The 275748-nt window shown below is 51.0% G+C and overlaps 14 protein-coding genes across 45 annotated transcripts in view; 10 read left to right on the forward strand and 4 right to left on the reverse strand.

The window, feature by feature from the left end:
• TSC22D3 (TSC22 domain family member 3) overlaps window positions 1-4775 on the forward strand; it is a 15976-nt gene extending 11201 nt beyond the window's left edge. Inside the window, exons 1-3 of one of the 3 annotated variants that reach the window (XM_063416951.1) lie at window positions 2243-2633; window positions 2919-2970; window positions 3512-4775. In XM_063416951.1, the coding sequence (XP_063273021.1) occupies window positions 2512-2633; window positions 2919-2970; window positions 3512-3757 (420 nt within the window). In that variant the 5' untranslated portion in view covers window positions 2243-2511 and the 3' untranslated portion in view covers window positions 3758-4775. Of the gene's footprint in view, window positions 1-1924; window positions 2634-2918; window positions 2971-3511 lie in introns of those variants that run through there. The other 2 variants (XM_063416949.1, XM_063416950.1) reach the window with 2 other exon arrangements.
• Window positions 4776-46517: 41742 nt separating this feature from the next.
• On the forward strand, window positions 46518-54285 carry FAAH2 (fatty acid amide hydrolase 2). 2 transcript variants are annotated; one of them, XM_063416933.1, is made up of 12 exons: window positions 46518-47187; window positions 47285-47367; window positions 47670-47803; window positions 48079-48288; window positions 48688-48807; window positions 49281-49416; window positions 50195-50312; window positions 50650-50773; window positions 51029-51132; window positions 51650-51761; window positions 52410-52604; window positions 53284-54285. In XM_063416933.1, the coding sequence occupies exons 1-12, from the start codon at window positions 46687-46689 to the stop codon at window positions 53457-53459; spliced, it is 2013 nt and encodes a 670-aa protein (XP_063273003.1). In that variant the 5' UTR covers window positions 46518-46686; the 3' UTR covers window positions 53460-54285. The 2 variants fall into 2 exon arrangements, with proteins under 2 accessions (XP_063273003.1, XP_063273002.1); XM_063416932.1 differs by lacking the exon at window positions 51029-51132 and having other exon boundaries at window positions 50650-50769.
• A 153-nt stretch (window positions 54286-54438) lies between these two features.
• LOC134560688 (uncharacterized) lies at window positions 54439-62301 on the forward strand. 9 transcript variants are annotated; one of them, XM_063416942.1, is made up of 8 exons: window positions 54439-55120; window positions 56727-56896; window positions 57273-57393; window positions 58153-58207; window positions 59308-59488; window positions 59901-60054; window positions 60670-60797; window positions 61124-62301. In XM_063416942.1, exons 3-8 carry the CDS (start codon window positions 57363-57365, stop codon window positions 62090-62092), a joined length of 1518 nt encoding a protein of 505 aa, XP_063273012.1. In that variant the 5' UTR covers window positions 54439-55120; window positions 56727-56896; window positions 57273-57362; the 3' UTR covers window positions 62093-62301. The 9 variants fall into 9 exon arrangements, with proteins under 9 accessions (XP_063273012.1, XP_063273013.1, XP_063273006.1 ...); XM_063416943.1 differs by having other exon boundaries at window positions 59311-59488; XM_063416936.1 differs by having other exon boundaries at window positions 57764-58325; window positions 59311-59486; window positions 61124-62300.
• Window positions 62302-67828: 5527 nt separating this feature from the next.
• LOC134560589 (chloride intracellular channel protein 2-like) lies at window positions 67829-76735 on the reverse strand. Its single transcript, XM_063416757.1, has 6 exons — window positions 76408-76735; window positions 71772-71881; window positions 71230-71355; window positions 70127-70233; window positions 69566-69747; window positions 67829-69425 (listed from the first exon to the last, which is right to left on the reverse strand). Exons 1-6 carry the CDS (start codon window positions 76459-76461, stop codon window positions 69264-69266), a joined length of 741 nt encoding a protein of 246 aa, XP_063272827.1. The 5' UTR covers window positions 76462-76735; the 3' UTR covers window positions 67829-69263.
• A 1696-nt stretch (window positions 76736-78431) lies between these two features.
• On the forward strand, window positions 78432-88687 carry LOC134560527 (protein eva-1 homolog C-like). Of its 2 annotated transcripts, XM_063416622.1 has the most exons (8): window positions 78432-78851; window positions 81774-81973; window positions 84580-84703; window positions 84886-85038; window positions 85204-85347; window positions 85507-85578; window positions 85931-86020; window positions 86711-88687. In XM_063416622.1, the coding sequence occupies exons 1-8, from the start codon at window positions 78770-78772 to the stop codon at window positions 87094-87096; spliced, it is 1251 nt and encodes a 416-aa protein (XP_063272692.1). In that variant the 5' UTR covers window positions 78432-78769; the 3' UTR covers window positions 87097-88687. The 2 variants fall into 2 exon arrangements, with proteins under 2 accessions (XP_063272692.1, XP_063272693.1); XM_063416623.1 differs by lacking the exon at window positions 85931-86020.
• Window positions 88688-91638: 2951 nt separating this feature from the next.
• Window positions 91639-96244, forward strand: CCNB3 (cyclin B3). Of its 3 annotated transcripts, none has more exons than XM_063416714.1 (12): window positions 91639-91700; window positions 92325-92443; window positions 92526-92609; window positions 92772-92890; window positions 93396-93498; window positions 93817-93918; window positions 94085-94177; window positions 94437-94574; window positions 95015-95170; window positions 95523-95609; window positions 95790-95920; window positions 96058-96244. In XM_063416714.1, the coding sequence occupies exons 1-12, from the start codon at window positions 91697-91699 to the stop codon at window positions 96128-96130; spliced, it is 1209 nt and encodes a 402-aa protein (XP_063272784.1). In that variant the 5' UTR covers window positions 91639-91696; the 3' UTR covers window positions 96131-96244. The 3 variants fall into 3 exon arrangements, with proteins under 3 accessions (XP_063272784.1, XP_063272782.1, XP_063272783.1); XM_063416712.1 differs by having other exon boundaries at window positions 95460-95609; window positions 96058-96242; XM_063416713.1 differs by having other exon boundaries at window positions 93820-93918; window positions 95460-95609; window positions 96058-96242.
• A 225-nt stretch (window positions 96245-96469) lies between these two features.
• LOC134560519 (diacylglycerol kinase delta-like) lies at window positions 96470-117492 on the reverse strand. 2 transcript variants are annotated; one of them, XM_063416607.1, is made up of 30 exons: window positions 117139-117492; window positions 115944-116206; window positions 107060-107170; window positions 106866-106946; window positions 106534-106638; window positions 106184-106316; window positions 105910-106016; window positions 105389-105514; window positions 105140-105242; window positions 103551-103713; window positions 103345-103453; window positions 103038-103177; window positions 102821-102902; window positions 102249-102340; window positions 101892-101991; window positions 101410-101650; window positions 101082-101180; window positions 100877-100976; window positions 100328-100435; window positions 99772-99868; window positions 99586-99693; window positions 99309-99422; window positions 99050-99184; window positions 98797-98963; window positions 98559-98676; window positions 98386-98472; window positions 98177-98293; window positions 97983-98094; window positions 97324-97451; window positions 96470-96913 (listed from the first exon to the last, which is right to left on the reverse strand). In XM_063416607.1, the coding sequence occupies exons 2-30, from the start codon at window positions 116139-116141 to the stop codon at window positions 96839-96841; spliced, it is 3456 nt and encodes a 1151-aa protein (XP_063272677.1). In that variant the 5' UTR covers window positions 116142-116206; window positions 117139-117492; the 3' UTR covers window positions 96470-96838. The 2 variants fall into 2 exon arrangements, with proteins under 2 accessions (XP_063272677.1, XP_063272676.1); XM_063416606.1 differs by having other exon boundaries at window positions 97324-97493.
• Window positions 117493-121374: 3882 nt separating this feature from the next.
• SHROOM4 (shroom family member 4) lies at window positions 121375-133447 on the reverse strand. 7 transcript variants are annotated; one of them, XM_063416985.1, is made up of 11 exons: window positions 133239-133447; window positions 129755-129906; window positions 129275-129367; window positions 128531-128662; window positions 126058-128005; window positions 125799-125860; window positions 124800-125387; window positions 124134-124556; window positions 123868-124069; window positions 123055-123327; window positions 121375-122973 (listed from the first exon to the last, which is right to left on the reverse strand). In XM_063416985.1, exons 1-11 carry the CDS (start codon window positions 133362-133364, stop codon window positions 122704-122706), a joined length of 4269 nt encoding a protein of 1422 aa, XP_063273055.1. In that variant the 5' UTR covers window positions 133365-133447; the 3' UTR covers window positions 121375-122703. The 7 variants fall into 7 exon arrangements, with proteins under 7 accessions (XP_063273055.1, XP_063273059.1, XP_063273057.1 ...); XM_063416989.1 differs by having other exon boundaries at window positions 124800-124973; window positions 133239-133446; XM_063416987.1 differs by having other exon boundaries at window positions 124800-125366; window positions 133239-133446.
• Window positions 133448-133595: 148 nt separating this feature from the next.
• BMP15 (bone morphogenetic protein 15) lies at window positions 133596-138829 on the forward strand. The gene is made up of 2 exons (XM_063416993.1): window positions 133596-136700; window positions 137186-138829. The coding sequence occupies exons 1-2, from the start codon at window positions 136382-136384 to the stop codon at window positions 137959-137961; spliced, it is 1095 nt and encodes a 364-aa protein (XP_063273063.1). The 5' UTR covers window positions 133596-136381; the 3' UTR covers window positions 137962-138829.
• A 4340-nt stretch (window positions 138830-143169) lies between these two features.
• PHKA1 (phosphorylase kinase regulatory subunit alpha 1) lies at window positions 143170-164846 on the forward strand. Of its 4 annotated transcripts, XM_063416794.1 has the most exons (34): window positions 143170-143301; window positions 143390-143504; window positions 143608-143766; window positions 144246-144293; window positions 144838-145006; window positions 145374-145456; window positions 145629-145709; window positions 146135-146233; window positions 146343-146489; window positions 146813-146866; window positions 148407-148529; window positions 148646-148741; window positions 149510-149617; window positions 149803-149881; window positions 150325-150459; window positions 151534-151643; window positions 152296-152440; window positions 153381-153459; window positions 153885-153964; window positions 155778-155954; window positions 156332-156426; window positions 156592-156731; window positions 156860-157016; window positions 157172-157251; window positions 157451-157529; window positions 157616-157745; window positions 158131-158232; window positions 158623-158738; window positions 159050-159088; window positions 159901-159945; window positions 160195-160365; window positions 160937-160990; window positions 161128-161328; window positions 161579-164846. In XM_063416794.1, exons 2-34 carry the CDS (start codon window positions 143427-143429, stop codon window positions 161750-161752), a joined length of 3633 nt encoding a protein of 1210 aa, XP_063272864.1. In that variant the 5' UTR covers window positions 143170-143301; window positions 143390-143426; the 3' UTR covers window positions 161753-164846. The 4 variants fall into 4 exon arrangements, with proteins under 4 accessions (XP_063272864.1, XP_063272867.1, XP_063272866.1 ...); XM_063416797.1 differs by lacking the exons at window positions 143170-143301; window positions 161128-161328 and having other exon boundaries at window positions 143334-143504; XM_063416796.1 differs by lacking the exons at window positions 143170-143301; window positions 159901-159945 and having other exon boundaries at window positions 143334-143504.
• Window positions 164847-164926: 80 nt separating this feature from the next.
• Window positions 164927-180390, forward strand: HDAC8 (histone deacetylase 8). Of its 3 annotated transcripts, none has more exons than XM_063416798.1 (11): window positions 164927-165084; window positions 165505-165557; window positions 166941-167071; window positions 168669-168810; window positions 171679-171791; window positions 172761-172838; window positions 173229-173337; window positions 174873-175045; window positions 176659-176753; window positions 177746-177851; window positions 179847-180390. In XM_063416798.1, the coding sequence occupies exons 1-11, from the start codon at window positions 165001-165003 to the stop codon at window positions 179867-179869; spliced, it is 1107 nt and encodes a 368-aa protein (XP_063272868.1). In that variant the 5' UTR covers window positions 164927-165000; the 3' UTR covers window positions 179870-180390. The 3 variants fall into 3 exon arrangements, with proteins under 3 accessions (XP_063272868.1, XP_063272871.1, XP_063272869.1); XM_063416801.1 differs by having other exon boundaries at window positions 164929-165041; XM_063416799.1 differs by lacking the exon at window positions 164927-165084 and adding an exon at window positions 165202-165418.
• A 3045-nt stretch (window positions 180391-183435) lies between these two features.
• RPS4X (ribosomal protein S4 X-linked) lies at window positions 183436-187469 on the forward strand. Its single transcript, XM_063416802.1, has 7 exons — window positions 183436-183488; window positions 183704-183781; window positions 184288-184468; window positions 184898-184995; window positions 186005-186176; window positions 186562-186719; window positions 187308-187469. The coding sequence occupies exons 1-7, from the start codon at window positions 183486-183488 to the stop codon at window positions 187407-187409; spliced, it is 792 nt and encodes a 263-aa protein (XP_063272872.1). The 5' UTR covers window positions 183436-183485; the 3' UTR covers window positions 187410-187469.
• A 4235-nt stretch (window positions 187470-191704) lies between these two features.
• Window positions 191705-197096, forward strand: RBM11 (RNA binding motif protein 11). The gene is made up of 4 exons (XM_063416579.1): window positions 191705-193837; window positions 194813-194975; window positions 195870-195948; window positions 196632-197096. The coding sequence occupies exons 1-4, from the start codon at window positions 193736-193738 to the stop codon at window positions 196738-196740; spliced, it is 453 nt and encodes a 150-aa protein (XP_063272649.1). The 5' UTR covers window positions 191705-193735; the 3' UTR covers window positions 196741-197096.
• A 1182-nt stretch (window positions 197097-198278) lies between these two features.
• RPGRIP1L (RPGRIP1 like) lies at window positions 198279-243542 on the reverse strand. 6 transcript variants are annotated; one of them, XM_063416574.1, is made up of 23 exons: window positions 243452-243542; window positions 241180-241271; window positions 240265-240409; window positions 238115-238413; window positions 236809-236908; window positions 235286-235429; window positions 233937-234042; window positions 231973-232119; window positions 230791-230864; window positions 226092-226231; window positions 223426-223532; window positions 223165-223221; window positions 221810-221989; window positions 221022-221139; window positions 219434-219886; window positions 218248-218399; window positions 216692-216775; window positions 211928-212087; window positions 210705-210832; window positions 208066-208249; window positions 204846-204930; window positions 202770-202903; window positions 198279-200153 (listed from the first exon to the last, which is right to left on the reverse strand). In XM_063416574.1, exons 2-23 carry the CDS (start codon window positions 241262-241264, stop codon window positions 200050-200052), a joined length of 3186 nt encoding a protein of 1061 aa, XP_063272644.1. In that variant the 5' UTR covers window positions 241265-241271; window positions 243452-243542; the 3' UTR covers window positions 198279-200049. The 6 variants fall into 6 exon arrangements, with proteins under 6 accessions (XP_063272644.1, XP_063272645.1, XP_063272646.1 ...); XM_063416575.1 differs by having other exon boundaries at window positions 223165-223215; window positions 243143-243540; XM_063416576.1 differs by having other exon boundaries at window positions 198280-200153; window positions 219536-219886; window positions 243143-243540.
• Window positions 243543-275748: the final 32206 nt, after the last annotated feature.

Below are 275748 nucleotides of genomic sequence, written 5' to 3' on the forward strand. Positions count from 1 at the left end.
CTCCCCAGGGAGGGGGGCACCCCCGCAGCTCGGGATGGCACCCTAGCCATTGGCCTTGAAAGGGCCAATTGAGTGCAGCTGAGGTCATCTCCAGCATGTTTACCCTGTGGCTGGAACCCCTGGATGCAGCCAGCACCCAGGCTGTCCCTGCCATTGCAAACTGCGGAGGCGCAGCCACAGGCAGAGCCAGCATCACTGCTAGAAGCAGAGGGGCCGGAAGGGGGTCACGGGGTGGCATGGCCTTCCAGCCGCTGTACTCCCCGAGCCTCTTCAGAAGGAGGGACTGGTAAGTAGGGCCTGGTGTGGGTGAGGGGGGAGCACAGGCCAGCCTTGGGGCTTGGGGGACAAACACCTGCCTACTCTCTGCAGTTCCAGCACCCTGCTGCTGCCTCTGTATAGCAGCTTTGCATGGGCTGGAGTAGTGCTGACACGGGGGGATGTGCATAATCCCCTCCACAGATGGTCCCAGATGGGCCCACCAGGGAGAAAATGCTTTCTCACATCCCCACATCAAACCTGCATGTCCCAGGGCATCTGCATATGCCTGGCTGCGGTTCACATCCTCACCCTGTCCTGGGAGGGCATTGGGATTTGTGGAGAGCTGTCTGGCTAGGTCTTGCTCCCAGCAGCAGCTGAACTGCACCGTGCCTCAGTTTCCCTTTCAGATGAGGAAATTGCACTCTGCTCCCCCTCCCCACTGAAGGAAGGGGCACAGCAGCACACCCACAAGTCAGGGTTCCTTGGCCTCTCCCGACAGCCAAGTTCCAGGCACATTCAGTAGCCCCTGGATCAGGACATGCAGTGTCCTCTGCAGCACCCCTGGGGTGCACGTGCCCTGCCAGCATTTACGCTTTCTTGGATACTATTCCATTCAGCATCAGCCTCACCATGCCCAGCAGGGGATAAGCCCTCGGGGTCAGGGGCAGCAGGCAACCACTGAGCAAAGTTTCTCCAGATCCAGAGGGCAGAGATAAGTGGGTGGCCAAGGGCAATGGGGACAGCAGCAGGTGGGCAGTGCTACCCCAGCCCCTGGGACGCTGGGGGCGTTTTAGGGGTCCTGTTTCCACGCCGCGGAGGGGATCCACTTGCTCCGTGTGTAAATCGCTCTGCGGACGCGCGGAGGACCCGCGGGGCTTGCACACGCGTGTGCAAACACAGGGACGCCGCTCCCCACAAACATGGGCGGGCCGCAGCCGCTGCAGTGCCGCGCGTGCCCGCGGGGGGGCCCCCCCGCCCGGAGCGCGGTTATGCAACGGTGGGCGGGGCCGCCGTGGGCAGCGGGGCGCGCCGTGCTCCGGGGACCTTGCTGGGCACCCCGGGGCTCTTGTTGTTCTGTACCCTCGGACTGTTCTGCAACCCAGGGGTGATGGTGTTTAGTGCTCCCGATTTTGTTCTGGACCCCAGGTTTGCTCTGCAGCCCTTGGTTGTTATTCTGCACCCAGGGCGTGTTCTGCACCCCGAATTTGTTCTGCACCACAAGGTCATTGTTCTGCACTCCAGATTTCTTGTTCTGCACCCCGGGTTGGCTCTGCACCCTGGGGTTGTTTTGCTCTGTACCCCGAGTTCGTTTTGTACCTCCACTTTGTTCTGTATCCGGGGGCTGTTTTGCACTCAGGGGGCGTTGTTCTGTACCCCGGGTTTGTTCTGCACTCTGCAGTTGTTCTGCAACCTCAGGGCGTGTTCTGTACCCTGAGCTGGTTCTGCACCCCGAGTTTGCTGTGTGCGCAGGTTTTCATTTCCCCTGCTGGAGTTGTTTTTTTACGCCTAGGTTGTTTCTCCGCTCTCGTTTCTGTTGTTTATCACTCCTGTTTCTGGTTGTTTTGTAGCCTCGTTTCTGTTATGCACCCCGGTTTTTTTGGCAGCCCAGGTTTTCAACCTGTTGAAAAACAGGTTTCTGTTTTTCACTCCCGTTTCTATTTTGCAGCCCGGGTTCTATTTTGAATGCCCATGGCTCCTCTTTCTCTCCTGCCTCCCCTTCACAGTCACGGGGCCTCACTGTGCGGGACTTGCAGGCTGCACCTCCAAATGCAAACCCGGTTCACCCCTTCTCCCAGCCCCCAAGCAGGTGCGTGTGTCCCCCACACCGAACCCCCATCCTGGGTGCCCAGGAGAACAGGAACAAGATGTTGAGGCGTGTGGGCTATGGGAGGTTGTACTAGGGCTGCCGGGGTGCCAGGAGTCTGCTTGCTACAGGTGTGGAGAGGGGGTGCAGACTGGGGGGGCACACAGTGCTGAAGCGCGGGGTTCTTGCGCTGGGACGGCGGCGTGCTGTGGTTTAACTGGAAGGGGTGCAGGGGCTGCAGAGAGGGGCAGTACTGTGGGGGGCAGCGTGCCCCACTGGGGGCAGTACCGGCGCAGCCCCCGGCGCGGCGCTGCGGGCGGCGGGCGGTCCCGGCCGTGTTCGCCCCTCCCGGCAGGGCGGGCGCCGCCGATATAAGCGGGGGCGGCGCGGAGGCCCCGGCAGTGCGTTTTGCTGCGTCTGTGCGAGTGTGCGTGCCTGCGCCCGCAGCCATGAGCACCGGCATGTACCAGTCCCCCATGGAGGTGGCTGTCTACCAGCTCCACAACTTCTCCATCTCCTTCTTCTCCTCCCTGCTCGGGGGGGATGTGGTCTCCGTGAAGCTCGACAACAGGTAGGGGCAGCCCCGGTGCGCCGTGGGGCCCCGGCCATTCGCTGCAGAGATCTGGGGGAATGGGCGTCCCAGTGCCCGGGGGTGCCGCTGCGAACCCCATTGATGGGCGGGGGGGCATTGGTGCTCCGAGAGCGAAGGTCATACGCGACCGGTGCCTGAATTCAGGAATTCCCTTGTAGAGGGGGACGCCCCGATGCACTGGTGGGGGGGAGGTGTCGCGATGCACGGACCCCTGTGGAAGGGAGGTGTTCGGTGCTGACCCTCGGCCTCTCCACTCTCTTCCAGCGCCTCTGGAGCCAGTGTGGTGGCCATCGACAACAAGATCGAGCAGGCGATGGTGAGCTGCAGCGCTGCGCCCTCTCCCCCGCACCTTCCCCCGTCACCCCGCGGGTGCTATCCCCCTCCCGGGTGGGTGCTCTGGTCAGGGCGGGGGGCTCCCTCTGCCCACGGGGATCCCCACTCCCCATCCCTCTGCAAAGGCAGAGCTGCTCTTTGTCTGTGACCGCCGCGAAGCTCATTGGCTCCAGCCACTCCGCAGTGCGCAGAGAGCGAGGTGGACATGGAGGGAACTTTCAGGGTCTGGGGTTGCCTGAGCCGGGTTCCCTGTGTGCTCAGGAACTCCAGCCCCTCATATCTCACGGAAGGGAGGGGGGTGGAGAGTGCATCTGGATGCAAAGAGACCAGAGAGATGGCAGCTGAGGAGCAATGCTGGATGAGCACCGAGCCCTGGCCAGGGTTCCAAGGTTGGGGTGGGCAGGGATAGTCCTTGAGAAAAGCTTCTGCAGCATTTGGCACTTGCCCCAGCACTTGAGAATGGGAGAGAGCAACCCCCAGGGCATTGCTCTTGATTGATCAGTCTCTTCCATGGCCTTTTGCAGGATCTTGTGAAAAATCATCTGATGTATGCTGTGCGAGAGGAGGTGGAGGTCCTGAAAGAGCAAATCAAGGAACTGTTGGAGAAAAATTCCCAGCTGGAGCGTGAGAACAGCCTCCTGAAGACCCTGGCCAGCCCTGAGCAGCTGGAGAAGTTCCAGTCCCGGCTTCCAGCAGAAGTGCTGTGCCCCGAGGAGCAGAGCCCCGGGGTGGCTGCCCCGGCCCAGCACTCCGGGGGCTCTGCGGTGTAAGGTGGCTCTGTCCTCGGGGTGGGCAGAGCCACAGAACTCTTTCTACTTAATCTCCTGCAAAATCGTTTCCGCCTTCATCTCACACGAAGGACTGCCAGACCTTGGCACTGAGCCATGCCCCTCGGGCAGCCCTGGCCAGCCTGCAGAGCCAGCAGCTGTCTCCATGATGAGGATGCTCTTCTGTGAGGAAGTTGGGGGCAGCTGACCCCCCCCTCCCCATCCAACTGCCCACCAGGTGCCAGGAGGAGATCTGGTACCTGTCCCGGGCTCTGCCGAAGAGCGGAGCTGGGCGGTCTTCAGCACCATGATGGCAACCTGCAGTAGGAAGGAGCGCACTGCAAGCTCCAGGCCGTGGTTGTGTTCTGCAGGGGGTTGTCTCTTTCTCCCCCTGACACTGGAGGGAGATCGGTGTTTAGTGAGCGAAGCAGATGTGTCCCACAAGCCACCCAGCCAGGAGCCTGCTGGAATCCGACCCAGACTGAGCAGCACCAGGGGTGGCAGCTGCAGCGTAGACCATGGCTGAACGCACAGCAGTGTGGGAATTACAAGGAAAAAAAGCTTGTTTTGTTAGTTTGGGCATCTTCTGTACCTGTACCTATGTATAAACATGCGCACTGGAGGTGCCTCTGAGGCTGTGGGGTGCCCGCTCTGGATCAGCCATGCCCATCTGAACAGCTGGGGCATTCAATGGCAGACTGGAACGGTGAGCACCTATCAGTGGGCAGGCCAACTATTGTAAGTGGCACCAAGAAGGGGACAGATCCACTCCTCTCTGGCATCCCACCTGACAGAACCACGTGGCAGCGCTGGGACGATCTGGATTGACCAGCGGGCAGAGCCACAAGCCAAGCTGTGCTCTAACCCACTGGGGTGGAGGAGCCAGCCCATGCTCCTGGGCTCCTCTCTGTCCCTGGCCTGTTCTCTGGGATGTGACGGGACATTGCTTTTGATATCAGAAGCGGTAACACTGTTGTGTAAATCTAGATAGAAATGGCAATAAACTCTACTTTTATATATACCCGTGCCCCAAGCTGTGTCTGTGGCTGGGAAGAGGGGGGAGAATGATGGCACTGGAGAAGAAGCTGGGAATGGGACTGGTGAGGATACTGGGCTGGTGCTGTTCCCCAGCTGGGAAAACTTGGCAGCTCCTCACCTTTGCAGGGGGTTTAGTTCCCCCTAGGTGGCCCTAGCTGAGCCAAGATGGGTTTTTGGAGATACAAGTAGGCAGCCCCTTCCCAGTGGCTGGAGGTACGGTAGGGAAAAGTGCTGTGAACCTGCAGGTCTCTGTCCCCTGTGACACACCTCTGCAGGGCAGACTTAGGGGGCATATGCAGAAAGGAAATTCTCAGGCTGTGTGGATCTGTATGTACCCCCAGCTCTGCTCTTCCTCTGGTGTTTTTGTTCTCATAGCCATCATTGATATTGTTTATTTGATTGTTTTTTTCATTTTGGGCCATCTCAAAACATGATATGAGAGTAAGAGGATTGGTGATCTGGATTGGCCAGGGGTGAGGGATGCCCCAACCCTGTTATAGGGCACAGCCAGCTTTTGATTCAATCCCATGGGGTATATGAGGGAGGGCAAAAAAACCCCAAACCCTTCATCTCCAGGGCTGCTGATGGCTATTTAAGTTTAAAGCCTGGAGGTAGTTTGTGCAGAGCCCAGGCTGGCAAGATGTTTGAAGCAAGGTGCAGTATCCTCCCACGAAGTTTTCTAGGAACACAACTCTTGGGCTATGCAGAGCCATCCTTGGGCCAGAGTGCCTGGGGCCAGGGGAGCAGGTAGGTGGCCATACCCTGTGCTGCAGCAGCACAGCTCCACACGGTTTCATGCCTCTGCTGTGGTGAGGGCGGTTCAGCCCCAGCCCTGTGTGAGTCACGGTGGAGCTGGGGGTGGCTGGCATCCTGGAAACGCCGGGTAAACAGAAAAACACAGGCCACAAAGGCTTGAAATCATTATTGGGTGGCTTTAGCCTCCCTATTCTGTCTGTCCCAACATGGTGACCCCACAGCAGCCTTGTGCAGGCAGCCCTGCAGGTGCTGTAGTGCAAGGGCACACGCATGTGCCTTGGGAGCACATGTGTGTGATGACTTTCCCTGTGTGATGACTTTTCCTGTGTGTGTAAACAGGTTCAGGCCCCTCTGCCATGTACATATGCATCCCTTGCGCACACAGGCACTGCAGCAGCCTGTTGGGGACACACACAGCAGACCCCAGCTGTGCTGCCAGCCTCTCACACTTACAGCTGCTCCAGAAAGGGCTGTTCCACAAGGCAGCTGGATCCAGCTGTGCTCGCACTGGCCAGGTCACTATGGTGAGTGTTGGGGGTGCTGGGAAATGGTCCCGCCATCCTTCTGGCCCCTCTAGGCTGGGGAATCTTTGGCCTGCAGCAATGAGCTCTGTGTCCCATTTGTTCTAATTGCATCCTCAATCCAGCTGGGTTCCAGGGGTGCAGCAATGGTGTTGGGAGTCCTGTTTGCTGCCTCTCCCCGTCCCCTGTCCCCTCCCCACAGCCTTGGGGTTTCGCACAGCACAGAGGCACACAGGAACAGGCTGTGGCAAAACCCGCTCATTGCAGCCATCTGCTCCAAAATACTTCCTTCAGAGCTCAGCCTTCCTCCCACGAGTAGGCAGAGCCTTTCCTGTCCTGTGGTGTGGTGTGACAAAGTGCCAGCCAATGGCACAGGGCAGCCCTTGCAGAGCTCCCACCTCCCCACTGCCCCACGGTGCCCCAGGGGTTCATGCACAGCCCAATACCCTGCACCCACTAACAACCCCCACCTGGCCTCCCCTGGGCCCCAGCGTCTCCTAGCCCAGCCCTGGATCCACCCCGACTGGCTCAGCTCAGGGGCATGGTAGAGAAAAGGGCTCAGGGGGCGCATGTTGTTGCAGAGTGTATGTGATGCTTGGATGCAGGTGAGCAGCAGCCTGGGAGGAAGTTTGGAGCAGCACAGGGAGGGCAGCAGGATTTGAGGGTTTGCCCAAGGGTGAGGATGTAGGGGAGACAGCCCCAGCCCTGCCTGTTTTCTCTCCTTCACTGGGTTCTCGTAGGGAGATTCCACTCCAGCCAGGCAGAAGGGCCTTATGCAACATCCCTCCCTGCACTTCAAACACTGTGTGCCTCCCTGCTCCTCAAATCGAACACCATGTCCCAGCCCAGCCCAGCCCAGCCCTGCGGGAGCCTTGCAGACAGATGCATGCATGGGATTTTCCATGCAGTCTTTAGTGCTCAGAACCCTCATAGATCGAGGTCAGCCCACGGCAGCTGCCGAGGCCTGGGGACCCTCTCAGAAGAGGACACTGCTGCACAGTGGAGGCTCCCACTGGAGAGTGGCACAAGCCATGGTGCCAGCCCTGAGCAAGTCGCAGCTCAGTGCCATGGGGGTTGGAGCATGGTGAGAGCAAGAACCAGCTGGAGCCTACACAGGCAGCCAGGGTGCTGGGGCTCTGTGTGCAGCAGCCTCCCAGGACACCTGCACAAGCATTCCATGAGCACTGGGAGCCCCCTATCTGGGACAGCTGGAGAGGGAGAGATGCAAGCATGAGGATGCACCAGCAACAAGCCAAGCATGTGGAGCCCACACCCCAAGAACCTGTGCAGCAGGGTGGGTGGGGTGTGCAGAGGGGTTGCACCAGAGCTGAGGGTCCTCATCTAGCCCGTCTCCTTCCCCACAGCTCACCCACCCTTCTGCTGAGCCTGTTTCCCCTCTGTTCATTCCCCTGAGAAGGGGATTTTTCCAAGGCTGGGTCAGGCCGAGACTCTAGCATGCCTCCAAGCTGTCCCAGATGGGTAAGAGGTTTCAGGCTTTCATGGCAGGCAGGCCCAGGCTGAGGGGAGGGAGCTGTTTCCGGCACACGTGCATGCCAGGAGCTGCTGGCAGGGCTGCCCACCACAGGCACACTGCAGCCGTGCCCTTTGCCAGCACCGTCAGCCCTCTGGCACTGGCACCTGTGGGATAGTGGCAGCAAGTCCCAAAATGGCACAGGCAGTCCTTGCAGAGCAGCTGTTGTTGTCCCGGTGCCGTGCCACCCTTATATAACTGGCTAACCAGCCCAGGCCTGTGCCCTCTGCTTAGGGCTGGGACAGGACCCAGCAGTGCCAGCCGCCAGCCCCCTTAGGGCTTTTGGCCCCATCACAGGTCACAGGGCTGTCCCCCCTCCCAGGAGCACTGCCACCCCTGTCCCCCCACAGCCCCAGGGGGATGGGGACCTGCCAGAGCAAGCCCAGCTGGTGCCCAGGGCTCAGTGTTGGGGTGGGGGCCGGGGCAGGGCTGCTTGGATGGGTACACAGTGTTCCCTGGTGGTTTGTGTCCCCGGCACCCTGCCCTGACACCCAGCCACAAGCATTTGTTGGTATCAGGAAGTGAAACAAACAGCAGGCAGTAACCTGGCAGCAAGACCGCAGCTGCCCCAGCGTTCTGGGAGCACAGGGTGCGCTACACTCCTGCCAAGACCTTACTACACCAGCTGCCCTTGGGACAGCACCTCTCCCTGCCCTGAGTACTGTGGGGGATACCTAAGGAGAGCAGCTGGCTCACCCTCTCAGTCCTCAGGTATCCTTCCTGCATCCTCCTGTGCTGCAGGATGAGTTTTCCCATTGGGAAAAATAAAAATAATGCCATGGTTTGTGGCCTGTGGGCTGCAGCTGTGTCCCCACCCTGGTCAAGTCCTGTGGGGGGAAAAACATGTCAGCAGGGCCTATTGCAATAGGACAAGGGGGATTGAGTTAGATTGGATATAGGAAAGTTTTTTTACAATGAGGATGGTGAGACCCTGGCACAGGTTGCCCACAGAAGCTGGGGCTGCTCCCTCTCTGGAAGTGTCCAAGGCCAGGCTGGATGGGGCTTGGAGCAACCTGGTCTAGTGGAAGGTGTCCCTGTCCATAGCAGGAGGGTGGAATAGATGACCTTTATACATCTCTTCCAATCCATTCTGGGATTCTGTGATTCTAAGAGTCTGTGATTCTGTGATTCTGTGATTCTATGATTCTATGATTCCATGATTCTGTGGTTCTGTGATTCTGTGATTCTGTGGTTCTGTGATTCTGTGATTCTGTGATTCTGTGATTCTGTGATTCTGTGATTCTGTGATTCTATGATGCTTTGGTCTAGCTGGGTCCAGCTGTCCCTGCAGATCCCTGCCTGTGACACAGGGGTGCCATGCTTCTGGGAGCCAGACTTGCTGGCTGCCCTTTCATCTCCACCCAGCTGGAGAAAGGGTAGCCCAGTGAGGAGCCATCTGCCCACATTCTGCCATGGGTCAGCACACAGGGAGCCACAGCTTTGTACCCGTGGTGAGGTGGCTGTGTGTGTAATCCTCTGGACAGACACTCCTCAGGGCTGGGACAGCTGTGGGACCTGCTGTGGCAAAAGGACTTCAGCTTCCCAGGTAGAAATAAGGTCAAACAGCCCCAGGGAGAAAAGCTTATAGGAGGAGAGGAGAGGGAAGGAGATGGAGTGTGTAGCATTGTGTTAGGGAAAAGCAGGAGATACTACCAAATGACAGCAGCAAAGACAAAAGTTGCTGAGGCAGGTGAAAAACAGGTGGGTCATGCAGGAGGGTGACAAGAGTGCAAAAGACACAAACAACCTGAGATGCCTCCTGCCTGTCCATGCTAGAGCCAGTGCAACAGCTCCTAGGAGGTTAATGGGATCATTAGTGGCGATAAGGAGGCAGCTAAACAGTAAAATGTTCCTGAGAAAGTGAACTTCCTCATTCCAGCCAAGAAAGGGAGATTGGTTCAGAGCAAACAGCACCAGGATAAACAACTTAATTAGAAACAGCAATTTCTCAAACCCAGACAAACAACCCAGATCTGGAAGGTTTCATGTGGGAAGAGCCACACTTGGAGCAAACACTTCCCTGTGGGACTGCCACTTAATGAATGAGCACTTGGAGTTACAGAAGGTGCCAGGGATTAACTGGGATTTAGAGGCCTGGGGGACTTGGCCAATTTGCTTTAATTGATCGTTAGAAACAGCATAATCCCCAGGAAAATCAGTGTGGGAAATCCGGGCGCCAGGCTCCAGACTTTGCCAGGACTTACAAGAGGACACAAGTCACAAAGGGGTTGCCTTCATTGGCAAAGGCTTTGCAAATGAGTGACTTGTCTTGTACCTGACCCTCTGGGGGATGCCCATGGCCCCTCTCAGTCCCTAGCTGCCTGCCTGGTACCCTGCCTGCAGAAGCAGCTGCCCGCACTGCCTGGCTCCCAGACCAGAGGGCAGAACAGAGGGACAAGGGCTGGCCTGCACCCTGGGCAAGGCTGATCTCTCTGCCCAGTTCCTCCACATCCCACTGCCACTCAAGCCCAGGGCTGCCTGTAGGCCCTGTTGAGGCAGCTGGTGATCTTGATTTGGTTGACACTGGGGGCAGCCCTATGCCAGGTGTACACTGTTTCCAGACACTGACATGGATATTTTCCCCTGAGCTCAGCACTCAGGTCTCCCTGGTATTTGAGGTCTCTCCTGCCAGCCTTCCCAGCCCAGTCAATGATTACCCAGGATGGAGGTTACCCAAGAGCCAGCAGGACAGTAACAGAGCAGGAATGACATCCCCAAGCAAACACTGGCTGTGCTGGCCAGGGCAGGGTGCCAGGTCCCGACAACTTCTGCACACCTTTTTGCTGACACAACCAAGGTGTGTGGGGCCACCCCACTGCCAGCTGGTGGTCTGCTGCAGCGGGACACCCCAGAACCCCAGAAGGCCTGAACCCCCTCCCTGCCCCTGCAAAATCAAGATCTCATTGCCACTGTGGGTCAGCTGTGATGGCCTTTCTGCTCCCACTGGAGACACTGGCCCCTGCTGCTGGATGGGTCACAGGCCGTGGCACCAGAGGTCAGGGCCGTGGCAAGAGATTTGGCTGGTTATGCCACACAGTGGTCAAGTATATTTGTTGTGTCTGAGCCCTCCTCTACCCTGTGCCACCCTGTCTGGGCCTGACCTGCTGAAGCTGGCAGCTATAATCCCAGCAGGGCTGGGGCTTGGCTTCATGGCAGGAGATCTCCTAGCTCTGGGATCACAAGCTGGAGTGACTTTTTGGTCTTTGCTTTTTGCTGTGGAGTAGCCCTGGCATTTCAGAGAAGGGGACCTCAGGTGAAGGGCTCACTGCAGCAGGCACCACAGGTACCCAGGGCTTGGACAAGATAGCAAGAGGTGGGCTGCAAAAAGCCACCACTTTCCTGGAGGATGGGTGGGTTCTGTTTGTACATGCACAGTGCAAAGCAGCACACTTCCAGTCTTTCCTCTCCACCCCTGCAGAAACTTCCCTCTCAACCTTCCTGCACTCTCCTCTCAGTCAATTCAGTATTTCTTTTGTGCTCACAACAGAATATACACTAGCAAAGTTAAAGAGAGTCCTTGTCCATCTCTGAGCCAAACATAGCTAAACTTCCTGTCCCAAAGGTCCTAGAGGCATGAAATGGGACTCCTGACCTGCTGGGAGCATTCTGGTGCTCTGGAATATGGAACATCAGCGTGGCCCCATTTTTAATTACCATACTCTGGTAGAAGCATCATCACAGCAGAGCTGCTGCTGCTCCTGAACAGCCCTGTGCACTTGGGAGAAGCCCCCAAGGGTGCTTGAGCCAGGATGATGCAGGCAGGTTTGTCTGTGGGTCTGGAGGCCCTTAGCTGCCCTGGTCTCCTTTCCAGCCCCCCCAGCATGGGCTGACCATGAGTGACAAAGGTGATGCAGTGCCAGGGGCATTGCAGCTGAGTTGGTACCCTGGGGAGATGGTCCCACGGTGGGAGAGCAGGCAGGGGGTGGCCACTGCCAGGTGTGGGCCACAGCCCTGCCAGCAGTCTTTTACTTATTCTTCATGAGGGAACCTTTGGACTGTGGAAGTTTCGAGGCTCAGGGAAGGCAGGGGCAAAGGCAGAGTCCAGGCCGGGCTCTGTCTGTCTGGCCTCCCTCAGCGAGGAGACTGCCAGGCTGGGAACACCTGTGGGTGAACACACTGCACAGGGGCTTGTGCAGGGTGAGTGGATGTGAGCACAGGGCATGCAGGGCCTTGTCTCTGTCCTGGTAAGGTCCAAGCTGCAGTGCTGTCCCATCTTGGTGTGAAGGGGCTCCATCAGCCTAGTGACAGCTGCAGAGGAGAAAGCAGAGCTCACCCTGGGCCTCTCCAGGCTGTCTTCATCCCTGCACTGACCCCACAGCAGTGCACCAGCCCCTGCACCCTGGACTGTGCTCATGCAGCTGCAGCAGCAGCCCCTGCCCTGTGCTTGGCAGCAGGAAGGGACTGTGGGCTCCGCAGCTGCAGCTGGGGCGCCATGGCTTCCAGCAGGGACCAGCTTCCTCCCACAGCAGCTCCCAATTAAACCAATTTCTTGGATGACTTCAGCAATGCAGGAGCCGGAGGCTTTGTACTTGTGCAGCCTCTTGGGCCACCCCCAGGGTCTCCCTGTCCCCCCCGATGCCCTCCCCATCCCCAGGGCAGCACCTGCTCTCTTGTGTAACACGTGGCCTGATCTCCCAGGGCAGTGCGTCCACTGGCCCTGCTGCTCTCCATAAGCCTTGTTGGGAACATATCCCAGCAGGAGCCAAGTGCTGGGGACTGTCCTGGCCTCACCAGGCACAAACAAGGCAGTGCCATGCTGGGATGTGAGCCAGAGGCAGCTCTGAAGCAGCCGCCTGGTCCAGGCCCCACCGGTGCCAGCCCGCTGTGCCCAGAAGCTGTGGCACCAAGCAGAGCAGCACATCAAAGCCCTTCTTGCTTCAGCTACCCACTACTCTAGCCAGGCACAAAGAGGGAGTGGCAGGGAAGACGGACAGGCAGGGCCAAGGCCCCCATGGGGCTGTGACCAGGGAGTCAGGTGCCTTCCCTCTCTGAGCATCTCCGTCCTCGTGCCAGAGCTCAGTCATAGCATATAACAGGTACTCAGAGCAGCTGGGGTGGAGAAGGGACAGGAACACTGCAGGCGCCAAAGCAAGGCTCACAAGCACAGGCTGCACTGATGGCCAGGAATGAGGGGAGCCTTGAGTGGGCTGAGCTGGTCACTGCAGGACACAGGAGCTGCACTCTCACAAGCCCAAAACGGATGGATAGCACAGTGGCAGGGACCTGTGCTGTCTAACAAGAAGGGTGCAGAGAACTTCTGGCGTGTGACTCGGAGGGAGACAAACCCAAAGGTGTCCTGGGCTGGGTGGGACAGTGTTCAGACAAACACCAGGGTCCTTGTCACTGCCAGTGCCAGAAGGGCAGCTCTGGGGGCATGTGAGACATGGGCTTGGGCCACCTGGCAGAGAGAGCCTCTGTGGCAATGGCAGTGGTGCTGCTGCTGGCCCTGGTGGCACACTACACTCACACAAAGACACTGCACTCAGCCCTGCAGCCATGGCACTGACACATACACACACATGCTTTAAGTCACATGCCTGGCTCCATGCTCAGTGGGACCAGAGCCTCATGGTACCCCAGGCAGCCTTTGGGGTAGCTGAAGGCTCAAGAGGTGCAGGTGAGACTTTGCTGCAGAGAGCAGAGTGTGAGCAGTTTGGCTGCTGCAATTGCACTTCGGGAATTTGAGTCGAGTGGCAGATATGGGGTAGAAATCCTTGGTGCTGACACTACCCAGAGCTCCACAGCACAGGGGCTCAGGGACCAAGGGGAATAGGGCCAGGACCCAGGCAAAGAGCCTGAATGGCAAAGCACTGAGCAGCAGAGGCTGCAGGCTCCTTAGCTGGGTAATTATTGTTATTGTTATTATTGTAATTACAATAACAGCAACAGCTACAGCTAGCTGCCACTGCATCACTGATGGCATCATCACTATTGTCATTGCAGTGGGAAAGTGATGCCCCAGAGCAGGAAGAGCCTTAGTCAATGCCCATGTAGCCTGTCCCTCTCTGAGGGCGTTCACAGCTCCAAAGCTCCCTGCTGATCTCAGGGCTGTGCCTCTTCCTAAGGTCAGTCCCTGCCAGGGACCGGCTCGCTCTGTCCCCAAGGCCTGGCCTGTTGTCATTTGGGGTTCAGCCAGAGCAGGTGTCACTACTCAAAACTCTGCCACTGCCAGGGAGGATGCCCTGCTCATGGGACAGGCCCATGTGGCTTTCCAGCTCTCCTCCCACCCCAGAAAAGGCTACTACTAATGGAGGGATTGTTAGAGAATTAAGGGTTGGAGCAGCAAGCAGGTCTGGGCTGTGGGCTGCAGAGTGTCAGGGATTGCCCTGGGACAGCAGTCTGGTGCCACCACCTCTCCAGCCAGAGCTGGCGCTGCTGGAGAGCTAAGCCCAAAGTGCTGGAGCCCACCCCAGCTGGCAGTACACAGGCTTTGCTCCTTCAGGGAGTTGGAGCAGGGATGCTGCCCACCTCCGTCCATGTCACCTGAACATTCTCTGCCCCCAAGTCCTGGAAGGGTTCTGTTGCATAGCTGGAGCTCCCAGCTCTAGTACGTGGTGAAATGGCCATGCCAAAACTCCTGGAGTGGTGGAGCAGTGCCTGGGAGCTAATATTGCACAAAAGCTTACCAGCTGTCCTGGACAAAGAGAAACACTCCCAATCTTCCTGTGGCTGCTCACTCTTCTATAATTTCACACTTAGAGAAGCACCCAGCTCCCACAGACACTCAGCACTGACAACCTGCACCCAGCAAGGGAACCCATCCCTCCTGCTTTGCCCCCAGCTGCCTGCTTCCTTCAGGGTGTTGTGGGGGAGCAGGGCCACTCCTGCTTCTCGCAGGGTTGAGAACCCTGGGAGCACCCTGCAGCATTTCTAGCAGCCACAGCTGTGCCTCACCAATGCAGCCATGACAGAGCTCACACCTCTGCTTCCAAATGCCACCATATCCCTTCAAAGAATGGAGGAAGGTCCTTCTCAGACCAGAAGCAAATCCCTGCTCCAAGCCAGGCCTGGATTACACGAAGGGGGTTATGGCAGCAACAGTCTGCTTGCAGTCCACGCAGTCTTGCCTAAGAGAAAGAGCACTTGTGTGGGGACATGTGAGCACTCGCAGAGACCCTGTGCATTGGCTGTGTGGGGCATCCCAGCAGTACCTGAACCACTGAGGCTGTGACCTCCCAGAATTCCTGTTTTGGGGAAACAGAGAAGGAACGTGTCATTTTAACAGCTCTGAGCTGGCTCCGCTCCCCTCTGTCTGCCCCCCACAAAAGCTCTGCTCGCAGGCGACCCACAGGCACTGTGGCAGAGCTGGCTGAGGGCAGGGGCAAGGGTCACTCTGCACACACACTGGGCGCAATTAGGCAGCCAGAGGCTGCTGCAAACAGCACTGCTGCACCACAGGAATGCCACAATACTAATTAATTCAGGCTTGGGGCCAGGATAGATGTTCCAGGGCTGCAGGAACTCAAGCAAGAAGACAAAATGCCCCTTCAAGAGGTGGGTGTCTAACCAGGGCATGGATCTGGCAGCCAGTGTGACCACCCTTGGGCTGCATCTGTGCCCCATATCTTGGGGTCACCAGCTTCTGCCTAGGGTAGGAAGAACAAGCCTCTGCTCCCTGCCACCACCCTGGGGACATTTCAGCTCAGCCCCCATGGCCAAGAGGGGCCAGCAGCTGGGGGTGGAAAGCTGACAGGGCTTCATAAGAAGAAAAGAGTGCTTGGAGGTCTGTGGCCATCTGACCCCCTCGCCAGCCATAGGCCAGTCACTATGGTGTGCTCAGCCTTGTGGCATCCAGGAGCCAGGAGCCAGGTACAGTTCTCTAGATAAGCACATCTGATCTCTGCCTGCTGCTCCCATCACAGTAACAAGTGAGCAGTAGGCCAAAAATGCCTTTCCCTTTCTACCTCCACAGGGCAGCAGGACAGATGGAGGCAGAAAGCCCATGGGAAAGGTTGAGGTAAGGAATCAAACCCTGAGGCTGGCCTGGTACCCCTGCTTCCAGCCTATCTCACTGCATCCCAACCCAGGGATGGTCCCATCACTGGCAGGTTATGCTGCCAGGGCTCAGCCTTCAGCCTCTTCCTCCTCCCATGAGCTTGCACATTGCCCTGCTCAGCCTGACTTCTCTCACCAGCTCTCACACCTTCTGCCACCAGCTGTGAGCAGCACAGGGCAACCTGCTCCAGGGTATTTGCTAAAGCTGGGTCCACAGCCCTCAAAAATCCCCTCACCTGAATCTCTCTCATCCCACCCAGATGCCTTGGTGAGGGATCATGTGCAAGTGGGGAACACATGTCCCCACATGGACTGAGGCACTGAGGTCTGGAAGAAGTTGAAGGGGCTTTCCAGCCCAAACCACTTCCAGGAAGGATCAACTCCCAGACACGTTAAATACAAAATATTTTGTTCCTGTTTCAAGCCTAATTTTTGCATCAGGCAGGACTGATTATTTTTAATGAACTGTAAACACGGAAAGAGGCACTGTGCTTCTGCAAACCGTTAACATTGGGAATCTCCCAATTTTCAGGTCTAACAGATCCCACAGATGATGCCTCATTGGCATGGATGGAGTCTGGTGGGGAGGACCCCTGGGCTGAAAGCTGAGGTGTGCTGTGCCCTGTATTTTTAGAAGCTGGAGACAGCCAGCAGGATCGCAGTCCAGACTCACCCCTACCTTGCTCTGACCCCATGAACTCTGGGTCTCTAGGTCGAGAGGGTGCCTTGGGACACCCAAAAAGCTTCTGTCCCCAGCAGTGTTATACTGTTATATGCTGCTGAATGCAGTCATGCAGAATAGGACTTATATTTTTATTTAAACTTGTCTCTTTATGTGTTTGCCCTGGAGGTAACATTCCAATGTCTGTTGTATGCTTCCCTGGACAGGGAGCAGATTTGGAAGGTGCCACTGGCGTTGCAGGGGCTAACACACATCACATGCCTGGGGCTGTGTGCAGCAGCAGCACTGGCAGGATTGGACCACCCCTGTTTGCACCCAGCTGGGTGCATCACGGCCATGGGATGACAGAGATCCTCAAGCCTCTAGCTGTCCCGCTGATGACTCTGTCCCAGGAAGGGCTGCTGCATCCTCACTGCAGGGTCCTGAGGAACCCCTCTGTTCCCAGCTGGGCACCACACCACTGCTGCAGTCCCTTACGTGCCTGGCCCGCTGCACTCTGGCCCACAGAGGAGCTGCTGCTTGGCCATGACCATGTTTGGATGTTTGTGAGCCGGCAGATGACTCAGATCTCTGTTCCCGGGACTGGTTTACTGGGATGGGTGGGAGCAGAAGGAGCATGAGGCTGGCGGCGTGGCTGGCCATGGCGTGCCCAGTGTGCTCCCACGTGCAGCTGCCTGTGCCACCCGCTCCTGCCCTCGTGCCGGGTGTGGCCAGGGGCAGCTCCTGCTTCCAGACCGGGAGGCTGCTGGCCCCCGCCAAGCACAGGAAGTGCTGGGGAGGGATGTGCCCAGGCTTACACAGCGAGGCAGAGGCAGACCCGGGTGTGCTGCTCCAAAGCAGGTCATTCTAGGCTGTTTTACCCCCTCCTTACAGAACCAGCCCAGCAGCTGTATCCTTACTTAATGCTGAAGCTATGCAGGCCTTTGCCAGTGCCATGGCTCTCCCAGCTGGTAGATGGCATCGTCCCTTTACATGCCTGCCTAGTGGAGCCAGGGGTTTCTCTGGAAATAACTCACTTTTTGGCCTGCCTGAAATAGCAGCTCAGAAAACACTGAACTCAGAAATCCCCAGGGCTGAGCAACAAGCTGCTGCTCTCCAGCAGCTGATCCCACAGCCCCTGCACCAGGACAGTATTCCTGGGAGCTGGGGAGCCTCCCAGCATCCCCCACAGCTCCCCACCATGCTGCATAGCCACGAGCATCTTCCCAGCCCTCCTGGCCACGACAGCTCCCAGGCTCTCCTTTGGCTGCTCCCTGCGGACATCCCAGGGCTGCACCCTGCCCTGTCCCACCCCAGCCCACCCCATCCCCAACCCAACCGCTGCTCTGGAAAAAGGAACCAAAACCTGTCACTTCCGCTTGCCCACGGTGTCTCACAGCATGACCCAAAATAGCTCAAAAAGACCTAAAATATCGCTGCCCACTCAGCCCAGCTAGTAGCCTGAGGAAGACGTAGGAGCGTGTGCAAGGCTAGGGGTGAGCAAGCAGAGGGACCAGCCCAAAAACGTACATCCCATGGGATCATCACTTCCCCAGGCGTACAGAAAAACAGCTGTTGCTGTGGCAACAGCTCAGCGCTTGCTGCTTCCTCCCACAAAATCGGGTGACACGACGTCATTAGCCGGCCGGCCGAGGTGAGCGTGGCCGGGACCGTGACTCAGAGCTGGCCACCGGCCCCGGCCCCGCCCGGCCCCCGACCTTCCCCTCCCCTTCTCACCATGCCTGGGCATCTCTGGCTTTCCTAGAGCACCCATCAGGCAGCAAGATGGAGAACCTGGGTCACGATTAGCACGCTCGGGATCGGAGATGGGGTGTCCCCAGCTCTGCAGCCCGGTTCTGGATTAGCCAATGCCTCCCCCGCATGTCCCTGCTGTGCGAGTGACAGTAACTCAGGCAAGACCCGGCTCTGCACGAGTTCCCTCTGCCTCTTTCCCTTTCCATCCTGGGCACAACAGATCATCCAGCAAGGACCAGGACACTGCTGCCCTTAAGCATCCTATTCACAAGTGAAATGCTTCCAGGTGCCCTCAGGTTAATCCTGATTCACTGCCAAACCATCCAGGTGAGATGCCAAGCTGGAGTCATCCAGGGTTCATAAGCCTGGGGAGGGACCAGGAGAGTGGGTTTGGGGGAAGCTAAGTACAAACAATGCCTCCCAAGGATCAGCCAATGCTCACAGCTTCTCCAGAGAATGCTAATCCCCCCTCTTTTAAACTCAGATTACATAAAACTCCCTGTTTCCAGTTCTCTCTCCCCAGCTCTGCTCTGCTGGAGGACCCCCCAGCTCCCCAGCTCCAGCACTGGGCCAGTCTCCAGGCTGGGCTGTCCCACACCTCCTTTTCAGAGCTGGATGCACAGGAGCACTTTTGGGAGAGTCCCCCATGGCCAGGCAGCCCAGCATCTGCTGAAGGTGTTTCAAAACTTGTCTGTTCATGAACAGGGGAATCCTGGGACAGGTAAGGCCAGACCTGTGCTGTGATGCTTTTCAGGAGCAGTGTTCTTGACAAGGCAAAGAAAAGGCCCAAAATCACAGCTTCCCTATTGCTGCCCATTGCCACCCACTGAGCGCACCCAAACAAAGGAATGGCTGCTTCCAGACCCCCTGGCTCTCCCCTGGGCTGCAACACCTCAGCTGGGAGGGCCTGGACTGTCCCAGGGAAGCTCCATTGTGCCCATATTGGGACACAGCAGCATCAGGCTCCCAGAAACCTTTGTCTGGCTCCCCTGAGACACAGAGTACCTTCTCCTTGGTGGTTCTCAAGCAGTCTCTGAACCCCCACCTCTAACTGAGCAGCATAGATACCCTGAGCCTCCTTATCCCCAGCCAAGGAGCCAGGGACCAATTCTAGCTCTCCTGAGTCTCCAGCATGCCTCCTACTCCATCCCCTTGTCCTCCTCCTATGTGCTCCATACTGCATGTTTGTATACTGTTGCCCTGGTTACTGGCCACAGAGTCACCACCAAACCTCTCTTCTAGGCAGGAAAGCCCAGACTCATATTTTCCGTGGGATGCCTACAACTCATTTAACTTTCTGAGGTGGGAGAGATGTTGACAGAGGTGGGGAGAGATGCTGACATCACAGGGATGTCCCAGGGACCAGGGCTGTCTATACCAGGAGCTACCAAGAGCACATCCAAGCTCTGCAGGAGTACTGGGGTTCCTTGGCTCTGTATAATAGAGGATTTCTTCATCCTTTTGGAGCATAGATCCAGGAGAAATCTTTCCCCAGCAGCTGCTCTTGCAGCTGAGCAGCCATGGTGCCTGTGTGTGGGTTCACTCCTGACATGTGCTTTTTGAACCCACCCTCACATGGGTGCTGAGACTGTTCACCCCTCCCCTTCATATCCCCAGTTTTGCAATGCTGCAAAATTATCCCTAGCTCCCAATAGCCACCCCAGCTGTGAGGAACCAGCATCTGGAAGGGATCAGCACAGTAACCACTGTGGGGAAAGGGGAGAGCTATAAATAGCAGCAATTTTCCAAATCAAAGCTTTAGAAACAACAACAACCAAAGAACACAGGCTGAGGCGCTGGCTTTTCTGCCCAGCATGTTTATAGATATAGTAATTTTTTTTTTTTTTTTTTTTTAATTCCTAGCTTGTTTTCAATCTTTCCTCACTGCTGGGATGTTCTGGGTCTGTCCTCTTTCCCACTGGGCAGCTTTCCAGAGACATGTTTCTTGGAAGGCTGTAACATCTTTTAGTAGATTTTAAATTACTCTCAGGCAGGAATGTCCCACGAGTCATTTTCTACTCATTTAGCAACACAGGCTTGTCCCTGGTTTGGGGGTGTCACAGGGCTGGGGTGCCCTGGGGTGTGGTGGGCACTGCAGGGAGGATGCCAAAGTTCCATCCAAGTGGAAGGGTGATGCTTTCTGGGGGAGCTTATTGGTGATGGGAAAACCTCAGCGCCTGCAAGGAGAGGCAGGCTGCACACCTGACTTTAACCCTCATGGCTAAGAGGTAGTGCTGGTAGAAAACTGAACCTGAGAAACATTGCCAGGGGTCTCCTTTGGAGCATCCAAAGGAATGGATGAGGGTTTCCTTCAGACCATCCTCAAACAGTGTCCTCTACTCAAGTATGGACACTCCTTGGAATAACCCAAGCACAATCCCAGCTGTGGGTCCCCTAACCCTAGCCCTGTTCTGGGCACAGGCAATGCCCAGAACTTAACTTCTTAAGTTCTTCCCGCTGTCCCTATTGGAGCTCATGGACTGGCATGATCCCACAGTCAGTCTCAAACCTTTCACAGACACAGCTCTAGCAGTGCATCCTTCCTGGATGATTTGTGGCCGCAACGGCATCCAGAGTCCAGTGGGACATCTGTTCTGTAGAACAGTGGCCCCCAGCTCCTTGTAGAGCAACTCAGATGTTGCAAGACAAGGGAACAAGGAGAAATTGCACCTTTTCCCCAGCAAGTTACTCTCCAGCTTGAAATTCCCAACCATAGCTCAGACTCCTTGCACCCTGGTGTGTCCCTGCTCCCTCCCCCTGCCCAGGGCTCCTCTGTGACTGTGAATAGCAGCAGCCTGGCCCTGGGAAGTGTGGATGTGTGGCCTCCTGTGCAGACCAAGCCAGTGCTGCCGTGTTTATCCCAGTTTTACTGCCCACTAGAGTTGTTTTGATGGAAGGGCTGTGGTCTGGCAGACTCTGCCCTGGCAGCAGTGCTGTGGTGCAGCTAAGCCAGGATGGCATGACACACACATTTGAGAAATAACCTCATAAATCTTCTTAATTCAGTCGATGAATCATTCCTGCTCCATGTGGGCTACCTTCCCATGAGCCAAACCTTTCTGCCTCTGCTCTGGGAAACAACACAGGCAAAAAGTACCCAGGCAGTGTACCCTGAGCAACACCAGCAGCACTGTCTGCTCTTGCCCCGCAGCCCTTTGCCCTGCCCAGTACACCCAGCCTTCCTGCAGAATGCTGGGAGCTGCTTGGCACCTTGGTGCCACATCCCCAGACTCCATAGCATTCCACAGCCAGAGCAGCCATCCAGGTCCAGCTCCCCTGTCCTGGCCTCCCCAGGCCAAGTGGGGAAGAAGACAGCAGGCACTGGAAGCAGCCACAACTGAATAATGCAGGGAAAATTTAGCAGCCACCCCTTGAGATGCCAGCTGCTGTTGGCTTTAACCAGGTGAGAGCAGGCCCAGCTTTCTGGGGACCCACTGGCACCCAAGGCCACAGTGATGAGCTCAGCACACAGCTGACACCAGCATGAGCAGCTGCACACTGGCAGCCAAATGGTGAACGGCAGGGTGGCCACGAGCAGTACCTGCAGACAACAGCTTTGTGTTCCCATCTCCAGGCAGAGGATAGCAGGCTGTGCTAGCCCAGCCCACACCGAGCTTCCAAGGGGCTCTTGGCTTCCCTGTCACAGCAAGGATTGTGCTGTCGGCCTGCAGTAACATCAGGGTTACTTCTTCAAATGATGGACATTCTCCAAACCCATCCCACAAGGAAGCAATCAAGTGGGCTGTGTGCTAACTTGGGGCAGGGAGAGGATGGCACAGCCTCACACGCTTTCCCTTGTACAGTAGGAATCAGTCCTATCCTACAGCAGGGACAGGATCCTGGGGGACCTGGCAGAACCCTTCATCAGGACTGGGGTTACCATGGGAAGTGGAAGCGGAGTTACACTCCACAATATCCGTCCAGATGGGTGAACACATCTACCTAGCTTAACATCACAGCTGACACCGACATCAGAAGCACTAGGAGCAGTGCAGGATGTTCCCCTTCAGGTGATGGTCCCTGCCCTACCACTGGCAAGGGGCTGGTGCTCCCAAAGACTGGTCCATCCATGCAGCAGCACTGCTGTCTGCTCGGATCCTTGCTGACATGAGTGGGTTGCCAGCCCTCTCCGTCCCCTCCTGGGGTGGATACACAGCCCATGGTCTGCAACCTCTTTTTGGGGGAGAAAGGAAAGAGTAAGGGGTCTGGATGTCTCATGCCAGCCGGTGCATTAGCAGGTGCGTCCGTGTCTCACAGGTGCAGCTGGACTGTAGCACCTCCCTGTTTTCATCACATTCCCCTTGTGACAGCGTCCTGCCCAAGTCAGAGCAGGTCTGCCCCATGTAAGAGGCACATGAAGGGCCACAGGGACATGGCTCGTCATGTCCCTGAAATAGCAGTGACCTGCAAACACGGGCTGGGGGTCCATTTCAAGGACTGTGGCTGCAGGAGTCCCAGCTTTTGGTGACAATCCCAGTTTTCCCTTTAAAGGCAATGACACTGAAATTCGTTTCCTTTGAGTTTCCTGTGTTGCCAATTATAGAGGAGAAAATCTAGGTACCTTTCTAAATCCATGCTAATAACATCAGCAAAGGAAATGTTGTTAGACAGAATGTGAAATGATGTGACAAAAGCCCCAAATCCCATGACACCGTGGGGACTTGAACTTCCAGGACTGCACCCCGCCAGCCTCCCCTGCCTGTGGCAAGCCCCACCCCTCTTACGTGACCAGCTCACAGCATCCCTCTCAGCCGGTGCCAGTCTGGACAGCATCCCAGTGCTGTGCCCTGGGGAAAAGACTTGTGGAGATGGAGGAAAATCCAGGATGAGCCATCAAGTGCACTGCTGACACTGCAGAAAGTGGAAGCACTCCACTCTGTGGGAGCGCTTTGCCAAGTTCAAGGTCGAGGGCTGTAAATTCCTTGTTATTTTTAACTCCAGGATAGTAACTGGCTGAAAACAAGAGAATAGCTTTGATTCAGAGAGGGAGGGGAGATGCAGGGTGGTAGATGGATGCTTTTGCCTGTTGAAATAAGGGCGAAACCTTAAGAAAGAGGTGGGGAGGGGGGAGAAAACAGGTGCTGCAGGTGGGAGGAGGCCCCTAGAAAGGGGCCGTCAGGATGAGCAGGGTCCCTGTCTGTGCCCCATCAGTCGCGGAGTTGCAGCTGGACACGCTGTGATGGCTGAGGTGACCTGCAAGGACCTGCTGTAGCATGGGACCATGGGAGGATCAGGGGCATGGAATGAGCTGGGCTGAAGTGTGTGTTGGCACACACGTGTGCAGCCAGTGTTTTTCTCTCCCACTGGAAAACAGCAGCATGTGGCTGATACTGGGAAAGAGACTTTTCCCCTGCTTGGTGCAGTGTCCAAAAGAGGGTTGGCATCCCAGCTCCCTCGTCCTGCACTCGGGGCTGAGGCTCCACCCCCAGACATAGCAAACATGGTGCCCACGACACAGGATGCCCACGACACAGTGTGCCCTTGCCCAGGTCTTGGCATATGGCTCCATCAGATGGACATTTCCAGCCAGCACATTGTGTCACATCACCTCAGCAATGGAATGCACACACTGAGAGGACAACACTGAGACCACACGCCTGCAGCTCCACACATCCCCCATCCCACAGAAGGCACCAGTGTGGGTGCCAGGAAAAAGCAGTGATGTTCCCAGGGTGTGAAACGATTAAATGCTGGGGTTTAAGGAGAAAAAAACCAGTCAAGGAATAACAGAAGAGAGAACAGCCTTGCAGCAATCGCTGCAATTTGCGCAGGGTGGAGCCATGCACAGAAGCATGCTTACACAAACACCCACACCCACTCTCATGCTGGCATTCAGATCCTGTGGGACCAAGCTACGTGCACAAGGCATGTGTGCACACACGTGCATGTGCACACCCTCACAGGGGTGTGTGATCCCTGGGATCCAGCTACAGGCACCATGTCTGTGTGGGCTCAGCACGTCCAGACACAGCTTTGCGCCCACCGCAGTCTCGCTTGGCTCCAGCCCCACAGGGCTCTGCCCTAGCTGGACACTATGTACTGGGCCCGGTGATGGTGCTAAAAGGAAACCTTGAGATCCTTGTCCTTGAGCCCAGCCAGAACAAACTAGGCAACAAAAGGGGGATTTCCTTGCTCAGAGCCTCTTCTACTAGCACAAACCTGCCCCCTGGCCTTCTCCCAAGCCTGCTCTCCTGTTGTGCCTCGTGCTCCAGCCCTCCCTTGCCATCATCTCTAACTGCATCTGCTCCGACTTCCTGGCTTCTCCATACACCCTACAGACCCTCTGGGGACAATCCCAGCCCTGTGATGCCGCTGGGGTGGGTGGTTCAGCCAGCTCCTGGCTCAGGGCAAGTCCTCCCTTGGGAAAACCAAGGCCTGACTTCAAAGACACCAAGGGCTAGCACTCTCTGGGCTCCCCAGGAACATCCCGCAGATGGTCTCTGGGCAGCTGGGGTCTGAGACAGCCACCATCACCCATGGCCCCTGCTCCATCTCAACTCTGGGCTGATGAAGCTTTCCTGGGTTGAGAGGCACAGTCCTTCCACTACCGCTCCATGCCCAGGGGGCTGAGGGCTATACTGCCCTTCCTACCCTGCCACAGTCATTAGGGGACACCCAAGCTGACAGAACATCACCCTTCACAAGGTCTGCACCCTTAAGCAGCACAGCCATCATGCCCCAACCCACACCACTGCATGGACACAGGCACATGGTGATGTGGGAACACAGGGGACACACCATTGCAGGGATGCAGACAGAGGCCCCACCAGCAGAGATAACAGCCAGCAAGCATCTCTCCTTGCCTGGCAGTGCCAGGCTAGACAGCTCTGCCAGGAGGATAGATGAACGTGAGAAGATACTTCACGGTCTGGTCAAACCCAGTGCAAACAAAGCACTGTGATCCAAGGAGTGAGGGGCAGGGTCTGCGTGGGGACAGAGCCAGTGTGTTGGCACACAAAGGCCCCTTCACTGCCCTGGAAAGATGAGCAGTGTGTGCAATGACATTGAATCTGGGACAAGGAAAATCATGGTGTGAGCCCTCCTCAGACAGAAAGGCCTTTGTGCCTTTCAGGAGCATCCCCAGCTCTGCAGTCACCACTGGTGACCAAGCACAGCCCAAGCCACAGGGCTGGGCTTCCCTGGAGCCAGGTCATGCCAGAGCTACCCCAGACACAGTCTGTGTGATGGCCGAGTGAGTGGGAGGAACACTGGCTGTGCTCTGTTGAGGCTGGATGGCACCCAGCCACCCAGGGAGACAGGAGCCAGCTGCTTTCTGCAGCTCTGCTGGATCACCAGATCCCTGCTCCATCCTAAAAGTCCTTCTCTGTCCTGTCTCCCTTTGATGTGATTCCACGTGGCCCCTCAAGCTACTATCGGAAGGGCCTTGGCAGCCCACAGCCATCCCAGTGCCTGTGAGTGCTGCAGGCAAGCAGGAGAGGCAGCACCCACTGAGTCACACCAGCTCCAGCCTGCAGATCTGCTGGGCTCCCTGGCACAGACCAGCCTGGGGCTCTGCCGCTGGGGGATGCCATGTGGAGTGCTACCCACCCAATGTCAGTCATATCAGAACTGGCCAAACAGGGAACGAGGCCACCAGCAGGATGAGACAGCAGCTTGCTCCTGCTGTGCATCCCGAGTCAGAATGCAGAGGGCTGGTGCAGCTATACCACTCTCTGGAGACATGATTTGGGGAAGTCCACAGTGCTCCCCTAAACACAAGCAAACACAAGCAGATGCTGCTAGACCATGACCTGATGAATGACAATCTCTGCATGGTCATGCTGGGCAGGTGAGGAAAAGGCAAGCTTGGGCAGCAGCTTCACTGGACATCAGTGAAGCCATGGCATGTGACACCTCTCAGAGCCAGCCTGTCCTTACCATTGCCACATCTCAGGTGGCTCCTTCCAACAAGAGGGTGAGCATCAGAGTGTGGTCATGACTGGTGGGGACCATATTTGCCACTGAAACTGCCAGACTAGCCTAGGATGCACAGTCAGGGGCTGCTGTACCCCATAATCCCTGATCTGCCATGTATGATGCTGCTCCTCTGCGAAGACTCACTCCAGGGCCTCCCACTATGTGCCAGGAGGAGGCTGAGACAGAAAAGGAACCAGACACAAAAAGCCTCAAGCCTTTTCCAAAGAGGCTTGTTGTTTCTCTTCGGGGATGTGGTAAGCTGCCAGGGCCTTAGCATGGCCAGGCCATCTGACCTCTGTGGTAGGGCAGAGCCAGGGCTTGCAGTGGGGACAGGTGGCACCACAGGAACCCCAAGCAGGGGCTGTCCCAGGAGAAGCCACATAGGGTGCATGAGAAGGGGGTGAGAGGAGTGCCAGGGGTGTGATGCTCAGTTACTGAGCCTCGGACCCATCACAGGGCCCAGCCATGGCTTCACAGCCCTGCCTGGGGCCCTGCTGCACCAACATGGGTGTTTGTACATCTCTCGTTCCCTGAGGAAGGACCGCAGGTCTCGGGCACCTGGAAGAGCCAAGCCTGGAAGCCACACTATGTTCCAAGGACAATGCAGAGAGGACATGTTCTGCTGCCAACAGCTGGTGCCTCAGCCCATGTTTTCAACTTTATGTAAGCAGGGAACCCAAGCCTGCTTCAGGACATGGTGAAATTGGATCCAGACGGAAACAATTAGAACGGCGAGGGATAAGGAAGAAACTGCTTTGTTGGCACAACTCTCTGCCTAGGGGAGGAAACAGAGCCAATGAGCCAGCCCAGATGTATTTGTGCTGGGGAAAAACAACCCATGAGTAAAAGAAAGGCACGGAGATGGGGCTCACTCCACACCTTCCTCTGGCACCAGCTTTGGCTGAGAGTGATAGGGGCAGGTCCTTGAGGACAGAGAAGCTCTTGAGGAGTAGAATTATAGAATGCCCTGAGCTGGAAGGGATCCACAATTATCTTCCAACTCTCCTACCAAGGAGGAGATGGTATCTCACCAGTGAAGCTCTTCTCACTGGGTTGGAGACAGCCCACCTTTAAGCCAAGTACAAGGCAGTCAAATGAGGACTGTGAAATGCCTGCTGAGATCCCCTCTGCCAAGACCACCTGTGGGTCCCCATCACCAGTGGAATGCTGCTCACACCAACTGGAGGTCACCTTTGCCCTGGGGACCCATCGTCCACAGGGCAGGGAAAGGAGAAATGTTTTGCTGACGTTCTGGGTTACAAGCCCAGCCTGCACCCCAATGTGCCCCAGCTGCTCGTACAGGCCCCGCAGGCCCCCGGATCCTCTGGGACATATGATACCTGCAGGGCTTGATGACAAGAAACACTCACCAACACAACTGCTTGGGAAAGGCACCTGGCAGGCACAGGGTGTTCCAGGATGAAAGCAGACTGTGAGTCAGCTCAGAAAGCGGAATCTGGATGAGCATCTTCTGGATGAGGTGTGATTCCAGGATGGCATCACTGCAGTGGGAAAGGTTCATCCTTGGCCTGTGCTCATGGAGAAGTCCTTGGTCAGCCTGTGTGGGTAGATGTCCACCTGGACAGGTGAACACCGGTAGGTAGTGGTGGTGCTGCAGGGTGATGCCTCTGCCTGCTGCACAGTACCCTCACAGCCACATCAGCTCCCATCCCAGCTTCAGCACCCTCCTTGAACCTTACCCTCTAGCCACAGACCCTGCACAGCCCTGGGCCAAACCCCCTCTCCGCTCCCACTGTCCCCAGGGCAGCTGACAGGAACAACCTTTTCTCAGGGTACCCATGGAATGTAGCTGTACTCTCCAGCTCCTCTGCCAGTCTCCCCAGAAGGACAAAATCGCAGCAGCTGCTTTCTCATCCCTTTTTGGGACAGGAGGTCCAGGAGACAAACAGGAGCATACCCAGGCACGGGGTGCTGGCCGTTCTCACAGCTGCAGCTGATCTGTAGCTGCAAATATAGATTTGGCCAGAACAGACCCCCAACCTCGATCAACCTAGAAGTGAACAAGTCCCTGGGTAAGCAATGATAGGATGGATTTGAACTCAAACAGGGCCCCCAGCCAATCCTATTCAATCCTGAATGCAGACGTGTCACTGGCCAGGGAGCTGGGCGGTGCTGAGACCCTGATCAATTGGTTGTCTAAGCCCAGGAATTTTGAACCCCTATATAAGGGGGCAGCTATAATAAATCTTTGTTGTTGGTTGCATGGTCTCAGTGAGTCCTTCGTATGTCTGTCTCCAACCTAAGATCCACAACATCATAAGTGGTGAAACCCGATGTGATGGCAGCAGCGTCCACAAGCAGAGCGGGGGAGACATAGGACAGCACATACAAAGCCTGTCTGCAGCAAAAAAGCTGCCAAAAAAGGTGAGAAGAGCATTATTACAGCAAAAAAAGCTGGCAAAAACATGGTGTATAGAGCCTATATGCAATGAGAAGAGCTGCCAAAAATGGCATGAATAGCTGTCCAAGTCTGGACACCCATTGTAAATACCCCCTGTAAATAGAAGAAAGCCACTGCCAAGAAAATATTGGAGGATGCATTTCGCTGGAAGAAAACTCAGTCACTAAGGAATGGACCTTCTTTTTACCTAAATGGGGGTAAAGCATGAGAACAGGCTTTGGAAGCTGCTATGTACGCTATAGACATGATAAAACCTTGGAGGCTTGTGGAACAGGCTTTAGAAGCTGCCATGAATACTATAGAGATTGTAAAACCCTGGAGGCTTGTTTCAGACTTACTGGGGTGGTTGGGAGCTGAGCAGGACACAGACACGGAAATGTAGATGCCATGGATGCCGCCCACCAAAACACCCCAAAACGGCAGAGCGCGGGCACCACAGAGACAGCCCGCCGAGTTATCCCCACATGGCAGAATGCAGGAGGCAGCCCATGGGGGAGGAGATGCCACGCCAGGCACATGGGAGCAGCAGCCAGAATTGCCCCATCATGGCACCCAAGGCCCCTCTGGTGCGCCCACCAGATCCCAGAAGCATTGCAGCGCCAGAAGCTGGAAGAGAAGCCGGCAGCCCTGCCGCCGGAGCCCTCCTGGCGCCACGCGTGCCCATGCTGTGCGTGGGACTGCGGGACACTGCATACTGCTACATCCGCAGACGGGCGAGAAACCGAGGGGGTAGCAGCCTTTATTTACCAGAGCTCCCCCAGAGCCAGCAGCATTTGCATCGTGCGAGGGTTCACCCATGCCACGATCACCCAAACCACCCAAGCTGCCGGGTGCTTTCTTAGAGTGCCCGGGACCACTTGTGCCTCGGCTGCAAGAACCATTGCTTTGCTTCATGGCCCTCGTCACCATGGACGTGCCTGGCATGCCCGCTCACAGCTTCAATCAGCAATGCACATCGCCAGAAACACTGGTGCAGAACTGCGCAGGCCAAAACCCAGAAGCGCCAGTGAATAGTTGGTAAAACACGGAATGGCGAAGCACCGCATCATAACAAAGCCAAGCCTCGAGAAGCATGAAAGACACTGCGGCAGCCAGTATCCAAGGAGCTGGAAAGCCCTGTCGGCCATGAGCAGCCACGGGGCGGTGCAGAGCAGAGTGGGGTCACCCAATACTGAGAGACATCCCACAAATTTCAGTTGCAGAGTTTTCTGACTGAGGATCTGCCACCTGTCATTTCTGTTTATGGTGTCTATAAAATCATTTTCAAACTGAAAATAATTTTAAACTACATTTCATATTTCAGTCATGCAAACTCCTGTTGAAGTCAACCGCAAGTTTCTGAATATAGCAGGTCTGTCGCTACTATCACTAAAGTACTCATTTACATGTTTTCTTAATTTTGAACCAAAATTTAAACATGGCTTCTAATGTTTAGTTTTTGCAACTAATATACAGATGCAATAATCCCAGAACTGAGGTCATTTGAAATTGCAGAAAAGTTAAAAAATACACATGAGAAAGTATTAACAAGAACTTCTAATTAACAAAAATAATTTGTACTTCAACAAACATTAATTGAAGATGCATAATAATCCCAAAAACATGTTTAAATTAATTAGAATTGTTGATTAGCCCATGTATACTGTAAATTAACACTTTTTTTTTATTTTCACTAACTCTAACTCAATTTAAAAACTCTTAACAAAAGTAAAAGGTTAATTATTTACACTGCTGCCATTAAGTGATGATGTTAAGTATACTGATGATAGTACAATAGCTATATCAGTAAGTAAATTAATTCCCTCCAACCTCAAGAATCAAATATGTTAAGGATATTACTAACACAAAGACATGTCATTTTTAATTATAGACCAGAATTTCACCTGTAAAACCTAACTGAAACAAAGAAATGTTCCCTTTGGTAGTTCTGAATTGGTTTGTTTGTAACAAAAGGATAAAGAGTACTTTCAAAATAGTTGTATATGTATGTACATAGTTGTAGTTATTTACAAGTAATTTATAATGTTATTGGTTATTAAGCTAAGGACAGATGACAAAGCCAGCTGCTCTGTGAGTCATTACTGAAAGATTTATTTTAAAAATATGATAAGCAAGCCCTCTCAGTCCAAGTCTTAGCTTTGGCCAAGCTATGGCCTTGACTGCAAGAAAAGTATGCCATCAAACCCAGGTGTTTCTGTGCTGAAATTGAAAGCAAGTTGCTTTGACTAGCTGATTTGGCTTTGCAGAAGTTGATCCCCTTTCCTTTGAGGTAAACATGGAAGCCTTGTCCAGAAAAGGTCTTCCAAGTCCTCATTGTGAAAAGAAGGCTCCTTAGCAGACCCTGGGTGATAGCAAAGGAGTTGTATGTCTCCCTTTGTTAATTTTTTTCAAGCGTGCATGTTTTGTTATGATTAAATTATGCTCCTGTTATGTTGTTAAAACAAAGAAAGGGGGAGAGTGTGAGGTGTATGTATACCTCCCCTCAAAAGTCTTGAGTGTTCTCATGTTTTTCAGTCAATTTACAGCATAACATAGCAAGCGGACAACTTTTTGGAAGCAGATTGTCAACAGCAAGACAATCTACCCATCACCCTACTTGAACCCCAAGACTCAAACATTTGGGAGGCATCAGTGGCAGAAGGATGGGCATGCCATCTTGAAAACTTGTATTGCTGGTATTCTCCCTTTAACAGCTCCTGGATGTGAATGTTACAGCTCCAAGGATACCTGGGATACATCACTGGCTGGGGAAGACTAGGCTTGTTGAGTTGGGTGGAAAGTCTTAAACTAAGTTTATTATCCGTGTCATCATGTTGTCTTTGTCATCTGGTCTGCAAGGCATCTACAGAGGAGGACAAAGAACATTTTGCATTTTTAATAAAACAGAAAGGGGGAATTGTCACGGCTGCAGCTGATCTGTAGCTGCAAATATAGATTTGGCCAAACAGACCCCCAAACTCAACCAGCCTAGAAGTGAACAAGTCCCTGGGTAAGCAATGATAGGATGGATTTGAACTCAAACAGGGCCCCCAGCCAATCCTATTCAATCCTGAATGCAGACGTGTCACTGGCCAGGGAGCTGGGCGGTGCTGAGACCCCGATCAATCGGTTGTCTAAGCCCAGGAATTTTGAACCCCTATATAAGGAGCGGCTATAATAAATCATTGCTGTTTGTCATGGGGTCTCGGTGAGTCCTGTCGTATGTCTGTCTCCAACCTACGACCTGTAACGTAATAGGCCGTGCCTCACCCCAGTGAAACCTGAGAGCCTGATGGAAGGACATGGGGAACTTGCTCTGCTGGCAACTTCCACTGTGTCTTACGTCAGCCAAACAGTCTGTTCCAGGTCTGTGTCTTTCATCAACAAAGTCCCTCAGAGCAGGAATCCTGGCAGGTAAGTATCTGGAATGTGTTAGGAACAGCTAATCCGAGGTTTGTCCTTCCCTGCAGGAGAGGAGAAGCAGGGCAGGTGAGATGGGGCTGCAGGTGCTGGCTGGCTTCCCAAGCTGCTTAGCTCGGGAAGGAACATGGGTTGCCCTCCCAGCAGCAGCGTGGCCACTGCACTGAGCAGGAGTTCGTCCTCACCCTGACCCTGCTGCACACCTTCCGCAGGGACCATGTCTGTGCCTGCAGCCATCACTACTGGAGTCAGCACATGATCCTTTGTCCCCTTCTCCCTTGCAAGGGAATGTGGTCTCTGCCAAACTGCTGGTGTCCTGTCACTGGATGTGTCCCTGCTGTCACAATCTGTGATGAAGCACTCTGGATCCCCAGTCTGTCCCTGGCTGAAGGCTGTTCTCACCTGGTGCTGAGCAGGGTGAGAGGTGGGGCAAGCAGCAGATGAGACCTGCCAGCCCTCCCAAGCTCCTGGGACTCATCCAGGAGCTCCTGTGCAGTGTGCTGTGCTGGGGCTGAGATTCCCAGGAGATGTGAATGGCTCAAGCCACCACTGGAGCCAGGAGTCCACAGCCACAGGACAGAGGATGTGATTCAAGGGTGGCAGAGCCAGTCCAAACCACTTCAGTCTGTGGCATGGAGCTCACTCTCCATGGGAGATGTGCCCATGCTTTACCCAGTCTGCCTCTTTGTGACAAGTCACCACCGACACTGGAGCCACTGCCTGACGCTTCCTGCTCTGTGTCCACCAATGCTGAGCTTTTCAAGAGCTGATGGCCTGTTCCAAAGTGCCCTAAAATACCCCAAAACCTCTCCCTCAGTTTGGCATATTTTGGGCTTCCCAGGGTGACCAGCAAACTTGCCACTTTGAGACCACTTGCCTCAAACCAGGCAGCCCAGCTGGGCCACCAGAAACTCTTTGCTGACCCATTCAGCTTTGCTCAGGTGGTTTCCGTTCCCTACACAGCTCCCTGCCAAGTGTGGATTGGTTTTAAAATTATGGATTCAGTCTTCCAAATGTGAACATAGTTTTCTCTTGCATGTCTTTTGGTGTTTTTTGTGTTGGACATGGAATGTTCCCACTTGTCAGTCTTGGAGCCCAGGCAGAGAAGAAAAAGCAAACACTGTGCTCAGCAGAGGGTGAGGAGGCTGGAGGGGCTGTAAATTTTAAGCACAAACTAACCCTGAACACTTTCTACATCATTCAGCCAGGCCTGGACTGAGCCTTTCACAATGACCACGTGTCTTCATGCAGTGATTTAGTTCCTCACTCCCTGCTCACCATTTCCAATGAGTTCCAGAAGTCATGGCCCAAATTGGAGCTACCTCAGCCTGACCTGGATGATGTAAGCCACGCAAAGGAGCAGGTGAAGTATGTCCTAGAGGGACACAGCCACCTCCACCCCAGGCCACACACCTCTGTCTGCTCCAGGGGAACAACCTCCAAACTCACTCTGGTCCTTCCTTTTCTGTCCTGTCTGACCACTGCACCAGCACTTCTCCAACACAAGGACCTGCCAAAACTCCCTCTTACCCTTCCTAGTCCCTCCCAGCAGTTTCCAGTGTTGCCCTGACTCTTTTCTGCTGTTTCTCCTCTCCTCCCACCCATGGTGAACATACACTGGTATGCTCGGGGGAACCATCTGTCTGCACCCAGAGATGCAGGGCACTCATATGGGCATTGGTGCTTTCTGAGGGCATCCTGGAGTGCCTCTGGCCCAAATTTCCTAAAGACAAGGTCCAGTAAAACTCTCAGGTGTCCATTTTGCCCATTGAAGCACTAAGCACCCAGATATCCTTAACACAATGGAGAGTAGTTACCCTATGACAAAAAATCTCCTGGAGGAGCTGTGATGGGCAGCAGTGGAGCTGTGTGCCAGCCTCAAGAGCTCTGCACTGTCTCCAGCTATGCCCATGGCAGCCAGCAGTTGGATGTGCTGCTCACCACCGCAGATAATTATAGCTCCACTGTTTATATACCCTCATGCTGTGGCCACAGGAAGGAAGACTGAAGGACACTCTATGTAACAGAGCTCTCCACCCCTTTCCCGCTCTCCCTCCCACCTGCACCCCCCCGCCCCCCCATGTGAATTTGGCGTGTATGACAAGACACCACAGCCCAGCATTGTTTGTCAGAGCTGGTCACAGCCCACAGCTTCCCCTTTCTGTCACCTATGCAACCCTGCTCTGGGCTCTCTGGGCAGTCAGTCCCCCCTCTGCACAATTTGCAATCTCCTCCTGCATGCCTCAACCTGGCAGCTTCTTGAGTCCACAGCTTGACTGAGGACATGAAGGTGTGTCCCTGTCCCCATGCATGGCTGCACCATGTGGGTCCTGTAGCCTGTGCCCGTCTCCAGAGCTGTGGGTGCACTGAAGCTCACAGTGATGGTGGGTCAGTGCTCTCCTTTTCATGCATAGGTTGTGGCACCTCTGTGTCAATCCTGCCTACCTGCCACAGCAAATGTCATCTCCACAGCAATCCCGTGCTGCTTGCTGGACCTGAACAGGACTGAACAGAGTGCAAGGGAGCTTCTGAGCCATGGGGTTGTCCACCTCTGCATGGATAAGCAACCACCAGTCATCATTGGAGTGGGATTCCAAGAAGCTGCCTGGTGGCACTGGAAGGGGTTGCACAGCTGCAGTGAGAACGGAGGAGCAGAGGGGAGCAGAGCCCCTTACCCACCTTCAGAGAAGCAATGACCCAGCAAGGGTGAGCTGTAGGATTAGGAATTGGATGGGCTGTGTCCCACACGAACGCGCCAGGCCAGCCAGCTGCGGCTGAGCCAGCACTTTTCATGTTTGTTTGGGTTGTTAAATAACTTTGAAAGCAGAAGCTGGAAGGGCTGGCGGCTGAACAGTTTGTTCTTTCCGACTTCCACGCACTGCTGCCTCAAACCTCAGTGCTGTGCAGGGCTTAAACCACAGCCCTGCTGTGCTGCTCACAGCCACCCTGTCCCCTCATCCTCACCCCAATGCGTCCCTTGAGCACCTCCAGCCCAGCTGCCCTCCAGCCCAGGGCCGAGCTCTGCCTCTTCACACTGCCAGATGAGGAAACAGAGCAGTGGGAACACTTCTCTGGAGGGGTCTCAGCCCCACACCCTGGCCTGGCACAGGGTGAAGGGCTGCTGCCACCTCCTGGGCACGGCCCGGGCTCAGGGCAGCCCACGGGCTGCTCAGCACGGGTGGCTCCAGCCGCGCCCTGCTCCCAGGCATGGCCGGGGAAGGAGCGAGGGTCACACCCGGCCGCCACCCGGCGCAGCTCGTATCAGCTCCACACGTATCCACTGGGAACTGGGGCAGGGAACAGCACAGGACAAGGACACTGCAAGCCCTGTTCCAAGGAGTGTATCATACGGCTGGGCCAAAGGGCAGCGATGGCAACTGGGTTCAGGTTACCTTTGAGCAGCCGAGCCTCTCCAGGGACAGGCAGCATCACCTCCCCAGGTAAAAGGGATGGCTGGGGCTACAGCACTGAGGTGTCATCTCCTTGGGGACTAGGATGGTCCACACAGCCCCTGAGCCCAAGAGGGTCCAGACTGTGGCATAGTGCTCTGCCTCACTTTGTGGCCACCAGAAGTAAGGTCATGAGGCACACATTGCTCTGCCATGAGCAGAAAACAAGCGATGCTGAGAAACCCTGCAAGGGTGCCCTGCTTCTCTGCTCTGGTAATGGTAGTGCTGGGAACAGTTCCCACATTCCCTCAAATCACACAAAGTCGATCCCACAAGGGGAGGCATCACTACTTGGTCAAAGGGAAGGCCATTTTGCCACACCTGGTCCCAATATCCCTCACTGGGTTGCATCACACCTCCCTTCCAGCTGCTGGAACATCCCAACCAGTGATACAGGGTCCCAGTTCCCAAGAGCAACTGGGAGCTTCCAAGAAACTACAGGGAAAATGCAAGGTTGGGCCAAGGCCAAATCACTAGCACAGGCTTTGCCTCTGTCCAAGGGGGTGTGATGAGGGCCTGATCCTCTGTCTGAGGACCAGGAAACAAGGACAGCATCATGGAGCCTGCTAAAACCCCTCTCCCAGTGCTGGAACACTGGGGATGAAACCCCCCCAGACCGGGAGAGCAACAGAAAAGGTGCAGTGTGTGTGCTGTGGCCCAGGCAAGAGCTGGCACAGGTGAAGTGGGGAAGGAAAGCAGTGCCATGGCTGCCCTGGAAGGAGAGGGAGGCAGCAAAGCCAAGCAGTAGAGAGGACAGGTGAGAATTGGATGCAGAGAGAACAGTGCTGCAGACTTGTTAAGGCTAAGGCCCACTCAGCTGAGGACATAAACAGGACTGACCCAGAGCCCTGTTGGCTCCACATCCTTTGGTCACACTGTGTGCTCTGGCCAGAGATGGCGCAGGGGGCCAGGGTGCTCAGTGTGATGGGTATCACGCCTTGACTGACAGAGGCAGCCCTGGAAGCCTGGCAAGTGCTCTTCCTCCCTTTGGTGCCTGACTTATGACACCATGGTCCTAAAAACTGCCCCAGGGCTGGCACACTCCTGCTGCTCACTTGCCTCCCCATGGGCAGGGGCTGGGGAGAGCCCCAGGGCTGACAAGGACAGCCCTATGGACTGTGCAGGCAATGGAGGGTATGGGGTGGGACACATTCCTGGCAGGTTTTAGACAGGAGGGCAGACTGTGACAGCCAGTGAGATTTGCCCTCACCTAGGAGAGAGTCCTGGGAAATGGTGTACCTACCACAGCTCCACAACATGCCCAACGGAGAACAGGCAGGGTGAGAAGCTGCACAACAGCTATAGGCTCATGTGCTGTCCTGAAGGCTCAGGGCAGACTTGTTTTCAACCTGTGTGGCCCAAGGGAAGGTTCAAGCTTCAGCTACAGGGACAAACTCAGGACTCCAGCTCTGCTGTGCAACCTCATCGCATGCCCTCCATCCACTCTCATGCACTTTGGCCTGGCACAAACCTCCTGATTTTCTCTGTTTGCTTATGACTTCCACCCCCTCCCCGGGAGCCCCTGGCTGCAGACAAGAGGAACATGCCAGATGCATACTCCAGCCAGCAGAATTTAAAGCAATGAGGTCATACACCTATGGAGCACAGTCCTTCATTTGCAAGTGTCAAGTTCTTCAGAGGTCTCAAAACCCCGTGCTCCCACCCATAAGACTCCAAAGCAGTCAAGATGCTCAGTGCTCTGGGCTTTCCTGCCTGTGGGAGGGCAGAGCCTGCCATACTGCTCCCTGTAGGCTCAGGAGCAGCTTCGCAAAGGCAGGACTTGGCCGGTGTGGACATCACAACAGAGGTGCCTCTAATGGATGTGGCTGCTCTGTGCTGAGGAGGAGCAGAGCCCGGAGTGTTTTATTTACCACTTTGCAATCACATTGCTCCACTGGAGGAGTAGAGCCTCGGCACAGACAGAGAGATAAGCTATTGTCTTGGGTTGAAAAATGTAACCAAAATGTGTATTCTATTTTCATCTGTTGAAGTCGGTTGGGAGATATTGTTCCTTATCTCTTGTAACTCTAGGGGTGGAAAGAGGGTGGATGCCTTCTGTTAATGGGACCGTGATAACACCAGATAAGGCAGTACTTTCTTATCTCTTCCTCTACCCCTCCTCCTCCGAGGGATATCACCTGTGAATGGGCCATTTAAGGCCTCTCACATGACTGATCACATTACCTCATTCCATTGTGAGATGCTCCACCCAGCAGGAGGAGCCAAAGCCTTTCCACCCGGATAAAAGCAGCAATCCCAAACACCAAGATAGCCTGTTTCCACTGGATTCCCAGAGGATGACTGGACCTTTTCTTGAGGATCATCTCTACTTCACCAGAAGCACATCTGCCACTCTGGGAGGACTTACTTCAGGCTGCTTCCACCACCCTGACCAACAGGGTGTCAGGTTTGCATTCTGACTCTGGCAGTGGTCCTTTGTACTATTGCATTTATCTTATCTTATTTTATTTTATTTTTATTTTTCTTATTGTTTGTTCTCTCTCTATTAAATTGTATTTCTGACTTGGAGTCTCACTGGTTTTCCTTTCAAACCAGCACAGCTATTGCTGCTCAGCTGGGTTCATGAGAGCCACCTGTGCTACTCCAGGCCTGCAGGTGTGTTTGAGATTAAGCAGAAGAGAGACTCCTGAATGGAGAGCACTTGTCTTGGCTGCTATCCATGATGGGGAGGGCCCAGCAAAACTGTTGGCTGTCCTAAGCAAGCTGCTCCTGCCCCAGATGACTGGCCTTGCATGCCACAGGAGGGACGGGATGTGCTGGGCTTCTGACAGATCCACTTGACTAGACTCTGTAAATGATTTTTTATATAACTCTGTTTTCTGATAGCTTTCAACACCTTCCAAGTGAAAGCCACAGGCATCCACAGTCTGCATGCCTGGTTGCTGTGAATGGGATGAAGGGGTTCCTGCACTCACTGTGAAAAGCTGCCCATTCCCGCAGCGAAACCTGGTGAGGCAGCAGGGATGCTCTCAGGTCAGACCCAGGGTACCAGCATAGTGAGCAGGCTGTTCCCATTACTGCCACACAAGGAGCCTACCAGCTATCCCCCAGCTGGGACAGACCCACGAAGGGGACATGCAGCCTGGCTTCCCTCGCTCTGGTTGTTCATCCCAGGCTTCCTCAGTCACATCCCTACTCCCCATACCAGCAGCTGCTGGAAGCCCAGCAGCTCAAACCTGCAGTAAGTGGCACCAGCTATACCCAGTATATCAGGACAAACCCCATCCTGCTATCCTCTATAGGGGCAGGACTCCTGGGGCCACAGGCAGCTGTCCACCACAGACAGTGGTGGAGAGCATCCTGCTGGTGTACGGAGGGGTTCCTGCATCCCCACTGGGAGCTTGGAGGAGCACAGACCTTGGATGTGGCTCAGGAACACGATTCCCAAGCGTTCAGCCCACACAGGCAGCAGCACATTGCTCCTGCCTGCAGGAAACCTGGGAACGTGGCTGCCTGGGCTGGCTCCCTGCAAGCGGATGTTATTTTAACTCCCAGTTCCTCTCTCACTTTTGCCAGGCAATGGCGGGTTCTGCTGTTGGCTAAGCAATAAAGAGCCCCTATATTTCTCCTCCACTATTTCTAGGTTATTTTTAGTCTTTTCTCAGTGGGCCTTTGCCACAGACACTCAAAGGGCTGGAGAAGTTGTCCTGCTTTGCGTGCCCAGAGGAAGGGGAGCAATGTACAGGGCTGGAGAACGGCTTCCCAATCCAGATGGGGAAGCATACACCTTAGAGCACCTTCTGCCCTGGGCTGCACACAGGAGCAAGCTCCTCCTCTCCCACCCAGCTGTGCTGTGCAATACTTGGCCTTCCACGAGGGAGCTGTGATGCCCACATCTTCCCAGCTGTGCCAGCAGCAGCCTTCACCTCTCCAGAGCCCAACCAAGAGAAGAATGTGAGACACACAGTGCCTTCCAGTACTGTGGAGTACCTGTGCCATGGCCAGAATCCCCCCACTGGGAGTACTGATGAAAGTGATGCTGCCCTGTCCCCAAAACAGAGGACATGAGATAGCACATCCCAAACCTCTTGTCATGTCAATGTTCAGGAGAAGGACGTGCCCTTTGGGCAGCAAAGAAAGAAGCAGCCTGTGTTTTCAACAGGCAGGGGCATTCCAGTCTAAGGCTAGGATCCTCTGCATCCCACCCTCCCCCGAGCCCCAAACCCACCCCCTGCAAAGGCTGTTTTGTCCCTGGGGGCAAAAGTACAAAAGTACTCTCCACTTGGAGCAGGAGGTGCTACTTTGTGTGGCCCCACAGCCCTTTGTCTCCTGGAAAACTGCAAAACCCTGAGCCTTGCTGCAGCTCCAAGAAGCTCAGAAAGAGAACCTGCTGGAAGGCAGACGCCCATGTCGGCGCTGGGCCAGCTCGAACCTTCCAGGCTGTTACGCAGCCCCACAGCTGCTTGGCAAGGACATTGCCGACCCTCCTACGTCACAGCCCCACGCAGCCTGGGCCAGCTGTGGGCTGGAGTTGCTGTTTTTCTGCTTTATCAGGATCTTGCTGAGCTCGGTGGTGAGTGGGTCATGTTTGTGCAGTGGTTTGTGCAGGCTAATGGTTATGTAAGTGCTCAAGGTTACTCCGGCTGTGTCTCGCTAGCGCATGTGCGTGGCTGCCGGGCCACACGCCGCCGCTGTGATCAGGACAGCAGGACGCAGCCCTACGCTCCGTGGAGCTTTCTCACTGTCCCAGCTCGTTACGAAGGTGCACAGCGTGTGCCTGAGCTGCCGCGATGCCTAGTGCTATCAGGCTACGTGCCAGGGGGCCGGTGGCCGAGCCATGCACTCGGGCAGCGCTGTCAGAACTGCTGCAGCAGCCGTGTTTACCCTGCACTGGCTCCCGACGCGATGCTGCTCTGGCCACTGCCAAAACGCCTGCGCCTGCTCCAGTAACCCAGCTCCTGAAGGTCGCTGGCTGGAGGCCGGGCTCGCGTTCCATCTGCCTGCTTTTATTATTGATTGTCCTTATCATCGCTTGAGAGAACAGCATGTCCCAAACACCCAGGGGCAGGACGGGGCTCACTGCTGCTGCTGCTGCCTTTTGCCCAAGCTCTGTCTCTCCCCAGTGGAGAGGTGCAGCACCAAAAGCTACACTGCCACTGTCACCTCTGCCCATGTGCACAAGCCATGATGCCACGAACTGGGGCCCAGACACAGCAGTGTTCCTGTGTCTGCTGCCATAAGTCCCTCTTTCCTCTTGCCACTGTCTCCATCCGAAGTGCAGGTTCCCACACAGCAACAGACCATGCCCATTCCCAGGATGTGCTCCTAGTGGGACCCTCAGCAAGTGCACCCCATCACTCTGTCAGCTCCCACAGTGCCTGAGTCCAGCACCCACTGACCTGAAGGCTGCAGGGGCGTGGGAAGGGACAGGGGTCCCCGATCAGTCCGAGCAAGTGGTGCTGCTCCATCCCAGCCCAGCTAGGCTGGGACAGCAGCCACAATAGCACAGGGCAGCAGCCAGGTGTGAAACGGTATGAGCAGCCCTGGGGTGTGGGCATCTCTGCTGCTGCTAGCCCAAACACCAGAAGGATAAGCAAGCGAGCATCAGAGTGGCAGCAGAGGCACATCCAGGTGACAGTAAAAGAAAAGAAAGGGAGGAAACAGAAACAGAAAGAGGGAGGCAGGAAGGCAGGAAGGAAGGCAGGAAGGCAGGAAGGCAGGAAGGCAGGCAGGAAGGCAGGAAGGCAGGAAGGCAGGAAGGAAGGCAGGAAGGAAGGCAGGAAGGCAGGAAGGCAGGCAGGAAGGAAGGCAGGAAGGCAGGAAGGCAGGAAGGCAGGAAGGCAGGAAGGCAGGCAGGAAGGCAGGAAGGCAGGAAGGCAGGAAGGCAGGCAGGAAGGCAGGCAGGAAGGCAGGAAGGCAGGAAGGCAGGAAGGCAGGAAGGCAGGAAGGAAGGCAGGAAGGAAGGCAGGAAGGAAGGCAGGAAGGAAGGCAGGAAGGAAGGCAGGAAGGAAGGCAGGAAGGAAGGCAGGAAGGCAGGAAGGCAGGAAGGCAGGAAGGCAGGAAGGCAGGAAGGCAGGAAGGCAGGAAGGCAGGAAGGAAGGAAGGAAGGAAGGAAGGAAGGAAGGAAGGAAGGAAGGAAGGAAGGAAGGAAGGAAGGAAGGAAGGAAGGAAGGAAGGAAGGAAGGAAGGAAGGAAGGAAGGAAGGAAGGAAGGAAGGAAGGAAGGAAGGAAGGAAGGAAGGATCCTCCCAAAGCACTCATTCCCAACATACCATCCTCACAGGAGACCTGTGACCCCTCCCCGTTCTCTCCAGGTGTTGGCTGATGTTTAGCTACTTTGCTATTGATGGCACTGCATGTGCCAGGCTGCATTAGGGGACAGGGACACATGTGGCACTGTGCACAGGTGCGTTGTCCAGGTCTATGGTGCCTGGCATGAGCTTTTCATGCTTCTGTTGAGAGCACAGTGGGATGGCAGGATGGACGAAAGGAACTGCAGCTCTAGGACACACCGACCAAATCAAATTGGGCTTTCACATGCTAATTACTAAACATAGGCCAGCACAGGACTGAGCACACCCTTTTCATACCACAAACCCGCTGGTCTTTGAGGCATTTCCAACTTGCTAGAAGACACACCTGGGCAGAACTTACCCAGGCAGCCTGGAGGGCCCTGTCAAGGGTCACCCACTGCCCTCAGGGCATATGGAAAGGGGACCAGAATCACAGGAAAGCAAGTCTGTGGGACAGGGAATGGAGAAGCATATGGCTCACCCCAACTTGGCCCATGTGCATGGAAAGGGGAAGCTAAGGGGCAGTTCATTGCCAGGACACAAGAATAGCCCCATGGTGAAATGGGGGTGGTGGGGTCTGCTTGGGGATGGTGGGACCCTTACCCAGTGCTGTAGAGCACCACTATGCCCAGGCAACTCAACCACCCCTTGCTTTGCTGTGTGCCTAAGGACAGCCATAGCCTAGGGTTTTATTGGGCCTGACAAGCCAGCTGGGACACCAGCAGATAATCTCTGCCTTGCTGGGGACAGTCCCCCTGCAGGGTCAAGCATGCTTGCCACAGAAGAGTGGAAATTTCCTCTTACTGTGCAGGCACTCCCTCCAGCCCAAGCACATCGCTGTCAGCTTGCAGGACTTGGCATGTCCTGGAGTGTTTATCAACACTATTTCGCAAGAGCCATGGCACACAGCCTGACAGGGGCATGCAAGCCGCTTGGGCAACTGGCTCTGCTGAAAGCCTGTGCTCTTGGGAAACACACCAGGCTGGGAGTCTGGTGTGGATTGATGTCATCTGAGCGGCCATCAGCACCTTCTCCTTTCTGGCCTCCTGAGTTCAAGGACAGAGCTGTGAGCTTTGGTCTTGGCCCTTTCTTAGTCCTGCAGAATCCTTCCCTTGGTATATCACCTGGCAGGGTTGTAAATGACCTCAACATGCTGGTTCCCACTCATCCAGGGCATGCTGCTCCATCCTCACAGGGTATATGGCTTGGGGAGGGAGGTACTCCACTGCCTCCAAGGGATTTGGAGGTATCAGCTGGAGCAACAGAATAATTGTGGTGACAGCACATGTAGCTGAGGGCTGCCCTCCAGGCATAGATCAGTGGCTGCATGATGCCTGAGAGATGACACAGCAGGGCCAGCCTGTTAACTCCAGATGTGTACAACTGACACAATCCCCTCAGGCAGGGGAGAAAGCAGGCACTTCCTGAATGACATTGGCTGGACAGACAGGACACATGGAGTTGCAATCAGGCCCTGGGAGCCAGTCCGAGTCCTGCAGTTGCCCTGGCCAGGGCTGGCTATGCCCACCCAACTCCATGGTGCTGTCCACGGCCATTATCAGTGGGTGCAGCAGCTGGATGTCAAGAAGGCACAGTGTCAGAGGATTCTGCTCTGCTGAGGTACTGTGGAGCCCAGGAAATGTCTTAGCTGCTCTTGAAATCTCAAGATGCACATCAAAGCCCTGCTTAAGTGGCAAATGGGTGGTGGGTTTGTCAGGTAGGTGTCATTCCCTCAGGGTAAAGAAGCAAAGCATACCCCCTCCCAGCCTTTCCAAATGGGCAGCAGCTCCGCTTGGCACCAAGGAGCTGCAGGGCGCAGCCTTCCCCAGCAGACTATGTCCCTCCAGTGCAACTGGGGGTGCAGGGATCGTGGGCAGATGGGGTGTTCCTAGAGTGGGGACCATCCCAGGAAGGCCAGCGGGTTCCTGAAGCATTGCACAGACCCTGCCCCAATTCCAGTGCAGCTGGAGCAGCAGCAGCGAACAGGCTTCGTGCAGCCGCCAAGATGTTTGCTGGAGCAGAGGCATGCATAAACACTTTGTTTAATCAAGGACTCGGAGTGAACACAGTGTACCCTGGCTCTGTGTAGAGGGAACAGCTGCGGCCCCGCGGGGCAGGGCCAGGGCCACCGATCGGCGGTGGCAGAGCGACCTCCCGTGGCACAGTCCCGATGCCGGGGGGCTCAGCACCGTCGCTGCGGCGGCAGCTTAAGGAAGCCCCATGACACCCGTGTTCGCCTTCCCAGCACCCTGCTCTGAAGGGAGGCTGTTCCCCGGCTGCAGGCAGCTCTGGCTGCTTCCAGGGCGCTATGTCTGACAGCTGTGCGGTGCAAGGCTTGGTTCGGCCCAGTCCCACCCGTGCCAGAACCGAGGGCGAGGTGCTCTCTGCGCGTGGGTCTGTGGGTGGCGACCTCGTTGGCGGTGTTGTATCAAGAGAGCCCAAGACCTCGGTAGTGCCAGCCGCTGTGTTCTCACATAGGCGGGATGGTATCCCCTCTGCGCCCTCCTGCCCTTCCGAGAATGAGGTGTTTGGGCTGGGGATCTCCTGCGCCCCACCAGGCGCCCTGCTCAGCGAGAGCAAGGGGAGCTCAAAGCTCCTTCTCTGCAAGCCCCGAGTAAAGAGCACGGGCACCCAACATCTGCTGATGGAACCCGGGCCAACATGCAAGAAGACAGCTGATGGAGCTGTCATGGAGCACAGAATCCCTCTGTGGTGAATCTGGCTAAGGGCAGGCTTGGAGGAACTGCTATCAAATCCAGGGGTTTTTTTCTGGGATCAGCTAGGAATTAAGCATGTGAGTTGCTGTGTTTACACCTGAACCTTACATCCCTTCCTGCCCCAGCACTGGGCTGCACAAACCCCCAGGTTTCTTTGGAAGCATTATTTTAAGGATAAAATTTAAAGGACTCCTTTCACAAAGAATTGTGCTATCAAGTTATTTTTCTTCTTTTAATTTCTTTTGATTTCCAAATAGGTATTCTTTGTGCACTGGGGACTAGATCTAGAAGATCTAGATTTGGATAACACTGTGAAGGCAGCCAGGTTGTGGTATTGCCAATCAGTGCACGCCTCTTCTTCCCGCCAGCCTCGCACTTGGCCGCCAAGCCTGTTCCATGGCTTCCCAGGCAATTAGTGGTTACAACACACATCCGCACAGCTGGCAGAACCACTCCAGCTTTCCATGTGTCCTTGATAACCTCTTCTGTTTTTTGAAGCCTTTGGTAGTAATGAAATGACTGAGGATAATGACAAGCATAAACCCCCGGAGTGCAAGACCCGGAAATGTGGTTTTCTTCGAAGCAGCTGGTGTCCCTTGGTGGGACAGGTCTGAATGGGTGAGCTTCACTCTGTATGTTGAGCCCTCATGCTCTGGGCAATCAGACTGGAATTAACTGGCTTCTTAGTGTGCATCCAGGCTGGTGTTTGCTTGGTTGGCTGGTTATGGTAACTGAAAAACAGTCCAAATCACTTCAACCTTAGGTTTCCAGACCTTACTGCTTTATTTCTAGAGCACCTTGTATCCCACTTTTTCCATTTTTCATGGAAACAAAGCTCCACTGGGCTACCGTGAGCTCTGGTGACCATTCCTTTTGCTCAGCTCCCAGGAAGCTCCTCAGCTTGACCTAATGGAGGAGCAGCCTGAGCTGCTATCTGGGACAGCGCTGGTGTGCAACAGGAAGAGCAGGGACAAGGGGAGCTCACAGAGTGCAACACAGCAGCTGATCCACTGTGAATTTCAAAGCTCTATTCTTGAAATGTTACAGATTAAGGAAGACACTTTCCATGGCAAACAAAATGCCAGAGCTTAGGGAAGGTGTCTGCAGAGAAGCAATAGAAGCAGAGACCCAGGATGGAATTATTTTGGTTTGTACCCCTTTCTGCCAACATTTGGGCAGGATTTGAAGGGGGGAAACCAGCAAATCCACCAAGAGATTGAGGAAAAAACTGACAAAAGCGCTGCTGAGATTACATTTAGGAAGGTAGTTCAGAGGAGTTTTACTATTTTAGCTCTGGAAGACAGAGAACACCTGACTTACTCCTGAACTCTGAGGGACCCCTTATCAGCTCTCTCCTCTCCCTCTCCCTCTCCCTCTCCCTCTCCCTCTCCCTCTCCCTCTCCCTCTCCCTCTCCCTCTCCTCTCCTCTCCCTCTCCCTCTCCCTCTCCCTCTCCCCCTCCCTCTCCCTCTCCCTCTCCCTCTCCCTCTCCCTCTCCCTCTCTCTCTCCCTCTCCCTCTCCCTCTCCCTCTCCCTCTCCCTCTCCCTCTCCCTCTCCCTCTCCCTCTCCCTCTCCCTCTCCCTCTCCCATCCCTGCATCAGGCAGGGAGAAAAAAATCTTTGATAAGATTGTGAAAAAGAACTACTATCAAGATTACTTCAATGTCAGCTTAGGTTTTAGGGACAGAGGTCAGCTGATGGCCTTCTAGGGCGTGTGTGCTGCAGATTGTTCTATAAATGCTGACATGTTGACTCTGCAGTCATAAAAGATTTTCACAAGAAATGTATCCCTTTGTAGCCTTGCTTTGAGCTGATAATTCAATTGCCAACTATGTGGAAGGGAAGAAATGCAGTAAGGTCCGATCACATGTTGCTTAAATTCTTGCTTTAAAAGACATGATTTTTTTCCCCCAGCATTACCAAATCTTCTGCCCTGAGGGTTGAGGATTATACAGTGCTCTTCCCGTTTCCATAATCAAGCACCTGAACACCTCAGAGCATGTTTAAAAATAAGTGTGGTAATAGCTGTATTTTATAAGGGAAAAGCCCAAGAATGAGGCTCGGTGTTCATAATACAAAAGAACATTATAATTTGACGTCAACCTCAAACTGATCGTTCTTAATGTCCCATAGTTACACAACACCTAACAGAGCGTTCGTGTGCACAGTCTGACCCAGAGAACAGGTTTTTAGATGAGGACGGACAACCTGTGCAGGAAAGAGAAGCGTCTCCGTCCCAGTCCAGCACGAAGCGTTCCCGCGGGCAGCTCAGAGGCATTGCGGCCGCTGGGCACAGCCCGGCGCCTCAGGCTGCCACCACCCCTGTCCAGGTGAGGCTGTCAGTGCAGGCCCTGCCCGGGGCGCGTTTCGCTAACCAGCACACGCCGCACATCGGGAGCGCCGCTGTCACCTCGCGCCAGCACAGCTCGCCTGCCGTGTGCGCCCCAAACCCGTTGCATCTGTCCCGGAGCAGAGGAGCGGGCCGACCCGGGGCCGGCAGAGCGGGCCTGAGCGTCACGATGCGAGACAGAAGGTGGGCGAGGCCGCCCTTCGGCCCGCCCCCCCGGACAGCGCTGCGTTCCCGGGGAGGTTCAGGCCGAGGCGGGCCCCGGGCAGGCCGCGGCGGGACGAGCACCGGCACAGGGCCGCGGCGGGACGAGCACCGGCACAGGGCCGCGGCGGGACGAGCACCGGCACAGGGCCGCGGCGGGACGAGCACCGGCACAGGGCCGCGGCGGGGCGGTCGCCACGGCAACGAGGGCGGTGCGACGCGCAGACGTCACTTCCGCGCAAGGCGGGGCGCGGCGCGCAGTGCTGCCATGGCGCTGTCGCGCGCGGAGCGCTGTCTCGCGCTGCTGCTGCGGCTGCTGTCGCGCGCCTGCCTCGCGCTGCTCGCGCTGCTGCCGCCGCCGCCGCGCGCCGGCCCCGCGCGCGCCGCTCCGCGCGCCGTCCCGCCGCCACGGCACGCGCTGCTGCTGCTGTCCGCGCGGCGCCTCGCGGAGCTGCTCCGGGCGCGGCAGGTACCACCCGCGCCCCGGGGAGGGGCAGGGGGGCAGCGGGCCTCGGGCCTCCCAGTGCCCGTGCCTGACGGCGGGTCCCGCTGTGCCCCGTGGGCAGGTGACGTGCATCGAGGTAGTGGAGGCGTACGTGGAGAGGATCAAAGAGGTGAATCCCCTCATCAATGCCGTGGTTAAGGACAGGTGAGCTGGGGGCAGAGGGCACCCTCGAGGAGAAAGTGGCTTCCCCACCTGCGTCCCTTCGGGCCCCAGGCCCGGCCGCTGCTCCACACCAGGGGTGCGGGGATCTCCGCGCCGCCACCGCAGCAGCACCGTGCTGAGTCCCTGGCGGCGGCTTGGCCGGGATGCCGCTCCCAGCTCTGGCAAAGACCAGGCACTCTCACTTCCCCTCACAAGCTCCTGCCGCACTTGGGGCCTGCCCACCCTGCGGGGACCCCATTCCTCTCTGATTCAGCGCCAGAATATCGCCGGGTGCTTTGTTGCAGGTTTGAGGAGGCCTTGCAGGAAGCCCGGCAGGTCGATAAGCTGCTCTCAGAGGGTCCTAGTGATGACTGCTTGGAGGAGAAGTTCCCCTTGTTGGGGGTTCCCGTCACCGTTAAGGAGGCCTTTTCTCTCTATGGTGGGTTTATCTTTGTGCCTCTCCAGGTCCTAATGTGCTCCCCAGAGTGGTGGGTGGCTGTGGCAGGTAGTTGGAGAGAAGTAGTCTCCCTTTCCCTAATTTGCACCAAGCTCTGCCCGGACTTCTGCATTTGTATTCATTTGTAGCACGCAGGTGCTGCAGAGCTTGTGGTGCCTCAGAGGAGCAGCCCTCACTGGGAACCTGCTTCCTGCAGCCCCGAGTTGTCTCAGGGCAACGTCCCTGATGCCTCCCTCCTGTTGACCTTGGCACCACAGGGATGCCCAACACCTCTGGCTTGGTCAACCGCTGCAACGTGATCGCCACCTCAGATGCCACAGTGGTGTCGCGGCTGAAGCAGGCAGGTGCCATCCCGCTGGGTGTCACCAACTGCAGCGAGCTCTGCATGTGGTACGAGTCCAGCAACAGGGTCTACGGGCGGACCAACAACCCCTACGACCTGCAGAGGATTGTGGGCGGCAGCTCAGGTGAACCCTGGCATTTCAGCACAGTCCTGCACGAGTGGCAGGTTTAAAATGCAGCAAGGGAGCAGTTCCAAGTCCTCACGCAGCTATTAACATGTCCCTGGGCTCTTGCAGAGCTTATAGGCCTCTTTCCTGGGTACTGCTGTGGGCTATTGGGAGGTCCAGCTACTTTTCCTCTTCTGGGTGTTTTGTCAGGCATTGCTTCAGTTTGCTCTGTTGTACTTTGACAGGAAAATCCCTTTGGCCCACATTCCCCAGCTGTCCTCCAGCCATCACTAAAGCCAAGGTGCCCGCTACCCCTCTTGCTTTTTAGGCCCCCATCCTCACTGTGAGATGCTTCTGCTTTGCTGCATGATTTGCACCATAAATCTGTGGGGTTTTGCCATGTTTTTTCCCGTGCAGGTGGGGAGGGCAGTGTCCTGGCAGCTGCCTGCTCAGTCATAGGTGTGGGCTCTGACATCGGTGGAAGCATCCGGATGCCCGCCTTCTTCAATGGAGTCTTTGGCCATAAACCCACAACAGGTAAGGTGGGTGCTGGGGTCTCCTCCTCTTCCCTGCTAGCAGAAATGCCATGATGTGGAATGGGGGCTGTGGGATCAACCCTTTAGGACACCCCTGTTCTGGTCACTGGTGGGATTGCTGTAAGGAGTCAGGTAACCCCTTGCGTGGGAGAAGCCTGTCAAGGGAGCACAGCTGGGGTTGACATTTGGGAAGCTTTTGGTGGCAGAATGCCAGGCATGTGGGAGACAGGCGGGGGTTACCCAAGTATTGCATCCTCAGCATAGGATATTTTCACAAGGTTGGGATCTGCTGGGATGTTTCTCTGGCTTCCAGTGTCCCAGTATGACTGGGTGCTTTTCCTCCCTTCCCCACCCCATGTACCTTGCCATCAGCACTTGTGGGATGTGCAATCTCCTTGCATCCAAAGACCTCCAGCAGGGCTGACCCCATCTGGAGGTGATACTCGGGGTAGTATGTGACATCTCTGCTCTCAGGGGTGGTGCCCAACGATGGCCAGTTCCCAAATGCTCACGGGGTGCGGACCAGCTACCTGTGCACGGGGCCCATGTGCCGCTACGCAGAGGACCTGGAGCCTGTGTTGAGAGTCATGGCCGGTCCCGGGGTCAGCAAGTGAGTTGTTCCCACTGCTCCCAGCTGCCGAGCTGGAGTTGGCAGCTCTCTGGTCCTCACAATGTATTAGGTCTTTGTACGAGACAGGTCTGCACCCCTGTTGCTGATTTCCTTCCTCTGCTGCTAGCTTCAGCAGGATCTTGGCTGCTGGGACTGCCCTTCTCACCACCCACATGCTCCTAGGAACTGGCAGCCATGGGCAGACTGATAGATCTCCCTTCACCAGTGAGCTGCTTCCCAGCTCTGTCCCACACACCCCTCCCTTCCCAGGGATAGCCTTGCTCCTGAGTATTAGAGGGCTTTTTTTCCTGTTGTTGAATGAGGAGTTTTCCATCCCACACTACGGCCAGTTCAGTTCCTTCAGTTCCTGCTCCATGCAACCAAGTGCAACCATGCTGTGTGCCCGTGAGGAGCGGAGCAGAGATTGGGCACATGGGGCAGCCCTCCTTTTTGCCACAGCCTGCACACAGTTGCTCTCCATCACCACTTCGTTTTTACCCTGGTTCTTGTGCAATCACAGCCTTGCCTGCAGCCAGTGTTTGTTATCACAAGGTGCTTGTGGAGAGATGAGAACTTTCCCAACAAAAACTTGCTGGGACTGAGGGGGCAGGTGAGCAGCTGAACATGTTGTGGGCAGTGTGTCCGTGTGTCTTCAGGGTCTCACCTTGCCACTCTGGGGAACAGAGCAGGGTCTCCTGAGGATACATAACAAGTGTATGAGAACCTCTAGTAGCTACAGAGGAGCTGATGGATTTGTGACAAAGCATTCCTTTCCCAGGCTGAAACTGAATGAGAAAGTGTCACTGGAGAAAATCAAATTCCACTGCATGGATCACGACGGCGGGTCCATTTTTGTATCACCTGTGGACAAGGAGATCTTGCAGGCCCAAAAAAAGGTAGGAAGCAGTAGAGGATGGTACTCACTGGGGTGAGCCTGAAGATAAAAGCTGCGTAGACAGTCAAAGGAGCCCTGGGGAGGGGAAAGAACTACTTTATGTGTGGCTCCTGCAGGGGCTGGCGGGATGAAGGGCTAGGGAGGCAGCCTTGCATCCCAGTCCTGTGCTTTTAGGGATTAAAAAGTGGAAAGAACTTTTTCTTCTTCAGGGCTAAACAGGACACAAGGGGAAGATCTTGTGAGTAGGTTCCCTTATGCTCTTCTCTGTAGTTTCCATGGGCTGATGGCAGTGCATCACATTTTTGTGGAAACAAACCGGTCCTTGCTCTTCCTTTCAGGTGGTGGAGTACCTTGAAAGTGACCTTGGGGTCCAGGTTCAGCGTGTGGCAATCCACAAGATGAAGTATTCTTTCCAGATCTGGTCAGCCATGATGTCATCCAAGGACAGTGAGGGGCAGGTGTGTCGGAGTGAGTTGGCAAAGGCACAACTTTGGAGGCATCAGCTGTTCGGGGCCAGCTGAGGAGAGGCTTCCCAAACCTACCTGGGGGCTTTCCCTGGTCCATTTGCTCCCTCAATCCTCCATTCTTCTCTTCCTAAAGTTGCATAGCCCCTTCTCCTTGCTGTGCTGTGGGTTGAGGCCATGGCTCTCAGCAGAGGAGCAACGTGGTAATAGGGAGGGGGAGGTTGTTTTGCCACCTTGACCTTTTCCATGCAAGTTGGTAAATCAGCCAACCAGGGGGCATCCTACCTTGCTCTTTGCCCCATGCTGTGTCTTCTGACTTGTAGGCTGGGATTAACGCCTTTTGGGATGCCAGGACAGGCAGAGGACTAGCAGCTTTCTAGCAGAAGGCCTGCTTGTGTTATTTTTCCCTGGAACTGCAGCTGCTGTGCTATGCTCTGTGCATGCAGGAAGGTATTTTGTAATAAAATAAACCTCTAGGAGTGTCATAACTTGTGCATTCCTGGCACAGAGGCAGTAATGAAACAATCCAGCCCCACCACACTAAGGCAGGCTTGTTGGGCTCATCTGCCTCCTTCTTCCAGGTCTCATGTTCATATCACAGGAGGAAATGCCTCTTGGACTTTATCCCTTGCATCATGTCAGTTGGGTGCTGCTTTGGGGGACTGTCCCTTCTTGCTGTCTCGGGCAGGGAAAGACACCCCTGCTGCTGTCCTGGGTCAGAGTTGTGGAGCAGTCCTGATGGGCACCTCCTCTGTGAAAGCAGGAACGCCTCACATTGAGACGATGGGACAACTGGAATTTCACTGTCCCTTGCCAGCCTGTGCCTCCATGCTGCATGTTGGCTGTGCTGATGGGGCGTGTGGGTGTGTTACAGGAGGCACAACGATTCACGGACCTGCTGGGAGATCATGGGAAGCCAGTGTGGCCGCTGTGGGAGCTGATGAAATGGCTCGTGGGGATGTCTTCTCACACTCTCCCAGCTATTGGTAATGCTGGCAGGGGCGCCGGGAAGTGCAGAGGCAGTGGTGGGGTGGGCAAGTTGTTCAATGCAGGTACTACTCTTCCAATGCCCAGTGAAGGAACTCAGGGTTTGCCCTGAGAAGCTTCAGCCTAATTTTGTAATGACACTTCAAGTCTTTGAGTCGCATGCAAGCTTAAGAGAGTGGATCTTTGATAAATGGGAGTGGGTATCTCAGGGGAAGAATTGAGGAGGATGGAGCTGGGGGCAGGGTTCACTCCTGCTGTGAGCCCTGCCAGAGCTGCTAGGGGCTCACAGGGAACAGTCAGGGTCTGCACTGACCTTGTGTCATAGCAGCAGGTACTAGAGAACCCTAATTAGTGCAGTCATACTGCTGTCTAATAAGTGCTGGGGTCATTCTGCCAGCTTTGCTCACTCCCAGTGACTGGAAAAGCTGGAAGGAAGGGGCAGGCTGAATGCTTTTCCCTTGGCAGAGCTGGGGGGATGCTGCCCACAAAGCTGTGCTAGGGGCAGTCTGCTGTGGCTACTGGTAGGAAGGGATACTTGGCACCCCAGAAGCAGGGGATGTTGTATGTGGCTGGGCAATGTGTTTCTGCCCCACACAGCCCACAGTCCTCTCAGTTGCTGTTGTCCCTATTTCTACCTTTTGCTGCAGCCCTGGGACTGACAGAGAAGCTGGTGAACCTTAACCTCAGTGGGAAGGCCAAGCTGGTGAGCATGGGGAAGAGCCTACAGGAGGAGATGGAGGCACTGCTGGGGCCGGATGGGGTGCTCCTCTACCCCTCACACCCCACTATCGCCCCCAAGCACAACTCCCCCATCTGCATGCCCTTCAATTTTGCCTACACAGGTGAGGAGCCCTGACTTCTGTGGGGTTGCAGGTAGGGCTCCCTGTGACAGCAGTGTGGGCTGGCAGCTGGGGTGTTGTACTCAGAATGTTTGCATTGCTAACAGTGGGCTGTGCACCTAAGAGAGGCGTCTTGCTGATCCAGAGAGTGGGGCAAAGGTTGTTGTGCTTCATACTGTGTGGCATCTTGTACCTTCTGCTGAAGCAGACCTGTCCACAGCAGGGCAGGTCTGACTTTGTGTGTGATATTGAGGGCCTCCATGCTCCAGAGGGGTTACAGCTGCTGCTGTAACAGTTTAGCAGGAACCTGAGACCCATCATTTCTTGGGGTAGAGCCTGGGGCTCCTTTTGTGGTTACCATGGGGTCTGAACACTTCGGTGCCAGTGTCAGTGCTGTCTGGCTTTGGAGGGCTGGTGCCTGGGGCAGGAATGTCCCAAATTTGGCATGCCACAGTATGTGCCATCCCTCATGGGTGCTGTTTATACACATGATGTGGGCACTGGGAATCTCTAGCCAGTGATGTCCCTTGTCACCGTGTCTCTGGACTGCTGCATGAAGCACCAGCTCCCAGTATCCTGGTGCTGTGTGTGGCAGAGCTGCCTGCCCAGGGTGGGAGAGCCATGCAGTGATGTATTCCAGTTGTTGTGCTCACTCTGATCCATCCACCTTTCTCTCTTGCAGCCATCTTCAATGTGCTGGGCCTGCCGGTGACACAGTGCCCGCTGGGGCTGGGCAGCGAGGGTCTGCCACTGGGCATCCAGCTGGTGGCAGCTGCCTACAATGACCACTTGACGCTGGCAGTGGCCCGATACCTGGAGAAAGCCTTTGGAGGATGGGTTTTACCAGGGAAAGTTTAACCTTGGGATGCAGGGACAGAGGCAGTGGCAAGTGGTGATGCTTCATCCCATCATGGCACTCCCTATGCATCCCCCTGTGTCCTGCTGGGAGTGGCTGGTGGTGCCTCCAGCTCAGGAACAGCTGGGCCATTGCCACTGGAGTCCTCATCCCTGTGGCACCCTCTGTCAGGGAGAGACCTGCCTTTCCCAAACCCCTCAGGAGCCCCAGTGCCACAGTCTGAGGATGTCCTGCCTGCATCCTGCCTGCAGTGGGCATCCACCCACCTTTTCCAGATTGTGGAGTTGGCCAGCTCTGTAACCCTTCTGCTTTCAAAGCACTGAGTGAGAGCTGGGCAGAGGACGTGCTTCCAGACTGCTGGGGGCACTCTTAGGCCCATGAGGGTCCTCCTTGGCCTGACTCTACCCACAGGGCTGGAGTGTGCCTGCTGCACTCAGGTTTGCCAGCCCCCACAATCCTTCCAAGCTCCTGCAGGTTTCTCCCCACCCTCTGACCAAAACGGGAGAGGGTTTGAGGGGTCTAGAGGAGACACAGCACTGCCACACCAACAGTGCTTTGTGGGGTGGTGAGTGCTGGGCTCTGTGGTGTGTGCAGCTGTCAGGCACAGCTGAGAGCATTTCACCACTGGCTAAACCATCTCCTGCTTGTCTTCCCCTTTTCTCTGAGGGGATCCTCCTGCCTGACTGGTGTCCCCTGCTACCTGTCCTGCTGAGCTGTTTGGCCTCTGCCCCAGGAATGGATGTGGGTAGCAATGTGCGTGGTTCATCTGAGCAGGCAGCAAGCACAAAGTGTTCTCATTGAGGGAGGTATTAAAGAGCCTGTCCAGTCTACTGTGGCTGTGTGTCCTTTTCCTTGTGGCTGTCTCCCTCCCAGCTCCTGCCAGGCCCCAGCACCATCTCTACCAGGGATGTGTTGGCTACCCAGCACTGCTGGCCATTGGAGTGGTGCAGGGACAGCAGTGGAGATGGTGGCATTGGCCTCCCGGGTGGCACTTGGCCACTCCGAGGCTCTTGTTTTGGAATGCCCAGGCTGACAGTGGCTGCTGGGCTCTGGGCAGAGCTGAAGGACACTTATGAGCCCCACATGCTGCTGTCCATGGCTCTGTTAGGCTTGTAATGGTTGCACAGTTCTTGGGAAGCACAAGTCCAGCTGTGTTTTGTCCCAGTGGGCTGCCAGAGTCCTGGAGCTCTTTAGAGCCACGTGCAGGTCCCTTGTGGTCTCTAGGGCAAAATGAGGGGCCCCAGCCCTCTGTGCCCAGCCTGCAGCACTAGGCTTAGCAAGGATAAAACCTGTTGCTGGTTTTGCTGGGATGTCCTGGTCTGTGGCTGCCCTGGCATGTGTCACCCCGGCCTGAGTCCTATGCTCCTCCCTGTCCCCACGCCACTGGTGGTCCCTGCGGGGGTAGTGCAGGATGCTGGGATGGCGCGCTGGGATGAGCTGTGTCTCATCTCTGGTGCGCAGAGGGCACTGCTGAGCGCCCGCCCCCAGCTGGGACGTTGCTAACGAGGAAGCAAGGAAGGAAAAAAAACAAACCCTGGCTCAGCAAAGGAGGTACAAACCACCCAAGTCAAATCACGTCTCCCAGCGTGGTGGCACAGGCAACACGGACTGCCCCCCATCTGGAGGAAGCGTGGCAGCTGAGCAGACCGTGATAACTCTTCTTGTGAGCACTCGAGCCAACCGTGAGGTTTCTGAGCTGAGGGTGTTGCGTTTAACCGTGTGGTGGGTGAGGTGGGTTCCTGGTATGGCAGAGGGGCAGAGAGGAAATGCTGGACAAAGGTAGGGGGGAGTGCTGGTGCTTCAGGGTGGTGTGATGGGGATGCAAACAAAGGAGGGGATGTGCAGAGCAGAGGGGGTTAATCTCCACAATCTCAGATATTGCCACAACACGGGAGAGTTACTGAGATTTTTTTTCCTCTGGCCATGGCAGAAGGGAAATGAATGTGCTGAGGTTCAGAGGGGGGCTAGCAGGGACTGGCCTGCAGTCACCCTCACTGCTTCAGGGAAGCATTGCCCCTACTGTGCTGCCTTTTGCAGTGGGAGCAGCCCTGACCCTGCCTCCAGGAAGCCAGTCCTAGGCTCTCCATCAGTTCGCCAACTCTGTGCCTCCACAAGCTCCCGGAACAATCCTGGAGGCTCTTTCTCCCTCCAGGCAGAAATGCTGCCTCCTTCGATGGGCTCTGTTGCAAATCTAGGAGGGCTCTTGCTGGTCTCTGGGTGGGGGGAATCCCTAGACTGACTGCCTGTGCTTTGGCTCTGGTGTTTCATTGGTCTCACCTCAGCTCTCGCCCACAGTTTGCAGCTGCATGTTCCTGCTTGTAGACTGTTCCTCATTGTTTCAAGCTCTTAATGATGCAAGGGACAAAGCAAATATAGGGGAAATGTTTTGTACCCACGTGCCGAGGTGGTTGTGCTTTTAACAGTGCAGGGTCAGTGTGAAATGGGAAGACCAAGAAACAGTGGCAGTGGCAGCCCCACGTGTCCTGTCTGGTCAGGGCTGCTCCCACCCCTCTGCCTTTGGAGATGGCCCTGGGCTCCCCACCTTCATGGGGGAATGTGTCCCCACAACCAAAAGGTTGATGTTGGCCTCAAAGCCATTGCACGTCTGCTCTGGGAGAAGGTTACTTCCATGACCAGCAAGAGCAGGGAAAGATTCCTGGTGGCTGAATGGTGGGGCAAGGTCAAGGTAAGGAGGGACTGGCCAGGTGTCAGACACAGGTGCCCAGTGGGACACAGCTTCTGCTGTGATTCACAGTCTGAGGTCTCTGCTTACAGCCCAAGAGGGTCCCTCATTGTGCCCCATTTTGCCTTTTGGGTGCTGTCACATGTGGTACTCTCCCCATACCAGGGAGGCTGTGGGATAGCTGGGGGTGTCCTGGCAGTGGTGGCACAGGTTGTGCCACTGTGAGTCATGCCCAGGGCTGCGCTGAGTCACCTCCCCAGTGGTGTGAGCATCAGGTGAGGAGCTTTCTCAGACCCACATCCTGGTGACGAAGGCAGCGTGGCTTCTCACCACGGAGTGCCAGAGGTGGGTGCAACAGAAGGTGGCTGCAGCACGTGCACAGTGCCATAGCAGTGTGGCAGCCGCTCACGGTCGCTGTGAGTCCACTTACCACAGCCCTGAGGTTTGCAGGGTGCAGCAGAAGGTCCCCTGCCTCTTCACAGTGGACACCTGTTGTGAACCTCTGTGCCACAATAGGCATGTGGACTGCCTGGGGCAGTGTCACTGGCTGAAGCTTCTGGGAATAATACCTTGTTTTTAATCCCAGGTCCCAGCAGCCTGTCATGTCTGCAGATAGTGGAACACCTCCAGCACACCCATCCCTTTCCATGGCCCCTGGCACAGCAGCATAGTGTGGAGGCAGATGGATGGGCTGTGGTAGGATGAGCCCTGTCCTGCTCCTGCTGCTGTCCCTGGCCAGCTTCTCCCTGCTCCAGGGTAAGCCAGTGCTGAAGCTGTCACCACAGTCTGGGGTGGAGGGGGAGGTCCTGGCTGCAGGGCAGGAGGAGGCACACCTCTCAGACCTACTGAAGGTACCTGTGAAGAGGAGGAGCCCAAGTGGTTGTCCAGGTGTGATGAGAAAGAAAACTCCAGGGTCAACAGAAGCTGTGTCAGGGTGTTGGTGTTCCCGTTTTGTCTGCTGTGTCTGCTTTGGCAGAAGCGTAGAGAGGGTGTTCTCCGGGTGTGACAGACTGGGGGGGTGGAAGTGCTGAGCACCTGCTTTGAAGTCAGTGTTTGCCCATGCAGGCTGAAGCTGGGGAACCTGTGCACTGGGCCACAAGAGCAGGATCATAACCCTCTGCTCCCTACCCAGGGATGCTACTGAGGCCACAGAACGTGAGGCTGGAGGCACAGAACTTCCACGTCTGCCTGCGCTGGGAGCCGGACCCCAGCTCACCCAGCTATGCCACCTATGAGGTGGAGTGGAGGAACAGGTAGGTGGGAAGGAACACGTGAAGGGGTCTGGTCCTCTTATACCCTGGCAGAGGCTATTGGGGACCCCTGGCAGCCAGAGGACTGTTGTCTGGCAGTAAATGCCACAGAGTAACAGAGCAGTGGAACTGGCAGGGATTGGCTTGTCCCAACCCTGCACATGCAAGGTCAGCTCAGGACTTTGTCCTGGTGGATTTTGAACAACTTGAGGACAGTGTTCCAGGACACCTTGGTCCCTTTCCTCATCACTCTCCCGCTAACAAACTAAGAGGTTCCTTTTGGACTGGGGTTTTGGATTTGAGTATTTTCCATAATGCTTAATGGGATTTTCTGTATTTCAACCTGTGCCACTGCCTCTTGTCCTTCTTCCAGGCACTACTGAGAGGAAGGCTCTAACGTCTTCTCCTGTTGATAAGACCCCCCACCCAAAGTCACCTTTCTCTGAGGCTCAAGCTGTCACTACTCACTCAGTTTCCCTCAAACCACAGAGCCTCAACAGCCTCAACTCTTTGGTGGGTTCTCCCTGCCATGGCTATGTGTTTTCTCCTTGTGGAAAGCACAGGTCAGGGCGCAGTGCCAGATGCCATCTGTCCCCAGGAGGAAGTCAACTTGCGCTCCTCACACATCCTGGGACGCTGTTGGCTGATACTTGGGCTTTCCTACACTTTCCAACTGGGCAGGATGGCAGTGGCTGGGCAGCCCTCCCTCTGGGCTGAGAAGATGCTGAAAAGAAACAATCCCTTTGCTTTCTCCCTGGGCAGAACCTCGAACTGGACCAAGGCAGGTGCCTGCGGGGGGAACAGCAGAAGCTCCTGGGTGTGTGAGCTGTATTTTGACAGGATTCATGATATCTACTGGGCACGGGTGAGAGTGGTGGCCGGAGGTGAGCAGTCCGAGTGGGCCAGTTCCAGCGAGCTGCAGCTGTACAGAGACAGTAAGGACTGGGGAGCTCCTCCAGCTGGGCTCTTCCTGGGGGCCAGTGGGGAGAGGGGTCCTTGGAGTGATCTGATGCAACACAGTGGGAAAGCTTATTAGGATATTGGAGGGAAAAGAGTCAAGAGCCCTAACCAGAGGAAAGGGATGAGGCAGAGCTGCTAGAGGAGAGCTGGGTGAAGAGCAAAAGGACAGAGGAGACACAGTGAGGTGATGGATAGCAAGCCCCAGGCCAGCAAGGCACTGTGAGAATTTGGGTCTCTGGGGAATGCAGCAAGATAGGGCAGGAAAGAGGATATGCCTCCGGGCTTGGCTTTTGAAAGGTACACCTTCCTCCCCAGTAATGGTCTCCAAGTTCTTGCCCCAGCAAGATGAAGCTGGTGCAGGCAGGGGCAGACTCTGGTCATCCATTCACCCTGACTATTGTGTTTGCCAGGTGTGGGAATGTGCCTCTTCTCAGTCACAGACTGGCTGTTCTGTCCAAAAAACCTGGTGGTATCTTGGAGCTAGAAAATGTTCAGAACCTTCCTCTGACCTCCACCACAGAGGTTTTTGCAATAAACTGAATGCGTGAGCAGCTAAATGGGTTCTGTGTTGGTGGTTTGTGTTCCCTTGTTCAGTCCCTCTGCATCCAGCTGGCATTAAAGTGGATGCGTTCAGTTAAAAAGTGATTGCTGGCCTTGACAGTGGGTCTTCAGGCCCTGGTGGATGGCACAGGGATGAAGGTAGCAGCAGCTGGTAGCAGGTGCCACAGGTCTGTCAGTGTGAAGAGGAGGCAGAAGCAGTGCTAGCTGTCATGAAGATGTGATGGCTGCTATTCCTAGGGCTGGTTTCAGAGCATAAAGTGCCATCAGGCAAGACCCAAGGAGCTTCTGTGCTCTAGGAGGAGAATGTCAGACAGAAAAAAATATAATTTCTAGAGAAACAAGATGTCTGCCTTCCTTTGAAGGCATTAATTTGCTATTTTTTCCCCTTCCCTACAGCAGTTGTTGGCCCCCCCAGGTTGTCCTGGCTGCTCCAGGATCAAATCCTCAGCATAAACATTATCACACCACCCACCCCCTACCAGAGAAGAACTGGTTCCTACAAGCCAGTCGACCGAGTTCTGCTGAAGCTGTGGTATTGGCTGCAGCTGTACGACGGGGACGTGCTTGTCCAGCAGGTGTGTGGTAGCTGGGCAGGGCCCAGAGGTGCTTGCATAAGCTTTCCTGGTGCAGCAAAGCCATCTCAGGTTGCAGCGGTGGGGGGGTGCCTGTGCTGCAGCCCTGCCCACACCTGGCTGTGGCTGCAGGTGTGAGGTGCTCTGCAACCCCAATCTGGGACTCCCACCTCAGCAAGGCAGGAGACCTTCTGTCCCCTGGGTAAGAAGAACTGGACTGGTTCTGTTCAGATGAAAGGTGATGCCACAAGTGTTTCAGGAGATGCTGTGGGACCTGAACACATCCTGGGGCAAAGAACTGAGTGTTGGAGCTGCCCAGGAGGAGGGACCATGGGGCAAGTGGGATGTTGAGGCTGCACAGAGCGGTGGAGCCATGCACAAACCCCTCCTCCAGCCACCTGTCTCATCTGCTTTCAGGTGCCTTGCAAACAGAGCAGGGAGAAAGTGCCTTGCACCTTTGGGCACCTGAAGCCCAGCACACAGTACTGTGTGCGGACGGTGGCTGCAGCCATTGCCAGGGAGCGGAGCCGGGAGGTGGAGCAGTGCCTGGTGACTCCGGCAGGCCCTGCAGGTGGGAGGACTCTCACCAGCTCAGCTGGCACAGTTGCATCTCAGGTCCTGCTCACAGCACAAACTTGTGTGGAGGTGTGGGTCCTTCACCCCCAGCCACTGTGATCAGGGTTGTGGTGTCACTGTTGGCCACACTGAAATGACCACACGGACCCTTGGAACTTTGGAGAAATCAGAGCAGGGGCAGAAAGCCCTGATTTGTTTATTTCATCCCATTATATACATCTAGAAAGGTGAGCATGGATTTGAGGGTGGAATTCCCACCACTCAACCACATTGGTCAAACAGACTGTCAACCAACACTCTCCGCTCATCAAGAGGAATGCAAAAACAATGACAGTGTTTACAAAATACAATCTCTTGTTTACGTGAACAGAGCGTGAGAAGTGAAAACTTCTATTTTAATATGAACGCTCAGAAAACTAGGAAAACTATTGGTGACATTGTGGCCCAGCGCTGCCCAGGGGAGACCTCTCATGGCAATGCTTGCTTGTCATCTGCCTTGGGCTTGCTTCCTGAAATATCCCAGCCTGACATGGATGGGAAACACTGATAGAGGGTGGGGTGGGAGGGAGGTGCTTGAGTGACCCCTCAGCCTCCTGTGACCTCCTGGCAGGCTTTCCATGGGTTCCTGCTGTGCTGAGTGCCGCCTTCCTGCTGCTGCTACTAAGTGTGGCCGGGTTCTGCCTCATGCAGCTGCACGTCTTTGCCATTTCTCCGGCGACGCGCCTCCCAAAAGCACTGGTGAGTGATGATCTTCCTCCAGCCTCCACCTTGGGTGTAGCCATAGGCAAGCCAGAGTTCCCTGCGTTTGCAGCAGCTCAGCACCTCCTCTCCTCCAACTCTCACACCACCAAGCCCATTTTGGTACCCAGGTGCCTCCCCTGCTGTCTAAACCACTGTCCCCCAAGAAGAAGGTACTGATGGAGGGCATCAGACAGCCATGGGTCACAGCAGAGGATGGGGTCTCAGGCAGTGCAGCCCTTTGTGTTCAGCATAGTTTGTAATCCCGAGTCTGGCAGGGCTTTGGCTGGCCGAGGCTGACCATGTCACTGCTTGTGTCCTTGCAGGCCCTCCAGAACAGCGAGCTGAGTGTGGCCATACAGGTGCCTCCCCTCCTGCTTGAGGAGGACCCACTGGCCCTGCTCCTGCAGACTGTGCTCCCCTCCCACGGGCCATCCACAGCTGGGCAGGCATCAGCCATGGTCCCACAGCTCCTCCAAGGCCTTGTCCAGGATGTGACTGGCTACTGTGCCAATGGGTTTGGCCCAGACTGCCCTGAAGGAAGGGACCCATCCTGCACCCACAGCCAGCTGGGGCACACCTTGGGTTCTCAGGTCCCCTCACAGCTGGAGAAACATGGGGAGGCAGGTGATGGGGATGATTTGCCAGAGCAGCTGGTACTAGTGGGACTGACTGGAAACGGCTACACAGGTGACAGGGACAGTCAGATACCTGAGATATGGCTCCCCCTGCACTTCCAGCTTTATTCTAAATGCCAGCGCCCGGTCCTGGGAGCAGGCAGCCACCTTCCTCTGCCCGTGCCAAGCAGAAGCTGCAGTCGGGAGTACCTGCAGGAGAGTCTTGGCACGGCTGGGCACTGGATCCGGCTCAGCTCCGTGAAGCTCTCGGCCGATGTGGAGGAGGGAAGGCAGCTCTTCAGTGCTCCTCAAGCCCTGCTTGGCGGCGGGACTGAGCCAGAGCTGCGTGACAGCGCCGTGCAGCCAAACTGCTCAGACCAGGCAGAACCGTGCGTCTCCAGGCCTTGCCCGCTGCCCCCCTCGCCCTGCAGCGTTCTGCGTGCAGTCGCCTTCTCCGGCTACGAGCCCCGTGCCCCCTCTGGCACCTCGGCAGCCTCCTGCTCCCAGCAGAGCCTCCCGGAGCTCCGCAGCCGTGACGCCTGGCTGTCCCAACATGTTGGTTCCGGGCTGGGGATGGGACTGGGGCTGGCTCCCTCGGACAGGCTGCGGCATACTCCAGGCACGCCCGCCAAGGATGGGCGGGATCCGGAGCTTCCCTCTGGAGTTGGGTGCTCTTGAGACACAGCATAAGGAGCACGCACCAAAGCTGAAGCTCCAAAACTCTTATCTATCTGTCTGTGTGTGTGCATGTGTGGTACAGTACCTATACTAATGTAACACTCATATATACATATATATTTATAAAGCTCTTTAATAAAAAAATGTTGGGGTTTTTACGTCTGTGACATCTGTTACATTTTTACATCTCTTGATTGTATACTGGAGTTGTTTTTTAAATATAACTAATTTATTACAGAAAACTGGCTTCTCTATTAATTGTTTCTGTGTTACAAACCCAGCATGGCCCTTCACTGTGCAACAGTCAGGAAAGGCACTGGGTAAACTTGGGGTTTTCCCAGCAGAAAATTGCATCCACAATCTCTGTCTTGCTCTCCTGCAGGAAAAGACTGCTTTTTAGCACCATGGGATACATTTATTATTTCTGCTGCCATCACTGGGCTGATTTATGGCTGAGAAGCCCTGCCCTGCAGTTGTCCCTTGGGATGTGTTTTGAAGCTGTGCCTGAAGTCACAGAGGCGAGGGGAAACCTCCTTGTGCTGTGTCATAGGCTGGGATCGGTGGAGTCAAAATGCAGTGACAAATCCAGGCTCTTGGACTCACAAGAATTACTCTGGATCTGGAAACAGGTGAGAAACTGGTGTCTAGTGTCCAGGCAGCTGATGAAGGGGGTGGACATACAGTGCTGCCAGTTTTGGGGAGCCTTTGGGGCTGTGCAGGGCTGTGTTCCAACCCTGTGAGTCACTCCTGACACCCCAGCCGTGTTCCATCCCTGCCTTGTACTGCAAGGCTGACCCCTGTAGCTCATGAGGAAGCAGAGATCCACCTGCAGTTTAGGGAGGACCCCCCACCAGATGCCCAAAGGAGGCCATGACTCCATGGGAAGATCATGGCAGGACCTGTGGCCCCATGGAGAGAGGAGCCCAAGCTGAAACAGGTTTGCTAACAGGAATTGGGACCTTGTAGAGTGATAGAGCAGCTTTAGGGTGTGTCTGGCATCCGGCCCAGGTCAATCCTGCACAGACGATAGGAGGACATGTGGTGTATTCAAGAAATTAAACTGAATTAACAACAACAACAAAAGGAAAGAGACAGTCCCAAGAACTGTTTAAGGAACACATGTATTACCCATGTGCTTTTTGCTACCCATGAAGTTGGTGTCCTGTGGCCATCTCCTTTCTCCCTCGCAGTCTCTGATCTGCCACAAGGTCATGGTCAAGCCCTACATGCCTACAGCCCTGTTTGATCAATTGCCTCATCCCCATAGCCCACAGGGCCTCCAACCCCATGCCACTCTGGAAGGTCACTGCGTGGTCCCAAGGCCCCTGCAAGGCACCTCTCAGCAGGAGCATTGGTCAGAGCTGCTGTTTGTGCCACAGGCTTTGGGCAGCAGCCACATCCCAGGCCCAGCAGAGTGTCCATCGTGCTGCTCCAGCCCAGTCCTGGGTGGTTTGCCAGAACATAGGACCGGTACAATGGGACCAGAGTGGCTCCCACAGCTGCTGAGTTGTGGGAGCTGGGCTTGCACTGGGGCACGAGCAGTGCTCTGATCACAGCTGGCCAGGTCTCTGCAGGTCAGAAGAGGACCAGCTCTTTCCTGAGTCTTTGGCAGGACAAGGGTGCTGGGGTCCCCATGGGTGATTCAGGCAGCCACTCACTGGCAGTAGGGTCTTGCCCTGGCCCAGGGGTGGCTGAGCAGCTAGAATGTTCCCACTCATATGAAAGAGTTGTTCATGGGGAGTTGAAAAAGACAGAAGGCTTGTGACATTTCAAGATTTCGTTCAGTAGCTGGAGTTTCTGAGTGGATGCGAGAGGGGGTTTCTGCTTTGCCTCAGATGTGTGAGCAGCACACAGGTTTCTGCAGAGCCACAAAGTGCAACATTCACTGCGGGGTGAGGTCCCAGCACATCCCAAGAGAGACCTGTCACTACCATGTGCAGCACAGGGTCTGGGTGGAGTGTCTGAATTAGATCCCACTTTGGTCTACCTGGCAGGTTGTTCTGTGCTGAACAGGACTGGACTGTGCTGGAGGATGGACCCGGGTCAGGGGTAAGTCCCCAGCCCCAGGCAAGACCTCAGCACCAGGCAGGTCTGTACAGGACACCGGACCAGTTCCTCCATCACCACTGCGGCCTCAGTCACATGCATACAGCCATGCTCCCTCCGCAGTGTGGAAAGGGCTGAGCCAGTGACTGGGCCTGAGGCGCCCAGCCCACCCTCCAGCACCATCATCTCAGAGGACAGATGCCATGTCTGGTGCCGGCCTCAGGCCCATGGCACAATGCTGTGCCTGCAGGTACTGGTGCAGGAACTGGTGAAAGCTCTGACTCATCACGATCTAGCAGCTGTTTCTGCCTCCTCTCTGTGGTATTTTCCAACTCTGCTGGTGCCAGATCAAAGCAACAAAGAGGGATGCCGCTGCAAACAGCTCTTTATTAGAAACAGTGGGTTTAGGACTGTGCAAGAGTGTATTTTTTATTACTAAATCTCAGAGAGCAGAGCTGCCAGCCTATGAAAGTGGTGCACAGTGGAAAATTGCTCTTTGGGGCTAATGGGACTTTCACAGTCACTGAGTGGGAACCATTGTGCCTGACAACCATGAGAGATGTGGTGGCCCCTGAAATGATGGGGGGAAATCAAGCAGGCTGCCAGTACCCAGAACCATCCCCATTTGCCTTTGAAAAACATGGGAGGCAGAGCTGCAAAGAGCAGGGTCTGCTCTGACCCTGTGCCCACCCTGCTCTGTCTGCTCTCTCTCCTGCCTGTCACTGCAGCTGCTGTGTCACATCTCTGGGACAGCCTAGAGCCACCCCAAATCCTCACAGCCACTTCAAGCACTGTCCGGCTCATCTGTGTAGGTGGCAAAGACCTGAGACCTCACTGAGGCCCTGTCACTCAGCCTCCCAGAGCAAGCTGCCTTTGTGATGGGTCTGTAGCTCTAGGTAAGGTCCCTGAAGCAGCACAGAGCAGCAGCATCAGAGCTGTCGTGCTAGACCCCATCCTTCAGCCCAAAAGGCTTTGTGGGTTTACAGGTCTGAGCTGCAACATCCAGGCCACTGACTCCTGCTGCATCTCCCTCTCAGTGGTCTTAGCAGCTCGGCTTGGTCGGGAGGCCCACCAGGATGTGGGTGGGGACTACAAGAGTCCCAAAAGCTGGAGCCTGAGTATGGTGTGTTTGGAGGATGTGCATGAAGAGGGCTGCAAAGATGACTGGCTGCAGAGAAGTGAACTTGGTGGCTCAGACTTGTGTGGTTTCCCTCCAGGCAGGAGTTTTCCTGCAATTCAGTGGATCGGGACCCAAGCAAGGTGAGTGGGACGTTCAGGTCACCCCAGGGGACTGTAAAGCAAAATTGGTCCTACTTCATGTGCTGGTCTGGTAGTGCCCTCACCTGGGGAGGCATGGCAAGTCTCTGCACTCAGAAGGTGCCATGGGCACCTTGATGGAGTCATATACCACCTAGCTTGGTCACCAGGCCCCCTTCAGGAAGTCCACAGGACAACCTTCCCTGTGTGTCCTTACCGCTCAGCTCTGCTCTTCCCAGGGTCTGTGACATACAGACAGTTCTTATGCTTCCCATCCTTCAGATGCATGTCAGGGGATTTCTGGTCCTGTAGCCTACAGGAACAGCAGCTCAGCTCACTTTCCCACTTCCTGGCACTGCTCCTGTAGCTCTCTGCCCCCCAGGATCATTCATGCTCCCGGTCACAGACAGGATCAGCAAGCTGCCCTCTGAGTTGGGTGCATATTGGCTCACGATGCACTCTGAGTTGGGGTGGGGGGTTCTGTGCTTTCTCCTCATGGCATCACAACAAATGTGATGAGCCTGTATCCAGGATTTTTCATTCTGTTACATGAAATCTGGTAAGATTCTGGTTTTTCCCATCCTCTGTTTTCCAGAGCATGGAAAACAGGTTAGATACAGATTTTTGTTAGGAGAAAATTCCCAGCTGGGTGGCATGCCCACTTGAAATGGATGATAGCTTCATCTCAGCTGTTTCCCAGTCGTATCCATGCCTGACAGATGGGGACTGGCAGACAGAGGTAATCAATGATCTCTGGATAATGCACCTTCAACCACTCCATGAGAAATGAGAGCCTCTGTTTTGTGGTCAGCCTCGTGATTAAACAATAGATGCTCAGGCTGCTCAGCATCCTGTCCCATTGTCCTCGAGAAAGTCCCAGTGTGATGTCCCACCCCACAAGATGAGAGGACACAAGAGACTGAGAAACATGGATCTCATGCCAAGACTTCACAGGGACTCTCCATGTGACACCTATGAAGCAAGCACCTATCGGAGCCCCAGCCTCAGTGCAGGTAGGGAAAGGCACAGAACAAGTTGTCCTGTCTCCTCTCCTCTGTGAATAACACCTCAGGATTTTAAGCTCCTGAAAGCTTAAAATCTTCTTGTGCCTGTCAATCACTTCCCCACAGCCCTCAGGAAACGTGGTGCTCGGTAAGATAGGGCATGAGCTGCAGTCACAGCAAGAAGGGCCTGGCTGAGGTCATCAGAGGGACCCATTTCTGCTGGATTTCTGAATTAAAGCATTCCAGGGGAAGAGAAGTAATTAGAAGCAATTCCATTTGGCTGATAGCATGGTAATTTGAAACTGAAGTCGGGGGAAAAAACAAGATCTCTAATGGGAACAGGAAAAACCTCAACACAGGAGAGCTGGGCCAGGTCCCAGCTGACACAGCCAGTGGCTGGGGGCTGCCTCTGTACCTGCTTTGGGAAGAGTGTGCACCACATCAGTGCTGTTCTCTCAGAAAAGCCATCTTTCATGGCCCTATCTCATGGATGGTGCTTTGGGACACTGGTGGACTGCCTCCAGCTCTGTCTGCCTTTTTTTCCAGAGAGCGAGGATGGGTATTTCCCTCTGCAATACTCCCCAGACCACAGCACCTGCTCTGAATTGTGCCGCTTTCCTGTTGCTGTGAAGCCCAGACTGATCTCTCCAGTCTGCAGGGGCTTGCTTGCCTGGATGCCCTCAGGAGTGTCCCATGGATGATCCCAGCCAAGGAGTCTAGGATTCCATCAGCCACCTGGAGCTCACAGACACATCCTCCAGAAGGGGGAACTGCACGGCCAGCTTCTGGGATGAAGGGGAGAGGCTCCTCCGAATATTTGGCCAGAAAGGCCAAATATTCCTCCAGCAAGGAAGCTCTTGGCAGCAGAGGATAAGCCTTGTCACTGGCTGAGTCCTGTCTCCAGGGCCCAGAGCATACACTGAGAATCAGCTTGGGATGCCCAGATGCCCAAAGGTTTTGCCACTGCCCTCTTGCTGCCATGAGATGTGAAATGAGCAGACACATGCTAGCCCTCAGGGAGGAAGATCATGCAAGAAGGAAGCATAGATCCATGTGTTTTGTCCAAACCTCATGTTCTCTTCTGATCAACCTCCAAACCCCACCAGAGCCAGGGTTAACCTGCCCAACTTTCCACAGCACTTCCCCCTGACAGAACACAGCCACAGTGAACAGCAGAGCTTCTGAAAAGCAACACCTTGTGCTGGACAGCAAGGAGAAGTGCCAAGTCCTGCCTCCAGGGAGGAACAACCCCAGGCACCAGGACATGTTGGGCTGACTGTGAGCCAGTGATCCAGGCCAGCAGAGACTGCAGCTACAGCTTCACTTCTGCTAAATCTCAGAGAAGTTTCCACTGCAGGAAAGCCCCCTCCACTCCAGAGCACCCTCTAGGCCAACAGCCATGGCACCTGGCTGACAACACACCAGAAAAGCATATTAAAACATAGTTTATTGATGTTCTTAGTTTATAAAAAATAACAAACCAAAACCCATTAGTAACAAATCCAGTCCCCAAACCTGGCACTATCTGAGACAGGCTTGTGAGGACACACCTTTAGTGCAAAGAGGAAAGTGGCAGTGAGGGCTGAGAGGGCTCTGCTCAATTCAGTTCCCACAGAACCCACCACGCCCACTGTACAGTATTGATTTGACTTGGGGCTGGTTAAGGAGGGCTGGCCGAATTCCCAAGCTCTGGTGGGAGTCCTGGGGGAGCTGAAGGCATCAGAGGGGGAACATAGGATGTCATGGCTGTGTAGAGCAGCTTTGATGCCTCATGTCAGCGACACAGGACGTGAGGGCATCAGTGACACAGGATGTGAGGGCAAGCTGAGCCAAGGGGCACTGCCTACACCTTTTCCAAACTGCTGCTGTCGTTTTTCCTGGGCTTTCCAGTGTGGAAACTAAACATGTGCACTACCCTGTGGCTGCTCCCAGCCTCAGGTGCCAGAGGTGTTGGTGGGAACTAGGGGCATATGGAGCTAGAGCTTGGCTGCACCCTCTGCAGAGTCCTGCAAGGCACAGAGGCTTCTGAGCTGGGAGCAGCCACACGGGACCTTGCAGCCGGCAGCACGCAGTCCTGGGCACTGGCAATCGTGGGAGGGATGCCCTGATCCTCAGCCCTTTATCCTCAGGCCCTTTGCAGGTCCCCTGACCCTTTGTTTCCTCCCATAGCTGGTCCTGGCACTGTTGCACCAGGCATGACCCCCAGCACTCACCTACCTCCACGTCCTATGGGGAGACAGACCCATATCTCAGCCCTCAAGAGTGAGCACAATTTTTCACTGCAATGAGCTGCCAGGGCAGAGCCTTTCCATATCTTCAGAGGGAGCTGATGTCTTGGAAGAGGGCTGCCCAAATGCCAGCCCCAGGTGCTGACCAGGTTGGCAACAGGTGAATGCAAACAGCTCCAGCCCGGCGGAAGCACTGGGATCCCACAACAAGCATACGATAGCTGGGACCACACAGGGCTGCCAGATGGGGATGGGAAGGCTGGGATGGCCTAGGCATTTGTGGGTCTCATCTCTTCCATGAAAGCACCACTGCAGGAGGCTAGTGCTCGGCTTTTCCTATGACACAAAGTCATAGGCTGTGAGAAATGTTTTCGGGGAGTTGGGATGCAGCTACATCCAGATGGGAGCAGTGTGTACATGTGGTCAGCACTGCTGGTGTGCAGGGGTTGCAGCCAGCAGAAGGGAAGGAGGAGGCAGTGGCAGGGGCTGTGAAGCAAGGTGCTGTTTCTGAAAGGCAGGAGCTAGCAATGCTGTAAACCCTCTCCAATCTCTCCATTGGCTGGTTTTGGTTGTGTCAGGACTGCAGAGTCGGAGGGCTCAGCCATGGCAATGCCACCAGCCCACCCTACCCTATGGTTAGGTCATCTTCCTGGCAATGCTGGCATAGGTGTGCTCGATCTCCTCGTCTGCAGGACAGGTGTGATTGAACTCATCACAGGCATAGGCGTTGTTGAGGTAGCGCCAGACACCTGTCATGTCCTCTGGGATTTCGAAGTCACGATACTTTTTGGCTGCAATCTAGAGGAGAGTGAAGGAGGAGGAGGCTGAAACTTCCAATACCTGGGGGGGGACTCACTCTCTGGCTTTGGCAGGGGTACTCTCTGTCCACTCCTCTTGGAGTGCTCCCCTACACTGGCCCTGGGAGCCAGTGCCATTACCTTGATGATATGCAATTTGGGCAGGAGGTTGCAATCAGCCAGAGTCAGATGGTCTCCATCCAGGAATTTCCTCTTGGAGATGGTGATGTCCTCCACACTGTCCTGGTCAATCTCCTCTGGGAGAGGAGTGTTCAGGTAGACATCCAGGCGCTGAAATTCTCGCAGCAGAGCCTTCTCAAAATCTGGGAGGATGGGAAACCAAGAGTAGTGAGTGTGTGCCCAGGGCTCCCAAGCAAGCTCTAGGCTGGGCTGGGCTGGCTGAGCCTCCCACAGGTTTTGCAGAGAGGGAAAACGCCCTCAGGGCCACATTATCGGGACACAACATTGACCCTGGCCAGTCTCTGTTCCCAGGGGACTACAGCACCCCATACTCTGCTGTTATCCCTGTGGAAGGAGCAGAGAACTGCCTTTATCCTTCCCCTCTGCCCCTCCACTTCCCAAGGGGACTTTGGAGACGCAGGCAGCAGGAACCTTTATCTGATGGCAGGATTTGCCAACAGGCAAAAGCATTTCTCCTGCTGCAGCATAGTTGACTAGAGTCCAGCAACCCACAGTCCTTACTGATATTTGCTTCTTTGCGTGGGTTCTTGATGTATGCTGAGAACTTGGCAAAGATGTCACTGCCCACATCAAAGGATTCCTTGTACTTGGGGCTCAAGTGTGGATACCTTGAAAAAGACACTTATGTCAGTGCAGGCAGGGATGGAGCAGCGATGGAGCAGGGATGCAGCAGTGTCAGTTCCTGGGCCGTAGAGCCCAGGGCTGGTACTGGAGGATGCAGGGGATATTCAGCTGGCTGTGGGAGAATCATGATGATGTGAATTACTGCAGCTGCCATCCTGTGAGCTGTCTTCTATCCTGGGTGTTTGCCAGGAGATAATCTCAGGACATATACTCCACAGTTTGGGGACACTGGTGGCAGTGGAGCCCCAGAGCAGAGCTCTGCCTGCAGGCAGTTCTGGCCCAGCCCAGAGGATGCACACAGGCTCAGAGGGGGTCTCAGGAAGCCAAAAGCTCCCATGATTTCCTCAGGAACTGTCTTCTGTTTGCTGATATGTTCCAGGTTGTGCTGCAAGGGCAGGCACATTCAAGGAGGTAGGTGATAAATGCATTTGAGCTTCCTCTTCTGCCGCAGTTGGGGGGGCTCCAGCCACATAGGGCATGGGGGAGGCTGGTTTGGAGGGCTGCCCACTCAGGGAAGACCACCCCCCAGCCACCCTATGGGCCACCTGCATTGCTGTTGTCAAGCAAGAGCATTTGCTTTCACTCACCTGAGTGCACTGAATATAAACAAGCAAAGGGGTCTCACATTCCCCTCCACCTCAACACCAGCTGCTGCACCCAGTCGCAAACCCACCATTGCCAGGGTCCCTGCAGGGACCTTCCCATGTTCCACCTCTGCCCCCAGAGTGGGAATGCAATGGCTGGTGCATTTCCTCCCATTGTTTTCCATTCCTGTTGTCCCCATGTCCTCCCTGGTGGACCCAGCCCCTCAGCATTGAAGGCCCTGCCTTGCAGAGCAGGCTCAGGGGCTGAGGGGGCATCTGCCTGCTTGGGCTGCCCTGGGGCATCTCCTGGCACCCTGCCTTGGTTTCCCAATCTGCCAAGTCATGGACAACACTGTGACAGGCCCTGAAATGGGGAAGGAGTGAGTTTGCAGTTACGTGGGTGGACCCAGGGTCTGCTCCAGGAACTCCTCAATCTTGATGAAGTCTGTTTTCAGCTCCTTGTTGAACAGCAAGAAGGGTGGGTTGGTGCCCGGCGCTAAATCTTTCAACTCTTCGGGTTTCCTGGAGCAGAGAAAACAAGCTGGCTCAGAGCCTGTAGCACCTCTGCCTCCACCAGCCCCCAAGGAAACTGGCCATGACAGAGGTGGGGGCTAGGAGGGGGCACAGAACCAGAAACATTCCCAGCTCTGCTGGCTTCAGGAAGCTGGCAAGTGCTCCCCAGCCTCTGGATCTGCCCAGTGGTGCCTTCAAGTCACCCTCACATCCAGCAGGACAGGGAGTCCCTGGGCCATGCACTTTGGCGGGTGGCCCAAGCCCGTGCTGGCCCACACTTGCACCCCAACTGGGGTGTGCAGTTTGTGGTCAACAATTGTCCCTGTGCAGTGACACACTGGCTACAGAGCAGGCAGGGGGAAAAAGTGCTGACGGGGGAACTGAGCAGGGTGTGTCTCTGGCCCAGGGTTTCAGTGCCACCTCACCTGGTCATGTCCACTGTGGTAACATTGAACTTGACGCCTTTGAGCCAGAGCACCATGAAGAGGCGCTGGCAGAAGGGGCAGTTTCCGATGTTTTCTCCATCCAGACCAGCCTGCCAGGAAAGTAGAATAATGAGGATTTAACCTTTCCACAGACAGGATGCCTGTAGCTGAAGAGCCACTGGGCACAGCACGCTGCAGGGAGCCCTTCCCAACTCCAGAGGGGCTCAGCTGTAGGACCCACCCTGAGCCATGGCCCTGAGAGCCACTGGAAAGAACATAAGAGCATACTCAGGATGCCAGGGATTGGATCCTTCCCAGAAATGTGAGATAAAGCCAGGAGGAAGTGGAGGAGGAGGCAGGGGGAGAAGGTGATTGTTAATGGATGGGGAGGAAGGGAGGGTTCACTTGGCCAGGAGGCCAGGCTGGAGAGGGTGGGAGAAGGGAAATGATCTCATGTTTGCCAGGAAAAGAGCAGTTTGTTTTCATGTGCTGTTATGTCTGCCTCCGGTCTTGTGTGTTTTTAATGAACCCAGGCACAACGAACCCAGGCACGATGTCCCCAGGCCAAGAACCACCCTGCAGCATGCCCCAGGCTGGGCACAGGAGGGTTGTGCCAAAGAGAATTTGTGCTAGCATCCCACACAGCCTTGGGAGAAAACAGAGGTGACTGTCAGCTGCTAAAGGAACCCCTTGCAGCCCCTCTCCGTGAGCACAGCCACAGGCAGAGTGAAGCACATTTCTTTGCTATGTAGCAACTGGAAATATCCTTTGCAGAAATGACTGGAACACCTTATGAGGAGTTTGGCAAGAGGATATGGCAGGTTTCTCTGTTCATAAAAACTGGTTGAGATGTTGCTGTGAGAGGAAAGTTGTGGTGTGGTAAGAGGTAAAATGGCTCACAGGAAACTCAGCTTCTTTAAGAGAATTACCAAGGTTCCTAAGCTGCACATGAACCGTAGTGCTCCAGCTCATGTGGCCACCCTGCTCTGGCAGCGAGGAGCAGTACAGCTCATGCCAGCCCCATCACAGAGGGATGCTGTTCCCATGGAGCAGCATGTGGTGGGACATGAGCCTTAGTGGGACAGGTCTGTGCAAAGCCTTGATATCTGATAGTGAGCTGAAGTCCTGAGGCTAAGCAGCAGGGTGAGATTTAAGAGGATCTGGCAGAGTTAAGTAGCAGCAAAAACCTCCAGGGTGAGCAGCTAGATGTGGCTCCAGAGCTCATACCTCTTTTGAGACCCAAAGACAGGATGGCTGAGGAGGCAGACACCTGTGCCTGGTTCTCCTGGGTGGAGGTAGGTGCTACAAGTCACCATAGATGCCCAAAAACCTGTGGAGTCTGGAGTGCTCAGCTTCTCCAGGAAGATAACACTCATGTCAAACTCACCCTAAGGAGGACTGTAAAAGGATTAAAACAACCCCCAATACTCCCAATAGTAAGCTGGAGCAGAGGGTCTGTTTTTCCGTCATGCCAAGATCTTTTAGTCTTTCCAGAGGAAAGAAAATTACTTTTAACAAGTACTTTTTATGCTCAGCTGTCATTAAATTATGTAATGAAATCTGAGGAAGGAAATGGGAACTGAGAAACATTGATTCCCTAGGATGTGCCCAACAGTGAAGCTGAATCTACACATGAGACTGGTCAGTGTCTATTAATAGCAAATGCTCCCAGAGGGGCCTACAGCTCAGGAACATCCTGTGTCATTAATAGCAAATGGGGCTTCTTTGGAAAGCAATGAAACTGGGTCTCTGACTTCCCTTGAAGGAGCTGGAGGAAAGAGTCAGAGAACAGCCTCAAGGGCAGCCCATGGGCGAGAGTGCAGGGCGTCTCTGCTCCCCCTCCCCAGCACCTCTGACATCTATGGCCATTCTTTGGAACATCTCCAGAATCAACAGCTCAGCAAGAGTTTTGTGGCTGCCTAGCATGAGGACCAGTGCTTTCCTCTCTGCTCTCCCTGCCAGCTGCACTCTCTTCTACTTCCCTGGCCTGGCACAAGGCTGGGAATGAGAGGAGTTAATTTGTCCTGTTGTCCCCCCAGGAGCTGTTGTGCTGAGCCATGGCAGCACATAACTCTGGTGGAGCTGTATCGGGACAATGGTGAGGGGAGCGTTGCCCCTCACTCGGGCTGCTCTGGGCATAGACTCTGATCACCTGCTTCAGGTTTTTCATGCTTGTCTGGTAGATCCAGTCCCTGAGCTGTCCAAGCTGGACTTCCCCCTTATCTTTAAAAATAGAGAGGTGGGGAATTTTGGACTAAAGTGAAAAGAATATCAGGATGGCCTTTGCAGGGAGAAAGAATCAGGCCCCTACCAGGATGCTCACAGACAAAATCTTTATCTGGAGGAATTGGAGGGGAACTCCACCAGCGCCAGGGCACTGCTGGGGGAGCATCAGGCTCTGGAAGGGCCTTGCTGGCAACCAGTGGTGGTGGGGTGAGCCTCAGGGAGCCAGAAGCCCTAAGGGGAGACTTGCAGCCATGTGCCCTCCCTTCCTGGCAAACGCAGAGCAGCACAGAATGGGGGCAGCCATTGCTCTTAACTTCCTTCCCCGAAGTGCCTCTGCTGCTCCTCCCGCTGCAGCAGGAACTGGGGTGGGGGCACAGACTGACAATCCTCAATCATTTGCCCTCAGATGATAGATAAACCCAGTGTGGACTAGCACAGAATCTCTAGGAGAGTTGCAGGCTTTTAGCCCCAACTTTCTGAGGCATCACTAGGCTGCACAGGGTATTGAAACCCCAAAGCTACCGGCAGTTCCTGTGGTTTCCCCGTGGTGAAACAACCTCAAATGCAGTGGGGCCAGCTTGAGGCACTGCTAAATATTCAGTCCCCCTGGGACCTGCCACAGCTCCTACAGCCACCCTGAGAGCCAGGAAGCAGCTAAATGCCTGGTGGAGCTGCAGAGCAGAGCCTGCTCCCAGGCGGGGAGACCCTCGCAGCAGGCAAGAGGATACCCTTGCCAGGGATGTGGCAAGGTGAGAAACTGCCAGCCCCTTGGGAACCACCCACCCCAACCTCAGGGAAAAGCAGGAGTTGCTCTGAGTCCTGTCCATCCTTACCACGGTAACTCCAGCATTTGACAAAGTGAAAGTCAGGCAGGGTGCCATGCCATGCCATGCCATGCCATGCCATGCCATGCCATGCCATGCCATGCCATGCCATGCCATGCCATGCCATGCCATGCCATGCCATGCCATGCCATGCTGTACCAGTAGGCACTTGTGGGAGCACTAGCTTCCCCCATGATTTATAGCTGTCACTGCTCACAGCAACAGCTGTGTCTGTGGTGTTCCCAGCCTGGGGAGGTGCTGATGGCACAGGAAGGTGCCTGCCAGCAGCTAGAGCCACCATGTCTTTGGTAAAGCTGGGTCCTGAGTGCTGGGAAGGGGAGGCACAGCATCAACTTTTCTGTGCACAAACAAGCCAGAACGGTTTTTTCACGCTAAATTACAACACAGGGGAAGTCCTGACAATGCTGCTGGTTTTCTGTTTCACTTCCCTATGAAAATCCCCTAGAACGTGCTGCTGCCATTACAGTCACCTAATGTATTTTCTTTTTCAGCCATCCCAGGGAGACTTGTTAAGCAGAGAATTCAAGACTCAGATTACTTTTACCAGGAGAACACTTGTCTGAATTCTCCTTAGCCAAGCTCAGTGTCCAGCAAGAAGTGCTGTGCGTACAATTTTGGCAAGGGGATGAGAGAGATCTCTCTGGGGAAGGCTCAGGTAATCCTTTCTAGCAAGTATGTCTAACTGCCACCCAAGGAAGGCACCATTCAGTGCCTAGAACTGTTAGGTGCCTGTGCCAGGGAAGCCAGTGCCTCTGACCCAGTCATTTTGGGCACTGAACTGCCCCAGGAGGGGGGAGATGAAGCCCATGGATCTGAGTGGCTACAGAGAAACCACCCTTAAAACCTCCATGAGGTGGCACAGAGGGGCATTGCCGCCTAGTCATTGTCACTTGACAGCATGTCCCAGGGCTCCCCTGGCATTGCTGTGGACAAACACAGTTACCAGCCACCAGCTTTGGCTCCTCTCTTTTTGCACCACCCATGGCTGCTGAAGATATTTTGAACTTGAGTGTTAAAATATTGCAAGGAAAGGATTCAGAAAATTGCTTAACAGGGGAAAAAACAGAAACCATTTCCAGCAAATACCCCTCTGTGATGCCACCCCATTTCGCCCACACGTGGACTCCTGCACCAGTTCCCCAAGCCATCCATGCTCATTTCATAACCCTGCTCTCAGAAGAAGCTGAAGTGGCTGCTCCCAGCCCTCCTGCTTGCTGTTTCCAGGCTGGGGCTTGTCTTATGTGGGTTTTGACAGGCATGCATGTTCCCACTCCTTCATCATGCTGCTGCCAGCAGTGCCACTTCTCCAGGGTGCACAGCCATCACAAGACCAGGGCATGTTTCAGAATGCTGGGTGTGACACCCCACAGTCCCCACACCACCGCGTGGTCCCCCAATTTGGGCAACTGTTTAGCCAGTCTTTGTGGCGAGTGACACTGAAATTGGCAACCATCTCCATCCTCACAATACATGAAGACACCCAATGAAGTTCCACCACATGCACCCAGCTGGATCTTGGTGAGGGTGAGCCAAAGAGCCACTGCCCCCCGCCCCTGCAGACCCACCTTCACAAACAGCTCGATCTCAGGCTCCTTGGTGGTGTGCTGCTGACTGTCCATCCCAGCAGGGTGGGGAGGGACCACGGGCCGCACACTCTAGTGGTGAGTCAATCTGTCCCCTGCAGAGCTCTGATGGGGGAAGGCTTTCAGAGGACTGATGGCTTGGGCCTCTTGGCTGCTCTTACTCCGCAGAGGGCTGGAGCTCACACTTTCCTTCCTTTTGAAGAAGGGAGGAGCAATGGGGTGTGCTCTGGGACCGCCAGCAAGGGGAGGAAGCTGCAGGGCCTCTCAGATGTGACTCAGCACGGGTCTATCTGGTCACATTCAGAGTCTATCACACCCAACCAGGCGCTCCTCCAGTGCCTCCAAGCAGTGGGCTGCCATTCCCAGCAGCTCTGGTGTCCACAGCACTGCTGCTATCTCTTTCCAGCTGGGAGCAGGGGTTTATAGAGGAAGTGTCTTGCCTGTTGCTCCTCCTGCTGTTCCAGTCTTGGCTCTTTGCCACTCTCCCACCCTCATGCTAGTGTCCAGTGCCCCAGGGCTTCCTTATCAATTTGGGGTGAACCTGGCTGACCTTTTCGCTGCCTCCTGTGGCTGTATTATGACAGGCAGACACCCAGAGGAAGGGTACAGCTCCTCTCCCAGCCCACCACCCTCCGGGGATCCTTATGTGGGCTTGTCTGAGCACCCCTTGCTGCAAGGAGCTGGGCTAAGCAGGGAAAATACTCAGGGAAGTTGAGTGGAGGAGTCTGGGCACACGTCACTGACTTTTTGAAGCAGGGGTACAGCCCTTGGGTGGGAAAGATTATGAAATTCTAAGCTAAGGCAGGAGATAAAAGATGCTGAAGCATGCCGGGGAGCAGTGGGGAACCCCAGAGTGCCCCTGGCAGCTGTGTGGTGCTTGGCAGGATGTCTTCAGGGCTGACCTTCAGCAGGGCCCCATTCCTGGAATTGGGCTGTTTCACAGGAAGGATGAACAGCTTGCTTTCCTCCCCAGGATGGGAGGGAACTGTTTACTGTCAGATCACCCTGGCTGCAGAGACAGCAGAGACAGCTTCCTAGCACACACAGGCTTAACTCTTAGGTAAGACCTGTCTTGCACCCCCAGACTACATAGCTGGTACCATTGCACAAAATGGGGATCCCCAATGCTTGTCTCAGCTCGCCTCCCCAGCTTGGATAAGCTCCAACTTTTCACAAATAATCAAACCCTGATCAGACATCAATCTCCCTCAAGGCAATTAGGATGGGAAATGATTTTGCAGACCCCTGGAGGAGATTCCCCAACAAAGATGTTTCCCCTGGTCCTGCTACACAGCCCAGAGAGCTGCTAACACTGGGGATTGCAGGGGTGGGAGACAGGGTGACAGTTTTTTTCTGTCCCATCAAAACTTTGGGAGAACTTGGAACCCTACTTGATGGGATGGGACACTCTGACTCACTCTCATGATCAAGAGGTATGTATTGATGGCACTGTGAGTGCTTCACAGGGCCATGGCATCACTCTCATCACAAGCTTGACACTCACCATGCAGCTCCCACTGTGGAGCCCAGGTGACATGTGCCAGTCCCCACTGCTGCCACAGCCTCCCCAGCTGCCCCTGCCTGGGCAATGCTGAGCCTCGGGGAGCTGTGATGGCTCCTGGCACTGCCAACTGCTGATCTCAGCTGGGTGCAGAGCCAGCAGCCCAGCCCATGTTATGTCCCTCCAGCTGAAGCAATGGGCAGGGATTTGTCTTGCAGGTGGGGGGCACAGTAAGACATGATGCCCTCCTCACAAGGTGCTGGAATGCCCAGTATCTGCCCCCACAGAAGCTGTGGGGCAGAAACGTGGCAGCAAAGAGGTTCCTTCCCGTACTACTGGGTGCAGGAAGGGTGTTTGTCTTTTCTGCAGGAACAGCCACCTAGGAGGCAGTTCACAGAGCCTTTTCCTTCCTCCTCACAGAGTAAAAGGCTGGATATTTGCCGAGATTGAGATTACAGCACATATGTATCTAGATTTCTGTCTCACCGAGTCTGAGAGAAAGCTGGGGGCACTTTGGAAACCTTTCCAAGTCCTGTTCCTCTGCTCAGGGGGAACAGAGGTGGGAGGGAAGGGGCTGCCAGTTTCTCTGCCAGCAATGGGATGCCAAGGCATGGCTCACCTGTAAGAGGGTGCCCTGGGGGAAGTGTTTGTATGCTGACAGTGAGCCAGCTATCCCGAGCAGCCTCTGGCCCTGCGTAGCAGGCTAAGAGTGCACATGTGCCCGCCCAGCCTCGGGACTTTGGCAGAGCAGAGAAGAGAACCATTGTCCCTGCCCCACAGGCACTGCCCGCCACCGCGACCTCGGCTGGTACAGACTGCCGGGTGGGACACAGTGGCTGTGCCATGGCCGGAATGCTCTGGCCAGCAGTAACCGTGGTCCTGCTCTCCTTTGCTGTGTGTCTGGAGGCCAGCCCGGAGCTGTCCGGTGAGTCATGGTGAAGGCGGGGAGGAGGGGGATGCTGAGAACTGCGCTGGTATGATGGGAGGGCAAAGCGACAGCAGGTTGGTGGGGTACAGACAAGTGAGGTATAAACCATAGCAATCCAGAGTAAATTTCCCCAAAATGCTGGGATTTCTTTATCCCCACACCGGGCTGTTCTTTAAAAACACACTACAGACATCCCAGAGCCCTTGTGTGCGTGAGAGTGGCTCCCCAGATCTGCTGTGCTCTCTTGGATAGTTTGCAAGCAGAAATGCAAAGAAACAACGATCAAGCCAGTCCCTGGGCTTTGCTGAGCTCGATGAGCTCGATGCTCATGTCCTCGGTGCTGGGCACTGTGTAGAGTGTAGAAGGAGCACCAGGGGGCTGCCCTGCCAGCCTTCCCTGCTCTGAGAAAGGAAGGGAAGAGTTGGGTTGAAGCTGTACCTGGTCCCTAGACAGAGCTGGTGGCCACTTGTGAGTAGGGGTGCTGCCGGGTGTCCTGCCACGAGACACATCATGGGCCAGAAGCACTCCCAGAACCATGCTGGTGAGCCTTATAGATGTAGTCAAGGCAGAAATTTGGGATCCCTTCTGCCCCAGCATTTTGAACAGTCAGGACAGGTGCAGGCAGGCTGGGCACCAGGTATTCCCCAGGGATCATCTGGAAACAGCCACACACACCCTCCAGCTGAGCCCAGGTAGGTGAAAACCTGATGCTGCAGGGCGGGCTGTGGTGAGGAGGATGTGATTTCATCTGGGCAGACCTAATGGCACAACCACAGCACCAGAGACCCAGTCAGCTGTAGTGGCATGAATCACTCACAATGTCCTTGACATGGCGCCACCCAAAAAATCATCTTCACAACTGCTCACTGGCCCAAAATAGTGTGATGGAGAAACCTCTGCCCCCATGGCAGTGTTTGAGCCTCAGTTTTAAAATACAAGCCACTGGTGCGTTCTGGCATGACAGCAGAACAAGGTGCCTACCCCAAGGCTCGATTTGGGGAAACCCATTTCTTCTCACATTTCTCCCCTGAGTTCCCTGCCACCCCTAAGATTTGGCTGAGCCCTCTGCATCCAAGGCTGCCCAGAAGTGGAGTGTTTAGGCAGCCCTACATCCAGCAGTGTTGGGTATGGGTAGGTGGGGTTGGAATCAGTGCTAGGCAGAGGTCAAGGCCAGGGTGCCTCTGAAACCTTCAGGAGAGCCTGACTGCTGCCAGGTGTAGGACTGCTGCAGGGGATGCAAAGGAAGGGGATGGGGGCTGCAGCCTGGGAAGAGTCCTGTGCCCCTCACACAGCCCAACATCCACTGATATGGGGCAAGCAGAGGAGACGGACCTCCTGCCCCCCCTTATGACCCCTGTACCCCAAGGGTCTGATCCAGCTCTGTGCCATTCAAACAACATCTTTGCATCACACTGGAGCTTTGACCTGGCTGGAACACCTTGTCCACTGCCATCTACCCTCCTGTACCTCTCCTTTCCTCTCTCCTCCAGCATGCAGAGAAGCAATCGAGGGCTTGCTCCTGGGATGCTGAGGCCACCCAGTTGCTCATCCCAGCTTGTGAGGGATAATGCCAAGGGAGAGATGAACTCTGGGCTGGAGGCAGCTCCCAGCTGCACCCGCTGCCATATCAGGGAGGGATGCTGACTGCAGATGCCAAAGGGTTAGTGGCAGCACTGAAGGTGAAAGGGGCCCTTTGTGCTGCTGAGCCTGGCACCAGTTTGCAGAGAGGGAGGGGAGCTGGTGCTTCCACCTTCTTGTCTTGGTTTGGGGGAGTTTGACACACTGGGATTTGGGGGACAGGGTGCATGTCCTGCCCTGGGTGCCAGCACTGGCCTGGGGCTGAGGTGCAAGTTCCTCCAAAGACTCCACAGCTGGGGTTTGGGGGTCTGTGATCTGCTCAGAAGCCCCATGTTGCCCTGTTCCCATCTCTCACGCCTCAAAATTATGCTTCCTCTTTGCTTTTGTTTTATTCAAAGATGCAAAGTGCTTCATTCAGGGCCTACACATCACATTTCATCAGCTTTTCTTGCTTCCTCAGCCTTCCCCAGCAACTGGTGCCTGCTCAGAGTACCTGGGAGCTTGAAGAGCTGTTACAAAAACAGCTTCCTTGCCCACCCAGTACAGCCAATGCCAACTGGAGCTTCATCTTAAGCCCCTGGAGAGGCTGGACAGGACAGTCACACTTTGTTGTCCCCTGCAGGGAAAACAATGGAGGCAGTAGTTTGGGACACAAACTAGGCAGGATTGAAAGAAAGAAAGAAGCATTCTGTGATGGAAATTGAAGGAGGGAAGGGCCAGTGCCCATTGAAATGGTTGTGGGCCAGGAATAGTTTGCACCAAGACACTGGGCTTCTTCAGCAGAGACCTGAAGCCAGCTGGGCTCAAGTGATGACTTTGTGACTCACACACATCCATACTGACCCAGCCAGCTGTGGGGAGTTAGTTGCAGCAGCCCCTGGACCCTTCTCTTATCTGGCTCATAGCTCAACTTGTGACAGACTTGTGAGAGTGCATCCTCCTCACTCCAGGCATCATCACTGGGGGACCATCTCTGGCTCACTCTTGTTCTCTCCCCACCATGGCTCCATAACAAGCCTGATTTTCTCTAAACACTTGACAACTCCTTATGGGATTTCCCTATCTTCTCTGGCCTTTTGTACTGCCTCCAGCTTACCTTTCCTGTTGCTAACCAGCTCAGCTATTCTGTGCTGCTTTCCAGGCTCCTAGCAGCAATGCTGTATGCAAGGTTTGCTACAAGCCCATCTCCTCTGATGCTGTCCTGCTCTTATCTTGTTCACTCTATAAGTGCCTCATCTCAAGAAATCCTCGCTGCCACCAGCACTTGGATGTCCAAGTGCCACCACTGCTGTGGCCCTGGTGTCTCCTCTGGACAATGCCACCCCTGCTTTCCCCTTCCAGGGTACCTGCGCAAGGTGCTGAGGAACCACACTGCCCACACCTGTGATGGAGAGCAGCTCCTCATCGTCTGCCCTCGCAAAACCACCATCAGCATCCTCGGGGCCTTCTATGGGCGTCGAGTGTCCAGCACCCACCTCTGCCCCAGCCCTGACAATGCCTCCCAGGAGAGCACCGAATGCACATCTCCCACTGCCTACCTGGTAAGGGAGGAATCCCAGGGTCCCTAGGCTGCACCACCCTCTGTCTGCACATCACTGAGCTGCCTGCTTGGGCTGGGGGGCTGCAGGCAATGCAGCCTCCCCATGCCCTCTGAGCAGGTTTTCATCAGCATCAGGATTACAGAATCATGGAATCAAAGAATCACAAACACTTCTTGAATTCTGTTAGGCTTGATGGTGAGACCACGTCTCTAGGGAGCCTGTTCCCAACCACCTTCTGTGAGAGGAACCTTTTTCTAATATCCAGCCTAAACCCACCCTAACACAACTTCAGCCCATTCCCTCAGGTCCTGTCACTGGTAACCACAGAGGAGAAATCAGTGCTTGCCCCTTCTCTTCCCTTCATGAGGAAGTTGTAGACTGAAATGAAGTCCCCCTCAGACTTCTCCAGGCTGAACAGACCAAGTGTCCTCAGCCAGTCCTCATAAGGCTTCCCGTAAAGGCCCTTCACAGTATTTGTTGCCCTCCTTTAGAAGTCCTCTAATAGTTTAATATCTTTCTTATAATGCAGTGACCAAAACTGCACACAGTATTCAAAGTGAGGCTGCCCCATGCAGCGCAGAACCATACAATTCCCTCCCTGGCCTGGCTGAGCCTGATGCCCCCCAGGACATGGCTGGCCCTCCTGCTGACTTATATTCAGGCTTTTGTTGACCAAGATCCTTTGCTGTGGCACTGCTTTCCAATATCAAACTCCCCAGTTTGTCCATACACCCAGGGTTGCCCCATCCCAGGTGCAGAATCCAGCACTTTCCCTTGTTGAACTTCCTATAGTTGGTGATTGCACAGTCCTCTAATTTGTTGAGGTCTCTCTGTGGGGCCTCCCGGCCTTCAAGGGAGTCAACAGTTCCTGACAGTTTTGTATCAATCTGTGATTCACTGTGCGGCTCTTTTCCTAGACTGTTTTTGGAAGATAAGGGCGGAAGAGATGTTCTGCGTCCCAGAGTAGAGCCTGGCAGGAGGCACTGCTGTGTCCTGAGCTGGCTTTTGGAGCAATCCCACAGGAAGCAGCAGGCTCAGAGAAAGCCCTGGCATCTGGGACCGGCGACTGGGAGAGGGGCAGTGCCAGAGCCAGGCTGTTGGGCTCATGAAATGAGACAGGACCTGACAAGATGCTGCACTCACCCCTGTGGCTGCATCCCCTGGGGTTAGCACAGAGCTTGGCTCTTCCCCAGCCAGAAGCAGCACCCATCCGTGCTGGCAGGTCTCAGGGAGTGGATTAATGAAGCAGACCAAAGGGATGCCTGTTTGATGGCAGCAGTTGGTGCAGGGAAAGGGTAGGAAAGCAGAGGCTGACTGAAGAAAAGGGACGGAACCTCCTCAAAGCTGATGCCTGCATCCCTCAATGGGGACATTGTTTCATATGCTGCTTTTCTAAGACCCTGTTCCAGCTCCTTACTAGGGCTGGAGCAAACCTGCAGCAAAGCCAGTGACTGCACGTACCTACAAGAAAAGAGAATGAGCTGGCAAAGATGAAAAAGAGCTGAGGAGCCAGTGCCCTGCTTAGGAGCTGACAGGGCTTTCCTGCCGGGTCCTGCTCCAGCCATACATCCCCTCCTGGGGTCCTGCGTTTTCCAGGAGCTCTGCAAGCACCAAACCAGGCCACACTGGCACGGCACCAGGCTGGCCCATGAGGGGAAACAAACACAGGTCAGGGTCCCCTCTCTGCAGGAGGGAGAGTATGGCATGGCACAGGTGCTTGGAAACTGAAGGGCAGGTCTGAGAGCAGGTCTGTGTTACTCTGGTTCATACTGGTTGAACAGTGGGGTGGCCATGCTGGCACAGGACTGGGATGCTCCCTGCTGCTTAAGGAGCAGGGATGTCTGGAGGGCAGAGTAGAGCTGCTGCCAAGGCTCAGCTCTGTTTAGGCAGCAACTGGGAAGAGAGATTGCTTGTGTTTCCTGAGTGAATTTCCCTTCTGACAGCCAGTGAGGACCAGGGGGAGGCTTAGTCCTGAGCTGGGCAGGGACAGAGGAGGGGAAGAAGAGATGAGAAGGAGCTCCGTTTTGGGTGCTGGGAACCCCGGGCCTGAGTCACGAGGCAGCAGCAAGGGAATAAACCGCTCCCTGCTGCCGGCAGCCCCCGCTCCGCTGCGGAGCCACGGCTGTGGGATCTGTGGGGGCAAAGAGGGGGCCATGGGACAGGGAGCCCCACAGCCACCCAAAGTCGGGCAGTCCAGGGACTCTTGGCAGAGCCGAGGGCGCGGCGCGGCCGCTCGGGGGCTGTTCCCGTGTGCGGGGGCGGGGACGACCAGCGGGCGAACCCCTGTCCCCGCCGCGTGGCCGCGCGGGGACATCGCGCGGAGCGTGGGGACATCGAGCGGCGTGCGGCGGTACCGGGATGCCAGCGCGGGCAGTGGCAGAGCTATGCCCGCACACAGCTCACTGTGGGTGCGGGGGAGGAACTGCTTCAGGAACGGGCACTGGAATTGGGATGTCTGCATCAGGGGTGGGCAGAAGTAGCTGTGGGACACTTCTGTGGAGTGAGAGGCCACTTCCCTGAGCCTGATGATGGCACTGACAGACAGGAGGTGAGAACAGCCTCATGACTTCTCACCCAGCTTACACGTGTTCCACTCTGCTCTCCAGAAGCTGCTGGCTGAGTGTCAGGACCAGCAGTGGTGTCAGTTCTCGGTGCACAGCCAGGTCTTTGGGCCAGACCCATGCCCTGGGACACACAAGTATCTCATCGCTTCTTACAAGTGCCGGCCAGGTGAGGTGGAGCATGGTGTGGGCAACACTGCGTGGGCTCTCCCTGACCTCGGCTGCTCAGATGGGGCAGGAAGGAGAGCATTGCTGCTCCTGTACCTTGCAGCTCTCTCTCAACCCTTGCCTAAGAGAGGGGCTGCAGGTGATTCAGGATGCATTGGGACATGCAGCGGTGTCACTCCCTAGGGAACCATCGGATCAAGACCGTGTGCGAGAATGACAAGCTCAGGCTGCAGTGTCGACCAAAATCCATCCTGGCCATTTATTCTGCAAGTTATGGACGATTCCTGCAGGGCAAAGCAGAGTGTGATGCCTTGAACACTGGAGGACCTCATATAGGTATGCCAGAATGGTTTGAGACAGAAATGGGGCAGGAATCATGCAGAGAGTATGGCACAAGTCCACCACTGGGCTGTACCTGTGTCCCTTGGACTCTGCTGGCTGATGCCCAGCAGGGAGGGGCAGACAGCTCTACCCATGAGTCCATGCCTCATGTCTCTGCAGAGTGTGTGGCTCCAGACGCTCTGCGCAGGGTCTCCAAGAAGTGCCACCGCAAGGGGAATTGCACCGTGGCTGCTGATAAGGCCACCTTCGGAGACCCATGCCTCCCGGGCATGAAGAAGCAGTTGCGAGTCTCTTACACCTGTGGTGAGAGCTTCCCACAGAGCCAGGGGCACAGGGGCCACTGATGGAGTGTCTTCTGTGCCCACCCTATGCCAGGCAGGCAGGGGCATGGGGCTCCCCAGGGAGGCAAGGGCTGCTGGGGAGGAGCAGGGTGGTGATGCTTGCTGTGTGCTCTCCTTGCAGTGCCCAAGCAGCTGCTGGAGGAGGTGGGCCCTGACACCTCAGACCCCTTCCTGCTCTCGGACTACATGCACGGTAATGTTGGGGGAGGAAGGTTACACCACAAGCAGTGTGGCACCATGTCCGTGCTCAGGTGAACCAGCCCTTCCATGGTTTGTCTGCATCCCTGGTACCAGCTCCAGCCTAGCATCTGTCCCATGTTGGAAGCCATCCCTTGGTCAGTGCCCATTCTGAGGGGATGGAGGTGGCATCCTGGGCGCTGGAAGCAGGGGAGAAGAAGACACACAGGGTCATCCCTGAAGACAGCAGAGCACTTGTGCAGGAAGGATGGAGTGTGGTATGGGGAAGGACAAGCAGGAGCAGGCAGCTGGGACACGGGGCATCAGGAGCACCTTGTGTCTCAGCCTGCACCTCCTTGTCACTGCAGGTGGCTGGTACAAAGGGCCCAGGTTCTCCAGGCTCCAAGAAGACCGCATGATTTTTACTAGCTCTCTGGCAGCTTTTGCCCACCTTTGGGGTATGTGCCCTTCCTGGGTCTCATGCAGCACCTGGGGAAACAGGACAAGCTGAGGGATGGCTGACCTCCTGATGGCCCCAGCTCAAGCCAGGGCTCATCTCAAAGGCAGCCAGACCCCAAACCTCTCCAGGAGGGCCAACAGGTACACGAAGGAGCAGGGCACCAAGTGCCTATGTGGGGTTTGGGGTGGACAGGTAGAGCGGGAGCTCAGAGGTTGAACAAGCCCCAAAATCCTACAGCATCAAGAGTCACGGTGTGGCTGCAGTCCTGCCTGTGGACCTTCCTTTTCCAACAGGCCAGATTACCCACTGGATCTTTTCCTTCCTGCCCTGTCTGCAGGCACTGATTGAGATCACCTCTCTGCAGGCAAAAATTTCCCTTGCCAGAGGAAATTACTCATTTAATCCCCCAAGAGATTATTCTTTCCCTTGTTCTGCCTACCCTGCATCTCAGAGAAGGTTTTCTTTGGGGAAATGCATATTTCAGCACTGGTGGGTGCTGATGAAGCTCTAGGTGACACTTCCATGATCACTGAGGGTCTGTCCTGCCTCTGCAGCCTGGGTGGTGAGGGCATCCCTGCTCCTCTCCTCTTACTCCTATACACCTGCCAGAGGGGCTTTGCAAGCACTGATACCCCACAGACTGAAAAGCAGTTTGTACCCTGGTGTCTTTCTTTCCTTTTCCCCTCAGATGTCCCAGAGAAAGTTGCCCTCTACTTTCTTTGTGGAGTCTCAGGAGGCCTCATGCTGCTGCTGTGCATCATCAGCCCCAAAACGACCTTTCTCCAGGAGGTGGGGGAGGCTCTCAAAGACCCAGAGCTGGGGAGCAGCTTGAAGCTGGGCCGGACCAAGCTGCGGGATGAGCAGGATGAAGACATTGCTGATGACAGCTCCTCAGACTCCTCCTTCCGCCGCCTTACCAACACATACCGGGCCACTGACAGCATCTTCAGCCCTGAGCTGACGGCAGCTATGGAGGGAGCAGTGGAGCACCAGGGCCGCAGTGGGGAGGAGATCTGGATGCCCAAGGAGTCAAGCCCATATGCCATACACAAGATCAAATCAGCCACCAAATAAGAACTGGAAGAAAACAGCATGGAGAGCAGAGGGGTGCAGGCTCAGTGGGATCTGACATCAAAGAGACATAAGAGTTTGGGCTCCTTGAGGTGACTGGACATCCCAAGAAGCAGCGGGATCAGCTCCAGTGTGTCCATCAACCCACTGCTCCACCAGCATGGAAACCTCTGACCTGGGGGTGACATGCAGTCCTGCGGTGTGATGAGGGGCTATGTAATGGTTCTGTGGGCCATGGGCTCCTGTGCCACAGACACCACTAACCCTAACTAACCTCCTAGTTCTCAGCTTGCATTGTCTGTCTCTAGAATTTAACCCTGATTAGCTGTGCCAAGCACACCCTGAGCCCTTTGCGGCTGTTTGCTCCTACTTCTCCTTGGATACTGGCTTCCACTCCTGGTGCTGCAAACACGTCCTGCACTCGAGCACTGTGCCAGTGGTGGAGAGGCAGGAATGGCCAGGACACAGGAAGAGGCAGGTGGAGTGGGTGTACAAGCACAGCAGGCATCACCAGCACAGCCCCACCATGGTACATGCCATGGTGTGCCAAGGGAGCTACTCCCCAGGCTGGGGCCACTGGCAGCTCAGCACAACACTGGCTCTCCCCTCCCTGCAGGCATTCAGCAGCTCTGTCACCCTGTGTTGCTCTGTGCTTTCCTCTCTACTTTCCTCAGTGGCAGGAGAACCCCAAGTTTTAACTTGCTGTGGTTTTTTGCAGTGAATAAATGCAACAGCTCTTAGGCACATCTCTCCCTGACCTTGGTCGTTAGTAATGAAAAGGGGAAAAAGGAAGAAGCAAAGTTCAGCCCTCCCTATGTAGAGGAGTACCTTGCCTCCCACCAGTGCTTCTGGCACTGGGCCATGGGAAGCAACAAGTTGGGCCTGTTTTACCACAGGAAAGGACAAGGGAAAGGGAAAGGGAGAAAAGCAGTCCATCTGGGTCCCAGGAATGCTGCTTCTGTGTCCTTGCTGCTCTTCTTGAGCCTAGGGCTGTCGGAGTCTAGAACATCCCTCTGGCCACCCTGGAGGGTTTGGAGACCAGACAGGAGGGTCTGGGATCTTTACAAGGGGGTCAACCAGCCTCACACAGAGCCCAGGAGGACATTGCCTCTGATCCCTGGCCATGGGAGTGAATGCCCACATTGTATGAAGAATCACAAGCTGGGAGAATTCAAAATAAGTAGTATTTAGTTTATCATAGAATGTAAATGTAGAATCTAGGATTTTTAGTATGTGGGGTTGAAGAGACAAGATGGAGGAATTGGGGAGTGGCCCCTGTGCTCCTTGTTCTTGTTCTCGTCCCCCATTTTCTGCTGAGTTGGATCTCAAGGATTGGTTTAGAGTAGAACTGACATGTTAGTAAAGGTAGTAGGTATTGGTAAAATTTTGTAAATAAAAAATATGTCTTGGACAGTGGTTGGGTCAAGGGTACCGTGCATAAGGTGTGGGGCTTTCTGACCCACCCCAGTCCACCGCGTGTCCTGCTCTGCTGGGGATGCCTCACAGAGCTGAGAAAGAACTAAGATAAGGTACCCTGCCAAGGAGGCCTGGCAGAGCTGAAAAAGAACTGAGATAATGAAGAATAAACAACATTGGAAACCTACACTGGCGGACTCAGCTTGTCATCTCTACCTCTGGCGTGAAACACTTAGGGCAAAGAGAAGACAGAAAACCTTATTACCTCGGGGAACAGCAACCCCGAGGAAACTCCCAGGGAACAGCAACCCTGGGGGAAAAACCTTATTACCTTGGGGAACAGCAACCCCAAGGAGAATCTCAGGGAAAGTTAACCTTGAGATAGGGCTTTCCATCTGGTAAGCAATCCTAGAGCAAAGGTCCCCAGATACCATGCAGAGGGGCTTCTCAGCAGTCCTGCAGTGCCAGGAAGCCAGGCTGGAGCTGGGGTCTGCTCCAAGTCAAAAAGGCAGTGCAGGCTTTTTTAATGCTGTGGGAAGAGGCTGGATGGCAGCAACCCAGCTCTCCTCACAAAAGGGACATGCCAGGCACAAATGTTCTTGAGCCAGCACACATCAGAGTCTAATGGGAGGAGCCAAGGACTTGCATTTTACCTGATTTGGGGATTTGCTGAGGGAATGTCAGGGCCCAAGGAGAGCTTGCAGAGCTCTCACCTCCAGCTGGCCCCCAGCATCCTTAGATTGTGGGCAGGAGTGAGACCATAGCCTTGCCTCAATGCCTGTTCAGCTGGCACAGCTCCTGCTGCACAGCCATGGCTTCACCTTGCACTTCTTGCACTCCTCATCTTTTCTCCCACACGTCCCATGTCCAGGGGCAATGTCAGCCTGTGTGGTGCGAGTCACACCCCTGCAGCAGGGCTGGGATTCCCAAGAGCCTCACCAGAAGCACCAGTATGGCAGTACTTTGGAGACTGGAAAAGCCAGCTTTCCACTGCCAAACCTGGGCAGGATAGGCAGACATTAACCTGTCCCAAAGCAGGCAGCTCACCCCAGACTCTCACTCACACCCAGACCTGTGGGCAGACTTGGATGGGGGTTTTGGCTGAGGATCTTATCCCACAGGATAACCATGTTTCCATTGGCAGTGGGATGTGTCCTGCCTCTCCCTGGCTAGTATGCACCCAACTTGTATTTTTGGCTGGGCTATGCACTGCCTTAACATACACAGGGAAAGGCTGATCCCACAGGATCCCAAACCAACAACAAGCGAGCCTCAGGGAGCCCTCAGGCCAAGCACAGAAGTAGTGACACTGAGAGAGGTGGGGCTGGAGAGGACAAGTGGCCAAGAAAGGAACAAAGTGGGCTGGAGCTGCATCAGCCCTGATCAGTTTTGGGGACTGAAGGGATCCAAGATATTTGGGATCCAGGTTTAAACCTCCACTGAACGTGTGAGCAGAATTCTGCTCCTGGCCGTCCATAACCCAGGTGTGTCTGCTGGAGATGTGGCAGAGCTGCCCTCTTGCAGCCCAAGCCATGTGCCTAATCCTGCCCACGTGGCCCTTGAGTAGCAGGTTTAAATCCCCTCAGATGCTGGCACTGCTGTGTTTCCCTAGCCAGGTGTTCATCAGCTCCACCCGCAACAGCAGCACATGGGTGTGCGATTATCTGAAAGGCTTTTCTTGGGTTAAACTTAGGAACTTGAAAGGTTCTTCTGAGAACCTGGTGGCTGGGGGAAGCTCTCTTGTGCAGCAGTGCTGAGCTCTGCTGAGTGGTGAAGGGGCAAGTGAAGCCCCCTCAGTGGGGACTTCACTTGCACCAGAGTTCGGTGAAGTGCTAAAGCCCCCAAGAGTTGCTGAGGGCACAGGACCACTGCATGGTGGTGGCATGAGAGCAAAGAACTGAGCTGGAAACTCATAAAGGAGCAGAGTGATACAGTGAGCATCAAGTATATGAACATGGATCATGTGTCTGACATGAAAAGTGGGTGGTTTTTCCAAGACTAGTTCATCAAGGAACAAAGCAAGCTGTGGGTGTGAGGAGTCTCATGCATTCCTTTCCCGGTACATGGAAATTGACTTCAAGCCAACTAGCAGTCTGAGCAAGCCTTCTCAGAGCTCTCCCTGCCCGGCAGCCTGGCTGCATGGTAGGGGTCTCCCCAAGAACTACAATGCCCTCAAGGCTGGTCTTTGATACACACAGAATACTCTTACCCTCAGCAGGTGTTTGGTAAGTGGCCAGTATCTCATACAACCCCACAGTAGTGACTGTGATGTGTGCCTTGGTAACTTTGAGCCTGTCCTGGTCGCTGTGGATGATGGGTTAGTCCCAGTGAGCCTCATCTTGAACTTGGTCAGTCCTGCCTGTACAACACCACATGAACACTGCTCCTGCGGTACCTCAGACAGTGAAAGTAGGGTTAGACTAGATATGAGAAAAAGATCTTCCCTGTGAGGGTGGGCAGGCCCTGGCACAGGATGTCCAGAAAAGCTTCAGCTGCCCCTGGATCCCTGGCAGTGTCCAAGGTGAGGTTGGATGGGGCTTGGAGCAGCCTGGGCTCCTGGAAGGTGTCCCTGCCCATGGCAGGGAGTGGAAGGGGATGAATTTAAGGTCCCTTCCCACCCAAACCGTTCTGTGATTCTCCAAGCGATCTGAACCCTCTGTTCCCGACACTGGGTAAAGGAAGGTGCACGGCCAACACAGCCCGTCCTCCAAACCGGAGTTCCCCAGCTCGGTGGGAAAGGCTAGCCCCGAGGTCTGGGACCCACAGCCTCGGCTGCGGGCGGAGGCAGTGGAGGCAGTGGAGGCCGCTCCATCCGCGCCGAAGGACAGCAAAGCCAGGGCCGCTCTCCCAGGGCCCCCCGCTCTGCGGCCTGGCCGCCACGACAGCCCTGCCGGAGCTGCGGAACGGATTTAAACGGCGCCCGCTCCCACCAATCACTGCCCGCCCGGCCCGGCGCTCGCCCCGCCCCTGCCGCATGTTCGCCCTTCCATTGGCCGCCGGCGTTGAATTTTAAACCCTGCCGTCCTGCCCCTTAGCAACTGCGTCCCTCTGCGCTCGCCGATTGGTCGCTGCCTGGCACCGCCTCGCACTCTGATTGGGCGAGCCTCGGCCAGTGCTGGCCGGCCGCTACCGAACTGCTACTTTCAAAAGCGCCGGGGCCGGAGGTGCAGGCACAGCGCGATCGGGCATGGGTGAGTGGGGAGGGACACGGCGGGCGTGGGTCACCGGGGGAAACTGGGCATAGGTGAGTGGGGAGGAACACGGCGGGCATGGGTGAGTAGGGAGTGGGATCTCCGAGGGCTTCGGGGCAGCGGACAGCTCTGGGACCCCTAGCTGGCAGGCATGGGGACTCTGGAAGATGCAGAGGAGTAAGGGCTTCCAAGATCCCCATCTCCCCTGGGAACTCCGGGGAATGCAGGGGAGAGGGGAACTTTGGGACTCCCGACTCCCCTAAGGGACCCAAAGGGTTGTAGAGAAGTGGAGATCTCCAAGACCTCTGGCTCCCCGAGGAAGTACAAGCCCTTGCATCCTTCTCTGGGATGTAGGAATCTGGGAATTTCTTATCCCCCCTCCCACCTCGCCCAGCAGAGTGCATTTGGTGATGGTCTTTGGGGTCCGTGTCCCTCCCTCCCCGGGAGCATCCCTAGCCAGATTTGTCTTGGGGCACCACTCACTTGCCATGCTCGGGGAAGGCGTCAGTCCTGCTGTGCTAATCCCCAGGAGGGACAAACGCCCCCCTGATCTGCTCCAGGCTGGGAGGGTATCCCTGGAGGCAGGCCAGCTGCAGCCCCCATCACACCATGCCTTGCCTCCAGCTTGCTCACAGAGACCAAGGGAGAGGATGCCATTGCCACGCAATGCCAAGATGCTGACCACCAAGCAGTCCCGAGCAGGCAAGGTAGGCCCTGCTGCAGAGAATGTCGACCCTGAGAAGGTGAGCACCGAACCAGGCGAGGGCTGTAGGGGGGCCTCCTGTGGGGCAGCTGACCACCATCTTCTAACAGCCTCTATTGCAGGAGGAGAGCTGTCATGCCAAGAGGTCTTCGTCCTCACCCCAGGGTGGGCCCAAGAAAAGATCAGCATTCGGAGACATCACCAATGTGAGTGCTTCTGTGAGAGTGGGGACTCTGGTGCCCCCTGTGAGCCCCCCATGGGGTGGGAGGCATGCCCCATTCCCGTTAGGAAGAGGAGAGGTCTCCCTGCAGGCCATATCTCGCTTTCCACTGTGCAGCCCCTGTATGCCCTTGTTCTGACCCAAACAGGCTCGAAAGAACCAGGTGGTGGCAGGGAAGAAGGAGGCTGTGAAAGTTGCTCCACCCAAGGCACAGAAAGCACATAATGCTTTGGGGGTGGCCAAGAACAATGAGATCAACCTTAAAAAGTGAGTAGCTGGAAGCAGGGGTTTGCTGCAAACTTGTCCCATGGGGGCAAGTAGTAGGTGCTTCCCTTGGGTGATGAAGGCTGAGCCAGATATACAAGTTCCCTCCAGCAGGAGGGAACTTGTATATCTACTGTAAATGGCATCAGGTTGTGGCAGGGGAGGGTTAGGTTGGATATTAGGAAAAATTTCTTTCCCAAAAGGGCTGTCCAGCCCTGGCACAGGCTGCCCAGGACACTTGTAGAGTCACTTTCCATGGAAGGATTTAAAAGTCATGTGGGTGTAGCTCTTGGGGACATGGTTTAGTGATGTTATGGCAGGGCTGGAGGAACTGTTGTCCTCTATATCTTTAAAGGTCTTTTCCAACCTAAGTGGTTTTAAGAGTCTGTGGGGATATTTTAGGGGTGGTTTTGACCCTTCCTGAAGTAGCAAGAGTCTCTGGAAGGCCCCTTTCACACAAGAAATTTGTTCTTCTCCCAGCAATGATTTATGCTCTTGTCCTTCCCAGGTCAATGAAGAAAACTCCCCCAACAGCTCCTGCAGAGCCCAAAGTGAATCCTGTGCCAGAGAAGCCGGTGTCTGTGCAGGAACTGAAGCCCCCTGAGGAGAGGGTAGGGACCCTGGGCTGCAGCATTGCCCCAGGCCCATCACAGCACTGGTCTGTAGCTGCCACTGGTGGTACTGGGGCACCAGGCAGTGCTTTGGGCCTTGGAGAGACTTCAGCTAGTGTGATGGAAAGGTGGGGAGGGGGGCAAAGTTCACCACCATCTTCCTTCAAGAATCCTCCCCCCCAGGAAAGAGTGGGGCAGGGACTGCAGGGTGATGAGGGCAGGTAAGAAACGGTGAGGGCATATGGGCAGCAGCCTTACCCTGGTTGGATGACTGGCACCCACAGGGCTTCTCTCTCACTGCTGCCACTTCCTTGCCAGCAGGTCCCAGCAGTGGAGGACATTGACAAGGAGCAGCTGGGTGACCCCTATGCAAATGCAGAGTATGCCAAGGAGATCTTTGAATACATGCGGGAAAGAGAAGTGAGTGATGCCTGTGCAGGGGGTGACAGGGGAAGGAGTGACTGCAGGCAGGGCCACTGACTGCCTAGAGGCTCTGACCACTTGGCAGGGGCCTGCACAGGTTGAGAAGGGGCTTGTTTGGGGGTGGGGATGTCTGCCCTGCCCCTGACGGCTGGCTCTTTGGCAGGAAAAATTCATGCTTCCTGACTATATGGAGAAGCAGACAGACATCAGTGGAGACATGCGTGCTATCCTTGTGGACTGGATGGTGGAGGTCCAGGTGAGAGGACACAGCTTTCTGCAGAGCAGCCTCCATGGCACATGTTTGGCATGTGTGACCTCAGTTGTGCTGGCAGGGGCTCCTGCAACCATTCCCAGTGCAGACCTGATTCTCCCCATGTGGGCTAGTGATGAGCCTACGTACCTCCCTCTGAGCCTAACCCATTGGCACCCCTGGCCTCTGTGAGAACTAGGTGGGGGCTGGGCAGGCCTAACTTCTGTCTGACACCCTGTTCTGATCCCCGCTCTCATTCTTGCAGGAGAACTTTGAGCTGAACCATGAGACACTGTACCTGGCTGTGAAGCTGGTGGACCACTACCTGGTGGAGGTGGTGAGCATGAGAGAGAAGCTGCAGCTCATTGGCTCCACTGCCATCCTCATTGCCTCCAAATTTGAGGTGACCCTTTGTGTGCTCTCCTGGGGTACAGGGGCAGAGGGGCTGTGCCTCTATGGTCCCTGTGGGGTTTTGGAGAAGGCCAGGCCACTGCCCTAAGAGCTGCCAGGGTGGCATGTCTGCCAGGTTCCTCCTTCCTGTCCCAAGGGCTGCCCATCACACAGTCATGACGGGCTGAAATCTGTGTCCTGGTGTCACTGGAGAGCTAGTTTCTCTCTGCTCTGCACAGACCATCAGGATACATCAGTTTATCTAATGCAGGCACGGAGTTCAAGCCAAGGGCTGGAGGAGTAGAGATGTCATTAAAGTCCCACAGGGTGTTAACAGTCCCTGCTGAGTCTAGCAGCATGTGAACACTTACAGGGCTTGTGGGATGGCTAGGATCTCCTGCGGGAGGCCAGGATGAGCCCCCATTGAGGTGCTGAGTGGTTGTGCCCCTACAGGAGCGGTGCCCACCATGTGTGGATGACTTCCTCTATATCTGTGATGATGCCTACAAGCGGGAGGAGCTTATTGCTATGGAGATGAGCATCCTCAGCACTCTCAAGTTCGACATCAACATCCCCATCCCCTACCGCTTCCTGCGGCGCTTTGCCAAGGTGAGTGCATTCAGAGGGTGGGCTGGGTTCCTCCAGACACCCCTTCTGTCGGCTCCATGAGACAGTGACTTGTATCTGCCAGGGCTTCTGGCTCCTAGTTGGCTGCAAGGAAACTTTGTCCAGGTCCCCTCAAAAGGGTTGAGGGATGTGAGGATGGTGGTCTGTGATAGGCTGGGTGATTGAAATCCCTGTCCTGTGCCCCAGAGGCAGCATTCTAGATCCCAAAAGGGCTGGGAAGGGGAGCAGCATTGCTCAGAAGGCTGAGCCTTTCCCTGCCAACTGGCTGTAGTGTGCCCGTGCCACCATGGAGACACTGACGTTGGCCCGCTTCCTCTGTGAGATGACCCTGCAGGAGTATGACTATGCCCGCGAGAGCCCCTCGAAGCTGGCTGCCAGCTGCCTGCTGCTAGCACTTACCATGAAGAACCTTGGGGGCTGGGTGAGTACTTGTCTAATTTAGAGTACCTGGCACTGCAGGGGGAGGCACTGCAGGGGGAGGCACTGCACCCGTGAGTGGGTGATGCATCAGGGCCATGATCAGATTTGGATGCTGGACAGGGAAGATGATGGCTGTCCTGTCATGGAGGGGACACAGCTTAGCCCTGCTGTTCCCTTGCAGACCCCTACACTGGAGTACTACAGTGGGTACAGTGCCCAGGACCTGCACCCCCTGGTGAAGAGGCTGAATTTCCTGCTCACATACCAGCCCCGTGACAAGCTGAACGCTGTGCGCAGCAAATACTCACATAGGTGAGTCATGGGGCTCTGTCCCCGCCGCAGGGGGTGACTCCACCAGCATGCACCCTGTGGTCCTGTAAGGATCTGGGAGCACTGGTGGATTGCTGTCAGGGCTGTGGTTGAGCACTAAGCCAACGTGTTCCTTCCAGGGTCTTCTTTGAGGTTGCCAAAGTGACCCCCATGGACATGCTGAAGCTTGAGGAGACACTCACTAGCTCCTAGCCCTACTCTGTGAATAAGCCTGTAAATAATGGGGTACCCTCAAGCAGGGTGGTACCATGTACATAAGTAATAGTAATTTTAACTGAGGAAGAGGTGGGAAGGGGGGGGAAAAAAAGTCATGTGTAACTGTTAATAAAATGTGATTGTCATACATGCTGGCACTGAAGACTACGAGCCCCAGCACTGTACTTCCCCTTGTCATTATGAGAAAGAGGGTGACAGCAAGGTGACAGGTGGGGAGCAGGAAGCTCAGGGGTGAAGGCTGGAAAGGTATTCTCAATCCCTTCCTCCCCACCCCTCATCTTCTCCTTAGTAATGACACTATGCGAGCAGCAGCAATGAGTATCTTCTCTCCAAATATTTACACAGCATAAATACCCACGTGGGGAAGGGGAAACTTTGCTTTGGCTCCAGCTTGAGCACACAGAGGGTGGCCCCAGATCCTATAGTGACCCTGATGGGGCTGGACTGGTGGTCAGACCACATCAACTATCAGGTTAGACCTCCACTTCAGTGTCTCCAGCCCCATAGGCTGGGGGAGAAGCAGTGGCTCCAGGGACACTGGGGACAGACAGTTAAAGCAAGGCAAGCAGTGAGGGGCTCCATAGATATGGGGTAGGGACAGGGACCGGTTCCCCTACCCAACCCTTGTTCCCTGTGGGCAGCACCCACCCAGCACCTGGGCTGGGCTGCTGCCCTGCTGTCAGCCTAGGGCAGGTTGCTGAGCTCCTTAATGGCCTGAAGGATCCTCTTCATATGGCCCACTTTGGTTATCCCCAGGTCCTGCAGGAAAGAGAAAGAGGAGGCCATGTATTTGCAGGGGGCAGCTCTTGGCTCTTGTTAGTGGACAGATCACAGGGCAGAGGATGAGGCACAGCCCAGCTCCCCATGCTCTCCCTTACTGGAGCACAGTGCTTGCCCGGAGCCCTCTGCCCTCTTGAAAGCACATCCCCACGCCTGAAGGCAGGTGAGGGTAGGGTGCTGTTGACACTGCGTTGGACAGGTGAAAGCTGGACAACCAAGGCCACCCCCTCCCCTGCTTCCCTGCCCCTGTGCACAAAGCTGCACAAGCTCAACTCTGCAGACCCAGATGTAGGGCCAACTTGCCGCCAAGAGGGATAGGGAGAGGAGGGATGGAGGACACCATGTTCCCCAGGGCCCGGGGTCCTTCAGGAGGCACAAGGGGGTTGTACCTTAAGGTCTCTCCTCTCCAGCAGAATCAGCTCTGAGCCCTGGATGTCATGCCGGATAAAAATGTCTCTGTATTCCCCTAAACCGAGCGCTTCCAGCCAAACTGCCACTTCCTCGGAGCCCCACTTGTCTGCTAGCAGGGAAGAAAACCACAGTGGTGGACTGCTGGGGCCTGTGGAGGCAGTGGGACACAGCAGGCAGGCAGCAGTGATGGCAGCCTGTGGCCAGCAGTCAGCATCCCCCCTCCCAGCCCTGGCTCCAGCAGGGCCAGAGGCCACAGCCTGGTCAGGCTGCAGAAGTCTCTCCTCTCCTTGGCTTACTTATGGGCCACCTGAGCTCTTCCCCCTCAACCAGACCCCCAACCATGGACAAGGGATTTACCCAAAGGTCTGATCTGAACCAGAGCCCCCTTCTCCCCACAGCCAAGTAGTTATAGGGTTGGGTGCTCTGCATGTCTCATATCAGAAAAAGCAGTTAAGGGGCTCTTGGTGACAAAGGTGACACCCCTCCCAGGCAGCCAGGTGATGCCCTGTTCCCCCTTCCTGAGGATTCTTCCCCAGCATGCCCAGGACAGGAGATGGAGGGATAGGTCAGCACAGGGGCAGTCCTTTCTAGGATGGATTGCACCACCCATCTCTCTCTGGCTCACTGCTCACTTTACCTGGGAGTGCACTGTTGGCCTTCTGCTTCTGCAGCTTGTCCTTCTCCTTCCTGGGCTTGGGAATGTTGAGGCGAAGCTTAAAGCTGCCCTTGTTGGCACTGCTGGCACCTTCCTGTGAAAAGCCAGGCTTGGTGGGATGCTACAGCTCCCTGAGGCCACTGGGCTGTTCCAGACCCCAGTGCCTGTGCACCCACCTCCTCAGCAGGATGGGCAATAGGGCCCAGCCAGTGGATGTCCAGCAGCCGCTGCAGCTCCTGGCCCAGCACGCTCAGGGGGCCGTGAAGTGCCTCCTCCTCCTGTGGCGAGTCCAGCTGTGGGGGACAGGGACCATACCCAACCCTGCTGCTACCCTCAGAGGTACCAGCCTTGGGGCACTTTGGGTGCTCTCCAGCCCCTCACTCACCGCCTTCCCTTCCAGGAATGCCCTGGTCTCAGCCCACAGCTCCTTGATGCTCAGCACCACTTCCACAGCCATATTCCTGCTGAGAAACTGGGGCACAGAGGGGTAACCCCTTGAGTGGCAGGGCCCTACGGGGCCTGGGTAAAGGCTGCCTTACACTCGCAGTCCTCACTCACCTCTGAGGTGCCAGCAGCTTTGTGGGAAAGGGCTTCACTCAGTGCCAGGGAGCTGGCATTGACTGCATGTGCCAGCTCTTGCTCCACAGCTTTGTGAGCCTTAGCTGCCTCATGGATCCTGCAAGTAACAGGGGCTGGAGCTGCCAGGGCGCCCCTGGGCTGGGCAGGCACCTTTGCATGGCCACAGCACAGCTCCCCCTTCCCTGTGCCCACCATATTCCCCTTCCTGCAGTCTGACCTGGCAATGAGGGTCTCCGCGACTCGTGAGACCTGCTGCAAGAGGCTGTTCTCCTCCTCGGTAAGGTACTCCATGGACTGCTGGGAGCTGAGCCGTGGCCGTGTGGCTGCTCGGTAGCTCTCCCCTTTCTGTTTGTCCTCCCAAGACTTGAGGGTGCTTTCAAATGCCTGCAGGGGACAGACATGGCCCCTCTGAGATGGCAATACCTCTTTCCCATGTCCCAGCATGGTCTTGATGAGCACCCCAATCTCACCCGATCCCTTGTCAGCATCTGGGCTCTATTCTTGTGCTGGATTTTGATGATGCCAGGTGGCTGGATCCAGGCTTCTCCATCCACCTGCACAGGGACACCCTCGTCCCCCCGGATGGTGATCTTCACCATGCGGCACTGTGGGGCAGACAGCCCAGGGGTGGCATCAATAGCTGCCAAGCTGAGCACTGCCTCAGGCTTCACTGCTGCCCCAAAAGCTTTCTGGCACCGCTTGTGGTCCTGCAGGGTGCCTTGCCACTACCTGTGCAATGCGATGGTGCTGGAGATTGATGACCCGTGACACAGCCATCTGGATGCTGCCAAAGACTGCCACCACCTCCAACTTCTTGTCATCGAAGGATGGAGCCCCAAAGTTCTGTGGAGGACCACTGCACATGAGACTTCCAAAACGGGCTCATTTTGGGACCCAGCTTTTCCCCCATGTGTGCCCAAGGCAGGGACACCCCAGCCCTAAGGTGTTTTAGGACTGGGGACAGGACATTATGCCACCCAATTCATCTCATGGTACTGACACTCACATTGTCCTCCTTGGTGCCTCCCCAGAAGTTGATGCCCCCAGCATAGCTGGGGATGTTGAGGACAGCAATGCCCTGCAGGCTGGGCAGTGAGATAGGCACCCCGTCACACTGCAAGAGAGGGCTAAGCCTAGGGGGCCGCTCTAACGCTGCTCCTCCCACCCTGTCTCCATTTTCCCAGCGCTGTACCTCCAGCTGTACCCGCTGCTCCAGGTTCTTGTAGGTGCGCTGCAGGAGCTCCTTCGTGCCTAGCACTCCATACCACATCATGTTCTTGGTGCGGCTGCTGTGGGGCAAAGTGGAACAGACGAGGAGCTGTGGGCTCCCCACTGCCTGTCACAGGCTCCACACCCTTCCCAGGGCACTGTGCTGAACAGTCCTGGACTGTTGGCCCTACCTTAGTTCCCTCAATTCCCGCTACCTCCCGGGACCGCCAAGGTGCAGCATGTTGCACCCAGATATTAACCCTTCCATGCCAACATGGCAATGTCCCTCTCTCCCAGTGCAGAGCAAGTAAATCCCACCAAGCCCTCATGTCTTCACCCCTTCTGGGGTGCCTGCCACCAAGGGGTGCTCATCCCAGTAACAGGTGCAGGTACAAAATCTGCAGCAGGAAGGCTCCCCAGCACAGTAGCACCAAGTCACCCCTATGCCTCCCAGCATCCTGATGGTCCCTCCTGGTGCAAGCACTAGAGAGCCAGGTGTACATGTTTCGCCTCAGGGAAATCTGAGGGTTACGGCCAACCTGCACTTCTTGGGGTGCTCATCACGTTTGTTGTTGAACTCCAGGGAGATCTTTGCATCCAGGCCGATGCCAAAGTAGTTATTCATGACGCATTTCTCCGAGAAGTGGCTGAAAGCAGCAAACAGGGAAAGCAGGTTGAGCAGCAGCTGCACATCGGTGACTCTGGGTTGGCATCAGAGGATGCAGTGTAACACCCACTGGAGCAGAGCAACTGGCACTGGGAAACCTGACCAAAACTAGCAAGGATGCCTGCATTTCCCTCAGTCACCATGGCAGGACACCCATGGCACAGCCAGGACCTGCCTGCAGGCGGGAGCACCAAGCTCCAAGCATCAGCCAGAGATCCCCCACCATGCACAGGCAGGCTCCCTCAGCATGGGCACTGCTTGGCCAGAGAGGGCCTGGTACCAGGGAAGCCATACTGGGGGGCAGAGGCTGCTGCAGCAGCCTCCTCAAAGGGGCAGCATGGTACCAGCTCTGCTCTGCTCCTGCTCCGTGATGAGCAAGAGTGGGCCAGGGTTCCCAGGGCACGCAGAACACCTGACTCACAGGGTGCTGGGGTCTTCAGGGAACTGCAAACTGCCAAAGGTATCTGGCTGGTCCAGGATGATGGAGGAAGATGCAGAGGTCACCGTCACCCGCTGGGAGCCTGGTCAGGGTGGACAGGGAGGTAGCTGCCACATGGGTTCTCACCCTGAGCTCATCCCACAGCTCATGCCCCCACAAAATGCCATATGCCCCGCTGGCATCTTACTGAGCTTCTCCTCCTCCTTGTTGACTTCCTCTGAGCTGTCCTTGCTGGGGCCCACACTGCCCTGATAGGCTTGGGTCTGCTTGTTCTGTTCATCCACAGCTAGATCCAAAGAGGGGCATGACAGGGAGTCTGTGGAGCCCTGTTGCCCCTCCTCACGTCAGCCCTGTGGGCTCGTGCCAGAAGGGCCCAGGGTGAGGCCACTGCTGCCATCCCAAGGATCCCAGGGGAGAACAAAGCCATAGGTCCAGCACCAACCCACTGTGGCTTCACAGACCCTGTTGGGCTGCTGCAGCATCAGGGAAGCTGCCACCTCCCACCACTCCCTCACCTTTCTCTGTTTGCTCAATGATTTGTCGCAGGGCTTTCTTCAGGCTGTTTGCCCGCAGCATGAGTTGCTCCTTGGATTTGAAGATGCGAGGCATGGGGCTGGGGTTGAAGCTGCCAGCTTTCTCCTGGTCCTTGACATCAGCATGGGTGGCCTGTGCCATTTCTTCAGGGACCATAATGGCCTGAGCCTCCTCGTTCAGCTCCCGCACCAGCGAGTCCAGCTTTTCATTCAACATGGCACACTGCAGGACACCCACCCCACTCAGCACCTGGCACAAGCTGCTGCCCCCCACCAGTGCTGGGTGCTTCCCTGGGCACTATGAGTGCCTGGATACCCCCAGGCATCTGGACTCCCCATGCCTGGGCACCCCAAGCATGGACAATACATGTACAACAAGGGCATAGGGTGGAGGAGCAGCCCCTCCCCTGCTCGGGGGCTGTGCCACCAGCTTGACCCAGCCCTCCAGCTCCCCCGAAACACACCTTCCGTGCCATCAACTCAGCCTCCTGCTTGTTCTCTGTTGCCCTCTTGTAAGCCCGCCCAACTTCGGCCACAAAGTCATTGACAGTGCCACAGAGGAACCTGCCAAGGGAAGCGGCTGGAGGTCAAGAGGAGCACAGCATGGCCAGCAAGGCACAGATGCCAGCCAAGGGGGCTGCTGAGATAACATTCGCTGTTCCAGAGGGACAGTGCCAGAATTATCTGCCAGGCACCAGCACACCTGGCGGCTGCTGGTGGCTAGTTGGGACAGCCTGGCCAAGGTGGGTGCAGTGGTCCTGGGGACATGCCCCAGCCCAGCAAAGGGGCTCTGGCATCCCCATCAACAGTCTCCTCCTTACTTTGCAGAGGAGATCACCACTGAGTGCTTGTCTGACTCCAGAATCTTGGCCAGGTGGAAGGCAACAGAGTCGGCGTAATGGGAGATCTGGACCTGGGGAGCACAGGTGGAGACAGTTGGAGCCTTGCCACCCTGCCATGTACCCCGCTCAGGGATGGAGCTTTGCTCAACCAGCCTTGAACTCGGGATGATCAGCCCACTCCCACCACTGAGGGCAGCCATGCCCATGCTGCTGGGCAGAGGGGAAGTCAGTCACATCAGGAGGGAAACTGAGGCAAGGGATTGAAGGGGAGCACACAGAAGAGTCCAAAGCAGTCCAAAGCCTGGTGGCAGGCTAGCTCTACCTCACCTCCTGCCTGCTCCCAACTGCACATATCAGGCTGAGACCTGTCAGGCTTATTTCATTGCATGCAGCCGACTGTGAGCCCCCTCATAGCCCCAGTCCCCAGGGATCCCCAGCATGACTTCTTCCTGTGCCATCCCTCCCTGTGTGTCCCTGAATGGGGTTGAAAAGGAACCCCCCCTCCAGCCTGTCCTCCCCATCTCAAGCCCTCAAGTGCCAAGAATTCCCACCTGGATGTTGGAGTCTCCATTTTCCTCATCCTTCAGGGGTGATGGGGACTGCTTGGGGGCCTCATAGGTCAGCACGCTCCACCTGCCAAGCAGAGACCGTGGCTGCTTGCCATCTCCTGGCCTCCTAGCACACGGACAGGCAAGGAACTGGGACAGGCTGCCCAAGAGATGCCAAGGTAGGGAAGACAGACAGGCATGTATTCTGTGCCTTGCTCACCGGTCCAGCATCTTGGTGGTTGCCCTTTCCAGCTTCTCCAGGATCTGCAGCAGCTGAGTGTCATCATCACACAGGCTGCCCCAGCCTAGGACCCGTGCCAGGTCATTACCAGTCCCCAGTGGCAGGACACCCAGCTGACACTGCAGGAGAGAGACAAAGCGGGGGTGCTCAGAGCAGCCCCCAAGGGCACCTGTGACACCCTCAACCCTGCTGTGCCCATCACTTGGCAGCACACGGGTCAAGCAGAGTGTGCCAGCACTGGGGATGGTGCCAGTCTGCACTAGCAATGCCAGGCACTCCCACTCACCTGCTTGTGGAGGCCAAGGGCATCAATCTCAGAGAGCACCCAACCCACGCTGCCATCCCCACCACACACCAGGATTCTGAAGGTGGAGAACTTCTGGAAGAGGCGCAGCCTGGGTGGGGGGCAAGGAGAGACTGAGTGCTGTGCCAGGTGCCCACCGGGATTCCACCAAGGCAGTTAGGGCTCAGGGTGCTCAGGCTGGCACTTACCCCAGGTGTGGGCCCCCATTCATGAGGTCAAAGACTTGGGCTGGGTTGAGGAACTGTTTGAACTTGCGCAGAAACTTGACACCCTGGTTGTCCCCACTCTTAGAGTTGACAAAGGCCAGGAGAGGGCTGGAGCAGGTCGAGGGGCAGGTGGCTTTCCAGAAACCTGCAGTAAGCCCAAACACATGAGCCCCAGCTCTAACTCCCCACACACTTCAGGAGAGCAGTGTGGACACTCCATCTGTGCTGAGCCCAGCCTGTGGGGTGCTGAGGCAGGAGGGGCAGTGATGGGGATGTCCAGGGGATAGATAGTTAGGGGCAGAGGGAAGAGGAAGCACTGTGCTTTTAAAGAAATGAGGTGGGGAAAGAAATGTGCCCAAGGCAGAGCAGGATTGACAGCTGGCCCAAAGTCTGCACCTGCCTCAGGCACACCTTGGCCATCCCAGTCCCCTGGCTGGTATCTGCAGGCTCCTTCCCTTGGCAAACCCAGCAATGCTGCAGCAGGGAGTGCATCAGCCGTCACTACCACTGGCACCAGCCCCACAGCCATTGCACTCACAGCCCCATGGGCTGCAACCAGGAGCCCCAGCACACCCACCACAGCAAGGGCAACATCCCCACAGCCCACCCCCTCCTTGCCTGGCCACCACTCCGTCTCTACTCCCAGCCCAGCTGAGCAGAGCAGATCGGTAACACAAAGCACTGGGAGCTGCTGAGTCAGAGCGTGGGCTGCAGCAGAAAAGCTTGGTGCCAGCAGTACTCATATGCTTCAGCAGGACAGCGTGGCAGGACGAGGGGGGACTAATGCCTTGCTAAGCTGTTCCCAGTCAAGTGGGCAACAGTCACAGCCACGGATGGCTAGGCTGCTGGAGAGGGACAGGGTAGAGATGCTACCAGGGGTCAGCCACCACAGCCGAGGCTCTGGAGCTGAAGAGCAGCCGCGTGATGGTTACCCTGATAGCATCCCGATGAGTAACAAGAGGGAAACGAGCCACCGGCTGAGCTGAGTGATGAAAAGCATTAGAGAATGAAGAAAGAAATATCCAGACCAGAACAGATTTTGCTCAGCGGAGGCCAGCTGGGCCCCTCACGAGAAGGAGACAGCCGGGGGGGTCCCCTCATGCCCCACATGGCTTCTCCCTGCAGTGTCCCATGCCAGGGAAAAGCTGTGCTCTGCACTACTAAAAAACCAGCTGAGCTTCAGGCATGGACAAATAACCCAAGCAAGAGCTTTATCCTGACTTGAGAGAAGCTGAACCATTGAGGTGCAACAGAGAACATCCCAGGGGTGTAGGGCTGGCACCACTGATCCCAGCACAGAGGGACCACGTCCTGAGCCACTGCAAGAGGTGGCGTGGCAAGAGCAGCTAAAGCCACATGCAGGCAAGATGTGCTACCCCGAAGCCCACAGAATACCACCAAGCCCTGAAGCAGAGTGTAAGGCAACAAGCAGCATTCAACCAAGCCAGGGTGCTGAAGGTGGCGTTCCTGCTGCCCCACAAAATAGGCACAGTGCCGCAAGTCAAAGCCTCCAGAGGAACTCAGAGAGCTCAGAGCCCTATCTCAAACAGCCTGTGCCCTCCATCACTCACCATCAGAATCGATGCTGTTCAAGGCAGTTGGTGGGATGATGGACACTTTGTATTGGCCCAGGGGGCACCTCTTGCCAAGGAGCTCCTTGCAGGCACTGTGAACCTGGGAACACAGGAACACCTGCATAAGCAAAGCTGAGGGATGCAGCACCAAGGTCGCCTGCATCAGTTTTCCCAGAGATGCACACAGGAGGGGCAGTGCTATCTGTGCTGGGAGAGGGGTAGGGACAGAGATGGGTACTTCCTTACAATGGCCTTGCACCAGAGACATCGCCAGTCCTGCAGCCTCCGGACACTGCCACAGGTCCGGTCACAGACAGCACAGCGTGCGCTGACGGGCAAGTTCCCCTCCAGCCACTGATGGGGCATGGCCACCTGCAGAGAAGGGCAGCCACCAATGGCATCCTGCACACTTGAGGGACAGGTCATTCCCCAAGTACCATGGAGGTGGTGCCATGCAGCAGGGCAAAGCAGGCCTGGGACCCCTCACATGTCCTCTCATCCCTGCCTGCCTGGCCCCTTGAAGCCATCAGCATGTGAGGCAGGGCTGACATGTCCCCAGAAAATGTATGGAGGTGGCCCCACCTAGACAGCAAAAAGAGTGCCAAAGGAGGTGTCCCCAAGCTATGCCCCTGCAGAGCCAAGCCCAGAGCCACACAATGCAGGGGACAGCTACAGTTTCTTCCTGCTTCCTAATTTGGGCACAGCAAGGCCAGTTCTGCTGGAGGATCTGTCCTGACAGGATCCCTGGCAGGGAGTCCCCTGCTTACCCCATCCTCATCCTCAATGATTTCAATGCCGATGGAGGCCAGAGTCGTCCACTTGCAGTTGTTTGTGGCTCTGACAGCACAGCGCTTGTGTGCCTTGAACTTGCAGACTGCATGGGGGGAGAAGTGAGGAGCAGGGAAGGTCCTCACAGCACACACATCCCTGATCCCAAATTCCTCTGCATCTGTGCAGTGGGCATCACCCTGCACCACTCCTGCTCTGGCCCAGCCTTGAGAGGCTGCCCTGCCCACCTCCCAGTAGGACCCCAGCACTGACCTTCACAGGAGAGGCCATGGGAGGTGACCCCTGGAAGAGCTTCACGGCACACGTTGCAGAAGGTGGGGCGGGCGTGGGAGCAGGCGTACCAATTGTGCATGCCCGAGAAGTGCTCCATGTTGAATTGTGTGGCCTGGAGGCACAGCCCTGCCCCATCAGTGCCTGGGACCCTCAGCTGGCACTCCCTCCCTCCTGCCCCCCACCCCGCCCTGAGTCCTCCCAGCCCAGCTCCTGTCTTCCTTGTGGGGCTATGCCAAGGGCAACAGCTCTTGTCTGGCAGTCAAAGACACACAGAGGGAAACACACTCTACATGGAAATATGGATCCACACAGCACCCTGCCCACATCACCTCATGGATCTCCCACTTCTGGACAGATTTCAGGGCAGTGATCCAGTCCTCCATCTCCTTCCGGTTCTCTGCACATAAGATGAGCTTCCGGAATGGCGTGATCACCTGCAACAGCCACCATCCCCACATTCTCTTGCAAGGCCACCGCCAGGCCAGCCAGAACCCAGCGCAGACCCCAGCAATCTCTGGCACACCACTGCCACCTCCAGCAGCAGGATGCCATGCTATGGAGTGCCCTGTGGCTCTGGGGGTATAAGGGAAGTCTGTAGTGCGCACCCACAGGGTGCTGAGGTCTCCACAGGGTGCAGTTGGTAGCCCCACACCTCCCTCACCGTGAAACTGTTGTTGATGTTCTTGGTGCTGGTCTCAGCCACACTGGCATCAGATAGGTCCACCTCATCAAAGATCAGGGACTGCAAGGGAGAAACCAGAGTCCCAGTCCACCAGGCAGGGATCTCTGTCTCCTCTGGGCTGGCAGGTTCAGGTCTCCCCAACTGAGCATGCTGGAAGTGCCCCCCCAGCCTACCTTGGCATCCTTAGCATAATAGAGTGTCCTGCCTCGCAGCTTGAAGTATCGTCTCTTCCACCTCTGGAAGGAGCTCGTCTGCTTCAGCAACAGCCCCTCCTTTACGCTCTTCTGCAGAGATGACAGTGTCCTGAGCTCCCGCAGCCCCCCAGGATCACCAAAGTCACCATCTTCCCCTGTGACCCCAGTCCCTGGGTCCCCAAGAACACAGATTGGACATTCTGGGGCTCACTCTTGCTGCATATAGCAGGACAAGTTATGTTCCCTGTCCACCATTGCCTGGGCACTCCCTGTGATCTGGAAGGATGCTGCTGGACATGGCAGGGCTGGAAGATGCAAGTCTCCAGCAGTGCAGAGCCTCAGCTGTTGATGTTTCCACTCCATCCCCAGGGCAGTGCCTGAGATCCTCACCCTGCTGCAGCTCCCTAGAAGCCAAGGGCAGAACTGGAGCCGGGAGAGCTTCCTTTAAGAGGACACCAGTGCCCCAGAGATACCAGGACTGTAGCTTGGAAGTGGCATTACCTGGGCACTGAGGCCCCAGCCAGTTAGGAGAGCAGACAGCCGGGGTGCAGCTAGCTGAGCCTTGCCCCCACAGCCCTTGGAAGGGACACCCTGGGGCTGAGGGCAGCCCGCAGCATGCAAAGCATCCCCTGCAGCACAGTGCATCACTGCAACCTGGCTGCCCATCCTCTGCCCTCCCCGAAACACAGCACCTGCCAATATTTACCCTTCTCGCAGTGGTGTTTACAAGACTCAATTAATTAGTGTTTGCAACATGGCTATGAGCCTGAGTGGGGTGGCAGAGATGCTCTGGCACTGCCTCATCTTTGATTGTATCTTCTTTAAACACCACCGGCAGCTTCGTTCGGCTGCTTCTCTGCAATTAGCTGCCACAGTGGTTGTATCCAATCCAGGCACATGATGACAAGCCACATTTAACAGCAAATTAGTACTGGGCACAAGGGCACAGCAAGGGAACCATGGCCCTGGGGCTCTGCACTCCTGTGCCAACCCATGTGCTGCAAGAGGTGGCACCCAGGCACCCACCAGCCTGCAAACACACCAGCCCCAGGTCTCAGCCTCAATCTACTGCCCCATGGGTCTGAACCAGATGGCCAAAGCAGCAGGAATAGCAGGAGCCTTCAAAGTCACAAAGAAGCTAAAACCCTGTCTGGGATGCTCCCTGCGCTTCAACTCCCCAAATGCCTAACCCTCCCAAACCTCCCTGGGGCACCCACCAGGTTGTTCCCTGCTCTCTTCCAGCTTGGAGTTTGAAGAGGGATGTTTTAAGCCTTTATCACTCACCAAGACTGGTGCAGAGTTTGCTGTGGTCAATCACCCTGATGCCTATGAATGTCAGTTCAGGTTCAAATAGCCCAGTTGTCCCCAGTGCCAGCACCCTGGGACACACTGCGTCCTTTCCCTGGCTTCTCAGCTGTGAGAGCACAGAGGGGCCCTTCCAGTGGGGTCCAGCTGTGACCCCCAGATCCACACACAAACCATGCACCCTAGCAGTCCTTGTCCCACACCAGAAGGGGACAAGCCAGGGTCCTGCCATAGCCAAGTGGGATCCAGCCCCGAACACCACATCCACCATACTTGGCTGCACTCCTCAGGCGCAGGTGCCGTGTTTGCTGCAGTCATTGCTGTTGCTGCAAAGGACAGGCAGTGCGTGACAGCGAGGAGTGGCGTGAGGAGCTGTGACGGTAGGGGAGGTGGGGGGGCAGCAGGAGAAAAGGATGACAGGGAAAAGGAAGAAGAGGCGGGTCCATGGTGGCGCCTCAGGGCTATCACAGCAGGGACTGGAGCCAGCTGGGCACAGGCACTTTGCCTGGCTCCAGGGCCACGTGGGTGGCAGGATACAGCAAGGACTGGCTGCCTGGGAGGATGGCACCTACTCCTGCAAAGAAAGGTCAGAGCCGAAACACCCCCAGCAGCAGCTCCTGACAGCAGCAAAAAGTCATCACTCAGCCCCAAGATGTCACAGTCCTGGCCATCCCAGGGACAATATGCAGCTGCCCTGAAAGGCAGAGTCCCCCACCTTCACCACAACACCCACCAGAGTTTTACACTTCCAATACCATGGCTGGGGGGAGTGTGCCTCTGTTTTCTACCAGTGCAGACTAATCCCTAGTTATCCCAACATGGGGTGGCAAAATTGGTGCAGAGAAGCTCAGAGGGCACCTCTACCCACACCTACCCTTGGGGGCTGCTTTGGGCATCAAATCCAAAGCCCTCTGTGTTACCATGTGCAGCATTTTGCTGCACAACTCACATCAACAGTTACGCATCCAGGCTCCATCATCCCTGGCATGTGATGCCACAGGCTCCATTGGTGCCAGCATGGGGCCAGACAACCCTTCCCTGGGGAAAATAAGGCAGGTCCCCTTTCCAAAATAAGCCCAAGAGCCCAGCTGTCCCATGCTGCCTGGGCAGGCACACAAGTCTGGGGTGCCACAGGGCTGTTTTGGGATCTCACTATGGTAAGCCACCCACTTACCTCATTTTTTGACCTCATTTTGATGGGTCTCAGCCAGGAGCAGGGAGCAGCTCCCAAGTGGCTCTGTGGTTTTGGACCCCTGCTTTCGGAATGAACAACACGGGGGACCTAATGGCCAAGGCCAGCAGCAGGCCCAGCCACACAGTGAGAAGCCACACTGCAGCAGCATTGCTGGGTGAGCCCAGTGTTTCCTCTTTGCAAACAGGAAAGGGCTGGAGATGGCAAAGGCAGACAGGCCATGCCAGGGTGGCATCACCCCTGCTGTGCTGGCTGCCTGAAGCCCTGTCCAGGGCACCAGGGTCACCACAATAATATTGTAAGTGGCTATTAGGTACCCTAGTACTCAAAAGAGCTGGAGCTGAGCACCTGCAACACAGGGACTGCCTCTTCTGCCAGGAGAGTTTTGGGGAAACTGGCAGCCCTTGGCCACTGGGCAGTGAGCTCTGCACTGGTCACTGCACAGCTGTAAGCACAGTATGCCACCCACACCTCAAAACAAGCCCAAGCCCCTCCACTCACCCCAGCTGCAGCTCTTCTGTCTGGAGAGCCCCAGGCAGCACTGCAGGGAGCCTAAGCAAAGCCAGTGTTGGCCCCATCTCAGCAACCGAGGTGGCACACACAGCCACATACAACCTGCCCAGCAATCAGCCAGAGGCCAGCTCCCCTGTAGGACTCTCTCCCAGCACTCCACTGCCCCATCCTGAGGTCCTTCCCTGCTCTCTCCAGCCCAGGGGACTCAGCACCAACACTGGGGGATCCCAGAGGTACAGGGCGGGAAGGCAATGGCAAGAATGAAACCATACAGCGTCTGCAGACACTACCACCTCCAGCTCAGATGCAGCTGAAGCGGCAGTGGCAGTGGAGCCTCAGAGGGGACACAGGTAAAAATAGCCCTGGGAAGATGGCCAGCTACCTGCTGTGCCAGGACTGGACTGGTTCCCAGAGGCCATCATGCCACAGGCTGGCTGTGTGCTCGGCAGGCCAGGGGAGCTCAGCACCCTCCAGCAGGGATTCTTCCAGATCAGGCTACAACCCAAAAAGCCAGCTCTTCCTTCAGGCCTAAAGCAGATCCCCAGAATGCTGCTATGTTCTGTCACCCCACTCTCCCAGATCTGTCACCACCATTCCTGGGAAGAGCCCATTGTGCAGCCAAGTCTGACCACAGCTGGGGCAGGAGGGTTTTCCTGCTGGGATCAGCCTGGACAGCGAAGGAGCGCCTGGAGATGAGCCAGAAAGGTTGTTACTCAGGAATGTCGTCACAGATGGCTGGTGAGCATCACACTGTCTGCCCACATAGCTGGCCACCCTACACCACTCCTGAACGGATATACTTGTCCCTGTGACCACACGATGCCTCACCCAGTAGGAGGAGAAGGGAAAGAGGATAACCTGTCAACACACCAACCTGCCTTGCATCAGCAGGCAGCCACCCTCCTGCTCCAAGTGCAGCAGCCCACTGGGCACAAGCCGGGCTCCAGTTGCATCAGAGCTCAACCTCCAGCTGAGGCAGCAGGCACCAGGACCACAGAGGAAAGCTGGCAGACCTCAAACAGCCCAGCTGTAGGGCTTCCACCAGCTGCTAGGCACTCCATGGGCTGGAGTCAGTTGGAAACCTTATCAGACACAGCAGAGCTCTTCCGGGACTGAGAAGTCAGGGGGCTCAGTGCCTGACTGGTGCTATAGCCCCACAGGCTCTGCTGCTTCCAGAGGATAGAGCTTTCTGCCATTGCAGGACCAACCACAATATGCCTTCTCCATGGTGGGTGGATGCTTAAAAGGAGATTTCTGCACCAGTCCTAACAAGCCATCACATCATGCCCACAAGGCAAGGGGGAAGGGGACAGAGAATTAACAGGAGAGGAATGGAGCCCCCAGAAAAACGACAACCCCCATAATGCACATCATCCAGCAGCTGCTTTTTAAAAATGAGGTCATGCTTCCCTATCTACAGCCACATTGGTCCCCAAGCATCCTGCTGGCAGGCATCCCACACCAGCCCAACCTGTGCTAGTTCCCCCCTGCTCCTTGTGCTCTGATGCTGATGGGCACAGCCCTCCCACTCTGCCCAGCAGGGGTGGGCAACAGCTGATGGACAAGAGCAACATTAACATAATGGAAAAAGTGAGCAGAGAGAGGGCAGAGTGCTTGAGAAACCTCACAAACATCTGGCTAGTGACAGTGGGACTATTTTCACACCCCAGGCACTAGCTTGGCGAGTCCTAATTAATGAGAGCAAGCCCAGCCTCCCTGGTGTCAGACAGCATTTTCTTGTGTTGAGGTGCAATTTCCTATTTTTTCATCTCTGTCCATAGGCATACACCACTGAGACGAGCCTGGTTCCCTCTTTGCTGCACCTTCCCTTTCAAAAACTGGGGACCCCTTGGTTACAGCCTCTCCTCCAGGCTGAGCAGTCCCAGCTCTTCCAGGCTCTCTCTGTATGAGAGATGCTCTAGTGTCCCACCAGTGTCAAGTCTGGAAGATGCACTGCTCAGGAGCCACGGTCCATCCTGCTGCTGAAGAAAGCATCAGGCCTGACCTTCAGCTTCCCAGGCCCGGCCTCAGCCAGCTCTACCTTGCTTTCTTCATCTTTTGGCCAGGAGTTAGTGCTCAGTGGGCAGCCTTCCCCACAGCCTGGCTCTACAGCACTGCCTCACCAGGCTCCCTACAGCTGCCCAACACCCAAATATGCACAGGTACAGCTTGTCCCATTCCTGGGGCACCCTGAGCCTGCAGGGTGCTCAATACCTGCAGCAAGGACAAGAAGTCTTCATTCTTCAGGGTAACATTAACCCTACTGACCTCCCTGAGCCCCACTGGAGGATTCTGGTGGGTCCTTCAGCCCCCACCAAACAGCTGTGATGTATCTCAAGATCAGGAATTTGGGAACATGATCCCCCTTTCCAAACAGCAGACAAGCCATGGTGGCCCCTGCCCACCATGGCCATGTACATTGTGTTCATGCCATGGGCAACCTTGGATCCCTGGCATGCATCCTGCTGTGCCCCCCTTGATGCCTCCATCTCCCAGCTCTGGTGCAATCACCAAACGACCTGTTGCTCACTGAACCAAGCAGCGCTGCTGGATCACTCTCTGCCTCCACTCAGCTGCTGGGAGAGCCTGTGCTGAGGCAGTGCCAGGAAATGAATGCCCCAGCCACCTGGGCAGGATGTGACCCACCACCCCCAGCAACTCAAATGCAGTTGGTGCATCCCAGAACCAACCTCTCTCCCCTTCACCTTCTCTCCACAACCAGCCCGAAAGGGACCAGTGCTGGGAAGCAGCATCACATCCCCTTCCCACTCTGCCCTTGCACACTTAAAACCTCATACAGGTAACTGGCAGCCCCCAGCTGCATTGAGGGGTGAGGTGGGGCGGGACGACATCAGCAAGACCCCATCCATCCTGGAGCCTTTCAGTCCATGGGGACACCTGCATCTGGCAACTGTTTTTGTCACTGAGCACAATGACCTCACCGCCTCCACGCCAATGCTGGCACAAAGCACCCCACAGGGTGTCTGCAGTTCCAGCCTGGAGGTGTGGAGTGGGGTGATGTGATTGATGTGGAGGCTTGAGGAAGGGATGTGGGGGCATGGGTGTTCAGAGTGCAGATGCACTGGGATTGGGGAGCAGCAATCAGATGGATTCAGCAGATCCAAAAATAATCCTCATCTACTCCTGTCCCAGGGCCTGGACAACAGCCTAGAGTGGGAGAAGCTGTCTGCTTCCATCACCAGAGACCAAGGTCTCCCCAGTCAGTGTGAATGGACAGTGGGGTCGGGGTCCTGATCTTTCCCAGACCTCCAACATGGCAGGTTCCTACAGACCCTCTCCAGCACCTCACCCATGACATATGACCCAAAATAGGACAGTGTGCCCTGACCCCCCATCACCTGTTGTCTCAGGAGCTGCCATCCTGGCACTAACCTCTCCCTTTACTGTGTTCTTTAGGCAACGATTCCCTACCCCAGCCCCACCTGGGTGACAAGGATGTCAAGACAGGGGTGTCGCTCAGGAAGGTGCCTGCCATGGCACACACTCTGTGGCTGTGGCTGGAGTGACAGGTAGCACATATGCCATGTTAGGGCTGTGAGCCCGACCTGGGTGGCAGCAGCAATCTCATTCAAAAATCTTCATCTCTGTAGAGAAGGAAGGAGTCCATCCAACCAGAGCCAGGCTGGCAAGCGTGGTCCTGCTCATCTGGACCAGGGCAAAGGCATCCTCAAGAAAAACACCGAACGCCAACACTGAAAGCACAGAGGTGGCGGGGGTGGCATACACAGCTCACTCTCAGGCCCCTCCAGCTCCAACCCGGCCAGCTCTCACTCTCTCCTCCAGCTCCATGGGCTGTTAACCCAGACATGTCATTTCCACCTGCCCATCCATCACAGCACCTGCCGCCCCTGGCATGTTCACAGCATCATCTATCTCCTGCATGGCTAATTGCTGACGCCAGGCAGGATGTGGGCAGCAGCCACACCAGGCAGGGAGACAGCCTTTCCCCACATGCAGCCTGTCAGTGGCGAGGCCAGAACCTGTTGGTGGTATGGGGGGCTGTGGCAATTGGCTGGGGCTCACGTTCCTATGCTGCTGTTGTAGGACATGGGGATAACGCAGTCATCTGCCCCTTCCCCTCAGACTTCCTGGCACTGATGCTCCCTGTGATGTCCCTGTGCCTCACAGCATGGCAAGTGCTGCATGGCAAACTCCAATGGCTACTGCTGCCCTTCTGGAAGGGTGCTGAGGGCTCACACAGAACTAAGCATCCCCATGACTCTGCCCACTGGCTTGGCTTCCCACCATGACTCACCCCCAACACCCTGCACCCAGCATAGCCCTCTACATCAGGCAGGCAACTTGGAGAGGGCAGAGCTGGTGCCAGCCTCCTCCAAAGAAGGGGAAATTAAGGCATGTTACTTGAGTAGCCAGAGGGACTCAGGGCCCCCTCAATGCCCCATGCCCCAGAAATCTCTTCTGCCAAGCGGGAAAACCCCACGGTGCTAGGTTGGAAGCATGCAATTTCCATACCTCTCATCAGGCATCCTCTGCCCCACCTCATGCCAGTGCACCAGGCTTGGCACAACAGCCAAGCCAGGGCCAGCAGGAGGGGAGCCTGCCCCAGCCCCAAGCACCCCCCAGCTACCACCAGACCCAGTACACTGCCTTCTTCCCCTTCCTTCATGCCCTCAGCACCCAACACCAGAGTTTCGTGATACCTCCCTGCTCCACAACTGCATTCCAATGCTGTGTTTTCAGAGCTCTCCCCTCTCCCTGGAGCAGCACAGCCACCAAATCCCCACTGAGGGGTGGCTGGCAACGGAAGCCGGCTGCGGGGGAATTTCTAGCAGCCCCCATGTGCCGCCCAACACTGCAGGCGCTGCCTTGACTCACTCCACCACCTCCTTCCCGCAGCTGAAAGGCAAAGAGACTGCTCACCCAGCATCTCATCCAGAGCATCCTCCCAGCACTGTATCTGCATCCTCCCCCCCCAAAAGGTTCCCCCTCAAACCTCCTTCTCTCCCCACGTCCCATCTAGCCATTCGGCCCAGGTTATTGCTCCCTGTATTGCATTTCACTGTCCGGACCTGGGACACCTCTAACCACGCACTCCTGCTTGGCTAAGGCACCACACCCTTATTTTTGCTATATTTTGTAGGTACCATCAAAATAGCTTTTTCTGAGCAAACTGTGATACACACCTGCACACACACGCACACACACCCCAGCTGCTCTCATGCCAGTGGCTGGGAAGTGTAAGTGTCACATCTGACCTCAAAGGTGTTCCCATCTGTCCAGCAAAACACCACTGGGGACTGGATCTGTGGGAATGGGGCCTGCAGTGGAGCTGGCACAGCCAAATTAATCTGGGACACTAGGAAAGATGCAGGTTTCATTTTGCCACCCAACAAGCCCTGCACACACAGTGCCTGCAGCAGTAGGTGCGATCCCAGAAGCCTACAGAACTGTCATGACCCTAAATCTCAGCCCCAGAGCATCCATGGTGCAGAGCCTCCCAAACAAGAGTCCTCTTCTTCCAGGGACAGGTAAGGGGAACCAAGGGGATACAAATGCAGCATGAAGTAATGTGATAGGGGCTGTCTGGGTATGGGAGAGGGCCTGTTTGTGAATAGTGGGATAAAATCTGTGCTTCACAGCCCCATAGGACCAATGCTGACACTACCAGCATGTGGGGTTTACATGTTTCTATGTGGCCTCCCACAGGGCACAGGAGGCCAGAACCCTCCCAGCTCTGGCTGGGTCAAGTCTGCCAGCAGCAAGAACCTGGTACTGATTTACACCCTAGAGAAGGTAAACTCCCCTGCCCTGTTCTCAGCAGTGACCCCACACCCAGCCAACCCCTCACCCGCGGCATCCCCCACCCCTGACCTTGCTTCTCATCTGCCCCGAGGTGGAAACCTTCCGGATGAGCTTGTGAGAACTGTCCTCCTGCTCGCCCTCGCTGTCGGACGACTCCTCACCACCCACCTCGGGTGAGATGGGTGCCAACTTGTCTGAGTCCAGGGACAACACTGATTCATGGGTCTTCCTCGAGAATAGGTCTCCAGGCACCAGCTTCTCGGCCATCTTCCGACCTGGCTTGGCTCAGAGCTCTGCAGCCTCCTTTGACAGCGCTAGGAGGACAAGGACACCTAGCAATGGAGGAAGACCCGTGATGAGGCATTCATGGTCCCTCATCCTGTAGGGCTCCACCAGCTGGGAGGCGCAATCCTGGAAATCAAGGGAGATGGCGCTTCCTCATCCCCCAATCAGGGCGGCATCCTTGCAGGCAAAGTTTTCCTTCCTTGCCTTTTTTCAGTGTTCCAGCTATTCCTCAGCCTACCTGGCATTCCAACGTTGTCCCTGGCTTGGGCACAGAAGACTGTTGCCTGCCCCATGCTCGGGCATCGATACATTGGTGCATAGAGGGGTAGAATCCCTTCCGCAGCCTGTGCTATTTGCCCCTGTTGCCCACCCCTAAGGTGCTGGGCTGTCCTGCGTGGCCGGGGACAGCACAGGGATCTCCGTGAAAAGCAGCAGCTGGACCCTGCCATCCGTCTGCCTCTGGCAACTGGGAAGGGATGGGTAAACCTCCCGCACCCATGGGTCGCCAGCCCCGAGCAGGTGACTGCGGGTGGGCTGGGATGGAGGGGGGAGAGCGGGATTCCCGCATGCGGGGGAAGCCATCCCCCCATGGCATTCCTGCCGGCCCCGGGAGCTGAGGAGGGACTGGAGGGGCACGTACCTCGACGAGCGAGCCTGGATGGCAGCAGGGCTGCCGTGCCCGGGCCGCGGGTGGCGGGGGGCACCCCAGGGCGCCGTGCCGGGCCCCACGCACCTACCGCGGGCCGGCTCTGCCGCGCCCTCCCCCTTCCCCGCGGCTGCCGGCAACCGCGGTGCTGCCTCTTGGCGCAGCAACAAGCGTTGCGGAGAGAAGAGACGGGGGGAGTGAAGGCAGCGCTGCTGACTCCCCATCTCCCTGGGTGCATTGCCTGCTCCAGACCCCGGGCTGCCGGATCCCCGCCGAGCATCCCGCAGCACGCCCAGGCGGGGGAAGGCGGAGCGCCCCCCGCCCCGCACACACCTTGCACGACCCGAGCCGCCGCCGCCGCCGCCGCCGCCGCTGCAAGGTCGCTCTTTCTCCGGCCCCGGCTCGCCGTTCGCAGTACCCCCTGGCCCCGCCGGGACGTGCCTCCGCGAACGGCCCCGGCCCTGCCCCTGCCGCAAGCCCCGGCCTGCTCGGCGCGGCGGGCGCTGCTGCGCGGCGCGGGCGGCCCACGCACGGCCCCGAGCATGCGGGCACAGCGGGCACCCGCGCGCCGCCGCGCGCATCCATGTGCGGCACCCGCGCGGGCACGGGGGAGCACGTGAATGCACGTGTGCGCTGCCCGCCCACGCGGGCACGGCGGGCACACCCGGCGCGCGTGTGCCCACGCACCACCGCCGAACACATACATGTGCGCGCTCCCGCACGCATCCAGGCACGCACAGCCCAGGCCAGGCGTGGGCGCGCACGCACACACCGCCGCTGTGCACACACCTGTGCACGCGCTCACACATGCATGGTCAGGCACGGCTCCGGCAGCGGCGTGCACGTGCGCTGCCACCGTGCACAAACGAATGTTGCCCTCACATGGAGCACATGCATGGGCATGGGAGAGCACATGCACCACTGCAGTGCACCTGTGTGCACACCACCCACGTGGGCAGAGCCAACACAGGCATCACAGCCACATATGTGTGTACACCATCCACATAGGCATATGCACGAGCAGGCACATGCACGGTTTCCATGCCCATGTCTGTGGTCGCAGACCACATGCACACGCACGCGCATAGATGCGTGTGGGCATGGGTAAGCACATGCACGGCCACTGTGCACATATTTGTGCATTCCCCACAAGGGTGGGCACATGGCTGGCATGGGTGAGAATTCACACCATGGCCACACACATTTTTGTGCACATACCCACCCCAGGCACAGGTGAGCATGTGCACCATTGCCATGCAACCATACGGGCATATAGAGACACATGGAGGCATGGCCGAGCATAAACACAGACACCTCCACACACTTACTTGTACACACACTTCCATGTGCACACAAACATGCTGGCAGCCTAGAGAGCCACCCATGTCCTGAGTGCATCCCCAGCAGGGTGGGCAGCAGGATGAGGGAGGGAGCTTCTCCCCATCTGCTCTGCTCTGCTCTGGTGAGATGCCCAGGAGTGCTGGCTCCAGCTCTGGAGTCTCCAGCACAAAGAGAATGTGGTGCTGTTAGAGCAGGTCAAGAGGAGACCACAGAGATGCTCTGAGGGCTGAAAAACATCTACTACAGAAAGGTAGTGAGATGGGGGGTTGTTCAGCCTGAAGAAGACAGGCTCCGGGGAAACCTTAAAGTAGTATTTCAATACATCAAGGGAGTTCCAAAAAGAGAGTTTTTGACAGGGTATGTCCAGATAGGACAAAGGGCAACAGTTGTAAAGTGACCTATGGTGTGTTTGGGTTAGACAGAAAGAGGAAATCCTTTTTCATGGGGGTGGTGAAGCACTGGCACAGGCTGCACAGAGAAGCTGTGGCTGGCCCATCTCTGGAAGTGTTCAATGCCAGGCTGGATAGGGCTTGGATCAACCTGGCATCGCTGGAAGATGTTCCTGTCCATGGCAGGGGTAGTTGGACAGAATGTCCTTCAAAGATCCCTCCCAACCCAAACCCTTCTGTGATTCTGTGGTGTGCATGCATGCAGATATCCCTACAGAGGTGTGATTGCATAGAACATGTTCCAGAGCATGTGTTGGAGCACACACACATGCATGCACACAGGGGTTGTGCTGCCAAACAGCCCACATCTAGGGAGAGAGGGTCTGGCCTCACTTTCCATTGCACAGTGTCCCATGAGTGAGCCCCTGTGCTCATCTCTTACCTATGCCTCACTGCTGCTCTGGGTTCTCCGTGCTGGCAGAGCCCCATATCCCTTCTTCCTGCTGGCCATGCTGTCCCAGCGCAGGGACAGGGAGGGCTCTCTTGTCCCTTCCCAATGTATGGCTTTCCTTTTGCGCTGTAATGGACTGGGAGTGAAGGGAGCCTGCCACAGGGTTTGGACTTTTATGATCCCGGACTTCCCATCTGCCATATGTGGCAGGGGTCTGTCATGAAAGTATCACTACCTGCCATGTCCTCATCCTTCCCTAGCTCGGGTGTATGGGATATCATGGGACAGATGTGGGATCTGTAAAATGGAGAGATCATTGTGATGGGGAAACAGACACCAGAGCCAGGGGCTACCTTTGTGGGTTCTGTTTGCAACTCTGAGAGACTGAGGACACTGAATACTATGATGGGCCTGCTAGCCTGCATCTCCCCTGGGATCTCACTAAGGGATCCCCAGGAGACCCCATGCCATGGCCACATTCAGTAGTGAGGGTCCCTGTAACAAACAACCTGGCCATGCTGCCATGCCTTTGGCTGACGGTCCTACCTGGCAGCAGCTGGAGCTGCATGGAGGGGCAATAGGGTTTTGAATGGGTCATGGGGCCAAGTTTCCCTGTGCCTGAAGTTATCCATACGCAAGGGCTTGCACAAACAGCCCTATGAACTCACACTTACACACATGTGCATGCATTTACCCACGTGTGCATTGGCTCGCTTGCAGGTTCACACACATGTGCATGCATTCACATGTGCACATCACAGGACAAATTTCCCCGTATGTGTGTTCACCTGCATGTGCAGTCACTCACCACTAGTGCTTGTGAGCAGCAGCACAGGGCTGTGCCCTGCACACATGCGTTCACACATATGGCATGCGTTCAACTACGTGAACATGTGTACTCACAGGCATGTGTGTGCATTCATCTATGTAAGAGTTCAGCTGTGTGCGCTCAAATGCATGTGCACATGTTATGAACAAGTTTATGTTAATCAATTTTTACCATGTTCTGTTAATTGTTAAATGTCACCATGTCAAATGTTGGTCACCAAGATGAATGCATAGACTCTGTTAATCACCCATATTGTTAATTACGCTAACAAACAGTCCTTGTACCCTTTTCCCGTCGGGTACAGCCTCTGCTTCCCAAAATGGTGCATAATATGCAAATAAAAGGACACTAGGGACACTGGATACTACTCAGAAAAAAAACCACCTTGAGACAACGAGCCAATGCAAAATCTGAGACTGGAAGTAGTACCCCCAGACTGGCGTAGCAGCAGAGAAGTAGGACCACCAACCAAAGCAACTCCCCTATGTTGCCATGACCTCAACAGTTCATCACCTGCAGGACTCTCCCCCTCAGACGAGTCTTGTAGGATTTTCCAGGCACGCTGGTGAGGATGGAAGCTCCAGGTCTGCTGTTTAGTAAAGCTGGCGACGTTTTTCTCGAAGTCGCCGAAGGAAGCAGTGGCTGTGTCCGCGATCCCGCGGGCCATCACCCAGAGCTGACTTCTTAACAAAGGCATTAAAAAAGGAGCAGGTCTCCGGGTCTTTTTCATTTCAACCACATCTATCTGTGCGTATGTGTGTCCACTTGTGTGCACTGACGTGCGTATGCCCGTATCCCCTGCACAGCCAGATGCTCGCGCTCCAGCTTCTGGCCACTCGCCGACACGCTCCCATGCGCGTGCATGTGGGTATCCCATTGTGCACTCGCCGAAACTCACACTCGCCCCGGGCACGGACTCACACTGGAACATCCCCGACGTCCCGTCCCAACACCTGTGCACGCGCACGCCGCCGCGAGCCTCTGCCCACCCCCGCGCGCGTGCCCGCGCGCACCTGCGCTCCCGCACCCACCTGCGTGCGCGTGCTCCGCCCGAGCACTGGCACCGCCCAGCGGCCGCCGCCGCCCCCGCACTGCCCCAGGCTGCTCCGTGCGACCAGAGGAGTCCCCAGGGAAGGTACTGGGCACCGCCCTGCCGTACTGCGGTGAATCGCGACACCCTGGAACAGGCGGCAGCACGGCGACATCCTCCCGGGCACGGCCACCCCCTCCCCGGGGCTTCCTCCAAAGCTCTGGCAGATTCCCTGCAGATTGCCAGAGAAAACATAGTATCCAGTACGCAAGTGCTGTCATCCTTACATGCATCGTGAGGGAAGGGTCCAGGCACTAACCCGTGCCCCAACTCAGCCTAGGAGCACTGGGAGCAGAAAACACATGCTCACAGCGGCACTTCAGGCGCCCCCTGTGCCACGAGGGTATTCAGCTCCCAAGTGCTTGCCAAGCCTTGGTTCATCCCAGCTGGAGCAAGTACCCCCTCCCCGCTCCAGTGCCACTTGTTGGGGCACAGGGACAAACTATGCGAGACACAGCTGGGACAGATGTGCAGCTTCTGCTGCTGCTTTACTGTTAGAGATACAATGGCATGCAGCAACATGCAGGTGCTGGCAGGTCCTCCAGCACAGGGCCCTGTGCAGGGCTGCTGAACCCCACCATGAGGCAGCATGTCCCCAGGGGGTGCAGTCTTTGGTCCTAGCAATGATCCTGGGGGTGGCTGAGATGGAGAGAATGTTGAGGACCCCACTTCTGCCAGGCAGCATCCCACAGTCCAGCCAGGCAGGTGTGGGGTGTAGTGTTTAAAAGGGCAGCCCAAAGCAGGGGGAGCAACACAGGTGGGCTGCAGCAGGAGCACACAGGCAGGCATGAATGCTTCCTGGGCCCTGGGCTGGGTTGTTCAGCTATGGGGCCACCCCAAAGTGCTGCAACCCACCTGACTCCTCAACTCCCTGCCCCAAGCTCCTCCTGGTTGCATTGAACCCATGTGCAAAATCAGTACGAAGGCACCTGTTCATGCCATGGAGACAGGTGGACGGTGGTGCAGGTGACATCTACGTGCTATTTCTGCTGTTGCAACACAGAGGAAGGGACAGGTATCCCATTTTGTCCTTAATGTGCTTTTTCCTCTATCAATTGCTCCGGGTTGAGCTACAAGCTAGAGGTGAGCGCTGGATGAGGCCTGGTTGTTTCCATGCCCACAGCATTGGTGACAGAGAGTAGTTGCAGGCCTCAGTGTACTGGTCCCAAAATCCCATGCCCTGGCAGGGAACCATCCCAAGACACAGGTACACAGCACCTACTGGTACTCACCTCGGCCCCCTGTGGTCCCTCAGCCAGCAAGGAGTGGGTTAAGAACCCACTGGCTGTGACCATTGTTTCTGACACAATGGGGAGGAAGAGGATGCTGGAGCTGAAATTCCTTCAGCTCCCACAGGACAGATGGACAGAGCTGAACAAACAGACATGACAGAGGATATGCACAGTTTAACCCTTCCAGGTGCTGCATGAATAGTAGCTGGGGGGTGTTTAAGGCATGTGGTGCAGCACCAGGTACAAGACAGGCACTGGTGTCCAAGATGAGTTGGAGAGACCCCGTGGGCACAGAAAGACCCATGAGAACGGTGGTAGCATCCATCCATCTAGTCTTGCTGGGCCACAGGTTGCTGCATGGCCAGAGCCCATGACAGCTCTGCGGCAAAACAGCCCATCAGCACCTGGACTGGCGACCCCTCCCCTGCATAGTAAATCAGAAAAATAAATAAAAGGCAGGGCCTGGACAAATGGACAGACACAGGGAGAGCTCACAAGGGGCCGGATCTGCTTTGGCAGCAAGCTGGGATCACAGCCAGGATCCCGGAGGCAGGCTGGGTAGTGGGCTAGCAGTCCTTGGAAGCCTGGCCAAGACTCTCACGCAGGCATCTGAGCTGCTCCTGGCCCAGCTTGATCTTCTCTTCCAGCTCCCGCTGCTCAGCAATGAGGGCTGACTTCATCTTGATGAAGTGCTGGTAGTCCTGGAGGTGCTCGGAGGGCAGGTATCGCGCCACCATGGCACCCACCGCCTCCTCCCGCCGCCCCACGTGCTCCTTCAGCTCCTTGGCGTCCTCCAGCTGTGCCACCAGCAGCCGCTGCTTCTCCCGCAGGGCCAGCTGTGGGCAAGACATCTGGTATTGGCATGGCATCTCACAGCCCAAAACCTCATGGGTGAGGGTCCCCTCCCCCATGCCCACCTTGTCCTCAGCAGGGGCATGTGGCCCCAGGCTGCCCAGGGCAGTTTCTACCCGGGCCAGGCGCCCCGAGAGGGAGAGCAAGAGGTTGACCACCTTGTCCAGGTCGCCCACGAAGAGGCGGTACTTGTCGAACTCCCCTGGGGTGCAGAGGGCTTGCAGGCGGGCAGCCACATCCTCACCCAGTGCCCCATTGGCACTAATGTCCTCCTGCAGCCCCCGTTGTGCCTCCTGCAGCACCACCAGCTTGCGGCTCAGGCTCTCGATCAGCTGCAGCTGCCAGAGCAAAGGAGTCAGTGGTAACTGGGGCCAGTCCCCATGGGATCAGGGGACTGGCACAGAGGTGTAGGGGTGCTGTGCTGGGGCCCACAGTACACAAGAACCTTGTAGTACCCCTAGTTCCCATGAGCTACTAGAAATTCCCAGTCCCCACAAGAATTTGTCAATGTCTCAGACTCCATGTGCACCCAATGGATGTCCCCAGTCCCCTGCAAGCATCAAGCATCTGGAGATGCTGCTGGTCCCCATGAGCATCTGATAAGACTGCCAGGTCCTGCAAGCACCTGACAATGCCCCTGGTCCTTGCAGACATCTGACAATGTCCCAGCCCTCTGTGAGTATATGGCAATGTTCCTGGTCCCCGCAAGCATCCAGCAACGAGCTGTGCCCGTGAGTCCCTGGTGATGTCCCCAGCTCCCAGGAGCAACCAATGATGCCTCAGTCCCTGTGGGCATCCAGAACTGCCCCAAGTCTCCACAAGCACCTGCCCAGGGCACTGGGGAACCACGAGGGAATTGTCCCCAGCAGTGCCTGTACCTTCTTTTCCACCAGCTCGCGGTCCACATCTTCCTCCTCATCCTCTGAGCTCCCCTCCACTACCTCCGGCAGCGCCTTTACCTTGTTGAGTGGCTCAGCTTTGCCCAGTGCAACACCATAGTGCACTGGGAAGGAACTGGAGCTGGCAGCACGTCTGGGAGACGGTGAGATGGGCTCAAAACCTTGCCTGAGGAGAGAGATACTGCAATAAGCACTGGGGTGTCAGCCTGCCCTTGGCATGGGGCCCAGTGCCCTGCCAGCCCTACCTGTCCTGGGCCAGGGCCTCCAGGTGCCAGTCCTGCTGGAGACACTTCTGCCAGGCCTGTCGCTCCCCTGCTACCAGCAGCTCACCCATCACCTCAGTGGTGGTGCCAGGAGAAGCCAAGGGAGCCAGGACACTGGCTAGGGAATGGTCTCTGACAGCCACATCCAACAGCCGTTCCTCGGAGTCCATGCAGCGGGGATGGGGCCAGTTGCCCTGGCAGCTCACCCCCTCCACTGCCCCAGAACTGGGCTTGAGTGCCTCCAGCAGGGAAGGGCCAGAGCCACAATGCAGGGACAGGGAGCACTCACCCACCCCACAGGGACTGGCACAGCCATGCTCCTGGTTCTGGATGAGCCTTTGAGGCTGCTCCTCCACCTCCCAGGACTGCTTCATCTTTGTCCGCTTCTCCCCAGCTCCTGACATCCTGCCAACACAACCAGGGCATGTCAGCTCCCCTGCCCACTCGTGGAAGCAGGGGACACTCAGGGCTATGGCCATGCCAGGGAAAGAGGTCAGGGACACCACAATCCAAAAAACCCCCATAAGGTGCTCCAAGGACTGGATTAGGATGCTCTGATACAGGGTACAAGGGCCCACAAAAACCCCCTCATGTGTCCCAGCTGTGCCCGCTTTCTCACTCCCATCCCCACGCCATGGCACCACTTGCCTGCAAATCTCAGCATTGGCAGCATCAGGTCCAGGAGTCCTGCGGAGTGATCTGGGGGGCTCAGGTCGGGGCCAGGCACGTGGTAGAGCAGGAGGGCAAGCAGTGTGCCCGCAGGACTGGCCTTTCTGCTCCCCAGTGAGGCTCTGTGACCGCTCCCTCACTGCCTCAGCAATGCTGTGGATTGGCATTGGGGCAGCAGAGAGGGCAGAGCCATGCCCAGCACCGTCTGGTGGGTGTTGGGATGCCCGGCGCTGCCTGTACTTCTCCCAGTTGGGCGGAGGTGGGCGGGGAGGTGGGGGGCCCTTCTTTTTGGGGATGCTGGGAGGGCCCAGCTTGGCACGGAAAAGGTCCTTCTGGTCACGGCCCCAAAGGCTGGCAGGTTCCAGGTTGAGGTGGCTCTCAGAGAAGGCTCTGCCCCGTAGTGGGCGGTGCAGCGGTCCCGGGGGGCTCTCAGGGTTGTGGGCCAGGCGGTCACTATCCCACAACAGGTCATGCGTGGATGTGGCCCGGTAGCAGGGTGGCCACTCTGGCTCGGTGCTCTCAAGGCAGGTGTGGAACGGGCCAAGCCTTGGGAAACCCAGTGGGTAGCTGGAGAGCCCAATAGGAAGAGAAGGAGGCACCCATTCTCCCACACACAGTCACCCATCTGGCAGTTCAGGCCCATTCCATGCCCTGCATCATTTACCCCAGCTAGCCATCCAGTCACACTGGTGGGAGAAGCCCAAGCTCATCCGCTGGGCACAGCTGCCCAGAAATGGCCCCAGACCTCTGGGAAAGGGTAAGGAGGGACCACCTTTGCTGTGGACACCTCCTCACACCCCCTTGCCCTGCATGTCCCCTCTCACCTCAAAGGGCACTATACCAAGGATGGCCCAGGCAGTATAGGAGGCACTGTGTACATCCCCAGTCAAAATCATGGCAGTCTGCACATCCCCCTGGTGGAGGTCCCCACTTGGTGGCACACACATGCCAGCACCATGGCACCTGTCATGGGCTCACCTGATGGACTGGCTGACTTTCCTGGTTATTGCAGGTGGTTCCCACTCATCTTGAGGAAATTCCTGTGTATGTGGGAAGGCACTGTGAAATCCACACCCCAGCACCTCTGTCCCATCCCCATTCAGGCACAGAAGGCATGCAGGAGGTCTGGAGGGCCAATGGGGGCACAGTACCCACTCCCCAACCCAGGGTCATAGTCCAGGGGTGCAAGAGAGTATCAGTGCTGGTACCCAGCACAGTCTCGCAGGGTGTTACTCACCGGGATGAAAGCTCTCCGGGGCGGCCAGGCATCACTCTCTTCTCGCCCAGGATGGGGGGCTGGGCAGCAGCAGTCAGGGCAGCGCACCCAGGGCACAGGGTAACAGCGGCAGGTGTGGTCACGGGGGAGTGGTAGTGGGCACAGGTCCCCTCCGCTGTAGCGGCACGGCTCAGGGTGCAAGGGAACCCCATAGGGGTAGGAGTAGCCCCGCAGGTAATCCAGCTCCCCTGGCCTCCCCAGTGGTTTGTAACAGAGGGGCTGCTCCCGGCAGCACTCAGCATAGGGGCCAGCAGAGCCAGGGCGGCTGGGTGAGGGGGGGCTGTAGGGCTGGTCCACAGAGAGGCGGCGGACATCCTGGTGCTCAGGCCCAGGGGGTTGGAAGGTGCTGGCATCACCTGCTGGCGGCTTGCTGTGCCAGGGTGGTGCTGGCCGGCTGCTCTCCTCGAAGAACCGGCGGCGGTCAGCAAAGGGCAGCAGGACTGCTTCATCGCTGCCCCGTGGTGGGGAGCTGCAGGCCACTGGGCCCTGGCTGTAGCCCTCCAGTTCACTGGGGCTGGGCGAGTGTTGCAGCTGCAGCTTCTTTTCTGGGGACCAGCGCCAGCGGCCCCTGGCTGTTGGTACCACCCGCTCAGGGGATGGGGGCCCTTTGGGGGCTGGCACTGGACCAGGGCTGGGGATATCCCGGTCAGTAGAGCGGCCAGCATTCCTGCTGTCCTCACTTGGTGCAGGGCTGAGACGCTCAGGCAGAGCAGGGGGTCGCTCTGTCAGTACACTGCCCTCGGGGGGCTCCTCAGTCTCCTCCACTGGCTCTTCACCAGGAGGAGGTGCACCAGGACCTCGGCTCTTCTGCAGCTGGGCCTTGCGCCGCTGGATCTCGTTGCGCAGGCTGGTGGCGAAGCGGTCACTGCGGCGGCGCATCTGAGCAGAGCGGTGGGGAGGACCCCCAGCCCGCCGGGCCCCTCCCCGGCTCTCCTCTTCCACTGACCCCTCAGTGCTGAGTGCTGGGCTGGCCCCCTTGTCATCCTGCCTGCAGGCTTGCTGCAGCTCAGGGCAGCAGCGGCACGGCGATGGGCGGCAGCAAGGCTCTGGGCAGTGTGGGGGGTCCTGGGCAGCCCCTGTGGTTCCCCCCCAGCTGCCCTCAGGATGCAGCGGGGACAAGGTCCAGTGTTGCCCACTGGGTGCTGGCGAGGCTCGCCCGCTGTTGGTGCCCAGTTGGAGGGAGCGGAGCTGGGAGGCCAGCAGTTGCTCAGGAGCACTGTGACGGTGCAACACGTGGCTCTTGAGAGGGGACAGCAATGGGTTGTCACCTGCTGTCATGGCATCAGGCACTTGGTGCATGCTATCATCCAGGTACAGCTGGTTGTCAGACTCCATGCTCTCCCCCAGGAGTGGCTCAGCTGGGCATTGGTCCGGGTGGGAGCTTGGCATGTAATACTGGTCAGCAGAGAGACAGTCCTTTGTGCGGTATGGCGCCAGTGTCCTCCTGCCCACTACTTCTGCCTCCCCATCCCGCTGGCAGAGGAAGGTGTCAGAGATCCACCGGCCTTTGGCATGCAGCATGTCCGCTGACACTGATGCCTGGCGACTATCCCCTCTGCCAGCTGGAGCTGCCCGCAGGCTGTCCCTCCTGACAGGGGGCTGGGGGGGCACAGGTGCCCGCCAGGCCTCAGGGTGCCAGCTGGCAGACGGCTCAGCCCCTGTGGTCAGATGGCGCCTGTCAGGGGCTTTGCAGGGGCCTTGGAGGCTGGAGTCGATGGACACGGCCTCTTCAGGACGAAGAGAGAGAGCGCAGTCAGAGGCAATGGAGCTGGCAGAGAAGGAGCTGTAGGCTGAGTCCCGCTTGCTGTGGTACATGCCCTGGTCAACGGGTGAGGGGTCTCCTTCATAGCAGGCCTGGCTGGGATGGTCCAGGCTCTCCATGCTCCCGATGGAGCTGCTCCGGTCAGTGCTGCAGTGCCAGGACAGTGGGTTCCACTGCAGGGACAGCTTGCTGCTGCCTGGCCCCACGCCAGTGTTACAGGCACCTGCTGCCTCCCATCCAGCTCCACAGAGATCCCAAGGAGCCCACCTCCACACATACACCCTCCCTGGAACAATGGAGTACTGGGCAGCACTGCCCCAACCTGCCCTTCACCCCTGGGTTGGGGCCACCACCAAGGTTGCCTGACACTGGCAAGGGGAGCAAGCACAGGGAACACAGGGTGTGTGTGACTCCAGCCACTGGAGACCTCCCACCTCTGGCAGGGGGGGCAGTGGGACTAAGCAGTTCCTGGCTGTCTCCAGCAGAGCCACCGCCCCTTCCTGCCGGGAGTCGGGAACAAACAACCAGGGGAAAGGGTAATGCAGGATGAAGAGGGATGCCCGAAAGTAATGCATGCGAGCAGTCCTGCCACCCCCACTGCCACAATCCAAGCGGGTGTCCTTTCTGGCCCACCCCTCTTGCACAGTCTCATAACTGCACCCAGGGTCTCACCTGACATCACATCCCGAGGGCCAGGAGAGGCTGAAGCCATCAGTTGGGCAGTGCATGGTGGGGACGTCTGGGCGGCTTTCGGCAAGTTTGGCCACATGCCAGGAATGAGGCCGGAGGACCGGCGCGCTCCTCCTGCCAAGAGCAACAGCGGGAAAGGACAAGAATGGGGAGGAAGCCAGGCCAAGGAACCGGGGCTGAAGTCACTTCCTATGGGGCTTCCTGTCCCCCCCAGGCCAGTGCCTGCCCAAAGGGGATGGCAGCGAGGAAGGGTCCAGCCCTGCAAGCACCCGGCACGGGGAAGGGTATCCCACAGCTCCCCAGACTGCAGCATCCCTGTTGCCGCATCAGGGGACCGAGGACGTGACCCCTGCACAGCCCATAGGCAATGCCCTGAGCAGGGCAAGTGTCCTTGCTGGGACTAGACTGGCTCCACCAAGGGACACTGGGGCTACTTTTGTCTCCACCGCAAGCCTGAACTTCCCCCTTGTTCCTTTGTCCCTCAGCATCTGCAGCAAGCTCCAGCCACATCATGTCTCCAGGAAGGGTCTTGTGCTGGCCCCATCCCACCCCTCACAGCATCCATAGTAGTCTCCAGTCCCCCAGCGCATGCCACTTGCATAGACGTGGTCACAAAACACCTCCTGTACCTCCCAATTGCCTAGTGCTGCCACGGCATTTACTAACTGGATGAGAATGGCAAGCTGTGAGGTCAGCACAGGGACTTCCCAGAACCCCCAAACTCACCATGGGTGATGTTGAGGCCCAGCAGAGTCCCGTGGGACCCCTGCCCCTTGGGCAGTGCCCTTGCGCCGTCCCTGCCCCTGAGTGCTGCTGGAGCTGGAGTCAGTCAGGATGCAGCCAGGGAATGGATGTAGTTTGAGGGATTGGGGGGGGAAGGGACTGCAAGGCCCAGCCCTGCCTCTCTTCCTTTCCCAGGCAAGCAGGCAGGCAGGAGGCAGGCAGGCAGGAAGGGAGAGGAGCGGCCATGCTTGAGATTACCGCCCAGCAAGGGGGTGGCGAGCCCGATGCACTGCCCTGGCTCTGCTGGCTGGGGAACCACCGCTCAGCCAGAGTGCTGACAGCAGCAAAGGGGCTGCTCCCCACCCTGCCCCAGCAAGGGGCACCTCTGAGTTGGAGACAAGGGCACCTCCAGGTTCCTGCCAGTCCCCCAGGCTGGTAAAGCCCCACTGGCCCTCCCTGTGAACCCTCCACAGCACTGCCAACCTGCGAACGACCATCTTCAGAGTGCGGTAGGAGCCCTTGATGAGGATCAGGGCCTCCTGGCGGGATCCGTACAGCGGCGTCCCACTGATGTTCACCAGCTCATCACCTGGCTGCAGCCGGCGGGACAGTGCAGCCTTGCCCCCATCCTCGACCTGGGTGACAGAGAGGGCCGTCAATGGGGCACGGACCCCAGAATATCCCAGGGGATGTTCCACGGCCACTGCATGTCAGGGGAGAAAGAGGTTTTGGAGAAGGTGCCTGAGCTCCAGGCAGCACAGAGGTATCTGCTGGGCCAGGCTCTCCCCCTTCTCTGGTCACATGAATTTCTGAGCAAGGGCATCAGGAAGGGGGGGAGAAAGAAAAATGTCCCATCCCAGCAGATTCCCCCGCAGGCACAGGCAGCACAAGGGCCCTTTGTCTGTTGTGGATGCCAGCCCCCTGCCGCTGCTTCCAACCCCACATTGAGCCTGTCAGGGCACCTGTGGTGATTTCAATGCCCAAGGGATGCCATCCCACCCTATGTGCCCACAGGAGACAACAGCAGGGGATGTGCTGAGCCCTGGCACATGCCTACCCTTCCTGACACCCATGGCCAAAATGAACCTGGCACCCTGTATTGCTGTGCTTAGAGGAAGTAGGGCCATGGTGCTGCCAGCATGTGAGACCCTGGCCCATGTCCTCTGCCCTAGCTGGTAGGTGCAGTCCTGGCAGCCCTGGGACAAGCAGTGCCCAGCTGGGCTAGGCCGAGTGCCCATTGCCAGCACTGAACGCTGCCCATCCTGCCACTGAAATGGCCAGGGATTGCCAAGTCCATACTACAGGGCTGGCAAGAGACTGGAACTGTTGCTGCTGCATGGTAGCAGTAGCAGAGGGCATGCAGGTGCATGGGGCAGGACCTGGGGTGCCCCATGCCCAGTGTGGATGTGGCAAGACCCTATAGCCACCCTCAGGGCAGAGCTAACCTGGCCCCATGCTGGGGCTCCTGCACCAACCCTGCCTCTGGGCTCTTCACCCTGTCCAGTTGCTTCCAGGCCTGGGAATGAGCTCTACCCACAGTGCCTGCAGAGCAGCCAGACCCCAGCGCCAGGGAGCATACACAGATTCCTAGCAGGTCAGTCATTGTGCATGTTCCCCTGGGCACCACTTTCCAGCCCTAATGCTGTTCAGGGCTCAGGGGGCATTCTACTACCCCTGGTCAAAATGTCACCTTAGGAGGAAGAAGAGAGGGGCAGCCAAGCCTCCTGCCCAGTGCACCACTGCCCCATGGCCCTGCCTGGCACAGCTGTGCCCAGAACCAACAGCTTTCCCATTTTTTCAGGGATCTTAGCTCCACAATGCCATGTCGAGGCTGGGCACATCCCAATGTGCCTGCCTGTGCAGGCAGGCTGCCCTCCTACCCATATGTCAGCCATGGGGCTGCCTTCCTGGCAAGGGACCCTGACTGCCTCCCAGTCCTACCGTGCAGTCGGTGGAGCACGTGGGTTTACCCCCTGCCGGGCTACCACCCACCACTGGGCACCAGCACAGCATGCAAGGCAGGCTGCACCTTCACCTCAGTCCTCTGTCCAGTCACGTGCCCTCCCAGGCTTGCCTGCCACAGCCATGGGGATGAGGCAGAGGTGAAAAGTGTCCCCACTGCTGTAGGACACCACCAGGTCTGTACTCATACCTGGGTCATCACATGCACCAGAATGGACAGGCTCAGCCCTGGTACCACTCACCAGGAGCTAAATTTGCCACAAACAGCCCCTTGTGTCTGACTTTGCTACCAGTAAACTCAGCACTGGCAGCCAAACCCCACTGCCTGCTGCCCTGCCTGGCTGGGCCAGTCCAGGACACTTGCCCAATACCAGTCCCTGAAGTTCACTCTGGGCCCTAATGGTGGGCACCAGATAGCTCACGGGAATGTCTCCCTGCCTCAGAAGAAACTTGTCTTAGGAGTCACAACCACTACAGTGCCAGAGCTGTGCCCACCCAGCCCCACAGCAACCTCCCTCCTTGCCCCCGACGTGCTCAGGGAAGCCTGTACCGGAGGGCGTTCACAGCTCCATGGAAAGGCTTTAAGAACGCGTGTGAGCACCGCCGTGGGACTCTGCCACAGGAAGGGATCCCGCCCGGAGTGGGCTCAGAGGCCAAACTCTGTCACTGAGTGCGGGGACGCCCTTCCCCTTTCCGGCCCGCGCCACAGGCGGGGCCGCCCCCTCTCCGCACACACCTCGGCCGGCCGCAGCGGCGGAGCAGTGGCCCCGGGGGACCATCTCCAGAATGCACAAAGCGCTGGAACAAGCCCCTTTTGTCTGCCGAGCACGGCGGCGTTTCCGTAGGAGCGCGGAGTCCGACACTCCCCGGCCCGCAAGCCAACCCTCTTCTCCAAAGTGGTGAGGAATATACATCCCCGGGACCTCCCATCCCCTCCTCCGGCAACTGGCGGAACAACGGGGACCCACCAACTCGAAGGCCGGCAGCGAGTAGGGGCAGGGGCAGTTACTCCCTCGGCGCCCGGCTCCCCACCCGCCGGCGGTGCCACCTCAGGGCGCAGGGCTGGGACCGGAGCCACTTTTCCAGCTCCCCCAGCCAGACCGCGCTGCCCGCGTCTCGCCGAGGGCGTGGAACGGCCTGGGGGCGCAGTCAGCCCGGCTCGAGGCAGGGAGCAGCGCCGGGGCCGCCAGCCCGGCCCGCCGCACCCCATCTCAGCAGGACGGTGACACCGGGCGGGCGGCCAAATCCTCCGCCGACAGGACCCCGTCCGGGCTCCGTGGAGGTGTAGCTATCGGAGTTCCCCTGGCCGCAGCTCGGCTCCCTGCGGGTCTCCCCGCGAGTCTCCACGCGGGGCGATGTGCTGGCGGGGGCCGCAGGAATCGATGACCCTCTATGTGGCGAGACGTCGGGCCCGCAGGGGTCACCCTCAGCATTCGCTGCCGGCTGCGACCGTGCTCGGCTCGGCATCGCATCCCGGCGCCAATCCCGTCCCGGGCACAGTCCTGCCCCTGCGTTCCAGGGCTGCTGGGGCATGACGAGATGGACTCTGGTTCCCCCACCGTGGCCCTAAACGTCCCCGCAGAGCTCGGTGGCCGGGGCGCCCACGGGCGCGGCACCGACGGATGAGCACACAGGGGTCTGACCTCCCTCGGCTACGGCCCTCGGGACAGGACCGCGAAAGACGTGAGGCAGACGTGGGGGCCGCCCCCGACGCCAGCCCAACGGATGTGCCAGAGGAATTTCTTCCTGCCGCTGGGCCCGGGCTGTCCGTCTGCCCCTTTCTCTCTCACTCTTCTCCACGGCTCTAAGTGGAGAGTGGCGGGGATGGTGGGTGCGAGTAGCCGCCCCCGTCACGCCGCGCCAAGACACGAGACCCCGCGGCCGAGGCTCCCCGCAGCCCCGACGCCGCCGCGCCCCGGGTGTCCTCCCGCGCCCGCCACGGGCGGGAGGCCCCTCGCGGGGGGATGCCGCGGAGCCCACGCGGGACTGTGCCGCCGGTGCCTACCTTGGAGACGATGAGGGGCTCGCCGTGCTCTAGCCCGCCGCGCAGCGTGAAGCCCCAGGGCGCTCCCCCCTGCAGCTGCACATGCACGTACTGGGGGGCGCCGGACCGGCCCTCGGCCCGCTCCATGGCGGCTACAGCTACAGCCCCATCCCGGCCCGGCCCCGAGCTGTGGAGGAAATGACACCCCCGCCTGCCCGGGCTGAGCGGCGCGGGGAGAGTGCGGGGCGGGGCCGGCCCACAACGGGACTGCTCCGCCGCCGCCAATGAGGCACGGGGGGCCGGCGGCGGCCGGCTCGGCACGGCTCAGCTCAGCTCACGGCATGGCTCTGCACACAATGGCACAGCACAGCACCTTTCTACTCAGTAGAAAGGCATGCCATCCTTTAGAACAGGGACCTGAAGTGAGCTACTTGGCTCAGCTTGGTACAGCCCAGCCGGTGTATTTCAGTTCAGTCCAGCTCAGCCCAGCATGGCATGATATGGAAGATGGGCAGACCTCAGTGCAGCACGACACAGCACAACTTAGCTCAGGTGGGATGGCAGGGGAGCCAGCATGGGTTAACTGGCTCAGCATGGCTCAGCCCGGCATGCCTCAGTGCAGTTCAGCTGGGTTGGCACATTCTGCCTTGGCTCAGCTCAGCTCAACATGATACAGGGCAAAGTTATGTTTGTTACATAGCAGAATAACCAGAGGCCTCATCTGGCTTGGCTCCACTTGCCCTAGCCCAGTTTTGTTCAGTGCAGTTCAGCTTGGTTGACTTGGACAAGCAGGGCTGGCACAGTTCAGCTCAGGAGAGCCTGGTCTGGCTTGACTTAGCTTGACCATGCACAGTTCAGCTCAAAATAACCCAGTTTGGTTGAGCACAATATGGTGCCACCAGGAACCCACACCAATAGGGCCTGCTTGGCACAGCTTAGCCTGGCACAGTGGCAGTTGGACAGCATTCATGCAGATGTGAGGGGGTGGCAGTAGGGTGATGTAGCCCCACCGACTCCCCACCACACAGTGATACTGGTGCCCCAAGCTCCACTGCCTGCAGGCAAACACATGCAGCTGGCTCCTGTCTGACCTACCCAAGCCAGCTCCCACCCTGTCCATATCCTGCCGGCCACCCTAGGGCGTGCATGGCAGTTGGGCCATTCTTCACCTTTGTCTTTCCCCTGCCAGGCCCAGGAGAGGCAGCTGTGCCACTTGGGAGAAATTGAGGCAGGGGGAGGAGGCAGCGGATGGCAGCCTGGGATGGTGGGAGTGGATCGGCAAGGATTCCCAGAGCCCTAGAGTCCTGCTCCTCCCCTTCCCGCCTGGAGCCACGACTCTTACTCATCTCCTTTCCAGACAACACAGCAAGCCTGGAAAGCTCTGCTCTGCAAGCAGCGCCTGCGGCCCCTGGTTGCCTGCCATGGCCTGGGATGGTCAGCTTGCAGTGCCAGGCTGGTGAGCCACCCTAGGCTTGTTCATTCCCAATGCTGGAAGGGTCTCAAGTTTTTCTTGATAGACCCTGTCCACAGGCACCTGTCTTGAATTCTGCCTGCTCCCTGCACAGCCCAGCTGCAGGCAGCCCAGTATAGCCAGAGTGTCACAGGGTGCAGGGTGGAGTGGTACCTGGGCTATTGTAGTGCTGGAGCCCACCCAGGAGAGGTGGGCTCCGGCCTCCCCCCCTTCCCCCATACAGCCTTGACATGTCCACCATCCTGACCCAAATCTCCTGCTCTCCCCTATGGCCTTCCCACCTGCCTTGTCATGCCCCCCACTCATGACTGGCTGCTGCCATGCCTGGACTTAGCTCGTCTGTCCCTTGTGTGCTTTCCCAAATGAGTAGCCAGGGCTGCCTGGCCAGGGAAGGGTGCCCTGGCTCATCATCACATGGCCCCACAGCACATTTAGCACTACACACATTACCACACAGCCCTCCGAGCTCTTGGCACTGTGCCCAGCTGGCACCAGAAAGGGTGGGCAGCAGATATTCAGTACAACCCCGTGAGCTCTCCCCATGTCCCTCTGCCTGCACCAGTGATCCCCAACCAGTGTGCTCACTCCCTGGCCACTTCCATCCCAGCAGAAGAGCAACAGTGTACTGTGGGTCTGAGCACAACACCAGGGGCTCTGGAGGTAGCACTGGCTGCAGCTGCCCACACCAGATGCTGCAGTGTGCCCAGAGGGCCTTTCCCAGGCAAGCACCATGGAGCCACTGTTCCCACATGGAAAGTGCCTCGAATGTCCCATGCCAGCAGGAGGGTGGACATCATGCTCATAACCTCTTTGCTTTGAGCAGGTGCTGGCAAAAAGACCTGGAAACTGGTCAAGGTAGGCAAAGTTGTGGGCATGCTGATGGTGATGGCAGGATGATGCCTACAGTGGGGTACTGCTGGCTTACCCAGACATACTTAGCACTGTTGGGTTCAGGGTCACTCTGCTCACCCATGTGCTTTAGTACCAGCTGGATAGAGTGAGGCACTGGGCAGCCTGGCTGTGCTGCAAGGTTGTTGGGAAGCAGAACCCCCAGCAGAACTGGCCTGCTTGGGCCAGTGCAGACCAGCTTGCAGCAATGAGCACAAAGGTGCTGAGCCACTGCTGGAGAGTCAGCACAGAGTAGAGGGAGTTGGAGGGACTCTTATCACATGAAAGCACCCTCTCAGGCTCTCTCTGGCCCCATTTACCTGGGGCCCAGGGAGCTCCTGCCTCTTTAAAACTTGATTGAGTCCATGCCTTTAAAATGGGCCTGGGTAGGGACCTCCTACCCTGTAGGAGGAGGCTGAGCCAGGAGCAGGTGGGCTGAGTGAGCTGGTTCTCCTACCCCACTTCACCCCACTCCCCTACCCCAGAACCTTTACAGCCCCTATAGCCAGGCTCTGTTGGGCTAGCTTTGCTCCTTTGCTCTGGGTTTTAGTCTGGAATTTGTACCCCTTTTTGCATACAGAATCCTCCCACATTTCTGTTCCTATGCCAAGCTGAAACAGCTAGTGTGGTTGTCCTGTTTTTATAGGAGCTGGAAGCACCCTGGGATCCTTTTGCTGGTGCCCACAGTCAGCTCTGCCTCTCAAGTGGGGAAAAGCATGACTGCAGGTTCTCCCTAATTATTCTGCTGGCCATCCCCACCTTGTCCCACTTACCTGCTCCCTCCCCAGACACACACTCACCTATCATGGCTATGTCCTATCCTTTCACCAGCCTCCTCCTCCTCCTTGTTGTGCCCCTTTCCCAGGCTGCAAAACAGTCCCCACTGCCTCTTGGCTCCCTGCCTGCTGTCCCCAACCTGCCCCTCCTGCAGGCTCTGCAAATGCGGGCCCCAGGCAGCCCAGGCTGGCAAGTGGGGCCAGCCAGTGGGCAGCCCCTGCGCTACATGCTGAATCTGTACCGACGTGCTGCTGACCGCGAAGGCCGTCCCCGCCGCAGCCGCAGCCTGGGCACCAACACCATCCGCCTGGTCCAGGCCAGTTCTCATGGAGGTCAGCCCTGGGCAGGTAAGGAACTGGTGGGCAGTAAGGATGATATGGAGGCATAGCAGAGCTAGCAGCGTGGGCTTGAACTCTGAAGGCAAGGTCTCTTGCCTGCTTCCTTCCCTCTCTCTACAGTGTCCTGGCTGGGATTGTTCTTGGCCATGGGGTTCCACTTGGCAGGAGTCCAAGTTTCTGCTCCAGGGATGAGAGTAGTAAACGCATTGCTGTCCCTTGTGTGCCCTTCTCTCCTTCCCACCCTGCCTCATGCCGTGCCAGGCTAGTGGTGTTGGGGCAGAGGATGGGAAATGTTACAGACTCTGCCCTTCATGCTACCAGCAAGCCTTGGCTCATGGCTTCTGTTTGCTGCAGCTTCTGCCTTGTGCTGGGGCAGATGATTGTCACAGGCTCTGCTGTGCTGTGTGGGGCTGTGGCAGCACCATGAGAGAAGGTATGCTGCACTGTGCTTCCTCCACTGTGCTAAGGGAGTACTCGTCACTGCTTCCCTGCAGGTCGCTGGTACTTCCAGGCCCTCACCTACCACCTGGAAGGCCAGCCAGAAGCTGAGCACCTCCTCAGAGCCACTGTGGTCTACCTGCCCAGTCTGTCACTGACCCACAGTCGCCTCCTCTGCGCTCTGGAGCTGGTGGTGGCCGGCGAGGCACGCAGGGTGCTGCTCAGCCCTACTACCCGCCCCCACCATGGCTGGGCCGAAGTGGATGTCACCTCTTTCCTGGTGCTGGGGAACAGCAGTGTGGGGAGCCTGGTACTGCGCCATGTCTGTGTGCGTGCTGGCCGAACAGGAGGCCATGATGCCCCAGTGGCCCCTGGCCACCCTTTTCTCCTTCTTTACCTTAACGATACCCAGGCAGGGTTGGCACCTCCAGCAGCAGAGCCCCACCGACACCGACGTGATACAGGGACATTGGCTCATGACCTGTCCAACTACCTGCGGGAGCAGGGAGGGGAGAAGAGTGACTGTTCCCTCCGCCCCTTCCCTGTCAGTTTTGCACAGCTGGGCTGGGACCACTGGATCATCGCTCCCCATCGCTACAACCCACGCTACTGCAAGGGCACCTGTCCCCACCTACTCCGGTATGACTACCATGCACCCAACCATGCTGTGGTGCAGAGCTTTGTTCATCAGCTTGTGGATGCCAATGTGCCCCGGCCGTCCTGTGTGCCCTACCGCTACAGCCCCATCAGTGTCCTCATGATTGAGCGCAATGGAGGCATACTGTACAAGGAGTATGAAAATATGATTGCAGAGTCCTGCACTTGCCGGTAATTTCCACTGCCCCAGCACATCACCCCTGGGCTCTGCCTCTTCCTGCAGATCTGGACTTTAGGGTTTATCTTGCTCTGCCTGGGGCTCACTCAGCTCATCTCCCCTCCCCATACAGTGCTGCTCAGTGGGGAGGTTTTACAATGACAGTTTTATGTAAATTGTGGATTTTTAAAGGCAGGAACCTGTGCTGGGGTGGTTGCCCCGTGGCATCTGTCCTTCCTGCAGCCCCCATGGCTGCTGCCTGGTTTTGGTGGGCAGGGGGGCTTGGCCTGATGTTCTCAGAGATGAGCTGTGTCCCTAAACTGGAGTGCGAAGCTCTTAGGAGGTGGCTGCAGTCTCCTGGTGGAACCAGGGCAGGGAGGGTAAGAAGTCCAGATGTCTCTGTGCTTTGCATTTGACACATTGGTGGTGTCTGGATCTGATGTGACCCTGTCTCTGTGGCATTCCTTCCCAACCCCCATGCATCCTATCCCTATCTAGTCTCAGCTGCAGAGGCATCTCACCAGGCTGAGAATTTGGGCTGGAGGGAGGAAGCCTCTCTCCTCCCCTGCAGCTCTGCTCTGGAAGGGCTATGAAAAACTGGAGGAACCTGAGCTGCCATCTCTGCTTCCAGTGCTAGAGGCCAAGGCAGCTGCTTGTGCTGGGCTCTGCCTGCTGTTTCCTCTGACATACTTGTTCTTCAGCTCCTTGGCTTGCCCTCTAGCAGGGCTCAGGTCTTGTTCTATCCCAGAGGTCAGACTCCTGTTGCAGATGTCTCTCTACCTTCTTGCACTCTTGCTATCACACAGGCCCTGGGCTCTGCTGGGCTCCTGGCATGTCCCTATTCCCAGAAGGGTCAGTCCCGCTCTCAGCACCCCTGCTGCCTGACTTTCCTCTATTTATTGCTTGATTGTGAATAAATAAATTGATTGATTTTGCTAAAGACCATCTTGGCCTGTTCTTGCACTGTCCTCAGGGTGCAGCAGGTGCCCCCTGGGATACAGCCATAGGCTGTATTCCTGTACAACTGCCCTTGTGCTTTCACTGGAAGGGGTGGGTGCAGGGGTAAATCCCAGCTTGTTCAAGTAGGGCCTATGAGAAGTGCCTCCCTTGGAGCATTGACCTGCCCTAGTGCAGAGGAGAGCAGATGTGGCTGGAGGCAGCTGCCTCCATGGGGCTAGGAACAAGAGATGCCCCACATCCCTCTGTAAGGGGCAAGTCCAAGAGACCATGGAGGGACAGTGAGCCAGGTCTCCTGTAACTGTCACCGTAGCCAAGGCATTTCTTTGCTGAGGCTATTGTGGGTAGGTGTCTGCAAGCAAACCTGCCTGTTGCTGGATATGGTGCCCTGTTTGCAGTGCTGGAGCAAAATTTCTATTTTTTGAGCAGCAAGGCATAGGTGGCAGTAATCATCCTTGGCACCAGAGCTTGGGGGCACTGTCACCTGGGTGCTGTTTCTCCACAGCTCACGGCTCTTGCCAGGGTCTCCTCTTGCTTGGGGTCCAGCCCCATCTGTTATTGCTGACCCAGGTTCCATGGGGATGTTTCAGCACTTTCATTTTTCCCATGAGTGGTTGCTGTTAGGCCAGGTGCTGTCAGCTCCGACCCCTCCCTTTCCTGCCAGTCTCCAAGTTTCTTTCCCATCCTGGAAGAGTGAGAAACCACAGAGCCCCAGGCTCCTCTCCTACCCCTTGTCCCCAGTAAATCACATCTTGGTCATGAGTGAGGGATGTTTTCTGCTTTTTTGGAAGCTCACAGAACCGAGCCCTATCAATCATTAAGCATGTGGTGTTGATTCATTCAGGCGAGTGATGATAAAAGATGTGGAGAGGGGCATGGTCCCAGCCCTGGACACCTCTGTATGATAGTGCCCCCCCCACCCTAACCTGCTGCCAGCACCCCTTGGACCAGCTGGGCACTTGGAGATGGGTGAGCACTGGAGTTTGTTGTCCCAGCCCTGTGTCCTTGTATGCACTGTGCCAACGGACTCCTGTGTCTTTTGGGATGGGCCCCTGCCCTGAGTACCCATGGGTGCTCAGGGGCTGCTCCAGCAATGGGATCTCCTCTGTGCTGGTGGTGGGACAGATGCTACCATAGTAACGGAAGAGCAGTGATTCAGGGAAAGATCCACTGTCCCCAGATGACCCTGGGGTTCACTGTGCCTGCATCATTGCCGGGACTGCCAGGTGCAGTGACCCCAGCCTGCTGCCTGGGTGCACCTTGCAGGGAGAATCTTCCTGCAGATCCTGCAGCTATGTAAGGCCCTTGGGCACAACCTGGCATCCCACTGGGGAGCACCAGGAGTCCTGGCTTTGCGGACCAGGACATGTGCCCAACCCACCCTCAGGCCAGGATCTTGCCTGCGGAGCCGCTGCCAGCACAGGGGGCTGCACTGGCCCCTTTCTTTTCCCCAGGCCAACTAATACATCCCTGTCTTCTTCTGCCTTGTTCCCAGCTCCTCCCCCTGCCCCAAACCCCACACTGAGGCTTTGCTTTGTTTCCACAGGCTGCCCATTCACTATCCCTCCTGCTTGCCCCTCCTAAGTGGAGACCTCACACCCCACATCCTCCAGGCTGGAACTGGGCAGAGAGGGGACATGTTCCCATGTGCCCTTGCAATGCTGGGTCAGATCTGGGCTTGGCACAGTACAGGGGCACCAGGATGGAGGTCACTCAGCTGTGGAGAGCAGTGGCTCCCCAGGCACCCTGCCAGGGACTGTAGCTGGATGCAAATTGTGATGGCCAGGATCCAGATGCCTCATGGGTGCCCTGCAGAGGTGCTGGCAGCACCCAGCTGGTGTGGGGGACAACAAAGGGCTGTTTCTCTGCCCAGGGTCACAAATGTAATTGCAGAGCCATTACCTGGGAACAGCAGTGCCTAGTGGAGGTACCTGATAGATGGAGTTTGCAGCACTATGGAAACCTCAGCACTCAGAATGGCAGTCCCCACTACCATCCCCAGACATCACCATCAGCCTGGCACTACTCTTCTCCCTCCCCTTGCTTCTCTTCAGCTCCCTCCAGGTGGGTCTGGGCGTGAGGGGCAGGTGCCAGGAGACTCAGGACACCCCTCCCTGCCCCATCTGCCCCTCTGGGTGCTCCAAGAGCCCCAGGGGATGGGGGTGCATGTGGCCCCCCAAATGCCCCACACAATACCCTTCTAGAGGACAGAGGGCAGCAGACCCGTGGCAGCAGATCCTGTGCCAGCAGGGTGGCCACTGCTGGCACAGCATTGAGCACAGTCACAGCATCAGGGCCTGCAGTGACTGGGGACCCCTGCTCATCCCCTGCATCACCCCCTGCCTAGCCTTACCTGCATCCCTGGGACTCTTCACATCTCTCATCCCTACAAGCCCACTGACCCACCCCATGTACCCTGATGTCCCCAGCCATGAGGCCTCACAAGTATCCCAACCCCATCAACTTTGGGAGTTCTTGACCCTGGGACCCCCACCCCTACACCATTCCCCACTGCCCACATTCCATGGACTCCTGTGCACACCATTGTGGTGTCCTCCAGTTCCAGTGACTCCAGCCTAGGCATCCCCCCAGCAGAGCCCAGCTTTGGCCTCCCATCCAGGTGCCCCAGATCAGGGATGCTGCTCCTCTGGACATCCTGGCACAGCACTCATGGCTGGGTGTGTGCCCAACCACAGTATGAGTGCTGACAGCCACTGGTGTCCCCAGGAATGTCCACTGTGTACTGGGACCCCCAGAGACCAAGGGACAGCATGCACTCACTGCTGCGACAGGACTGTCCAGCAGTCATATGTCCTGTGGGATGGGCCAGGGAGAGACTGCTGCTGAGCTCCATGGGGCAATGCCATGGCTGGGCTATGCCAGGTGCTTTGCACAGAAGATAAACGCAATGCACCCTGCCCACATTCAGCACCTTCCTGCCCCTGCTTAGCTGTGCAAAGGCAGGTTACATGGGTGACAGGGTCATGTGTGCCTCAGGGTGGCACATGGCACCTGCAGGCTCTGCCTCTGTGGGCCAAACATCTGCAGAGTCCAATGCAGCCTGGATTGGACCTGCCCAAAGCGGTCCCAAAGATGAGGTGTGCTGCGATCTCCAGGAGCCCACTGTGCCCAAATGCTGCTGGTGCAGCTGTGTGAGTGCACGTATGTATGATGCACATGTGTGCACGCAGGCATATGCAGTGTATGCCTCTGGGTGTGTGTGCATGTGTATGACTGTGTATGTGCATGCGAAGTGTGTCCATGTGCTTGTGTGTGTGTGTGTGCTTATGGATGAGTATACCTGTGGGTATCCACAGGTTTGCACACCTGTGTGTGTGTGTATTGCTGTGTGCTACAGACACATGGAAATACAAAGCATAGCTGTGAACACATGTGTGCGTGTGGAGGTATGTGTGCACACGAGTCTGCCTGTGCATGTGATACAGTGCAGGGAGTTGTGCACACACCTTTACCGTGTGCATGTGTGTGCACACCCATGCCTCTATGTGCACGTGCACACCTATGGACGTGTCCATGCCTCTGTCCACGTGTGTCTGTGTGTCTGCCCATGCGCCTACCGTGTGTGTGTCCATACAGACCCACACTGGTATGTGTACCCATCTGTGTGTCCGTCTGTGTGTCTGTACAATCTCACACCAGTACACGAACTCATCCGTGAGTCTCTGCAGTCCAACACCACACAGTAGTCCGTGTGTCCATTCCACACCGGCACAGGTATCTGTGCGTCCACATGTCCGTCCCTGTATCCGTCCGTGTATCTGTCCTTGTAGCCGTGTGCCTGTCCTTGTAGCCGTGTGCCTGTCCTTGTAGCCGTGTGCCTGTCCTTGTAGCCGTGTGTCTGTCCTTGTAGCCGTGTGTCTGCCCTTGTAGCCGTGTGCCTGTCCTTGTAGCCGTGTGCCTGTCCTTGTAGCCGTGTGTCTGTCCTTGTAGCCGTGTGCCTGTCCTTGTAGCCGTGTGTCTGTCCTTGTAGCCGTGTGCCTGTCCTTGTAGCCGTGTGCCTGTCCTTGTAGCCGTGTGCCTGTCCTTGTAGCCGTGTGTCTGTCCTTGTATCAGTGTGCCTGTCCCTGTATCCGTTTGTCTGTCCTTGTAGCCGTGTGCCTGTCCTTGTAGCCGTGTGCCTGTCCTTCTAGCCGTGTGTCTGTCCTTGCAGCCGTGTATCTGTCCTTGCAGCCGCGTATCCACACTCAGCCTTGCTCGGCCTTCGCCCGGCAGGGGGCGCCGAACGCCACCGTCCCCCGCCCTCGGGGCAGGTCCTGCCCGATCGGTAGTGACCCTCCCCAGGGGCTGAGGCCGCGGCCGGCGAGGAGCGCAGAGCAGCGGGGGTGGGGCGGCCGCTCAGCGGCTGCAGTGGTGCTCCAGTAGCGTCGGCGGTGGCAGCGAGTAGGCGGTGCCGCAGGGCGGGGCGGGGGAAAGCGGGGAGGGGCGGGCCGAGGCGGGGGCTCTAACAGGACCCGTGCCGTCTCGCCAGTGCCGGTTCTGGTCCTGGTCCTGCTGCCGCCGTCGTCATGAGGAGCCGGAGCAACTCGGGCGTGCGTCTGGACGGCTACGGGCGCCTGGTGCAGCAGACCATCCTCCGCCACCAGGTGCGGACCCTGCCCGGGAACGAGGAGCAGACCCGGGGCCCCGGCGCGCCCCGCTGGCCGCTGGGCTAGGAAGTTCCGTGTGAACGGTGTGTCCCCTCCGCAGGACGCGGTGACGGGGCTGCTCCCCGCCAGCACCGATCACCAGGACGCCTGGGTCCGAGACAACGTGTACAGCATCCTGGCGGTGTGGGGGCTTGGCCTGGCCTACCGCAAGAATGCCGACCGCGATGAGGACAAGGCCAAGGCCTACGAGCTGGAGCAGGTAGGAGGGAACAGGAGGCGGGGGCGGGGCTGGTGTCTCTCGGGGGCGGCCGTCACCCCGGTCTGGTCAGCCTTTGGCGCAGCTGGGTCAGGGGCCCAAAGGCAGTGCAGTGAGGGCGAGGACACGGCTGTCCCCTGAGGCGGCAGGCAGTCGGAATGGATGTCAGAGCCTGCTCTTCCCAGACCACACTGGAGCCCAACCAGAGGGTCTTAACCTCTGACTCCGGGGTGATCTGGGGCCACAGCGCTTTTCTCCAGGGCTGGGGAGCCATGTCCTGCAGCCATGCTCTGTCCCGCTGAATAGCATGGCAACCTGGCCTTGCTGGCAGACCAAGAAATCTTCCCTCTGCTGTCACCCAGGGGCTGTGAAAATGTGAGCAAGGGCTCTGATTACAGACACTGAGCCCCACAAAGGTCAGCCAGCTGATCCTGAGTCAGGGCTTCTGGAGATTAACAAACCTGTTTTCCTTGTTCCTGCAGAGCGTGGTGAAGCTGATGCGGGGTCTGCTCCAGTGCATGATGAGACAGGTAGGGGCTGGGGAGTACCTCTGAGTGTCAAGTGGTCTCCTTGAAGCTCAGCTATGCCGCAGAGGCTATTGTCCTACCGGCCCTCCCCAGCCTTCCCTGATGAGCAGAGGAAAGGCCTCCTTCCAGCAAGTCTTGAAATAAGTTGAGTAAGCATCTGTCCTGGGTGTGATTGAAGTTCCAGAGCTGTGGGCTGGCAGCCAATGGAGCCTTTGCCAGCTGCTCCCTGTCTTGTGGCCTGGCAGGCACTAGGATTCTACCGCTCTCCTCCCTGAGGGCATTTGGGGTAACCCTTTTCTCTCTGCATGGTGCAGCTGTGGCAGTGGGCCCTCCACTGCTGCAGTCCTGTGCCGCAGCAGGATATGAGCCTGTGCTCACTGCTTTGGTGTACAGTGGAGCTCAGCCCAGGGGCTGTGAAATTTCTGCCCTGCCAGGCACTACTCCATGTGCTCCATTTATGGCATGGGGCAGCCGTTGGCTTGGGAGCTGTCAGATCTCTCTGGAGACAGGGTTCGATGAATGCCTGCATCTCTTTGTCCTTCTCAAGGTGGACAAGGTAGAGGCCTTCAAGTACAGTCAGAGCACCAGGGACTGCCTGCATGCCAAGTATAACACCCACACCTGTGCCACCGTGGTAGGAGACCATGAATGGGGTCACCTACAGATGGATGCTACCTCCCTCTACCTCCTCATACTTGCACAAATGACGGCCTCAGGTAATGCTGGGGGCTGCCATTGCAGCTTTGAGCATTCTGGTCCTCAGGTTTACCAGAGTCTCAGTTTGGGTGCAGCTTCCTGGGTGCCAAGCTGTTCCAATGGATTCCATGACCCCCACTGTTTTCTTACACTCACAGTACCTGAGGTGGGTTTGGGCCCCTCGATGTCGGTCTCTCCAAAAGCCCCTCTTTGTCTGAAGCCCCAGGGCTGCTGTAAGGGATGGGACTGGAGATGGAATCAGTTAGGACATAGCTCCCACTGGACAGGCATGCAGCAGGGAGGAATCGTCCCTGGGTTATTGCAGCCCCATCCTGAGTGTGCTTGTGGGTTTGGAGCGGCTCATGTGAATTTTTCCCTCTGCTTTAGGCCTCCACATAATTCACAGCTTGGATGAAGTCAACTTTATCCAGAACCTTGTGTTCTACATTGAAGCTGCCTACAAAACTGCGGTGGGTAGCATGTGCTGGGGAAGGGGGATATGCTTCAGTGGTGGAGATACTGGTCTGGTGTCTGGGAACATTGTGAGTTCCCCCTGAAGCCACACCAGCACCTTCTGGAAGCACTATGGATGGGTGGGATTCAAAGGCTTTCTGGATGTCTGAAACACTGCCTGGTTCACAGGACTTCGGCATATGGGAGCGTGGGGACAAGACAAACCAGGGCATCACTGAGTTGAATGCCAGTTCTGTCGGCATGGCCAAGGTGAGCTGTGAAGAAATGCTGACTGGCGGGATGAGGAGCACCAGTGGCCCTGAGCTGCTTTTTGACAGGGCAGGCTGGGCATGTTGAACTGCTGAGGCTCAATGTCCTGTGCAGTGATAGGTTCCTGGGGAGCAAGACTCTTCTTGTGCACTGGAATAAAACTGTGCCCTTCTAGCATAAGTTTTGCCTGAACCAGGAGAGGAAAGTTAATTGGGGGGGAGGGTGTGGCAGAAATGTCCCAGGCCCTTTTGATGTCTGGGGATGTGGTCCCATTTTGACCAGAGATGTTCTGCAGCCACAGCAGGGTTCAAATTTTTTTAAATTTGGGCAGCGCTTTGCACACAGGGACTAGCATGGCGTGAGAGCTCTTACAGGTAAGCAGCATGGTGAAGGACATGCCTCTTTGAGTCTCACCCTGCTTGCAGGCTGCCCTGGAGGCACTGGATGAGCTGGATCTCTTTGGAGCCAAGGGAGGCCCACAGTCGGTGATACGGGTGCTGTCAGATGAGGTGCAGCACTGCCAGGTGAGACCCATTCTGGCGTTATACTGTTGCAAGAGGAACTGTGATCTGCTGGATTTGCAGTGTGAATGATGCCTGACAGCCTAACCACCTCTCTTTCCCCTTTGCCCAGTCCATCCTCCACTCAATGCTGCCGAGGGCCTCCACATCCAAGGAGGTGGATGCCAGCGTGCTCTCTGTCATCTCCTACCCGGCATTTGCTGTGGAGGACAGGGAGCTGGTGGAAATCACCAAGCAGGAGATTATCACCAAGCTGCAGGTGAGCATCTCTGCCTTTGTCCCACTGTTCCCAGGAGACAGCTGCAGTCCAAACTGCTGTAGCCCCTTTTTTTCCCAAAAGCATGTTCTGTGGGGGGTTGCTGGGGCATGTTCTCTTCCAGTCTCTATGACCTGTGGCAGGGGTTTGCATAGAAGCAGCCCTGTATGCTGTGGCCTGGGGCTGTGATTGTGGTACCTGAATGCTGGGTGAGTGAGGGAGAGGGTGTTTGGCTGAAGGAAACACCCTGTCCCTGCTTCTGCATTGGAGGTACAAGATATCTCACAGTGTGCCTCTTGCTCAGCAAATCTTTCCCTCCCTTCCAGGGGCGCTATGGCTGCTGCCGCTTCCTCCGGGATGGATACAGGACTCCCAAAGAGGTGAGTGTCCTCAGCCCTGCTGCCTGGCACAACTTGACTGCCAAGCAGCAGCTCACCTGGATGCAGCACAAAGGCTGTGTTGGGGAGCACTGGGAACACAAGAGCCCTGAGTAGCCCCTGGCAGTGTCATAGGTCTGGGCAAGGCTCCCCAAAGTGCCAGAGCTCATTGGAGAGGTGGTACGTCCCATCCATGCCCATAGCAGATGGCCAGAGGCTGGCTCTGCCTGCATCCTGGGACTTGGTGGTGTGTCTTTCTTAGGGTGGGAGAAGGTGGGACCAGTGCCCAGCATGGGAGCCCTGCTGAGATGGGCTCTCTCAGGGCTGCACCAGCCCTGAGCAAGGGCTGGAGACCTAGGGAGGTGGCTGCAGAGCTGCTACCCCACAGCCTCATCTATGGTCACCCTAGAGGTCACAAAGTTGCTTCTGTCTCTCCTAGACCAGCAGTCAGCTTGGGTACTGCCAGAATGGCCCTGGGAGCAAGTGGAGAGTTTGCTGCATTGGGGAGAGAAAACAGGAGAGTTTTATAAGCAACAGTCTCATTTGTTAACCACTGAACTAGGAAATTATACTCAGAGGCTCTTAAGTCATCACCAGCTGCTGGGCCTGTAACCTTTGGTCATGGGTGCCTCTGAATGCTTCTTCTATGCTGCGCCTCTGCAGACCTGCCCATAATAGGCAGCATGTGTGGCTGCCCCCCTCCAGAGCCAGAGAGAAGCACCAGCATCTCCAGTCCAATGTTCCCAGTGCTTATGAGCTTTGGCAGCATGCAGAGTTGTCGATTACTTACTTCTGGGGAACTGTGAGGCATGGAGAGGGTGCCTGCGGAAGCATGTAGCTAGCTGGAATTTGATGGGATTTTGGAAGCTTATGGCTGGAGTGCAGGTAGAAGACATCTTCTCCTTCTGTCCTCTGCCTGAATAGTCTACTAAGGCCAGCACTCTCCTTCCTCTGCAGCAGACAGATCAGTTAGCAGGGAAAGTCAAAGAAAGGGCACTATACCACACAGAGCTGTGGTGGGAAGACTCTGCGCAGGCAGCTCTTCATCCTGACAACTTCCCATGTGTTGGGCTCACAGTGGAATGACATGGCAGGAGGGCCCTGGAGGAACCTCTCTGGTACTGTGTGACCAGCCAAGGCCCTCTCACCTGTCTGGGCCAGCTTGATGATGCTGGAGGAGACAGATGCTGAAAGGCTCATGCAGAGCAGGCAAGGCAAAGGGGACCCAGCATGGCACAGGGGATGTTGTGCTGTTGCTGTACAAGAGCACAGCATCTGGGGTTTTCTAGGGGCTCTGGGATGCTCTCCTGGGGACCAGGTAGACCCCAGGAAGGGTAAGTCTCTCCATTATCAGTGCAGGAGGCTCAGGAGGGGGTAGTCCAATGGAGAAAACAGAGGCTGGAGGTGAAACTGCTTTTCAGTTCTGTCTTGGCCATCTGCAGAGGAGCGCTGGGATACATTTGAGGCTGGGGTCTCAGGAGGAGAAGCCCTGTCAGTCTGAGGGGATCCTGTTACATAGCACCTGCCTTGATGTCACTTACAGGACCCCAAACGCCTCTACTATGAACCTGCTGAGCTGAAGCTGTTTGAGAACATTGAGTGTGAGTGGCCTCTCTTCTGGGCATACTTGATGATTGACGGGATTTTCAGTGGAAACATGGAGCAGGTAAGAGAGGCGAGACCTGCTGGGCTAGTGGAAAAAAGTCCCTGGCAGGAGAAGTGTGCAGAGGAAGGATGCAGGGAGCCATCAGCAGCAGCAGATTCCCTCTCCTCTCTTCTCAGGTGCAGGAGTACCGGGAAGCCCTTGAGGGGGTTCTCATCAAGGGGAAGAATGGGGTATGCCTGCTGCCAGAACTGTACAGTGTCCCACCAGATAAGGTGAGTGATCCTGAGCTATGGTGGAAAGCAGGAGTGTCTTAGAGAATCACAGGATATTCTGAGTTGGAGAGGACCCACCAGGATCATGAAAGTCCAACTGCTGAAACTCCGGGTCTCATTACCGGATAATTAAGTTTTTAATGCTTATTAAGCCAAATTGTTAGTAAAGGAGCCCATGTAGTGGATGGAAACCTCATGTAATAAAAGGGTGGCTTGGAGCTGTTATGAGACTGTGTTGGATAAAAATTGGGTTTTTTTCTCCCAAAGTGTTTCTTGTTCCCACACACAAGAGTTCTTTGCTGACAGTCTGCTTGCTCAGAGACTGAGTGCTCCAAGGGCTCAGGACAAGCAGGCCTGGGCTGAGTAGGTGGTGCTGAGTTCCAGTTCACTGGTGAGGGGATTTGTGTGGGCTTGGGCTAAGAGCAGTGGCCTCCTGATGCCCAGGTCATCCAGGAGAGATGTGCTCTTCACCAGTATCAGAAAGCTTCTCTGGGTGCTCCTGGGGCATGTCAGTCTTTCAGTGGGATGGCTGAGCTCAGAAACCAAACATGGTCTAAGCAGCCGCTTTGTTGTCTGACATGGATGCCTGGGGCAGTCATAAGAAGAGAGGAGGAATGTAACCAGGCTCTTTTGGATCCTCTGTGACAAATACTGTTGTCAGGCCTTGTTTTAAGCCTTGAACTGCTGGACCTCAGGATACAGTGAGGATGCATCCTTCAGCATCCTGTGTCTGTGGATCCCTTCTTGACCTCCTGGCTTGTCTTCCAGGTGGATGAAGAATACAGGAATCCACACACTGTGGACAGGATACCCATGGGCAAGCTGCCACATATGTGGGGACAGTCCCTCTACATCCTGGGTTGTCTGATGGCCGAGGTAGGATCACCCTGGGTGCTGGGGAGGGCTATGGGACCAGTCTCTGAGCTGAGAAGGCATAAATGCTGCCACCCACTGTGGGGAAGTTGTCACCTCCATAGCCCAGGACTTCTTAAAGGTGGATTGGCATCACCCATTCTATCCTACCCATAAAATGTTAATCTCTTTATACCTTTTTTCCACAGGGGTTTCTAGCTCCTGGTGAAATAGATCCCCTCAACCGCCGTTTCGCGACTGTCCCTAAGCCTGATGTGGTGGTCCAAGGTGAGGGAAAGGAACCAGTCCCAAACCCCTGAGCCTGGCAGGTTGCGGGGGGGCTCTGGCTGTGCAGAATTCGCAGAGTCGGCTCTGCTTGCTGGGTTGCTGCCAATGCAGCCCAGCCTCAGCCCTGGCAAGGTGGATGGAAGGCGGGGTGCAAGTCCTTCCATTTTATCCTGTGTTGACCCACAAAACTATCATCTGCAGCTGCAGCCTCCTCTGCAGAGAGGTTGAAAACTGTCTTCCTGCCTCTTGGTGAGGAAGACGTGTGTATAAAGTGTGTATAAAGGAGGGGCAAAGCAGACTTCTGCAGTGGGAACTAGTTCCCAAGGGACTCCAAACAGCTTCCTCTCTGTGGTGTGGTGCCTTGTATGTGTCCCCAAAGGCATGGGGCAGTGCTGTTCACACCCTTGTGCTTCTGTTGCACTGAGACTGTCTTCCATCCACAGTGTGTATCCTGGCTGAAACAGAGGGGATCAAGGCAATCCTGCAGAAGGAGGGCATTGATGTGGAGACTGTGGCAGACGTCTACCCCATCAGAGTGCAGCCTGCTCGCATCCTCAGCCACATCTATGCCCGGCTGGGTGAGCTGGGCTCCCTGCTCCTGCAGCCGAAGGGGTGCAGAAGGGTCTTGTCCCACCCATGGTGCTCCTGCTCATAGACACTTGTGTCCTGCTCTCTGTTTGGCTGATGAGGATTCTGCTGCCCATTTCTAGGCCTGATAAAGCCACTAATTGCCAAGGGGAACAAGGTGGTAGACAGTGCTGTTCAGTGTGATTCTGACAGGGATAGAGTTTTGGCTTGCAGTTGCACAGTCACCCCAGGAACAGAGAGAGACTCTGATCCCTATAGGTTGAACCTGGTGTGGGCAGGAATTGTCTTCTGTTCCTGTACTCAGATCTGGGTGAAGGAAGCTAGTCAGACCCCAGGAAGGGCCGTCTGGCTGTCCCTGACAAAGAGAGCCCAGAGCTCAGGCAGTATGGCTGTTGCTGGCGGGTGAGCAGGGCTGAGTGTGAAGGGAGAATGCGCTCACTTCTGCCTGCTTGCTCCTTGATGCTGCAACCCCTTGGACATGGGATTTGTTTTGCAGGAGTCAGATCTAGCCTGGGCCAAAGGAGACACTTGATCTGCTGTGATTTAATTTGGCAGCTAATTTAGGCCACCAAAAGGCCAAGTGTGACATGGGCAGGGAGAGCAGCCTGGCAGCTGCCAGAGCTGACAAGCAAGGGGTAATGCTGTTGCTGCACCATCTTGGGCTTTGGGAGTAACCCAGGAACAACTGGAATGCTGATAGAGCTGTCAGCTTAGGGGGCGAGCCTTATGCAGAGGGGCACCCCTAGCCCTGCTCCAGCTTCTGACGTGCCCAAAGACCAGAAGGTATGACACTACAGAAGTCAGGACAGGCTGTGTGTTGCTGTTTCAGCATGGCTTTACCCCTCTGGGCAGGTCTGAGGCCAGAGATTTACTGTCCCTTAGAGCTGTACCAACTTGACACAGGCTTCTGGGATATTCTAACTACAAACTAGCATTTCGCTGCCAGCTGGTAGCAAGAGGCTTGGCACTACTTGCTGCTGCAGCCCCATGAGGGCCACCCATGAGGGTGGCTTTCATGAGGGGTCCCAGGCTTGTACTAAAGACTCCTCTTCCTGCCCTCCCAGGCCGCAACAAGCAGATGTGCCTTACTGGACGGCCCTACCGACATATGGGTGTCCTTGGGACCTCCAAGCTCTACAAAATCAGGAAGAGCATCTTTGCTTTTACCCCACAGGTGAGTAACGTTGCACAGGTTCGTTCTTATCTATTTTGTGATATGAAACTGGGCAGGCAGTTTCTTCAATGGCTGGGTACCCAAGTTATTCTAAGGTGTGACCCAACACTGTCTAAACAGCTGGGAGCGTGGAGTAGTCCAACTCTGTGGCATGAGGCAACACAGTTGGTGGTCCTGGCTGTGTGGGACAGCTTGAGCCTTTTAATGATCAGTATTGGATGAAAATTTATGCTTACCCTGACAAGGATACCATGAGGAGGCTGATGGCAGGCCAGGGACATATGTCCAGGGGACAAGCAGTGTTGCAAGCCTAGCACTATGGGGAGTGCATATTCACTTGGAATAGGCACAACATGGACTCACTGTGTGGGGCTGGATGCTGCTGCTGCTGAGCTGTGGCTGAGTTACGTCCTCATAGTTGTTAGTGGCCAGTAGCTGCCCTGGGGGGTTAAGGGTCCCTTGCTAGGCTGTATGAGCACCTGCTAAGTAGGGTGGAATGAGCTGTCAGTGCAAAGGTGCATGGCCTGTGGGTGCACAGTATGGCTGGCTTGACTGTGTGCCTGTGGAAAGGCATGGGTGGCACCATAAGGACCTGGTGGATGCATGAAGCTGATCATGTGGTGGCTGATCGTGTCTCTTGCTGTCCTCACAGTTCATAGACCAGCAGCAGTTTTACCTGGCTCTTGACAACAAGATGATTGTGGAGATGCTGAGGACAGACCTCTCCTACCTGTGCAGCCGTTGGAGGATGACTGGGCGACCAACCATCACCTTCCCCATCTCCCACACCATGCTCGGTATGGATATTCCTACCTCGCAAGGCATTTGGCTGGAGCAGCCCTGGGAAGTAGCTCTGCAGGAGGAAGGCAGTGGGCAGATGTGTGACCATCTCAGTAACAGGGACTTGGTGAGGCTGGAGCAGCCAGTAGTGTCCTGTGAAGAGCTTACTGCTCAGAGGAGTCATGCTGAGTGGGCACCTGGCCTGGCAGCTAACAGGGTTGCCTGTCAGGTACTAGTTCCTGCAGCTCAAGGGCTGTTTGCTGGCACTGATGTATTCAGGCACCAGGCAAATAGGCTTGTGGAAAGGCCTTTTGGGAGCCAGACGAAAAAAGCAATTTCTTTATAGAAATGCTTGGTGCTCTTTCTGTGTCTTGACTTTTCCATAAGAGTGAGCACCTGGTAAAGGTTTTCCTAGTCAACAGAGAGGGGAAAACAGTAAACCAGAAGCAGCAAAGTCACTGAGTAGAACTGGCTTGCCTGCAGCAGTTCATGGCTTCCCTGTGAGCCTGGTGCAGGAAGGTGACTTCGTTCTGCCTTAAGGCAGTTAAGTTCCTGTCTCTCCTTGTGTACTTGAAATCCCCTTAATTTCTTGAGCGTGCCTTTTGCTGTGATGCCTCCTGTCCTCAACAGCAGCCCACTCCTCTGCTTCCTCATGTGAAAAGCAGAAACAGAGCACGGGGCTGTTAGGTGCTCCTGTCTGGTACTGTCTGCTTCTGCCCAAGGTGAAATCCAAGGAGCCTGGAGTGCATCCTGGCATGGTTTTCCTCGAATCCAACCTGGATGGTCCAGAATTTCCTTTTTTGGGTGGTGCTTTTGGTACCACAGCCTGACCATGTACCCCAGAAAAAGTGTCTGGCCATGGTGCTTTGGGTGTCTGAATGCCCACCTGGTCCTGGGTTACTTTCTGGGAATCAGTTTGAGCCTGAGAGCCTGACTGCCTGTGCATTTTCCACACAGACGAAACCAGCAGCAGTGTCCATCCCACGGTGCTGGCGATGCTGCAGAAGCTGCAGGATGGGTATTTTGGTGGTGCAAGGTGAGTGCAGCTTCCTGCAGTACAGGAGGGAGAGGGCTGATGGCTTCCAAGAGGCTGGTTATGAGAATACCTGCTCGGCAGAGCATAGGCTGTGGGGGAGCAAGCTGGGGAGGATATACTGGGGTATGCTAGGCTATCAGTGTGCCCTAGGGCTACAATCCCAACAGACGAGATGAAAGAGAGAATATAGCTCTTCATGTCATCAGACCCATGGCTGCAGGATTCATCTAATAGCTTTTGGGCAGCCCTTCCATGCCCACCAATGGCTGAAAGAGTTGCAGGCAGCTAAAGTAGACACTGGTGTGTATGCTCCTGGTGGACATGCCTCTCCCCATTAAAGGGCATGCCCTGGAGCCACCAGGCAGTCACACCAAGGGTATCACCTCCCCTTTCCTCTCCATATGACCTTCCTATTTCTTACCCAGAATTCAGACTGGTAAATTGTCGGAGTTCCTGACAACTTCATGCCGAACGCACCTCAGCTTTATGGACCCTGAGCCAGAGGGTAAGGTCTTTGCTGAGAGTTACAGGCTCAGCAGTGACAGCTTTGAGAAGCTAGACACCAAGGAGTGGCTGCATGGCTTGCAGATAGCAGAGGATGGTAAGGGAGAACAGGCCAGTCACTGCTGTGGAGTGGCAAATGCTTAACTCATCCTTACAACCATAACGCCCAACCTCCCTGCCAGCATACACTGGTGTGTTCTTCATGTGCTTGGGTTTTCACCATGTTCTCATCTGGCCCTCTATTGACCTTATCTGGAGTGAGTGGCTCTGACCTTCATAAGCTGCTATGTGGAGAAAAGATAAAGGGTTGGCAGCCTGCCTCCGCTTGGGAGATGTGGCTGAGGGTCTTTGATGCATAAATGGCAGTGCAAAAAGTGACCAAGGTGGGGGGAAAAGCTACTGTGTCCCTAATTAATCTGTTTTTTCCCAAAGCCTTTGCCCCTCCCCTGGGCAGAACTGCTCCAGTGAGTGCCAAATTGAAGCCTTAGTGCTGTGTAGAGAGTACCTGAGAGTGCCTTGGCCCATCACAGCATGAGAGACCCCCTACTTGTGCTGAGACTATGGCAGGGTGGAAGTTTTGCTGGTCTCCGTGCAAGCAGGCCTGGGGACATCTCCTTTGTTACCTAGCGCTGGTCATCATCAGCCTTCCCACTATCTGTTTTACCTCGGCAGCTCCTGCAGCCAGTGAATGCACTGCTGGGACTCTGAATGCTCATTTTCCTTGCCCTTCTCTCACTTCACCTCTAGCCTCCTTACAGGCTGCATCAGGGTTTGTCCAAGGTGTCTGCTTTGCCTCCCAGCTCCAAGTGAGAGGATCTGCCTGGCCTTTCAATAGCATCTCAAAGATGCTAAATTTTAAGCTTTTTCCTGTGGTCACATGCTGCAGCTAGGCAGGTGAATGTTCTCAAGGGTAGTGCTTAGAGGGTTATTCCAGCCTAGCCTTCAGGCACTGTCATGATGCATTCCATCTAGGGTTGGAAAGGGGATGCCATGCTGCTTCAGGTGCAGTCAGCATCTCATCTCTTGGGGCCAACACACCTCTGAGTTTGCCAGCTGGAGAGCAGCATAACTTTGCTGTGGCCCACTCGAAGTGCATTTGACATCTCTGTGTTTTATCTGGGGCAGTTCCTCCCCAGGGGCATTCCCTCACTTTTACCTCCTGACTGAGCAGAGGCCTGGCCTCTGAGCACCCTCTTCCATACTGCTATTAGTGCACAGTGCCTGTGGTGCTCCTGATGTCGTGTTGGGAGCTGCTTGAAGCTGGTTAAAGAGCAAGGCAGCAACCATAAGTCTTCCTGTAACTCCAGCTTACAAATAACTGTTGCAAAACCCACCTTGCCTTGCTCCCTTGCTGGAGTCCTGCTTGGAAGATGCCCTTGCTGTGCCAGTGTGCTTGTAAGTGGTCTCTGCTTGGACAAGCTGCCTCTGGCTGCACCTCCCCACTTTTTCCCTGGAGAGAAGGGGTGTGAGTGTTTTCCCACAAGGTTGGAGTGGGACACTCCTGTGCTTGCACGGGCTTGGATCAGAGACATGCTGCAGCCCCACTGCTTCCTCTGTTAAGGTGGAATATGGAGGGAACCCCAGTTTGTGGCAGGCAGTGTCCCAGGCAGGAATCGTGTAGGAACAGGGGTGCTTTGTGTGCCTCACTGCTTGCACTGTCCATTAGCCCACGTGTATGCCAGCACTGGCCTTACATTGTCACTTCGTGCAGCCAGCAAAGCTTTGTCTCTGCTGAGGCAAGCTGGGAGCTCTCTGGGCCTTTGGGTGCCACAACTCAAAGTGGCTGAACCTTGCTCTGCTGCCTTCCCTTCCAGAGGACACTGACGATGAGGTTGCTCAGTATCTGGATCACCTGCTGCAGCACACTACTCCCCAGTCAAACCTGCCTCCCACCACCCAGCGGGGAGGGCTGAGCCGCTTCAGGGCTGCTGTCCACACCACCCGTGACCTCATGTCCCTGGCATCCAAGGCCAAGGACCTCCATGTCCAGAGTGAGTAACTCCAGCACCCCCCATACCTTCTGTTGAACTCAGGTTGAAGTACTTTGGGAGCTTTCACAGCTCTGTGATGCTGGGGTTCCCACGGATTGCAGAGGAACTAAGTCTTTACCTGGGCAAAGGCACTTTATGTCCATCATGTTAGTCCTGGCCATGGAGTATCTGCCTGTGCAGCCCCGGGGAAACTCAGTAAAGGATGGTAGCTCCCTGCAGTGTTCCTCTGAGTGGGTGGATAGGGGCTGCTTCTCCCATAGCCACCTTCTCTGCAAGGACTGCTGGGGGAGCAGTGTCAGAGTGTCTGAGGTAGTTTGGGGCACAGTAGTGGTGATTTGGGCTGGACTTGTCTCCACTGACCTGTGGGTTTTTTTTAGATGTTGGGATGTATGTCCCCAGCAGGATCTTCCAGGCATCGCAGCAGTCGGTCAAGCTGCTGAGTTCACCCCACCAGCATGACTTGGATGGCAAGGTGAGCTCTGTCTCTCAAACTGAGCTATCTTTCAGCTATAGCCAAAGTGTCCTTGCAGGATTGCAAGGGGAAGTCTTACTGTTTGATGAGGGGGAATATGCATGGGTCCATTTGGTGCAGGGTGCTGGTGGTGCTAATCAGCAGCACGGGTCTCCTTTCCCCCAGAGCCACACACCCTACACAGAGATGAGCTTGCCACGTGATGAGGATGGCAACGTGGACTGCAAAGCACTGGTGGACCAGCTGTGCATCTGTCCCACACTGCAGGAGCAAGCAGACGTCCTTTACATGCTCCACATCCTCAGGTAGGGTGATCTCTGTGTCTTGAAGGCTCAGAGTGCATAGAGGGGTTTGGTACAGCCCAGGGGGCCTGCCAGGGAACTGCAACGGGCAAATTGTTGGATATAACACAGCACCTCCTTCACCTTCACAGGGGACCCGAGTGGCACACAGGGCTGGATAGTGAGCCTGGCCCCACCGTCAAGGAGCTCCTCACTGAGCTGTATGTGCGGGTGGGGGAGACACGCCAGTGGGCCCTGATCCGCTACATCTCTGGCATCCTTAAGAAGAAAGTTGAAGCTCTGGATGAGGTAATAGCTGTACAGCCAGCCTCCAGCAGGCTGAGGTCTGTCAGGGAGAGGAGGCAGCAGAGTGAGCAGGTGAACCATGGCTGCATCAGCTCTGTCTCCCTCTGCTTGTGCTGATCCCCCTCAGCTATTGACAGCAGCTGCCTCTCTGTCCCCAGGCCTGTACTGACCTCCTGTCTCACCAGAAACACTTGACAGTGGGGCTGCCCCCAGAGCCACGTGAGAAGACAATCTCCACGTGAGTATGACACCTCTCTCTCTCCAGGCATGCTGGGCTGGGTCTGGGTGTGAGTCTGCTCTTGTGGGGTCCATGGGCAGCAGTGGTCCTGGGTGGCTGTCCCAAGCTTATATCTCTCCTCTTGGGGCTGTACAGACTGGGGGTATGCAGGGTTTGCTCTGCTGCCTCTCATCTTCTCTGCTATTTGTCCATGCCCCAGCCCGATCCCATATGAGGAACTTGTTCGCCTTATTGATGAAGCCAGTGAGAAGAACCTTAGTGTCTCCATCCTCACCCAGGTGAGGAGCCAGGGTGTCAGGGGACCTCATAACTGAGTGTCTGCCCTGGTGAACAGCAGTGAGGTGATCTGCCCTTGCCCCTCCAGGAGATCATGGTGTACCTGGCCATGTACATGCGCACACAGCCTGCACTGTTTGCTGAGATGTTCCGCATCCGCATTGGGCTCATCATCCAGGTGATGGCAACAGAGCTGGCACACTCCCTGCGCTGTTCAGGTACACGTGGCGGGGACTGCACCCTAGCTGGGGTAGGTGCTGGGGTACATGCTGTGATGCTTGGGGCTCTGTCAGCCAGAAAGGAGTACTGTTAAAAGTGGGCAGCTCAGGCTAGGACAAGGCCTTGCATGGAACTGCCAGTGTCTGCAGCTGGCCATGTTCTTGAGCAGCATAAACAAGTGATTGCACTGCAATCTCCATCCCAGCATGTGTTGGGCTGGCACGGGAACAGTCAGTGTTACAGGCAACACCTGGAGTTAATGTGTGTCCTTGCCAGATGAGCTCCTGTACCAGTGCTCCCCCTGCTCACAGAATGGTATGCAGGGTAGAAATGTCGTAGGGAGGACTGAGGCAGGCTACAAAATCACAGTTCTCTTCTCTCCAGCTGGAGAAGCCACAGAGAACCTGATGAATCTCAGCCCATCAGACATGAAGAGTCTCCTCTACCACATCCTCTCTGGCAAGGAGTTTGGGGTGGAAAGGAGTGGTAAGTCCCAGCAAAGAGCATCTTGGGGCAAAGCTGAGTGCAGAGCTTGGCCAGATCTACGTGTTCCTACCTGTGAGGGGTGTCTCTGTTTTCCCCCATGTTCGGCACAGGTGCTTCAGTACTGGAGGGGTCCAGCAGGAAGCTCTGCTCTTCATAAGGATAGTGCTGAGTGACTTCTGGGTTCATGCACAAATCTCATGGCTATTTGAGCTTTGCTTAGTTTGGCACTTGACCTGGTTGGGTCTGAATTGAAGCAGTTCTGTACTGTGCTCATGGATCTCTGATGCTATCATATTAGAGGGCAAAGTCATGCAGAGGTGCCCAGACAGCAATAAGGGATGGCCATGCCTTGCGTGATGTTGCCCACTCTAGACCTCTCTTCCCTACCAGTGCATTCAGTGGACTCGTCACTCACCACTGCTGTCTCCATCTGTGACATGGGAGCTGTTGGGACCACCAGGCCTGAGCGCACTGGCCTCATCAGACTGAAAAGTGAAATCAAACAGGTGAGGGCAGGTGGTGCAAGCCTCTCACGATAGGTCCTGTGGGTGAAAACCAGCTACAAACCAGGCAGAACTGATGGAAGAGTGAGAGACGCTGACACTTCCAGGAGCTAATTTTGTCTCCACTTCTGCCCTAGGGGGAAAGTTGGGGTGAATCTGGTAGTGGGTAGGTGTTGTTGTGGCAGTTCAGGGAGAGCACAGGGTTGCTTGAGAAAGTCTAGGGGTGGGGAGGACCATGTGGTGTTCCAGGTGTAGCTAGTGTCTCGGTGGACATCTTCCAACAGCAGAATCTTGATTTCCTTCTTCTCTTGCAGCAATTGGATAAACGTAGGCAGTCTCTACCTGGGAGTAAGGTGAAGCCTCCCGGGTCCTGCAGCTTCAGCTTTTACCCCTCATGCCATGCACAAGGGCAGCTTCCCTGCATGCACAAGTCAGTGAGCTTCCCTCAGCTGCTGCAGCAATGAGTTGGCTTCCCCTCTAAGTGACTGCCATTACAGCCAGCTGGGAGCTGTGCTCAAATACATTTCATTATATCCACAAACTCTGCTGAGCAGGATGGCATAATGCTGCCAGTGCCATGACCAGTAGTGACTCTGCTGAACAGTTCACTGGATCCTGCCTGCAGCCTCCCCAGCTATTTCTTCTCTGGGGAAAGAGGCCTCTGGTCAGCTACAAATGCCAAGGACCCCCTCTTGTGCCTGTATCCAGGGGGAGTCCTGAGCTCTACAAGGTGTCTTGTCATCAGAGGGATGGAACTTGCTGGGGCCCCTGCTGGGCCCCTGCTGGAGCCAGGCTTATGCAGCAGTTAGGGACAACTAACTGTAGTGTGAAATCTGACATCACAGAGGGTTGTCTGTGGGCAGTGACCTTCCTACTGGTCCTCCTGTCTGCTTGAGACTAAATCCCTGCCCATACCAGAAGCCAGCAGAGCAGTAGCAGTCCTATTCCTGTGTGCAGGCCAGCATAAACCCACTGCTGCTGCAGCCCTGGCGTGTGCAGCCCTCTGCAGCTTTCCTTTCAAAATTCGCTCTGTCTCCAGCCAACCCTGGCCCTAGCATAACTCTCCTGTGACGTGGCCCTGATCTGTACTGCTGCTGCTCTGTTTGCTATTACTGCTCCCCTGCTCTGGCATGGTCTCATTTCCATCTCTTCCTTTCTCCTGCAGCCCCTCAGTTTGCAGTCCAGGGACACCGACCTCAAGTCCTCTCTGGTAACCTGTGTTTGTTGGCTGCACATGGGGTCTGTCCTGTTTGTGGTTGCATGAAGGAGCTGAGCTCTTGCGGGGGGTACCACATAGAGCTGGGGCTGTAAATTTGGCTTTGCTGGGGTCAGGGGGTGGCAGCTCTATCTCTGGGAGTAATTGCTGGAGAACCACAAACTCTTGAGCAGCAGCAAGCTGTGTTCCTGTGGGATATTTAACTTTGCAGCAGTCTCTGTGGTTCTTGTTTTTTCTGCCCAGTCTGCTGGGCACACAGAGTTGCTGGGCAAGGATTCCTTTTCAAGCATGCTAGAAGACCAGGGCAGTAAGGACAGCCGGCAGGGCCAGTGGCAGCGGAGGCGCCGGCTGGATGGGGCCCTTAACCGTGTCCCTGTGGGCTTCTACCAGAAGGTCTGGAAGGTCCTACAGAAGGTGAGTTAGACATCAGCTGGTGCCTCTCCATGCATGTGAGCCTCTAGTCCCAGGCACCAGCCTTGCCAGGGGGACTTAGACACTCAGGACTGGTCCCTGATGTTGTGTAGATAGATGCTTCATAGCCAATGCCTGCAGCTGACCTTGGAAAGCTGTGGAAGACATGCACTTGCCTTGTAGTCTTGTAGGGCCTACCTCAGCCTGCACCATGCAGAGAGGAGCTGGGGTCTGGTCAGGTGCTTCAGGCATCAGGCAGACAACGGCATGGCTAGAACCACAGCTGAAGGTGCTCTGGGCACAGCCCATCCTCAGCATGGCGAGCCAGGGAGCAGAGCCCCATGCAGGGGGCATGGGCAAGCTCTGGCTGATGCTGAACTGATGGAAAAGGAGTGATGCTACATGGAATCATAGCAGCACAAAAAAGTGATTGCACTGCAATCAGGAGGCAGAGCTGAGGTGTATGGGCAGCATGCACTGGTGCTCAAGTGGGAGCAAATTTGTGGGCTGGACCTATGTATCAGCATGGTGCTTCTCCAAGCCATAACCATGATCTCTGCTTCTTGTTCTGCAGTGCCATGGCCTCTCTGTGGAGGGCTTTGTTCTTCCCTCTTCAACAACCAGAGAGGTAGGAGGTTCACGTGAATGGGGAATGGGGCACATTGGTTGTTATGTGCTGGTCACCCTGGGTGATTGCCCAGCATAGCTCAGGAATTGGGCAGGTGATACAGTGCTCTAGGTACATTTCTTTCTACCTCTTCACAGATGACCCCAGGTGAAATTAAGTTTGCTGTGCATGTGGAGTCTGTCCTCAACCGTGTGCCCCAGCCAGAGTACAGGCAGCTGCTGGTGGAAGCTATCTTAGTGCTCACCATGCTGGTGGACATGGAGGTGCACACCATTGGTGGCATTATAGCTGTGGAAAAGATCTTGCACATAGCCAATGACCTCTTCTATGAGGAGCAGGTAGGGGCCAGGCCTCACCCAGGGCTGCTGGCTACATTCCCCATAGCTGTGCAGGGCTCACTCGCTTGGAGAGCCCTGCCTGTTGTCCCCATTGTGTTCATGGGGCACAGCAGAGCTGTAGTGTCTTCCTCCCACTGCTCATCACCAATGTGTCATACTGAGTGCAACAGAGGGTGCTTGGGATAGAAGCTGATAAGGGGGTTGCTTTTATTCCTAATGATGCCTTTCTGCTTCCCTGTCCAAAATCCAGAAAGCCCTGGGCGCTGATGAGCATATGCTGGAGAGGGATCCTTCGACTGGCATCTGCAGCCTACTGTATGACAGTGCACCGAGCGGCCGGTTTGGCACCATGACCTACCTGTCCAAGTCGGTGGCCTTGTACGTGTACGACTTTCTGCCCACAGATGGCTGCTCCATGCAGTAGCTCTTGCAGTTCCTCACTGGGTTGTAGGTGCTCTGGGATGGTTGTTTCATACATCTTGCAAAGATGAACACTAGATTAGTTTGCAAGGCAGCCTGCATGGCCATCTCTCCTGCCAGCCCTGGCCTCTTAGTGGGTGAGCAGCCCTCTGAGGAACTCCACAGAAGGCATGTGTCCTAAACTGACCTGTGCCTGCGTGGCCTGTGGAGCAAGGGAAAGGCTGGGCTTTGAAGTGTGCTTGTGTTAGAAGGTTCTGCCAGCGAGACTCCTCCTGAACCATCACCCCTGGAAAGACCTCTGTTTGAGGGAGTTGGGAAGGGCTCCCCTGACCAGACCTGTGTGCTCAGCATTACAATGCTCTCTGACCAGCTCACACTCTCCCTGCCTCCAGCAGGTTTGCAGTTTTTAACCTCTTCTGTGCTTCTTTTTATTCCAAATCAGCAGGGTTTATGCTAGTGTAGGCTGAGGCTCTTGCTCTTCCTGCTGCTGATGGAAAAGTTTTGCTAGAGGAATAGGGGATGGTGCCTGAGCCTTTCTCCCAGCACATCCAAAATCAATACAGTCTAGCCATAGCTATGCTGCGTGGAAGCAGGCAGCCCATCATCCCCTGCTGGGTTTCCTGTGTGCAGAGTAGCCAGGATCCCTTTTACTGCCAAGCTGCTAGTACAGGGCTTCTGGCTGGCTGGGACACCTCTACTCTATTTGTGGCAGTGGTGCTCATGGCCAAGTCACAGGTTCCTGAGTTCTTGTGCCCTGTGAAGCAGCTCTGAGCTGGCTACTTGGTGTTACCTGTGCAGTCAAAACCAACCTTTTAATGCTCATCTCTGGCTTGTGTCCCATCTCTGACAGCCTGACACAGAGAGGGGTGGGGACACTAATCTATCCTGCAGGTCAGCCCCCACTCAGGACGGGGCAGTTGGACTGATGAGGATCAGCCACACATGCCATAAAGTGGTGGAGGACATGGGGTTCCCTTTTGGCTCCCTGGTTCTCCTTCCTAAGACTTCAGTACACTCAGCACATTGAGCAACAGGCCAAGATCCCTCATTTGCACCCACTGACCGTGCAATGTCCCACAGCTCATCACAGGCCAGCCTGATATCATCTGTGTCCCCCTCCAAGGTTGGTTTACAGCTGTCAGTGAGCAAGCTCTGAGCAAAGATCCCCTTCCCCTTTTCAACCTTAGATGGGAAAGGTTGATCCCATCTAAGAGCAGCATGCCTTGTTAAAAAAGTGTTAAAACCCCTGAAATTGTGGCAGTGACATCAGGCACCAAGCCATATATTCAAGAGACTGAGTCCATCTCTTTCAATGTCACTGTCCACAACTGGAAGGACAGAGGAAAGAACCTGTGCTCCAGAATCCCTTAACAGCCATCCCCAGGCCCTGAAGTCTCCTTTGATTTCCCTTGGACTATGTGTTGTGGTTTCATTGCCACTCACATGGAAGAGCAGCAGTGGATAACAGTCTGAAGCTGAACCCAGCTGGGAAGTTTCCTAGTGCTGTGCCTAACCTATGCCCCACGGAGGCAGCAGACTTCCGTAAGAGTGCTGTCTGTGTGGCATATGGGACTCGCCTACAACTCTAACCTATCTTTCTTGTGGAGGTGGACATGGTCTGGGGGTTTCACAGCCATGGCCTCTGGCGTAGATGGACTAACATCCACACCGACCATTGCCTGGCCTTCCAGGTGAGGGGTTCATACCTGCTGTACAGAGGCATGTGGGGAGGTAAGGTGGGCAAGGTGTGGGTTTGCCTCTACCCACTCCTTTAAGTTACTGCCTTCACCTGGCAAGGGAGGATACAGGATCCCCTTGAACCTGTGTATTTTGGGGTGCCTGTTCCTGTTCCTGTTAGGCAGGGCAGAACCTGGTTCCACCAATCTTTCTCAGACTCCCTTATGCACTTTAATCTTTCTAGTCTTCTCATAGCTGAGCCCTGAGGGTGGGCAGATCTCGGCCACACCTAACACAGCTGTGAAAGGCTCTGGCACTCCCTGCACCAGAAGCCTGGATGGTGGGAGCTCTGTTTGGGGGGGCCACATCCTCTCTAGGAAACATAGAAGATGTGGTTTCTGTCAGGTGGATGTCACACCCTGAGCTCTTTCTAAGGTGGTGATGGACAGCGGCTGAACTTCTCTTGAGCTGGCAGGGTGACACTGCCCATGCAGCCTGTGGTGCACCCTGGGCTGGCTGTGTGTGAGTGCAGGAGTGGCTGCCAGGCAAAAATCAGCCACTTCACTGTGGATAGGGCTGGCCTCAGGGCCAGATGTTTTTCTCTGTGTGTGCCTTTGTTTTCTGATGTCCAGGTTGGTTTGGCCACAAACCAGGTGCTCTCTTGGAGCAGCAGCTCTTCTGTACATGTGGCTGTAGGGAAGATCACACTATGAAAAGCCAGTGTCCATAAAGGAGACAGAAGAGCCCTGCAACTTTATTCAAGTAAAGGGAGAGAGTCCACTGGGACATCAGCCCCACGGGATTTTCTCTCTCAAGGTTTCAGAGGGTGCGGCCTCCTTTTATCTTAAACTCCTTGCTGCATCTTGCCCTCTTCCTTACCCCATTGGCCGAGATGCTGAGAAGGTACAAGCTTCCTGAATTACCTACCACATATTCTCCCCTCGAGCCTGTAATTTTCCCTGAAAGTTCCGAAACTCAGTCTTGTATGGACCCATTTGGCTGTTTCAGGAGTCAGACTGTCTGGGTTCTGTAACAAACCTGTGGCTTGAAGTGAATCAAAACATTAAGACCCATTTCTCAGACTTTGACACCCGTACCCTCACCCATGGAATTGTTTGTAAAGACATTAGCACACATCTTTCCTGTCATGGCTAATCCCTCCCTGTGTGACCCCTGCTCCCGTCCGGGGAGCCTTGAAGGGCCCGAGCCCGTGCCCAGCGCCTCCTTCTGACCCGAGAGACCCGGCGGGAGCTGCCGAGGGTCGAGGAGACACGGGCACCTCCTGAGGTGCGGCTCCTTGAGCAGGGCGGGTGCCGCGTGGGGGTCTTGCATGCAGGCCACGGGCCTTTTTAAATTACATTTTTGGAGAATAAACACCACCCCGAGCTGCGTGGGGGACCCAATAAAATTGTCTAACACTAGTTTAGCTGCCTGTTCTTAACACGGCCGGGCTGGGGGAACGATACTAGCGGGGCGGGCCTACAGCTCCCGGCACGCCGCGGGGCCGGAACTGCCGGTCCTGGCGCGCTCTGAGCAGTGGCGCTGCGGGTGCTGGTCCCGGCTGTGCCGGCCCCGATGGCGGCGGTGCTGCCGCCGGTCTACATATACAGCCCGGAGTACGTGGCCCTCTGCGACTCCCTCTGCAAAGTGCCCAAGCGGGTTAGCGCCGCGGCGGGGGCGAGGGGGCGCGGGTAGCACAGCGGTGAGGCCCGGGCGCGGATTCAGCCTGCGCCCGGCACGGCGGTAGGAAGGGAGGAAGCGGGGGAAACGGGCGGCCCCAGGGGGAGGAGTGTGGGCTTAAAGCGGGGAGAGCCGGTCTGAGGGTTCACATCGCGCCTGGCAGCGCAGGCTCGGACACTGAAGTGACTCTTCCCTTGCCCGGGAAGCTGTGCGCGGCTCTGCTTCTCCCCGGGACACCGGAAGGTCCTTTCACACCGCAATGGCACGGGCTGGAGATGGGACCCGGGCAGGGAAAGTTGCTGCTGGGAGGAGTGTGAGCCACACCTCGTCTGCGATTCCTTGGGCCCCTGGGTGCTGGGTTTCTGTCTCCTGTTCTCACAGTCTTACTCTTCTCTTTAGGCCAGCATGGTGCATTCACTGATTGAAGCGTATTGCTTACTTGACCAGATGAAGTAAGTGCTCCGGTGTTCTGTGAAAGGATGTTTTATTCTCCACTAAGGTTTGGAAGGTGCTGAGTAACTTCAGGTTTCACACTGTCCCTGCTGGCCGCGTGATCGTAGGAGCCCCCCCCAGTGTGTGTTTCCAGGATTAAAGGAAAATGTTTGTTTTGCTACATGGACACGATTACAGTAATTGTGGCAGGTGTAATTCATGGTTGCCCTCCTGGTCTGATGGAGCACTTACAGCCTTGTGCCTTCTCGACAGAGTGTGTGTCACCTGCATACTTGGGACTCTGAGTAGGCTGACAGCCTTGGTGCTGCGCCAGATCCACTGATCAGTCAGTGCTGATGCAGAGAGGGACCATGTTGTTTTGCTGTGTTGTCATTGATCTGGGAGACTTTTTGTGAGGTCTGCATGCTGTTCAGGAGAGAAGACTGGATGAGGTCTGGGGCAGAAAAGTGAGGTATCTCCTACCTCATTTGGCTCTTGACGCTAGGGCATATGAAGGGAAAAAAAAAAGAAAGGCTTAGCTCACCCCGTCTTGTGAAGCATCTCATAAAATCTTAAAAGACATGTGCTCCAGTTCAGCACAGCCAGGTTCTTTTGAGACTTCTTTTTTTTTTTTTTTTTTTTTTCCCTGGCAGAGGGTGCTTGGGAAGTGATTGCAGGTATCATTATGGAGCAAACCTGAAGGACTGTTTTCCCTCGCATGGGGTGGGAAACATCGGAGTCAGACTGGAGCTGGGAGCTTTCTGTGTTCTTCCTGTAGCAAAGGAGCTGTGCTGCACTGTTTGTGTGTTCTCCCAGTGTCCAAGTTTTGGGGAGGGTTCAGTGTGTTGCAGGATTTTGTTTAGGCACACTGCAAAGCACTCAGACCTGGGAAGGTGCTGTGCAAATTGCTGACAACAGTGACAGTCTCTGCTTTGGTGCAGGTCACAGTATGTGAGAGGCATTGCACAGCTCCTAATCCAGGCTGAGGTCCTGCCACAGCACTGTGCTGGACCTTGGCATTTCCCTCTGTTAGTTCCTCTGTGTGTAACCTGAATGTTGGGATATGCTGGGGATTGCACAAACTGAGAGAACATGCAGAAAAGGAAAAAAAACTTTTTTTTGAAAGCAGAGTGGGAAGGTTAATGCAGGCAGCACGTGCAGGTGTTCTTCACTGGGGTAGGCATCACAGGCAGTGCCAAGCCAGGGGCAAGGCCTGCTCCAGCTCAGCTGCATGGCTTTCTCACTTGAGTGACAGTCCAGTGCAAGAGGGAGAAGGAGTTTTGTTTGCATTTACAACATTAACAGCCAAAAGAAGGCTCTTAGGGTAAAGGCTAAAGCTGGACATTCCAGCCGAACTCTGGAGCCTCTTGCCCTGATGTACTCCTTTCTTCATCTCTGCCTAGGATAGTCAAGCCAAAAGTGGCCTCCATGGAGGAAATGGCGAGTTTTCACACAGATGCTTACCTGCAGCACCTGCAGAAGGTCAGTGAGGAGGGAGATGATGACCACCCGGAGTCTGTGGAGTATGGACTGGGTAAGGATGCATATCTTCAGCAAGAGATTAATTGAGTGCCAGGGCCAGGATGTTTTCCCTGGAGCTGCAGTTAGAGTGGTGAGCTCAGGGGGATGCTGGGCTTGGTTTTGGAAAGAAACGCTGTTTGATGGTGTGTTGCTGGACCCCAGCAGTCATCTGACGGGCTGGCACTTTCCCTGCTGCCAGCAGAGGGTACAGCTAGCCTCACTTTGCTGCTCTGTGCAGCTTAGCCTGTCTCTTGCCTACTGGGGCTGGTGCCCTTTGCTGCTGCTGTGAGGCTTTGGAACAGGATGGAAGACCCTGACACTGACCTCGGGCAGGAGCTGGGACTGGCTGCTGGAAGCCTGCTGTGGGGAGGGCATGCATGAACAGTGGCCTGGAGCTGTAGTGATCAGAGCAGCTGCTGTCTGTCTGGTCACTTATGTGTGGAGCAGAGGACTCTTGCCCTCCTGGATCTGAGACAGCCTGAGCAATGCAGCAAGTAAAACTGGTGAGATGGCTATGGGCACTGTCTTGGTCTCAGGAATGGGAGGAGTGACCCACTGAGAGAGAACTGAAGCAGAGGTGCAGATTCTGCACTGATCTCATGAGTGTCCCTTAGACTTTACATTCCTGAAGCTGCTCTGTCTACAGGAAGACATGCAGCCCTAGTATCATGCTTTGTGGGCAACAGCTGCAGGGAGGCTGCTGTAGGACTTAAGTGAAGATTATACTATAGACATAGACCTACAGCTTACCTAGGCTTGACTCATTTGTGGATGTCTATTTTTAGGGAGGAGTTATGTCAGTGACTGTGCCAGGGCTTTTCTGGTCAAGTAGCTGAAGACTTGAAAGTAGTTTATTGTGAGATTGGTATGAAGGACAAGTAGGTTCGCCAAGTCAGGCACACAACTCACAAGTTGGTTCAGGACACATTTTTTAATGAACTGAGTGCAAGAAAACATTTTGATTGTTGCTTTTTGTGGTGAGTTGATTTTTGTGATGTGGGTGGGATTTTTTTGCCAGATACCCACCAACATGCATTCTCTCTCCTCCTCAATAGGGTGGGCGAGAAAATAAAGTGGAAAAGATCACGTTGAGATAACAGGGAGATGACTCTCTATTATGATTACCAGCAAAAGAGACTCTGCACAGGAAAATTAATTCAATTTATTGCCAATTAGTAATAGAGTAGGACAGTGAGAATTCAAAATAAAAGTGAAATCACCAGCCCCCTCATCCACCTTTCTTCTCAGACTCAGCTTCACTCACACTCACTACTTTCCCCCTCAAACAGTGTAAGGGGACAAGGAATGGGCGTTGTGGTCAGTTCACACATCTCTGCTGCTCTTTCCTCTTCACTCTTGCCCTGCGTGTGTCAGGGGTCCCTCCATAGGACACTGTCTTCCATGAACTTTTCCAGAGCAGATCTTTCCTATGGGTAGCAGTTTTTCAAGAACTTCTCCAGCATGGGTCCTCCATGGGATCAGTCCTTCAGGAACAGGCTGATTCAGCCTGTGTCAGTCTTGAAGGCTCAAACAAAAAGAATGTGCTTTCCCTGAAGGAAAAGGCCTGTTGTGTCTGACCTGTGGATTCTTACCTGGACTCTTACCTGCAGGTTATGACTGTCCAGCCTCTGAAGGGATCTTTGAGTATGCAGCAGCTGTGGGAGGAGCCACCATCACTGCAGCCCAGTGCCTGCTGGATGGCAAGTGCAAGGTAGCAATTAACTGGCCTGGAGGGTGGCATCATGCAAAGAAGTAAGAAAACAATCTCTTCCCTTGTGTTTTCTCATCTGGTGTCTGAACCCTGCTTCCTAGCTCCCAGCTTCCCTGTGAACCCTCAGGGTGCAATGATCCAGTTGGAGGAGAAAGCAAGGTGTGAGGGAAGTTAGGAGATAGAGAGGAAAGAAACAAAGGGCAGGGCAGAGGCCTGAGAGGCAGGTCACTGGCCTGTGCTGGTGCTATCACTGTCATGTGCTGCAGAGCAGGTCTGGGGCAGGTGTACTCGTAGGTGTCCTGTGATTCCTTGATACATCATTCTCTCAGGAAGCTCAAGTGAGAATGTATTTTGTGAGTTCCATGAAGAAACATAGTGGAGAGACAAACAGTTGATGTCACTGCCAGTTTGGAGCACAGTGAGAATGTGGTGACATGTCCAAATTGTTTTGTGTGGCTTTTTAGGTTTCATAATAAGAGGTTTGAAACAGTGCAGGACTAACCTTGGGTTTCCCCATGCTCCATGTGGAGGCTGTTTCCTGCGAGCTCTAAAATCAGTAATGATCTTCCAGCATAACAGAAGAGGAAGTAAAAATTCTGTCCCTGCATCCTGTGGTTCTGTAGTGGTAAAATAATTTGTTTCTGTTCCATTTTCCATGGAAGTATGTTTTATTTAACTTATCCTCCCCATTTCCCAAAACATGAGGCCTCTTTACAGTATAGACAAGACACCACCCTTCCTTGTCCACAGCCAACTGGTGTTCGCAGTGCTGTTCTGTATCCCTGGGGAGCGTCAAGAGTTCTCATGGGCCCTGTGTCTAACCCTGGCAGCTTGTACCCTCATGAGCAGATGCCTTGCTCCAGTGACTTCTGACCTGGCAGAGGGACTCTGGAGGTCTAACAATGCTGTGCAAGTGCCAGCAATACCACTGTCTCAGCCCATTTCTTGGTGGGCACTTGGCTGGAAATGGCTTCAGCTGCAGCTTGCTATGAAAGGAGACTTTCTCTTGGCAGAGCCGAGCTCTAGCTCTGTGCAGAACTGGTGACTTTTGGGAAATCTCCTGTTACCTTCTGTCTGGATTGCATGGCTTAAAAAATGCCTTAATGAAAAAAGTCTTAGCAGTGTTGCTGCTGCTGAGCTATTAGCACTGTTCCAGGAAGCAAAGAGTCTGTTTTTAAAAAAGGCATTTAATACTCATTGATCCCAAAAGAGTCTTCCCAGTCACCCCAGTAAGTTGGTGTATGAATGCTTCAGGGTAGATGCCAGCCCAGTGTGAAGGTCCAGCCAGACTGACACTGAACTACAGGTATTTGATTCTAGGATCTGTGTCCTAGCAAAATACATTCCTTTTGTCAAAAAACACCTGCTGGCTGGTGGTTTAGTTGCTTTCCTAAAGGTAGGAATGACCTGGGGCTTTGGAATCTCTTGGTTCAGAGGATGCCTTTGGGATTGAGGGTAAGATGGTGAGTAAGTGCCTTTTCTCAAGCCAGCCTCACCCTCCCTTCTGGCAGTGGCACTCAGGGCTTTGCTGGGTGGGTTTAGGGCAACATGGAGAAATCCCAAGTGCTGGTCCTGAGCTGCAGCTCCGACTCTGCTCTGCTTTTGACTGAACTGGTGTGCTGCTCTGCTTGGCCTTGAGATGTGTATTACACCTTGGAGAGTGTGCCCAAGACATAGCATAGTTCACTTTGCTTCCTTGTGAGCTGTGAGGGAGGGGAGAAGTACATAATCACAGTTGAGTCAGATTTTCAGGATACCTGCTAACACCTCTGTTTTCAGCATTACTGTAAATTAACAGAATCACTGGAAACACCTGTGCGCCATGGCACTTGCAGAGAGTGAAAGCAAGTCCAGTTCTGCCACCCCCGGCTCCTCACAGTTCCCAGCTGTTGCTGAGCAGGAAATGTCAGGGAAAATAAGCTGAGTGCTGTGACTGGAAGTCAACTGGAGTTTTGCAGAGGCTCATCATGTATCCTGATATAATTTGTGGAAAAGGGATTTGAGTATTCCTGTTGCAAAGTATAAAGCTTCACTTCAAAATAGCTGTCCAGGGCAGATTTAAGAATGCATGTGGGACTGGTGCTAAGTGGTGATGGGGACTTGGCTTTGGAGTGAGGCTGGAGTAGGGGTCAAGAAACTTTATTATTTCTTTGATGCCAGCAAGTAGGCTGTCCCTGATGAATGTCAGCGATAAATCTTTCCATGGTATACCTGGCCTCTGTTTAGCTGCTGGGACTCTCTCCTGGTTGAGCCCAGGAGCTGTGTCATGAGAGACTACATGTGGGACGTCCCATCTGCATTTTTTTGGGAAGAGAAAGTGGGGAGTTACTTTGGGAAGAGGCTTAATCTTCATAGCCTGAGACTTTAGAACAGCAGGAGAATCCTGTGACTGGCTTGGATCTGCCTTTCACTGCCAGCACCTTCCCAGGAGCTGTGACCCAGATGGCAGGGATGGAGAGGCTGCCTGTCTATGCCTGTCCAGAACTCACAGGAAAAGGAGACTATCCTCTTGCCTCAGAGAGAGAGTGGGTTTGAGTCGAGTGGCTCTGAACGTCTTTAAAATGTCTCAGGTGCAGAAAGCTAACATTTTCTTTGTTCAACTGTGCAGTGGTTAGAGGTACCCACCCACAGGCCAGGGTCTCTCTGCAGCAGAGCTGACTGATGCTTACCCAGCTGCCAGAAAGCCCACAGTTGATAAGCAGTTGGCACAAGCAGTCCTGTTGTCTGTGCTTCCCAGCCATGCTTTGAGCTGCTCCTGACCAATCTCTTAGTCACTGCTGGGCCTTGTCTGAGTTTTTGTACTCCTCTGTGTCCCTGTGAGGTGGACACTTGCAAAATCAAAGTGAGAATGCTGGGATCAGTGGTGATTGCATTGGCAATATTCAATGTCATAGACATTGTTTTCACAGGGATGAAGCTTCTGGCTTCTGTTACCTGAATGACGCTGTCTTGGGGATCCTGCGGTTGCGCCAGAAGTTTGACCGTGTCCTTTATATCGATTTGGATCTGCATCATGGGGATGGTAAGGCCCAGCAAAGGCTGCAAACAGCACAACTGCACAGATTCAGGGAAGAATGGGAGAAGTTAAGGCTTGTCTGCACAGCAAGGCTTTACTTGCAACAGCCATGGCTTCTGCACCTTTCCATGCAGTTGAGTTCCCTCAATCCATTTCTGCCTTGTCCTGCTTTATAGACTTGCCATGTGCTGCTTCTCAGACCTCTCTTGAGGTTCTGGGCACAAGTCTTGTACCTAAAGCAACAGATAATGTGTCCCAGTCTCCCATCCTGGCAGAGCAGCTGACAGGGTTTAAGGATCCATTGCAAGAGGGAAGCAGCCAGTAGTAAAAGGTGCATTTAAAGGAAGGCTTTATGCTATAAATCTAGAGCCAGAGCTGGCCTTCCCAAAACTGCTATCTCCTTCAGGGGCATTATTTATACACCATTTAACATTTCCTGCTCTTCTAAATTTTATGATGTGTTTCATTTTTTTCCGTTTTCTCCCTCCATTTGTTTTTTGTTAAGTTTCCTATTCTTTTTTCCCTCTCCACCCCCACTATTTTAATGTGTCTTTAAGGAAGAGGCATGTTGAACCACAGCAGCATTGAGAAAAAGCAAGAGAGCCCAGTAGCACTGGTTCTAATCAGAGCCAAGCTCTGGCCAAGGCAGCCTTGCCCAGATCCCTCTCGCAGCTTTGCAGGCCTAGCAGCGCAGGCAAGTGCTGCTACTGCGGGTAGTGACATGAGATAGTGAGATCCATTCAGTACTGATTAGCATGAGGCCTGCCAGATTCATAGCAGTTGTGATCTTTGCTGCAGTTGAACTCCAGTCTCTATGGATTGAGGATGTATTTATTGAGTCACATCTGCATTTCTGCTTTGCTCATGCTGCTCCTTCTCTGCTTGCTGCCATGTGTGTATCAAGCAACTCTGTGTGTTCAGACTCCATCATTTATATAAATGATGCATGAAAGCTTTTTTTCCCTTTCCTAATAGGAGTTGAGGATGCCTTTAGTTTCACCTCGAAAGTCATGACGGTTTCTCTGCACAAATTTTCACCTGGATTTTTCCCAGGCAAGTTGAACTTGTGAGGTTTGTGCTCATTTGATTCACACGTCACTGGTGAGGTCTCTGTAAAGGCAAGTCCCATCCCTGCTGTCCAGCCGACATGTCTTGTTGCCTCTTCTCTCGACCCAGGGGAACGAAAGAGGAGGAGCTACATGTTCAGCATTTCCCCCTTTCTGGTTGTAGCTGAGCTCCAGGCAGAGCCCTTTTGACACTGCGTGGCAGATTTGGGTGAAGGAGAGTACTGCATCCCTCCACCCTGCCTTTCTGGACAGTCGCAGGTGGATTTCTCCATAAGCATGCCAAACATCCTGGCTCTCGGCTTGCCTTTGAGACACCCCACACGTCTCTTGCTGCTGCTTTGCTTTCCCTCCTAATTGGAGTGTTTCTGTTGTGCAGGCACCGGTGATGTGACAGATGTTGGCCTGGGAAAAGGTCGCTATTACAGCGTGAATGTGCCCATTCAGGATGGCATTCAGGATGAAAAATATTACCAGATCTGTGAATCGTAAGCCCTCTTGCTCCAATACAGCTGACTTGGATGGGATTTTAGAGAATAAGACACTACACAGCTTAGTATTTTTAATTACTGTCCTTTCTTAAGGCTTGTCCCTTCCCCTGTTGCAGCTTTTGATTACAATGGGGAACATGGACTGTAAGTTCTCAGAGGTCTTGTCTGAATCCTTAAGCAAACAATATACAAAGACATTGTGGGTGGCTGGAGGGGTCTGTGCCACAGATCAGCTTTTCTCCTTAGATACACTTCCACAGGTGTGTATTTAAGGACAGACTGAGAGGAGGAAATATTTTTTAACTGTGGACTTAGGGCTAAATGTTTCTTCTTCAAGTAAGTGCTCTGAATTCTGACTGTGGGACATACACTTGGGGCTTAGCTAAAAACGTTTTCCTAGTACCTTCTGTCTGTACTGGAAGAATGAAAGGCTGAATATCTGACAGTGACAGAGCTGCCTCCTGGCAGTCCTCTTGGTCCCTCAATTGATAGTGGACCTCACAAGCTGTTGGTCAAGTCAAAACTGGGCTGCGGGGCTTGTTTTCCAGGTGAGAGAAGTCTCAGTGCAGGGCTGCAGGATATGGTAGCACGTCCACCTCTAACACCTGAGGGCTGAAACCTCTCTAAACTTGTAGGCCAGTAGGGAAGTCATGTGGGGGCCATGCCTCCTGCTGGCTTATTGGTGCTTGCCATTGCTGGGGCAGAGCAGCCCTCTTTGTGCCAGAGGACATGCTTCCGAAAGGCAGCTCTAGGGGCTGAGACAGGTCAGAAACCCACTAAGGAGCCCACTGCATGCACCCACAGCTGAAGGACATCGTAACCTATCATTGATTTCAAGCTGTGTATAGCTAAAGCTTCTGCAAGAGACCTGGAGGTCTCTGAGTTCTGGCCAGGCTGGGAGGCAGTCACAGGCATGACTGTGGATGTCTCATCCAGCTGTTGTTTGAGGGTGATTGCCTGTACTTCCCAAAACCACAATGGGATTGAGGCATGAAGCTCTGTCCAATGCAGGTTTTTGCAGGCTGACTACACCCTGCACACAGCTTTTCCTCGTAGAGCCTCAAGAGCCATATAGGAGAGAAATTAAGAGCCTTGCCAGAGACTTCCTCCGTTTCTCCTGTCCTGTCCTGGTGAGAGGTGTCTGAGAGTTCAGGGTTGTTGTTTTGCCAGACCCTGATTTCAACCATGACTTTCACAGGGCAGAAAAGCCCCTGGATTGTCCTGCAGCCTAAAGGCAGACAGTGTACGTGTGGAATTTGATGCTACCGCTAAACTGGTGAGGACTAGAACCCCCTCTGCCATGTTATCAGTGGTGCTTTTGAGTTCATCTTTTGATAAGTGCTCTGAGAGCTAAACTTGCTGTGGAGGTAGAAGGCTAACTGGGAGCAGAGGTAGTGTAACTGGTATGAGTTGGGTGGAAGCAGAGAAAGCAGAGACCCTGAGAGGCATTGGTGGATCTGAGTGAGCAGGGATGTGCCACCAGCATTCCTCTGCTGTGCTGGCATTAAATGGACTGTTCTTCCTCTCCCCAGAGTGCTGAAGGAAGTGTATGCTGCCTTCAACCCCGATGCAGTTGTGATGCAGCTGGGGGCAGACACCATTGCTGGAGACCCCATGTGCTCTTTCAACATGACACCCGAGGGAGTGGGCAAGTGCCTCAAGTATGTCCTGCAGTGGCAGCTAGCAACTCTTATCCTGGGAGGAGGTGAGTGGATCCTGCTGTTCTCAGTGAAACATGTTTGTCCTCCTGTGACCCTGCCTCAGGTGCCTGCCTGCTCTTGGGCTCAGCACTGGCAAGGGTTCAGCAGGGTGACTGCTGGGCAGTGTCAGGAGGATACACTGTGGCACAGTACTGTTTTCTCACACTTGAAATCCTTGATACTGACAGGTGTAAGTCTCAATTCTGACTCAGATCTTGAGTTAAAAGCTGTATGGGTCCTCTGGAGAAGAGGGGAGGCCAACAAACTGACCCTGACTTCTCAGTGACACCTGTGATTCCCATCTCTGCTGATCACCCCTTTGGTGCTTCTCTTTAAAAGTGAGCACGGTGTTCCCAAACGTACCTTGGGCACCTGGTGATGAATGGTTTCATTAAGATTTAAGAAGGGGCTTGGGACAAGGCGTGGCTGCCTGCAAGGTACAGCAGGGCTCTTATACCCAGTGAAAGCTAAGCTGTGCTGACTATCCAGCTGCTTGTCCAGTGGGGACAGCACAGGACAGGCTTTATGTTAACAGAGCATTTCAGAACAACAAAAGCCACTGTGTGCCAGGGAAAGCCCCTGAGCTCCATGCTTGGACCTGGATCAGCTCTAGGTGTCATTTTTGAGATGGGGGAAATAAGGTATAGCATATTAAGGCTAACATTTGATGTGCCTGATGCCCTTTGTTTTGGAAAGGTTATGAGTGTTCATTCGTGCTGTGGCTTGTCTGTGAATGTGCTAGAGATGTCACCTTTCAGACAAACCCCAAAACTTCTGTTAGAAAATGAGGCTCAACTATGTGTCACTTGTGAAAATACCAAAGAAGTGTGCCACCACTGCAGCATGTGGAAGTATTTGAAGTGGAAACTGGGGGAGAAGTAAAAAAAAGCAGGGAAAAAACCACACACAATGCAAACAGAAGGGAGTATTGAAAAATACGGTCTCTGTCTTGAAGTGCTTTTCTCCCTTTACTATTCTAGTAATCTTTTCTGGAAAACCTGAGTCTCTTGCAGGATTGCTTTCAGCTAAGGTTTCTCCTTGTGGGGTCATGTTCCGTTACCATGTAGGTAACCATTTCCTACTCACTGTGAAATCTCATTTCCATGTAAAGCAGTTGCAAGTTGTAGTGATGTGTTTCACATTTGTCCTCTCACACATGATGGTGCTGAAGAGCTCACCAGCATATGGCTCGGCATGTGTATTTTGGAGTGTGGTATTAAAAAGGATAGTATTAAAAAGCAGGAAGGCCCCATTTCTGCTGCAGCCTGCAACTTGCAAATTGCTCTCCTTGTTGCCAGGAGAGAGTCCATTGCATGGACCTGGGAGCTCACCCTGAGTCTGAGATGGTGGCTGGAGGACCAGCCTCTCCCACACTGGATGTAACTGGGGTTCCTGTTTGAACAGTCTGCTCTTGCATATACTGTCATTCAGACCTGGCCTTGTGTAGCCAGCAGGTGCAAAAGGCAGATTTTGGGCATGACTTGAGTAGATGAAATAAGCTGAATTCATGTACCTGCACACAGTGGCTTCATTATTTGTTTCTTCCACTTAAATCTCTTTTTCTCTTTTCCTTTTCCCCATCCTTCCTCCACAAAATCCCAATTCTTGCTGGAAACAGGAGGTTACAACCTTGCCAACACAGCTCGCTGCTGGACATACTTGACTGGGGTCATCCTTGGGAGAACACTGTCCTCTGAGATCCCTGATCATGAGGTAATGGTTTGAAAAACCCTCCCTCCTCCTCGCAGAAGAGCCAGTTGTTCTGCCTAATCCACACAGCATCCTTGCCACTCAGTCCTGTTTTGTGAAGACACTTATGTAAGAATACTGCCCTGACCCAGCAGGCCTCCAATTGGAGGCACAAGGGGTAAAGATCACAGTTAAAATAAGAACAATTTATTGGACAGCAACAGCAACAATACTAATGACAGAGGGAACAAGAAAAGAAACAATTCACACAGAAACACCCCTGCCCCCCTGACAACAGACAAAACTGCACAGCTCACTCTGCCACATTATTTCAGTGGGAAGGAATCCCTTCTGTCTGAAAGAGAATCCCTTTCCCCTGCCCTCAGCAATTACATGGGGTGGTGTAGCATAACCTCTGTGTCCTGGCCATGCCTCCTCCCTGCTACTGGAAAAACTGACCCTGTCTTGGCCAGAAGCATGACACAACAGCTGTTAGTAACCTCTGATTCTGCTTTAGCATGCGAACCCCATGTGCTGCAAATTTCCTGCAGGCTATCTGAGCACTTAGCCAGGAGAGACACAGTATCCTTGCAGCACACTGACATTTCCTTTCCCAGGTGTTTCACAGTCATGTCAATGCAGTGTTCAGCAACGTGGGAGGTGAACGGTAGAATATGTGATTACAGCAGTTGAAATAGTAAAAAAAATCCTATTTGCAGGTAACCATGTGTAAAATGAGTGTCAACAGCTTTCCCAAATAAAGCATTGGGATAGACATTTGACTGCTTTTGGCTGCCTCACTGGGTTCTGCTTCCCATGCCTTGAACTGGGAAGCAGTTGAAAACTCCAGGTGGACACAGACACTCTAGAAGTACCACCTTGGTGTAGTGAAGTTACATGTGGCCCTTAGGTGGAGCAAATTTTTTTGCCTTTTTACAAATGTACCTATGGGGAGCCCTCCCTCTAGCCTCAGCCCAAAGACCTCTCTGCTGACTTCCCTCTCCTCTTCCCTGCAGTTCTTCACTGAGTATGGTCCTGATTACGTGCTGGAGATCACACCAAGCTGCAGACCAGACCGCAATGAGCCACAGAGAATTCAAGAAATTCTGGACTCTATCAAAGGTGCGTTGTCCATGCCAACACTCTTGCTTGAGTCTTACAGGTCTTTTTAGAGAGGGCTTCAAAAGAGCTCATTGCAGTCTTTCTCAGTGACTGGAAAGATGAACCACATTCACTTGGTTGCTCATTAGTGCACAGTGTCATTTGCCTCCTACATCCCTTGGGATTTTCAGGGTTGGTGGTACAGAGTTATGGGTCCCTGTAGCAAAAGTTGCCATTGCCTTTGCTCTGGCTGGGCAGGGGAGCATGTGGCCTTGTCCTTATTGGAAGCATAGAACGCCATGTTCTAAGGGACTTCAAAGATCATCTGGTCCAAACTTTTGTGGGAAAGAGAGCCTGGACAAGATTATCTACCAACCTCTCTGGTCACATCCTGAAAAATTCTGACAGTGGGGGCTCATCCCTTGGGAATTTCCTCCAGTGATTGATTATTCTCACTGTAAAAAAAAAATTAAAATAAGGTGAAACCTCTCCTGTTGCAACTCACACCTGTTGTCCCTTGTCCTCTCCATGTGACTCCTTGTGAAGAGTCTCTGTCCTCTGAAGCCTACAGAGTGAGCTTCATGTACTAGATTACTGTGATGAGGTCCTTCTCTTCTGCAGGGAGAGTCTGTCTTCATTGGGCAGGTTCTCCAGCATTTGATCACCTTTGTGGTCCTCCTGTGGACCCTCACTGCTCAGTCCATTTATTTTGTGATTTGTGGGGATCATAACTGGACACATTACTTGTTGTTTGTCAGCCGCACATGGAATGAGGTGATCCAGTTTCTCTTAGTAATGCTCCTGCACATGCCGCACAGGATCCAGTTTGCTTCACTGCTGCAGCAGCACACTACTGGATCCCATTCAGCTTGCTGCTTATCAGGACCCCCACACCATTTCCACAAGGCTGCTTCCAAGTCACACAGATCCTGGCCTGAACTGGGCACCTTCTGTCTCAAGTGCAGGACCTTGCTTTTGTCTCTGTTAAATTTAAGACTTCTTTCTTTAGCCCAGTCTTCCAGCCTGTCCAGCTCTCTAAATGGCTCTCCCTTCTGACGTGTTCACCTCAGCACCCAGTTTGGTGCTGCGGTTGTTTTTAATCTCACTATCCAGGTCATTTACGATGTTGAGCAATATGGGGCCCAGTATCAGTCCCTGGGGGATGCCACTTGTGACAGGCTGAAAGACCATATAAAAACTATTGAGCACCACCCACTGTGAGCTCCCTGTGAGCCAGCTCCCTCCCTGTCCCCTTTGCAGACCACCCATCCAGTCTGTGTCTTCCCAGTTGGTCCAGGAGGAGGCTGTAGGAAATAGCTCTCTGGAACTGGGACAGGTCTCCAGCAGGCAGGACTTGAAGCTCTTTAAGTCCAGGACAGGCAGCTGGGTGAGCTCTGCCAGCTCCAGCCAAACTCATTCAATGCCCTTGGCCATCTGTCTTGTCCCTGTCTGCCAGAGGGACTGGGAACAGCACGATGGAGCTTGGCAGCCCTTTTCCATCTGTGTGTGTTGCAGTGTGTTGTTGTTGGAAGTAGGGTAGGAAGTGCAATGGCTGTGGATGCCTTTGGGTGTCCATTCCCAAGCACAGGCCAATCCTAGGGAGAGGACATCCCCTCCTTGGGGACCTGTCCAAGAGGGTAGGAGGAGCAGCATCACTCCAGAGCTCAAAGGGAGGGTTGTGAACTCCTGTCTGTGAATCCAGCCTGAAAGAAGAACGAGGCAGCAGGGAGTGAGCATGTGCCTCTCGGATGCTGGTCCATGAATCCTGAAACAGCATTCAGCATAGTGAAAGCAGTGGCAGGGTTCCCCTGTGGTAATTTCTGAAGCCTGGCTTGAACGAGGGCAGCAGCCTCTTCAAAGGGAGCAAGGGGTCAGCAGGAACTGAGATCTGTGCTGAGGCTGGAGTTCCCATATTGTGCCCTAATCTGTCAGGCATGGGAGTGGCACCTCTTGCCAGGTCACTCCATCAGGCTAAAATCAGTGGAAATATCCTTTTCTGCTTCCTTTTGTTTGCAGGGAATCTGAAGCACGTTGTTTAGCAGAAAAGGAAGGCTCAGGCAAGAGCATTTCCTATGGGGAAGACGGCATATTTACGTGAACGACTGGTGAAATTCGTGGCTGCAGGGAAACTTTTGAAGAAAGTACTGTTGGTCGGTTAATTTTTTTTCTCTTTAAAGAAGAAAAGCTGCTGCTGCGCTGTGGCTCTCCCCAGGCAGGAGTGTGGGCCCGCCATCCACAACCTTCCAGTGCTGGCAGAGCCTCCCTTGCTCCTTTCTCTTTCCTTTTCTAACACCACAGTTTGTTCTTACAACTGCTTTTAAATGTATTTTAAGAGAGGGGCTGCTCAGAGCTGTGAGTCCTCCTCCCCTAGAGCCCAGTGCAATGTTACCTACCTGGCAGGGCCACAGCCTCAGAGCTGCCCACTCGGGAAAGTAGAGCCTCAGGGCCACCCTGGGGTACCACAGAATTGTGTCTCTTACCCATAGAAAGGCACATAACTGGGATTTAACTGGGATTTTTAACTGGGATTTTTTAAAAAAATAAAATACTTGAAATACTCCTCCAGCCCTTTCCTTTCTTTTCCATGCACCCTGCCTTTCCAGTGCTCTCCTCCACAGTACCCCCCCACCACTGCATTTGTGAGCTCCTGAAATCCTGCACAGAGGGGCCAGACCCTGGAGAGCCTCTCAAGAGTGTCAAGGGAGAAGCAGGCCATTGTGGCAGCTCCTGTCCTGGGAGATCTTGGATGAACTTCGAGATGCTCTGGTGCCCCATGAGAGCTGCCACCAGGTGTCTCAGGAAGGGAACAGTATACAGGTGTCTGGGTCAGATCTCTCCCAGTGCCAAAGGCCATGGAGCCTGGCCTCTGCTGCCCTTGTCCCCTCATTCTCCTGGCCCATGGAGTTTTTACTGTGGTGGGTTTTTAAAGATGTCCGGTCACTATGGGGAAGCATATTTCCTGTGGCTTTAATTAGATTATGCTGGAAGAAACAGGAAGACAGAGGGGCTCCCAGCCTGGCCTTGGCTTTGTTTTGCTCTGTTGTTTTTCACAGCTGATTAAAACAACAGGAAATCGGATGGAGAGATAGGTCAGCAGGATGTGACTCCCATGATTACTGAACCCTTGGCTGCTTCCATGTACCCCTGACACCTGGTGTGGTCTGGTGTGTGGTGTGGAGAGACCAGTCTTGTGTGGTGACCACTGCCAGGAGGCTGGTGCTGCCACTGCCTTAGCAAAGGATCCCAGTGCCTGGGGGAGATGTCAGGCTTGGGGACTGCCCATTCAGGGAAAAAGGTGAGGAATGAGAGAGCGGAGAAGCTGGCCAGCTGCTGCCTCTGACCCATCTCACCGCCCCATGTGCTCTCTCCCCACTAGAAGCAAACTGCCCTGTGAGCTGTTTCAGGAAAGCAACTGGGAAAATAATAGGAAATCCCCCAAGTGTCAAGTGTTGTGGCTTTAGGTGAGGTGCCTCTTGGGTGGAAATCCCCACATCCCCCATCCAGAGTGGGATGCCTGCCTTGCCATGCAGGCGCCAGGGTAAACCGGGGCGACGCTCCAGTTCCCTCCCTGGCTGGACCCCACCCGCCCGGGGCAAGCCCGCGCCCCTCTGAGAGTTGCCGTGTCCTCGTAGATGCCGGAGATGAGCTGTTTACAGTCCCGCCCCGGAGCACGGTGGACCTCACGGTGGTGGCGATCCTGTGCTGCTAACCCTTCGGGGCCGAGGAGGTGCCTGCGGTGGGGACTGCGCCTGCTCCCCGCCTCCGTGACCCCCCCAGGCGGGTCCCAACCTCCTGGCCGGCCTGTGCCTGCAGAAGCTCCACAGACCCCGGTTCGCCGCTCGCCTGGGGCTTAGGACACAGCTGTGCGGCTCGGGGAGCCGCTCGCCCCGGCCTCATCGACTCGGAGCTGGCGGACAGGGTGCTCAGGGCGCTGGTGGTGGAGCTTGGCCTCAACAGGGCGGATGACCTGCCGGAGCTCTGGCTCGGTCACCACGAACTCGACTCCCCGTCGGACTTGCCGGTTAGCTACTGAGGCCGGAGTGCGGCTGAGCTGGGGGGCTCCTACCTCACCCCTGCGGTGAGCAGCGCCCCAGCTGCCCCAGGTACCGGCTCTGCGGTCGCAGGGCACGCTCCGAACCCAGCCGAGTGTGGGAAGGGGCGGGAGAAGGAGCTGGGACTGCGCTGCCTGCCCCAAAACGTGCAGGTGTCCCGGTGGGGCCGTCAGGCGAGGGTCTGAAGCTGCCGTGTAGTAAAATGTGGAAGGATCATTGTTCTGTGGGCTGTGCCTCTTGTCCATTTCGGCGAAGGACATTGTGTGAATCAGCCCTTGGCGCCCCACAGCTCCAGTGCGTCTTCTCGACTTATGTTACCATCCTGTTGCTGAAAATTATACAGCTTCCCTAGCAACTTTTCTAACTAACATTTCTAATTAATTGTTTTAATCAAACATGAACAGTATAATTTTCCACCGTAGCGCTTAGCAAGGTTTGTCATAAGCTGCTATTGTGGGGACACAGGTTGGGAAAATTACTAAAACATTCAAGTTTTGCTAAACCAACGTTGATATGCTTCACTGGACTAAGCACGGGAGAGATCTATAGCTGAAACTGGACACACGGAATGCAGAATTTATAGACTACAAGAACATTTTGCAGAACCCAGAGATAAAGAAACGAACAAAGACAATTCAGCAATTGTCTTATCTGGGAAAAAGATTATAACAAGACTGGAAATTTAGACTAATTAGCATGAGAAACGAGAAATCTATAACCAGTAGAAGATAAAATACTAATTAATGAAGAGAACTATGTATTTTACAGCCAATGAACATTAATGTCTATGCTAAAGTGTATAAATAATGAAAAGTTTTGAAAGTGTGCACGTATCATAGGTGGAGCTCCCCCAATGCACTTAGCACTGTGAATAAGGTAATGCTGCTCTCTAATCTAAACACAGAGTTTCATTTATCCCGACGTTTTTGGTGACATGACACCCTGGGGAATGGAACCTCTGTCCCAGCCACACCCTGCTACGGGAGCGCTGCTGTGGGGACGTGCTAGGTGTGAGGCTGTTGCACTCACTGGGCTGCCTGGCAGGGTGTGGGGGGTCTGGGACCGTCCCGGGGACTCCGGAGCCTTGTGGGGACATGTTGGCCTCCCTGGGGAGGGCAGCTGGGACCACTTAAGCCCCGAACTGCCTTCAGAAGTGGGCGCTAAGGCCCGGCGTTAGATTTGGGGGCTGCGTGGGGTCCCGGCTCTACCCCGGGAGGGGCCGTGGCAGGAAGAAGGCACAGGTGTGGGAGCACAGATGTGGGCAGGGAGAGGTCCTGGCACAGCTGTTACTCCTGGCTCATCTCCCGATACTCACTGGGTCTCCCAAACCGCGGGGCCAGAACATGGCGGGCTGTCCCATGCCATCAGCGATGATCAGCTGATGACTACGGCCACAGTGCCCGGCTAGCAGCAGGGAGTCTCGGAGACGGGTGTCCCCGTCGGGACCGCCAGGAAGGGACAAGCCCTACTCCCAAGTTCCCCTTCACCTCACGGGCGGCCCTGGACCTCCGGACCGCCAGGGGGCGACGCACGTCGCTGCCGACACGCTTTGTCCTTCCGCGGCGGGCCGGAAATTGCAGCCCTTTCTCGGCAGAGCGCAGCCATGGTGAGAGCGCGGTGGCGCCAGTCCCCGCCGCCATCCGCCGCCATCCCCCGCTCAGGGCGGGCTATGGCCGTCTCCCCCGGGGCGACAAGCGCGGGCGGGAGCCTGGCGCTAGGGGCAGAGGGGCAAGAGTCTGAGGGGGCCGGGGAGGGATGGCTGGGGGGGGCCGGGCCTGGCGGCGGCCCGTAACACACCCCATAACACGTCCCGTCCTATAGGCCCGCGGCCCCAAGAAGCATCTGAAGCGCGTGGCTGCACCCAAGCACTGGATGCTGGATAAGCTGACGGGCGTCTTCGTGAGTGCGGGCCTGGTTTGGGGTTGAAGCTGGGGTCGGGCTTGAGTTTGGGGTTGAGGCCGGGGTCGGAGGTGGGGCAGCCGCAGTCACATCAGGAGAGGTGTTCGGGTGCTGCGTGGGGCTGAGCAGTGAACAGGGGCAGTGGGACAGGGCAGGAGGGGTTGTTTAACGTTAGGGTCTTTGTGAATAGCGTTCGTGTTCCCCCGTTTGCAGAGGATGTGATGGGGTCTTTGGCTGTTCTCTTAACCTTCCTATTGTGCTTTTCCACCTCTGGATTGAGATGGATGGTTATGCTGTGTTGGGGGCCGTTTTGTGAGGCTGGCAAGACATGGGGGAAGCTGCTATGAGTACCAAGAATAGAGAGCTTCAGCTGGTCGCTGCCTGCTTGGCAGCTGCACTTTGTGCTGCTGCCCGCCCGTGCTCTTCTGGGAGCTGTTGGCTCATGGTGTCCTTCTCTGGGGTGGTTGATGCTGCTTGAGCCTCCAGCAGAAAGTTTCTGTCCGCAGGCACCCCGCCCATCAACGGGCCCACACAAGCTGAGGGAGTGCCTTCCCCTCATCATCTTCCTGCGCAACCGGCTGAAGTATGCTCTGACAGGAGATGAGGTCAAGAAGATCTGCATGCAGAGGTTCATCAAAATAGATGGCAAAGTTCGCACCGACATCACCTACCCTGCAGGCTTCATGGGTGAGTAGGTTTGGGGCAATTCCTTAAGCATCTCTTCTGCACTGGCAGGGGAGTGTTTTATGGGGCTGGCATTATTTGAGGGGTAAGGTTTCCCTGCTGGAGTTGAGGAAAGGATATGTATAAGCAGGTATTATTTAGTTTGGAATTAGGCCCTGCAATGAATACTGTAGTCAGATACGTAGCCTGTAAGTGCCTGCTTGACCTGGGTAAGTTGCTGTTCAGATTGCAGCCTTCAGCAGTTTTTGCTAATTTGCAGTCTGTCATAGCAAAAGACATGAGGCTGTGGTCAAGCGTAGATCCCAACCACATCAATCACATCCTTAATGTTGTTCAGCAGTCTCTGTTCTTAAACATGAGCTTGATCCAAAGTGAAGGTCTTGGGTAATGAGCTGATAACAGCTGCTGTTATGTTTCCCTGTCTGCAATCAGATGTCATCAGCATTGAGAAGACAGGTGAGCATTTCCGCCTGGTGTATGATACCAAGGGCCGGTTTGCTGTTCATCGCATCACACCTGAGGAGGCCAAGGTGAGGAGCTTCGATGTGGTGTAAGCATGAGCCCAGTTGGGTTTGGCTGGGGCAGTGCTTCTTTGGCATCTCCTAAATGAGAGCTGATGTCTCTTCCCTGACAGTTGAGGCCATGGTGCACTTGAGATTGGGGTACTCAGGGTTGTGGTGAAGCCTGTGTTGGGGGGAGATTTCTTGGTTACCTGAAAGGAGTTCACAGATGGGTGTAGGTGCATTGTCTTGTGCTGGATTTAGATGATGCTGTTGGTATGGGTGGGATCAGAGTTTTGGGTGGAGGACTCTTGGCTTTGCTGGCTAACAGTGACCAGAAACATGGAACTGCCTGTGGTGTAAATGCTTTGGACTTCTTCCCAGGACAACAAAACTGTCTACTCACCTTGGCTTGTGGAGAGCGGCTTCCTCATGCATTTCCTTAACCCAGGCATGGTGTGCCAGAGCTGCGAGGCTGCTCTCTGCTTTGCATCTCCTTCCTTAAGGCAGGCTGTGCAGGCACGCAGCTGTGTGGATGGCAGAGCTGGCTGTGCTGGAACCAGCTGTGGTGTGGTTCTCCTTGTGATGTGCTTCTCTCATACTCTGTGTTGATCTGTGAAGTCCAGAGAGGCTATAAGAGAGTTAGGGTGACAGGCAGGAGGGAATCCAGTGCCCTGGAGGGTACAGATCTCTCTTGGATTCTGGAGAAATGCAGCCTCTGTCTCTCTTGTGTGTCCATGGCCTTTGGGGGAAAATAAAGGAATTGCCCTGGTAAAGACTTTGCTGTGGAAGTGCAGCCAGTGTTTGTGGGCAGGCTGAAGCCCAAGGTGGGCTGCTGCTTCCAACAGCAAAGGTAGTTTTGGGTGGGGCTGTAGCAGAGCTGCAGCTGTTCAGAAGTTGTTACTGAGGCAGGGAGCTGGACAAGTCACTCCATGGACTCATGTTGTGAGCCCTGAGTGTCTGAGTGTTCTGCTGGCTGGTGGCTGTTTAAAGGCATTGCTCGCTGCCTCAGCTGAGAAGTGTTGGATTTTGTTTACAGTACAAGCTGTGCAAGGTGAGGAAGATCTTTGTGGGCACCAAAGGAATCCCTCACTTGGTCACTCATGATGCCCGCACTATCCGCTATCCAGACCCCCTCATCAAGGTGAACGATACAGTCCAGATTGACCTGGAGACAGGCAAGATCACAGACTTCATCAAGTTTGACACAGGTAGGTCTTGCAACCCATTTAATGCACTGTACCCTTCCCCACTGTGGAGAGCAGTGTGGAGGTTAAATGCTAGGCATATTTGCACTGAAGTAGAGAGGCAGTGGTGTCAGCCTTGGGAAGGGGTTTGTTTCCCAAGAACATGTCCACCTGCAGCTGGAGCAGGGGATTCTTCCTGTGTCCTGGCAATGGGAAGCATTTAACAGGGACTTGGCAGTTCTGAGGTACCAGGTAGAAGCAGCAGGCTGGTGGGGAGGTTATTCATCATGTCTCGTGGTGAGAGATGGTTTCAGTCACAGAACTGTGAGCAGTGCTAGCAGAGGTGGGATGGGAAGGACTTCACAGCATCTGGTTCCAGCTCTTGTCACACCTGTATTCCCTTACTCAGGTAACCTGTGCATGGTGACTGGTGGTGCCAACTTGGGCCGTATTGGGGTGATCACCAACCGGGAGAGGCACCCCGGGTCGTTTGATGTGGTTCATGTGAAGGACGCCAACGGCAACAGCTTTGCCACCAGGCTCTCCAACATCTTTGTTATTGGCAAAGTAAGGCTGTGGCCCAGCACCAGCTGGAGGGTTCTCTCTTGTGGTGGGGCTGCTGGCTGAGGCAAAGTTCCTTGGTGTTTCCTTAGACAGCTGTCTTTCCATACAGTGAAGCTTCAGTGCTGGCCTCAGTTCTGACTCAGCTCCCTGTATTTCTTCCTGCTCTTGAAAGGGGAAGAAGCATTTGCAACTTTAGGAATGAGGACGTTTTCAGGAAGCAGCCCTGAAACCTGAAAGCTGGAGGCTGAGCAGTGCTCAGACCTTGGTGTGATCTAGGCAGCTGCTATGACTCAGAGTGCCCCACACAAATCCTCTGGTGTTTTTCCATCCCCGACGGGTTCTTTGTCCAGGTTGTGGAGGGGTGGCGTTTTGGTTTTGGCTGAAGCACATTCTTCATGGATGTGAGTGAAAGGCAGCTGTAGACTTGTGCATCCTTGGCACCTTCCTTAGGGGCCTCTGCTGCACCAGTGCCACCACCATGTGTACCTGACACAGCATGAGCAGGAGTGGGCTTCTGCTGCTTTCCCCCATAATGGGAGAGCTGTGTTGCCATCTGGGTTTCCTGATGTGGTTTCTTCTCCCTTGCTGCAGGGCAACAAGCCATGGATCTCCTTGCCCCGTGGGAAGGGCATCCGCCTGACCATTGCTGAAGAGAGAGACAAGAGACTGGCGGCCAAGCAGAGCAGTGGATGAAGTCCAGCTCAGGCTGCCTCTGCTGCTGTCAGTGTGTTAATTAAATCGTTTACTACATGGCTCTGACTGGCTGGGGAGTGTCCTGGGGCTAGGGTGGGGAGCCTTACTGCCAGTGCCAGGCCCTGCTCATCAGAAGGTCTTGCTTCTCTGGGGAAACTCCCATCAATCTGAGCAACTACCACAGTCATATTCCAGAAAAGCAAGGAGGAAGGGTGGGAGAGCCTTCAGACTGCTCCGTCCCTGGGAAGGTGTTGGCACAAATGCTCCTGGATGTGCAGGAGAAGCAGGGATGTGGGGACAGCTAGCCGGGTTCTCCTGTAGCCAGTGGCACCAGGTCAGCTTGAGGGGTTACCCCAGCTGTGTTGGCTTCAAGAGTATGGGCACTCAAGGGTCCAAGCCTGGCTGGTGGGCATGCACTGGGGACATCGCTCAAGGGCTACTCTTCCATGTCTTTTGTGTTGGAGGTGGAGGGTCCAAGTGATTAACACTGACAGCCTGGACTAAGCGGGAGTGGAATAGACTACTGGGGACACTGAGCCCCAGCCTGGCAGTGTGCTAATGCCCTGGAGGAGCCAGGGAGCTGGGCACTAGTTGTGGCTTTAGGGATGGCCCTGGAGGACAACGTGGGCAGGTGTGGGCAGTGTGCCCAGTTAACAGGGCCAGCTGCACAACTGGGCTGTGCCAGCAAGGGTGCAGGAGGCACTGTAGGGAGGGGAGGCTGTGCCTGGGCATGATGTGCAGGCTGGGTCCACCAGGTCCAGGCAGGTGTGGGCACCGTGGAGCAATGCCAGTGGAGGAGCTGGAGTGATTGAGGCATAGAAGAGGCTGAAGGCACAACCCTCTGTTAGGCCTGGGGAAGAGGAGCCCAGGGGGCTCTCCCACTCTGCCTGCCTGCGTCGGCCTTGCGAGCACCTGTCTTCCAAGATGGATGGGGCACAGATGTGCCCAATTGGCAAATTGGCTGTCCATGGTGAAATGTAGTTGAGCCTCATGAAATGTCTGCAGCCTGTATTCTGACAACATTGTGCTCTCAGAAAAGCTGAATGCCTGTGGCACTGCTCATGCTCCCAATCCCTTGAGTGTCACTGTGCTGCTCCCTCTGGATGCTGTGCAGGCTCAGAGCAGCAGCATCCCCAGGGACTTACATGGTGCTTGTAGTGGGCACTGGTGCTTGGGCTGTCCTGTGATGCACAGACGTGAGCAGCTGGGAAGCTAAATTCCCCACATTTTCATGCACAGGGCCAAAAGCAAAAAAACCACTTGGTTTTTATGTTGTGAAAAAGCTCCAGAAAATTGTAAATTTAAGTATTTGGGAAAGTAAACCCCTATTTTTATACTAAGAAAAGATCTCCAAAATGGCAATGAAACCAACAGTTGGGAAGATTGGGGGTGAATTATTTGCAGTTTGAGGGTGTGTGTTGCCATGGATTATCCAGTGTGGGTCAGTTAGCCAGACCAGGTTGCTTCGTGTGGGTTATCCCAAATGAATTGTCTGCTGAGCATTATGGCGAGTTGCTCTCGTGTATGTCATCTCGTCACCTCCCGCTCTGTCTCCGCCGCGTGGCCCCGCGGGGCTCCCCGGGCCGGGACCCCGCCGAGGCGCTGGCGGGCGCCACCGTCCGGTCAGTAGCTGCTCCTGCAGCCAAAAGAGCCGCGAATGCGCGTTGACCGAAAAAGGGTCTCTTCCTCCTGCTGCCACCTCCTGGCCAAAATGCCGAACTGCAGGCAAGCAGCTGAACCCGCGTGTGCGGGGCCGCGGTGGGCGCCACCTCCCGATAAGGACACGCCGCTGCCGTCCCACAGACACGATGTCGGCGGTGCTCGGAGTGCAAAGCGCGGAACTGCGGCGCCGGTACCGCTGACGCACTGCTGCTGCCACTGCCGCCCCGTGCTTGAGTGCCCCTCGAGGCCGCCGCCGGACCTGGTGCCTGAGTGGGTGTTCAGGAGTGGCGTGGCAGAGCACCAAGCACTGGGTGCGGGACCCAGTGGTGGCAGCGGCGGATGAGGGATGAGGTCGAGGCAGCGGTGAGATGACAGAGAACCTCAGTGGGTGTGGAAGCGCTGCCTCGGGGCCGCCTGGGATGGTGGGGAAGAAGTTGCAGCCCACCCGCTGTGGCTCCTGGCCCAAGTGGAGGCAGCCACATTCCTGAGCAGGAGCTGGGCACTTCTCCACCAGCTCTGCCAGAGTGCCCCTGAGCCTCTAGCAACCCTGTTTGCCCTATGCCGCTGCCCCAGCATTGTCCCTGAAACCTGCCCTGTGTCCACTGGCCGCCCCCAGCCCTGTCGCGACAGTAGCAGGTTGCCTCTTGAGCTGTCCCCAGAAGCCCTGCAGAAGGAGGGATTCGTGCAAGGTATCTACAGTAATAACAGTCACTGCTGCTTCTTTTCCTTTGCCAGAGGCCTCACTGAGCGTCCAAGAGTTCATTCTTCCCTAAAGCAGCCCCAGGCTATGCCAGTGACCCGCACCCACCTGGGACTTGCATGGGTCGTTAGTGTCACCGAAACTGCGGGAAAAACAAAAACAACTCTACAACTACAACATTTTTAGTGTCAGAGAATCAAGGCATTACTTTATTCTGGCCAGGATGTTGTTCTGGCCAGGATGTGCAGCAGAAAACATTTCATCCACACATTGCCTGGGTTGCACAGAGAAAATCATTCCATGACACAGTTCTCTACTAGACTTTTCATGTATTTTATACAGTCAAAACCCACAGAAATTCATTGTTTCAATGCTCATTATCCCCAAGTCGCGCATTTCTTAGTATTTGGTTTCCTACTGGTTACATATTTCTTTGCCTTTGATGCTAATTCTTATCTCTGTTCTCCCAGACCAGGTGTCTCTGACCATTCCAGGGTGATGGCTGGAGTTGATGGTCGTTAATGGTTGTCTTCTTTTGTGTATCTTCTGCCATGAGCTCGTCTAAAAAATGGCTGCTCTGTCTTTTATTACCCCTGGTGTTGCATCGTCACCCCTGGCGCTTCCCAAAGCCTGTCAGCCAACTCTTCTTCGCCGTCCATTAGTGGATTCTGCTTTCTCAAAACTTGATTGAAGGTCAGGTGTTGCCATGCCACACCTCCGAGTAACAAGCCTTCCCTCCTCCCAAATGCCCCATGCAAGGGGCACAGGTACTCACCCTCCTTCTACATGTCCTGACTACCAAGGCTGTCCCTTGGCAACCATAGAGTGAGGGGGGTGAAGGGAAGGGGACTATGGGGAGAACAGAGGACATCCAAACAATGTCGCAATAACATCAGCAAAACTTCTCTTAAGACGCACATAATATTCATCCCTTAATTGTGAGAGCCAACCATTGCATTACCCCTCTATAACACTGTTCATTTATTACTCTCTGATCCTTTTGCTGTTTCCCCACCCTAAGTAATATTTATTACTTCACCTGTCTGGCCCCGTTTTTTCTTGTTCTTCATATCTGTGTTACTCTCTATTGCTCTCATTGTCTCTATCCCAGCATCCTGCTCCCTGTCCTTCTCCCTTTCACAGTATCCCACTTTCTCACTCCTTGTCCCTCACCTGGTTCCTATATTGGTCTGTTCTTCCTCTTGTTTTTTCTTGTTGCTCTGGCCTGCTACCTGTTGCTTCTTTTTTTTTCTTTCTTTCTTTCTTTCTTTCTTTCTTTCTTTCTTTCTTTCTTTCTTTCTTTCTTTCTTTCTTTCTTTCTTTCTTTCTTTCTTTCTTTCTTTCTTTCTTTCTTTCTTTCTTTCTTTCTTTCTTTCTTTCTTTCTTTCTTTCTTTCTTTCTTTCTTTCTTTCTTCCTTCCTTCCTTCCTTCCTTCCTTCCTTCCTTCCTTCCTTCCTTCCTTCCTTCCTTCCTTCCTTCCTTCCTTCCTTCCCTTCCCTTCCCTTCCCTTCCCTTCCCTTCCCTTCCCTTCCCTTCCCTTCCCTTCCCTTCCCTTCCCTTCCCTTCCCTTCCCTTCCCTTCCCTTCCCTTCCCTTCCCTTCCCTTCCCTTCCCTTCCCTTCCCTTCCCTTCCCTTCCCTTCCCTTCCCTTCCCTTCCCTTCCCTTCCCTTCCCTTCCCTTCCCTTCCCTTCCCTTCCCTTCCCTTCCCTTCCCTTCCCTTCCCTTCCCTTCCCTTCCCTTCCCTTCCCTTCCCTTCCCTTCCCTTCCCTTCCCTTCCCTTCCCTTCCCTTCCCTTCCCTTCCCTTCCCTTCCCTTCCCTTCCCTTCCCTTCCCTTCCCTTCCCTTCCCTTCCCTTTCTTTCTTTCCCTTCCCTTTCTTTCTTTCCCTCTTTCTTTCCCTCTCTCTCTTTCTCTCTCTCTCTCTTTTTCTCTCTCTTTCTCTCTCTCTCTCTATCTCTCTTTTTCTTTCTTTCTTTCTTCTCTCTCCTTCCCTTCCCTTTCCTCTCTGTTCCCATTGCTCTGCTTCAATCCTCTGTCTCGATATTTATAAATGTAGAGACAGATGGTTTTGTGCAGAAGTGATTTTACAATGGCTGCAGATTATTTTGAAGGTAATTTTTTTAGTGACTGGTAAGGAATAGTCCTGAGCCATCAGCTGAAATACACTCACTCTCTGTATTTCCTGATGAGGGAATGCACTAAGGAACTTGCCTGCTGGCAGAGATTAGGGTTTGTTGGTCTGAGCCTTCTTCTGAAAATGTCTGTTGTGGGTTGAGATGCAGAATACAGAAGTATTACCCTTCCAAAGCCATCTGAAGAAAATGAAGACTTGCATAAAAGTTTTACTGACATTTCATTTTCTTCTGAGGGAAATTTGGTACTTGTTTATGAATATTATTCCAGTTACAGTGGTCTGTGTGAAAATAATCACAGTATTGTGAAGTGCCTTGTACTGCTTTTTCACTCCCTTTTCTGCAGGGGAATAAACTTACACTTCAATAGCAGTGTAACTGATTCCATGCAAAGTTCATGACTTTGGGAATGCTGGTAAAGTTAAAAGGTTCGAACTCTTCCCTGTGGTGCAAGAAATTAACTGCCTCACTCCTCTGCCAGGTTAATGTTTTTGGTAAAGTATCAATAATTGCATCATCTCCAACACACATACCCAGGCATTGAGTTCATGCTGTGCATTTCATGTGCTCATTTCTCATTTATTTCCTGAGGCTACTGATGATACAAGGCTTTCTTACTTTGATCCACAGAGGTGGTATACTCTATCTGACAAGTTCTTGGGCTCTGGTAGCACTTGGCAATGCACCTTGTTCCACAAATCATTGCTCTAATTTTTCACCTGGCACAACTCAAGCCCAGTCTGGCAGAAACAGCTCCTGTAGAGTTGCTATTCTGCTGCCTGTGTCCCTTTGTGCTGGAGACTTCCTGCTAGCTCTGTGGTCAGAGCAGTTGTCAGCCCAGCCCCAGTCCTGTCAAGCAGGGAGATGCAGGGGTGCAGTGGGCCTCCTTTTGTCGCAGCTGGTGCCCTTCGGTGTTTGCAGGTTAGTGGGAGCTGGGAGACACCCCTGCTTCATGCCCAATTGTCTGGGAGAGGCTCAGTGTGCCATCACTCTAGAGAACCAAAGATGCTCAGGAACACTGGCAGATGTTCACACCAGTCTGACTGGTAGTGTTAGCGACTGATCTGGTGTTTCTACAGGAAAAAAGCTTGAATCAGGAATTCTCACTGTGTGGTGAGCTCAGTGTTCCCCTGCCCAGGGGCTGCTCCTGCAGCTGGGCTTTGGGTACATTCTTTTTTCCAGCTTTCTGCCTGTGACTTGCAGCCATTGGAAGCTTATCAGAAGCAAAAGTCTCTGTTCATTTGCCCAGCTGGACAATTTCAGCAGTTTATTGCAGAGATTAGGTCAGCCCATTGTTCCAATGCTCCATGGTTTAAAATCACTTCTGCCTTTCAAGCCGATGCTATAACACAGTGCAGAAATAGGTTTTCTCTATGGGTGGCATGGAGTTCCATCTGAAAAAACCCTCTCTCTTTGCTCCTGAGCACTTGCTCTGTTTGCAGCCTCTTCTACACTAAGGGCTCACTGCAATGTTAATAGCAGGAGTGGATAGTGTGAACACCCTTGTGAATACTAGTCTGGGAAGGTGGATCCTTTTTCAGGGTTGGTCGGTTTGTTTTGCACCAGTCAGCCCTGCTAGGACTTAAGATTGAGTAGCAAAAATAGAAGAGAAGACCTTCATGTTTGTATTTACCGTCATTACTGCACACCGAACGATTAAGTACGGTATCACAAACAGGTGATGGGGGTGGTGTCACAAGCAGACGCGACACCCACCCACCCGCGTTCCGGCGTTGCCCGGAGCTGGGCCCGGCCGCTCGCATTGCGTCCTGGAGCGCAGCTTCCCTGCAGCCGGGACGCTCCTCTCGCAGTCCCGCAGGTCCCGCAGGCTCGATGTCGTCGCCGGGGCGGTCCGCGGCGGCGGAGCAGACTCTGCTCGTGGGGAACTTGGAGAGCCGGGTCAGGGAGGAGATCCTCTACGAGCTCTTCCTGCAGGTAGCGGACGGGTACCTGGATATATCGAAATGCTGTTCTAATGCTCGAGAAGAAAATAATCCACCAATGGGATGTTCAGTTAGGAGAGTTGGACAACGTGCTCTCCCAGAGGTCCCTTCAAACCCCGACCCTTCAGTGACAGTGTAGAAGCACAAAGTAGTTGGACCTGTTTGAAGCCCAAGCTTAATTCCTACCTGTTTTCAAGACTAAACAGTAGTCTGTTGTATAACTGTAAATGTGAGCTTAAGAAAGTTTTTCTTAGAGGACGAGTAATACAATACAAAATGCAAAAGTGATAAAGATGCTCTTAGAACACAGTTTTGCATTATTCTTCTGCATAATCTGCAGCAGTCATCCAACTGCCAGATTTTATCTGGGTCTCTAGGTCATCCCAGTAAATTGTCTTTTTCCCTCGATTTATCTTGTTTTCATTCAGGTTTCCCTTTTGCTGCAACAGCCTATACTTCTTGTTGTAGTCTTGCCCTGTCTTGGAAGATATCCAGTTCAATATTCCTGCTGTGGTGTAGTCCTAAACATGCATCCCTGACCTCTAGCTCTTCCCCTTCATCAAATGATGAGCAAGTATCTACTGCTACTTCTAAACTATTAATATTTTTATTTATGAACTAGAAGGTAACTTTTGCTATGGAGTCAGTAAATTAGTCTTCCTGTTTGGGAAGCTAATTATTATGGTATGGTATTCTAAAAATAATAAATTATTATGGTATGGTATTCTAAAAATAATAAAAATTCTGGTTATGAAAGACTAAACATGAGCTCATGCTTGGTTCCCTTTTAACATTTGTGGAACTGATTTTTGTTTGTAGAAGGCTCAGAACTTGAGCTTTGGCAATGTGAAGAGATATTTTCAAAGAAAAAAACTTATGGTTTCTGACTATGGCTGAAGAGAAATAATGAAATATTCAAAACATAATGAAGTGTCAGTCTCTGCTAATTAATAGAAATTTCTTTCAGGCTGGACCATTAACCAAAGTGATGATTTGTGAGGACAAAGAAGGAAAACCTAAGTCTTTTGGATATGTTTGCTTTAAACACAAAGTATCAGTGCCTTATGCAAAAGCTCTGCTGGATGGAATCTGTTTGTATGGAAGACCAATTACTGTGCAGTATTGGAAGGGTATGTTTCATAGTCCCAATGCTGAAGTTTAAGTGTAAATTTTTAAACTTTTTGAAGAACAGTTTTGAATCCTACAGTCTTTTACAAAGATAATAATCTGCAGTTGGATATTTTTTTATTAAGAAACAAAGACTTCATGAGGCTTTTGCATATGGAAGGATTCAGTCCTTTTTTTTTTTTTTTTTTTTTACTAAGAGAATACATTAGATTGGTTCAGAACAGCATAACTTGCAAGCTGTGTCAAACACTGCTGTAATCCAGGTTTTCATGCCAGATTACATTTAGGAATTGGGGTGTAACTTTACCTTGCAGTCTGACAGAAAAAATTGATTCAGTATAGCCAGCCACTATTGAGCTCTTGGATCATTTTTATGCTAAAGCCACAAAGTTACCAGTGCTTTTATTTTAAAGGGAAGCAATTGTAGTTTAAAGAATATATTAAATTCAAAGTAATATTCTTATTTTTATGTATATGGAACTAAACCTGTGAGAATGCCAACAATCAGCCATCATTTGCAACCCAGACATTAAGGACTCCCTGCTGTGTCACTGCTTCCTTCAAAGGCTCTATAGAGCAGTTGCTGGGTTTAAGCAGAATATCTGTAGTTCCCAAAATCAGAAGCATCTCCTGTTTCTGTAACTGGGTGGTAATGGTGTTCTTGAGTACTTAAACAGCCCTGATTTGTGCTTCTGTAAGTGAATTAATGGGAAATGAACATTTTCAAGCTGTAAGATGATGCTATTGTTATCTGTCATAAAATGGCACCATACCTTTGTATATTACCTTAGATCTACGAGCACACTACAGATGACACAAAACACTTTCTGTGGTTTTTAACTTGTTAATTGAATTGTGGTAACTGAATAGTCATTACACTCTTGTCTTATTTCCAGAGAGTTCTCACTCACCAGAACTAGACAGTTGTACAGATGATTTTGAACACCATATTGACTTAGATTCTCCTGAAGACAGGTAACAACAATCACCTGTGAATGAACCTTATGATTATAATTTAAAAAATGTATTAAGAAAGTGAGTTGATGTAGTAGAACAATTGAGGTTTTTCATCAAAACAGCATCTTGTCATTGCACCCTTACTGAGGGCTTGTGACAGGATGCAGTTAATTTTAATTTTGTTTTTTTAGCTTACCAGATGATTAGTTAGCTTCAATTTTCCATTCTTTATTTGTTTCTGAAATATTCAGGACCATGAGAACATACTGAACCCTGGGTTTTGTATTAACAATTGGGAAGTCATTGGGAAACAAAATCTGACAACAGGGACGGTCTTTTTTTAACCCTACCATGTTTACACCTGCATTTTTTTGTGTGTATATGCACAAGCATGTACATATGAATGCACAGTTATAAACCTGCTATAATGGAAGTCTGAACACCCCAGATTCAGCATTTAAGGCGAACTCTCATGGTGAAATCTAGTACCCTTTTGTGCATGCACATATAAGGATTGCTCATTAATGAAGCCTTTGGGTGTATTTCCTTTATCTTTTTTGTTTTTCGTGTAAGTCCTGTTGCTAATATCTCAGTTGTCCTCTTGGATATTCCCATTACACCCAAGAGTTAAGTCTTAGCACTCTGATAAACAGTATGTGGTGGACATTCAGCCTTGGTACATTGGCTTGTTTTTCCTTTAGGCATGAAGACCTTTCTGGAAATTCTCCATTTCCTGTTACTCCTTTGCCAGTGAACAACCATTTACTTCATGATCACCCTGGCTTTCAAGAGGTGGTGAGTTTGTGTTAAAAGTTAAAAATTTGGGAGCATTTTTATGAAACTGAATACATTTTGCATTTCTGCAAAAAAAAGTGCTTACTTCAGGTCTCAAAATGTGCTATAAACACAATATTAGGACATTTCAGGATCCTCTAATAACAGGATCTACAAAACCAAGCTATTTTCTTCCTGCAAGAATATTTTAAAGGCATAGAGCTTAAGAAAGCTAAAAATGCTGTGGAATATCTCAGACAGATATTTGTAGACTGGGGACTGGCCAGCCCTTGGAACTACACAAGGGGGGCAGTCTGGATCAACTACCCTTGTTGGCTGCAATCTGAGCAGGAAAATGGAGAGAATCTGTTCCTCACCTATGGGGTGGGGGCTTGCCCTCCCATCTTTCCAGGCTGTGCCCTGTGAAGAGCTGGTGCTTGTACCAACTTTCCCATCTCCTCTACTCCATTTGGGAGGCTCAAGTACACCATCTTACCCCTTCTGCTTGCTGATGAACCTACTCCTCAGTAACAAGGCAGTAGACACTGCAAGACCAGACCTGGCAGACTACTACACACAACCAACTTCATCCCATTTTCTGCTTGCCAGGGAGGATGGTATTGCAGCGTCTCACATAGTTTGTTGAAGCTTCAACAGAAAGTGATCTCATCACTAGTATGCCTTAACAAATCTACCTTGCCTTGGCAGGCTGCCAGGCAGGTTGCTCACTTGGGAATCTTTCAAGGTCCTTGTTGGAATGCTTTGTTCCACATTGACTTTAAAATTGGTTAAACCAGGCTTGAAGAACTTGGAGATGTACATGCCTTTACAGTACCAACAGGCACTGCAATTACAAATATTTATCAGAGATCAAGTAATGAAAGGAATACCATGTTTGTTTAACTTATGTGAGGACTAGCTGGCAATTTAACCTTAAATTAGGTTATGTCTCTGTTCTAATTTTGCCATGAAAAATTTGACTGCTTTTCTGTACTAGTTGTCATAAAATAGCTTATTCTCAAACATTATGTTATAGTTTGTCCCTCTTTTAATTGTTAAGTCATAATGCATGCAAAATGCAGTTCTTTTAAAATTTCCTCTTTCACAATGTTAAGAACTCAAGCTTCTATTTCTCTAAATGTACCATATTTTAGTATAGCAGTACACAGTACAGAGTCCAACGGGTTAACAGGTAATTTTCTTATTAGCAGTACCTTCAGATTTATCCTATCTCCCTATCAGAATCAAACTGCACAATTCAAGACTGCACAGAATTCTCCTGAATTGGGCACATCTAAGTGACTGTGAAGTGCCCCAAGCAGGATGAAAGAAAGAGAAAACGGCAAAGTTGTGACAATGACACCAGTATTGAAAATAGTAAAACGAGACAAAGACAGCGTGGCCAAAACTGGGAAAAAAAGAGATACATTAATACTGGAAAAGTATTTTTTATTGTATTTTCTTTCATCTTTGAACTTTATTAAAGGAATGTTCAAGATCCATAGTATTTTTGAAATGTGTTATGCATAGAAACTTAGAATATCCTGAGTTGAATGGGTTATCAAGTCCAGCCGGATCCGCACCCTCCGTGCTGTTTCCCCTTCCCATCCCCTCTCAGCACACCAGCCCCCTGGGGAACAAGCTCTCCCCAAAACCCTACCAGAGTCCACAGAACCCACCAGGTCTGGCTTTTGTGCCCTTCTACACTGTCTGCCAGAACTGAAAGGAGTCTGGCTTGCTCCACTGTACTTGCAATGGCCCTTTAAGTAGCTGCAAAATTCACAAGCCTAACTACATTAACCTCTTAGCTTTACTTGTGCTCAATAAAAGGCATTGATTTGAAATACAGTCACAGAATAGTTGGTGGTTGGAAAGGAGCTCTGGAGATCATCTAGTCCAATCACCCCACCAAGGCAGGGTCACCTGGAGGTGACACAGGAAGTGTCCAGGTGGGTTTTTGTCTTGAATGTCTCTGGGGAGGGAGACTCCACAACCTCTCTGGGAAGCTGTCCCAGTGCTCTGCCACCCTCAATGTAAAGAAGTTCTTCCTCATGTTAAAGTGGTTTGGTTGTTCATTACCACCGAAGTTGAAGGCTGTCAGCTTGTGTAGCTATTTACACTTAAGAGTAGGTAATCAGAATAACCACTGGTTTATAAACAAGCAAGAGTTTATTTTTTTTTTTGTAGCAGTAGAAGGACCACATTTTTGCAACATTTTTTCAAGAATGGTTCAGTCCTTGTGACTTTAATACATACGGAAATAATTCTGCATTCAACAAGTGACAGTTTATCTAAATAGAAAATAGATTATGATCCAAGTCACAAAAATGTGAAACAAATAATTGCTAATTGTGTGGAAGACCTGTCTTCCACTGTTGCAGCTATCCTTACTCTTAAAATAATCTAAGCCTAATATAAAAAATCTCCAAACCCAGGAATAAACCATAACAAATTGTTTACCACTGAAATCTATAGAAACATCACCTGAGCAAACCACACTGATAACAATAATAGCTATTTTTGTCAACTGCTTAACAAAACTGGATGAAAATTTGCAAAGCAGGAAAATCAACACTAAAATGCTTTGTTATTTTTATTTCTGTGCAGAATATTAAATGACCGAAACGAATGACAAACATGCCATCCCCGGAATTAAAAAAACCCAAACAAATCAAATTATTAGATGGTGCATTAAGTGCAAAAGCTGCTCCATGTGCTAAGATCTAGCTTTGGCTTCAATTTGGATTGAAGTACTGTCCTTTTTTTACTATGAGAACAGTCAGGCATTGGAACAGGTTGTGCAGAGAGCAGTTAAGCAGTCTGCAGAGGTTTTCAGACCAGGCTGGATACAGCCCTGAGCAACACAGCCTAACCTAATGCCTAATCCTGCAGTGACTGGACGAGAAACTACCCGAGGTCACTTCTAACACAAACGATTGTATTCTGACAGAATCTGAGACCATCATGATAGAACTACCCTTAGTAAGAATCTACAAGCATTTCTGTTTGAAGGTTTACCATCACCTTAGACAAAATACCCTCAACTGATACCTGGTTTCAAATGCAAGCTTGCTTGTAAATTATCAAACTTCGTTGGAACTAAGTCAGACTGTTATACTATCAAGTGTCAAGAGCCTGAAGTATGATTCAGCAAGGACCTTAAAAATAGGAAAACAGACAAAAAAAGTGTACAAAACTTTATACCTGGACATCAAGCATCTTTTTCATATACATTTTACATTAAATATACTGTAACTGATGAAGATCTTATTTTTGATGAACCATCGAGTGTATCTTTATGCTGGGAGCAAGAACTTCAATGGTCAAATGTCCCTTTCCTGCCTCCTAATCATTTTTGCATTCCTCGTGGACTGAACGCAGTGCATTGAGGGCTTCCACTGTCACTGTGAGGTTTCCAATTACTGTACTGGCATCTTGTGAATCAAAAACTAGAAAAGAAAAATCAGAAAACAGCATTAGCTATTTAACGTAAGATTTCATTTTTGTTTTGATAATTTTCTTTAGCGTTTGGACAGATTAAAGGACAACTAGCATATGCTAAAAGGCATAAGCAAACAAACAAACAAATAATCTTGCTGTTCAGGTCCTCAGGCTTCTGGAAATTAACCACTCTTAGAACTAGAATATACAACAATAAAAGTATTAGTGTTGAAATTAATTTAAAAAGGAAATTATCAATATAACAATTGTCTATATAAAATAATTATTTTTCACAATGATGGATGGGTCCAAATCAGCCTCGACAAATCACTCAGCAAACTGTCAACTTCAAGAGCAGACTTCAGGGGACTGTATCCTTTTTACTTGAAAGAAGAGTAGCATAATTGTAGTTAATTATATCAGAAGATAACACTAATTCTATTTTCTCACTTTTTATACTGCCCTATTATCTCTGAGACATACTGTTAGATGTTTTGACTGTATTTTTCCATCTTCTTGCTTAGCCATTCACTTAATTGATTCAAATTTCTTATAAACCACTTTGACACAATCAGCAATGAAAGGAACAAAATATGAAAAAGATAAATGGCTGCAATCCTCAAAAACAATAAAGGAAGTTTGGTATCTAACTTCCATTCTACTTAACCTTCATGCAGTAGTATCCTATGAATTTCTTTGTGTCTAGGTTTATTATTTTTCCTTAAACCAATATCCAACTCAGAGAACGTGTACAACACTACTTAGGAATTCTGTTTATTGTGCCCTTACATTTAATTGGCATCTGTCAAGATCTGAAGAACTGATCCTTTTACAATTACTTCATCCAAGAAAATATAGGTATATTCTTTTGCATGATCTGACATACTTTAACATAAACTTAATTTAAATTCTCTGAAACATCTTAATTTTCAGAAAATATGCAAGTTTATATGTTATGGATACAATAAAAATCCCTAAAAAACTGTATAGCATATGCAGGAAAGGGGAAGAGTGTGGAAAGGAAAAAGAACAAAAATATTTCTAGCTATTATTATCATTTTCATAGATACAATTAACATAAAGTAAAAATTAGTTTAAATGTCAGATGATTAGAGGAAGAAATGCTCCTAACAACATTGAAGCAGTTGTCACTATATGGTAATGATTAGCTTACAGTAACTAGTAATAAAAGCCAGTCCCCCTGGTCCTAATAATTCTCTCAGATGATGATTAGGAATTTTAAGAATTTTGTGAAAAGTGACTTTCAAAAATTATGTTTACATAACTAATCCATCTTATCAAATGGGAATTATGACAGTATGGTTACAAATTCCTGAAAAAAATCAATTTTCCAATGAGAGATAACAAAATACATTTTTGGAGGAGCTTTTGTACTTGGAGAAAAATTATTGGTGGAGAAAAGCTTAAGTTGCTCAGACACAGCAGGAAATGTATCAAATCTGTATATTATTTTTCCAGAGTATGGAAATTTGATTCTTAGAATTTTACTTACCGTGTTCCCGTAACTTTGAGTATTTTAGCAACAGCATGGATGCAAATCATGCATGATAATGGGAATGGAAATGGAAAGCCTATTTCTTTCCCTCATTTCTCAGCTCCCCATTGCACAAGGTACAGGAATTAGACACAGCAGTAGAAGTAGCAAAGTTACATTTGCCTGGCACTCCGCTGGGGCTCACTAGAACTCTTGCTATTGCAAAAGGCACCTTGTGAACATGGGTGCTCTGCATCCAATCATCAAACTAGTTCACTTACTGGGAAAGGAGAGCCACTCTTTTATAACAGAGGTGCTTTCAGCTTCTTCACTGAGCTTCACCCCAAGGGGGAAAGAGGATTGAGAGGAAAAGGTAAAGAGAAAAGTGCACCATTGATAACCATGCCCCTGCTACGATAGGGAACAGGAAATTGAGCACGGAGAATGTTAGCCTCATAGACAACAAAAAGACCAAAAAGCCTTCTTATCAGTGTTATAAAAATGCATCCTATGACTCCAGGAAATGGAAGATTCCACACTTCCTATTCACATTACCTTGCTCTGAAGAGTCACAATGAATTTGGTTACAGTCTGTTACAGAAGAGTGCTCACCAAAACTGATTCTTAACCAAAATCACTTGTAGTTCATATTGTCTCATACATGTTTCATATGGAAGAACGAGACTTGAGGTATTCAGGGTTATAATGTAATTTTAAATAAAATATAGATATTAGTAATACCAAATTGCTGATAAAAATTTTAACACAAAACAAATTTTTACACAAAATACATATTTATTATCCTACCACAATGAAGTATGTTGTAGAAAAGAGAGAATTATAGCAGTGGACATGGCTTGAAAGTTCTTTGGTTTTATAAATTAATTTCTATGAGGTGAGAATGCTGTTTGGTTTGGGTTTTTTTAAAAACAGACTTTAAGAAATAACACTAATAGATAGTTTTTGCAGATTTTTACAAACAAATGTGGAAGTTGTTAGTTAGTATTAAAAAATTTCTTATTGAAACAATGTCAACCATTACTTGCACAGTAATGCCTGCAAAGTAAAGTAGAAATTAAATTAATTTTAGGCTACAGAAGTTTACGAGAAAGTGATTTTTAAAACTTACCATCAATATCTTGCTCAATGATATCTCTTTGCTTCTGGAATATATCTTTTAAACTGACATAAGCAAACCCAATATCCTCACATTCAAGATCCTGTTCATCTTCTGGGGGATCACTGACCACTGTAAATTTTAGGCTGAACAAACATGCACAAAAAAAAAGGCATTTTGCTTTCAAAGAGGGTCAAAAAATCAAATTACAAATGACAAAAAAAGAAAAACAACACTATTTTACAAGGTTAAAATGCATAGAGGTAAAACATTTGGTGTATGGGCAGAATCTTTCCATAAATTTTGTTTTTTGGTGGTCCTATTACTATGATAAAATGGGAAACTGGACTACAGATGAACTTCTGCCTTCCTATTTATTCAATACAGAACTGAAATTTCAGCACAAGCCAAACCAGACATTCTGATAAGTGCAGGAAACAACCTACTTAGTAACACAGGGGACAGTAGTGACATGATGGCACATGTAAGAGAAGAATGCTTCTGTTCTGAGAAAAAGCTTACTGCTATTCTTTTACTTTATTTTTACCTCAGGCTTGTAAAATATTTAGTATAGTTATCTATCTGTATATTTATAGGGGAAATACCAGCACACAGACCAGCTATTATTCAGTATGTTGAGGAATCCATCCAGTTCAGGTGGCTCAGGAGCAGCTGCAGATTGAGCACTGGAGGAGCCCAGCCCAAGGCAAGAGGCTGGGAATTACCATCCCTTAGCACAACAAAGGGCCCAGGGACCTGTGGCCCACTCAGGAGAGGGACACTCAGAGACACAGCAATAGCCAATAACTCCCACACTTTGGGTAAAGCCAGGCGAGGGACACCTGGGGACACGGCAGGAGCTGATGACCCCCAGACTGTCCTGCAAGGGTACAAAAGCCCAGGGGTTACTTTGTTCAGAGTCTCTCCTCTGAGGCTCCAACTTGAACTGCTATTGTCTCATTAAATGACTGCACCAAAATTTAAATTATTTTAAGGATTGAAACCTCTAAGACCCAGTGATTGGAAACCTGGGATGGAGTTGGTGAGGGCAACCAGTTTGATTGGGACAGCGTGGGGGGTGTAGCTGAGAAGGGACCTCAGTCCCAGATCAGGTGGTGGAGTCTGACACCCCAGTGGTCCTGGATGGCTGGACAGGGAAATTTCTTTAGCAACTAAATTATCTGTGAGGGGGGAAAGAAAGGAGTATTTTATCCTCATTATTGTTAAATCTTAGTAAAACACGCTTTAGTAAAGTATGTTTAGCAACCCTCCTAATAAAGATGGCAAAATAAGGGATATGGAATGAAGAGAGATCACTCTCCTTCTTGAGGTGAATCAGTGATTTGTGAGTAAGATTTAAAAATTACTCTGTAACTTCAAATGCAGTCAGCAGGTATCCTAGTCTTCTGAAAATTAAATGGATTTTTAAATTAATTTGTTCCATTTTAATGAATATTGACATTCAAGAAGAAACAGATTCAAAGTATTCATTCTCTCCAAGTAATGCACATGCTATCTCAATGAAAAACATGAATAAGAACAAATTTATTACTATGAAATTGAACAAGTCTAATTTATAATATTTTCATATCTATTCATATAATAGATGTCTGCTACATCAATATATATACACACACATATACTTTTTTTCTTTAAATTCTGGGGCCAAGGAACACTTTCTGCTGTTCTTAAGACTCCTTTTAGTATTCTGAATTCAGAAAGCAACAAATGTACTACTCTACCATTGCACAGATACAGGCTTTTCAAATTCATTACTGATAGACTGCTGATGATAGAATCTAGAAACTCTCTTTTGTAAAACAAAGTTGTTAAAATTAAACCAAGGCACTAATAAAACATTAGAGAGTTTGCAATATTCCATTTCATATGAACCTATTTGGAGAAGAAGTAAGACAGCGGCCACATCAAAATGAAGGCATCATTCCTAGCTGAAACAATTCTTTTTTTTTCTTGTTAGTTATGTATTAAGTACGTAGGATTACCTTGTCAGTAAAGACAAGCAAAAAGGCAAACCACAAGCATTATTTACAGAGACCCATAGTAGAGGTTTTCACCATTAATCTGTACCTGTCAGCAGGTAGATCCGGCTTTAGAAGAATTGACTTGAGATACTCTCTTTCTGCACGATTATCTTCCTTATCCATATTTATCACTGCAAAGCAAACAAATTAATATAACTGGTTATCAATTGTTTTTCACCTATTAGAAAAAAGAACACAAAGAAAAGAACAAAATAAAATAAGCCTGTATTTCCTCTTCTATGGAAAAACAACGTTAGAATCAAATGTTAGAATCATGTGATCTAATGGTGTGTACCTGGCAGGTTTTCTATTAATGGCAATAGCAGCCAAGTTTTTAAAAGTCAAGGGTCTTTACTGCTTTGTATTTGAAGTGATTTACTGTATTTTCTTCCACTGAAGAAGCTAGAGATAATGAGAATGTATGGCAAAGTGCTTGTCCTTTTTGACAGCCTCAGTAATTTAATCCTCCTTTCCTGCCACAGTATTTGAATGTGAGAAATCTTCAGACCAATGGACAGGAGAAGATCTGTCATCTGTGTTCCCTCTCAAGTGGGCAGTGCCAGCATAGCAGTGGCTGATGTGACATTTCCGATTCATTTCAGTCTTTCACTACACACCGAACAATCCAACAGTTTATAAATAAGAGGAGGATCTAAATGAGTGAATTCTTTGGCAAGCTGCATTCTAAAATCAGGTTTGTAGATGGCAGCAATTTTAAAGACCTGACTGAGACACCATTTCTGCAAAGCCACTTTTACATAATTATTTTTAAATGATTGCTTAATTTGAATGTCTGTGTTATAAATAAGGTGTAGTGATTGCCTCATGCAAATGAGGAGGAGTTACTAAGTATGGTGGGGAGAAGTTCTGTTAAGGTTTACAGTCCTTTTGACATGTACTTTTGTTGTTCAAAAGTATGGTTTCAAACCCTTTTCTGTTCTCCCTTCAATCCTCCCCTCCCCTTAAGTGGTTCCTGCCTGGCAGCTCTGGCTGACAGGGCTGCAAGGACATGCTGGGGAGAGAGGACATTTGGGGGGAGAGGACATTTGGGGGGAGAGGACATGCTGGGGAGAGAGGACATGCTGGGGAGAGAGGACATTTGGGGAGAGAGGACATTTGGGGGGAGAGGACATTTGGGGGGAGAGGACATGCTGGGGAGAGAGGACACTTGGGGGGAGAGGACATGCTGGGGAGAGAGGACATTTGGGGAGAGAGGACATTTGGGGGGAGAGGACATTTGGGGAGAGAGGACATTTGGGGAGAGAGGACATTTGGGGGGAGAGGACATTTGGGGGGAGAGGACATTTGGGGAGAGAGGACATTTGGGGAGAGAGGACATTTGGGGGGAGAGGACATTTGGGGAGAGAGGACATTTGGGGGGAAAGGACATTTGGGGGAGAGGACATTTGGGGAGAGAGGACATTTGGGGGGAGAGGACATGCTGGGGAGAAAGGACATTTGGGGAGAGAGGACATGCTGGGGAGAGAGGACATTTGGGGGGAGAGGACATTTGGGGGGAGAGGACATGCTGGGGAGAGAGGACATTTGGGGAGAGAGGACATGCTGGGGAGAGAGGACATTTGGGGGGAGAGGACATGCTGGGGGGAGAGGACATTTGGGGGGAGAGGACATGCTGGGGGGAGAGGACATGCTGGGGAGAGAGGACATTTGGGGGGAGAGGACATTTGGGGAGAGAGGACATTTGGGGAGAGAGGACATTTGGGGGGAAAGGACATGCTGGGGGGAGAGGACATGCTGGGGGGAGAGGACATTTGGGGAGAGAGGACATTTGGGGGGAGAGGACATGCTGGGGAGAAAGGACATTTGGGGAGAGAGGACGTGCTGGGGAGAGAGGACATTTGGGGGGAGAGGACATGCTGGGGGGAGAGGACATTTGGGGGGAGAGGACATGCTGGGGGGAGAGGACATTTGGGGGGAGAGGACATGCTAGGGGGAGAGGACATGCTGTGGGGAGAGGACATTTGGGGGGAGAGGACATGCTGGGGAGAGAGGACATGCTGGGGAGAGAGGACATTTGGGGGGAGAGGACATTTGCGGGGAGAGGACATTTGCCTCTTGTAAGAGGCGCAGGGAGTGGGGGGCACGGCAAGGTAACATGGCACCACCAATCAGGACAGGGAAAGGGCTCCAGCAATGAAAGGCACGAAAGGAGTGATTGACAGGCCTTGAGAGGAGCCAAGCTGACATAACGGGATGAGGCCACAGACCCTAGGGGCAGGCAAGTACAGCATATATGGGAAAAGTCACGGACTGTGCGAGGTGCCACAACAACACACAAGAACTGCTCATGAAGATCAATGAGGCTGATGCAACCTTGAGTTTCTAAAAGGCGGAGACGCCACTTAGTGAGCCTCAGCTGCTATTAAGCAGAAAGTCTCACTATGCTCCCAGGGCTGTACACCATTGCTTTGTAATTTTAATGGGTTCTAATTAAACTTTATTTACTCATTCTTGCCTGGGGTTTGAGTTGTTTATAACATGTGTATTAAGGGTTTGTCACAAATAGCAAATTGATTCACCCACTCCAGAATACTCTCAGCTAAAAGTCCAAGACTGAGGCACTCAGGCTGAATCTTAAATGAAATAAAATTTTACCAGGAAGAGAAAGTTAATGAATAATTGAAATATGATGAAATAGCTAGGGACATAATTACAAGAGAATTATACATTATTACAATACTTCTATGTATGCCAGTAGTGTACATATAAAGTATGTATTAACAACCTATTAGTAGGAAACATGGATGAATCAGTTCCCCTATTAAAAAGTTGTCATTAAAGGAACACTGAGTATTTTGCAAGTAGTGATGAAGTGTAATTACATACTCTCTCTTTTCAATTGTGTTTTAGATGTACAGATTAGAATGTTCTTCTTTTGCTTTATCATCATGTACCGATAGAAAAATTAGGTCATCTAGCTCTTTTAAAAAGAATATAGATTTTTGTTATGTATAGTCTAATTTTGAAATTTATGCACTACCAGCATGTTTAAGTCTATTGTGATGTTATCATTTTATATACCAGCCTCCTTCAGGATTTCATTTCATACTTGATAATTGCATACTTATCTCATTTCTTGAAAATCACTTCTAATATTTCCCAAAATATCCAGAAAATGGGCAAGTAGAGTCATCACATAGAAAAATGCAACTATAATATATAGGAAGTAGGGTTTATTGCAGTTATTTTCGTAAGACAGAATTTAAGAGAAGAACCAAGGCTGCTCAGGAATACATAAAACTTACCAGTGCTATAGTTATAGTGAATCCTCTGACCGCTTCTTGGTTTTGGAAGTGACAGTGGGGTCTCCTCTGCAAGGAAACTGTTTAATCTGCATTCTACAAACAGCTGCTGTATTGTTTCATCTGCAGTAATTCGTGACTCAGTAAGACTGAGTGATGTAATTTTAATACGGATTTTTTCAACTTCCTATTTTAAAACAAAATATAAATTATTTTTTGTTTCTTTAAGTGTTAACACAAAACAAACAAACAAATAAACAAACATATATATATAAATCATCAGCTTTTTATATGATTAATACTGACTGATTGACATATACAAAATAATCTAAAGCTTCTAAAGGGTTTGTAGCTAAGACTGTTGTTGCAAGAGATACTGACGAGTCAACATTTAAAATACTTTTGCAGTAGTCATAGTTATAGTCTGCTGGTTATCTGTATGTAAAAATGCTATCTGAACCACAAATTTCAGTTGTCATCATTTTTACCGCAGCAAAGTGATCCTGTAACTGCTTAAAATACTGTCAGTAATACAAGGTACTGAAGTTCTCCAAATAAAAGAGTTGTCAGCACCCACTGCAGACTATACTACAAACAGTTCAATAAAAATCCATCAAATCACAAAACTGTTAGGCATGTAAAGTAATAATTTATTAATAAAGAATTCAACTTCAGTTAGCGAACTTTCCTAGTTAAATCAAATACACCTTAAAAAGTTAATTTTAACATGGGATAATAACAGTAGTATCCCGTTTTTTCTTCACCAGAGCATTTCTTATTATCTTTAACTGAAATTACATTTTTCTGTTCCTTATATGAAGTAGTTTAATACTGTTCTGCAAAGTCTGAAATATTTATGTACAGATAAATTTTAATAAGTTTTATTGAAGTGGGCATGTTGGACTCTAATGAAAGAGTCACAAATATTTCCCGAAGTTAGTCTGGGAAGAAAGAAGAAAGTAAAGCCACTATGGTTTCAAAATTCGAATATGTAGCTGAGCATTCATAATGATACTCTTCAAAGAGCAAACAGAACACACTGCATACAGAAATGTTGAAATTTTTTTTACTTATTTCTTTTCACTGTATTACTTTCTTTTCATAACTTTATTAAAAATATTTCTTCTATATGGAAATATTGTGACAATTTTTATTTTTAAACTTAAATCACCTGAAGTACTAAATCACATTCAAAGTATTAGCTTTCTATATTTAGTCAGAACTCCAAATTAATGTTCTTATTTAATATGGAGATAGCTTGCATTTTGCTGAGTAAATTATAAAATTAATCAAATGAAAAGCATTGTATCCTATTGTAAAAACATCCACCATACAGAACAATTTCCATTGCTGTCAAGTCCTTTCAGTATCTGATGATATAATTTTACCTCCTCCTTTCAAAAGACTTTTCCTTTTATTATCCTATGACACTTTAACTAAAAATCCAAATATGGATCAATATGCCAATAAGGTTCTTTCACTATTCAGCAGGTTCATGGAAATTTTACTAGGATGACAGAAAAAATTCCACACCATTCTGTCTCTACTAATACTGCTACATGGCTGTAGCAATTTTTTTTGCCTAAAATATAGTAATTTAAATGGCTAGCAAATATCACTAAAGTGATCATCTTTGACTTAAATATGCCTTTCATGTTAAAATTTATAAATGAAATTAAACAAAATGAAGTATTTTATGATCAATCACATCACAGAGAAGAAGAAAACATAAAGAAGCAAGTGATAGAGCTTGATACTGGAAAATTTGTTAGATATGCCTTATGACCAATATACCTAAGAAATCATCATAATCTGTCTAATTTGCAACATACAGAAGAACCCTGGTATGATCTTAAATGACTTAACTAGTCTGGCATACAATTCAGATTTATAGGATAATTAACACAATGATCTCCAAAAATCCCAAAACTTATTTACAGTATTTGAGTACCAGCAGGATAATTATCTCAAAAGACAAAAGGCAGGGATTTTCAAGTAAAGTAATGTGTATTTTTAAAATCCAACTTTTATCACACATGTTGCCTTAATAGTGTATAGGTTTCACTGTTGTTATCCACTGTTCACAAACATGCACATTGTTACCAAAGAACAGATCAATGGAGGGACATCAAAACTGATGAACATGAAATGAACCTACATACAAAATCCTGTCAGAATTGTTCTTAAGTAATTTTGATAAAATATAATACAGGATGACTTAATAGAAAAACGAGCAGTATTTCTTATACATGTTGCTTGTTGCTAGTTGCTTTGCACGATTCACTTAGCCTTGAAATGAGCACTCCAAGAAATAAAACTACCTCTAGGATATCACACTGCAGAACACTAAAACCTGTTAATTGTAAGTACTAGTATTATGGTTAAGATTGTTCAGTCAATGTTAGATCTAAAAGTGTGATTTTTTTTGAGGAACTATCGAAACACTGTTCAAAGTAAGTTTTCCAAATTTATATTATGCTGTGCTATTTCGTATGTATGACTTCAAGTCCTGAATTGCTGGCTGTCAGAATATGTTAAGAGATTTGATACTATACATGTACAGATTCATTGAAAACTAATGTTAGATACAGCAAAGCTACTCTTAGAGGACACTATGCTTAAAATATTTTTCTTAGTCTTACCAAATAATTGCCATGCATACTCTGACTCAGCTGTTTAATATTTGTGGATACTGGACTTGAAATAATACAGTCATCACTATCAGTTTTTATTGATTCAACAGCATCATCCTCTTGATGATCTTCTTGATCTTAAAAAAGAAAAAAAATCAATGCAGGTAACGCCCACTATATTTTAGACTGCCTAAGACTTAGTAAGAAATCTGATAGCAATAAATTTACTCTTCTAATAGAAAAAGAGTAAGTGCCAGGTAAATCTCTTCCTTGAAGAAGATTAACACTGTGAATCAATGACCTATAGAGTCATCTAATGTGTATTTTTTCTGGTTTCTTAAAAAAATAGTCAAGTTTTCCAGATGCAAGGTGGTGAAAAGAGTAAGTCCTGTAATGAACTACGTATGCACAACTTTATTTAGCTTTATTTATGAATATGAGTATGTTAGTTTTATTTAAGAATATGGCCTGAACCTTTAACACCATGCAAACATAAAAGAAGAACGCACCTTTTTTCTTTAGTAAAAAAGAATGCCTGGTGCATTATTTTCTGTAGTATTCTAAAGCATTTTTTTCCCTGAAGAAAATTATAAAGACAACTGGTATTCAAAATCAACATTCAATAAGTTTTTCCAATCTTTTTAATGAATTCTTATGCAAAAACTGCAAACAACTAAACATAAAATTTTAGCATTTTGCTCCTGCTTTTATTTTAACCTTGGTATCATGGACTTGATTACTGCCATAATAAACAGTTAAGCTTGGAGGTGGAAGAGGATGACCTGGCTTTTATAATCTTTAGATAAATCTAACAACTTAGTGATACATATGTGATATGTCATACTAGCCCTCTCACTGTCTGAAAGGATTCCAGTATCAGCATTGGCTGTTATCTGCAGACAAAAAAGACCATGTTCATAAAAATAATCTTTGGAACAGCACAGTTCTAAGGGAGAATAGGAAGACATTTAAAATAGAAGCCAGGTTTCCTTTAATATTTTTTGAATCTAAGTCACATATCAGATTTTTGCAGTCAATTAAAATATGGTTTCCATTTGGGAATAAAACACATCCCCCACACAGCTTCAGCTGTAAAGTACAGCAGAATATAATTTATGTCATGAAGTTTCTCATAATGAGGCAGCTTCCACTACTAGGAAGAAATGCTTATGAAAATGGAGACAGATTTTTTTCAGAAAATACTGCTGCTTATTAATAACAATGAATTCTACCTTCTGGTTCCAATTCTTCAATTATGTCTGTCTCATCTCTAGCAGTAATCAATGTTTGGTTAGCCAACTGCTTCTCAGACAGATCAGAGAGCTCTTCTTTTTCCTGCTGAATTTCTTCAGCCATCTCCTTCACTTTGTCACCTGCTGGCTCTTTAGCCTCCTGCACCACATGCGACAGAAAAAGATAAACTTATGGTCTTTAAAAAACTCTTTGAATAGGAGAAGTTACTAAAGTCCAAAACTTGGAAGAGTTAAGGCCCATGTTCATTATCCAGCACCTTTTAACAATTGTATTGCTTATGCAATGAAGAAACAATGAGAAGGTGTCGACTGCTGTAACATATAATTCATACAAAGCAGAAAGACATTAATCTAACTGTATTTGTGAAAATGTAACTATTATAATAATTTTGTACCTGTCAACACATATACAGCCTGTTTGATTTCCAGATTCATTTATATTTAATCTTTTTCTACAAGTTGTAAAAGACTCAGTCTTGAAAAAACCCCGAAACACACAGAACACCACCACCACCTTATTCAGTTATCAATTTTCTAACTTAAATTATGCAGTATTTTCTGTCTCAAAAGCAAACTGATATAATATAAAAACAGAATCAGTTTTACTACACAGTATAAACATGTAATCTAAGGTAAAATATCTTTAGTGCACAATGTATTCTGCAGTAATCTTATTCTTTTCCTTCTCTTCAAGTTCAATTACACAAAATAATACCTCATTAGTGGATACTGCATTACAGACAAGGCATCTTCAATGAAAATTCGCAGTGCTTTGTTACCTGTGCATTATTTATTATCCAACAATTCTCCTGTAGGACTGAATTTTTCACAGAGGCACTGACACCTCACCTCCCACCCTCAAAATCTATGAAAAAACTTTCAGCTGTAAACAGAACATTCAGACTTTTCTAAAACTGGACCTGAAGAATTATTTCTGTGCTAACACATTTGGAGCCACACAAAGAAAAGCAGTGTTAACAAACAAAATAGAGCCTTGTTCTATAAATCAAGGTTATCTTTGTTCAAGTCATAGAAAACTGACTTTATGTGTCTTATGCTCCTTTTTGTTACAGATGTGCCATAAACACGGTGTTTTATACAACGTTTGGTCATTCTTAATTCCTTCAGTGACAAGAGTTGCATTTTGTGGACAAAAGTTTCAGAGAGAACATTTTTTGATTATTCTAATTGATCAATACCATCTGATATGATCAGAGAGAGACACTTGTCTCAATCAAAGCCTCAGATGAGCTTTAAAGTAGGAAAGCAAATGGAAGAGCCAGTAATTAAATATTGTGTTATACCACTAGAAACAACAGTATACCGCTAGAAACTAGTTAGCCAATCTGCCACAACTTACTTTTACAACCCATTGGGCCAATGCAAAGTACAATATTTAATACTTTTCTTCTCCTTCAAATGCTACATATTGTGGTGGTGCATCCCTCCTACATCATCTGCCAGTACCTCATCCTCAGTCCTGCTCTGTGATCTCAGATACTCCTTAAAAGCCTTGACAGAACCATCTGAGTAGTGAAGTACCTCTTGACCCTATCAGATAAATTGTGAGGCACTGCCAGATTGTACCAGGAGCTCTGGCATGGTATAAGTGGGCACAGCATGGTATAAGCTGCCTAGCTAAGATGGGAAATAAAGGATAAACAACTGTCTTTTTCAGCCTTGGTAAACCATTCACCTGAATTGTAGCCAAAGTGTAATGGTATCATTGCTGCTGCACTTTAGGAAAAAAGACCAGGAGCAATTGATTCATGTTTTGGCCAGGAGGGAAACTCATGACCAACATCAATCATCTTGCAACCCTAGAAACAGCAGTCCTGAGTGAGACCCTTTGAGCTCTCCTGGACAGCAGTGGCTCTACCACAGTGCCCACTCCGAGTGGGACCTCTCAGAGCCTGCAAACCCTCAAGTTTGCAATATCTGAAAGACTGTCACTGACAACGAGGCCTGGGCTGATACCACACATTTCCACATTCTTTGAGGTGCAAGCCTTGCCAGCTGGGAAATGCAAAGGGATTTGATGCAAGTATTTCACTGAACCCAAGAAGAACTTTTGATAGTTAAATTTATACACATAGGCCTGCACATAATTTTACCTGTGTGCGTGTGAATGATTTTGGTATGAATGTTACTATCTCAAATCTATAGTTAAGTCATTATTATAATTGTAGTGAACCTTACGGAATTGCATTGTAAGTCTTAAGTACTTCTGTATTATTTTCAAACCCAGAGCCCTAAATTAGAAATAAAACAAGGGGAAGCCTTTAATATGTAGTAGACAATTAATATAAAAAACTAGGTATAGATTTACTGGTGGAGAAGTATTTGGACAGGAAATGACGCCCTCCTCTGCCTCTGTCCTGGGGTGACTTTTTGACACATGTATCCGCAATTGTCTGTTCTGTTTATGCTGTATGTTAAGTTCTGTACCTTTAAGACTAAGTAATCCCTGAGAGTAACAGCTGTGTTAACTAACCAACCTTGCCCCTGATGAGTAACAGCTATATCCAATAAGGATGAGTGAGATAAAAGAAGGGTTTAGCTGCTAAGGGGAGGATCATCATGAAGGAGCAACTTTGAGGAGCATGAAGCAGAGACTCATGAATCAGGATCCTGGAGACAGAATCACTGCTGTGAGACTAGTTCCAAGAGCAAAGGGAGAGAAAGAAGATATGCAGAGTTTGTTTTGAAAACAGCATTCATGCCTCTGCATTCCTGCTCCTGGAGCGTGCTCGTCTGAGGCACGGGCAAGCAGCAGCATGAAGACCTGCTTTGATCTTTGTTAGTTTTAGCTAGCTGAGGCAGAGAAGCACTCTGGACTGTTTTTTTCCTTCTCCTTGGGACTGTTTAAACCTGCTCTGGACTGAAAAACCCAGAGGAGCATCAGGAGCTCGCACCTGCAGCCCACCAGCGCCTGGACCTCTGGAGGGACTGATAAGAGACTGAGCAAGCTGAGCTACCCACAGCAAGGACTTTCTGTATTTTACCATGTCACTTCAGAACAACGAAAGGTCTTATTGTTTTATATTACTCATTCTTTATGCTTGTGGGCACTTTGTTAAATAAACAGTTTTTATCCACTTTTCTCTGAGGAAGTTCTTTTTCTGGACCAGTCTGGGGGGAGGGGCCGTTTGGGTTTGCTTCCCAGAGGGATCCCATTCAGGGGTTCTCTCACAAATCTGCCCTAAACCAGGACAGCCTCCCTGCATTAGTATCGCTGGTTTTATCCTGTGCTACAGGCTTCTATGTATGAGGTTGGACAATTCCTACAAGTAGTTTGAGTGAGTCAAACCATTCATCCCACTTTTTAGTGAGTCTCCTTTTCTATCTGCTTCCGCATGTATCACATTGATAAGAATTTTATTAAGAACTAGATGCTCTGCTATTCAGAAAATGAACTGAAAAATGAAACAGACTTCCCATTTTAATCTGTTGAACTTGCGTGTTTTTCTTGCATGGGCATTTTCTTGCCATTTCATCCCAAGACTTAGACATCAGAGAAGGTCCAGCTTGTTTCATTTTTAGGCCTAATAGTGCTTTGTCTTTAACCACACAATGAGATTTAGATTTTTAAAACAGCTAGAGGAGCTGCCAGCCTAGCAATGAAGACTTCTGATGGAGATCAAGCAGCTCTCTTACTTAGAAAATCCTAGTTTGTGAAAAATTGCCAAACTTTGAGATATTACTGTTTGGACAGCTCAAGATATTTTGTGTGTGCAACTATCTGGCTAATATTTCAGTTTTTCATATCTAAGTTCTCAAAAGATTATATTTTTGTTTTTTAGAGTTAATAAATGCAACAGATTTATTTAATTCTTATTTCTAGTCTACACTGTGTAGCTCTCAAGGAGGTTCTAGTTGTAGTAAATTAAACAGTAACAGAACCTGTTAATTGAAAATTGATGTTAACCTTTCAGAGAATAAATCCAATCAAGTAATTTATGATAGGAAAAAGCCTCCTAACTAGTTTTTAATTAATGCAATATTATGCAATTAATTAATGGCAATTAATGCAATATTATTAATATTATAATTATATGTATAAACATAACATTTTATAATTGCCTGTTGAAGAACCTACCTTTATTTACTGGATTTACTTCAAAGACTAAACACAACCTATTCTTAGTTCTTGGAATGCAAGTTCTTTCAGATGAAAATTTACACAATGCAGCAAATACATTTGAGTTAGTTCTATGCAGACTCTCTTAGGCTCTGGAAGGATGTACAAATGAGAGTGTATCCCAAGTTAAGAATTATTTTCAGAATGTGTGCAATGTCAGCTGAAGAACTTCATTTTAGAGGTGACTTCTTAGCCCAGCACTCAGGATTTGTTTGGACCAAGCTGGTTTCTATAAAGCCATTTATATGCAGTGGAAGTGGTACACTGTAGAAAGATAATTGAATAATGCAGAGAGCTGAGAAACACAGTGCAGAGCAAGCTGATTGGTCCTGTTAGAATCTGCCCTAAGCCAGTGGAAACTGAAGCTTGTAAACTGTGGAGGATATCAAGCAGTTCTGAGGGAGTCACACAAATATCACTGCATTGCGTCCCCCACCTATATGCAGTATACTATGCTATCATTCATTGCCTGGCACATCCCAGTATTGTGCTGCTAAAATAATACAGTGTTCTTGATTATTAGTTCAATACAAACTGCCCATACAGAGCTGTAAGTAGCCTTCCATGCTTCAATGTGCATGACAGAAAAACTTAGAACTTACTGCCATCTGTATTGTACTAAGATCCAGAAAAGATACTCTCTTGTGTACTTGAGCTGCACGCTGCTTCATTTTGAGTGTTGGTGTCTGTAATAAACAAATACATTGAAGATCATCTATTGCCATCTTATTTTACAGTACGTTATGAGGAACCCAAATTTTTTTCAAAGCCAAATCTAATGGCACTAAATTCAGTTCTAATCAGACACAACAGAACTCATACACAACATACTTCTCAGATTACATGATGGAACCCATGGAGATTCTATATATAATATAAATTTACATTATGGAAGAATATAAAACATTAGAGTCACTCCAGACACAGAGTATTTTAAACAGCTTAGGTTTAAAAAAAAAGCCCACAAAAAACTCTAGTATTTTAATTTATACATTTCAACCTGTTTGCTTTTATTTCTTAAACAACTGTTAAAGATGTCTGAAAGATCCTTCTTTTTCTGTGGCCCTTATTGTGATTGGACAGTGAATTATACTGTCAAAATTCTCGTCAATATCCAGCTAAAAAAACCCAGTAAAAAACCCAGTGTGAAGGAATCTCAATCTCTCCAATGTTAAGAACTCCCAAGACCTTTTTGAACAACTGCTTCACCCATTCTACAGATCTGACACCTCGTTGGTTTAAAATTCATGAGTATGATACTAAAACATCTGTTGTGTACAGCTCAAGAAAATGAAGTATGATGTCAAATGTTCTAGTGACAATTTCAGTAAAAATACGTAACTAAGTTTAAGACTTTGCCTCTTCAGGCAAGGCATAATTCAACTGGTGCTTGATCTCTTTACATGGAGAAATGCTAACATATTTTCTAGTTCAAGAATCTTTAACTTTATTACACTTTGAACATATTAAGACCTGACCTAAGCTATTTGAACTTAAAAAGAAAGAACTGAAACGTTTATCAAGACTATCACAGAATCAGAGAATGGCTGAGATTGGAAGGGAACTTAAAATTTAGTCCCAAACTCCCTGCCATGGGCAGGAACACCCTCCACTAGACCACATACACCAATCCCTGTCCAGCCTGGCCTTGGACACTTCAGGGACGGGGCAGCCCCAGCTTTTCTGGGCAACCTGTGCCAGGTGAAGGAATGGCTGGAGCTGTGGGAGGAGAGGGATAGGTTGGACATCAAGAACAGGTTCTCTCTACAGAGGGTGGTTGGGCACTGAACAAGCTCCCCAGAGAATGGCCATGGCCCCAAGGCTATGAGCTCCACAAGCATTTGGACAACTCTGTACTCTCAGGCACAGAGTAGGATTGTTGGGGTGTCTGTGCAGGGCCAGGAGTTCGACTGCATGATTCTGATGGGTGCCTTCTAACTCAGCCTATTCTATGATTCTATGAAGAATCTCTGCCTTCTAATCTAAACCAACTTTCTTTGAGTTTGAAGTCATTCCCCCTTGGCCTATGCCCTTGTAAAAAGCCTCTCTCCATCTTTATTGTAGGCTTCCACAGGTACTGAAAGGCTGCAGTTACGTCACCCTGAAGCTTCTCTTCTCCATGACGTAATTCTCTCTTCAAGTACAGACCCAAACATACCTTGGATGGTTGTTCATGTTCCCTAAAACTGGACGTTATATATCCCAGAGCCTTTGACCTCTGTTTGTAGGGAATAATAGCTTGGTCCATAGGAACTTGTAACTTGATCCAGTACTCTACGGTACCATAATTTTGAATGTGTCCTGATTTTCCTAAGGAATAAATAGAGGATTGCATTAATTTTCTTTTCAACATTAAGGTATGTTACTCAAAAGCTAGGAAAAACCACAAAGATTTATAGAACAGCCAAAAATAGAAGATTGTGCCTATGCATTACACTACTGCTTGTAATGTGAGATCTGTAGTTCATGTTAGAAACAGAAACAACAAGTCAGGCTCCCCTTGTATAACCCAAAATCGAAACATGACCATTTTTCCCTACTTACATATTTACTACAGGGTCAAATCAAAGTTCAATATTTTTATCTCCTTAAGGCAAATAAAAGTTAGGACAGTTTTGTACGCTAACAGTTAGAAGAGTTCCAAAAAGTGGCATGTAATTTAAATTACTGGCAAAAGTACCACTTTACAATGCCTTATTAAACAGATTCCCTACAACAGTGGGCAGTTAAGAGGTCACTGAATATGCTGATCTGACACAACATTTCTAGAAGAAAAAGCAGAACATAACATTCAATACCTCTTAGAAGTGTCTTGTCCAGGATACCTTGAAATTATTTTAATATAATGAATATGAATGGGCCTAAAATAATGCACAGAATGTAAACATCCTTCTAGATTATGCTACTATATGAAATATTATTAACCATAATCACCATAATTTGTACCTTTTTCACTATTATATGGTGATCCTTGTCTTACCAATTTAGATTACACTTATTGATAAGGAACGAGAAGATATACTTATGACAGTCAGGCTAGATATAAAGCATTGATGTTTGATATGGGCAAAGTAGAGGTGCCTCTTGTTTTGGGTTTTTTCCCCTCTTACCCTGTAGCTATAAGCCATTATAGGTAAAACTGTACCCATCACAGCCTTCCACAAGTATTGTCAGAATCACAAGAACACACTGCACTTCCAACAGAAAACAGTATTCTTGTAAACACTTCTTTTTTCTTTTGAAATAGTAATGCACAAATTAATTTTTGGTCAAATACACATTATTTATCACTTGCAGTACAGTGATGCATAATGAAACAGAATACTTTGTGATATATTAACTACCAACTAAATTTGCTGTGTTGTAGATCTTGCCATCGTTTTCCAAGATTTCAAGGAACTTAAGCTGACAAGAAGCAATTGTTTCATAATCTATGCCATACGCACGATGAACCTCAAGTGTGATGCTCTTTTCCTGTATGTAGTGAAAGAAGCTGTCATCAGACTGCACAAGAAACTGAGAAGTGAAGTCATATGATGGGGCGTTCCCATGAACTACTGGGGTTATCTGAAGTTCAAAGTCATAAAATGCGTAAGTACAAAAGGTTGCAGGTTCCCAGTCACCAAAAGTGTGCATAGCTTCAGAAGAGAAGATCACTTTGCTGATATGAATTTCAAACAGGTTCTCTCCTCTTTCTAAATGAACAGTTTCAACAGATTCACCCACTGGATCACTTGGCAATACTTCTGGTCTGGACTTAAGTGGTTTTGTATCATAGACAATGTCTCTTAGTTGGGCTGCAACAGATAAAATAGAGCTATAATATGATTGTCTTTTTAAAAAAATCAAATACAATTAATGACTGAGAACAAAGGATAAAAGCATAATTCAATTATATTAATAAGGTTACTTCCATAAAGGCATTACCAAAAGGAATTCATACACTGAATGCCCACTGAGCACACTGACAACAGTCAGGAGTATTTCCTCAATGAGCTGCCTCAGTATATATAGGCACAGGTCCCTAACAGTTACTATCAGGTTATAACGGAGTTAAAAAGCAAACATTTCAGAAGTTTTATGTAATATTTGAAGTAAGTATCACTATGCAAATGTAACAGAGATTTAAGATGCAAATTTCTGCACAGCTGATCTAAATTTGCCAAAGAAAGAAATAATACATCTGACTTTTGCCATCTGTTATATCTTGAGTGGATAGAACTATCAGCAAAGACCTTCATATATTTCCCCAGTCTCAGTGGTTAGTAAGTGCTTTAACAAAGGTTGGATGAGGCTCCGAGTAGCTTTCTAATGGACAGTTCCTGCCCCTGGCAGGGGTTTGGAACAAGACAGGTTCCAACCCAAGCCATTCTGGGATTGTATGATTCTAAGAAATCAAAATACATGCTTACAGAATTAGGACATGATGCAGTAGATGCAACTTGGAAGACAAAATGTGAAAATTGTTTCAACATCAATGTTTGTAAAATATTATATTTGAGACTTCCTATGCACCTTTTACACATGAAGCCACTAAAAACCATTTGAAATTCATCCCGTTTAAATACTATGTCAGTATATTATAACAAGACTTGAGGGATTTTAGTAACACAGAGTGATTCTGTAATGATAGTACTGGAAAGTAAAAAAAGTTGTTCAGTAAAAAAGTTACTGACCATAAAAGTATGATTTATTTTAAAACCTCCAAGTTTAGTGATTTTATTCTTATTTGGCAATAGCTGCAGTATAAAACACCTCGCTGGATTTGTAGTTTAAGTCAATGAAAATTAACTGGAATACTTTTCCATGAAAGAACTGATCTTTCAACCAGTTTTAGGAATGGAAAAGTGTTTCAACTTGAGAACAAATTTACAACAATTATTTGAAAGAGATAAAATATATATTAAAAAACAGAATATAATTTAAAGATACCTTCTAGTTTTCTGATCCGTGCAGCTCTAATATCAAGAAGATGGGTATATTGTTCCAGTTTTAACTCGTAGTCTTTCTGTAGACTTTCCATCTTTATTGTCATTGTTTCTACCTCAGTCTGAAAAACAATGCATGTAAAAAGAACTTCTGAGGATTGTCTGTACTAATGTTGCACATACTTTTGGCTATAAGTTAGAATACAGTTAGATTTGAGAAAATAACATTTAGAGTATGCAAAGTAGCAGCAGTTTTTCATTTATCAATACAACAGATCAGTTCTAATTTCAGCAAAATCTTAAAACATCATGAGGAAAAACAGAGTAGCTTTGGTTTTAGGACAACATACCTAACCATTTCTTTAATGATTTTATTTTTTTAATTTTTGTTATTTAAATGCTAGTTACATGAATGAAAAGTCAAAATATGATCTACAATACTCCAACAGTGGAAGCAGAAAGAAGACAGTGAAAGCAGAGTGGTATTAAAAAGGTAACTTATTTGATAAGCACATTTACTATCTTACCTGTGAAGACCTGGTAGGAGCTCAGAGATAATCTCAAGAAAACACAGTCTGAGGGTTAAGGGCAGGATGCCCTACAATTTACAGTCACTTGGATCACACAGTTTTTAAATAAACAATACCTTCAGCAACAGCACACTTTATGTTTGGTTTCCTATGCACAGACTGGCTTTTTTGTTGAATTTGCAAGTCTTAATTATTACAAGTGTCAGAGCTACAAAGGTTAAAATGTTATTATCAGGTTATTTTCCAGAGTAGAGTTTAGTACCTGGTAATCTTTGCTAATTTTGTGCTGCACAAGTAACAAATTCCTTGTCTTTTCAAGTTCTTGCACTGTTTCCACATGTGTTAACTGCAGCTCTTGCACGGAGTATTTTAAATCTTTATGGATATCATCTTCCACTTTTTCCAAGAACAGGCGGTCCACATTCTTTTGCTGCTTTTGATTCTGGAGCACATTTGAAAAATTTGTAGAAAAGACTTTTGCAAAAGCTTTGACTGTATTTGTGCCTGGCTAAATGCAACACTGGCATATACTTTTGGTACAACAGTAAGACAGTAAGGAGAACTTTATAAACTTCAAGCACATGGTAACACAAAAGTAGGAATGAGGTAGACTAGATGTGTCAGGATTGTTTTCAGCAACATAATCTCATGATTATCAGGAACTAATTAAAATGTATCAGATATTCAGAAGCAATCACTCCTGTCTCTCCAGTGAAAATACAAACAGATATATTTGCCTTTCTCATAATTAATAATCCTGCCTCCATAAATGTACAAACCCTGAATTATTATTCTCAAGTCTACATTCCATCTGTTATTAATAATGTGGAATAAATCTTCATTGAGGTTTTCTGTATTTTTACTTTTTTTAAACTTCATTATCATTATATAATCATCATTACAGTAAACACTTCCTCAAGAAAATAAAACATAAGTTACCTAAACAGAGGAAACATTGCAAAATTATTTGTTTACTGATTTCTTCCTCTCACTCCACTTTTAATTTGTGCAAGAGAAAAAAAGAATAGAGTATTTTCTGACTATTTTTGGTTTTCTGTTTTAATAAACAAATAGAAGTTGCTAAGCATTGCTATACCACATATTGGAACTTCCATGCTTATGGTATACTTGCATCAATTATAGAATTAATAAACAAAACTGGTTTTAGTAAACATTATAGGGATAACAAGATGCCATGATAAGTCATTTAACTGAGAAAAACTAAGTTTTTTTTAAATGGCTGTGAATTGGATTGAATTCACTTTTGATATTATAATTAATTATTTACATAAATTAAGATTTAATTCTGGCAATTTTTTATCTTCCATTCTGGTTAATTGTAACTAAAAAACAACAAAAGCACACATTTGAGCTTGAGGCATTACAACTACTAGAAGATGCTCAAATAATTCAGCCCTTGAAAATTCGGGTGTGTAGAAAGCATGTAATGGTCAGCCAACAGTTTAACAAAAGAAGAAAAAAACCATCAAAACCAACCAACAAACAAAAACCTCTTGTACAAACAAGAGAATGCAAAATACAGAATTCTAGAATGTTTAGAGTTGAAAGGGATCCTAAGTATCATCTAGTTCCAACCTCCCATTCTTTGTAAGTTACCTTTATAAGGAAGAGAGTTTCATTAAGTTCTGCCACACCAGCATCACTTTCCTGAAACTTAATGGAAAGGTGTTATCAGATGTAAATCAAAGAAATACATTCAGAATAACAAGATACATTCTCATTAGACATGATTGTTTATGCTTAATATCATGAATAAATACTTATTTTCTATATTCTTTGACTTTCAAGAAGTATTTGCACTATGCATAAAACATAGAGGGTTTTTTTTCTTATATTTGAAACAAAAATATAGTTCACCTTGGTCAAAAACTTCACTTGATTTTTCAGACCATCTAGTTGTTCCTTTTGTTCCAGGTAGCGTAACTGCAGGTCTTTGTTGTCTTGCATCAGCTTTTCCTTTTGCTCTTGATATAGAAGAACAAAATATTACACTTAATTAAACATAGTTAAAAAAATTACAAACGTGATTTTTTCATATTAATATATGCATGAAAATTTCACTGCAAAATGCAGAAAGTAATGTATTTTGTATGGGGAAACCTTCATGTTCTTGTTCTGGTTAGGACAGGGTTAATTTTTTGCAACAGATCAACTTTCACTGACACAATAAATACTTCTATATTAATTCAACTATAAAAAATGTACTTAGTAAATACTGTACTCTGCGAAACTGTACTATAAGAACAACAAATGCAGCAATGCATGAGATTTTCTTCATGTAACACAAAAAGCATTTAGACATGACTAAGTGAATACATACACTGTATGAATGACACTGTATGAATTTATGAGTGACAACAATCCTTGCTATAGGAATTGTTTCAACTTAGATTTTGTATTAGCTTATCTCATTCTCTTAAAACCTGCATGAAACACTACTGTTAGTAAGCTTCAACGAACATGAATCAAACAGCTATTTTAATTTATGATTGAGAATCTGGGAAATACTGGTAAGACAAGAAACACAAAAATAAATGTTTAAGGGAAATGAGGTCAGTGGAAGAGTGATATAGCTTTTGCAAGTACCATATTAAGAAATAAAAAGGAAAACAGAGTGTTACTCTATATTCTGTCTAAATACATTTCTTTTAAGAATTACAAAGCACATTATGATGTTATGGCTAGAAAAATACTACTAAAATATCAAATTACAGGGTCATTCTAAAATACAGAAGGAGGACATGGAAAATGTCAAGAAGATGCTGCTCTCCTGTAGCATTAAGACTTTTCAAGGCTTTACTTATTTTACCATCTTTCTTAGACCTGGAAAAGAAGTTTAGGAAAAAGATTCATATGCCAAACTACAAAGAGTAGACGACACTATTTCTACACTAGTCCTAGGCAGTACATTAAGACAAGCCTTAAATTCAATTCTCCTAATGAACTTCAAACAGAAATGTGGGGCAAAGGCAGATACTCTGAAATACATGACTGAAGTAAGTTATACTGCCTACATTTTGTGAAAGACAGAGCTGTCACCCTGTTTTTGAAGACTTTTCTAAGCCTTCTGATTTGTCTTTCATATTGGAGTCAGAATTCTTACTTTCTCACACTTTCTACTATAAGCAATAACTTTGTTTTGCTAACTGTCCTTCATCGTTTACATATTTTTAAGTATGAGAAAGTTGATTGGCAGTTGGCTTGACCAATGTAGTTTGAGAGGTGGGATTCCATCCTCCAATCCACGGGCACCGTGAGAAATGTATAAAATTGAGTTTTGTAAATAAATTCGGGGGTTTTCCTGCTTGGATCATCACCGTGTCCTCATGAGGTTCTTTTGTGTTGAATTGTGACAAGAGCTGTAATCAAATCCTAGATACAGAGGCCTAGCAGGATATCAAAACATCTACCCCAGCTGCAGTAACTCAATTCAATAGCAATCAGAAGTGTCGTATGCTGGTGTTTCAGTTTAGGAGTACATCAAGCTACCTGGGGAAGGGATGGTAAACACTTGGCAGTTAAACATAATGCCCACAGGAAGGAAAGAAGATAGAATCCCAGTTCTTTCATGCTACGAGTAACAACTATTAGTATGTCATAATTTCACAATAAAGTAGCTTAAGCCATCTTTATTTTAGTATGAGTTGAGGCTAATTTTGCAAAACCCTTGCTGTGGTCAAATAAAACGTTTAAATACTCCATCTGGTATTTGAAGTCAGCAGAGCTACTGAGAATCCTAATGGTAACCACATGCAGAACTCAAGCCATAATCCTAAGAATTATTCACAAGTTGGCCCACTTCCTTCCATTAAATTGTTCACAGAAAAACATTTCTTAAAAATACACATCTGAAGAATCAACTCTAAACTAAATATTTTCACATTCTGCCTGTGCTTGTCTTTCGTAAACGTCATATTGCTATGGTAATCAGTGCTGAGATAAAGATTGCAAGGTCAGTATTCACTAAGAAGTTGTCCTACAGCATGAACAAAACACATATGAAATAATCTAGTCATTAGATGAAAAGAAAACTGTGTTATTTTGAATGTACAATACTGTAAATAAAAGCCAGTATATATCCGAAAATATAAAAAACCCCTGAATTAATGAAATTGAAAGACAAATGTCACCAAGAGCCTATATGGACTTCATCTAGCTTTGTAGAGTAAACAGAATAGTAGTTTATAATTTGAGAGAGACTGTCAGAGGAGTCTCTTTTCCATGAGAACTTCCAGTATAAAGAAGAGAAGAAATACTGAATAAAGAGTAAATATGAACCCAACTGGTGAAGAATGAATGCAGCTGAAATTATATGAGCCTCATTCAGCCCATATTCTGCATTGGATCAATTTTTGCACTTAATAGATAGTCATAACTTAGGCATATTTAGCAAATATACACTTAAAATGCAGCTTTGAAAACACCAGCTAGAGAGACTACACTTTCCTGGGCACTATATCTCAACTCCAACATGGGTATAATCTCACATATTGAGAAAATACTAGTTTTTTTGAGAAATATACCTCTTTCTACTTTGATCTTGTCAAGGATTTCATTTTTGTCTGCTAAATCAGTTTTGATAGCTGTTTCTAGTTTTGCAATTTGCAGTTTCAGTTGCTGTTCCTTTGATTTCCATTGCTGTTCACGGGGCAGACTGAAGACACTACAATAAAACATACATTATACGAGAAACTTTTAGAAATTAGCTTCAGCAGAAAATAAGAAAAAAACAGCACAGAGACCACTGTCATCGTGGCTGAGGAGTTATGTAAACATATGTTGGTCTGCTGCTCTTGAAACCAAGGTGGGTCTCTCAATCTGCAGTTAAAAAACATGAAAGATTTGTGGGAAGATCAAAGGAACTGGCCTTAGTTTAGAGCTCCACAGTTGGTAGCATGCAACATTTGTGGGACTAGGAAATGAATTCAGATGCATAACCCAGAATAATCCACAACTGCAAACTTCAGCAAGTGCCAACTACAAAACCAGTGGTGTTTTGTATAAAAACCCTCTTAACGTAGAGAATTGGGAATCATCCACCTGGTTTCTTTTAAATTTCTGAGACATGCAGAATCTGAAGTCAGTTGCCTGGTCAAAGAAATGTTGACGACAAAGTGACAACAGTTTTTTTCATACTCTAAACCAACAATTCTGTTACTGATTAAGAAGCACATATAAAGTAATCTTCTTCCTACTTGAAGAAATAACAAAAAGTGGGAAAAGAAATTAGAATAACTGCTTTGCCTTTAACATTATTTGCTTGTAAACTGCCAATTTATTTGCAAGGACTGCATGGATACAGAATCAGAACTGCTGAAACCACAACAAAATGTGAAACTTAGACTGAGATAAAAGTAGTTATATAATGTAATTTATATTATAATTCCTTGCACGTAAGAAGAAGAAGCAATGTAATGTGCTTTCTTATAACTTAGACAGTGAGTACTATGCTCTTCATATTACTGTCGTTCAATTCTTGCATTCTTATTGACTAAAAACATGTCCATCTTAACAAACCATAAACTGGTTTATTCAGTTATGTATTATGTGAAAAAATCATGAACTGTGGGGGTTTTTTAATTAACGAGTCAGTTCCTCAACTCTTCCCTTTGCTGAAGCTCACCAGTTAACAAATATTATATTTTACATATATATATAAATGTATTTTAAAAAATTCTGGAATCTATTTTGCAGCCGATCTCTCCCAGCGATCCATGTAACAAGCCTCAACCAAAAAAAACCAAAGGAGAAGAAAGAAGTATTGCAGAAGGGACAGCCCACAGAGCCTTGTAGACTGTACCTGAGGACTCAAAGAGAATGGCCTGCTCTGATAGGTGACTACATGCAGTGGTTCTGAGTACTTTTAAGTGCAGTTACATCAAAAATACTTGAAGAATGACCTTAAGGTTAAAGAAAAAAAACTATTACAGCATGAACTGTAGACCATGAGTATATGGCAAGGGTTTATACACCAGATTTGTGCTTTTCTTAAAAACGGTTCTACTTCCCTGTATTTTGTTGTTTCCTCATAGTATACCTAACCTATTTAATACATTTCTCCAGGCAGAGAGCATCTTACACTTTCACAGATTGTCTTTTACAGTATGCATGAACTTAAGGAATGCTTTTAAGTCTTGCAGTAAAATAATATATATTTTACTCCCCTATAATTTTGAAAATAATATGCAGGAAATATAATGCACTGCACCCACTATCATTCCATAGTACTGCCTAGGTACAGAAAATATACAGCGTGTTCTCTCTAGTAACCTACTGTTTCAAGAGTATTAGAACAAGTTGGTCCATTTCAACAGGACAGATGAAATACAGGCAGAGTACCACGAATATTTCCATTTATGCTTACTGATATGATAAACTGGAGCATGAACATATTTACGTGTGTGCACAACTGCCTAAGGTCTCATTGGTCCCATAAGGAAACAACCAAATCATACCAAAAAAGGTATCAAATACCCTTAGTTTTCACACTTCTGAAAGTGTTTTCACATTTTAATGACAAGTATATGTGCACTTATTAGCTTTAGGCACAATCATTTCACATAAAGATGTAGCTACATCTAATTCAGTTTTTTGGAAGACTACACTGTCAGAGAAACCATTAAGAGAAAGAAACCATTAAGAGAAAGAAACTATTAAGAGAAAGATAAACCAATTAAGAAACCAACAATGATAGCATTTCAAGATTTCAGTGTTTAAATGAAGAACACATCAGAAGACAGGTTTCTTTCAAGCCTATGTATTCCTAATGTTTATGTTGGTTGGTTTGAATTGAGTCCACTTGTGTTGCTTTCTTCACTTGAATTTTATGATTCATGTAGAATGCCTTTTACATCTATTGAGTTTCATCGGAGTTGAAGTCACATGGATAAACTATAATGGTCAACCACAGCGAGCACTGTTTCTTTTGGAGGAATTTAAGCATCGCTAGATTTGCATTATATAAGGTCATATGAAAACCACTCCTCCAAACCTTTTATCAAAATGTACTGTTTTACTCAACAAAGAGTAAATAATAAGAGTCAACTGACAAATTCATACTTGTTCTTTGCAAATTTTTCAGGTGCAGTTCTGCTGTCTTGGTTTGGCAAAACTGCTATCCACTTCCCAAAAATAGTATCAGCAAAGGATGGGTTTGTGCCTCTTTTCCTGTATTCAAAAGATTTATTAATTATCTAGCACCTGTGGACACTTAGTACTCATCACTAGCAACAAGTAAGCTGTAGTAGAGTTGCACTGTGAAAATGGGAAACTGAAAAAGCTAGCCATTAAAGAGTGGTTATAAAGAAATTATCCATTTCTTCTTGTTACTCGATGTGCTGGTTTGGGCTGAGGCAGAGGTAATTTTTTTTCCCAGTGGTTGGTATGGGACTGTGTTTTGGATTTGTGCTGAACACAATGATGATAATATAGAGATTTTTTTTACTGCTGAGGAGGGCTTGGAGATAACCAAGGCCTTTTCTGGTTTTCGTACTGCCGTCCTGGGGAGAGGGCTGGGGGGATGTGGGAAAGTGGGAGGGGTCACAGCTGGGAGAGCAGATCAAAGGAATGTTTTCTAGTATGATAAGTGAGAGGAAGGAGGAGAAAGGGAGGACATTTGGAGTGATAGTGTTTGTCCTCCCAAGTCACTGTTACATGTGATGGGGCCCTGAAGGTGCAAAACACCTGCCTGCCCCTGGGAAGCCAGAAATTAATTCCTTGTTTTGCTTTTCTTGTGTATACAGCTTTTGCTTTCCTTATTAAGCTGTCTTTATCTCATTGCACAGTTTTTCCAGCATTTACCCTTTCAATTCTCTCCCCAGTCCACTGGTGGGGGAGTGAGCAAGGGCTGTGAGGGGCTTGGGGGCTGGCTGGGGTTAAACCACAATATGGAATGATGAAATGTGAATCAACCCCCATTAAATGAGACAACATGAAAAGATAGATCATTTTAGATAAAAGAACAGCCATACTGAAGGTTACTGCATAGCAACAGAAACATATTTAAATTTTAGTTAGTTAAACATCTTAAATTCTCTGTGACTTAACTAGAACAGAAATATAAGTTTATTTGTCAGTATGTGCTACTTTTCTGCATAGTAATAAAAGACAAAAAGAAATCATAATCAGAAATATTTATAATGTGATCAAATTTTGGAGAAATCTACAACAACAAACTTAAGTGGCAGACAACTGATCAACTGCCCCTATACAAAAATCTGCGTATTGCGATTATAAAGCTGTTACATCTCATAAGTAAAAAACTGTTTTAAGTTATTTGTACTCACCATTTTTCACTTCTATAATTTTTAATTTCACCACAAACAGTACAAGAAGTATAAGAAATATTGTAAGAATACTAGAAACAAAATTTGATACCACTCCCACTGTGCTTAGTCATTGGTATTTTTTTGACAGACATCCCACTGACAAGCCAAACATTTTAAGAGGAGAAATAATTTCAATACAAGAAAAAATGTCAAGCATTTTAACTTCTTTGTGAGGCAATTATTAACTCTATGACGTATCTTATTACCTACCCTCTTTAGTGCAAAAAAATCACAATTTCACAATAAAGGAAAAGCTCATTTGAAGGTAATTTTTTTCTTTCATATGCTTGTGGCAATTGGCTAGAATTATGTATTTTCTATATCAGTAGAAGTGAAGTGATAGCTATTACAAAAGAAACAAACCACACCTCAAAAATAATTAGTGGAAAAGCTGTCAAATATCAGACTTTGTATAGGTTCACAGTCAAGTGCTGGAAGAACTTAAGACAGAAATTTAAACACCCCTTTGTTAAAAAAAAACAACAAAAAACAATTCCAAAACCTAAAATAAACCTAAATTAATATATATCTATCTAGATGAATTCTTCTTTCAACAAAAACTGTGAAGAAAATAATGAAAAATTCAAGTAAGAACTTCTTTCATTTATGTTCAAAATAAAGTGACTCCTACGTATTTTTAGTTATATTTTTTAAAGTAGTAACCTACTGTTTCAAGAGTATTAGAACAAGTTGGTCCATTTCAACAGGACAGATGAAATACAGGCAGAGTACCATGAATATTTCCATTTATGCTTATTGATATGATAAACTGGAGCATGAACATATTTACGTGTGTGCACAAACACTCAATATGCACATTCCAGCACAGAGTGTATGAAGACCTATTCAACAGGACAGGAACCTAATTTTTTTATATACAGAAACCATAACTTACCTGTTATGCAGCTTATCATAGTTTTCCTTCAAGAGTTCATTCTCTTTTTCTAGATCATTTATTCTTTCCTGCAACTAAAATGAAGAAGGAGGTTTCATTTGATGCACAGCACAAAAGAAAATTACAATAAATGTGTGAAGACAAATAGTTCATTATTTGTAGGCATTGTCAAGCTATTTGTTCTTTTTATACAAAATCAGAATCACAGAATATTCTGCGCTGGAAGGGATCTACAAGGATCATAAAGTCCCACTTTTAAGTGAACAGCCCATTTGGGGATGAAACCTACAACCTTGACATTATTAGCACCCTGCTCTAACCAACAGAGCCAATCTCAGAGTATACATGCAAAATAGTATAAAAAAGTCTAAAAGTCTAGGTGTATTACTGATATTATAAACAACACATCCTTGCTTTCAAAATATTCACTAAAGCAGACCTAACTTTAAAGCTATGAGATACTAAGAAGATACCTATATGCATTACAGTAATTTAATGGTTTGGAGGAAGTATCTATAATCTTGGTAAATTTGGTTCATGCAAATACACTTAAAATAGGTAAACCACGTGGTAAAACTAAATTTACTACAAAATGTAACAAAAAACCAAGTAAGCTTGCAGACTCTTACTCCTCATGCATTGAACAGAATGAGGAATAAACCACTTGATTTTTAGCCCTAAGTGTGGATGACATTAGTCTGAGAGCCTCTAGACAAAGAAACAGAAGTAACTGATTTGAACTGCTAAATGAGATATAACACTATACTGTACTGGAATTAAATCAGGTTGAAAGAATACTAAAAAACTGTTATCAATAAACCAAGTATGATTTTCTTTCAGTTGACAAACCACTTTCTCAGTATCAGAACTGATACGAAATCCTATGTTTTAACCTCAAATACTGTCCAAACACTTGTGCAGTGACTGTGTGGCACAAGGATCAGGTGTGGTTGATAGTCTATCAAATGCAAGCAGCAGCCCCTGTTCTTTTCTTTCTAATAGGGTAAAAGCATATATATCACTAGTATACATATCACTAGTATATGGATCACTAGGTCAGTCTTCTAAATGTGTTTGAAACATCTATTCACATTTCCACAATAAAAATGTATCCCATCGTTAACTCTTCCCTTATCTATATGTACCTCAAACAGATTCAAAATCTCTTCAACACAATCTCACCTCTTCTGTCCTTCTGTTTGAAATAGTTACCAACTGCAATTCTTTTTGAAGATGGAAGGACTTTAACCGCTCCTCTTTAAGCTGAACATTCAGTTCATCACCTTTTGCTAATAAAGCATCATGGTTGGTCTTCAAGTTCTTTAGATTCTGTGAAAAGGAAGGAAGGAATATCAAAATCAGACCTAGCAGAATGTCCCCACATAGTGTATTTGAACAGGGGGCTCTCAAGGTGCTATTGAGTAGATGTTCTCAATGTGATTGACAAGACACATTCTTGAACTAAGTAACTGAAATTAACTTTCACTTCCCATGGCCAGCAGAAGGTGACTTTCACAACCCTCAAGCATTCAGCCCTATTTACCAGCTAGAAGATTTCAACAAGATTTCTGATTTCCTTTACATTTTCATTTACTTTGATAGATTATAGTAAGGCACATTTAACCAATTTTAAAATTAAATGGAGGATATTGATAGAGCCTCTATTTCCACAATATTAGTTAATACTATATTGCCTACATTCCACAATCCTGTAATTAAGCCTCACTCATTAAAAATTCAAATGTACATCACATTCAAATTATGATTTGAGACAAAGTAGTCGAAAGCCCAATCTCCTGTTTCATAAAATCACTGGATGATAATTTATGCCAAATACATACGTGAATATAGTTAATGTTCAATGCTTTTAGACAGACAGAAGCTAGCTTCATTTTTTTCCATACAATATTCCTACAAAGTAGTTAAATGGAGAAGCTAAATGTTAATCCTGTAAAAATTGTTTACGTTCACATGCAATCTGTACAGACTGGAAACAAACAAAAAACCCATGAAAAATCTGTCCCCAGCTTGATCTTCAGCCTTTCATATCTCATTTCTCAGAAGATAAAAATCATAGAGAATAAACAATATTAGCAGCCAGTCTAAGAAAAAGAAATAGAGTTATTTTTATAGCTATTTTTATAACTAGTTATTTTTATATATAATATATAATATAGAGATAATTTAAATTGTAGAGTTAAACTATCTCTGTTTTAAATTTTAGATCTCTTAAAGAGAAAGAAGACAAAAAACCATGCTAAACTTTTTCTGTTAGGCAGAGAAGATACAGGAACTACACTGAAGAAGAGGAGGGAGGCAAAGCAAAACAAAATGTAGAAACAGAAAAACATGGGCAAAAAAAAGAATCAAACAAAAATCTAATGGCCCAAGTGTTACTTAGCATGCTAAAAATATGCAGACAGAAGTAACAGTTTATAAGGATACTCAGTGCTTCCACTTCATAAGGCTGGATACTTTATAAAGCTCTATTACAGTTAGGATTCCCAGTTACAGGATCGCTCCCATTTCCAAGGTATTATCACACCACGTCTGTATGCACATGCAGTTCTCCAAATACATACAGCGAAAAGCAGAGAAAAGCTGTATAATAAAAACCTACAGATAATCTACCATGGAATTGCCTGTTGTGGAGATATATTCATGAAACTGCTCTTTTTTAGGGAAAATAATTAAAGTACCCCTCTAAAATAATTTCCATGAACATATGAGCAGAAGTTAAATCCTAATGTTAGAAGAGGAGAGCCAAACGGCCCAAGCTTCAGCAAAGAGTAATAAAGTGGAGGGAGCTTGGTACTCCTTTTTGGTAAATTAGTACATCTAAGTCAAAGTCCTCTCTTTAAATCATGAGAGAGCTCTTTCCATAGCCAGACAACTCAGTTCATTCTTCATAATCTGCTTGGTATGACTTTGCAAATGAAATCACTAAGACCTGCTAGACCCTGCTGAAAAAGATTAAGACTAAAAATCCCTACTCCATCTGGAGTAGTTTGAGTGTAATGAAGGGTATGGTTCATTTTAATGTATTCAGTATTGACTTAGAATCAAGGCCTGTGTATAACTTTTCTTCTGTCTAGCATGCTTACGTGATAAGAGTATAAGAATGTTACTGATCAAATTGCAATTACCTCTTGAAGCTGGAGAAATTTTCCTTCCATTGCTGAAAGAGCATTGCTTTTCTCAGCCAGCTGTTTACGGACCTTGATCATTTCCACATTGTCCTGTATGTTTAGTCTTCAAAATTAAAAACAACTGCATCATAAACACATACTTCGAAGATGTAGTATATAATACCCACATTAATTTGCTCTTCTGTAATTCACACTAGAGAGTTTAGGTAAAATAAACATTCTACTGTTTGATGACACAGCAACTTCAATCAATACATATAAATCTTTGTTTATTGTATAAAACTGTATATGACAGAAAAAGAAAACAATCCTATGCCTAGAGAGATTGTTTTCCCTCTCTTCCACCATCCAAAGTACTCGGTGCCAGTATTTTGTGAAATTTCCACTTATCAAATACTGTAAATAAAATGGGAGTTAACAATTTAGACTATAATATCTTAAGTCTGGTATTCAACCAAGCTGCAGGTGTGTCTTAATTACATGAAAATCATTTAATATTTATGTAGATAGTCTTACAATTCTAAGATTATTTTGAGCCTGTACTGTTTATTAGAAAGGATGTTTAAAATAATTCAAAAATTTAAAAAATATTTACTTAGTTTTTCTTTACTTCAAATGGTGCATCTAAACCCTATTACTTCCCCAAGTATGAGAGGAGGAACTAATTGGGATTTTTATTAATATAAATTATGATAAAATCAGAATAAATTTTCAATATCTGAAAAGGCAATTTCTCTTTCAATATTTGTGTATTTTAGACATGCTGGACAAATTGTCACAATGCCATGCTGGAGCAAGTGAAGGGGCTACAAAGCTTAGATATCTGAAAAACAGCCGAGTATGTGAATAAAGTAATGTTGCTCTCTAATACTAAAACAGTGTTAAAGATTTGAATTTGTCTCAACATTTTCTGGAACAGCAGAGCCAGTATTTTTCTACTAATTGTGGACTCCTAATTACTGAGTAGTAGAGAACATTAAATTGTCCACTATGAACCTACACCTAAAATTTCATAAGAATTGAAGTGAAGGAAAAATAGGTGATTAAAATTCTATGACTTGAACTCAATTGAACCTGTATCAACTGGAAAAGAATTATTTAAAATGGAAACTATGGACTTTTTTGTTTATCTATGAAAAAACATTGTAACTTCTTATTGTAACTATTTCCCTCCTTAGAATTATCCATGCTATTTGGCAAAACATTTTATGACTTTGTTTCACCAGACAAAAATTAATAAGGCCCATATGTCTTTACAGAAGTAGTAACTTCCACAGCTACCTACAAACATTATGACACAGCTCTTCTAACCCTTCCACCATGGAGATTTTGATTTTTCACAATACCTTTGGCTTGCTGTACCCTGCTCTTTCAGCCGTAAGGTGGACTCTTCAATTTCCTTTTCTTTCCTTCTTAGCTGACTGCCAAGAATCTCTCTGGCATGGTCTAGTTCCTCAATTTGTTTCCTTTGGGACTCAATGACTGTCTCCCTGCAAGTACAAGCATTCTACATTCCAAAACCAGCTATTTATTTTTTCAAAGGGAAAAAAAAAAAGAGTACTCAAGTAAGCCACACTTTTAAGTGTTCAGCAAAATCTGTATTTCTTATTAACATACATCACAAGACAGGCTTATGAGTTTAAATTGCTATGAAAGCACAACACATCTCTGAAAATAAATGTTTCTGCGGACTGAATAATATTTAGCAGAACCTCACTAAAACGCTGTTCATGGTTTCTTATACTCTGTCTTAGGAGTATCCTCCTTCTAACCATTAGCATAAATGGTTTCTCAAAAGCAAAACACCATTATTAACTATCAAAAGATTAGATCTTCAACAGATTTTTAAGCTGTTATTCTGAGATGGGAAAAATCTAAACTTCCCCCTCAAAAAAATAAAGAAGAAAATCAAAAGATGTGCTTTAAATAGTGGAATTCACCCAGTAAATGCAATTTAAAAGAAATCTATAGGAATATTTCTGTACAATTGTTTTCTATGATTCCAGTTAATCTTTGTGTTTATAAAATTTCAAGCACAAAACAAATGAGTGCACATTAATCCATATATTTCTAAACTTAGTTTCCCCATTAATTGGAAATTTAGCATATACAGAGAATGTAATCAATAATCTGATTTAAGTAAATCACTATGGAAATAAACAAACAGCTTTTAAAAAACGCAGGTTCTAAACACACAATTCAGAGAAGAAAAATATTCTAATCAGACTTCAATATTTTTAAATTAGATGTTAACTACCTTTTCCATATAACACCTCTCTATTTTCATGTAATCTGTACATCAAGGATGTTGTAAGAGTTTCCTAAGCTTCAGTTCCAGTTGAAATGTGGAGTTGGATTACAAACCAAACTTCAAAATGCAAAAGTGAATCAGAATCATTTTATATAACTATCCCAATACTGTGCTTTTTGCGCTTACCAGTAAAATCTGTCTGCCTCTAGAAACGAAACTTAAATGCATAAGTGAAACTCATTCACAGAGTCACCACCTGTATGGTGGTGCACATTTTAGAACTTACGTCGGCAGCTAAGGTTCTTTCTTCTTTTGTCAGCTTTGACCCATAACAAACAAGGCAGGCACTACACCCTAGCAAAGAGAGCCTCACTACTGGAGACCAGTTTTAACTTGTAGCCAAATTCTTATGTACCTACATTTTGCATTCTAAATCCCTGATTCCCTGTTTTCCTTATCATAAAACATCTCTGCATTGCTACCAGTGTTATTTTTGCCAGAAACAACTATTTTATTTTCTGAAGTAAAAACTGCTTAAAAGATACACTTTTTTCTTCAAGAAAACTGTAAGTTCTAAGAATTATAATGACAGAAAAATAAGTAATATGAAAATCATACAAATTTCTGATTTCAGCCCTTGAACCCTCGAGCAGACCCTGTCCATATTTGGGAAGCACAACATCAGACGATCTCACTTCTAAACTCTGAAATCTCATTCCTGAAAGCCAAAAAAAAAGATAAATTTTTGACTTGTTGAACGAAAAAGCTTTTAACAAAGCTTTAACTTTTAACTGTATCTTTATAAAGTACAAACAATTGCAACTTCTATATAGATGTCATAAAAAGTATTTTTACATCAAATCACAAGGAAAGAAATAATCACAGTATGCACAACATACGCTGCTGTAAAATCTGAAGGATGGGCAATGCAGAACAGTGTTAAAGCGAACTGTTAAAAACGTCCTGAAAGTTTTTTTAGAAGATTTTACTTTCAAAGGCAGAGAACAGAGATTGTGTCTTCAAAGAAGAGAAATATCAGTATTATCAGACAGGAACATGGACTTGTAATCACTTTTTCTCAGCATTTTCTTTGCAAAATCACAAGTGTCATTCACCCAGACATGCAACTGTTAGGACCATATTTTAGTAGCAGTGCAGATAATTTTCTTGTGTTGTTTAGAAGCATTCTAAGCCCATGGTGAAGAAGTCAGCAATTAAGAAAGAATTGTTACTTTAGGAGCAAATGCAATGGTTTCTCCACATTTTTCTCCTACTTTTAGCACAGAGAAATTAACCAAGTTTTGAGGTGGGACCAAACACATTTCATTTCAAAGACAGCATTAACACAGCCAACCCTGAGTCCCCAGAACTGCATCATTTAGGTTCAAGGTACAATGACACCAGCAGTTTCCCAAAATGTCTGAAAAAAACTTAGTTTGCTGCATTAACTTGACCTATGTTGAATGTTGAAGTGTTATTTTAAGACATTGTGATACATATAGAGAGAGAGATACATATATATGTGTGTGTGTATACATATATATATATATGCCTAGAATATATGTATTTTTGGTTTACTTTTGTTCAAATCAAGCCACTTCTTAGATGGCTGCACTCAGTAAAGAAAGCAAGTATTTACAGAACATTCATACCCGATTAGGACTTTTCGATGCGTTTTCCATAGTATTTTTAAATCAGCCAAACAAAAAGCAGATACAGGAAGCTATAATTATTATTTGTGGCGTGTTCTTGTTTCTTAATACCTCAGAGACAGCTAAACTATCCTTATTTTTTCCAGGCATTTTATTTTTGGATAATTGCTCTGCATATTTTCTGATCTGGACTAAAAAACGTTTTGAAATTTAGACTCATGGTTTCAAGAGCAATCAAAGAGTTTGCTGTTTTTAACAAATGTGAATTATACCTTTCTTGGTGTGCTCTGGCATGCCAGCAACCTCACTCTCTTTTCTGAGACCAGTATTCACACGAGATTGAACGGAGCTGTACGGACAAGGTCTATGGCCTTGAATCTGGAGCTGCTGTTTAGCTGAAATCAGTTTGTTGCGGAGGCTCTCATTTTGTTTCTCAAGCTCACGAACTCTTTCTCGCAAATGCTCAATCATTTCTTCCAGCTCCAGAGCCTGACCCAGCTGCTTGGGTCCACAGCCAGCCTGGTCACATTTTCTTTTATCATTAACAAGCCGTATTAACTTGGTGGTCATTCTGGGGAAAACAATCAAAAAATACAAAAAATAATTTGAAAAGTCAGCATAAAAAATATTCTGTTGAAAGGAACATGACCACTGTGAAGACTTCAGCACAGAACCTTGATAATAAATGTCAAGTTTTAATGTAACTATTGTTGGCTGTGATGAACTCCTTGAAGATAACTGAAACCACTGAGCAGCAATCTGCCTTATAGCACTGACAAATAAGTTTCCTATGGCTTATCATTTAAGGTTAGTAAAGGAAGGACACATTTACATTGCTGAACAATATGTATATCCACCTGGTGTAAGTGGATGATGAGAGGTATTTCCTGTGCACAGAAACATGAAACTGTCATTTGAAATAATGAAACAATTAATTTAATCTACGATCTTGTATTTGGCAACAGCCTGACAGAAAAGATGGAAATTATGTAATGCTGGCCAACTGGACTGTGACTCACTGAATACTGAGTCTAAAGAAAATAATGTTTTGGACTTTAAAGCATGAAATAGGCAATGTTTTCAACTACCCTTTCATGAATTAATTAGCTCCTCACCAGAAACTGGCTTAGATGCAGAAAGACTTTCTTAACAATTAGCACAATGCAAATACAGAGTCATAGAGTTCAGCCCTCCTGCAATATCCTAACACTACAAACAGTTCTTCACAGTGCAGTTCAGTTTGCTGCCATACTTAAGTCCTGGCAAAGCACATAAATCTTAGCATACTAAGTTTAATAATCAGCCTAAAGTTGCTCGTATTATTAGTGGGCAAATTGGGTACTGTGCTCCCTATGCTACTTGGGACTTCTTCACGAAGCTATCAATTACACTGAATAAAGGAGCAATGATTATAAAGACATTTTAGTGCTAATTCACCAATGAAAAGCTAGATGCTGCTCAACTTCTTGAAAGACAGACAGGGACCAAAAAAAGGGGCAGAATCTCTCTGTATAGACCATTTTGATTCTAGAATGAAATGCCTGATGAACCACTAGGCTTCTTCAGCCTGCTCTCCAATTCCCAGAACACTCCACCAGCACACCTGGAAATCCAAGGTATCATCTCTGATGTACCTCTGTACATGGAGATCTAATAGAGGTCACTGCAGACACCATCTCACATACTCAAGAGAAAACTAGAAATCAATACAAAAATCACGTTCACTGGTGATTTTTGCTACTGAACTAAAAAGTACTCTTGTTGGAACGGTGGAGGCTGAAAATTTCAGGCTTTCTGTTCTAAAAGATATTGACCCTCAAGCAAGCACTACATTTGACTTGAGGTCGTAGAATAGGCTTCTGAAATTGAGTGATAGCACTGGGGTTGTGAGGGTGTAGTTTGAATAGTATTGTGTGATCTCAGGGTGAAAAACGTAAGATTTAAGATTCTAGTATCTAGTAATATATATGGGGCAAGATGAAGGATTTTGGGCATTGTCTAAGTCCTTCTTCTTCACCTTCTTCTTCTTGGTATTGGGCGTTTTTTTTCTAATTAGGTGAAATAGGTCCACATTGCGTGCCTTGGATAGTCAATTATTGGGTCAAAAATATGGTGTCACCTCGTTCTTGGGTGAATAGTGCTTAAACAACCTTGGAAGAAGTTGGAGACATCTCCAGTTTCTAACTTGCTAGTTAGAGCTCACGGCTTGAGAGACTGTAATATAGATAAGAATTAATAAACACTGAGTCCAAACACGAAATTGTGACTCCCATGTATTAAATCCTGGCTCTAACACAAAGAAAATAAGATATGAAACCAACAAGCTCTGAGAGAAATCAGCATGATTTTTAATTTGTTGATGATGCTTTAAAGGGCCAAAAAGGTACTGTGTGAGTTAAAATAAAAGTATTAAACTCCATACCTTTTAATTTTCTCCTCTTGCTTATTTGCATGCTGTTTGAGTAGGATGTGGTCATCACGTAGATGAAGAAATCTATCTTCCAGTTCCTCTCGACTGATTCGTGATATGATTTGTCGAGCTTTTACGTTCTGTGTAGATGATGATTCTACCCAAACCAAGGCAATTTTAAATTACCTTCCATATATTCTACAACATATAATTCAAAGTCTAACTCACTTTGAAATTCTGAAAAAAAATTAACGAAAATTTTCAAGTAATATGATATTTTACACTTGTTTCAGTCTATTGATTGATTTCCTCAGACTTTAGCAAGTTAATCACATCCTTTTTCCTTTCTCTCAGAGACTAGAAAAAAACATAGTTCAAATGATGCAGCAAACTGATTACCTACCAGGCAATGCAAAGATACCAATTTAGCAAGCAACCAGGAATGCTCAAGCATACTAATTAAAAAACAGGATGAGCATTACCATTAAGATGCTTTCTAATCTGTTTCAAAGTAAGCATACTTTCCTGAAGCTTGAAAGAATAAACTCACAGTTGTGAAAACGAACTCAAACACAAGACTAAGCCCAGCAGTTCCAATCTAATAGCAGCTGAGTAACATGTAAGAATTGCATAGTGCTTTTGGTTCCCATTTTGTTAAATGGATCTGACCATGTCCTAAATTCAGCAAAAAAGCATTCTCTTTCCTTCTGGAAGGATGAACACTATAGCTTGATGAGTTTTCCAGTTTTTAGTATCTCACAGACACTTCTCTCTTATTAACAACCAACTTGAACATAGAATATGTCACAGTACCTTTCCAAATTTAACCCAGATTTTGAACTTCATTTAGTGAAACATTTTTAGAAAGAAGCTAAGGAAGCCACTGATCGAAATCTGTAATTGCAATAAGCAGCACCTGGTACAAACCTTGTAATCCTTCAATTCCAGCTGGAGCTGCGACTGTATCTCTCACAGCCAGGTTCCCCATAGTTTCATCAGCTGAAACAGGCATGGCTTACCTAGGAATAACAAAATTCAAATGCTTCTCCATCTGAATTCAAACTGTGAGACTAGAATGAACTACAAAACATCATATAAAAAGATGGCAAAAGTAATGACAGATTCATACATTACTGTAAATGCTCCTATCTCAACTGAATTCCTCAGAGGACAATCAAAACCTTCAAGTTTAACATCATGCTGTTTTTAATCCATGCACAAAATATGCTTACTTGGTTATTCGGTAGCTCCAATTGTATTTAATGCATGCAGAATATATTAGCTTTTAGCTATTGTCTTTAGAAATCTTTGGGCATATTTCCAAGTGGATATGAGAGAAGGACCTAAGGGGGGTTCTTCTGGGTTAGTTTTTGTTTGTTTGTTTTGTTAGTTTGTTTTTGTTTTTTGGGGGGTTGTGTGTGTTTGGTTGTAGGGTTTTCTTTGATTGTGGTTTTTTGTTTTGTTTTATTTGTTTTGTTATTGTTGTTTGTTCATTTTAAGTCAGGCCAAAACTTAAGGCATCAACTGGTAGGTTGAGTAATGCCATCTTCCACATTCTGAATGGGACTCTGAAATGAGGTGCTGGGGGTTATAGAGGCATTCCAGTGTTACCTGCCAATCTCCAAGTCTTCTTTCAATCACTGTCCTACGAGAAATCACTTTTAAAATAGAGACACTCCTATGAATGACACTCATAAATCCAAACACATTTCTTTTTTTCAGACAACAGAAAGTTCAGCTACATGGCAAAGTGAGACTAGGAAAGAATTAATAAAGTATTAATCAGTGTAATATATGAAGATGCTGCTGTTTCTTTCTTGTCTTCCAGTGCTGAAAATTAAATGTTGACCAGAGAATTAAGGAATGCTGAAACAGCATGGAAAGGAATATGAAGTCCTTAGGATGGCCTTTCCCCCCCACATTATTATACCCTTCAGCTGATATAAATCCTTAACAAATCCAAAAATATCTAGGAATCCACTGGCATATTAACAGTGATGTTAAAAAGACTTGCATCAGAGGAGAGAAGTGCCATAGTATAATCCACAGACATTTCATGAAATATCTCCTAATTTTATCATCAAAACTACTGCCTAAGTGATGTCTTTCTTCTATGAGCAAAGCCCTCTATCATAAACTACTCTCTATATGGCTTTATCTTAAAGGAACAAAAATGATTAATGGAAGTTCAGTTTCCAACAAGCCTATCTTGCTTTCAATCTTTTGGTTTTTCATCACTAAAATTTAGAATAAAATAATAATTGATACCTAGACAGATCCAGATGCTATGCTGAACCTCAGAAATTTAAATCAGGTTTTATTTCCAAGAAAAGTTACCATTCAGTCACTTCAGTACTTTTGTTAATCAAAAATAAAAGAACTTCATAGACAAAGAGAGAAAATTTTTCCATGTCTCTAGAATTAGCCTGTAAGAACTTCCAGTTAGGTATAAGCAAGAACTTTATAGTTACTGGAGTTCAAGAAACTTTAACTTTCTTATATACTGCACTATGTAATGTTTTTATCACCATCTGATAAATTACATAACACTAGATATGACTTTGCTGAATTATGCGAGACCAGCCTTAAATGAGACGAATACTTAAAACTAGAGAATCAAACCTCATGCTTTAGGCCTGAATTTTGTTATAACTCACAGAAGCGAACTGTTGCCCCAGCATCATTCCACAGTAGCAAAACTAAAGATGGAACACTTAAATTTTCAAAAGTACTTAGCCAGTGGGGGTAGGAAGCACTTCTAGGGAAGGGGTTTCTAGGGAAATGTTAAAAATTACGACATTTAATTGTTTCAATGTGGATTCAGGATTTCATGAGTCTTCCACATGATGCTTTTCTTGCTATTTTCCTATACTCGCGCAAGGAAACAAACCTCCCGCTTGAATCCAGCGGCCACCTCCCGGCTTTTACGTACAAAACAGATTCTGCAACCGAAAAGGCCTCTCGGGCTGCTCTGAGTAAAGCGGCGAGGCACTGCCTTTCCCACGGGTATCGAGCTGCGCGCGAGTAGCCTCATGGGCCTGACATTATCTCTTCAGGAGCTCCAACGCAGGCCCTCTCCCTGGCTGGGGACAGGCCCGCTCCCCGCCTGGGGACAGCCTACTGCAGAAAACGGTGCCACATCCCCCTGAGCAGCTCCGGCCGCGCCGTGCCCGAAGGAGGATCGGCTGCTCCCACTCACCGCCCCGCCGGCCCGGCGCGATCCCCAACCCTGCTCCGCGGCAACTGCCGCGGGACTGACGGCGCCGGCGCCCCGCGGCCGCGCGCCGCGCTGCCTGCTGGGAGCTGCGCCGCGGGGCCGAGCGCCGGCGCCCCGCGCTGGGGACAGCAGGGCAGGGCAGCGGCAGCGAGAATGTGTTATAAATGAAAAGGTCCCAAAACATCCAAATTGAAATGTAGCAGCAAAATTTTAATTGAATTTGTGAAATACAAAGTTATGTTTCGTGTCAGGGAAATGAAGAAAATCTGTGTAATTGTAGTTGTGGAACATGACCAGTTATAAAGATGAGTTCTAATAAACAACTGAGGAAAGCATGGAAGGAAGTTTTTGAATAAATCCTTTGCTTGCAATTATCTATTATAAGTCTCAAGGTATTCTGTAATAAGTGTCTTTTAATTATAACTTTAGAAGCTTGCTTTGCATTAAAGAATTTTTAACTGTAGTTTTAGATAAGGCTTTTAGACAAAAGAAGGAAGTAAGAAGGAGGCCCAGGCCTTCACAGAAGGTGGGAAAGCATCCTAGACACGAAAACAAGACTTCAGCTCACTGATTTATGGCTTCTGAAGAGGGAAAGTAGACATCACTGTTGGAGATTGATAGACCTGGAAAATAGAAATGAGACCCCCACATCTGGAAGCCAAACCCCACCATCTGGAAAAACATATCCTAGATGTACATCCTGAAGTATTAAAATATCGAAATAGATCACAATAGTCTATAGGATTATATAGATTTATGGCTGTTAAGTATTGAATTGTGACGTTAAAACTAGAAATGGAAACTGCTGAGAAAGCCTATGAATATGCATGAATATAGCAAATAAAATACCAGCAAGTCCAACAATCAGTGGGCAGTCGGAAGGGAAAACCCCTACCACTGTACCCAGCGTGCTGTCTTTGCTCACACTTTACCATGTTAATTAATTAATTATTAAATTGAATTGCTGCTTGATATATTGGCTGTGTGAAGCGTCTCATTTCTAACAAGTTGAACATAATTAAGTCAATGGATACATTCAAATAAAAATGTATTCTATTCTTTTTAAAAATAATTTAGCAGTGAATGGACCCAGTCCGATAAAGCATGAGCAAAAGGCAGGCTGGTCAGGCCAGGGTACATGTGCAGGATTCAGGACCCTACCCTATGTATGAATCAAAGCCTATTTTATCTATACTTTTATACTGTAGCCAACACCCCCATCACCCCATCTCTTCCCATCTGTGAAATACAAAGTTATGTTTCGTGTCAGGGAAATGAAGAAAATCTGTGTAATTGTAGTTGTGAAACATGACCAGTTATAAAGATGAGTTCTAATAAACAACTGAGGAAAGCATGGAAGGAAGTTTTTGAATAAATCCTTTGCTTGCAATTATCTATTATAAGTCTCAAGGTATTCTGTAATAAGTGTCTTTTAATTATAACTTTAGAAGCTTGCTTTGCATTAAAGAATTTTTAACTATAGTTTTAGAATGTAAAAAGGCTTTTAGACAAAAGAAGGAAGTAAGGAGGGGGCTCAGGCCTTCACAGAAGGTGGGAAAACATCCTGGACACAAAGACAAGACTTCAGCTCACTGATTTATGGCTCCTGGAGAACGAAACTGGATATCACTATCTGAGATTGATGGACCTGGGAATAGAGATGGGACCCCCACATCTGGAAGCCAAATCCCACCACCTGGGAAAACATATCCTGGATGTACATCCTGGAGTATTGAAATATCAAAATAGATCACAATGGTCTATAGAATTATACAGGACAATCTATAGATTTATGGCTGTTAAGTATTGAATTGTGACGTTAAAACTAGAAATGGAAACTGCTGAGAAAGCCTATGAATATGCATGAATATAGCAAATAAAATATCAGCAAGTCCAGCAATGGGTGTGCAGTCGGAAGGGAAAACCCCTACCACTGTACCCAGCGCTGCCTTTGTTCACACTTTATCACGTTAATTAATTAATTATTAAATTGCTGCTTGATATATTGGCTGTGTGAAGCGTCTCATTTCTAACACATCTTCGATTGTCTCCTCCCAGTTTTGATTCTTGAAGTCTGCATCACCTTCTTCATTGCGCATGCTCCAGTTGTTATTTGAGGGCCTTCTGACTCCTTTTGGTGGTCGCTGCGAGGAAGGCTACTCGTCTTCCTTGTATGTCCTTTGTTTGACCTTGCAAGTTATACATATGTGCCAAGCTAGTGTTATACAACTAAATACTTAAGTTCTATTAGATATAGCCAAAAAGTAACATCTGGCCTTATCTTAGTTTTCCTGGATTCTTTTCAACCCCTTTTTAGCATCTTCAAGGACACTACTCCCTTACTAACTGCTCTTGGTCTAATGTCCTGTTTTCTCATGGTATTTTGCCAAGGAAAAAGAGGGGGGGGGCCTCTTCTAACACTACACCTTTATCTGAAGTTAGTTTTACTAATTCTGCTAATGTCGATTAAATATAAAGTTGCAATACTAACCTGTTGATAGTAAGTGATATTGAGTATATATATTGTTACAATTTAGCATGAACCATGCTCATTCATTACAAATGGAAGTGATTTATTAAAATATGAATATCAATCTAATATCAATATTCAACTGTGACGGACAAAAAACTCTCTAACAGTTAAAGTTAGAAAGTGTATGTTTATTGCTATGCCGGGCAGCTCGTGGGATAGCTCCCTAATGCGCACTGCAAAGATCACAGGTAATTACAAAGCCTTTTATTTACAAAAATGTTGAATACACAAAATACAAATGCATATTCATACCCCTGTCACCTCCTCTTCTCCGCTTCATATGTTAATTGACACAAAGGCTATTAAGCATGCGGTGGTCTTTTTGTGAGGCGTGATCACCAAAAGGAGGAAGTAAAACGAGTCTTCTTCATTCTAAACTTTCAACCTTTTCAATGCAGATGTGATTAATGGATGGTAGAACTCCCTGTTTCCTATTTTCCAGGACTATTTCAGTGGGTTTCTGGAAACAGGAGGTCTTGTGTTGTACTGATTAGATTCTCTGTTTGACAAGCAATGAGTTATTAAATCCGTGGTAGCTTATCTTAAATCCGGTTTCTTTTAACCATCCTCTAACTTTTAACTGATTTCAGCAAAGCTTATCTATTCATTTCAGCTAAACCAGCAACATCTATTGTTAACTGTAACCTTAGCTTTTCTCAAAGCTTCAAAATTAGTGTCTCAGAAGGTGCTGCTTCAAAACGTGTGATATGTAAACGTTTTCTTGAATGCTGCTCCTGATGGCTGTTGTACTTCTGCTGGGTTTATTTACAGAATAGCAGTCCAAAAACACAGTGACTCCTTTGAAAGTCATTTTGGTGATACTAATGAAAGGAAGGCTAATTCTATAAAAAGATTAGAAGAAGTCTTCTAAGACTGCAATCAGATACACCTGTACAGGGTGTCCTGGCTTTGGTATTGCTGTTAATTTACTGTTTAACATTAAAAGTGTTTCACTATAGGGACAGGTGTTGGAAGGAAAAGGTTAAAAACAGATAGGTGACGACAAAGTTGTTTCTACGATTGTTGTCCCTCAAAGGCCAACCTTGTCCCTTAGAGATCCTAAAATTAATCAGTGTGAAAAATTTTATGTGTGTTTGCTTTAGGTTGTTTTCTTCCAGCTGAGAGAAATTTGCTCAAAGAAGGTAACAGGCTGTTAAAGACTTAAGTGCATTTCCCCATATGCTTGGGCCTACTTGTGGAGGGAAGAGAGATAAGCTCAGATATTGTAAAAACACAGTCTTGTGAAGCAATGTACCTGTGCCAGGCCTGATGTTACATTAAAGCAGTGCACAGGCCTGTTGCACGCAGGTTTTGCCCTTGCTAAGATGGAATAAGCTTAGCAGTGTCTGCGTCTGCTGTTTTGCCAGCATGGTGGTTGTTATGAACGAATTCTCAGTGGGTATGAGTGCTCCAGAGGCTGTCCTTGTTGCTGCTGTGGCCCCGGGATGTAACGGGCTTATGTCTGCTGGTGGGAACAATGGCCGGGCTCCGAAGAGAGCAAACAGGGAGCCACTGGGACCCCGGCGTTTCCCAGGGATGGGTGAACCCCCTGTCGGGGGGATGGTAGGGTGGTGTGTGTGCCATCCCTGTCCCGGGTCCCATAGTAAGACAGCTGCCCCATCCCCACAGAGAAGAATGCGAAGCACCTACATTCCTGAATTAGTGTATTAAAAGAGTACTAGTTAGGTGATTGCTCAAAATGCAACCCCCTTGCCCCATTGAAATTCATGCTGTCACCCAGCCTCTTAGAAAAACAGGCTTTTGCAGAGAACCCCATAGCTGGGGTGATGCTGTTATGAACAAATTTCCCGGTCCTGGAGGGGGCTGGGCTATCCCTGTCCTAGCCCCATAGCAAGACAGTCGCACCATCCCCCCAGAGGAAAACACAGAGAACGCATTAGCATATTAAAAGAGCTCTGAGAATGCAACCCCCCCTCCTCCCAATTTGTGCCGTCACCCAGCCTTTTAGAAAAATGGGGTTTTTTCCTTTTTGCAGAGAACCCCATAGCTGGGGTGAGGCTGCTGTCCCTTGAAAGCGCCTGACCCCCTCCCGGCTAGAGGTAACTCCCACACCCCAGCAAGTTTGAGGACGGAGGGAAACTGCCCTGAAGGAAAGTTGCCCGGCAGCATTTTCCTACCTCATTAAAATGTGAAAAGAAGCAACTCATGCCCAGATAACCCTGTCATTGTTCTCTGTAACTACCTCCTGCAGCAGGAATACCTCTGCTGCGACCAGGACAAATGCATATGCATTTGTATATGCAAATAAAACTGCCCCTGTGAATCCTGGGAGGGTTTTTTAGAGAAACTGCACCCCAAGACAAGAAGCTAGATGTGTCAGAGGAGAATTAGAGTGTGCCCTGGCCGAGCAAGAAGTGGACGCACCCCCCTGGTTTGAAGATTCACCATGACCTATGAGGAGTTTGGATGGAATGGGAACAGGCCAGCTGAAGTGACTGAGAGAGACAACGGGAAACTCTCAAGCTTTTTCACTGAGGGTAAAGAGCTGACTCTGCACACTAATGACAGACTCCCACCACTCTGCCTTCTGATGGTTGACCAGAGAGAATTCCTAGCTGTTCCTATGGGAACAAGGACTTGGCATCTGCTGTTTGCAGTGGAATGATGAACTTGGGACAGCACCTGCTCCTTTGGATGTCTGCAGCAGTGTGAAAAACTCCGATCGGACTTTGCAATCGTGCTGATGACTTTAATAATGAGCCGATCACCTTAATAAAGAGCTGAATATTAATAAAGGCATATGCCCTGTTCTTTTCAATGCTGCTGCCCCTAGGGAGCTGCTGGCCCCCCTCCTGCTTTAGGGGAGATGTAGCCCTCCAGGAGATGACAAAGAAGCACTGACACCCTAGCAAGTTTTGAGATGAGAAGGAGCTTCCCTGCCCATGTAGCGCTCCTACATCATTAGAATGTGAAAAAGAGCAACTACTGTCTAAATGGCCCTGTTATTGTTTTGCTGTCACTGCCTCTGGAATGCCCTCGCTGGGTGAAAGAGCAGTGACCAGGAAGGATGCATATGCAAATAAAACTGACCCTGTGAATCTTGGGAGGATTCTTTGAGAAGAAAGGCACCCCCAGATGGGGGGCTGGATGCAGCAGAGGGGAACTGGATGGTGCCCTGACCAAAGAGGAAGTGGACGCACTCCCTGACCTGGTAGGAAGACTCCCCACGATCTGTTAAGAGTCTGACTGGTATGGGAGTGGGCCAGCTCAAGTGACCAATTTGGAGAGAAACTCTTGAGGTTTTTCCATGAGGGTAAAGAGCTGACGTCTACCGCTTTGTACTTCAGTGACAGACCTGCATCACTCTGCTTCCTCAGGGTTGACCAGAGAGAGCTTATAGCTGTTCCCATGGGCACAAGGACTCGGCACCTACTGTCTGCAGCTGAGTGGTGAAATGGGACATTTCCTGTTCCTCCAGATTGCTGCAGCAGCGTGGGAAAACTCCGTCAGGCTCCCCCACCCAGCTGATCTCTCTATAAAAGAGCTGAATAATAATAAAGGCATTAGCCCTGTTCATTTCAGTGATGGAATAAATCTATTCTTTATACTTCAGATGTGAATTGTGGCCATCTTGGTTACCTGCATATATTTGGGCTCACACAGCAGGGAAAAGATCTGATGTACTAAGGATTTTAACAGAAAAATAACTTCAGAGCCTGTTGGCAGTAGTAAGATTCTTAATAACTCTTTAAAGACAACCTGGTCATTTTGTAATTGGTTTTCTTTTGGTATAGTTGTATACAGTTAAATGCTGTCTATCAGAATCCCAGGGATTTGCTTTTGATTTGTAGTTATGCAGTATGTTTCTTATATGTTGTAAGCTGTTCTCACTGTCTCAAATTTTCATGTGTATAGCAGGTTTTGTTTTATCATGTTGTTGGGGGTTAGATTTGCGTCTTTTTCACTTACAGATTTTTTTCCCATAAGTTCCTAAGAAACTTTAATGACAGTACTTAGCCAGAACAAAGGGAGTAGTTGAAGGACATGGCAGCACAAGGCTACACCTATTGTTTTTGAGCTCTGGGAGTTTCCCTCAGAGGGGAGATAATGCAAGCTTTGGGAAAGGTAAAGGACAGAGCTGGGGGAGCAGTTGCTCACTCTTGCTTTTCGGCATCAAGGAGGACAGTCAAGCTGCTGCTTGCTGCAAGAAGAGTTCATGGCCATCTCTCTGCCTCGTCCTGGGAAATCTACCGTCATCTGCTTGTGTACCCAGGAATCCTGAGCTCACTTTCTCTGGCCCTCCCCCCACTGCCACTGTTTCTTCTGAGCTTTGAGGCTTTCTTCTGCTCTGTAGCCCTGCACTGCCCAGCCCTGCCGGGACACCCCTGCCATTCCAGCTACCAGCGCAAAGCTCCTCATCTCATCCACCATCCTGGAACTTTCCACCATTCCAGCTTGGCTTCTCAGAGTCCTGCAGGGGCACCAAGATCAAACTTCCCCAGGCTTTTGTGAAAGAAAGCCCTCAAGGTTCTGTTTATTATTAATGCTGTAGTTGTTGTTTGTTTGTTGCTTTGTCATATATACTAGTAAAGAACTGTTATTCCTATCCCCATACCTTTGCCTGAAAGCCCCTTTAATTTTCTAAATCTGAATAATTTGGAGGGAGGGGATTTGAATTCTTCATCTCTAGCGAGGTCCTGCCCCCTTCCTAGCAGATACCTGTCTTTCAAACCAAGACAGATTTTTGGTGCCCATTGTGGGGCTTGAGGGCATTGAGAGAAAAAGGAATAACAGTTCTTAAGTGACCTTGTGCACTGGGTATAGAAACCTCCCTAAATAGCATCATGTGGTCTAGCTTACCTTGGTTTGGGTGGCATGTGGTTGTGGCTCTGTTTCTCCCATTTGCAGGCCCTTATCTAGAAATGGGCCCTATGACTAAGGCTACTGTGGCTGTTATCCAGTTTGCACTGTGGGTTAATAAGGTGAGGAATTCATGGATTTTTAAGTTCCTCTGGAAGGCAGGCACATGGATACATGGCTATCACACTCTAAGTGTTTGTTTGTGGGGTTACTTTAACAATGGTACCTACTGTGAGGAAATGACACCAGGGGAAATTTTTTCCCAACACTTCATTCAGCTGTTTGGGTCTATTCCACCAGTTTTTTAAGGATTTAAATCTTCTCTGAATGCTAATGATATCATACAATGGCTGTTATTGCTCACAGTCCTATTCTATTTAGTATTCAGAGATAAGGGGAGATTGGCCTGGATAACCACCCTGATACCTACCCCAGAGAATAAGGATACTGCCCTAGAAACTAGTGATGCTGCCATAGAGCCTGACACTGCCCTAGAGACTAGGGATGCTGCCATGGAGCCTGACACTGCCCCACAGACCAAGGATGCTGCCCCACCACCTGACCCTGCCATGAAGCCCACCTCAGAAATGAACCACCCAGATTGGGTGGGGGTTCTGGTTAAGGAGATGGGCCAGATGCTGAAGGAGCACCTTTCCCCAGTGGTGGTCTCATTAGCCCCAGCTGGTGAGAAACCCTCCCCCTGCCATGAAGATAGAGAGTCTGAAGGTGCAGCAGTGGAACCCACAGACGTTACAACCATCCAGGTTCCAGCTGAACCACAGGGGCAATCACACCCAACAGCAGTTGCCCCTGTGGAAAGGAAGAAATATAAGATGAAATCAGAGCACCCAGGTGATAAGGATAAAAAAGGAGGACCCTCACAACCCACAGGAGAGCCAGAGGTTGAGATCATCACTGAGTCCCTGTCATATGAAAATCTCCGTAGTCTGCAAAAAGATGCTGCACGACGGGGACGTGAGCCTTATACAGCCTGGTTACTTAGGGTCTGGGACCTTATGGGTAGAGGTGTGCAGTTGGATGGTGGTGAGGCAAGGAATTTGGGACCCTTGACCCAGGACTCAGGTGTGCATCAGGTATTCGTAAGGGAGCAAGGACACCTTTCCCTTTGGAAGCAGCTTTTAATGAGTGTAAAGGGAGAGATTTGTCCACAGAGAGAGAATGCAGGAGCACCACCATAGAATGAGCTGGAAGACTTTTGAGGAAGCGATCCAACAGCTGAGAAGAGTGGCAATACTGGAAGTACTCTTTGGGAGGGGTGGACAGCATGACAATGACCCCGACAAAGTCAGGTGCACAGGGCAAATGTTGTGGAATCTAGCAACTAAAGGGCCATCTGAATACACCACATTCATGGCAACGATTAATGCTGATACCAATGGAGAGACGGCAGGTTCTGTACCCAGCAAGCTTAGAAATTTTGACAATATGATCAGTGGCCCAATGCAGGCTCAGGTCTCTGCCGTGGTTAAGGAACTCCAAGAGGAGATAAGGGAGGTAAGGGAGATGAGGAGGAACAGTTCCCATGTGGCACTGGTGCGAGTCACAGGCCCCAGAGCCAGAGCCCAATGTCCCTTAGCTAGAGAGAAAGGGTACATCCCACGAGCTGACCTGTGGTCCTTCCTGCGTGACCATGGGGAAGACATGGGAAGGTGGGATGGGTAACTCACTTCTGTTCTAGCAGCACAGGTGCGTGAGCGCAAGGAGAGAAACACTCACCGAGGGGGTTCCACTAGAATGAAGCCTCCCATGACCAGGTGTCCTAGTTTAGGACAAAATTCCACAACTCCCTCCCCCACCACCGGGTTCGGGAGGAATTTCCTCAGAGGAGAAAGTGGAAAAAACTTGTTTATTGAGAAACAACGAAAAAAACCACTCCCCAACACAAGGAAAACAGTCCGAGATGACAAGAAATGTTTTCACCAGTCCAAGAGAGGGTGAGCAGTCTCTGCTGGGGAGGGTGCCAAAGCTTCTTTCAGGTGCAGACTCTGGGGGGTGTTCCCTTGATGTTCCCGAAATCAGGGCCCAAAGCAGGTCCGATGTCTTCAGGGAAGGGAGGAAGGAAAGAAGGGGAAACACAAAAAGCAGAAAAATGGCAAAAAAAAAAAGCAAGCAAAAAGCAGAAAGCAAGAGAGCAAAGCCAGCAAAGCAGCCTAAAGCTAGCAGCAAGCAAGCCAAAAGCAAGCAGCCGGGGGAGGGGCTCAGCTATAGACAAAACAAACTGGGCACATGGGAACAGGAAAATAAAAAACCCACGATTTGGGATACAAAGCATGAAAATGTCCTGTCACCCCAGGACACCAGGCTGTCAGGTATTAAGAAATGAGGATGCTCTGTCAGATCCCCTTGAAGGAACCTCTACTACGTATGCACAGGAAGAGAGTAGTAACCGGTGCTAGAGGGGCCCTGCCTCTAGCCAGGAAGAGGTTAGGGAAAACCGAGTCTTTTGGACTGTGTGGATTCGATGGCCTGGCACATCAGAGCCACAGAAATATAAAGCTTTGGTTGATACTGGTTCACAGCGTACCCTAATGCCATCAAAACATGCGGGAGCAGAACCTATTTTCATTGCCAGGATGACGAGGAATCATAAGAATTGATTCTGTTGGAAGCCGAGGTGAGCCTGACTGGGAAAGAGTGGCAGAAACATCTGATTGTGACTGGCCCAAAGACTCTGTGTATTCTGGGCTTGAACTTTCTCTGCAATGGCTATTACAAAGACCCTAAGGGACTCAGGTGGGCTTTTGGAATAGCTGCTGTGGAGGCAGAGGGCATTAAGAAATTGAACACCTTGCCTGGATTATCAGAGAACCCATCTGCAGTAGGACTCCTGAAGGTAGAAGAGCAACGAGTACCTGTTGCCACCTCGACGGTGCATCGCCGGCAGTATCGGATGAATCGAGATGCTGTGATCCCCATCCACAAGATGATCCATGAGCTGGAGATCCAAGGGGTGGTTGGCAAAAGCCACTCACCCTTCAATAGCCCCATTTGGCCTGTGCGCAAGTCTGATGGAGAATGGAGACTGACTGTGGACTATCGTGCCTTGAATGAAGTGACTCCACTGCTGAGCGCCGCTGTGCCAGACATGCTGGAACTCCAGTACGAGCTGGAGTCCAAGGCAGCCAAGTGGTATGCGGCAACTGACATTGCTAATGCATTTTTCTCCATTCCTCTGGCTGTAGAATGCAGGCCTCAGTTTGCTTTCACCTGGAGAGGCGTGCAGTACACCTGGAACCGACTGCCCCAGGGGTGGAAGCACAGTCCCGCCATCTGCCATGGACTGATCCAGGCTGCACTGGAAAAGGGTGAGGCTCCAGAACATCTACAGTACATTGATGGCATCATTGTGTGGGGGAACACAGCATGCGAAGTGTTTGAGAAAGGAGAGAAGATCATCCAGATTCTCCTGGAAGCTGGTTTTGCCATCAAAAAAAGCAAAGTCAAGGGACCTTCCAAGGAGATCCAGTTCCTGGGAGTAAAGTGGGAAGATGTGCGATGTCAGATTCCCACTGAGGTCATCAATAAGATCACTACAATGTCTCCACTGACCAGCAAGAAGGAAACACAAGCTTTCCTAGGCACCATAGGCTTTTGGAGAATGCACATTCCTGAGTACAGCCAGATCGTGAGCCCTCTCTACCTGGTTACCCGCGAGAAGAATGATTTCCACTGGGGCCTTGAACAGCAGCAAGCCTTTGCCCAGATCAAGCAGGAGATTGTTCATGCAGTAGCCCAGTCAAGCCAAATCAAGCCCTCAGCCCAATCAAGATGGGACCGGAAGTGAAGAACGTGCTCTACTCTGCAGCTGTGAACCACAGTCTGTCCTGGAGCCTTTGGCAGAAGGTGCCTGGTGAGACTCGGGGTCGACCACTGGGATTCTGGAGTTGGAGCTACAGAGGATCTGAAGCCAACTACACTCCAACAGAGAGAGAAATCTTGGCTGCCTATGAAGGAGTCCAGGCTGCCTCAGAAGTGATTGGCACAGAAGCGCAACTCCTCCTGGCACCCCGACTACCGGTGCTGGGGTGGATGTTCAAAGGAAAGGTTCCTTCTACCCACCACGCCACTGATGCCACATGGAGCAAATGGACTGCTCTCATCACTCAGCGCGCCCGTATTGGAAACCCGAATCGCCCTGGGATTTTGGAGATACTCACAAACTGGCCAGAAGGTGAAAACTTGGGTCTCACGGATGAAGAGGAACAAGAGCAAGTGACACGTGCTGAAGAAGCTCCACCACATAATCAGCTGCCAGCAGAAGAAACATGCTACGCTCTTTTCACTGACGGTTCCTGTCGCATCGTAGAGATGAACCGGAAGTGGAAAGCAGCCGTATGGAACCCCACACGACAGGTTGCACAAGCCACTGAAGGAGAAGGTGGATCGAGTCAACTTGCAGAACTCAAGGCTGTTCAATTGGCCCTGGACATTGCTGAGGGAGAGAAGTGGCCAAAGCTCTGCCTCTACACTGATTCATGGATGGTGGCCAGTGCTCCGTGGGGTTGGCTGGAAAAGTGGAAAAAGGCCAACTGGCAGCGTGGGGGAAAACGAATCTGGGCTGCTGATGAGTGGAAAGACGTTGCTGCTTGGGTAGTCAAGCTACCTGTAAAAGTCCGCCATGTAGATGCCCATGTCCCCAAGAGTCGGGCTAATGAGGAGCACCGAAGCAATGAGCAAGTGGATCAAGCTGCCAAGATAGAAGTGTCAAAGATAGACTTAGATTGCCAACACAAGGGAGGGTTGTTCCTAGCTCGATGGGCCCATGATGCCTCAGGTCATCAGGGCAGAGATGCCACCTATAAGTGGGCACGAGACTGAGGGGTGGATCTAACCATGGACAGCATTTCTCAAGTTATCCATTACTGTGATACATGTGCTGCAATCAAGCAGGCCAAGCGAGTGAAGCCCCTATGGTGTGGCGAACAGTGGTCCAAATACAGGTATGAGGAAGCCTGGCAAATTGACCACATCACCCTTCCCCAAACCCACCAAGGCAAGCGCTGTGTACTGACCATGGTGGAAGCCACCACTGGAGGCTGGAAACCTACCCTGTGCCTCACGCTACTGCCCGGAACACCATCCTGGGCCTGGAAAAGCAAGTCCTGTAGAGACATGGCAGCCCTGAGAGAATCGAGTCGGACAATGGGACCCATTTCAAGAACAGCCTTATAAACACCTGGGCTAGGGAACATGGCATCGAGTGGGTGTACCATATTCCTTATCATGTGCCAGTAGCTGGGAAAGCTGAACAGTGCAATGGCCTGCTTAAAACCACCTTGAAGGCACTGGGTGGGGGGACTTTCAAGAACTGGGAGATTAATTTAGCAAAGGCCAAATGGTTAGTAGCAACACTCAAGGTTCCAGCAACTGAGCAGGCCCTGCCCAGTCTGAGCCCCTGAGAACAACAGATGGAGATAAGGTTCCGTTGGTGCACATGAGAGGTATGCTGGGAAAAACTGTTTGGATTAATTCTGCCTTCTGCCTCCAGCAAAGACAATCCCATCCATGGGGTTGTCTTTGCTCAGGGACCAGGATGTACCTGGTGAGTGATGCAAAAAGATGGAAAGACCCGATGCATGCCTCAAGGAGACCTTGCTTTAGGGTGAACTACCCACATCACTTTGTCTGTACCCGTACCTGGATGTATATATGTATATAATTAAGGTAGTGCATGTATGTATATATTTTTAAAGGTTTAAATTCAGTGTAATAGGTTGGTAAGAAAAAAATTAGGGGTGGATAATTTTGGATGTTAGATTTGCTTCTTTTTCACTTACAGAATTTTTTCCCATAGGTTGCTAAGAAACTTAACGACAGTGCTTAACCAAAACAAAGAAAGTGGTCAAAGGAGATGGCAGCACAAGGCTACACCTATTGTTTTTGGGTCTTCGGCAGCTTCCCTCAGAGAGGGGAGATAATGCAAGCTTTGGGAAAGGTAAAGGACAGAGCTGGGGGAGCAGTTGCTCTCTCTTGCTCTTGGCATCAGGGAAGACGGTCAGGCTGCTGCTTGCTGCAGGAAGAGTTCACAGCCATCACTCCGTCTCGTCCTGGGAAATCTACCGTCATCTGCTCGTGTACCCAGGAATCCTGAGCTCTCTTTCTCCAGCCCTGCTCCAACCACTGCTGCTTTTTCGGAGCTTTGAGGCTTTCCTGCTGCTCTGCACTGCCCTGCCCTGCTGAGACACCCCTGCCACTCCAGCTACCAGCCCAGAGCATCTGATCTCATCCACCAGCCCGGGACTTTCTACCATTCTAGCTTGGCCTCTTGGAGTCCTGCAGGGGCACCGAGATCAAACTGCCCCGGGCTTTTGTGGAAGGAAGCCCTCGAGGTTCCTGGTTCTGTTTATTGTTAATGCTGTAATTGTTGTTGTTTGTTTGTTTTGTCACATATATTAGTAAAGAATTGTTATTCCTATCTCCATACCTCTGGAGCCCCTTTAATCTTCTAAATTTGAATAATATAGAAGGAGAGAGTTTGAATTCTCCATCTCTAAAGAGGTCCTGGCCCCTTCCTAGCAGATACCTGTCTTTTAAACCAAGACAGGAGCATTCTAAATGTAGCATTATCTCACAGCCATCTTGATCACTGTGACTGACTGTTCTTTTCGCAGGTCACTGTTACAGTCTTTGCTTCCACTCCTTAGAGGCTCCTCAGTCCACTTTTGCCATACCATCGGCCATCTCTTGTGGCATTGTCTTGGTCCTTACCTTTATTTTTCTTGCTGCAAACTTTTTTAATCATCCTTGTGTCACGGTGTTTGTAGCATAATGTGTTGTTTGTGTTTAGCCTGGAATTGCTGTGCCCTGTGGAATAGACTGGGGGATATGTGGAGTAGAAAGAAGATTTTACAGGTAGCGTTTTGCTTTGCTTAGCCACTTGAGCCACACTTCAGACAGAGCAACTGTGGCCAGTCCATGCAGAGTTGGTCAGAGACAGCAGCAGCAGTACAGCAGCTGCTTGCAGTTTTCTAGTTATTTGTCTTAATGAACACTCTTATTGTATCCTAGGCGGTTTGCTTTTAGAAATGAAAACTTTGGAAAGGTTAAGAGCAGACAAGGTGATGTGGCACTGCTCATTAACCCTGTGTGTCTGAGTGACTTTGACCAATAATCTTTTTGCAGAGGCAGAGGGATAGGAATGCAGTCAATCTGATATGAACACAAGAGGCCAGGGGAGTACAGCACCCAAAGTCCGTGCTACGGCCTGCCTTTCTTCTCTATGTTTACCTTGTTGTTCAGCTTTTCATTTCATTTTGAAGATGCTTTTGGCATGGATGGGTATGAGCACTGGGGGAACTGTGACTGGATGAGTACCAGCAATTGAGATGAGTATTGATTCCAGAACAAAACTGGATGCTACCAGAGTTGTTGTGTTAGTGATGAAACTATAAGCAGCCCTTGAGGTTTTTGTGTTTTACAGGCTGTCTGCAATATTTAAACTGCTGGTCCAAAATTAACAAGACCCTTGCAGAAGAGGTCACATTGAAGCACTTCAGATGGAAACTACCCTGGCAATGCAACTCTTGTGGACCCTACTTAGGTACATACCTTTCCATTTTGTTTTGCCCCTTTCTCCCTCAGGAAGGTCAGTCATCATTTGGGTTTTCAGGGGAGGTGTAAATGGTGGCTATGTTACAGCATTTTCTTTGTCTTTATTTTTAGGAAGTAATGCTGGATATCAGCGTTCAAGGTCAAGTGGGCAAGGTGAGCAGTGACCTGTGGACAGAAGCAGTTGTTATTGCATGGGTGCCATATTCTGGTGCAACTTTAAGTAAGCATCCATTGGTTTTTGTGTGTTTCAGGTGGTCCACTTGTATTATGGCGAACCCCCTCACCAACCAGCCAATGGACCTGTTTGCCACCCTTGTGAGCCCTCCAGAAGTATTACAGGACTCTGTGATGAAGTCTTGATCTTTTCCATTTGAAGGTGCCATCCAAGTAGTCTTCAGGAATGGCCCATGAGTTGCAGTCAGTCGGGGAGGTAAGGAGGAAGAGCAAGGGTCCACTCAAGTTTCAGCAATGCCGTATCACCTTGTCTCCCCTTAACCCAGGTATATGCTGCAACAACAGCATCAGCCTCTGAGAACAGCTGAGTGTGCAGCTTGAGGGCCTGGATACTCATAAGAGACAGTGAGTAGTGGAATTATCAGGTTTTTGGCCAATGTGCCACTAAATTAATGCATTGATGTTTGGTTTTCTTTATTGTAGCTGACTCAGAGACAACAGCCTGGTGACAGCAAGAAATTCCCAGCGGGCAAAGTGGCCTTTCTTTGCACCTGACATGGATCCGCATCCCCAGACATCTGAGAGGTAAGTCGAGGTCTACGACCCACAGAGGGGATGAAAGCTGGGTGCTGGGTTAGGACTTGCTGGGATTTTTGAGTCAGCTTTGGAGATGGGGATGTCCAAGATGTAGCCCCTTAGGTCACATCAAGGGAAAGTGTCACAATGCTGAGGTGCGCACGGCAGAGCAGTCCCGGTGTATCATGTCACTTGTCGTGCATTCTGTGTCTTTTGAGTGTCTTGAATGGCACATCTTTTACCTTAGCCCCTCGAGGGGCCTATTGGAAACACCAAGTGTCGTTCTTAGCATCTCCCTATTCCTTGGCCAGGTGCCAATGCTGTCAAACCTTTGACTCGGAAGCTCGGATAGGCATCGGAATTGCACCTCTCTTCATAAGTCCAATGTCTTTTAAGGTCTTGTTCTGAGCTATTATTGACAGCTGTGCACCGCAATGATCCATTATGGAGGACTAGAACTTGTACGAATGCAAAGATAGGTCAAGGATTCTGACCATAGGACTCTCGGGCATCTCTCTTTGCAGCTCTTGGAATAAATCATTCTGTTAGCATCTTCTTCCTCCAGGATTCTCTGAGCCTTGTCGGCTCACTGTCAGTCTTACCTTGGTCATCTCATTCCGCATTCTCTCGGTCCTTGCAGTCATTCTCGCTGAGAATTTTCTCTCCCTGTTGCATCCCCTTGTTTGTTGTCTCCTGTTTCACGGGTGTCTGCATGTATTTGGCCCAGAGGTGCTCTGCTCTGCTGCATAGCCTGGTGTAGGTGTAATAGAAAAAGTCCTGGCCACTCGAAATTTGTAATGTAGGGTCCTTAATTCTTAATTTTTTTTTTTAGTTTGGGGGTGTTTTTTTGTGTTACTCTATGTAATTCCAGGCTGGTTTTGCAGCAGTCCCTTGCCCTCCATGGGCTGTGGGGCTCAGGCTGATCCTGGAGGAGCATGGGCTGTGGGACCTTCCAGTGGGCGCTGCCAGCGGTACTGTAGAACTCCATGAGGTGGCGCTGTGGACCTGGCGGAGCCGCACAAGCCGGCAGTGGGTGTGTAGCACATGCACTTGGGGATGCAGGAGACACGTGTCACCTCCGCAGGATGCGCTTAGCACTATGGCACACGTGTGTCACTCCCGTAGGATGCACTCGGGGAGACTGGGTACAAGTGTCACCTCCACGTGGTCACAAAGCCTTCGTGCCACCCCTGTAAGGGATGGTCCAAAGATCCCTCATTTGCCTCATGACTGTCGAACAAGGACAGAGGCTGAGACCCCCAAGGACCCTAAAACTACTACACAGGAGTTCTGGCCTGACTGAGGTGGGATCCAGGTTTCTCCCGCAGGTGCACTTGCTGGACTAAGGCGTCCCCTGGAAACCCGTGCAGAAACAATGGGACTGTTACAGTGTCTGAGCTGTGTTTGCTGAGCTGTGCTCTGGACTGGTCTGTGCTGTACCTGTTCCCTCAGCGGAGCAAGAAAGACTGCATCACTCACGAGATATACCACCCTTCCTGGTGAGCTGCCTCTCACTTCAAAAGAAGACTATAATAAGTCCCCACAACTTTACCACCTCTGAGACCTCGCCGTCGGACAAGACAGATCTATTGGCGCATGCCACAAGGACTGCAAAGGCGGTCTATTGTCTCACGTCACAAGGACTCGCATCTACTGTTGGTAGCTATAACCCCCTTTTCTCTCTCTCTCTCTTTTCCCTCTTTCTTTTCCTTTCCTCTATTGCACATTGTGGGCATCAATAAAAGATATATTCATTTTAATTACACTAAGTTCTCTTTGCCTCTTTTTGCACTTGGAAATCAAAACGAACCATCACGACTGTCTATCGGATCATGACAACCCCCAGAGCCCCCGCTGTGGGGCCCTCCCAGTTTTACCTGGCTGCAGCCCATCCATGCCTCACTATTCACTGCAGTATAAGGCAGAAAATACCTCAGTTGCTCAAAAACTGAGTTAAATCCTGGAGAACTTGGAACCTGGGGTGGGTTTCCCAAAGAAATGTGCGGGTTCCTGATTTTTTTTTCCCCTATATATAAGTTACCTGAAACCTGAGTTTTGATTTAATTAAAATGAATCCTTCTCCTGGCGTCAGCTTGTATACCCTAGCGAATTTATCCTGAAGCTCCCCCCATGCCAGTGGTTCTCCCATGGAAGCTCCCCGATCCCTGTGGTTGTCCCAGCTGTGAGCAGCTGTGCACTCTGTCCCCAGATGGATCTGCTGCTGTTCATGACCAAGGTTGGCGAGTGCCTCAATGAGAGCGACAAGCACGGCTTTGGGAACTGTTTGTGCAAAGATTCCTCCTACCTGGAGTCTGACTGTGATGAGCAGGTACAGCCCGCACATCCTGGGGGCTTGCCTGGATTCACAGGGATGTTTTACTGGAGGAGCTGTGGGGTGGGCTGGAGGGTGTAAGAACACCTGGGGTATGAAGCTTGTAGTGTCAGCACTTTTCCACACTGAGAATTCCCAAGCAGAGGAGTTTTTGATGGGATATAAAGGGCCAGAATGTGTGGAACAGGGGGAAGTGACCACATAATTTTATTCCAGTGCTCCCTTATCCCTATTTCTTCTGCTGAGTTGGTTTCAAATGAAGAAACCAGTGTATAAGCATGGGTTTTTTTCCTCCACAGCTGCTTATCACTATAGATTTTAATCAGCATGTCAAGCTGTACTCTATGAAACTTCAGGGACCAGACAACAGTTGAGTGGTGCAGATAATTTGGTTGATAGGCAAAGATTATAGTTTTATAAACAAATAAAAGTAAATATTTTAGTTTGATACACAAATAAAAGTATTTCTTATAGACTGATACACAAAAAGAAGTATATATTAAAGTTTGTCTGACATCAGGAACCTGGGGGAGTGAGTTTTATTTCCCATGGAAAAGGGCCACCGTTCATGTCCAGGGTCCTGTGCCTACATTGGCCTAAGAACTCGGCTTCTGCCTGCTAAAATGATGAATGCAACAGGATTTCTCCTATATCCAAACTGCCACGTGTTCGAACCCTAGCTACACATGGAGTGCCGAATGCCGCCTACAAACTGACATCAGGAACTTGGAGGGGTGAGTTTTGTTTCCCATGGAAAAGGGCCGCCGTTCGGGTCCAGGGCCCTGTGTGTGGCACTGGACTTGGCACTCAGATCATGCCTGCTAAAATGACCAACGGATCAGGATTTCTCCCACATCCAAGGTGCCACATGTTGCGACCCTGGCTACACTTGGAGTGTTAAAATGCCTCCCACAAAATGACATCAGGAACCTAGAGGTGTGAGTTTTGTTTCCCATGGAAAAGTGCCACTGTTCATGTCTTGGGCTCCATGCCTGGCACTGGGCTTGCCACTGGGTTTCTGCCTGTTAAAATGACGAATGGATCAGGATTTCTCCCTGATCCGAGCTGCCACATGTTGGAACTCCGACTATGCTTGGAGTGCCAAATGCCTCCTACATACCGACATCAGGAACCTGGACAGATGAGTTTTCTTTCCGGTCAGAAAAGGGACACAGTTCATGTCCAGAGCACTTTGCCTCGCACAGGACTTCTGCCTGTTAAAAGGACAAATGGATCATGATTTCTCCCACATCCAAACTGCCACATGTTGGAACCCTGTATGCGCTTGGAATGCCAAAGGCCTCCTACAAACTGACATTAGGAACTTGGGGGGGTTGAGTTTTGTTTCTCATGGAAAAGGGCCACCGTTCCTGTCCACGGCCCTGTGCCTGGGACTGGACTTAGCACTGAACTTCTGCAGTCTAAATTGACGAATGGATTAGGATTTCTCACAGGTCCAAACTGCCAAATATTGGAACCCTGGCTATGCTCAGACTTTCAAATGCCTTATAGAAACTGAAACAGGAACTTGGGGAGATGAGTTGAGTTTCCCATGGAAAGGAGGCACCGTTCGTTTCCAAGGCCCTGTGCCTGGGATGGGACTTGACACTGGGCTTCTGTCCTCTAAAATGATGAATGGATCAGGGTTTTCCCCAGATCCACACAGCCACATGTTACCACCTTGGCTGAGCTTGGAGTGCCAAAGGCCTCCTACAACCTGACATCAGGAACCTGGAGTGGTGAATTTTGTTTCCCATGGAAAAAGACCATAGTTGGTGTCCAAGGCCCTGTGTCTGGGACTGGACTTATCACTGAGCTTCTGCCGTCTACGATGACAAGCGGATTAGGATTTCTCACAGATCCAGGTTGCCAAATGTTAGAACCCTGGTAGCGCTCAGAAGCTCTAAAGCTTTATAGAAGCTCTAAAGGCTTTATAGAAACTGACAACAGGAACCTGGGGGTAGGAGCTTTGTTTTCCATCGGAAAAGGATTACCGTTGGTTTCCAGGGCACTGTGCCTGCAACTGGACTATACACTGAGCTTCTGCCGTTTACAATGACAAACGGATCAGGATTTCTCCCAGATCCAAGGTGCCACATGTTGGAACCCTGACTGGACTTCGAGGGCCAAATGCCTCCAACAAACTGACATCAGGAACATTGAGGGGTGAGTTTTATTTTCCATGGTAAAGGGCCACCGTTCGTTTCTAAGGCCCTGTGCCTGGGACAGGACTTGGCAATGAGCTTCTGCCCGTGAAAATGACCAACGGATCAAGATTTCTCCCTGATCCAAGCTGCCACATGTTTGAACTCTGGCATTTGTTTGGAGAGTCAAACACCTCTTACAAACTGACATCAGGAGCCTGGTGGGGGTGTTTTGTTTCCCATCGGAAAAGGGCCATCATTCATGTCCAGGACATTGTGCCTGCAACTGGACCTGGCTTTTGGCTTCTGCCAAATAAAATTATGAATGGATCAGGATTTCTCCCAGATCCAAGCTGCCACATGTTGGAACCCTGGGTGCACTTGGAATGCCATACACCTCCTACAAACTGCAATCAGGAACCTGGGGAGGTGAGTTTTGTTTCCCATGGAAAAACACCAACATTTGTGTCCAGGATTTTCTGCCTGCAACTGGACCTGGCTTTTGGCTTCTGCCGAACAAAATGAAGAATGGATCAGGATTTCTCTCAGATCCAAGCTGCCACATGTTGGAACCCTGGCCGTGCTTGGAGTGCCAAAGGCCTCCTACAATCTGAGATCAGGAACCTGGGGGAGTGGGGTTTTTTCCCATGGAAAAGGGTCATCATTCACATCATGGTGTCTGTGCCTGGCACTGAGCATCTGCCCTTTAAAACGACAAATGGATCAGAATGTCTTTGAGATCCAAGCTGCCACATGTTGGAACCCTGGCTGCACTTGGAGTGCCAAAGGCCTCCTCCAAACTGACATCAGGGACCTGGGGGTGTGAGTTTTGTTTCCCATGAACAATGCCATCATTCGTGTCCAGGGCCCTGTGCCTGAGACTCCACTCTACGGTCAACTGGGATCATACTAGGAGGAACTGGGAACAACTGGAACTGTTCTGGCAGCAACTGGCATTACACTGGGATCACAGTGGAGCAGCTGTGTCCATGATGGGTGAGACTGGGATCACACTGAGGGTGACTGGACTCATACTGGCATTGACTGGGAGTGGCTGTGAGCAACCGGAATCATGCTGAAAACAACAGGGAGGCACTGGGAGTGACTGGGAGCATGCTGGGCGTGACTGGGTTATACTGGGAGAGACTGGGAATCATGGGGATGATACTCCATCAGATTCTGGGGCTCTGTAGGGCTGCAGTGGGGCTCTGTGGGGCTAGGACACAATTCTGTGGGTCTCCGTGGGTCCGATCCCTCCCCAGGTCTCCACACACTGCAGGAGGTTTCTGGCTGCAACCTCCTGTCCCATGGGAGTGTCTGCAGATTGATGGGCTTGACTCCGATGGGAGGGAATTCCTCTCCTTCCAGCTGGGATCTGGGGGATTTGTGGTGGCCGACGGCGCTGCCCAGGTCACCAAGAGGTGCAGGGAACATGAGGAGATGGAGGCTGAGGAATTCACAAATCACCTGGGGCACACTTGCCTGGAATGTCTCTGGAAATGTGTCAGATATGCCCAGGAAAAATTTGGAAACGTGGGAATTGCCATGGGACCTCCACAGGAGGATGCCACTGCTGTCCCAGTCCCATGGGAATTCTGTAGATGGATCTCACTGCCATCCCATTCCCATGCAATTCCATGGGCAGATCCCATCCCCATCCCACTGCCATGGAAGCTCCAATCCGATTCCCCTCCAAACCCAAACCCATCCTGGGGGGTGTCCCTATGACCTACCCAGCCCCTCCAAACTCCTCCCTTCATCCCCCCCACAGGGATTCTGTGTCCCCTCCCCCAGGACTTTGGGGGTTTCCCTGACCTGTCTGTGCCCCTCCCCCATTTCTGCCCCCCTGTGATGGTGGGGGCTGGGGCCGAGTGCTGGTGCCCCCCTGCCTGCAGCAGATCCAGCAGTGAGGCAGGGGGTCCCTTCGCCTTTGGGGTCCTCTGAGATTTGGGGTGTCCCCCAGGCCCCCAGGATCTCCCTGAACACACTGACACTGCCCGTACACAGTGAGAAGGTTCAGACCCGGCACGGCGTCCCCAGCTCTGTCACTGGCATAGCCCAGGTACTCCCAAAACCTCCCAGGAATGCCCCAACCCCCTGGGACACCCCAACCTCCCCAGGATTCCAGAAACACCCCTGGACTCTCCAGAAACTCCCCTATACCGCAGAACCCATACAGAGGCCCCCAAACCCTCTCAGGACATCAAAATTCCCACAGGATGTCCCAACACCCCCCTGACCCTCTTGAGAAGGTTTATACCTGGCATAGGGTCCCCATCCCCATCACTGGCAGGTACCCCAAAACAGCCTTTGTTCCCCCTAGGATCACCTAATCCCCCCCTTCAAGACCCCTGAAAACCCCCTTGGAACTCCCAAAAATCCACTGTGACCCCAAAAATACATGAGATCCACAAAATCCCCTTTGGTACACCTCACGAAGGTTTATATGCAGCACAGGGTTCCCATCACCATCATCAGCACCACCGAGGTATCCCCAAACCCTCCCGGGACCCCCAGACCCCTCGGGGGCTTCACTGCTGGAATCAAAGGGATTGGTGTTGCCTTTTTAAGGGGAGTTATAGTGTGACCTGACAAGAGCAGGGGCTCTTAAAGTGGTGATGGTAGAGAGAACTCCAAAAATCTACCCTGGGGGGAAAACATCCCCCACAGGGGATTGTACTGGGGGCCTCCCTAAAAATGTCACTTAAAGCCATCATGGTCCTCTCTTAAAAGGGGCTTGTGGTGCTGCAGGGTGGGACTGGGGGGGCTGGGACAGGGCTCGGGGGTCCTGGGGTGAACTGGGGGACTCTCAGTGGTCCCAGAGTCCCCTGTGCCCCCTCTCCCACCTCTTTCCCACTGTTTCTATCAAACCTCGGCTCCCCTCCAGCTTGGTTTGGGAGTGGCTCAGCCCTTTCCCATCATGTCCCTGCCGGGAAGAAGAGCAGAAAACGGAGGGACAGAGAAGGAGGAAGAGCAGCAGGAGCTGGAGCAGGCAGAGGAGGCACCAGGTGCTTTCCCTGCTCTCAGTATCTGCAGCTGCTTGGGCCGGAGACCATCGCCCCCCATCCCACAGGTGCCTGGGGAGGGGGAGCTCACCCCAAGTATCCCAGGGGTGCCCAGGTTTGGGTTTTTTTGGATGGGATGTTTGGAGCTTGCAGGGCTCCAAAGATGAGCCGCAGATGCCCCTTGCGGGGACATCGGGGGGCCCCCAGGGGCTGTTTTTGGGGTGTCCCGGTGGCGGCAGAGCCCCGTTGGGGGGCGGGGGGAATGCGGGTCTCCCCGCCGGGGGGGTTGGGCTTCCCGGGCCGAGCCCTCCGAGCTCTGCCGGAGCCACGTGGGGAGCAGTGGGGGCGGGGGGACACCAGGTTTCGGGAGCCCCGTGTTGCTATGGTTTTCGGACGGCACAGGAATAACAACATGACTCTCCATGATGGTAAAAATGAGAGCAAACTTTATTCTTCTAAATTCTACTTTTATAGAGTAGTTCGGTAGAGTAGTTCGGACCATGCTGCTGACACAGGACTTCTGTTGTCTGCATAATTTCCAACCACATGGTCATCTTTGCAGTCTATGTGACAGCCACTAAGGCTATGCAATGTCCCTTTTCACTCCTCAAAGGTGATGGGTAACACGACTGCTGAACCTGCTAATGATAAAACACAGGCACATCTGTTAAAAATAAGACGCTTGACACGGCCAATATATCAAGCAGCAATTTAATAATTAATTAATTAACATGGTAAAGTGTGAGCAAAGAGGCAGCGCTGGGTACAGTGGTAGGGGTTTTCCCTTCCAACTGCACACCCATTGCTGGTTTTGATGGTATTTTATACATATTCATAAGCTTTCTCAGCAGTTTCCATTTCTAGTTTTAACGTCACAATTCAATACCTAACAGCCATAAATCTATAGATTGTCCTGTAAAATTCTATGGACCATTGTGATCTATTCTGATATTTCAATACTCCAGGATGTACTTCCAGGATATGTTTTTCCAGGTGGTGGGATCTGGCTTCCAGATGTGGGGGTCCCATCTCTATTTTCAAGTCTATCAATCTCCAAGGCTGATGTCCCGTTTCCCTCTCCAGGAGTCATAAATCAGTGAGCTGAAGTCATATCTTCATGTCCAGGATGTTTTCCCACCTTGTGTGAGGCCTGAGCCCCCTCCTTTTTCCTTCTTTTGTCTAAAAGAAAACCTTTTTGCACTCTAAAACTACAGTTTAAAATTCTTTAATACAAAGCAAGCTTCTAAAGTTATAATTAAAGGACACTAATTGCAGAATAGCTTGAGACTTATAATAGATAATTGCAAGCAAAAGATTTATTCAAAAACTTCCTTCCATGCTTTCCTCAGCTGTTTATTAGAACTCATCTTTAGAACTGTCCCATGGCTGTGTTCCATCACTATGATTACACAGATTTTCTTCATTTCCCTGACACGAAACATAACTTTGTATTTCACACATCTTCTCCTTAAGTTAACAAACTTGTCAGGCTCCATTGTCTAAATTCAACATCCAGGTTTCATAATTACTTTTTCTTCAGGTTCATAACATAAATGTTACATTGTTGCATGTTATCTTTTTGATAATAATTTTGATCAGCCCAGGAACTGCAAAAGCTGAAGTGCTTCTTTTCCAGTGACAACCTGTTCATCCTTCCCGGGCAGGAATTCCAGGTTCACCTCAAAGATCAATTCAACTATTATATTTAAAGGTCAAATTGTTGAGTCAAATAACTCATATGTAATTTTTTGCTAAAACATCTGGGCAAACAGGCAATTCCCATCCAGAGAGAGCCAAGGCATGGCCAGTGCCCAGCTCTAACTGCAGAGGAATCCCTTACACCAATTTTAAAAACAAGCTTCTTAAAAATCTTATAATAAGAAACGAATATGGTAATTGACACCTCCTAAATTTGTCAGGGTAGAGATGCTCTGAGCTCAGCAGGCTCCTGAGATGGTCTGTGACCAGGATTGGAACTGCATCCCAAACTGTCAGGACAGAGGAGGCATTCTTACAAACTCAGATAACCTTGTCTAGAAATCTGAAATATGTAGAAAATCATGAATGCAAAACTAGCATAGACAGCTAGAAAACAAGGAAAAATTCTTGGGTGACACGTGTCTTATAGGCAATTATAGACAAATAGCAAAGTACATGAGAAGAAGAAGCAGAAGCAGCAGCAGTAGCAGCTGGCTGTAGAACTGTGATAACTTTATCATATCAGCGAATTCACATCAAATATCTTAAAAACTGAGATAACACTTAAAACTCATAACTGATGGTTATACTGTAGAATTATTAATAATTCTTGTGTTATCTGCGAAAGGCAACAAAGGTTGCTTATTTGTTTTTTGTATTTCTTGTCATTTTTCTTCTATTATGAACAGGCATTTAACACTCCAATTCTGTTCACAGAGACGCCTTGAGAAGAAATGTTTTGAGGGGGGGGGAGGGAAAAAACCCAAACAAAAATCAACCGTCCCTCTAAAAGGAAAAGCTTCTGCTCACCTCAAAGGCGGCGAAGCTATTTTGCCCTCCCTGAGTGGGGCTTTGGGGGCTCAAGGGCCCCAGGGCCACCCCGCGGAGCTGGGGGAAATCCAAACAAACGTGGTCCCCATTTTTCTGTAAAGGAAAAAGCTTCTGCCTGCCTTAAAGGCGGCGAAGCTGTTTGGCCCTGCCCTGAGTGGGGCTTTGGGGGCTCAATGGCCCCAGCGTCGCTCCGCAGAGCTGGGGGAAATCCAAACAAACGTGGCCCCCATTTCTATGTAAAAAAAAAAAAAAAAAAATCAAGCGAAGCAACTCCTATAGCATTATAAGCTGTCTAGAGGAATGGCAAGTTCCTCGTGCCCTATTCGCAGTCGCCGCTCGGCCCGCAGGGAAGGAGTGGGGAGCGAACCCCGCCGCTCATGGCAGGGGGAAGGGGGAAAAGGAGCGAGGAGACCGCTCCTCCATTCCTATGACGGCTTGCTGTGCAAATTCACGCGGGAAGGAAATAAAAACAGCGGTGAAGTGTGTGCCGGCGGGGCAGGGGCCTCTGGCCCCTGTTCTCATCGCCACTGCACACGGCGGGAGAAAACCTCCGCCGGGGGGGAAACGGGGAGGGGACAACGGGGCGGGGCTCAGCCCGCACCGCCCTGCCGCCGCCTGTCTCAAGCAGAGAGCCGGCTTCTCAGCCTCCCCGCCTTGGGGGGAAGGGGGGACGAAGCGGCAAAGCTGCTCCAAGCCGTCCGTCTCAGCGGCACCGCGCGGGGAAGGGACCTGCGCGCCCGCCCGACCCGCGCGCCTGCGGGGAGGGGAGGGAGACCGAGTACGGAAAAGCGAGGTCGCATCCGTGCTGCCATGCCTGTCTCACCGCACCCCCCACCCCTGCGCAAGGGAAAAGAACAAAGTTAAAACACAGAGACACAAAGAACGACAAGCCCTAAACTCACACAGGCAATCATAAAAACAAGCACAGGTAACGTTAAAAGCATAAAACACTCATAAAGTGAACTTTTCGCCCTGAACACACAGAAGGATACAGAGGGATCAAAGGTTTTCGATCTCGGTCCCGTCCACAGGCCAGATGCTGAGCCACGCCGAGGAGGAAAGGATCGTTGTGTCACACTCTGGGTCGGAATCTGATCAGCTGTATCTTGGACGGGCTAGCATCTTTTAAAGTCACGGTACAGGCCAGTCGCAGTGGGTGATAACACAGTGTGAAAAAGGCATATTGTATGTGTGGCTCTACGCAGATATTTACTATATGTAATCTGATAGATAGAAAAGTTATACTATATTAACATTAGAATAATGTAAGTGAATGTAGTTTTGTAATTAACAATGTCATAGTACTATAGAAGCTGTGTATGTGTGTTATATTTTTTTGCTCAAGAAGAGAAATTCCTCAGCACAGAGATAACATTCACAGAGGCCCCTAAACCTTACAGAGGCCCCTAAACCTTCTAGTGAAGAAGAATTTATGGCCTCTTATCCACAGAACCTAACTTTCTCAAGGACGTATGCTCTCATGCGTTCTTTTAATTAACAGAAAGCTTTTGTGACAAGAAACAGCTGAAAATTACTCGTTTTACGTAAGATATGAATAGTCATAAACTGAAGGCTTAAAAAAGAAGACTTCTCTTTGTTCTGGGCCCTTCTCCCTCTAGCCTTTGTCTGGAAGGGGGGGGGGTCTTGGGTGGCCCGGGCTACCTTCTTTGCTCTTGTTGTCTCATTATTTGTCCTGTCTCTGAAAACTTTTTTTAAACTTTTATTATTGTATTAATATTTTTGTAACCAATTTTTATTCTTTATTAAATATTCATAAATTTCAAAAAAGCGAGTGATTGGCGTTTATCACACGCAGGAACCGCTGCGTAGCCATCCATGGTATGAAGAAAGGAGAAGGAAAAGCCAAGGAAGCGCCGTCTCTGCCGGCCGGGAGAGGCTTACAGACACTCGCTTTGATCTCGGCCAGACAGAACCGAAAGAGGTGGGGGGGGGGGGGTGTGCTGGGCAAGCTGTCGGCAGCGAAGAATTCCAGCTGCTCTTGTCAGGAAAGGCACAAGCTGTCCTTTCTCAGGCTGGTTCCCCAGGTTTTTCTGGAACCTCTGCCCGGCTGTCTGTTCTAGAAATCAAAGTCCAGCTGTGCTGGGTGCCGTCTGACCTGCTGTCTTTTGGCAGGATTGATCTTTTTCCATGGTCAGCAGGACCAGCATTCTTTAGAAAAAGCGTGGAGATATTTCGCTTACCTCTTTGAGGAGGCAGGTAGAATTTTCAAGCTTTGCTGCATGAATCAGTCCCGGCTGCGCTGAACTTCTTCGAAAACGTCAGGTCAACAGATGTTGCTATGGTTTTTGGACGGCACAGGAATAACAACACGACTCTCCATGATGGTAAAAATGAGAGCAAACTTTATTCTTCTAAAGTCTACTTTTATAGAGTAGTTCGGTACAAAGAACATGATTGGTTATTCAGTGTCTGTGATAAACGCCAATCACTTGCTTTTAGAAATTTATGAAAATTTAATAAAGAATAAAAATTGGTTACAAAAATATTAATACAATAATGAAAGTTCAAAAAGTTTTCAGAGACAGGACAAATAATGAGACAATAAAAGCAAAGAAGGTAGCCCGGGCCACCCAAGACCCCCCCCCCTTCCAGACAAAGGCTAGAGGGAGAAGGGCCCAGAACAAAGAGAAGTCTTCTTTTTTAAGCCTTCAGTTTATGACTATTCATATCTTACGTAAAACGAGTAATTTTCAGCTGTTTCTTGTCACAAAAGCTTTCTGTTAATTAAAAGAACGCATGAGAGCATACGTCCTTGAGAAAGTTAGGTTCTGTGGATAAGAGGCCATAAATTCTTCTTCACTAGAAGGTTTAGGGGCCTCTGTAAGGTTTAGGGGCCTCTGTGAATGTTATCTCTGTGCTGAGGAATTTTTCTTCTTGAGCAAAAAAATATAACACACATACACAGCTTCTATTGTACTATGACTTATTGTTAATTACAAAACTACATTCACTACATTATTCTAATGTTAATATAGTATAACTTTTCTATCTATCAGATTACATATAGTAAATATCTGCGTAGAGCCACACATACAATATGCCTTTTTCACAAAGACCATCAAGCACAAGAGCAAAACATTTCTTCTGCTCATAAAGAGCTCAAGAAGGTTTTCCTAAAGAACGGTGCGTATTTTTGGGGATCTCCTTTCAAATACAGAGATCTCTGTGGAGGAGAATGTAAAGAACTACCAGCAGTCTGGACAACTTGACCTTGAGTCACACTGCAGCACGAGTGAACGGAATTCAATTGGAGATCTGAAAAGTCCAAGACAAGCCTTCACTGACTTCAGGGACCTCACAAACATCACAGCAGCCATAACCCACCCAGTCCTTGCAGATTTCAACACTCCTGTTATAAATGCTCAGCCAATTTTCAAATTAATAATTTTTATTAATTTAAGAAAATATAGAACAAAATTTTAAACCTACCAGCAATCAAAAGGACAGTGTCGACAGACGCGGGATCGGCAGTGGGTGAACGCCTGTCTCAGTCTCAATGTGACCCCCCCCCTCTGTTCACGAATCCCGCCCACTTCAAGTCCCCTTATATATTCTTTATTTCGCCTAAGGATGAACAGCCGTTTCATAAAGTAATTTCAGGTTTTTTACTCAGTCTTCCTCCCCGTTGAATAGGTTCTTTGGAGGAGAGATGAATACTAATTTCGGGGTTTCGGGTGGATGAATAGAGGTGTGTCTTCTTTCTGTGCGTTGGCTGAGATTCGTGTAAACCTTCAATGACTGAACCATCAGCAGTCCTTGTTGCCAGAAAGGAGATGGCTCCTTCCTTAATGGCGGTGCTTAGCGTCCTTCCCTCCACCCAGATACACCTTTGTCATTTTCTGAAAAAGGCAACCTTTACAAGCAGGGCAAAACCCCTGCTCACAAGTGAGAAAAACAACTTTTACAAGCCAGGGACTGTCCGTTTCTACGGCAAAACCCCTGCTTATAACAATTTTATACTTATCTTCTTAACAAAATATAATCTAAAACCATGAACTATCCCCGGTCATCTATAACACTCCCATAGCCCTCACAGCCCTGAAGGACCTGACAAACACCACAGCCCACCAAGATTCGACAGCCTTCAAAGCCTCCAGCGCCGTATCAGCCCTCACAGACCCTACTGCCTTCATAGACCCCACAGCACTCACAGACCCTACTGCCTTCATAGACCCCACAGCCCTCACAGACCCTACTGCCTTCCCAGACCCCACAGCCCTCACAGACCCTGCTGCCTTCCTAGACCCCACAGCCCTCACAGACCCTACTGCCTTCATAGACCCCACAGCACTCACAGACCCTGCTGCCTTCCCAGACCCCACAGCCCTCACAGACCCTGCTGCCTTCCCAGACCCCACAGCACTCACAGACCCTGTAGCCTTCCCAGACCCCACAGCACTCACAGACCCTGTAGCCTTCCCAGACCCCACAGCACTCACAGACCCTGCTGCCTTCCCAGACCCCACAGCACTCAAAGCTGGGAAAGAGCTCACACACCCCACAGCCCTCCAAGGCCCCTGAGCCCTCACAGCCACCACAGACCAAGCCCCTGTAGCCATCCCAGCCACCACAGACCTCAAACTCCCAAAGCACTCACAGGCCACAAAGCCCTCAGTGCACCTACAATGGAGGAGAAAGGTAAAGCAAGACAAAGCAAAGCCAGCCAAGGGAAGGGAAAGGAATGGGCAAGGGAGGGCAAAGGCAAGGCAAAGAAGAGCCGAGGGAGGAGCAACGGAGAGTAGGGAAGACAAGGGCAAGGGAGGGCAAAGCAATGCAGGAACAAGGCAAGGAAGGGGCAAGGAAGGCAAAACAACGGAGGGACAAGACAAGGGAGGAGTGTTTTGGTTTAAAAAATAAATGCATGCCAAGGCAGGTGGGAACCATCCTGGAAAGGAAAGAAGACCTCTCCCTCCAAATTACTGTAATTTCAAAATTATGAGGCGTCCAGGCAAAAACGCAGGTGTAGGAATAACAGTTCTTTACATGAAAAAACCCCAACATCCCAACAGAACAGTAACAAACTCGGCACGTCTCAAACGCCATTTCTCCCCCTTTGGTGTCATTATGACTCCCCTCAGCAGGAGGGGCTGGCACACTTTGGGAAGCAGAGGCTGCCACGGCTCCACTGGCACAGAGAGCAGAGGAAGAAAACTGCTCCTCCTGCAAACTCACCCGGGCGGCAGCTGGTCGTGGCACTGCCCACAGCAGCAGGCACAGGCTGGGGGAGTCGCCAGGGCTCGAGCGTGGTGCTGAGTACTGTGCACAGAGATGTGGCCGAGACTGCCTGGCTCCAGGCAGCACTGCGCGACTGCTCCGGATCCCCCAGGAAAAGAAGGAGGCACCTGCAGCCAAGTGTCGGGTCAGACCTTTCACAGCACCAAGCCACAACTCCTGAAAAACCCCAAGCGAAGAGCCCATCCCCAGCCAAAACTCCCCAACCCCAAAACCACTCCACTGGAATGCCAGGGCCATCGGTCACTTCCTCCTGTATCCTGATCACTGACTATTCACCTCGAAAGCCGCCTCCTCCCCTTCCAGGGTCTCCCTGATAACAACGGGAAGGATTCACTGAGAATCCTAAACCCAGGACAAGGAGCAAATCAAAACAAGGCAAGGGAAAGGCAAGGCAAGGCAAGAACGGATAAGGCAAAGAAGGGCCAAGGCAAGGACAGGGAGGGGCAAGGCAAGGCAAGGGAGGGGCAAAACAAGGCACGAAGCAATGAAAGGCAGGGAGGGGAAAGGCAATAGCAATTAAGGCAAGACAAAGAAAATAAGAGCAGGGGTTGGCAAGGCAAGGGGTAGGCAAAGGAAGGAAAGCAAAGGCAGGGTAATGGAGAAGCATGGGAGGGAAAAGGCAATGGAGGGGGGCAGAAGGCAAGGCAGTAGAGGGGAAAGAAGGGGCAAAGGAGAGGCAAAACAGGCACGGGCAATGAAAAATGACAGCAAGGCAAGGGAGGGGTAGGCAAGAAAGGGCAATGGAGGGGAAGGCAAGGCAAGAGAGGAGTAGGTAATGCAAGGGAGGGGAAAGGCAAAGAAGGGGCAAGGAAAAGAAAGGGAAGGGGAAGAGTGGAGTAAGGCAAGGGTGGAGCATGGGGTGGGCAAAGAAAGAAAAGCAAATGCAAGGAAAGGGGGGCATGGGTGGGGAAAGGATAGGCAAGGCAAGGGCAGGTAAGGGAGGAGTAGGAAAGGCAAAGCACAAGAGGAGTATACACGGGATTGCACAGGATGGCAAGGGAGGGATGGACAAGGTGAGGCAAGGGAGGGCTCAGCAGGCCAAGGGGAAGGAAGGGCAAAGCGAGGGAGGGGCAAATTGGAGGCAAGGAGGGGTAAGTCAGAGGGGCATGGTGAAGAAAGGCAAAGCCAGGCAAGGGAGTGGCATAGGAGAGGCAAGTCAATACACGGCAGGAAAAGGGAGAAGGGAGAGGAAAGAGAAGGGCAAGAGAAGAGAAAAGCATGGCAAGGAAAGTAAGAGGTGACAGAGGGGCAAGGCAAAGGAAGGCTAGGGAAGGAAAGGCAAGAGAGGGACAGATAAGGCAAGGGAGGGGCACACAAGGGTGTGGCAATGAAAGAAA

The sequence above is a fragment of the Prinia subflava genome, chromosome 20 (genome assembly GCF_021018805.1).
Source record: "Prinia subflava isolate CZ2003 ecotype Zambia chromosome 20, Cam_Psub_1.2, whole genome shotgun sequence".
NCBI lineage: Eukaryota > Metazoa > Chordata > Aves > Passeriformes > Cisticolidae > Prinia > Prinia subflava.

Excerpts from the sequence above, each read along its gene's own strand:
- LOC134560589 (XM_063416757.1), bottom strand. The coding sequence starts at position 76,461 with ATGGACAGTCAGCAGCACACCACCAAGGAGCCTGAGATCGAGCTGTTT. Across the intron at positions 71,882-76,407 it reads AGATCGAGCTGTTTGTGAAG|GCTGGTCTGGATGGAGAAAA; the intron begins GTGGGTCTGCAG and ends CTTTCCTGGCAG. Across the intron at positions 71,356-71,771 it reads ACCACAGTGGACATGACCAG|GAAACCCGAAGAGTTGAAAG; the intron begins GTGAGGTGGCAC and ends TCTCTGCTCCAG.
- RPS4X (XM_063416802.1), top strand. Across the intron at positions 184,469-184,897 it reads CTACCCTGCAGGCTTCATGG|ATGTCATCAGCATTGAGAAG; the intron begins GTGAGTAGGTTT and ends GTCTGCAATCAG. Across the intron at positions 184,996-186,004 it reads TCACACCTGAGGAGGCCAAG|TACAAGCTGTGCAAGGTGAG; the intron begins GTGAGGAGCTTC and ends TTTTGTTTACAG.
- RPGRIP1L (XM_063416574.1), bottom strand. The coding sequence starts at position 241,264 with ATGCCTGTTTCAGCTGATGAAACTATGGGGAACCTGGCTGTGAGAGAT. Across the intron at positions 221,140-221,809 it reads AAATTAGCAAAGATTACCAG|ACTGAGGTAGAAACAATGAC; the intron begins GTACTAAACTCT and ends ATTGTTTTTCAG. Across the intron at positions 208,250-210,704 it reads GTATGCATGGCAATTATTTG|GAAGTTGAAAAAATCCGTAT; the intron begins GTAAGACTAAGA and ends GTTTTAAAATAG.
- RBM11 (XM_063416579.1), top strand. The coding sequence starts at position 193,736 with ATGTCGTCGCCGGGGCGGTCCGCGGCGGCGGAGCAGACTCTGCTCGTG. Across the intron at positions 193,838-194,812 it reads TCTACGAGCTCTTCCTGCAG|GCTGGACCATTAACCAAAGT; the intron begins GTAGCGGACGGG and ends AATTTCTTTCAG. Across the intron at positions 195,949-196,631 it reads TTAGATTCTCCTGAAGACAG|GCATGAAGACCTTTCTGGAA; the intron begins GTAACAACAATC and ends TTTTTCCTTTAG.
- PHKA1 (XM_063416794.1), top strand. The coding sequence starts at position 143,427 with ATGAGGAGCCGGAGCAACTCGGGCGTGCGTCTGGACGGCTACGGGCGC. Across the intron at positions 146,867-148,406 it reads GATACAGGACTCCCAAAGAG|GACCCCAAACGCCTCTACTA; the intron begins GTGAGTGTCCTC and ends TGTCACTTACAG. Across the intron at positions 155,955-156,331 it reads CAAGGACCTCCATGTCCAGA|ATGTTGGGATGTATGTCCCC; the intron begins GTGAGTAACTCC and ends GGTTTTTTTTAG.
- LOC134560688 (XM_063416934.1), top strand. The coding sequence starts at position 57,920 with ATGGCTATGTGTTTTCTCCTTGTGGAAAGCACAGGTCAGGGCGCAGTG. Across the intron at positions 59,487-59,900 it reads GGGACGTGCTTGTCCAGCAG|GTGCCTTGCAAACAGAGCAG; the intron begins GTGTGTGGTAGC and ends ATCTGCTTTCAG. Across the intron at positions 60,798-61,123 it reads CGCGCCTCCCAAAAGCACTG|GCCCTCCAGAACAGCGAGCT; the intron begins GTGAGTGATGAT and ends GTGTCCTTGCAG.
- LOC134560527 (XM_063416622.1), top strand. The coding sequence starts at position 78,770 with ATGGCCGGAATGCTCTGGCCAGCAGTAACCGTGGTCCTGCTCTCCTTT. Across the intron at positions 81,974-84,579 it reads CATCTCCCACTGCCTACCTG|AAGCTGCTGGCTGAGTGTCA; the intron begins GTAAGGGAGGAA and ends TCTGCTCTCCAG. Across the intron at positions 85,348-85,506 it reads GCGAGTCTCTTACACCTGTG|TGCCCAAGCAGCTGCTGGAG; the intron begins GTGAGAGCTTCC and ends CTCTCCTTGCAG.
- BMP15 (XM_063416993.1), top strand. The coding sequence starts at position 136,382 with ATGGCTATGTCCTATCCTTTCACCAGCCTCCTCCTCCTCCTTGTTGTG. Across the intron at positions 136,701-137,185 it reads TGGAGGTCAGCCCTGGGCAG|GTCGCTGGTACTTCCAGGCC; the intron begins GTAAGGAACTGG and ends GCTTCCCTGCAG.
- SHROOM4 (XM_063416985.1), bottom strand. The coding sequence starts at position 133,364 with ATGGAGCGGGCCGAGGGCCGGTCCGGCGCCCCCCAGTACGTGCATGTG. Across the intron at positions 125,861-126,057 it reads CCCGGAGAGCTTTCATCCCG|GAATTTCCTCAAGATGAGTG; the intron begins GTGAGTAACACC and ends CCACATACACAG. Across the intron at positions 124,070-124,133 it reads GAGGCCCTGGCCCAGGACAG|TATCTCTCTCCTCAGGCAAG; the intron begins GTAGGGCTGGCA and ends TGCTTATTGCAG.
- FAAH2 (XM_063416933.1), top strand. The coding sequence starts at position 46,687 with ATGCGAGACAGAAGGTGGGCGAGGCCGCCCTTCGGCCCGCCCCCCCGG. Across the intron at positions 47,368-47,669 it reads AATGCCGTGGTTAAGGACAG|GTTTGAGGAGGCCTTGCAGG; the intron begins GTGAGCTGGGGG and ends GCTTTGTTGCAG. Across the intron at positions 50,774-51,028 it reads GGACAGTGAGGGGCAGGTGT|TTGGTAAATCAGCCAACCAG; the intron begins GTCGGAGTGAGT and ends TTTCCATGCAAG.
- CCNB3 (XM_063416712.1), top strand. Across the intron at positions 93,499-93,816 it reads TGAAGCCCCCTGAGGAGAGG|CAGGTCCCAGCAGTGGAGGA; the intron begins GTAGGGACCCTG and ends CTTCCTTGCCAG. Across the intron at positions 95,921-96,057 it reads CGCAGCAAATACTCACATAG|GGTCTTCTTTGAGGTTGCCA; the intron begins GTGAGTCATGGG and ends TGTTCCTTCCAG.
- LOC134560519 (XM_063416606.1), bottom strand. The coding sequence starts at position 116,141 with ATGGCCGAGAAGCTGGTGCCTGGAGACCTATTCTCGAGGAAGACCCAT. Across the intron at positions 98,677-98,796 it reads GCGGAGACCCTCATTGCCAG|GATCCATGAGGCAGCTAAGG; the intron begins GTCAGACTGCAG and ends TGTTACTTGCAG. Across the intron at positions 98,473-98,558 it reads AAGCTGCTGGCACCTCAGAG|TTTCTCAGCAGGAATATGGC; the intron begins GTGAGTGAGGAC and ends TCTGTGCCCCAG.
- HDAC8 (XM_063416798.1), top strand. The coding sequence starts at position 165,001 with ATGGCGGCGGTGCTGCCGCCGGTCTACATATACAGCCCGGAGTACGTG. Across the intron at positions 172,839-173,228 it reads TTCACCTGGATTTTTCCCAG|GCACCGGTGATGTGACAGAT; the intron begins GCAAGTTGAACT and ends TCTGTTGTGCAG. Across the intron at positions 176,754-177,745 it reads CTGAGATCCCTGATCATGAG|TTCTTCACTGAGTATGGTCC; the intron begins GTAATGGTTTGA and ends TCTTCCCTGCAG.